Raw genomic sequence first — 288,358 nt, 5'->3', positions numbered from 1 at the left:
CTGAGTTTCCAGTCCTCAGGTTCTATGGGCCGTTTTTAGAGTCACGAGATGATGCAGAGACATCTAGTCCCTCAGCGGGAGGACTGCGAAGCCCTCGGCAGGGGAGGTAGGGCTAAGTGGAGAAGAGGTACGTAAGTGGTTGTTCTTAGATGCCTGGCAATCCAAAGATAGGGGAGAGATTAGACAGCTTCCAGTGATGTGAAAGAGACAGAAGTATGGAGGAAGAAGAAAGGTAATTTAATGATAGATGATGGGGTGAAGAGGGACATAGTCCAACAGGGACAGTTTGGTCATGCCATTGACTTAATCCAGTAGTGCGGAAAGAACACAGGCATTGGTAAGGGAACGCCCCAAGAGAACTGCTGTGGACCTCTGACTCTGAAAATGAAAGAGTTCTACACGTCCTGTTATCCTCGTTACTGATGAGGAAAGTTCAAAGCAGCGGCTTCTATGAGGGAAGAGTCAGGTTAGCCCAGTCAAACGTCTTCACAGTAGAAGCCAACAGCTGAAAGGTCAAGTGGTGGTGGAAAGGTTCTTCGCTCTACCACAGTCTTCCTCTCGGATGCAGAGGATGAATATGATGCAGATGAACAAAGTACGAAGCGGAAAAAAAGAGAAAGAGTGAGATTGATAATGAAGAGGTGGAGATCACAGCGGGAGAAGCAAGATGTAGATCTTGATCTTCAGCTGGAGGCACAAGCAGATCCTCCTACTCCTCTTTCAGTTGCAGTTGATCACATCAGGGCGTTCCAGCTGGCATTTTGCAGTCACATGCCCCTTTCCTTGTCTTTTAACTCAACTTTCACCCCCAGTTATACAGAGCCATATGTACTTCTCGCTTACCCTTCATCAGTTATTGGGGTTGGTGTTTTCTGAAGGTGATAGGGGTAAAATGGCCCTTTTCAAACACTCAAGCAGTTACCTCGAAGTCCAGCTGCACTTTTCGGGACCCCCTTAAATGCACCCGCAGGCACCTCTCTTACCACTCCTTTTTTATCTAATGGTAATGATTGTGAGTCTGCTTTGGATCTAAGCATGGGGAAAAACCACAGCTCTACATTATCATCAACATCATCATTTGTCTTCACAGCCTAACAGGCCTTCATACAGAAAAGTCATTTGCTTGATGGTCTGGGATTGAGACCAGCGACTGTTGGAGTTCCTACAGAGGGAAGTCTTATTGTTGTTCATGTGAAGCACAGATTCTGCCATTGCTATCCCTTCTGCCAATAACAGTACTCTAACTAATCGCACTAATTTGGCTAAGACTAGCACTGTGTACATGAGGGCAGCAGAAAAAGTTAGCACATCACTCATGGAAAGGGGAAAAAGAGAAGGAACGAGAAAAAGAGCGTTCTCGGGAACAAAAGAGGCCAAAAAGGTCAGACGACGGTTCAGGGACATGAGACGGTCCAGGACCATCATCCATGCTGGACCAGCTTGATATTCTCTATGGATGTTATTTCAAAGATCCAAAACCTGGGAAAGCATGAGTTTGAGCAAATATCTGACGTGGGTGAACCTTCCAAAGAAAGTGGTTCAGATCTGGTTCCAGAATATGAGGGCCAGGGAGCGAAAGGGAGGAGGTCCGTTTTTTAATCAGTGATGGCACTTTGGCAGCTGTTGGGAAACCACTCATTAAGTTCACACTGGCCACTCTCGAAGCCCATATTCTCAACCCCACCTAAAACATAACCCAAGTCCCTCTACCGGCTGGGCCTCTGCAAAACCCCAAACTGGAAAATGTTCCCCCAAAGACGGATAAGGTGAAGGAGGTCAGGAGCCCCTGAAAACTCCCACTCAAGGTCCAGTAGACCAAATCAGACACCCTCTTTCACTGTTTGTGTCCACTGGTCCTTCATTAGTTTCACAATACCAAAGCAGAAGCAACTCCCATCACAATGGTTTAAAATAGCTCCTAAAACAGTGGCCACACCGGTTTTGCAGTCCCTCTGCTTGTACGTGGGATTCCTGCATCTCGATCTGCTCCAAAAAGGAAGGTTGAAGAGGTACGGAGAGCTGAGTCGGAGGACCATACTGATGAAGAGGACGATGCTTATCAAGGAGTGGTTAAGTCTGAGACTACCAGCCATACGGTGCCAAAATTGTCCACTACGCCAATTAACAAGAGTCTTCTGCCTTGGCATCTCAGAAACACAATGGGGCTCAAATCTATTGGTCCCAGAAAGGACCATTCAAGATCAACACCCTGTCAAGAGAACAGTTAGGCCTGAGCTCCCAGCGACCTACTCCCTACTACCACTACCACCACCACCCCTACCACACCATCCCCTGTAAAGATTACAGCACCCTCATGTCAAAGCCAAAAAAGAAACAAAGTTACATGCAGCAGGACTCCACCCCAAGACGACCTCGAACTCACCTGAACTCTCTTCAGCTGTCCATTTCGGCCTTCAGTCGTGCTACGAGACATGTGCTCATCCTAATGCCCTGGAGTGTGAGGCGTGGTGGGGACAGAGCTCGGGCTTCCACTAAAGGTTGTGCAAATCTGGTTCCAAAATTACACACGTGCCAAGGAGAACCGCTGGAGGCTTCAGCAAGGAAAATGGGTGTGAGGACACTTTAATATTTAATATTAAGAAAAGCAGCTATTTTCATATGTCAAATTTAGTATTTTGCTACAGTGACGACTGGGCTTCGAGGTCTTCAGATGTCTTTCTCATCATCAGCAACACAAGATATGTGCCAGATGCAGTAGATAAGATAAAATGGCACTCTAAAGTGGCACATTTAATTTAATTCGTATTTTTCCCTAGTGGTTGTAAAAAGCATATAAAAACAAAAAAAAAAAAGTTTTTTTTTTTTTTTTTTTACATTAATTGCTTTAAGTGATAGGTTACCCAAAATGAAAATTCTGATCATTAATTATTCACCACTAATTGTCATTCACAAACCCATCAGACCTTCATGCATTTTCCGGAACACAAATTAAGATATTTGTGATGAAATCCGAGGAGAACATACTAATGTAGAATGGGACATCTCTCTTAGTTCTAATCCTCTGTATATTCTGCGTTCAGATATGTAAAGCTGGGCAAGAAATTGCAAGTCCTTCTCTCAAAATGCTTCAGACATTTTTACAAAGACTGGTTTATGTACATTGTGTTGTGTTTCCTCTGCATGCAAACAAGGCGCAGTGCTGTCGGTTTTCTATATCAGAACACTGGCTCCTTGCGTCAGCAGCACCACACGCATGTGTCAAATGTGCATCAAAGACTGAACACAGAAGAGAAGAAATTTGTTGAATGAAGTCAGTACTTCTTGTAAGTTTCTTTGAGCCAAAAATTATCCTTGTAGCGTTATAACATTGTGGTTGAACCACTGATGTCACATGGACGATTTTAATGATGTCCTTAAAAAGGAAAAATCTGTTTGTTCCTTGCGTCTAGTTGAGGGTCCAGAAAGCTCTCGGATTTTCATCAAAAATCTTTCATGGTGAACCGAAGGTCTTATACGGGTTTGGAATGACAGGAGGGGTGAGCACATTAATGAAGATTTTTCTTTTTGGCAGTTAACTGTACCCTTTAAGTAAAAAGATTGTAAGAATAGCATTTTTATTCATCTTTGTACAAATAGCACATGGTTACTGAGTGTCATTCAGGTAAATAATGACCACATTTTTTTCCTTTAAAACAGGGATTTTAATTTGAATTTTTAACTTTTCTTTATTTTTATTGGTATGGCTTAGCATTCGTGTTATTTAAGTTAAACTGAAAACTAAACAAACATTTTTTTACATCTTCACCGCAGTCCGTCCTAATCCCAATGACCCTTCTAAGAAGGTAGACATCAGCTCGGGTAGCTACCTACAATATAATGCTCTCGAGCCAACGCCCCATCCTGCCCAAAACCTGTAAAACTGACAGTTATGTGATCCAACTCTATCTATATACCATCGGCCAGACAACAGGCCGTGAGACTCTGAGAGGCAGTGCGAGGCCTGTGGTGGTTGGAATTTGAATCCAGAGGCTGCAGCACGTGACCATGTCTTCTCAGCTCGACATCTTGCCACTCTGAGAACCACTAACTTTGGTCAAGCAAGCATCATTGGTCAGCAATGGATCTGGTTACGGGGTCTACTGGTGTTGCCAGCCAGTCTTCTACCCCATCACCAGCCAGCAGCTCCAGCTAAAAATTGAATTGAAGCTGGTATTGTCTGTGGACCCACTAAACTTGTTGGCTTCACTAGACAGAAAGAATGGGGTGCTGGTCTTTTAGCTTATAATGTTCTTTTGAGGCTCCTAAAAAATTGGAGGCAGGCCCAGTTGACACTGGCCATCTTCGCGCAGCTCTCTCCTGGATATCAGCGAGACATTGTTATTATTATGATATAGAGTCTTTGCATTACAGGGCGTCCTTTTAATGACCTATGTGCACAACAGCATCATTTTATTACTACTACAATAATCTCAACTGAAATGGTACGTCGATGGGACATGCTAATGCTTATGTGATTATGGTCCGTCATTTCACAACTTCATCCCGTTTAAACTCCTATTATGTTGGGTAAATATTTCTCCTCCTATCCTTTACACAAAAACACTGTGTTTGAGTGGGGAGGAATCTATGCGGAATGACGCACCCAAAAACTCAACCAAAGTGCTCTGGGTCTCAATTATGTTTGATGGTACTGCTTTGCCTTGAGCCAGCGGTGGTTTAGGCCGTTTAAAGCCTATCTTAGAAGGAGTCATTCTAAAGCTGATTTATCTCCAATTGCTATGGTTTAATTCAAAGAAATTCTTCTGTAAACAAGTCGTTCTAATTTCTGGCTCCAGTCTGAAATGAATAATAGACCTACGATAATGGTTTAGATGGTAATGAAATGACAAGGTAAGACTGAGAGAAAATATGCTGTCTTATGGAATAGCGATTGGGGAGGGGGAGAGTGTTCGGAATCCAGACGCCATTTAAAACGAGGGCCGCGGTAAACAATCCGATAGCCAATTTTAAACAACCATCATGACAATCCGTGGTGTTCCTCAGCAGCGCTCTCATTGATAAGTTTAAGATGGTCAGAGGGCCTCAATATACAGCACTTTGACGTTTTTTTTTTTTTTTTAAGGTTTTCGTGTTCCGCCAACTAAACATACTTTGTTGTATGGTGAATATTACTGTATGTCAAAAACTATAATGACGTATTAATCAGCTTTTACGGTTATTTTTAAAGGGTGTGCATTGCACATAGTTAAAACACAGGGAACAAAATATGGAATCAGCCCAGCCGCTGTGCACGAAAGTCAAAGTCAAGTCTGTCCTTACACTATTTTATATGGATATTTGTGGAACACCGAACTTATATACCTACCACCCTCTGATAAACCATTTAGTTTGGTTTGAATTTTTAGGGGAATAACCCCCAGATTGTCGATGATCAATTAAACACAAAAGTAATTATTTTATGGTAAGAGCAAAATAGGTTGTAGCATTATGGGAGAGAGTTGTCATCTTTTTTTCTTGTTCTTTCATTACAGCGGGTTTTTTTTTTTGTGTGTTGTTGCGCAACAAGATGCTCATACTGGATAGATTCAAGTATTTTTCTTAAAACCCGCCAGGAGAGAAGACAGGGGTGCTTACGTGGAACCGGGAAAATCATCAGGGAACAGGAGGTGTGATTGAAGGCCAGAAATACTAAAGACGATTTTCCTTTGGTGGATTTTGTATAAATTAGGGAACATTAATACTTTAACAAAAGCAAAACTAAAAAGATTTTTTTAATGAACATATTAAGAAAATGATATTCCAAAGTTGTTATTCTTCTTGCTTTGTCTCCTTAACAGAACACAAAAAGCAATCTTGATTGGAAGTTGTTCGTAATGCAAACGCAAATGGAGCTCCCATGCCTTGACACTTTGAACTAGTCCATGGTTTAAGCATGAGCTCAGAGAAATGCATTTCAGACACCACTTGAAACACTTGAAGTGCATAGAAAATTTTGTTATAGGGCTATGTCCCCACAAATACAAGTTGTGTTTCTTCACCTATTGTCAAGTTGTAGCTCATATGAAATGACGGACTGGGTTGTAGTGCAGTGCTACAGGACTGGGATTCACGTGTTTGCACTGTTTCAGATTATATCGGTAAATAGGGAGAAATTGCTTTTATATTCTCTTTTTCACTTCTTTCCTACTGCACAGACTTTGATTATCTACTTGTTATAACTTTCGTACTAATACTATTTTCAGTACTTCTACCACTTTTGATTATATTGATTCAAACTTTTTTTCGACTTGGAGAGTCTTGATATAAATTTTAAAAGATAGGTGGCAGTCTTTTTTATGAAAAATTAGATATGTTAAGCTTGTTTTCCCTCACTTGTCCCTTCATTTTGGTTGGTCCCCTTTTTTTCTTATGCAAAAAACAAAAAAAAATTTATGTTTTATGTTTCTCTTTATTATAAAAATTTTACCCTTGAATTTTGTAGATACATTAATTTTTTAAATTTTGGTGTTTTGGAAGCACTTTTAAAAAAATATTTGGACATCTTGCGGGGAATCTGAGAAAAAGCCAATATTTTAAAGCTTTAATCTTGTTTCCCCCAACCTGCTTGAGTTTCAATTTTGTTGATGGGTAGGAAAAATTTAAAAAACAAAAAAGCACCCTATTTGATAGAGACCAACTTCGTGCACATAGGGGAAGACCTAATTTCTTTTTTAATGGCTCGGTTTAAGTTGTTTTAAAAATTAGGAATTCCCTGTTTTGTTTAGATCTCATTTGAAAAAAAATTAAAAAAAAAAAGGACTCTTTCAAAAAAAATTTAAAAATTTTTAAAGGAGTTTAAAAATTTTTTAAAATAAATTTTTAAAATTTTAAATTATTTTTATAATATTTTAAAATATAATATTTTAAAAATTATCTATACATGAGGGCCCTAAAACACTACTGATAATCAAATTTAATGTTTTTGGCACCCCACCCGGGGGAAAGGAAAAGGGGGAAAATAAAAAATTAATATAAAAAAAACTTGGAAAAATGAGGATTTAAAAACGCCTTTTCTGGGCATGCTTTTTTTTTATGTTATTTTATTTTTATGAAAATTTACAAAAATCCGAGAAGGAAGGGGAAAAGGCACAAAATTTTTCTGAATTTGCAAATGAATGCTTTAATGGCTGGTCATACTTTGCTTTTAGGCCAAATACTAGAAACCTAAATATGGGCCCGTTTCTGGGAAATTTTTTATATATATATACTTCTATAAACTTTTTGAAAATACAAGTCCCCCGTGATTTTATTTTGCGGACATGGCAACAAGTATGATCGATCTAAAAGGGGGTCGTGACCCTTTATTTACGCTGCTTTATCCAACCAGTTTGCGTTTTAAAGCTAAGCGGCGAGCCGAAATCCCCAAGAGAAACCAATACCCTCCTCGATAGTTTAAAAGGGCGTTCTAAATGGGAATTTTCCCAAACAACCCCTCGAGGAGCGCCTCAGTCCTCAGAATCCCCGCCCCACGGCTTCCATTTCTTTCTGGAAAACACGGCCCTCTGGGAAAAAAACATTTGTTTTCGAATTTTTCTTCTAAAGTAAAAAGGTAAAAGTGCGACATATTGAGAAGTGAAACTTTTTTTAATTTTGGGTAAAAAGTGTTTTTTTTTCCGCTGAAGGGGCACTTGGCCCAGAAGAAGCGAGGCGGGTTTATTCCCCATTTAATTTTTGTGAGCGGCGTTTTCCGCCCTTTTTTTTTTTTCCCCCCTCTCCCCCCCCTCTCTCGCTCCCCCCTGGAGATCGCGGCTTGTGGGCCCGGGCGGTCGGGCCACCGGAAAAGGCGATGGCGGGTTTTGGGAAGGACTGGCAAGGAACTCTGCTGACTAGACCCGGGACCCAGAAATTGAAGACCCGGGGCGCGATGAAGAAAGGATTAGCGAGGGGAGGCCCCATTGTATCCGGTGAGTGAAGGACCATTTCCCCCCTTTAACACAAGTTTAAAAAAAAATTAAAAGGTTTTTTTCCTAAAACCTTACCCCCCGCCTCAATTTTTAAAAAAAATATGTGAATTTCATACGAAAACCAAAAACTTTTTACGCGAAAACCTTTTTTTGTCAGGTGGTTTTTTCCGCCCTTTTGGGGTCACGCAGTGCAGTAAATTAGTGAATGACATCGTCTGCGGGGGGCCGTTGGGGCAAATTGGTCTGGGTTATCTGCCCAATCGTCCCCTAGCGGGGGAAAAAATCTTCATCGCAAAATGCAAAAACGGGAAGGGAAAGACGGGGCGAGGGTAGGACAGGCCGCCATTAGCCGCTGCAGTGTGGGTCCATCCGCAAAAGAAGCAGAGGCTCACGGTAACACAAGACTCTTTTTATCTGATCAGTAATACTTTGTTGGAGTTCAAAGTAGGTCAGCCGTTGGGTCCTGCGCGTGAATTGGTTTTGGCCTCTGCATGGAAGAAATCTTATGCGACGTGTGTTGAACATGTTAAAAGCGGCGTGAGATGCTTTTATTTTCACAGATTTTGCGTCGAAAATTGGTAAACATTGTGGAAAGCTTACAGAGTGGTACGGTGGGCAAAGCGACCTGTATGTAATGCACATCTGTATTGCCTGCGATCAGTTTATTCGATGTGGCGCTAAAGATTTAAATGCCGCTAGTGGATGAATTGCAATTTGTTGGGGATTTTTGTGATGGAGATGGTGCATTAGGGCTGGGCTGGTGCCAGTTTGTCTCCGTGCAAACATGAACATCGTTGGAGCAGAGTAGGTCATGCATTTGCTGCTGAAATGCATGTCGACTTCATGTCATAATGACAATGAGGATGTGTAGTCTTTAAATAATTAGTTCAGTGTTGGTTGCGCTTGTTATCGTTGGTGAATGCTAGGTCGTCACATGTAAAATCTTGTTTTAACTGCGTGAAAGAGGCCATCACATACATGTCTGCTGGGTTAACTTTACACTCGCGATCCCAGTGCGCCTTCCACTGCCCTGCCATGCAGCATGCTCACAAACTTGTGTGCGTGCGTGTGAACCCACACCAAAAGGTGTGTTTGCTCGCTCACAACCATGCGTTCACGGAATGGCATCCTGCTTTAGGGGGCGTGATTGCTGACTGGACACTAATAAATGGCGGTTTGAAAGAGCTCGGTGACACAATCGGCCGTGTGAAAGGTTAATGTGTATGCTGTTGTCCACGATCACTGGTGAGAATAATGAAAGCGTGTGCATTCGGAGGAAAGAAGCGGCTTGTGGCATTGAATCAAAAATGGTTTAAGCAGCAACACATGCTATTGATGCAATATTATATCCAATTTGGCTGTCGATTGAGGGAGCCCAAAATCAGTTATTCAGGGCTGTAGTTATGAAAAATATTCTATTTCATCATTGGTTAATACTCTCAACAATCAGTTTTGTGCAATGGTTGAAGTCAATAAATATGTGCATTAACAAAGGGATTTTGCTCTTCTTTTCTCAGGAGCTGTTCTGCATTAAAGCCCGGGTGAGAGGACCTGAGGAGGAGGCAGGGAAATTTGAGGAGCTACAAGAACGAGGTGGAGAAAAAGATGAATATCAGTCCTCCACCTGGTAAGTGAGACTAAATTGTTAATGAATGAATGAGGGAGTGGTGAACGTGCAAGTCGCTGGGAAAGATTGAGCCTCTAAGGAGAGGTACTGCAGAACAGACAGTACTGCTGAATAGGACTGCATTAGAGGGAGAAGAAATACCTAGCTCTGGAACATTTGAGGTCCATTGAGACCTGACTAGAAAACTAACATGACCTAGATTTCACAGCCGTGAAGCTTATGCAGTAAGCATCTTGCTCAGTGACACTAGTTTCTGAATGCGAAATCATTATGCATAAATGCATGAGTGTTGGAGTTGCATGGGAAATCAGTGTTTTCTCTTGTGCAGCTGCGCCTCTGTTAATATGTCCATTGAAGGAGAAGCTGGAAGCAGATGGGAGATCGATTTACGTTTGAAAGGTATGGGGCAAGTTTATTTTATACCTGACTTAACTACAAGCTATATTTACATCATTTGTTGCATTAATAGTGCATGTATTATTTCCTTAGCAAAATTGATTTAACGCTTTTTTATATGGTGTGTTTTCAATTGTTCTCTTGCAAGGTGGATTATGGGTGCGACGGCAGAGGAGTTGGAGGCGCATTTCCATTGCTGTGGTTCCGTAACAAAGAGGTCCCATCTGGTGTGGCAAGTTTACAGGGACACCCCAAAGGGTAATTCACTGCATTCTTCAGTTTGGATTTCTCTCTCTTAAACCTACAACTTCATCATCTTTCTTGGGCATCTTATTTTCTTCTGTTTTGGCAGCATTTGCCTCCCGGAGAGGCACGGTTGGTTAGAGTAGGCATTGAGGACCCACCGTAACCACAAAATGAACAGGAGCCACTGAAATATATTCTGAATTTTGTACAGTAAGCACACTATAAAATAACAATTATTTTACTTTAAAATACTTTTCTCCAGCATCCGCTTGGAACATAATTGTTTTAGCTTTGGGGAATTGCCCCTTGCAGTAATTAGTATGGCCTTTTGGTACAATGGCATTATTTTTACACTATTTATATTTGTACTTGAGACTGTGACGTAGTGATATTGTTCTTTTGCTTTTTTGCATTCTGCTGTCGTGCAGAAGATTGTCAAGCTAGATCCCCCTTAATAATTTTGACAGCTTGTTCATGGGGGTAACTTTTTGATGGCAATGCTTTAATCACCCGCGACGTATCTAAAACAACTTGTCAAGCAATATACGCATTTCAACAGAGATGCTATTTAGTTTTTTTGGGTGCATTCATCTGTGCATTAATTAATATATATCAATATATATATATAGATATATATATACGATCAATCCTATCATATAATATATATCCTATTATAGGTTACTGTCTATATATATCTATATATACTATATATATGTTTGTGTGTGTGCTTATATACAAGAATAATTAAGGAGTGGCGGTTTCAGTGGATACTTTGTTTTTTTCCCTCTCCCCCTTTGTTTTTTTTTTTTAATTGACCTCTCACCGCCCTCATTTGATAATTTGCCGCCTGGTTTTAGGATTTTGCATATATAGATTCGCAGACAAGGAGTTTCTGTTAGGACAGCCCTGGGAACACTGGACGAGTCTTTATGCGATAGTGAAGCCATATTAAGGTGCGATGAAGCCATTACAACAAACTAATACTAACTTATGCTGCTATAAAATTTTTGGACTTTCTAAATTCAACATAAAACTGATATTCTGTTAAAGCCAACAAATATTATTCATCGTAGAAATTTAGCACACACGCTATTTAGGGGGTGGTACAAAATGTTTACAATTTTTTGGGAGTGGTGTTGAAATTTAAAATCATAAATTTCCCCAACTGTGTTCTTAACAGGTTGGGGCCAAGAGAACAAATCGTCCTGGCATTAGCACCACAAGACCGCGGTTTTTCCCTCGTGCCCGCTTTTCCGGCTCACGTGGGAGGAAACTTCTCATCACGTGCTGCGCTACTACAGTGGCTTACCCACCCCCCAGAGGCAGAGGACTGGCCCTTCATGTGAGCTCCATGCCACCTTGCACATTTGAACATTGACTGACACACCAGGCTCCATCCCATGACCGAGAGTGCTGGCTGTGAAGTGTGTGTTTGCCTCGGGGTTTGGGGGACGAGCTCTAAAATAATTGTTTAAAAATGTTGATGCTTCTTTTTATTTATGTTATTTATCCCATCTTGTCAATGCCAATCAAACTGGTAAACTGGAAAAATGTATATTAATAACACAAGAAAATATGTCTTAGAAACCTGAAATTCAGTTTGGTTTTTTATAATAACATGCCATCCCTTTGTTTTTTTTTTTTTTCCTTTTTCAAATCAGTCACCCCCCCCCCCCCCCCTTTTTTCAGATTTTTTGTTTTGCTTGGTACCTTTCTGTTTCTAATTACTGTACATTGAGTTACAGTCTGGCGTCGGTATATGTTCATGCCCTCCTGTTTAATGGCCTCTTGATGTGAGGAGAGAAGGAACCGCACCACTCTTAATTGGTAGTCTGCACTCTCTGAAAAATTAAACTCCTGGTGTGTCGTTCATGTGAAAAGAAACTGAGGAAGAATTAACAAACCCTCAAACACACACACACATAGCATAGCCATCGTCATCCATGCACTGTCCATATCCCCCTGCCGTGTCCAGATTCGAGCATGGAATGAGCCTTCACACTCACCCAGAGGTTCAAAAAGTCAGTTCTTGTGAAGAATGATTTCTGCATTGGGTCTTAAAACACGAGTGAGCTGCTATAACAGTGGTGGAATTTTACACATAGGCCTGTGGGTCCTCTAGACGAGACGCTTCACTAGTTTTTTTGGGACACAACCCTAAATCCTGCATAGGGCCCTCTGAAAGGACTTTGTAGCACTCAATTAATAGTTTTCGCGGCGAGGAAGAGGATGCAAGTAGTATTTTTTATATTGACAAGATCTGGTAGGGTGAATAAGTCATGTTTAATGACATCAGAATTCTTGTAACATTCAGTCAGGTCTCTTTGAATGGGGAACGTTCTTTCTTGTTATTCCGTGTGCACGCTTGCTCACACTTTGAGGACAGTGGGTGTTGGAGTGATCTATCGGGTTAGGGCGCCTGTTAAAATTTTTTATGATTGGTTTAAATGTAGTGCGTCAAAACGAGTAATCGCCATCCACAATAGTTTCTATTTTACATAATATATATCTGTGTGTGTTTGTATGTTTTGATTTATACTATGTTGTGTATAATGTATGTGTATCAATGGTATGTATTTATATAGTATATAAAACATAACATTTTCTTAAATGTATACATTGTTATGTGTGTATTGATATATATACATAAAGAAATATACACAGCACACACATCTATTATGTAAACAAAACTTGATTTTGAATGGGGCGATTTAATCGAGTCTGACAGCACTAGTTTAAAATGATTTCTTTTATCCCACACCCAACTTGATACCCAGAGTTGAATTAAGTAGGGTTGTTAGATGGTTATACATTTTTGTACAGTTAGCAAGTTGGGGATTAGACATGGTAAACAAGTATAAAGCACATCAAGTATGTAGTCTGATGTCAAGCTCGGCTCTAACTTAACTTTGAAGGCATAGTGGTTGTTTGACCTCAGGCATGTGGGGTTGGTTTAGGAAAGCCCATTTTTGGTACTTTTTCAACCCCCTTGCAATGTTAACAATGATGTGTTCACTTCCAAGAATGGAGGGTTCAGGTTCCTGCAGCCTGATATTGACTTTTAGTATCCAACCAATAATAGAGGATTCTGTGCCATAAAGCTCACAGGCTGTTCCTGGAGGGGGTTTTGTGAGATGGAGAGCGTCATCTGGCTGCCTGAATGGATGCCCTGCATTTATTTGATGTGTGTGTGTGTGTTGTGTGTGTGGCCCAGCCCATAATGTGGAGAGAGCTGTGTCGTCAACTGTCAAACTGTTGTGTGCCATAGTGTTGGAGGAATTCATGTCCCCAGGATCTCTCCTTTACAGAGACCACAGGAGCCGCCCCCGTTCAGAGAGAGACGAAAGAGGGAGAGCGGTGCTTTCACTGTCCCCTAACACTGGACACTAGAATCATTTTCTAACGCCTGAATATAACACACACAACACACACACATTTTTGCTGTTGGATATCTTCCGCACTTCCCTTTTTATTAAACAACTTTTTCTGGATTCTTTATACAAGGTTGCATTAATCACTACTTATAAGATAAAGAGGGGTAATACATTGCTTTTCATAATATGAATTATGCTGTAATACCTGAAACATGAGTGCGTTCACCTCGTAAGGCCCTTTAATGCAATGCTATATTACTGACATGATACCAATCATACCGTCCCCAAAAAGTGAATTGGTGGTCCGTCTCTTAAAACCAACCACAAAAAGAGACGTCACCCTCTTTTTCTCTCATCTTTTCCAGGGGCCGAGGGGGCGAACCAAATCGTGGTACTCCCCCTTACTAATACCCTCCCAACCCCCCTATGAAATCCCCCTTACTATCACATCCCGTATCCCTATAGAAAAGAAAAAAAAAGTGAACCCTCAAAAAAAGGAAGAAAAAAAAGAAGAAAAAAAGACAAAAAAAGAAAAAAAAAAAAGAAAAGAAAATCAGCATCTCCTGGAAAGACAGACTGACTGGCCGCAGTGTGCGATGGTTGTGTGCTGCTGGCGTGCGTGTGAGGAGGTGTTGCGATCGCCCTGGTAAGTACAATATGGCTGTCGGGGAGACTTTAGGTGGCATTTGTTTTTAATGTGAGAAGATGATGATGTAAATCTCAGGCGCAGATGTTGTTTGCGTCCGTTTGTCTGGCTCTGGATGTGTTTCTCTCAGCAAACAGCCCCTCTTATGTTTGCACTCAAGAAAGGCAAACCGCAAAAAAAAATGTTATGTTAACTTTTTTTTTTTTATGATTTGTAACGTGAATATGTGAAACCATTTAATAGCCAAAAAATGTTGTTGTTTTCACAAAGTTGTGCTATTTGAGATCATATTCGCTATTATTTTGTAAAATGTGCTCTCTGGAATCCCTTTTTCCCCCCAGCACTGGTTTCTTTCCCGTTCATTCCCTCACTGTCGGATTACTTCCTCCACCTTTGTTATTCCGACAGGTGGTTTAGAGTTGGGCTTTGTTTTTTTTACGTTTTTACTGTTCTTGAACCATCTTCCACACCATACGACAATTGTAAGATGGCATGGCCAGATCTCTGAGATTCTTTTTTATTTTGTGTTAAAAAAGGTGATTTTTCGTCTCATGCATGCCTATACGCCATTCCCGAACCCCATTTCCTGGTGCCTGTGCTGATTCCTCCTCAAACTCCCCGTCTGTCCTCTCTCGTTTCTCTCTCTCGTCCTCTGTCTCTCTCTCTTCTCTTTCTCTCTCTCCTCTGTATATAACCCACTTCTTGTCGTTTCAGGTTTCGAGGGACCAGTGTGAGACTGGACTACCCCTCCTCCCGTGGCAGCGGCGCCCCCACCGTCTCGGCGGCGTCCTCTGTCCTCTTTCTGCACCCGCTATGCACACTCACGCCATCCTCTCCCATGTGGGGGGGAGGGGGATGGGGGACAGTTTAGGGCGGACCACCGGACCACTGCGGGGAGGACATTTATTACAATAACAAGCGCTGGCAGGCTTAAAACCAACAATGAATATACTGAGATGCACCAGGCCCATGTTAAACGACAGACATACATACAACCGCACCACATCCAACACACAAACAAATTTATATATCGTGAAGGGCCCCCCAAAAAGAGCCATGATAGAGCAATGGCTGCTTTAATTGCGAGTGAGTTGAGAGAGGCAGGACTAGAAAGAGGCTTGAAGGGGAGGGTTCTTCTAGGGCCTTGTCTTTCTCAGTGCACAGTGCAGTTAGGGCACGATGAAGCACTAACGCGTGGGCTACAGGTATCGGTTAATAAGGGAGGGCTTCTTTTCTGAAGCTTTTATTTCGGGGGGAGGGAGGGGGGGTTTGTGTGGAGAGGGGTTTCTCGTTTCTGTTCCTTTTTCAGATGGGGGAGTGGGTATGGACGAAAAGAGAAAAGGATGTTTTCCCCTTTTTTATTTTATTTTTAAAACCCATGATTCTGTAATTAGAAAAAAATTAAAAGACATTGTGTAAAAAGTATTTGAAGTGTTTTGTTTGGTCTTTCTATGACTTCCATGCTAGGTTTTCCACGGTTCTTGTGGGTAAAAGTGTAAAACCTAAATGTATGTGTAAAAATCCTCAAGTAAGCGCACAACAATCAAAAAAAAAAATTTTTTTTTTGTTTTTGGCCATAAGGTCAGAATACCATAAATAAAGGGGGGGGGAGAGAAGAGAGGGGGAAGGAAAAATATTCTATCAGATGGGTTTGGTACCAAAATGTCACTTAGTCCAACTCACCTAGCGATTATACAGGTGAGCTGGTCATAATAATTAGAATATCATCCTCAAAAGTTGATTTATTTTCACTAATTCTGTTCAAAAAGTGAAACTTGTATATTATATCATTACACACAGACTGATATATTTCAATTGTTTATTTCGTTTAATTTTGAAGATTATAACTGACAACTAAGGAAAACCCAAAATTCAGTAATCTCAGAAAATTTGAAATATTGTGAAAAGGTTCAATATTGAAGACACCTGGTGCCACACTCTAATCAGCTAGTTAACTCAAAACACCTGGAAAAGCCTTTAAATGGTCTCTCAGTCTAGTTCTTTAGGCTACACAATCATGGGGAAGACTGCTGACTTGACAGTTGCCAAAAGACGACCATTGACAACCTTGCACCAGGAGGGCAAGACACAAAAAAATCATTGCAAAAGAAGCTGGCTGTTTCACAGAGCTCTGTGTCCAAGCACATTAAAAAAGCACAAATTATATGGTTGATTTGGTTTGTGCCACATTATAGCAACTTGTGATTTGAGTGGGACTAAAACCATTAAAAGAACACCTGAGTACAAGTGGCAGTCATTGTAATGCATGGCAGTGCTCGGCACGAGGAAGAAACAATAATACATATTTGAACTCCTGTTCGTGATCATTTTAGTTTGCCTTCATTTATTAAACATAATTATCAAGAATTGGGGCATTTTTGTTTTACCAGATCAAACACAATGATTGAATAGATCCAATTAAATGATTAAATATTGTTTCACCACTGAATGCACTTGAAAAAATAAGCATGCCATGCAGTCACCTTATTTTATTAGAGTCTTCAAGGATATGCCAAACAAGGAAGTCAGATTAGCACTGAGACTAACCTTTTTACATAAGGCTCCACACCCTTGTTCACAAAAGGAAAGATTTATTTAAAGGTGCTGTATGTGGGATTGACACTGAGTTGTTGAACTAGGTATTGCAGTCCAAATTCAAAATATCGGAGAGGGGTTTTTTTTACCCGTCCCCTCCTCCTCAGACTTGAGGCACATGCAGGTTGCCAGATTGATGACACAAACAAGCGCACTTGACGATGAATGAAATTAAATACGCTGTGTTTTCCACCAACTGCAACCCTTGGTGCCGAAATACAGTTGGGTTAACTGGCAGTGGGCGGGTTTAACAAACCAAAACAAAGACAGACATTCCACCCGGATCGCACATTTTCAAGGGATAATAACTGACCGTAGCATTGTTTTTCAGATAAACAAGTATGTTAACTTAACATGTTTCTTATATATCTGCAAACATATTATGGTATTTTTATGCTTTAGTAGAGTCAAAAACTTGTAGCACCTTTAAACATGAAAAGAATCATTTTGTTGAAATTCATCTTAAAATTTCTCCTTGGCATCAGTGGTTTACCTGTTGTCTTCCTTGAAACTGAAAAGTTAAACATGTATTAATATCCAGTTGTTTTTTTTTTTTTAAAAGCATTCACGTAACATACAAAACAAATACTTACTTTTTCTTTTTTCCCTTTCTTGATAATTTTCTTCTTTTTCTTGGGTTTTGGATTATCGATATCCTATCAAAAAGAGAAAATTCAGTTTTTCAAACAAAAAGAAAAAAAAATGCATTTTACCCATTATAGAAATACTACAATGGGTCACTAGAACTTCTACAAGATATCTAATACTACCCATGATGCCATGGGCCAGCTTACCTGTGCTTCTCCCCCTGTCAGAGCGCTGATGTCACTGAATCGTGTGATGTTACTCAGCTGTGATGTCATTCCCACCATTCCTCTTCCTGAGTCTCTGCTCACGTGTCATACTGAGACGCACCATCATGGACTCCTCATAGTTTTTTCCTTTTTATGAAGTTTTTTTTTTTCAAAATTAAAAGAGGAATGATCACACCAACGGTTTTGTTTACCGTATCAGCTATATTTAATGTCTGGAATATAATATTTCCATAAACTTTCATATGATGTACCTGTTGAGCTCTTCTCTGCTTTCCCGTTCGGTCTGGAAGTCTCTGCGGTCTCTGATCTCTTCGGGAGCGTCGCTGTATTGCTGTCGGAGCTCCTGGATCACAGAGCTGCGGAGTGCCGCTCTCTTCTGTTTATCGATCTGCTCCTTCTGTCGGTCTGCTTCTGTCATGTCTCCGTCTGTGTATGGACAGGGCAGGGTTTGGGATGAGTATTGACTATCGGTGTTATTGTATGTCTCTACATCTAAATCCTCAAGCTAGGTAACCAACGTGAACTGCTAAACAAAATCAAAAGACTTACCATAATGCACTGGAGCAATACGAGGAGGTACGTATTTCCGGCTGGCTGAGGGATCTTTTTCCCCCTTTGAGTTTCCTCCTTCGCCCTCATCATCAGAGTTCTCAGATTCACTCAGCTATGTGTGGAAGAAAAGCAGCAATGTTTTGGTGTTATATATATATTATATATATATATATATATATATATATATATAGATATATATATATATATATATATATATATAAGTATCGCATTTGCATGTTCACGGTTCTCTGACATTGTTTTTGGACACATGACACACACCAAAAAATATTCAATTTTTTTTTCAGTAAGGGTTTTATTTTGATTCATTTTAAAAATAGTTTTTATTTAACATTTTTATGTTTTAACTAACTATTAGCTTTTCATTAAACTCACAAACTCCCTACAGTTCCTTCACAAACCCAGTTTGGGAAACCTTAATGTATAATGTTTAAAGGGATACTCCACCCCAAAATGAACATTTTTGTCATTAATCACTTACCCCCATGTCAAATCCGTAATAGCTCCATATCACCTTCTGTATCATCTGTGCCACATGGATGCGCGCTGTTTTCTTTCAAATCAAAACTAAATACACTAGAAACGGCGCATCCTTGTGGCACGGATGATACAGAAGAGCATACACAGCATATAGACACAGAGGAGACCGCTGACAAAGGAATTATTGAATAAAGTCATTATTTTTGTTTTTTTTCGCTTACAAAAAGTGTTCCCGTCACTTCATATAACCCAGATTGCACGTCTGATGGCAGATGGAGTATTCTGACGATGTCTTTCATACCTTTTATGGAGCTTGACACTGCTATTTACTTGGCAGTCTATGGGACAGTCACAGGCCTCCCGGTTTTCATCCAAAATATCTTAAATTGTGTTCTGAAGATGAACAAAGCTTTTATGGGTTTGGAACGACATGGGGGTAAGTAATTAATGACAAATGTTCATTTTGGGGTGGAGTATCCCTTTAATGCACTTCACGTTGATAACAACAAAGCCCCTTTCACACTGCGATTCCAGATAATACACGGGTAATGTGTCCCGGCAATTGTTCCCGGGTCGCTAGATTTTGCCCCTTTCACACTGCCAGTAATGTCCCGGAATCTGTACGTGTTCACACACAACCCGTAAAAGGTCCCGTAATGACACGTGACATCAAGATGTGATGTGTAATGTACGAGTCGAAAACGCTAGCCACGCTAACTTTAACTTAAGCTGGCGAACGATCTCATCTTCAGCGCGGATAGTGAGGGAGCTAACTGATCTCTGCTTCATTACAGTTTGCACATAATTGTTTTTGGAACGAACGTTGATCTGCCTTCAAAACACCCGGTAAAAGAGTCGAACAATAACGTGCGTCATCACTACAACACACCCTTTACGGCATTGGTTCTGGCTTTTTTTCACACAGAGCTCGTTCCGGGACTGAACCCGGCAATATTACTAGGTACTCAAATCAATCCCGGGATGTGTTTGCGTTCACACAGAAGGTGATCCGGCAATTTTCCGGGACCAACATGCAGTGTGAAAGGGGCTCAAATGGAATAGATTTTCATACTCATATTTTTATATCAATATTGTACATGATGATCCTATTTAAATCAAATAGGTCAAAAAAGTAATCTAAAAGTAGTCTGATTATATGGATTATGATACTAACTATAATTTTTTGTCCATGTAATTTGGAATCAGGTAAGCCAGGTTACAAAATCTACCTAGCTCCGCTTATAGAATAAAAAATACGTTTATTAAAAATATGCACAAATTAAATAAGTTTAATTCAAAGGAACATTACCTTGCTGACCAGATTCTGAGGGTTAGGGCGAAAGTGTAGAGGGTCATTCTCAGCTGGAAGAAACACCATCAGTCAAGTCTGTTAACTTGTGGATGAGTGTTCTTAATATGTGCAATCAATGACAAAAAGTGTAAGAATAAAAGACTTACCAAGGCTGCCTGTTACTGCGGTCCGTACTAATTTATCAATCTGATATTTCAGCTTTTGATCTAGAGGACGCATCTTCTCTAAAACCTACAAAACAAAAACAGAGCGAGGTGAATTATCCTTAAACATAGGCACAGCAATTAAAGTATTCTGCTGTCACAAGTATATACTGATTTATAACTTTTCCATACATTTAATTGCATTTACATTATACATGGAAATCAGGAAGAATGAAAGACATGGTTTCAATATATTTAATTTGATGCTACAATTGCCAGTATTGTATTTGTTTATTTAGAGAATTAATTGATTCAGCTGAGGAATGACAAAAAAAAAGATGGATGGACACACTTTGTTTTTGTTTTAACAAAATGAATTTGTGAGCGTTATGTGCTTTATGAGGTTAGTGTCGTACCGTCCTTATGGTGACTAGCCTGTGGATGGCGCTGTTGTCCTTCAGACTTTCTCCTTCTGTCTTTAAACTGATCAAATGAGTGACGTCTTGAAGGTAAAACAGTAATAGATGATATTTCAAGTCCAAAAAAGACAAACCCTAGAGAGAAAAAAGAAAGAAGATATCAAACATTTTTGGCAGATTGTGAAGATATGTAATCAATATCATAAAAATACTTCTACCTTAGAGGTCTGATAAGCTTTCTCTCTGACTTTCTTTATCAGGTCCCGGACATGACTTGTAACTGAAGCAACCTGAAAATAAGACCGTGTCAATCACCATCACATCTTCTCATATCTTTGTGTATTATGACCGATCGTGACGCGCTTGAACACAAAATAAGAGCGTATAAAATCATCTAAAGCAGAATCTTCAGGTTCTGTGACATTACAGACCTGTTCTGTGAGACTGTTGAGTAGAGTAAACGCACAGCAGCGGGAAGATCATTATCTACAAGATCCTGCAAAATACAACTACATTAGTTAAGCGTTTCGCAGAGAATATAGATAATAAACGCTATCAGGTTAGCCAATGGACAGTTTTGCCATATTTTGTCAGTTATCCGCGAAATAATAGAGAATTCCATGACACGGAACATGATAACAGCACTACAATCAACCAGTTACATCACAACACATCTAAAGTTTAGGTTGAAATTAAGGACAAATTTATTTATTTAAAGCACAACTCACGTTTTGCAACGGTGGTGGCCGCCATCTTGGATTAACCAAAGTTGATACGGATGCCACGTAGGGGACAAAACTCACAGCACGCAATTCAAAAATCGTCTTGAGACAAATTGAGTATTTCGTGTTCAAATGTGCTTGAAATATTATATAGTGTATTACATACACGAAGATAAAACGACCGAAAACGATATTTTGAGGCATTAAAAGTCGAATAAAAACATACATCAAGTAAGACACACATTTTAAACATGAACACTATTTTTGTTTACCATTCCTGCTAGAATTCATAATCCAGCATACGGTGGTTCTCTAATCTTGCTGGTTTTAGACTGATGTGTTGGCTGGTTTTAGAGGGGTTTGGGAGCATTTTTCAGATGGTTACTAACCAAATATAAATACAACAGGATCAAATTGCAGATTGTTTGTAGTTCATTCACAATTCTAAAATAGAATTTGTGATATTCGACTTTCCCGAGCTTTCTGCAGTTTTACCTTTCACCAGAAGATTGCATCACTTATAATGCACAGGAGTAAGAATATGTGAGACAGTTCAGTCTGTGCATTACATATTTATATGACTCTTACATCATGAACATTTTCTGATCACTTAAAAATTGAAACTTTAAATGCATGTTAATTTAAGTTATAACATTAATCACATATATAGCCTAAGCCGTGTACTTAGCCTGCTGATGCAGATAATTATTTAGTTTGGAATAACTCAATAATATATGCAGATGAAGTTAAATTAGTTGTTTGTGATCTTAAATTCTCAAATAATAACTTGTTTGAAACAAGAGTACATAAGAAGTTGGCCTACAGGCTCATCTATGCAGTTTTTTATACTATTAGACCCACAACATACAGTAAAAAATTACAGTATAGTATATGAGAAACCAAACTTTAGATAAGAGAAATTTTCACTATTCTGTGTCTACCCCCCTTACAAGTTCTAACCCCCCAACTTGTAATTATTGAATCGATTTGTAGCCAAGTACTTCTTACATGTATACTGTATTTTTGCAGAACTGAGAGATGACTGTTTAGGGGAAGTAGAGAAAGTCTTTTGTCATACAGTTTGGTTGAGGACGCTGTATTTTTAATTTCTTTTTTTTACTGTACAGTAATTAACATTTTATAGCCTTCTGAATTGTGTTTATATTAAATTCTTTGCCATTTGAGCTTTTCTTTTTTAGTGTTTTTCATCTTCTGCAAGATCTTTTCACAGTAGTGTAATGGAAGTAAATTTTTCTTAAAGCTTATTGATGAATTTCACTGTATCTGCATCTACACTTACTGTGTTTTTAATGGTAAAACAACAACAACAACTGGAAATGGTAAATTCTATACTGTATTTGTGATGGTAATGACAACTATATTTACACAGAATCTTGTTATAAGCAGTTAAGATTATATTAATTTAATGTATTTGTATTAGGAAAAAGTGAACAGTATTTTTTTTCCCCAAATTAAATCACTCTCTATAGTTCTTCTAAAAAATAAATTTAAATGTCTAGCTTGATTAATAAGCCCAAAATAGAGGTATTATGGCAAATGTAACATTATAACACTATTAATAAAACAGATGTTTAAAGATAATGCAATCTGACCTATTAAAACTAAAATGTTTACCCCTTAAAAAAAACTTTAGAAATTTCTCCTAATGGAAGAATCAGTAACACTAAACACAAATTCACTATTAGTTTAGATTTTTCCCTCAAACTCCTAACTTGTTTGTGTATAGTAAGTAAATTGTAGTAGTTGGGCAGAGTTATGCAGAATAAGGCATTAATATGTGCTTTATAGGTACTAATAAACAGCCAGTATGCATGTTAGTAAGCAACCAGTGTTCCCTCGTCTAAAGAGTTACCAAAGAATCATACATTTACATATAAAAATAAATGTTGTGAGTGTGTGCTTGAAAGAATTAGCTTTCACTAGCTTTCTCTATACTTTTTCTATTCTATCTTGTTTTATTTTTGTCATATATATGTATATACATATATAAAACTTTCTTAGTGTACCGCGTTATGTTTTTATTGGTGTTTTGTTGGTTTTGATTGTTTCTATTGTCATCATTTGTAAGTCGCTTCGGATAAAAGTGTCTGCTTAATGACTAAATGTAGAATGCAAATGCAGAATTACATCTATAATAAGAGGAAGAGAGAGGCACAAATACATTAAAAAGGTGTTGATAATGATATGAGATGAGAAACAGGCTTACATAGGTGCAAAGTGAGAACAGATAGAGACAGATGTGTGTCAGTGTGAGAAAAGCAGTGTGTCCTTGAGCAGCTGCTGCTGTACCTAAGGGCCGACGCTCTTTCTGTTAACCCTCCTGACATGAAGGACCTTAGAGGAATCACTAATGAATCTGTGTCTGGGCTTCTGAAACTAAAGGAAATCATATGTGTTTCAGACAAAGCTTTTCTGGAACATACACTCTCTTTCTCTCTTTCTTGTTATGGCCACAGAGGATATGTCTATGTTTGTGGCTGCAAGAACGCTTGTAAAATGTAATTATTATCTGTCTCTTAAAGAGCTGCCATGTTTGTTCCCATTCTTATGGATTAGAGGGAAAAAAGCAATAAAAAGTTAACCCAGTTTCCCTCTCTCATCAGTAAATGGCTTTAAGTCATTCTGAGGCTTTTCTGCTCTCTGATTGGATGTTCTTTATAGTGCCGTTTAAGGAAGGCTCCCTCTTAAATTAGTCTTGGCTGGTAATATCATTAGCTGGATGAAACTCTTAAAGATGTGGTCTAATTAGTCTAACTCTAAATAAAATAACATCACACCTTCAGCTCCCCTTGACACACTAACACAGAGTGCAAAGATAAGAAGGGAGCATAACAGTTGAAAGTGAGTGTAATACAGACCTCATTGAAAACCTATAGGCCCCTTACCAAGCGGAGCAATCCAAGCAGATTGGCCTCATGGTCATGCAAAAAACCCAGCGCACATTACAAAGAATCCAATGGTAACAGTGTGATCTGCTGCTCAATGACAATGGAGCGCTGCGCACCCCCACACGACTATCAGGGGAGTTTTAACAGTTATGCGTCCTGCCACATAAAGGATTACCAGGGCTGTTTCTGTTACTCAGATAACATACAACTGCTTTCGACAAAGACACCATGCAGGCAAAGCAAAATCCTGTGGAGATGTGGGAATTGGGCTCTCTCTTTTCGACAAGAGGCTTTTGATTTAAGGCCTGAAATTCATGCATAATTCTGGCTTTTTAACCACTTTCCCATATAAATGATAAAGAACGGAGAGTTAATATTTGTTTGTTATTTTGTCCCTTTTCAAGCTATTTTGTAACTATACAAGTATATAATACAGTATATAACTAAAAAAAGTATAAAATATATACCTAAATATAACTAAACAAGTTATAAACTAAACAAATCACTTTTTAGTCACTTTTCATTTTAGTTTTTATTTATATATCTATATATGAATTATTTTTATTTTATTTTATTTATATATTCATTTCTTTCTTCATGTTTATTTATATATTCAGAATAATTTTTAAGTGTCTAAGTTTCATTTTAAAATTAATAAAGTTCCTTTATTGTCACTTCACAAGTAGGTTGTGAGTTTTGACTCCAATAATGAATGTTTCCAAATATAAATAAATTAATTCAAAATGATAGATAGATAGATAGATAGATAGATAGATAGATAGATAGATAGATAGATAGATAGATAGATAGATAGTTAGATATGTAGTTTGAAAAATGATTAGATGGATGGATGGATGGATGGATGATGGATGGATGGATGGGTAAATGAATGAATGAATAAGTAGACTGATAGATGGGTAAATAAATAGATGATTGAGTGAATGAATGAATTAATGAATGAATGGATGACTGAATAAGTAGATGAATGGATGGATGGATGGATGGATAAGTAGATGGATGGATGGGTAAATGAATGAATGAATAAGTAGATGAATGGATGGATGGATGGTTGAAAGGATGAATAAACAAACAAACAAACAGAAAAGGTTAATGCAAAAAGAAAGAATATATATATTCTTTGGTGGATTACTTTGAGTCTGCATTTCTTTCACGTGATTTCTCCTCCAGAACTTACAGTAATGTCAGGGGAATGAATGCCCAGCAGAACATTACATATCAGACTGTTACAATCTTGTCTCGGCGTATGATTGACGCTCCTGCATCTGCTTGTTTAATTAAGACTCCAGCTATTGATGGCTGGTGGGGGGAGGGGTGGGAGACACTAATAAGTGGGTGAAGAGCAGTTCAGTAGCACTCAGCATTTTTCCCTAAAGTTTACTGTAAACACAGGGCTGTTTCAACCTCTTCCCAGCACTCTAAATAGATGGAAATGGGGTAACACCTCCAGGCTTTGTCTGACAAGGGCGACATTCAAAGATCCTAACACTGTTTAAGGGCCCACCAAACATTTCATATTCGTGGATGCCAATTACACACACATGAATGCATAATTACTCTAGAGGAGCTTAAAGTAGCAAGTCTAAAAGCCCTAGTTATTTCAATGGAGCCTTCAGGCCATGGTGATCAGCATCAGGTGGAGGAAAGGCTGGGCTTTAAGTCCATCTCCTGAGGAACTCTGGACAATGTGAGAGAGGGTGTGGGCTGATCTGATCGTCAAACCCAAAGTTGAGCTTAATGAAAATGAATGAGGGACTTCCCTTGTCAGTCTATAAGGAAATAACACAAAATTTAACATATACATACAATATTCCTAATAAATCATTAATAAGGATTGGTTTTAACCTTTAACCCCAACTTAGGGGTACTTTTAGAGTTAAACAATCTATTTTTGTTTTTTTGTTGCTGTTGTTTAAAAAAAAAATCTACTAGTGTGAAATTTTTGTTCAAACCCCTTGAGTTAATGCTAAAACCTTTATACCACCACTACAATGGATTTGAAATAAAAACAACCAAGATGTGATTGAAATGCAGACTTTAAGCTTTAATTCAGGGGTTTGAACAAAAATATTACATAAAATGCTGAGGAATTACAACTATTTTTATGCACAGTTCGCCCATTTTCAAGGGCTCAAATGTAATTGGACAAATAAATGTAGTCATAAATAAAATGTTCATTTGTAATATTTTGTTCAGAATCCTTTGCATGCAGTGACTGCCTTAAGTCTGGAACTCATAGACATCACCAGAGACTAGGTTTCCTCCATTGTGATGCTTCCTCCTTTGTGAGGCCTTTACTGCAGCTGACTGCAGCTGTTGTTAGTGTTTTTTGTTTTTTGTTTTTTGCCTTTAGTTTTGTCTTTAGCAATTGAAATGCATACTCGATTGGGAGATTGACTTGAATCGTGCACTTGTTCTATGAAGCGCTGTCTAATCAACTTTGCTGCATTCAGCTGAATCTGATTAGAAATTCATCCGGCTGCTTCTGTCTTCTGTGACGTAATCACTAACACCAGCAACCCAGTGCCACTGGAAGCCATTCATGCTCATGCCATCAAACTGCTCCACCATGATTCACAGATCATGAGCTGTTCCAAACCTTCTCTATACCTTTTTCTTCCCATCATTCTGGTAGAGGTTGATCTTATCATCAGCCATCCAAAGAATGCTTTTCCACAAGTGGTCTGGCTTTTTTTTTTTTTACATGTTTTTTTGGCAAAGTCTAATCTGGCCTTGTTTGCACCTTGCGGTGAACCCTCTGTTTTTGCTCTCCTGAAGTCTTCTCTTGGTTGTAGACTTTGACAGTGACACGCCTACATTCTTTTTTTCTCAGAATGTACCAAACTGTTTATTTGGCCACTCCAAATGTTCCTGCTATCTCTCTGATGGATTTGTTTGTTTCACTTGCATGGAGAGCCCCTATGACCACATGATGTTGGTTCACAGCAACATCTTCCAAATGCAAAATGACACATTTAGAATCAACTCCAGACATCTTCCAAATGCAAATGATGTAGAAATAATGAAGGAATAGCCCACATCTGTCCATGAAACAGATAATGAAGGAATAGTTCCAATTACTTATGGTTCCTTGAAAAAAGGGGAGGTACATATTAAAGAGTTGATCCTCCTCCTCCAATTTTGATGTGAGTACCCTCAAATTAAAGCTCAAAGTGTGCACTTTAAGCACATAAAATAAGCAGCTAAAATAATAAAAAAAATGTGCCTGTATCCAAATATGTATGGACTTGACTGTATATATAAATATATATATATATATGTGTGTAAGTGTGTGTGTGTGTGTGTGTGTGTGTGTGTGTGTGTGTGTCAGTGTATTGTGTGTTCAGCAGTAGGACAGCATTTATACAACTATTTTATACATTTGAAATATCATGTCTCCATAGCCAAATAAAATGTGATTTGCAACATCTAGGCAGATGTTTAATTAAAAATATTATTTTAATCTCTTTGCATGCTAAAATCCTCTTTAAAGGCTTTGTGTTTGACTCACTGATGTGGTCACTTCAGCCAACAGCTGCTCATTTGGTTTATAGTGTTTGCAGTCTGTGTAGAGAAACCAGCATTACCAATCTACATAAACGACACTGTCATGTGTCCACTGTTTTATTTGCCCCATACTGACTTATTGTGAGCCCTAAAACCACTGTTTCTGCTTACAGGCTCCATCTCTCTAATTGCTCCACCTGTACTGTAAATTGGACCCTATACTGTTAATTAGCCTCGGCCAGTCATGCTGCATTTCAATAGCTCCCCTAGTGTGCTTCAGTGCAGTCTAACCAACATGCTGCCTCATCTCTAGTCTTTAACCTCTCTGCAACTTTATCCCTTATTTCACCAGCCTAAGCAGATTCTAGTGCTGGCTTAAGACCCTACACAAATTAGCACTGAGTAGGAAATATTAGGCCATCATTAGTCACACCTATTAAAACTGGGGCTTACAATCTGTTACAGAAAGCTGTCACTGATCACATTATGTTTTTTTTTCACAGGCTAACATTGTATGAATTTCTTGCACAGCAGGGAAAATTAAATTGACATTTTGTAGTGCACAGTTGGTTAAAAACTGCTCTGAAGTCGATACTGTGATTATCAAAGTTTTGCACATGGCTTGTGTTTTTAAATATAGTTATGTGATATGCATAAGAAATTGCATAAGATATGCATTGAACGTTTGAATTAAAGAAACAACAACATGTAAATAAATTAAAAGTTAATGATTTTGAATTTGTATAATTTATCATGTGCATTTTTGTACAGACAGTCAGATGTTCTTGCTTCCACTGAAGCTCAAGATGTTCTTTATATCATCAAATCATCCTCTCCAGGTTTTATTAAAATTTGCAAAGTTCATGCAGCACTAAAGCTGTTGTCACTAAAGCTAAAGAGGGACAAACCATCAACTAAGACATTCTGAAGTCCACTTTTCACTACAAATACATTGCATTAAATGCTAAAATAATGCAAAACTGAGCCATTTGGAGCCCATGCACTGCAGTGCTTGTGTTTGTGCAGGGGGAGGGGAGGCATATGGAGCGGGCAGCTCTGATCGGCGTGTGTCCACTCCACCTCCTCTCCTCCCTGCTTACAGTAAGTGGCTGCTTGAAGCACAGCTGCCAATGGAGCAGTGTCAGTCCCCCCATTCACCCTCAGAGCTGTTTGCTGTGTAATTACATTTCACCCGGCTTTTGTTCAGCCCCTAATCTGGAGGTTGTATTGTGGAGCTCACGTGCCCGACCGTCGTTCAGGGGGCCAGAGTTTACCGGACCCGGGTCCCCCTCGCCCACCCCACCCCTTCTTCTTTTCACACTGGGGTCCAGAAGTGTGCTGATCTACAAAGCCCTGAAAAGGACACAATTAGCAGGCTGACAGCTAGTGTGAGGAGAGAAACAGAGGAAACCCGAGCACAAATGGCTTGGACTTCTATACGGCACTCTAAAAACCCACAGCCATGTGCCGCCCGCAAAACACAGCCACTGTCATTTGTGGCTATTGTCACGGCTGGCTATTGTGATTCGTGTTTTTTGGAGGGCACACTTTGCCAATGATGTGAGTGGCACGAGTATTATGAGCTGAAAATGCTGCTTAACAAAGTGGATGTGAAGAAGTTAAACTGTCATTCAGCTGAAGTTCCTGATTGAGCACTCCAAGCTCCCTGTCAATGATTGTATGAGGATCAATGGAAAGGCGGAGTTGGCTGACAAATGAATAGCAGGCCACACCAAAGTTAGACTGACAAATAAAACTTGGTACTCACTGGACAAATCCATCAAACCAAAAGAAATGTTTCGGTCAGTCTTCCTCAGCCTTATGAAGACTTTTGTATGAAGTTTTCAAAATGAGTTTAGTGATGATGGATTTTCAACAGATTTAAACTTTTTTATTTTCTGTTTTATGAATGACACATTAAAAATAATTTTATTAATAGATATTTATAGTTTTTTTTATTTTTTTATACCATTGTCCATATTTATATATACACTAGTCAACATTTGAAGTGGATCAAAACCTTTCATTAAAGTTTCCTAAACATAAATAAAAAATGTGTTTTTTTTTTTGGTAGGATTTGTTTGATGATTTTTTTTCATCATCATATGTTTGTTGATTTATGTTTATTAATGAATTTTTTAAACTACAAACTACGATAATCTAAACAAGGAGTAAGAGACTACAAAGTGTAAAATAATTTAATATTATTGGTCTCTTCTTTTATTATTTATTTATTTATTTATTTATTTCCTTGATTCATTATGATTAGTTTTTCCTCTATATACTGTTGTATTATGTTGTTCTTTTTGTGAAAGAACTAAGTAAACATAAAATATATAATATGAAGTTATTTCAAAATATATTATCAACAACTGATTTATAGATTTTATACAAATTGTTTGTCCCACAGTTCATTTCCACCGAGGCCAACAATTTTGCTCCAAACAAACAAACAAACAAACCAAATAAACAAACTTAATAAATAAATAAATAATAAATAACATTTTACTTTTACAGTGAAAAAAAAAAAACTTAATTATAAAAAAAATATCATCAAATTCCTAGTAAATTTCACAAATAATTACAAAGAAATGGTAAGTGACACATTGAATTAAACATAAAATTTTAAAATAAAAAGACTGAAATAGTATTTTCTTGTAAAACTACTTGTACTCCAATGATGTTTACAACTTCGAAAAATCATATTTTACAGTGTACCAATGAGACAAAAGTGTAAGTATCTTTTCCGGGGGATATGTAATTTTTTCATATTATGCAAAACATTTTATGACAAAGTATGTATTTAGGATGTAAAATGCTAGCTATGAAATGAGCCTAAATGTCTTTTCATGCCACCATAGAATGCCTTTAATTACATGCAAGTTATATTTTCTGTTGGATATTGTTAGTGAACAAATAAACAACCTTAGTTTGAGTGTGAAAATTTTCATTTTATGAAGTTCTGGCTTCTATAGTCCACATGGTCAAAATTGAAGAAGTTTTTTATTTTTTGTCAAGGGTCATCGAAACTGTTTGGTTTCCAACATTCTTCAAAATGTCTTTTATGCTCTGTGGAAGAAAGACAGTCAAACAAATTTGGAACAAACTGAGGGTGAGTAAATGATAACAGAATTTCCATACAGTGTGGTTTTTCAAATTAAAACTGTGGACATTCTATCTGGATGCTGCCATGTAAAAAACTAATTTTGCTTAACTCATTGAGATCACCACAAAGCGTGAAGCTCAGTTAGTTTTTGTTTTTCCTTGCCTACACACTATTAACAGCTTCTAATGGTCTCATTCATCTTTTGAGCGTGACAACTCAACTCAATGTGTTATTGATATCTCATCATGTATAAGGCTATATTTACAGTGCTGTAGTATCTGTTTTCCAAACAGTGGAAGAATTCAATGAACTCAAGGGTGCATGCATGTGTGTGTGTGTATGTGTGTGTGTGTGTGAGAAAGAGAGAAAGAGAGAAAGAGAGAGAGAGAGAGAGAGAGATGAGCGAGTGAAAGAAGAGGCATGGTAAGCACTGCCGAGGATCTTATTGATCTGACCTGATGTCTGGGTTTAGGCTTGTAAAAGGCCCATGTGGGGATCTGCTCTCTCCCTGTGGCAGCCCAATGGGCCGATGATTAGCTGCCCCTGCATCTGTTCCTGATCCCTAATAAAACAAATCAACACATTTCTTTTTGCTCTGTTTATATTACTAACACCAGAGAAGCATACCCAAATAAACCTTCTGAGGGTATGTGGTATTGATCAAGTGATCAGACAAAACTAAACAGATCTATGAGAGGTAATGGATGGAGGGTGTACCTGAGCCCCGTCCCGGTCTGATCACCTCTCTGGTTATGCATGAACATCCACGCTCCTCTCAGTTGCACATATGCATACGCAATAATGGTCTGGATAATCTGACAGATTAAGACTAATGTAAAGCAAAATGGAGAAAATATCCAATTACTCTGGTTTTAAGTATTTCTTACAAGAGACATCAAGAGAAGTCTGTTTGGAGATTTTGGGCTACTATGCTTAACTGTGGATCCACATTTACAAAATGGAAAAGCAATGGAGAAATGGAATAGCAAACACTGAGTAAAAAAAAAAAAACTACTGAGTGGGGATACTCTAATAAACCATACTACTTACTGTAATATAAACTGAGCCATAAAGGGTTTTAAAGAATAAAATGTCACAGATAAATTAACATGTACTACTAAACCAGACCCTTCCATGATTCACGCCTTAATGACGTGGATCGGGAAGAATGGCAGGATTGCGGGACCTTGGTGGGCTCTCAGGGGAGAGGGGATTGGAATCCACTGGGTAAGCTCATGATTAGTGGGAGGTACAATTTAGCTTCAACACTCATCCTAATCAATAGCTGATCATCACCAGGGCCACAATGCTATAAAATGAAGACATAACACTCTATAGGACAAAGCTCTCAAAAAGTAGACAGCTTCTAATGAGGAAAATACTTATTAAACTCAAAAGGTAGTTTTTGTTAAAGGTAGCCTGGTTTTTATGCACAATACAGGTTTGAAGTTTGTTTTAAACAGACTTTTTTAATTGCAACAGACTTTGAAATTCTTATATTATATTATATTATATTATATTATATTATATTATATTATATTATATTATATTATATTATATTATATTATATTATATTATATTATATTATATTATATTACTTTATATGCACACTGTATGATCATCTATAAAACTATAAATTAAGAATAAACTAATCAACTAATATTATGTCAACTAATTCTGATGATAAAAGTTGATGAAAGATTTTTTAAATAAATAAAATAAAAATAAAATGTGAGTTCACTAATTCTAACACTGTATATATTGAATATGTGGACCATTTTATTATGTTATTTTATTGTATTTTACATTTTGTTATATTGTATTATTTTATTTTACTTTTGAGGTGCTTATATTTTCTTCAGAATAAGATTAATGACACACCAAATCCCAATCACTCCAAAATTTCTCATAACTCGCACATATGACCTTCAGTAAGTTACATAGATCACCTATATCCTGCACTCCTCTCACTACCTCATCGTCTGGTTTACAGTCTACATTACTGTTATTTTTGATGCTTTTTATGGGTGTTACCTGTGATATATGGTTCTTTGGGTGTTTTCACACTAGCACTTTTGGTGCTTCGATTGACGTCAGAGTTCGGTTCGTTTGGATGATGTGAAACGCTGTCTTCCAAACTCAGGTGCGCACCTGCGAACCGTACCCGATTCTGCTTAAAAAGGGTGGTCTGGGGTACGGTTCATGTAAATTGCAGTACGGTTCATGCTGATGTGAATGCATCATACCAAATCGCGGAAGGTGAACCGCTATTAATGACAATATTATTTGATAAAAATGTGTGTTTGTGTGTGTGTTTCACTCACTTTACTGACAAGCATGACTGATGCGCTGCAAACAGAGAGCTGTACATCTCATTTCTGTTCGTCTTCATTGTTCATCAGATCATTTGCAGTACATTCGTATTAAGGACAGACGTAAGTGCTGTTATGTGGACCGAAGCTTTGTAAACTAAAACAAACGGTTAAAAAAAAATGTAAATATTTAAAAGTGCAGAGAGGCAATGTTATTGCATTTGCTGCCTTCTCCTGCGCCGCCGTTACTAAGCAAACAGGGGGTAAACTGCGATGAACCAGTTCGGACCCAAATAACATAATACAAATGCATTCCAGCGGGGGCAGGGGGAGGGGGGAGCAATCGAACTCGGTTTCGGACCAGGCAAGCGAACCAAGTGTGAAAGCACCCTAAGATGCTCCAATGCTCCAATACTCCACCGCTCCTCTGTTCCTCTGGAAAACCTGCAATAGACATAAGAGACATATAAGAGATTATACCATCTCAAGTCTACTCACCTAACTTCCATCCTCTCTCCTCTGATTTTTAATAAAGCTGCTGTTGAGTTCACTTACCTCTGAGTCCTGAATCTGCTTGCTGACAGAAGACCGGACCAAACACCTTCTCTATTATGGAGACATTCACCCCACTCCAGCAGATGTATTGGAGGAATTGGTCAAAACAACTCAGAGCAGCCCTCATGCCCACTCCGTTCCTCTGCCTGCCTGTCTGTAAGTCCCATTCCTGCTTCCTATTCGGGTGAGGCTGAAAATTGTAGTGGTTTCCTCTTACAAGTTGCTTTGTTCATTGAGATGCAGCCGCAGAAGTTCCCCACGGAATGAACTAAGGTGGCATTTTTGATCTCTCTTCTCACAGGCAAGGCGTTGCTGTGGGCACGTGCCATCTGGAACGCTCAGAGTACCATAATTAACTCTTTTGATGCCTTCACTGATCATCTTAAGGAGGTCTTCGGAACCACAACAGGAGAGTTATCTGCCAAGCTGCGCCAAGGCACATTATCCTCCAGCGATTGCACCATGCAGTTTTGCACACTGGCGGCTACTAGCGGGTGGAACAAAGCCGCCCTGCTGAGTACATACTGTCAAGGGCTGGATCCGCACATATGTGCTGAAATGGCTATGATGATATCTATGATGATACTATGGGATTGGAGAGTTTCATGCAAAAAGCAACCCATATCTCCCAGTGACTCTCAGCCTGTCAGCCAGGGGAAACCACTCATCATCCCGTCTCACCTGCTGCCTGTCCCCCAGTACTAGAGCCTATGCAACTTTCCTATGCCTATTGCTCGCTGCCTTGCTGCTGGACTTTGCCTGTACGTGGTGCCTCTGCAGATAATTTCATCAAGGGTCGCCCTGTTTGACCCCCACGCCCATGCGGTGAGTACCATTCAATTAGACCCTGATATTTCTACCCTGTCACTGTTACCAGTGCAATTTCTGATCGCAGATTGTTCTGTTTCAGTGTTCACCCTCATCAACTCGGGCTCCTCTGGAAACTTTATCTCCCAAGCTCTCCTAAGTCGCCTTAACCTGCCCCGTAGATGACAAACCCGGGAGAGCTCCGAGTCAAGACCTACAGGGGAAGACCGCTAGGGCGTGATTGTTGAGTGGGTGAAAATATAGAGGTCTTCCGATGACACTCATTTGTGGTACTGTAGGGTTCCACTGTGGAGATCATCCTGGGATGCCCCTGGCTCAACCAACACTCACCAGAAGTCAGATGGGATCCCTGATTGTCACCAAAACTGCCTTTCCGTGGTTCCCAGACCGCCACCAAACTCAGTTAAGATTCCCATCTGTTCCACGCTTCTCAAAAGTCCTGAAACTCTGGAGAAGCCGACCATCCCATCTGACTACTGGGTGTTCCAGGATTTTTTTTGCAAGCAGGGAGCCACCTGTTTACCACCTCATCAGCCATGGGACTGCACTATTGACCTGCTGCCTGGAGCTACACTCCCCAAGGGTAGAGTGTACCCATTGTCCATCTCGGAGTGCATGGCGATGGAGGATTACATCCAGGAGGCTCTCCAGCAGGGTTTCATTCAACCATCCACGTCACCAGCTGCTTCCAGGTTCTTTTTTGTGGGAAAAAAAGACGGAGGCTTGAGATCCTGCATCGACTACTGTGCTCTGAATTCCCAGATTGTCAAGTTGCCATATCCACTTCCCCTGGTCCCTACCGCCCTTGAGGAACTCAGTGTAGCTCACATATTCTCCAAGCTGGATCTGCAGAGCGCTTACAACCTCGTTCAGATCCAGGAAGGTGATGAATGTAAGACGGCTTTCATCACTCCATCTGGCTACTACAAGTACCGGGTCATGCTGTATGGGCTAGCAAACTCATGAACAAGGTGTTCCGGGAGTTTCTCCATCGCTACTTCATGATATTCTGATATACCCCTGGAACCTGGCTGAACATCAACAGGTGACGCAGGTCCTAAGCCACTCAGAAACCACCATGCAGTTGCTCAGCTATGTCATCAGCTCTGAAGGGATCCAGATGGACCAGGGGAAGGTTCAAGCATCACAGATTGGCCGGTACCCCAGTCGGTGAAGGAACTGCAACGATTCCTGGGATTCTCAAACTTCTACCAACGCTTCATCCACAACTTCAACATCCTTACAGCTCCCCTTACCTCCATGCTCTGTGGTAAGCCCAAGTCTCTGTCCTGGAAGCCAGAAGCCCTGCATTCCTTCTCTCAACTCAAGGAAGCCTTCAGCACGGCCCCCGTCCTCCGTCATCCTGACCCTCAAAGCCCTGTTTGTAGTTGAAGTGGATGCTTCAACCACCGGAGTAGAGGCTGTGATTTCTCAATAACACGGAGAGCCTCCTCGCCTTCACCCTTGTGCTTTCTTTTCCCAGAAACTCACCCCGGTGGAGCAAAATTATGACATCGAAAACCAGGAATTGCTGGCGATCAAGTTGGCTTTAGAGGAGTGGCGCCATTGGCTGGTGGGGGCACTGCTTCCATTCAAAAATCTGCAGTATCTCAGAGGGGCAAGAGACTTTACCCTCGTCAAGCATGCTGGGCTCTATTCTTCACAAGATTTTACTTCTCCATCACCTAATACCCAGGAGGCCGTAATGTGAAGGTGGATGCCCTGTCACGAGTCTATTCACCAGGTTCACCTGCAGAACCCGAGCCCATCCTCCCTCCATCCATGATAATCAGCCCTATTCAGTGGGACATCACATTCAGGGGTCCCCAGTTTATCTCCCATGTCTGGAAGGCATTCTTCAAACTCCTGGGAGTCACGGTCAGCTTGTCATCTGGGTACCATCCTCAGACAAGCACCCAGACTGAGCACAAGATACAAGAGCTCGGACGGTACCTCCGGTCATACTGCCAGGACGATCAGCACAGGTGGAACCACTTCCTCCCATGGGCAGAGTATGCTCAGAACTCCCTGAAGCAGAACACCACCAGGCTGACCCCATTCCAATGCATACTCGGTTTCCAGCCCCCGCTCTTCCCCTGGACGGAGCAGCCATCGGAGGTTCCAGCTGTGGACTACTGGTTCCGAGCGAACAAGAGAGTATGGGACGCTCACATCCACCTCCAGCGGGCAATGCGGATACATAAGATCTTCGCAGATGCCTGCCGTTCCATTCAACAAGCCTATCAGCCAGGGGACAAGGTCTGGTTGTCCACTAGGGATCTGTGTCTCTGTCTGCCCTGCAGAAGGCTAAGTCCCCGCTACATCGGCCCCTTTATGATACAGAGGCAGATCAACGAGGTTACCTTCCTACTTAAGCTCCCTGCAAGGTATCGTATTCATCCGGCATTCCACGTTTAACTCCTTAAACCCTTTTCTCCTTCTGCACCAGGACCCACCGAACCGGACTTACCTCCTCCTCCTTCTGAAATCCTAGAAGAACCCTCCATCTACCAAGTCAAGGAAATTCTGAGTTCACGACAACAGGGCAGCAGGCTGGAGTACCTCATCAACTGGGAAGGATATGGGCTGGAGGAGAGGTCCTGGGTGGCCCGGGATGACATTCTAGATCCTTCACTGCTGGAGGATTTCCACCCAAACCACCCCGAGTGCCCCAAACCCAGAGGCCATGGCCGTCCCCGTCGCCGCAGTAGGGCATCAGGAGCTGCCCCTGGAGGAGGGGGTAATGTCAGAGAAACTCAGTCAACACAGTCAGCGCTGTCATCCCAATCACCAGAATTCTAATCACTCGCACCTGTCACCTCTCATTAAGCTCCCTATATCCCTGCACTCCTTTCACTCCCTCATCATCTGGTCTACAGTCTACATGGCTGTTATTCCTGGTTCCTTACCTGCAGCTTACCGGTGATATCTACCTCTGAGATGCTCCAATACTCCACCACTCCTCCATTCCTCTGGAAAACCTGCTCTAGACATCCGTCGATCATTATCAGCTAAGAGACTCTAATATTATACCATCTCAAGTCTACTCACCTAATTTCCATCCTCTCTCCTCTGCTTTTCAATAAAGCTGCTGTTAAGTTCACTTACCTCTGGGTCCTGAGTCTACTTGCTGACTTATATATTCTATATTGTACTATATTATATTGTATTACACACACACACTATGTCCAATTTTATGATAATCTATATTACTTCTTTAAATTAATAAACTAATCAACTATTATTGACAACTAATACTGATGATAAATGCAGATTTTTATTAAATAGAAGTTAATATTTGAGTCCTTCTGAAGATTAGATTAGATTATTACACACTATTTCAAGAAACTAATGTTATTATAATCTATAATCCTTCCTTAAACAAACAAAAAACTAATCAACTAATATTTCATCAACTAATTATGATGGTGCATACTGATAGAATAAATATATTTTAAATAAATAAATAACACAACATCAAACTTTGTGCCCATTAATTCTGATAAATGTTAATAAAATAAATATTTCACACTAAAATAAAATAAAATAAAATGATTTTACCATAATGTGTATGTGTCTGAGCTGGAATGTCTGCATATACTGTAATGCTGCAGCAGCTGAAATATGTGTGTGCATGTATTGTAGATGTGTATGTCTGATCATATATTTGAATAGGCTGTCCTAAAGTGGTTAAGTTAACTCTTTCACACCTACTGACCACTGCTGATGATAATGTCCCTTGTCAGTCTTTCCCACCACTAAGGGCTAAAGCCTCACAGCAGCGCTAACTAACCTTGATGTGAAACCTCATTTGGCTACTTGTCACACCTGCAGAAAGGCTTCAAGGGCAACAACAGGAGCAATTACCCATCATCAGGTCTCCTTCATTAGGGTGTTGTTGAGGTGAGGACTGTGAACAGGTACTTCACTGGACGGTACATCATCTAATAGGTCACTGGGGTATATCTCCTGCGTGAGAGGATGGCCATCACGGACAGTTCACATGGACCCACTGGTCACAAAGGTTCAAAAGCAACAGACAAAGACTTCTTAATAATGTCTCAACTGTCTTTTGGTGGACATGGACTCACCTGGGGACCTTATTATTGTGGTTAAAGGCCATGAATTGGAGACAGATACACTGCAATTATGAAACAAGGACTGATGAATCCACAAATTACAATGAGGTAAAGTGAAGAGAGGGAAAGAAACGAAAGTTTTAGAGAGAACAAATGGATTCTGCGCTACAGGTTCATAATCACAGAACTGCTGATCAAGTTATAAAATAACTGTTTGATTGTCAGCAATTGTGTTAATTTCAGAAAATAATCAATACATGCACCACTATAGACCACCTGATGATTTCTGAGTAAATTAATCATAGAAAACATCAGTATAATGGCATTACTTCATTTAAAATGCTTTAAAAGCATGTTCATAAAAAATATTTAAAAATATTTTAAACATTTAAATTATGTGATCAGACTTTATATAACATATATATCTATTTTACATATATATATATATATATATATATATATATATATATATAATATATATATATATATATATCATACAACATTATGTATTATAGATACATAATATAATATAATGCATAAAATCTTTAAAAGTATACCCTGTATGAATATACCCTATATCACAATAAAGATATCAATATATATATATATATATATATATATATATATATATATATTATATATATATATATATATATATGAAAATTAATAAACACCTTTTACTTTACTTTATTTCCACAAGGTAATTGCTTTTTATGGTTTGTTAGCACGTTCTCACTACATGGCTTTTTTTTTTTTTCTCTCACATTAATGAAAACATATCTCACAATGTTCATAATGAGGCACAAAACTCATTAAATGTCTGCACTTCTCTTCTGCTTGCCTGTTAGGAGAGAAGTTATTGTACTGGCAAAGCAGCCATTACTTCAGCATCACGCTGTAAATCTAGATTCCATGAACTATTTGTGTTCTTGTCCAAATGAGCTCATCGCTCTCTGTGTGTGCAGCTCTCAATAGCCGCTCTCAGGGTAGAGTGAAATATTGCGAATGAGGATGGTGGTAATTATTGGTGATTTTCCCAGGCCCTATCTGTCATTAGGCAGGACTGTATCATCTTCTAACTGAGGAAAGACATACGATCATCCTCAGAAGCAGCTTGCTGATTATTGGCCAGATTCACTGTTCAAACTGTTAAGTCACTTGCGAGTCACAAGAGGTGACCATATATTTGAAGACATAATGGTGCGCAAAAACATACTTTGGCAACACTTTAAAGTAAGTTTCCATTTGTTAGCATTAGTTTACTATATTAGGTAAATTAACATTTCATGATTTACATGATTTACTAATACATTAAAGTAGCTAACATGAACTAACAATAAACAGTTGTATTTTTATTGATTAACATTAACAAAGATGAATAAATACTGTAACAAACACTGTATACTGGCTCATGGTTAGTTAATTACTAAATGTCAAAATAATAGGACATTATTGTACAATGTTGGCCGTATATATATAATATATTATATATATATATATATATATATATATATATAGTCATATTGCCAAACTGTCGCCTTTTTGACCTCTTGTGAGTTTGCAGGTATGTAAAATTGGTTTTTCTTTTTTTTTTTTATTTTATATTTGTTTTATTTTTATTTATTATATAATTTAAAAGAATCTTGCTACGTGTACTGCGTTAAGTTAACTAAGACATGTTATAGCACAAGCATAATCTTTGCTCTTTTGTTGATTTTGATTGCTTTCATTGTTCTCATTTGTATGTTGCTTTGGATAAAAGTGTCTTTTATCCAAAAGCATTTGATATATTTACTACCGTAAATATATCAAAACATAATTTTTGTTTTGTAACATGCATAGCTAAGAACTTCATTTGGACAACTTTAAAGGTGATTTTCTCAATATTTAGATTTTTTTGCACCCTCCGATTCCAGATTCCAGGAAAGCTTATTTATTCAGTAATAATAATTATTATTTAGTAAATATCAATTATATCAATTATATATGATTTATATGATATATATAATCTCAAATATATATAAATACACACACACACACACACACACACACACACACACACACACACACACACACACACACACACACACACACACACACACACACATCTCTCTCTCTCTCTCTCTCTCTCTCTCTCTCTGTCTATATAGAAAAACCTGTTTGCAGTTCTGCACTTCTCTCCACTTTCAGAAATTAGACATTTTTTGTTCAATTGACCATTCCAGGGTTATTACAATTAACTAAACCATTAAAAAAATTGCTCATGAAATAAAATAAACTTAATAAAATAATAAATTAAATTTATAGTAAAAATATTTAATAAAATAAAATAACTAAAATAATAAAACAATCTCATTTTATTCCAGCTAGTTGTTAATTTAGGCAACATTTCTCATTTTAACTTTAACTTAAAAATAACTAAAACTAAAATTATAATAGAAACTTCATTAAAGCACAACAAAATTTATAAAACTTTAATAACAAAATAACTCTGGATCATTCATTCAAGTTTTGAATATCTTATATTTATTTAAATAATAATAATAATAATAAAATCTATAAACAATACAAATATTTAGCATCAGTCTGACTACATTAGGTTAAATCAGAAAATCTTACTAGCAAAATTTAAATCTTATGCTGCAAATGAAGTTGTACTGTTCTGGCATTTTCACCATTATCCATTTGGAGTTTATAATCATCCAAAAGACCTTGTTTGGCCAGCGTTCAGTGGGCCGAAACAGATTTACACACACTGAACAGGGCAAAGAGAATGAAAGTTCTCTATCTTAGTCTTGCTCGGGTCTAGATCCCTGTTACTATCTATCTAACATACATTCCGCTTTGCCTTTAATTACCGTCTTCATGCGCCGAGAGCTCTGATGAGTTGATTAAGCTAGGCTTTGCTGTTCCAGTCTCTAGCCCCGTGATGAATTAGTTTGATGTTTATTTTCTGACTTATTCTGATCAATAAACCGCTGGTGCTGAACATTGCCAGTACAAAAGGAAAAAATGCTGTCTACTACTACACACTGGGAAAAGGTAATTAAAGAAGCACAATTATAGGCTAACTGAGAACAGAAGGTATTGATAGGCTGATTTTTCATTGGTGGAATACACAAAGATGAACATAAATTTTATGACTAGTAATTAAAAAAAAAAAATGAAAGAGTCCAACAATTATGAGTAACACTAAAGTAAGTTCTCATTTGTTAACATTAGTTAACTAACATGAACTATGAGCAATATATTTTTACAGCATTTATTAACTTTATTTAATGTCAGTTAATAAAAATACTCATGTTCATGTTAGTTCACAGCGTATCAACTAATGTTAACAGATACAACTTTTGATCCTAAATATGTTGAGATTAATATATAGCGATTAATAAATGCTGTAGAAGTATTGTTCATTGTTTGTATATGTCAACTAAAGTAGTTAATTTTAGCAAATGAAACTTTGTTGTAAAACATTACCAAATTATTGTATGTTTAAATATTTAACATTTTGGTAACATTTTACAATATTGTTAATTAACTAGTTAACACTAACTAACAATGAGCAATATATTTTGACTTTATTTATTAATCTTTTTTATAATTACTTCATAAAAATATTCATGTTTATTCACAGTACATTAACTAATGTCTACCTTTTGATCCTAAATATTTATGTGTATCTTGAGATTAATATATCAATTAATAAATGCTGCAGAAATATTGTTCATTGCTAATGTAGATAACTAATGTAAACAAATGAAACCTTATTTTACACTGTTACAAAATTATGTTTAAATAAACATTTTGGTAACACGTCACACTGTTGGTCTCATTTGCTTACACTAGTTAACACATAAACTAACATTCAAAATAAGCAATATACCTTACAGCAGTTATTAACATTTGTTAGTGTTACTTAATAATTTTAACAGGTACAACTTCTGATCCTAAAACAATGTTGTGATTAACATTAGCTAAGATTAATAACTGTTCATTGTTAGTTCATGTTAACTTGTTAACTAATATCAACAAATGAAGCCTTATTGCAACTTTTTGACTCACAAAATGAGCATAATGAATACTTTCTGTCTGGAACACACACACACACACACACACACACACACACACACACACACACACACACACCATGCTGTCAATCTGGGTGGGCTTAGAATGGTCTCCCCATGTATGACCTCCCTGTGTGAAACATCTATTGTCCCATGAGAGGTTCCTCTAAAGCTGATTTGAGCTGACCAAATGTCCCTCATCACCTTTCCTCCAGCAAGAGAATATCGCAGCCTTCCTGTAACCACAACATCCAGCAATGGAGAGCAGAACACGTGTTTCAGGGAATTAAATATATTTTTCTCCTCATTGATCACTAACACTAGCTGATATCAACCAGACAGGATATTTTGTGTCAGGAAGTGGCAACACGGATGTAGAAAAGGGCCGGTTATCTCACACGAGGGACTTGAAGGATCTTACGGGGTGTATTTTTACCTAAAAAGCAGCTTTCTGGATGCAGACGCTGTATCGTATGAGGCCACTCTCAGAGACGCTTTACTGTGCTCTTGTTTTCAACATGCTGCTAATGAAGATTGCGTGTAATGGACACCACAAGCTTCCTCTTGACCGGCTGTATTGACCTCTGTGTCTCCTTCCCCCTGAGCACGTGTGTGTGTGTGTGTGTGTGTGTTATGACTGTGCAGCGCTGATGGGATGCCTTTGGATGATGTTCTGAACCATTAGCTTGACTACTGTGAATGAAAAGCATTCTCTGTTGCAGCTGCATTGATCCAGAAAAACAAGCTTATTCCAGCTTCAGGCGTTCTGAAGACCGTACCTTTCTGAAGAGCTTGCTTTAAGTTTGTTTGTTATTAATTTATTAAGTTATTGATATAAACTATTACTACACTAATGCCCAAATTAACACTCATTAATTTCATAAATAGTACTAATTAGCACATTTAAAAATACAGACCGCCAAGTGTTAAAATGTGGGGGTTTTAAACCAGTAAATATACAATATTACATAATATCTACACATTACTGGTCAAGGTTTTGGGATAATTTGTTTTTTATTTTAATGTTTCAAAAGAAGTCTGTTATGCTCACAGAGGCTGCATTTATTTGATCAAAAATAAAGTATTATTGTGATATTGTAATATTATTACGATTTAAAATAACTATTTTCTAATGATGATTTTCTATTTACTATAAAAGTTTTGAATTTTTTGCTACATTACTCCAGTCTTCAGTGTCACATGATTCTTCAGAAATAATTCTAATATGCTGTGTTGGGAACAGTTTCTGCTCTTTAATATTTTTGGAAACCATGATAAACTAGTATTCAAAATTTTGTAAATAGTAGATTTAAGATATATAGATGCAATTTTAGATAGATAGACACAGACAGACAAACAAACAAATAAATAATATAAAAATGTGTCACCTTAATATAAACTAAATATTTTACAGATTTATTCGCTGTATAAATCAGGTCTTTACACATGAAAATATATATCTTTTATGTTTTAGAAAAGGGATCCCTCGCAAGGGGATCATCATATTTGGGGACCCATAGCAACGGAATTTATAAAATCCTATATTAATATATATATATATATATATATATATATATATATATATATATATATATATATATATATATATATTTATATATATATTTATTATTATTTTATTTTTTTTTTACCTTTTTTCAGCTTTTTTTGTGGCTCTGCATCACTTTTTTCTTTACCATCATATGGAAATAAGAGGGAAAAAAGCACAAAAAGACATCACAATGTCATAAAATGCTCATGAGAACTCTCAGGTGTAAAGTTCTTTATCAATAACCCCAACAGCTCAATATCACTTTGCTTTAAATGGGAACTGCTCTCTGATAAGTCCTCATTTAGCCGTGAGTGTGGAAGAGCAGCTAAAGGAAATCTGAGCAGTAACACTAGCCATTTAGCATATGGCATTCTCAACATGTAAACATCGGCACAAGGCAGAGGCTGCAGCAGAACAGTCTCCTGGGATCAGGTCCCCAAAGACCCCGTTTTTAACACACACAGAGCACACACTCACACACATGCAGTAATGGAGGCTTCCTGATGTCCAGTCAGAGCCCTTTTAGCACAATGACAATCTGAGGTCATATCACTTTGTCCACACAGACCTTTGGCCCTCAAACACTTGCCCACCCACCCAGCATCTGAATCAGCTATGTTATTTCACTTCCCTCCCATATTGTCATATTTTAACTGATACTATGCATTTAGATTTATAATGAATATTTATATTAACTGTTTTAACTATTATTTATGTAATATTGTATATTATTATTATTATTAAGTCTATATATATATATATATATATATATATATATATATATATATATATATATATATATATATATATATATATATATATATATATATATATATATACTTCTTTGGATATATAAATAAATAAATATATATATATATATTCAGGAAATACATTCATACACACAAACACACACACACATGCACAAAATATATATTATTTGAACAAAATAATATAAATATAACTGTAATAAATAATATAAATAAATCTAAATAAATAACATAATATTAATGTAAATCCTGAATACTTAAAAAATGTATAAATACAAATATATTATTTTTAAATATATTTATACATCATAATACATATGCCTTTACATATGAATTATGAATATTATATGAGAAAGGATACACAAATCACGTATTATGTGGGAAAGAATCATATAAAATTTTAATATGTAACACACATTATACATATGCATTATACTGTGCTATACTTAATATTTAAGTATGTTTTGAATCTGTTCGGATGCTCATCTCTAGCTGACCATGCTATAAGTTTTAAAAGTGCAAAAACCACGTAAAAGCACTGAAAGTAGGGTGTTAAAGGGGTTAGATGCCGGGAACACTAGAGCAGGGCTAGAGAGGCAGTAAAGGCTTGTTAGGGTACATTAGGCAGAGAGGGGATTATAAGGCTTCATAAATGTTTCAGACATACTCAGGGACGATGTCCTGTGGCGGCTCTCCGTGGGAGAGATCCGTGGCTTTGCAAGCAGTCACTGTCTCCATAGAGTAGAGAGAGAGAGGGTGTGTGTGAGCGTTTCTCTGTTAAAAGAAAGCACATTCTTAGTACACCTTTGTCATGTATGCATGGGTTTAATGGGGGAATAAAATGTAGGCTGCCTATTCCATTAGTACTCAGGCTTCTTAGATTGTTAATGGTTTAAAGGCTGCTCAGCTGGTTAAAATCAGATTTTATTTCTAATAAACTGGTAAAACTTCTATTTGTCGAGCTCTATCTCATCTGAAAATAAATCTACAAAGTCATGAAAGCCAAATATATTACAGGAGTGTGAAGCTGACAGCTTACTTTTCTCTCTTCCTCTTTAGAGGCTCATTTAAACAGACAGAGCAGCCCTCGGCCAGCCGTCGCGTCCCACTCCAGCCAGTGTTTGTGAGTGTGTATTTATCTTTGCAGTTACTCCTCCTGACCTCTGAGTACCTTTGGGAGCTGGAAGGGGTCACTGCCAATTGTTCTATTAACAAAAGAGAGGGCAGAACATTGCTTTTGAGAGACAGAGCGAAAGAAAGACCGTCACAGATTCTTCAATCATCCCACTCATTAAACAGATTAATAGACTATCCTGGGAAAGACAAGGTCATCATCATCATTTATACATACACACATATTGCAGAAACAGAAACAGCTTTATTGGTAAAGTGTGCTCACACACTCACACAAGGAATTTCATTTGATCTAAATTAAACTCACTGTAAATGTTTTACACAAAGTTGTAAATAAAACACAGATTATTGGAGATCAAGAAAATATGATTTCAGTATTTCTACTTATGTTTTCTACTTATGTTTTGGGTGAAAATAGTTTTTACACAATTTTTTTGTCAACATACAGATTATAAAAAACAAAGAAACTTTTTATAAAGAGTAAAAAGAATTCAATTACATGACATTCGCTGTTCATTGTCAAAGGCTGTACAAAAACACTACAATTTTAGCATAACCTTTTAATATAATTAATTAATATTAGAAATAACCAGCTTTATTTAAAAATCTTGATATTATATTTTAAAAAATGTGTGACCTAACTACCTGAAGGAAGTCATTTTGTTGGCATGTGACAAGAAATCCATGCAGGAAATGCCACATTGAAAAAAAGACAAGTATTTATATATTATATTTATTTATATATTTATATTTAGAAGTATGATATTGTATTGTCCTATTTGGTTTATGGATCTGTAAGGATAAATGTGTGGTTAAAAAAACATTTACTGATTTCCTGAGCACATTACACACACACACACACACACACACCCACACACACACACACACGTATATATACATATACATGTGCACACACTGTATTCTGAGGAGTGTTAGTGTTATACTGAGACAAAGGGGATTAGGAAGGATGACAGTAAACACAGACCTAACAGAGAGTGCAGGGATGCATGACATGCATACACTGCTTCCTGCACTCAGATCTTTGTGTAAACAGTTTAGCCCAAAACCCAACAGGAGGATGGAATTGACTTTTTATGCAGAAAATCCAAGAAAAAAAAAAAAAAAAAAAAAAAAAAAAAAAAAAAAAAAAAAATATATATATATATATATATATATATATATATATATATATATATATATATATATATAATATATAAATAATATATATATATATATATATATATAAATAAAATATATATATATATATATATATATATATATATAAATATATATATATATATATATATATATATAATATATATATATATATATATATATATATTTTTTTTTTTTTTATAATTTACTGACACCTATCATTAGTAATATTCATGTAAAACCTGAAAGATCATCTCCCATTACAAAGCGTCAGCATTCCTGGAACACCTCAAATGTGTCTCTGTCCCTAACTATTTCACTCTCTCTTTCTCTTTCGTACTCTCTTTCAATCATTCTGCCATTCGCTGGCTCTCTTTCTCTCGCTTCTCTCCTGCTGCTCTGTTAGAGTCAGGAGGAATAACTGCAAAAAAGAGACAAAAGCACATCAAACACACACACACATTCACACATATGCATACACACACTCCTCTTGGGCCATTGTTTAACATGATGCATGGTGAGAGAAAGCTCAACACTCGCAAATGTGAATGACAATGTCTGATTCAGGCCTGCTGGTCTAAACATACTACATTTATTTGAGGACTTCATAAATTATTCACGATTCACTATTGCATGTCATAATTTCATGTAAATGTCACAGTAAATTCTGAAATATGTAACCATAACAGGCATATGTAAAAATTTCAAGTAATCCCAACTATATAACATTTAGTTTCAGTTCACTAATTTGATTATTCATATTTAGTTTAACAGCACTGGAAATTTTTGAATAAACTGTTTGAATAACTCTGTTGTGTTTGCTACATATATTCACAATATTGTTATAAAAACTATTTTGGACTATTCTAAATATTTTAACATCAATTATTTCTAAACACCAAAAACAGCTGTTTTAAACTTAATTTTGCTAATTGTTTTCTAATTCTTTATGTAATTATTATGTAATTAATTTTTATGACCTCAACTGAAATTACATGAAATATTTTATATATAAAATTATGTATTTTATTTTAAACATGACCATTTAAATGAACCAATAAAGACAAAATAATGATAAGAAATGGTAATAATAATAATAATATTTTACCCTCTTAATTTATAATTTTAATGCACTTAACATTTAATTTGTTATTCTGATTTTCTGATTTTAAGTTTTTTTAAATTATGAGTTAAGATGTTTCATAGAACCATTGCTTAAAATGAATTTCACGCTTTATATGTACACTATATACAATCTGTACTGATATTCAACAATTATTATTAGACATTATAATAATTATTACTCATAATTAGTATACTGAAAAAAAATGGTGCATGGGTTTACTTTGAAACAACTATTAGATCACTGCTAGTAAATTTCACAATTAATTAGTGCTGTCAAACAATTAATCGTGATTAAGCGCATCGAAAATAAGTTTTTGTTTACATAATATATGTGTGTATACTGTGTATATTTATTATGTATATATAAATACAAACACATGCTTGTATATATTTATGAAAAAATACATGTATATACATTTTCAAAATATTTACTGTATGCATATTTATATATACATAATAAATATACAAAGTACACATACATATATTATGTAAACAAAAACTTTTATTTTTGATGAGATTAATTGACAGCACTACAATTCATTTCTAAGTAAAGTAACACACTGTAGAAAGACTGAAATGAGATTTTGTTCTAAAACCTACTCCAATAATCTTTGTTTTATTTACAATTTTGAATAAAAATATTTGTATACATGCACACATTTACCAGTTCCTCAAGATATAGCTGTCGACTGGAGACTCATTATTACCTCAGATATCTATAGTAGACCATAGTGTGTGTGTGTGTGTGTTGTCCCACGGGACTGACCGTCAGTGAAGGCTCACTGAAGCTTCATCCAAGCAACCAGGACCATCTGCCCCATTGCTATACTGTCATCTGGACCTACTCTCTTTCCTCTTTCCCCCTCTGTATGTTTCTTCCTCAGTCCCTCTCTTATTCTCAAGCTTCTCATTTCTCTCACTACCAGTATAGAGCAGCTTTACTGTGTTTGATCTGTCATTCATCCAGTAAGCAGCATGCCGAGCCTTTAGCTGGCCTTTGCAGAGGATTACGTACTGTCCCAGAGGAACCATACCAGCACAATGACAACACCAGCCCAGCCTGTACCTTCTGCTTCCAAGCTGCTCAAGAGACTCAAGCACCTGACCGGGGATCAGTTATTTACACTTTACCAATTCCTTAAAACAGTAGCAAGCCAACTTGAAATGACATACTGTAGATTGTGTGTGTTTATTCTTCATGTAAATATAAATAAATTTGTTTCGGGTCAACATGACCCGGGCGGAGGTTATGGTTTCACTCAGCAAAGAGCCCTGGGCTAGTTTTAGACAAGTCTAGTGATGTGTGCTGACTGCTATTAGAGGATCAATAGGGCTAATTGATCAGATTGTGGTTTAGCTCGACTGTTGGTGGCTACTAGACGTAGAGCTGAAATAGGAACTGACAGGTAACCACTTAAAGAGACAGTGTGGGCCAAACATGAAGACAACTTGAGCCGCTGTTCCTCTGTAACCAATACAGACACACGCTAAACAGCCCTTTTATTTATATTAAATCTACTGCTTGTGATTCCAGTGATTATAGCCCTCATTTAAAATGAATTACTGCACACCCATCATGAGAGGTTGACCTCGGTGTAGCCATATCATCCAAACGCCACTGGGGGGAGATCATTAATCTCATATTAATAAAGAAATCAAAATAAATTATGGATGGCCACAGTGGACGGGGAGGCATTTTAAAGCACCAAAGGTTAAGTGTGAAATCAATGCTTATAAATGAGCTTATAAAAATGCAGGGGAGTGAAAGGAGAGAAACAGTGAGCGAGCGCAGCCTCTAAATCAGTTTCCCACAAAGCATGATTGTCGAGTCACGCATTTTAACGCCACAGAGCTTTTACCAAGTGCATCAAGACGGCCATTTTTACCAGCTCATTATGGGCTCTGCATTATGAACCACATTACAGTGGCGTTCAGCATTCCCCTGGTGTAAAGAACTACAAATGAGAACTTATTATACATTAATACATTCAAATAATATGGTAAGACACACTATTGCACACAATTTGCAATATCAGGGAAGCTGTTTTGCCGATGGGTGAGCGTGGTTTCACCAAGTACAACATGTTCCTGGATCAACATCCTTGTTGATCCTGGAACAACATTCCAATCGACCAATCAGAATTGAGATATAACTTTTCAGGAAATATCTGTTTTAGGCTTAAAATCAGGGTTAGGTGCTTCAACACCTTTGTTATTCACCTATCATCTCCCACTGATTTTAGGAATAAATTATGGGTAGGGTTAGGTTTAGGGGTAGGGATTGGGTAAATTCTATATTTTTGGACTATAATGTTGATCCAGGAACATGTCTTTCTTGGCAAAATCACAGCGACCTTTGCGGATGAGACTGAAAGCCACTCCCATAAAATGTACAAATGGCCACGCCTGCTCTTACAGAAAAATAAGGTGAATAAAGTAAAAACTGACTTTAATGTAGGCTAATTTATTGAAACATGTTTATTTAAACATATTTGTAATCACACATTTTTTTAAAGATGAAGTTGTAACTTACATTTGAATATATATTAACATTAAATGTAATAGGCCTACTGAATAGCTACACACTATGCAGTTAAATTAAAACACAAACATTTAAAAAAAATTAAACAGTTTATTTCAGCTAGTTGCTAAACCAACATTTCTCATTTTCATTTAATTTAACTTGATGTACTAAAATAATAAAATTTAAAAGAGAAAATTTAAAGAGTTAATTTGCAAAAACAGATAACTCCGTTTTTAGCAATTTTATATATTCATGTATAGGCTATATAATTTCCAATTAATCTCAGTCAAACTGCAGTTGGGTTATTTTGATAAAGTAAAAATAACAACAACAAAAACAGCCAACATGCACAATAAAACACAATAGAAACATGATAACATAATAAAAAACATGATTTTTAAACTAAAATAACACTGTCTTCTTTAAAGCATTATTGAAACTAAATGATTTGACACTATTACATGATTAACATTATTACAAAGTGCAATTTTCAAAAGTACACTTACGTGTGTTAAAACAGTCATATATTCTCTAATAATATTTAATATGCAAGTCCATTTAAGTACACTACAAGTGTACATTCAATACAATTAAGCGCACTTCTTTTTCAAAAAAAAAATGCCGTCATCTAAGATGCTTTTTATCATCGACCCTGAGGGCTTCTTTGTGATTTTATTATACCTCCAAGCTCTGTTAACTCACTATGAGCTCTGATGTACATGTGTACTACCAGAAGCCCCAGGGAACTTCAAAAGCAGCAGACAGAATGGAAAAGCCTGCATCTCTCCCGGCTGAAGTATGAGAGGGTAATTGAATTGTCTTCTGAAGCTTGACCTATGACCTGGCCAGTTTGGTATGTAACCAGTGAGGGTGAAATTAATAATAGGAATCCATGGCAGCTCCCTGTGCCAGCACCGGGTGAATCTGCTGGCAGGGGACCATTGAAGCTCTGCAGGCAATCCAGTCAAATGAGAAGCCAAGCCAGGGAATCCTTCACAACAAAGACTATGTATATAAGCTCAACATCTTTAAATGATTTCTGAGAGTGATGCTAAGAAAGCCACATCTGCTTGATCGCTGATGTTATTTCAAGCTTATTATACAGTTAATGACTGGATGAATGAGGATATAACATGCATTGAACTTAACTCATACACACTTATAAAAAGTTTCAGTCCTTACTGGAAAGGATATGACTTTATCACAACAAACTGCTTGACAAATGATTGCAACATTTAGCTGTGCCCTTTGACCCCTTGTTGTCCTTGTGTGTTTTGAGAGAATGTGGAAGGAGTAATCTGTCAGAAAGCCTTTTTCTCTCTTTCCTTCTCCATCATAGACAGTTGGTAGCATGAACACACAATCAGGGGGCAGCAGATGTCAGTGAGACCGCCTTTGTTTCCATTTTCTCCACACTGGACCACCTCATTGCAGTAGTCCATTGTCATTAATCTGCTGTTGGGGGATGTTCACACTCCTCCTCTTCTGCTACAGCCGCGGAGCCAGAGGGGTGTCCAGGGTGGCACTGGGCACCCCTGACATCTAATCATCCACCCTGGGTGCCACCTCAAAAATTAATATCATTTTGTTTTCTTTGTTTAATCACCTGGTGGTTCGCATCGCACTTCGTCTCAGACAACGAACCGATGGACACGACAGAGCAGGTCACTTTTGATAATAAGAAACAAAGTCTCAGCATTCAAATTCTGTTAGTTTTATTAAGAATTTAAATCTGATACAGTTTTGGAGCTTTTTAGTGGTGTGATGGATCACACGCTTTGCCTTAGTTCAAGCAAAGCAGGAGTGCATTCTGATTAGCATGAAATAAACATGAATGAATATCCGACCCATGTTGATAGACACACTACAACTTACTGAATGTATTTGTAGTCACTCAATGACTGTTTCTACTGTGGAAAGACTAGAAAACATTGTCACATAACAGAGTGTATTAAGTTCAGTGTCCATTAACATTTGTGAAAAATTTACACTATAGAGAATTTTGCAAAATGACATTTAGCTTCATATTTACTCATAATTGTTATTTTTTATTAGGCATATAAGTAATAAAAATCTGCATATTAGAATGATTTGTGAGGGATCATGTGACACTGAAGACTGGAGTAATGGTGCTGAAAATACAGCTTTGAAATCACAGGAATAAATTACATTTTAAAATATATTCAAATAGAAAGCAGTTATTTGAAATATTAAAAACATTTCACAATATTACTGCTTTTGCTGTAGGCTATTTTGGATAAAATAAATGCAGGTTTGGTGAGCAGGGAGTATTCTTTAAAAAGCATTAAAAATCTTGATGTTCAAAAACTTTTGACTGATTAATCGCAGGATTGTTAATTATTCCTGAATAATTCTCACTTGAACTCAAAAGCTGGCAGCCCTGTTTGAAGTAAGTTTTAGGTTCTCTGAACAACATTTACAAAATTCACTGTAACCTACAAGTTAATGTTAGATCTTTTGCTCCAAACACTGATAGAAGTAAGAGAAATAAGTTTCAATAGACTAACATTTGAAGTTACGGTAGGAATGCTAATGTGGGGTAATGTATAATCAGCAATCGTAGGATTTATTCATGCTTTTTTTATGCCAGGTTGGAGTTATACACTGATTTTTTTGTCATGGTCTATGGACCCCCTGAAATAGCCTTGGCTACCCCATGTATAAAACTCTAGCTCTGTGTAAAAGGAGAGAAATAGACTTTTGAATCAATGTATCTACAACTGATCTGACTTATTTTCGTTTCATAGTCTTAATTCATGTTAATAACAAAATAGTATTGAAATTAAAGTTGAATAAATATTAAAAACAGAATATTTTAAGTCGAATATTTCGATCGAAAATAGCATATCGAAGCTAAAAAAAATTATGCATTGACAATTATTTTAAAATCAGCACAAACCCTCATAAATTCCTTTATCAATTTTCAGAAAGTTACAGGGAAAATCAAAACATTGAATTTATAACAGATATTTTTCATATCAGTAATTTTAATTTTTAGTTTGCAGACGATCCGACACACACTGACATATCTGAACAGCAGTTACAGCTCATGATAAAGACTGTACAAATAGAAAAGAACGACACATAACAGGACAATCAGTAATATTAATAATAATAATAATTTCGTCTTTTGTTTTATTAACTGGCTTTGGTTGTGCAGCTCATTATTACACGACGATATATTTGCTTTGAGCTAACTTTAAAAAGTAGGTCTACAAAAACACGTATTTCTCTAGTCAAATACATTTTAATAAATAGCAGCAACATTTAAAATAATAAAATTAAAGCGAAAATATGTTCTTAGGGGACAGGTAACTATTAAATAAAATACACAATAACAAACAACATTGACGCAAGTCATCTTTGCAGGGAAAAGGCGGAAGAACGAACAAACAGAAACAGTGTTGAAGCATTAGTTCCAGGGTCTGTACTCGGAGGTGATGCTGCTCTTCCCGGGAAAAGAGAAATTGTCTCCCAGCTGTTTCTGTGCATGTAAAGAATTTTTGGTGGGGAAGAGCGAGTTTTCGTTTCCAGGAAGAACAACAGTGCTGTCCAACAGTGGTCGTTCTGAGGGGAGAGAGTTAGGTTTTATTATATAGGCTATAGCCTATTATGTTAATAATTGGCTCATATGAACTAAAAATAAAAGATAAAAGATATATATATATATATATATATATATATATATATATATATATATATATATATATATATATATATATATAGGCTATTCACATCATTACAATGTAACCCCCTAATTTCCCGTTCTGTTTCAATCTTTTTTTTTTTTTTTTTTTTTTTTTTTTTCGATAATTTTCAGTCCTTTCCAAATTTCCAAGTCGTCTATAGCTACTGAAATCCCGGGAAGAACCTTAATATGTCTTCGTACTTTTATGCGTCGTCATGTGATATTTTAACTCTTGTGCTTCTTGGAAAGTTGTTCCACACACATCGCAGGAGAAGGGCTTGTCTTTGGAGTGTGTCCGTCGGACGTGGCTGTCGTGGGCCGCGTGAGAGGCGAACGCTTTCCCGCAGTGTTTGCACTTGAACGGCCGCTCGCCGGAGTGCTGGCGGATGTGCGTGCGGAGGATGCTGGAGGCCGTGAACGCCTGTGACAATCAAAAAATACGTTTTCATGAATCATATTGAATAATGGTAGCTAATATATACACACACACACACTACACTTCATTATTTAAATATGGACATCGTGTTGACTTAAATTGTTTACCATATTTTTATTAATACACTCTAAAAAAATGTATATATATATATATATATATATATATATATAAATGCATTTTTATAGCCATTATTACGTGTTTATACCACTGGCCCTATAGGTCTATAGGCTACTAGAAATAAAACTGTCTCTGGCAGTCCACAAACAGCACGACATGACCATTGAAAGGCTCTTAACTCACGCGTAAGTCACCCTTTAAGAATAGAAGGAGATGAGTTGCAACAAAGCCACAGACAAACTTTTGTCTCTTTGAGTGTCATAAATTAAAGCATTGGCCTAATCCTCCTGCACAAAGCACTGGAGGTGCATCTGCCATTAATTAACATGTAAGTGTCTTCTAAAAGTGCGTTCAGTGCTAATAAGCGCTCAGATGCACCATAAAATTAGTCAAATTCTCTAAATGAATGTGTAGAAGCACCGAGCATTTCTCACCTTGTTACAGTAAACACATTTGTAAGGCCGCTCTCCTGAGTGCACGCGCATGTGTTTGTTAAGACTGGAGGACTGCGAGAAACTTTTGCCGCACACGGAGCACTATGGAGGGGAAAAAAAGTTGACACAAATTACATTCAAAACTCAAGACGCTGTATCGAAATGGTAAAAAGTTTTACCAAAACATTAACGCATCCAGGTCATTCCTTGAAAAGGGTGCTTTTGCGTCCCTCGTTATGTGTAAAAAAGCTACTAACGTCAGTGTTATGTCCAGCCCGATCTCACGGCAATTCGTACATATTTTACGAGGTGGCTAATTCGTACGAATTCGTACGACCACACTCGTACAAATTCATACGATTTTTGCCAAATCGTACGTATTTTACGAGTTGCACATTCGTATGAATTTGTACGAATTACCTACACCAAACCCCGCCCCTAAACCTACCCGTCACTGGGGGGGTCTAGGCAAATCGTATGAAATCGTACGAGTGAGGTCGTACAAATTCGTACGAATTAGCCACCTCGTAAAATACGTACGAATTGGTCGTGAGATAGCGTTGGTTATGTCTGGCAAAAATAACCTATAAAATGACAATAAAATAATTGTATTTGTTTGTTTTCGATTTATCCAGGCTGTTATAGCAATAAATTACAATTTGATTAAATAAAGGAGATAAAAGCTAAAATCATTTAGATTTAAATGTACGTTTTATAAAAACAGTATTCCCATCTTATTAGTCAGTTACTGTCATTTCAAACCCCCCCCCCCTTTTTAATTAAAATATGCTCTAATTCTATAAATAAATAACAAAATCATAATCCATGTTATCTTAAAAATTCTTAGTTAAATCAGCTTTCCAAAATGGAAAAGGTATCCATTTGGCTGAAAGACCCTTATAGGTGCATCTAAACCCAAACTTATTCTTAACCAAACAATTCAAAATACGTTAAGTGTAAGAATATTAGTAAAATGGCAATGTTTGAATATTTTCTCGTTTAGGCTTCATGTGCAGCTTTTCTACAAGGGAGCTGTTCTTTCAGCACCATAGCTGTTCTTTCGTTAAAGTCTCCAATGAATCAGACTGAGGAAGATATATTTACCTTATGTGGTCTGTGTTTTTCATGCACATGGAGAATGTGGATTCGGAGCCGGTCTCTTTTCTCGAAAGACCTGTTGCAGAGGTGGCAGGGGAACTTTCTGTCGCCCTGATCCACGCAGCGCGTGTATTTCAAGTGTTTGTCTCTGTAGTACTTGTAAGCAAACACTTTACCACAGCGATCACACTTGAAACCCTCTCCAGAATCTGAAACGAAGACATACGGAGACGTGAACAATTTGCAAATACTTACACGTTATAATCTTAAATAACAGAAGGTATCTAAAGAATTACATGAGGTGATATTTGCATAACGCACATACCTTCAGTTGGGAGCGGTTCAGTGCCATCAGTAAAATCTTTGAGGGTGAGAGGAATACCCAGAAATTGCACATAGCAGTCTCCGTACCAGACCAGGAGCTCCTGGCCGGCTCGGATCTCTTTGCAGGCCTCATAGTATATCTGACCTTCACACTGGACCGCAATCAGGTTCTGCTCCTCGGGGAAGCGCGCGCACTTTACCAAGGACATCCAATTCCCTGGAGCGCCTCTTCCATCCACAAAGTGACTCAAGCGGCCGTTCTCAAAGATTAGCATAGGAAGAAAGAAAAAAAAAGGTTTGGAATTTAATATAACTATTTCATATCAGCAAATAGCTGTATGGATTATGTCACTGGATAATCAATTGTTCCAGGCAGACGTTTTATGCAAAATCTGTATTTAAATTATAATTTATTTATTTATTTAACATTTGTTATTTACCTCCCACATGAGAGTGTTGTCATCATAGGTTTTGATCTCACTTGTGTTTACAAGTTTGCCCTGAAACGGTCCAAACCTGGTGCCTTTTGGAATTGTGCTTTTATCAGCAAATATTCCATAATGTGAAAGGCTTCCACAATTAGTCTGGAGAATCGATAAACCTGAAAAATTCAAGACACACTCCATGAAATTGCCAGCTGTAAACTTCAGATTAGAAATTCTCAGGAAGAAAGGAAGAAAGAAAGAAACAAAGAAATATAGAAAGAAAGAAAAAGAAAGTTAATTTACCTTCTGGAAGTTCAAATCCTTCGGTATCAACAGGGAGAAGATGACGATCAGCTAATTAAGAAACAAGAGTTAAAAATGTTGGAAATTAAACATGAAAAACTAGAAGAATGTGGCATTTAAACATAATGAAAAGTATAATAATTGTAACAACCTAACATACGTAAAACAATTAAGTCACATTATTAATGTGTGCAACATAATACATATTGTCAGATTTGTTTATCTTTCTTTTTTCTTTTCTTTTCTTTTTTTTTTAAGCACAATAAAATTACTTCGTCGCACTAAAAAATTCCAACGATTATTATATATCCCTACCTGTACTGTGAGGAAATGATAGTCCAGAGATGGCATGTCCAACATTTTGCCCTTGTTTTTTGGAATATCCGTACAGGACAGTGAAGAGGTCTTCCTCTGTAAAACTGTAGGTGTTCGTGTGTTCTGGGGATGGATCTGCGGCTTGCAGGCAGCTAAAACTGGCTTTAACCGGAGTCGACGAAGCCGAAGAAGACTTTCCGCTGGACGGGCTACTGAACTCGAACGGAGAGCCGGTGCTCTGATCGTCATGTCTGGGGTTCATGCTTTGTGACGGGTGCATGTGCTGGAAATACGGCATGCTGGACACGTTGAGGATCTGTTCGTGGAAACACCGCGCGGTCTGGTGGCTGTTGTGGCTGAAAAAAGACGGAGTCCCGGCGAAGTTAAACGGCATGATTGTCTGTGCGTCGGTCACCATGCGGCCCAGAGACTTGAGCGGATGGAAAATGCTGTGCGCGCCGGGCAGAGACGGGTAGACAGCCAGACTCCTGTCCCTCACTGCGGGGTGACTGGAGAGAGACACCGACATCGCCACAGCTGATGAGGGGGATCCGAGGAGAACTTCACTTGCAGTTTATATTCAGTTCTGTAGTGTAAAATATTTTCAGCATTATAAAAATATCTTTGTTTCCATCCAACTTTTTTCCCTCTTTTTTTTTTTTTTTTTTCTTTTAGATTTTCTCCATCTGTAGCTTTAAAACTGGAAGTTTGGCACAACTTTGATTTGACTTTTTAGACAACAATTCAACTCATTTTTCTTTAAATGTATATTGACCCATTTTGTCTGAATTCAAAACTAAAGTAAAAGAAGCGTAATGAGATATGCTTTCACTCTTAAAAACAAAGATTCTTCAAGGTTTTTTTTTTTTTTTTTTTTTGCAAATGTTCAGCGAAGACCAAGAACCATTTTGATCTGGTTATTGCAATCTTGGAATGTTGTTACACAAACAAACCAAAAATGCGACTTTCTAAATACACACATTTTGCCTGCAGAAAGCCAATATAAAGAAAACATTTAACACAGTGTGAAATGCTTTGTAAAATTACCTTAAAAAGAAATAACTAATGACGACTGCAGAGATTTCAAAATCAAAAGTTTCCAGTAATACCCTACTTTTTCCAGTTGGCCTTTTTCTAAACAGATCACTAACTGCAAATCGAGCCACTAACAGAGACTAATGAGGGTCGTGACACTACAATTTAAGAACAGAGGGTCAGCAAGAAAGGTCACCATTAACGAAGCCTTTCCAACTCTTTTAAAAAGCATTAAAGGTGTCATGCTCCATAGAATCCTGACCTCAGCTGGTTATTGCACATGAAGAGTGGGCTTAAATCCATAATGGCAATGCAATATAAAGCACAAATAAGTTATTGCTGTCATTAAAGCTACAAAAATATTTTTTAATGAACTTGTTTACAAAAGTCCTTACCACTTGTGCAAGTCCTGAGATCTTCCTCTTGTTTTTGGGGAACCTTTGACTCAGGAGCGATGGACAGAGGTCTTGCGTGTGTGAAGCTTGAGACAGATCTGAAGACATATGGTTGAGTGTAGGAAAGCTACTAGAGAGGGGATGCCTTTCCCGGATCTGTGCTGTCATTGGTCAGTCCTGGGGTCATCCTCTGGGAATTGCACTTTAACACGTTGTAGCAGCGCTGAGCTCTCTTTCATATGCAGCACAGTCTCTAATGTGTTAACTACTGCAGGCGCACTCTTAACCGCTCCTAACCGGGCGACGGTGTGAACGGCACGAGTTCAGTTTAGAGTCTCTCTGTGAAAACGAAAGTCATCGGAAGCACTAGTTTAATAACGGGAATTAGATGCATGCGTGATCATGGAGTTTCATCACAGACGAAGCATCTGCTGAAGTATCACAGCACTATCACTAACTACTCACAGCCAGAGGTGCTTTATTACGAAAAAAGAAGGTGCAGGGTTTAAAACTTATGTACAATTACACATTTTGAGCTAAAGACGTGCGCCTAATTGTTCTAAATAATAAGCACAATAACTATTACTGCTATGAATGATTTATATTCATTAGTTCTGCTGTGAGCATCAAAGGCTACATCGTATTTTTTGTTAGTTTTTGGTTTAGCAAAATATAGGTTAATAAATTATTGTAATATAGGCTATTTAATATTAAGTAAACTTAATATAGGTTACCACAAATTACAGCAACAAAGTATGTGTGTTACTGTCATTATTAGCACCAGCAATAATACTATACTAATAAACTTATATAATATAAATAATACGTCTAATATGCTAATGAATTTTATTTATAAATTATTTACAGAATTTTTTTGTGGGTTTTGCTTACTTTTTTTTCGTATAACAAAAAAATTATTAACAAAATAAATAATTATTAAACCAAACAACTTGCCACAAATAGGCTATGCAGAGACAAATTCAACAAAATATCTATATTGTCAGTGTTCTCTGGCATTCTATTAAACAAGGCATAAGTGTATTTGAAGAGAAGTGCCATTTGACATTTTCTTCTAAAATTAACATTTTGATCAGGCTCCAATGTGTAGGTTTTAGTAATTTCACTTTAATGGCAATGAATAGGTTCTTTTCTTTTCCATTAAAGTGAAATAACTGAACATAAACAAATCGGAGCCTGATAAAATACTAATTTTAGAAGAAAGCTTAACACGGCACTTCATTTACAAACTCTTAATTTATTTATTTATTTTTGCCGTTAATTTTCTGCCAAATTTACATTGGAATAAACAGGTTTTGTTGCATTAGTTTTTGGCGTTTCATCCATTAACCCGTACTGGCAAAACCGGCAAGCGCTTATAGTATTATTAATTCAATAACTATCCCATAACAAGGTTTTCCACCTTTTTAAATATCCAAAACCTTTTACAGAGATCTATGCATCACACAGACAAGACGAGTAACATTTTCTCTGGAAAATGAAAACATGAACCGTGAGATGATTATAAATGTTGCAATAACAGAATTCTTTATTTACAATTCAATTTGATTCAACATCAAATAGCATCAGCAAAGCAATATTAGTTGACAACTTGCATAACTGTATTTAAATTTCTCTCGGTATATCTAACTTTGCATAAAAGGCTCACACTAAGATTACACACATCGATGCGGATGAACAGAGATGTTTATGTGACCACAACTGCGGGGGAAAAAATACATCTCAGGAGCGCAACACTGTAAGCTTTCTCCAAATAGTCCTTATAAATTACATATTGCTTCGATTTCCCATTGCATCATCTTCATTCTCACACACAACTGAGAGGGCAAAATCAAGACTGTACAAATAATAAAACCCACAACTGATCACAAACAAAACATGGAAAATGAGAAATATTTAGACTAAGGAGAGAGAGAGAGAGAGAGAGAGAGAGAGAGAGAAGAGAGAGAGAGGAGAGAGGAGAGAGAGAGAGAGAGAGAGAGAGAGAGAGAGAGAGAGAGAGAGAGAGAGAGAGAGCAGGTCTGTGAGGGAATAGAGAGAGAAAGAGAGACAGTATGTAGGTATCCAGCAATAGATGAGCAGTAAAGAACTGGGTCGATCCTGTCAATGATTCACTATACAAATATAATACAGACAACTTTCGTAATATACAAGACAGTTAAACAGATCTAAGGCAATATGCTAAGTTTTAGCATTTTAAGGTTGTTGCATTTAGCTCTAAGAAATTGGCAGACTATACAAAAAGACATTTAAAGTCTCAGAAAAAAACCCAAAAGGTAAGGTAAAGACAATTTTAGGAAATTCAATAGCCGTTACAATTCCATTGATTGATTGGTTTATTTTAGGACAAATGGCTCTTTTTGCACTAGCACTGATAAAAAGACTAGAAAACTCTGCACCACCGTCACGTCATGGCTTATATTTATTTCAAAATCTTGACAATCTTTTGACTTTGCAGAGGGTAGTGGTACATGTGCGACCTCAAAACTGGCTATTCTCCAATATGATAGATGCGTCTGGATGTCAGTCCTTGTTCAAGGCATCCACCATTCATCAAAAAAGCTCGGAATAAATGAGTGCTCGATTTAGTCGACAAACGCTAGCACTGAAATCGATTATTAGGCTAAATCAAGTTTTTAACCCACATGAGAATGTGATTCTCAAAGGATGCAGAAAGTTTTGAATGGTGGGCAGAGTGACGTTTCACCCAAACAATGTCAAATCAAATTCGTATTTACAGTGTTTAAAAGGAAAAGCTAAACTATACCAAAACACCAGGTAGGCCTATATTCGTACACAACCACGACACCTTCAGCGTATAATGACAGAGCTGGTCGTCGCAAACCTCAGTTGCTGCTGGTACATACAGTAAATACTTAATAAAAACATGTAGTAGCCTACTTTTTAGTTTTTTTTAACACACCAGCTTAAACACATATGACATGGCGATATTTTCAGCGAAAACTAAAGGCTGACAATCTAACCCCGATACAAACTGTGTGCAGAGACATGAGACAAAAACTAAATGGAAGTGGTAACTTATGTGCAAGTCTACCGATCAATTCAAAGGTAAGGAAATTTGGCTTCGTCCTCATATAGGCTAGAAAGCACGAACTGTATTGCGTACATTAACGCGTTTAAAGAATTCACGTGCCTGTAAAAGTGATCCAAATCTGAACCGTTGATCCGGGTTTTCAAGACGGCGAACATTAAGTGTGAATGTAGGAATAGCCACGCAAAACATAAATGCTGCTTTTATTTATTTATTCATTTTTTTTGGCTACACCAGAACTTAAACCTGCTTTTCACCGAGGAACAAGTAGTTTTGGACATCTTGTTGTTGTTTTTCTCAAAAAAGAAACCACAATAAATAATAATAAAAAAATCCTGTCTTTAATACTGAGTTTGTTTGAGCCGGGGAGCAAAAATGTGTCTCCTGAAAAGTCCTGTACAAAAATTACAAAATAAAACAAAATAAATCTCAAGTAATATTTATTGCTTGTTGTCTTTTCTTACACACACCTTGTACCTATAGCATCTGGCATGAAGCACGTCACTCCACACAACAAAGAAAGCACGCTTCAGTGTTGAGTTTATGGCTGTGTTGGGTTCCTCCGGTGGGGCTCCCGGCTAAAGGCTTAGAAGCAAGCGAGTATCTGTACACTGTACACACAGCACCCTCCCAGACCCCCACCCAGGAAAGAAGGACCACCTCACCCCAGCTCCCCTTCTTTAGTAGGCTACCATAGGAATCAGCACATGCTCATCTTCCTGCCAAACGAACGCTCATCTCGAGAAACTCTGTTCCACAAACAGTTAAGACCGGAAGGGGGAGAGGAGGAGGGGGGGATGGGTTGATAAATTGAAAATAAAAAATTAAATATTATATGTAATATGATACAGATCTTCCCATTATTGTTATTTGTATTTTAAATGTATTTCATTTTACTAACCACAAAAATCACGTTCTTTCTTAAACTACTGGACCAAGGAAAACAAAATCCATAGGCATGTTGAACGTTTTTCTTATTCTGAGGCAATTCATATGCACTCTGATTTTTTTCTTTCTAATCGATGCTTTATAAAGAAATCTACAATTTTATTTAAAAAAGAAACTATACATTAGAATAAAACTTAATTTAATACACAATAAACTCTTGACTAAATTAAGTCTAGTTTTACAAACCATCATCTGAATTCTCATAATCTATATGTCGATGCCATTTCAACATCATTCTATCTTTATTCGCACTCTGAAACAAAACAAAAAAGAAAACAAAGGCATAATGGCTGAATTTTGAGTGTGGATTTCAAATGCAGTCTTCTTGCCTGTTTTGGAACGTCAGATTGGAAAGGAGTCAGAGAGAAAGATGGTTGGGCAAAAAGAACGTCGTCTTGAGAAGAGCCTGAAGTCCAGAGGAAGAAAGACAGGGGAAAAGAGAGGGAGGAATACATTCATGGGAGACAAGGATTCCGATGCCACTGTCACGGAGTCTTTTCAGGGGAGACCTAAGTCACACTACGGTGAATGCAATGGAGCAGACTGACGGAAAGGGCTTGCAGTGTAAGTACGAGACAGAAGTCCATGCTCGACTGAAGAAGAGGGGATGGGGGTGGGGGTGGAGGTGCTGGGGTTCTAGGTCCATAAGCTCAAAGTGTCAGAGTGTGTGTGAGCGTGTGTATGAGAGAGAGTGTCCATCCCCTCTGAGCTCTAGTACCCCTGATGCATCCTCTAGAGATGTCCGGTAGAGGGCAGTAGACAGGCTCTCTAAAGACCCGTACAGCCCCGATAGCAGCTTAAACAGCACAGCATCACTCCAAACTCTCCGTGATCACGCTGCGGCTGAAAATCACTCATGATCACTCATCTTCATTTAATTCGGTTTACTGCATTGGGATGTCTTCTGCCCCAGGTCAACAATACTTCTGCTGTGGGAAAGAGAAAATGGAATCAGGTCTTAAGACGCAAAACCATAGAAGCATATTTTTCACAGAAATCATGTATGAGGCCATTCACATCGTGGTAATGTATATTAATTAACAATAATTAAGTTGTAAATAACTAAGGTATGGTTCACCCAAAAAACTCGCTCACACATTTGAGCTTAACTGTGTTTGCTAAATGTGAAGTGCTCTGTGTATGCGTCGACCATTATTTACATGCAACTAAACGCCTAAATTAAATGATAAAGTGATCATCATAAGACTTAGATTTTTACTCCTGTACATTTACTTTATGATGCCTTTATTACCTTTTTGAATCTTCTAACCTGGATTCTCAGTGAAGGGACAGAAACCTTTCAGGTTTCATTAAAATATCTTTATTTGTGTTTTGAAAATTAACCAAAGCCTTATGAGTTTAGAATGACATGAAATGATGATAATTTTCATTTTTAGGTGAATTATCCCTTTAAGTTGTAATTTAGTTGTATTTAGTGGTGTTTTTGTATTTCCTTTAAGTTACTTCTCATGAGGGGTTCACTGCATATGTGGTTGTTGCCACTGTCACAGAGGTTTGTCCGTTTTTTGTATTTTACACATTCAAGGTTGAAAAAAAAAAAAAAAAAAAAAAATTATATATATATATATATATATATATATATATATATATATCATATATATATATATATATATATATATATATATATATATATATATATATATACATATACACACACACACAAACAACAAAAAATTATTAGAATATGATTGTGGAATATTATTTTGCATTATTTTTTTATATTATTTGCCTATTCTGGCAGCTTTGACTGGGTGGACCATGAGCCAAAGAAATACTGTAATAAATCTTGACAGGTAAAGTTCTTTTTAAAAGCTCTTGTAAACCAGTTTCATGTACCTCTCACTGAAATGTGTTGTAATGCCAAGCTTTGTGTTGTCATGAAGAGATAATTACAGCTAAGAAACAGAGAGTAATAATTCATTAAACCTCCACTAATGGCAAAACGCTAAATTATTAAAAGACTAGTGAATTTACAAACACATCTTGGGAATAAATCAGCAGACTGAGATTTCAACGGCCTATGGACTTATAAAAACACGAAGTGCACATGATCAAACTGATGCAACTTGGTTAAATATTCATACTATTTAATGAAGCTTAAAAGCTGCAGCGGACTGTGTAAAGCATAAAAATCTTTATGTTACTGCTGAGAGAGCATCACTTAAGAAAATATATTAAAGAACTATTTTTAAAGAAAAAGATAAAAAGGAAGATGTTTATTATGTTCCTGCATTTATTTGATAAAAAAACAGTTATTTAAAATATAAAATATATTTATTTAATTTAATATTTTTTGGAAACATGATACATTTCTTTTTCAGAATTTGCTGAATGGAAAGTTCAAAAGAATAGCATTTATTGAAATACAAATATTTTGGAACATCCTAAATCTCTGTACTGACACTTTTCAATAATTTAATGCACTTGCTGAATAAAAGTATCAATTTCTTTTAAAATAAAATAAAAACAAAAAATTTGACCCCAAACCTTTGAATGATAAACATACTTATAAATAATATACAAATGTATTTATAACTTATATAACACACTAATAAAACACATAAATAATGCACTTTAAAACTATTGTATATTATATGATGGAACCACAATATAGGATATTAATATTTTGTTAAAATGAAGTTCAGGGAGTGCAGGAATGTGTGTGCGGCTATGTTTGGTCAAACCCTCACTGACTTATAGACGTCATGTCTGATATTTAGCACTCAAAGTCTTTCACGTCTGCATACATGATCTCTTTATCCACCTCAAACGGGCACTAATTGCCAGCAACTAATCACATCACTCTCCTATTATGTCTAGTTTTGCATCATCTCTCTCATCTGCAAAATTACTCAGGATAATTAGAGTGAATTATTAACGAGCTAGTTGCAGAGTTGACTACGCTATTTGGTGACCTCAGACACTTAAAGTCTGACCATTAGACATTCTACATCTAATGGTTTGAGTATATAAATGCATCCAATAAATCTACGGCACATCGCTTTTTACTAAACTCCTGGGTGGAACATTGAGGAGTTTAAATGAGCTTCATTAGCGATCAAAAGTTTGAAAGTATGACAAGTGCTGTAAAGCAGTTTCACTCTAAAGATGTGTTTTTAAAGTAGCTTGAGCTTTTAAACCATCTAGTTTAGTTGACTGTTGGGAACAGCGGAGCTAGAATGGGTTCCCAAAAGGCAATAAACCTTCACACTTTTCATAGACAGTGATGTCACATGACTCAGAAATTGACTTGTATGTGTGTGAGTGTGTGTCTAACCTGTTCAGGGCCCATGTTGGCCATGCTGCCCCCAGGTCCAGAGTTCATAGAGCTCATGCTCATCTGGTTGCCCATTTGGCCCATGTTGCTTGAGTTGGTGGCCATGGGCACATTGAGGTTCATGCCGTTACCATTGTACATGTTGTTATTGGCCTGCTGGCCGAATTGAGGTGGTGACTGCTGAGTGAACATACTGTGGAGGGAAGCAGATAAATGTATAAGACCCTTCAGGTTGTAAAAACATTTAATTTAGCTTCCTTTTTATTGTGACACAAAAACAGTATTATTTATAAAATATATATTGGATTTGGGCATTTGCCATGACACTCGCTATGAGAAATACCGCAAGTGCTGTTCTGATCTCATCATCATCCAGTCTTTCTGGAATGACAAACTGAGAAAAACTAAATCCAGAAGAACTGTGGCAACGTCTCTAAGATGCTTCAAGACCTGCAAAGCTACAGTACTGTTTATAGTTTTAGGCACTTGTGTAAAAATGCTGTAAAATGAGGGTGCTGTCAAAAATAATGTCATAAAGAGATTTTCTTTATCAATTCTATTAACTAAGTAAATCAACATTTGGTGTGACCATTCTTTGCGTTTAAAGCAGCTTTTGCCCTCGGTGCACTTGTGCATATTTTTTCAGGTAGCTTTGCAGGTAGGTCTCTTGGTGCATCTTGGAGACATTGCTACAGTTCTTCTGGATTTAGTCTGTTTCTTCGTGTCATTCCAGACAGACTGGATGATGATGAGATCAGATCTCTGTGTGGAGCACTGGCTGTTGTCAGACTCCTTGTGCAAACAAAAATCTCACTGGATTATTACAATTAATGGCAAAATGAATGTTTGCAAATGTAAACTGATATTTCCTACTGATACACTACAGCAAAAGATAGAAATAACTGACTTAAAACCTTTTTTAGCTGGTGAAAATAATACTGTTCTAATACACTGAACAAAATTATAAATGCAACACTTTTGTTTTTGCCCCCATTTTTCATGAGCTTTCTATGTACAAAAAAGTATGTACCTATTTCTTGCAAATATTGTTCACAAATGTGTCTAAATCTGTGTTAGTGAGCACTTATCCTTTGCCGAGATAATCAATCCAGCATATCAAGATGCTGATTAGACAGCATGATTATTGCACAGGTGTGCCTTAGGCTGGCCACAATAAAAGGCCACTCTAAAATGTGCAGTTTTACTGTATTGGGGGGTCCGAGGGGGTCCGAAAACCAGTCAGTATCTGGTGTGACCACCATTTGCCACATACAGTGCAACACATCTCCTTCGCATAGAGTTGATCAGGTTGTTGATTGTGGCCTGTGGAATATGTTGGTCCACTCCTCTTCAATGGCTGTGCGAAGTTGCTGGATATTGGCAGGAACTGGAACACGCTGTCGTATATGCCAATCCAGAGCATCCCAAACATGCTCAATGGGTGACATGACCGGTGAGTATGCTGGCCATGCTAGAACTGGGATGTTTGCAGCTTCCAGAAATTGTGTACAGATCCTTGCAACATGGGGCCGTGCATTATCATGCTGCAACATGAGGTGATGGTCGTGGATGAATGGCACAGCAACGGGCCTCAGGATCTAGGGCTGTGCAATTAATCGCACTCGATTGTCGTGCGCATCTCATCAGTAAAGCCAGTCCCGTGATTAATACTAAATCAGCATCACCTGCTTTCAGATTGAGTGGTTTTCACTACACAGAGCCATAGTTCATTGAAAATTAGGCAAAATCGCCCTCGTAATCGCAGATAAATCGCATTCAATTTTGAGCGCGATATCACCTAGTTTGTCAGTGAACTACAGCTCTGTGTAGCGCCGGTTGGACGTACTGCCAAATTCTCGGAAATGCCTTTGGAGATGGCTTATGGTAGAGAAATGAACATTTAATTCTCGGGCCACAGCTCTTGTGGGGATTCATTCTGTGTGGATGTCAATTACAAGCTCCCTCAAAACTTGCGACATCTGTGGCATTGTGCTGTGTGATAAAACTGCACATTTTAGAGTGGCCTTTTATTGTGGCCAGCCTAAGGCACATCTGTACAATAATCATGCTGTCTTATCAGCATCTTGATATGCCACACCTGTGAGGTGGATTATTTCGGCAAAGTAGAAGTGCTCACTAACACAGATTTAAACACATTTGTGAACAATATTTGAGAGAAATAGGCCTTTTGTGTACATAGAAAAAGTCTTAGATCTTTGAGTTCAGCTCATGAAAAATGGGGGCAAAAACAAAAGTGTTGCATTTATAATTTTGTTCAATGTAATTTTGGCCACCACTGTATATACACACACGCAAAATTGAGAAATATGTATTCAAACAACTGCAAATATGTCAACATACTTTACCAATCAAAAGGTTTAAACCAAAACCTGGTGTTTATTTTGTGTGAGAGCGAGTGTCATGCAAGACGCAAAACTGCACCTGTTGGCGTTCATGTTGCCCTGTGTCCAGCCGTTCATGTCAGGGGAGGACTGGAAAGAGGTGTTGCCCTGCGCCTGTTGCATCATGGGACTCTGGGCGTGGCCCATCCTGGGAGACATGAGGGGGCTCTGAGGGGTGGCGGCACCACCGAACCCGCCGTCTGACTGCTGACTCATACCTAACACACACACACACACACATGCACATGCAGACATGAGGAGACAAATTCTGGTTCGAAATAAGCATACATCAAAGAAATATTGAACACAAATTAAGAAATCATTATTGTATAGCACTTTTCACATCCAATTCAATCTCACACTGTCAAACAACATCCACATTCAGCACCTAGAAATTCATTATAATTGCAACTATGATAGGAACAATGATTTAAAATTACAAAATCAAAGTCTAAACACATTTGTGGTTTAGATTAACTGATCATCATTTTTAGAAATGTCAAAGCAGAAATCAAATTGAGAATATTTCAGTCCATCTCCATAATCAAAAGTAAGGAATCAAGAGTAAACTAGAGGGGTTTAGAGGTGTTATAAGCAGGCAGTAAGGCAGAGTTACACATGCAGGTTAGTGTTAGTGGCTGAGACAGCCAGAGAAAAGAGGGGTGGGTGGGTAATGGGCGGGGTTGGGGGTGGGGTCTGGGTCACCGCATAATTGGTTTAAAAATCAACTGCTCCGCCTCCACTGATCACCATCAGCCAATTAGTCTAGGCAGGACAGATACTGACACTCATGACACAGCACAGGCATAGACATAGGCACAATTATCAACAGTTTAACACAATGTAAGCTTGGCTTAAATGATACTGGCTTTGACTGCATCAGTAGCTCATGTGTTACAAATAGATGTACTGTGGCAAAGCACAAACATGGATGTTCTTGATTATAACAATTATAAAAAAAATTCAGTCTTAATGTTTCTGATCTGTTGTATTTTGCTCGTACTTCAGTTTGTAAAAAAAGAATGCAAAATGCAATTAGCATGTAATTTCAATGGAAACCCGACATGGTCATTGAGTGGGTAGCAAAGTTTAAATTTGCAAATTATCACACTGTTTGTTTTTACAAGCTGAGCTGCGAATAATAATTTTCTGTGGTAATAGATAACATGCTGTTTCTAGACATTAAGTTGGAAGTAACCTGAAATATTGCTGTAATATATTCTGAGTTCATGTGGGAAAACATTAAAGTGACTCTTCTGCCCTCTAGTGCCACATTCTACCATAACCATTATGATCTTTCAACACTGCTTAACTAGTGGTGAATAAATAGCTAGATGTAATTGATTTGCTTGACTACTAAAAGATGTTTTTTAACACAAATACGCAATGAAACCGACAATGAAACATTACTAGATACTAATGAATTTTGATCTTTAATTTTAATCTCATAATTATAATATAATCCGGATAATATAAATCTCATATATTTAGTTATTTAAAAAAAAAATCTAAATACTGTCATTATTTATTCAACCTCAAGTCATTCCAAAACCTGAATGAATTGTGTTATTTTAGAATTATTTTAATACTATTATAATATTTATTAAGATATTAATTTAGATTTTATTTTTATATTTTTAGTTTTAATTTTAATTTTTAGGTTTTAGTAATTTTATAACTTAATTCCGTCATTTGCCAAGGCAAGCTTTTTAGGTTCAGGTTTTTCCATTTAATATTTTATTTCAGGTTTAATTCAATTACAGAAAAGATTTTTTATAGTTTTAATTAATAATAACAACATGTCTTTTCTCTTTCCATGGAACACAAAACAGGAATTTTTAAGAATATCTTGGCTATTTTTATTTTTAACAATTATGGTGCTTTTTTGTGTCATTTTTGAGTTTAGTCAAATCAAATCAAGTCACCATTACTTATATAGCGCTATTTACAATGCAGATCATGTCAAAGCAGCTTTACAGCTGAAGTTTAGTCTTCATTCACTTTTATTTTATTTTACAAAAAGCTCTCTGGAAGGTTAAAATAATCACCTTTTTTGTTCCACAAAAGAAAAAAGTTAAATCCCAACAACATCGGGGATAGGAAATGGTGTCAAAATGATACTTTTTGCATCAAAATAAGTATTTAATTCTTTGAGAATATCATTTTTTTAAAGACTGGATTTGACTGCAATTGCTGGACTAGTATTTTTACACAGCTGGCTGTATCTGGCCTATTGCATTTCTGATTAAATCATGTCGATTGGCTCTGGACGTCATTGATTTTTCACCGCACGTTCAGATCACACAAGTTCAGCCTGTAGTGTTGCTGGTCGCAGGTGTTTGTGCGTGTGTGTGGAAGCGCATGACACACAGACTAAGAGAAAGGGCAGGCAGTACCTGAGCTGGGGAACTGAAAGGCACTGTGCTGCATTTGAGGGCTCATAACAGCCCCAAACTGTCCGCTCAGACTGCCCAGCATCCCCTGGTTAGCTAGACTCATCTGAGAGCCATGCATGGCGCTGTGGGAGAGGAGCTGGGGGGCAGGGAGGTTGGGAGAACCGGGGGAGAAAGGGCTGCTGGAGGGGGGCGGCGAGGCCAGTCCTGTACCGTAGTTGGGCGGATAGGGGAACTGCTGGGGGTTGGCCTGGGGGATCCGTGGGTTGCTCATGGCTCCGGGCATGCCTGCTGCGGCCGCCGCCATGTTGGGCGGCAGGTTGAGGCCCTGGGCTCGCATGACCATGCTGCGCTGCTGTTGCTGCTGCTGTTGTTGCTGCTGCTGCTGCCGTTGTTGGTCCAGCTGACGCTGGCGCAAGTGATTACTCAGCAGCTCTCTCTGCCGCTGGGCCAGCATCTGAGCATTGATTGTCCCCTGGGAAGACAGAGAGTTTAGGCAAGCTCGAGACCGGAGCACAAAGGAGAATGCAGGAAGTGATTTGGTGTACCTGATTTGGAACGTTGGGTCTTAGAGGTAGGTTCATATTTGACACTCCAGTCATCTGATTTATCATAGGCTGACGATTCTGGAGCAGACACAAACAGAAGTGGCAAATTGAAGTATTATTTCAAAAGAAGCATCCCTCATTCTATCATTCATACGATACGTATACCATACGTAAGCAATACATTTAACCAACTGTTCTGTTCGATACAACAGCACTCTTGTTTATAGTATACTGACTTTACATAAAAGAGTGATGAACAAGAAGTGAATAGTGCTGTCAAATCGATTAATTGCATCCAAAATAAAAGTTTTTGTTTACATATGTGTGCAATGCATGTATATACACGTATATAATATTTTAGAAATCTTTACATGAATATATATATATATATATATATATAGATACTTATATATATATATATATATATATATATATATATATATATATATATATATATATACATAATATACATAAATATAAATATATAATACATATATTTCTTAAATATATACATGTATGTGTGTTTATTTACAACCAGCACACACACATATATTATGTAAACACAAACTTCTATTCTGGATGCGATTAATCGATTATATAGCACTAGAAGTTAATATTAATTGACTCTAGAGCCATATACAAAATATCATTGTCTCTGAATGGCACTGAAACTAGCCATTGTGTAATATAGTTAATTACTATATAATAAAAAAAAACTATAAATACTATATAAATACTATATATAATAGTAAAATAGTGCATATATATACACAATTTAAAGCTACAGTGATTATATATAATTCAATTCAATTTTCGATGTAATTAAGATTAAATAATTATACATATTTATATATATATATATATATATATATCTATATATATATATATATATATATATATATATATATATGTATGTATAAATATGTATAATTAATAGTTTAATCTTAATTACATCGAAAATTGAATTGAATTATATATAATCACTGATTGTAGCTTCAAATTGTTAGAAACTTAACAGTTAAGAGGCATGACCCCTAAATAAACCCAAAATGAGGTCAAGGATCGATTCCAGTAATAACCAGCAGGGGGCAGCTAACCACACACGGTACTATTTCACCAGTCTGATTTAGATTAAATTACACTTTTTGCTTTAAAATGCATGTATATGAATAGAATTAACAAAGCTAAGTGTTACCAATTAAGTGTCAGAGCTAAAACTTTCCATTGCATTGTCTATATACATTTTAAAGGGTTTTGTTAAGGGTTTTGTAAATGCCATACAAGTTAATGGTTTGGATACTAACATTCTTTCAAATATCTTCTTTTGTGTTTAAAGGCATGAGAGGTGACATGGTATGAAGGAATGATGAATGAATTTATATTTTTGGGAGAACTATCCCTTTAACTAAATGATCACTGTGCTTAATATTGATGGCATAATCAGACAACATTATGATTAAAAAATAAAAATACAATCATTTTATTCTACTTTACTCAGGACTTTATGTATGAGAGTATAAACTGTACCTGCTGTGCTTGTAGCCTGTGCTGCAGCTGCAGTCTGAGTGTATTGGGTTGGGTGGGGACGCCCCCGGCGGGCCTGAGTCCTGGTCTAGCCTGCATGCGGAGCATGGGGTAGCCCGGCCTCTGTCCCATCTGTGCCGTCATGCCATGGAAGTTGGGGTCCTGTATGGGTGTGTAGCCGCCCTGCTGCATGTGGGCCTGGGAGGCGGCGTACTGCTGCTGGCCATACATGGGCGGCTTCTGATCCATCATCATACTGGGGTCCTGACCGGGGAACTGATCCTGCTCCACCGGCTGAGCCTGAACCATTAAACTTAAACTTAGTAACGCCGTAATGTGGTATTAATAACTGGTTCTCATAATAAATCAGATTGTTCTGGTCCTGGATTTTGTACTGATGCACTGAAATTTCAGCAACTGAAAAAGAATCTTGTGTCATATAACCATTCAATCAGTGTTTCAGCTCCAGAAAGATGGCTATAAAACAGCTTGTAAATAATGTCATGTAAAGTTACATTTACCTCAGAACCCCTTTCAGTGTCTGTAGTTTTATTAGTTTGTATCTAGAGTTAGTCTTGTACTCTAGAGAGGAGAATTTTGCTATTATACTATACTATATTATATATTTATTATATTTGAACTTAACTTTTTTCTCCATTATTTATGTTTGCACAAAATCTGACATGAAAGCAAGTTTGTTTATATTTTGTATGTTTATATTTCAACAACAAATTGGAGTAGAAACATGATTATATTAAAAAAGGTCATTTAAACCTGCCTTACATGAAATGAAAATGTTTATATATAACTCGGTTTTTGAGTGTTGATTATTAGTTGATTATAAGTACATTTGATTAATTAATATGAATAACTGATTAATAAAAAAAATTCCTTTATGGTTTTCATCTAAATGAAAACCCGGTTTCTATTACGGTAAAAAAAAATTTGGTGCACCACTAGTATTTTGATTAGTCAATAATGTGAAAGAGAAAATCTTTGTTTCTTTGTAATCCAAGTTTAAACAAACTCTCATGAAAACAGGTTTTTATTACAGTCACCGTTTAAATGTTTATATTTTCAACAACAAATTGGAGTAGAAACAATTATATCACTAAAGAGTTGATATAAAAACTTAGGTGCAATTTAAATGTTTGATATGAGTGCTGATTTTTGAGTAAATCTGATTAATTAACTGATTAATAAAAAACGTATTTTTGATAATAAGTTGTAAGTACATTTGATTAATTAATAGATATTTAAATACTTTCATTTTGGTTCTGGTGTTTGATAAAAAAAAAATATTTTGGTGCATCACTAGTATTTTGATTGGTCAATATGGTTAAAGAAAAAAAGAGACATAAGTGTTCAACCTACCTGTCCCACTAAAGCCGGGATGCCTAGAGCACGGTCAATCTCCTCTAGGCCGTCAAAATCTTTGAGAACCGTGTAGAGCTGGCTGAGCAAAGCACCCTCATCGGCCGGACCCTCAGAGGCAGGAGGGCACAGAACATCCTCCTGAGAACCGCTATACATAGAGCTTACAGAAACGAGAGATTCTCATTAAAGAACTGAGACATGAATGATGGGATATCCTATCACATATTACATCTGAGTGTATTTGTCTAGTTATTTTCTTACCGAAGGACAAAATCAACAAGTGCACACAGCACACACCTCCAGTAAAGTGGAGGACCTAACAATAGTGACAATAATAAATGCTGTTTACCTGTTCTGGTTCCCAAATGGCACCGGCTCTATAGGCATCACACTGTCTGGCCATGGAGCCGTCTGATTGGGCGGTGCCTGTTGCTGGGGAAACTGGTGGCCAGCCATGCCCATGTCCATGTTTGACTGGGCTGAGGAATAAAAAGCAGATGATAAAACATGATTTAAACTTTTAATTGTAAATAATCACCCACTAAAAAGTCTACATTTCCTTCTCTATGTCTTTTTACCATTGGACATCATCTGGGACTGAAGCATCTGTCTGGGTCCAGGCTGGCTGTTGGGCCTCATGGGCATGCCTGCGCCAGAGTTGGACACCATGCGAGAGTGGAGCGCCCCCTGCGGGAGAGAGTGCTGGCCGGCGGGAGCAGTTGTGACAGGTGAGGCCGCGTTACCGACGGGACCCTGTGCACCCCAACCGTCCTGTTGCATACCTACACGGGGACCGTTATTACCCATCACTCCTTTAAGAACGAGAAAGAGAAGGGCTGTTTAAATTTGAAGAAAGGTTTTATTAAATACAAACAATGTGATAGTTTTTGAATATTCACTGAGAATTTACACTACTGTTTGTGGACAGCGACACCTCTTTTAAAAAGAAATTAACACTTTTATTCAACTAGAATGGGTAGGATTAGGGATGTAGAATATGGCCATGCATATACTAATGGTCCCTTTACTAATGTGTTATCAAATTGTCTAAAAATAAGGCACAATTGTATGTGTTTTGCAACATGTCTGTATGTTTTGTAAAGCTTGTCTGACTTAGCAACAGTATCAAAGACCTTAGCTAAGGATCAACTGACAAAAATTAGATATTTAAAAATCGGACCACCTGAAAAACGTGTTGACATGATCACACCAGAAGCCCTGCTATTCTTTCCTAAGGTTATGAGTCATTCATATCTAGCCGCTCACAGTCTCACGTTCTGCGCACATTCAGTTGCAAGCGAATGCAACCCACTACACACAAACACACAAACAAAAGCCGCACAGAGGGGCTTGCTTTTGATCTGACTCAACAGTTTTGTGCCGTTTTACACATTTGTCTTCCTCTCAGCCAACAGCGTCATGCTTGACTGTGCATTACTTGTTTTGTACATGGTCGTGCGGCACTGGAACTTTCCTCTCATTGTAGGTGTTGAGTGTGGGGGAAGCCCTTTGTTCTGCAGCATATGCACAGACAAACTTCTCTTCTGGCCTTTATTTTTTGTTATTGCATCAGTAGCACTGCAGTGCAGACATCTAAACTCACCTGCATTGACCATGTTGGGCTGATTAGTCATGACACCGTGGTTCCCCATCATGCCTTGCTGCTGCATGAGCGAGTAGGGGCTGTTGTTCCTCATCAGAGGGTACTGACCCTGAGCTCCTTTAGCAGGCATGTTCATATCCAAAGACACGCTTCTGACCGGAGGAGCTCTGCCAGGCTGACCTGGTCGCTGAGCACTGAAAACTATGAACACAAAGAGCAAATAACTAAATAAATAACAAAATTGAAAAAAGAATTCTGGTGTTAACAGTTTACAGAAATTGCACAAACTTTCAAAAACTTGGAGTTGAAGACTTTGTCTCTTATGCTCACCAAAGTTGCATTTATATAATCAAAAAACAGTGAGATTCAAAGTACAATTCAAAGTACAATACAACAGTTTTCTAGAATTAAAATAATAGGCTGACTGGGGCTTAAAAATATTTCTTATTAACAGTGTTCAAAATACATGTGCTTATTAATATTTATGTGGAAGCTGTGAGGATTCTCTGATGAATAAATCAAGTTGAAAAGAACAGCATTTATTTGAAATAGCTAAGATTTTTTGTATAGAATCTTTTGTAATTATTATCTTCTAACAATAATCTTGTTCATTATCTTTTGTAACTATAAATGCATTTAGTGTTATTTTTGATAAATTTAACGTGTCCTTGCTGAAAACGTAATAAGTTCTTGACCCTAAACTTTTGAATGGTAATGTAGGAAAAAGTACTTGTTGTACTGTTGAGTGAATGATTGTGTGATTTTTTTGATTTTTTTTTTTTTATTATTATGATTGATTTGTTTGTTTGTGTTGTGGTAAAGTTGGGTTCGTTTTTTCTATTTTAATTATTATAGTTGTCTACTTTAGGTGATGTAAGTGACTTAATTCAAAACAATCTATGTATGTTTAGTTGTTTTTGTTATTTCTGGCAAGTCTCCGGTGACAGTGTGTGAAATGATGCAGGTGAGAAACAAACGAGTGATGTGATGAGTAAATTTAGTCTAGATTTGGTTAGAGTTTCGGTCTGTGGGCACACTTTTAATACGGTTCAGGGTGTTTCGCACAAATTATGACAAGTAAACGTAAAGCACTTTTTCAGGCTTGTGTAATTCCAAATATGTTTTTTGCATATGCCATTGGGATGCTGTTCGTGGGTACACAGGAATTTCACCTCCTGGCTGTCACCTTGTAAACTACAAACAAGTTTTGAAAAACGATTACCATTTATATAGTTTACCATCTATGTGTAAGCTACAAAAATGAGAACTTGTGAAAACAGTGAAGTCATGCACATGCACATATTACGTTGTTCAAGTAATACAGGCATATGTGCAGTGTTGCTATACAAAAGTGACCATCGGCAACTACTGGCCTGGCATGCATCTATACAGCGTTTGTTAGCCATTTTTGCGGATCATTTGCGAACGTCAACAAACCATCGAGATGGAGGAATGCCATGAGCCGTTTTTGTTGCGTGTTGTGAGTTTTGTGATAACGGAGATGGAATGTAAATGCACAATTTACAAAACTGAAAGCGCATGAAGATCTGACTAAGGGTCCTTGCACATCGAGTCCAAAATTTTCGTTTGCATTTTTTCGTATTCGTCATCCTTTCCTATCAATATGCTTGTTACGGATGCGAAAACGCAGAAAAACGAACCTGATCCCATTTTTTTTATGATGGACGAAAAGTTTCGGATGTTTTCCCCGGAGGCAGGGAGTAAACGTAATGGACACAATGTGAGGTCGTATTTAGTTTTTTTTTACGTTCAGAAACATTCGGACGAGAATTTCGGACTCAGTGTTACAATGACCTTTAATCTCCTCTAATAACTACCCCAGAACTTACAGTGTTATATATCATCGAGACTGAGAAAAGAACACAATGGCTGCAGACAACAGGTAGCTAAATGCCGCTATCATTGTTTTCCATGTTCGTGGGGTATAAAAATGCCCGGTAGCCGGTGTTTCGTATGTGTACACTTATGTCACTGTTAGTTCCTATAAAACTGTTTTAGACCGATCAATGATGTGTGTGAACGTACCCTCAGTCATTTACTTTTTCTTTGCAACTTGTTTACCAATTTGGCAAGGTACATATTGCCAAGTGTTTTAAAATCTGTTCAGATTTCCACCGTCGGTGTACTTTATTTCCACAGCCATTGGCTGAAAACTGTAGGAGAATATGTGTGTGTGTGTGTGTGTTACTCACTCTGTTGGCCCACAGCCTGCAGTGCTCTCTGTTGCTGGGGACCCATGCTGGCTCCACCCTCTCCAGTCATCTGCAGGATGTCATTGATGATTGACTGCTTGTCCACAGCAGCAGGCAAAGGACACATGGCGGGAATCTGAGGAACAGACCAGGCTGACATGTTTTGTGATCATCCAGAATATCATCCAGCTCACTCGACTGCAAACAAAGGAAAGGGAATTCCATTTAGCTTAGTATTTTCAGTAGTCTAATCAGTTTGGTAGTCTAATAAGATGTGTTTTCAAGGTCAAATTTCTTGGGGGTTTTGTAATGCACATGAAAATTGTATCTCGTGTCAGAACCTTCCAATTTCATCTTTATCTACATACAACAATTAGTTACAAGGTTGGTATCTCAGTCTTTTGGATTTAGGACCTCAGCCGGGAAAATGCTGAGAGTGTCGAAGTCTGCCTTCTGAAACCCCCCTCCCTCTCACATGTACACACACACACACACAGGGCTGGAATCTAGGACACACTTCACATTGAGTTAAAGGAGGCTAGCCAAACACTACTCGTTTCATTTGCCTGGTTCGTTACCATCTTGTAAACCCTAGATAGCTTTCTCCATCAGAGAAGTCTTCTTAAATTCACACTGGCAAACACACTCTGCACCATGGCCTGGAACGCCAGCGTTGACGTTAAATGACATCATCTATTCGACTTTTAAAAAAGGTCATCTCGATCATATCGCTTTTAAAGAATATTTACTTTACCTTAGAAATCTAAATGCCACACTTGGGCTGTTAGTGCACTTACAGTTTCTGATGAATGTAATGTGGGCATATTTGGAAACCATCTGCCCTAATGCACTGCAACTTTTTAATTCTGGCTTGGAGTTTGACAAGTCCCAACGCGGCTCTTGAGATAAGAAACAGCAGCAGTGCATTTCAGATAAACAATTCGACCAAAGATTCAGCACTGTACGTTTGTTACCAAGGCTGTCCGTCTATCAGAAAACACACTAAAAATGCATACAGCTTCTCCTAAATGACACATAAATAAAATGTTACATCAAGTGTGCCGTACACATGCACTCTACATATGGAATAGAAACATTTATGCTTGTTAATATTACAGAGGTCTTAGGAAGAACGCCAGTTCGTGGACTTTTAATAAAACATGCAATTTAAAGTCCTTAATCAACCACAATGATGGCAGCACACGTGACAATCTATATTACAATCAGGGATCTATTTTTTTGCAATGCTTTTTTCCATTTATAATAAATACTTTATAAAATTAAGATTATAGTATGAAATGCCTAAATATGTATTTATTTCATTTCATTATAGAAAACTATACGCAAAATATGTAATTTTAAAAATGAGGTAAAACTGAGCAAAAAAAAAAAAAAAAAAAGACAATATTGTGTTTAAAATATAAGATAATATTAACTTCTATTAACAATATTACTGAATTGTTGAATAAAATTACATTTGCACTCATGGTATTCATACATAAACAACACTTGTGTAATATTGCTCTCGCTGTTCATGTGATATCGCTTATAATGTGATAGAAATATGAGACAAAAACTCAGGAGCAATTTTTTTTGCCCCAATATCTTGAATTTTAGGGCATAATTGCATTCATGCAGTTGTTGCCCTGCATCATATTTGTTCACAGTGAACTATATGAAATGTAAGATGACTTATAGGTCCGGGGTGGGGCCAGTGCATTAACTGAAGTTAAAATATTTTAAACACATTATTTTTTCATAACCACTAATTAAGGTTAACGCATTAAACGGCGCCCTAATATAGATGATAGATAGACCTAGTCGATGTATAGATGTCCCAGTACTTTCCATTTTCAGGACAGTAAGTGCAGTGGATGAGAGTTCACTTGAGGGTGTGTGTGTGTGTTTTATGGATTGTTGTGGAGAGATTACAGGTCAAAGGTCAAACAGCACATGCGGTATATTATTCTTGGGTATTCCGTATATTATTCTGCATCCTAATGAAGCCGTCAGGTCTCCCCGTGCATTGATTTTCGACTCAGTGTGGGCAGTGTGGAGGAAAAGCGCTGCACAAACAGGATGTGAGACGGTAGAGGAGGAGAACTGTGATGTTAATGAGGGTCACTTCTCCCCTTTGTGTCAATGCTCGGAAGCTCTTTTTCCGCATGCCTCTCTCTCATCTCAGCTCATAACATATCACACATCACACACCACTGGTGTGAGCACCACTGGTTCCCTGGCTGCCCTCTTGAATCAAACCTGCTGCTGATTAGTCTCAAAACTGTCCATGGCATTCTTCACCATGCTTCTTGTTTCAGCTTTTTCTTCCGAACTCGTCTTCCTTCCAATCATCACTATCATCTCCCTGCTCACTCCTCCCTGTGTATTATCTGTGTGCAGCTGCGCTCAGAACTCCGGACCAGGAAGGATGCACTGTGCATTAGCAATGGGATTTTCTTGTAATTCGCACTGAGCTGGCAGAACCCTTCAGTGGAATTTGACTCTCCTCTCAAGCCAGTGGGGAGCGCTGACGTTCATCGTTTGATGGTTGAGCCAATAGTGGAAAAGCTACCTTGCGTGGAGAATCTATGAGAGCGTGAGTTTCTCATCAGCTCCCAGTAGACATATTCCCACTATAATTTACAACACTTTGGCTGTGGGCTAGTTCCAGACATGACCTGTCCACTGAACTTTTAACTGCTAACATCACAATTTGAAGTTGAATGCATAGGAACATGATAAGAGAAAGTGTACTATTTAGAGGTTCTGTGGCAGGCAGTAATTTATTTCTTTTTTATAAAACGGTTTTACAACCATTTTAAATCACTTTTTGCAGTATAATTTTCAGTCTTTAAGGGCATGACAATGAAATGTATTATTATTATTAAATAGGTCGACAGGTCACTTCGGCATGTAAAATCCATTCAAAAAGTGAGTTGAATTTTGTTTTTTTTACAAACCATGCCGGACGTGTTCACTTTAAAAAGGGCTGAGGCTTGACACACTGTAACAAAATTTGTGAGTCAAACAAGGAATGGAATCGTAGTCGTAGAAAGGGGCTTTGGAATATAATAACTATGACGGACTATAGGCCAAAGTAATATATTTAAAACACTTTATTTTTAATGGGTCATAAACCTTGTGGTATTACAATTGATATCTCACTTTACCTAGATATAATTTTGAAAGTGTAGGTTGGAGACTCAAGTCATTTATTTCGCAGTAATAACTTATGTGCTTCTTTGAGCTTTAGCTGAATTTCATATAATACTTGTGTCAATGGAATCTATTTTTCACGAAAATCAGATGCGCTCAATAACTTGCTGCTATGGCAGATAGATGCAGAGGTATGGACTGTGGTTGTGGACCCCCTGATGAAGAGCCCTAAAGAAATTTCTGTGAATGCCAAAACTTCGAAACGCAGGTTAGTCCAAGTATGAAATAAGATCATCAGTGCTGGTTTTGATGGGCCGCGGAGGGCCAAGTTAGTTCGTGTAGACAGGAGCAGGACCGAGGGGTTTAAGAGGGGTTACCAGGGTTTAATTGGTATAACAGAAGAAACCACCAATTGAAGCGACAGGTGTGGGAAGGGGAACAGCTGGCTGCACTGCTTGTGTGTAGTGTGTGTGTGCAACGGAGGAATGGTGTCAGGGTGTACCCGATTAGAGCTCTTGTGAGGGGTTGGGAAGGGCAGAGGAGTGACCCCCAATCCTGAGTCACACTTCCTGCTGAAGAGACACACACACGCAACCTCCGCCAACGCAGCATCAGACTTGTAACACACATACAAAGCACATCTAATCGAAGCACCACTCAGGGAAAGACAAACCATCGATGCTACAAATAGAAACACTAAAATCTGTATGAGTATGTAGAGAGACAAAATCGCAAAAAAACCTAGCAATGTATCCAGCGAGTTGCTTAGCTGTCTGCTTATTCATGCTAACTACAAGTGAACGTTATAAAATGTTAGTGATTTGAATGCTCTAACATTCAGTCGGCAGCAACCAAAACAGTGCTGCTCACCAGTTTAATTTAGTATCAATGAGACACCATTAAGTTTGTTTTTTTTAAACTGTCAAAACTTAGTTATTTTTGAATACGTTTAGTTTCAGGATTGCAGTGCAAGCTTAGTAATTTTGTCATGTCCATTTCTTGTTTTTTTTCTAACATATGTCTTATAGATTTTAATTCTATAATATATATATACTTATAAAGTGAGAGTCTTCTTCCCTCTCTCTCGCTCCTTCCCTTGTCCTATATAGATATATGTAAAATGTATTTAATTCATAATTTAAAACATAATTATAAGTTAAGTTTAATGCTTATATAATTACATTTACAGTCAAGTTAACCAAAACAATACTACACTATATAAATTCATCATATGAAAATGTATTTACTGCATAATTTAGAAATAACTATTATTAATGTTTTAATTATATTACTTTACATTTACAATTAAGTTCAAAAAAACAAAATTCAGTCCAAAAAAAAAAACAATCCACACCAAATATTGGTTAAGAAAAAAGGTCAATTAATAATCATATATAGTTTTTTTTTTCAACTATATATATATATAATATAGTTATAAAATATTGTGCTCCTAGTTAGTGCATGTAACCCAAATCATTTACAAAAGGAATGTTGCCTTTAATATATATTATATATATATATAATATATACAACACACACATATATATATAGATATATATATATATACTATTATATATAGATAATATACATATATACTACATATATATATATAAATATGCCACATATTACATATATGATATATACATATACATATACATAGATAGCATATACATATATAGTATATATATAATATATATATACTATATAATATATCGATAGTATTATAATATAATAATAGATCTTATAATATTCTCTTGATTGGATGATTATAAGATTTATAGGATTTATCATACTTTTGTGCTTCACCAGTCATCTTGTTTAGACTAACGGTGGTAGGGAGAATGGAGGTCAGAAAGTCATCCATTTATCATACAAGATAGGTTATATACAGGGCAGTCCATTTGCGAACATAGCTGGCTCATCCACTGACGCTTGACTGCACAGTGCATTAATTGGGATTGCATTTCCATTAAAAAACGTTTAATGCATGAGATGCAAATCTTGCCTAAAACAAGCGGTCTTGGCTCTATCTAGCATCGGGCTGTTATGTCACAGCCTACCTTTTAGAACCCAGCGTTTGGCATCTGTAACTGTGCTTCTGATAGCGGTAAAATGTTGTTGAACTACACAGCTATGCTTTGCAACTGAGCAAGAGAAAGAATGCAAACTGGACATACAGGATGTAAAAGAGACTAGCTGAGCTGACTTGAGATCAATTAGGGGAATGCATCAGTTGAGAGAGAGATGAGAGTAGAGACGATAGAGGAAAGAAAGGAGAGAGGAGAGAGAAAGGAGAAAGAGAGAGAGAGTAGAGGAAATGGATTGATTGCATCAGTGAATCAGAGCTATTGACTTTTGTGTAGGCCACCAACAGCTGCCTGGTGGACAACAACTATGTTCAAATTCTGGATCATTTCTAATCTACCGTCTGCGGCTAAAACTGCATCTAATGGGGTTTGGGTGGTCCTTTCTTTAGTTCTACCCGTCTGCCATATCCAACTGCAAGGCCTTGGTAATTGTGGCGCCATAGCTGCTTCTGTGTTGTCAAAGTTCACCACATGTAAAGAAACCTGTTAATTGCAAGCGCAACTGTGAAAATAACCTGTGCATTTGTGGGTGAACAACTAGCTGGTTGCGAAAAGGTAAGGAGGTGGACGCGCTGGGTAAGAGGGCACGGTTGTCATGGCTGTGGTGTCATAGGTCCGGTCGGAGAGGGATCGTACTGCTTGGGTTGTTGTCCCTTGCCATCAGGTTTGACCTTGTGGTGGGGGGGTGCATACAGACTTCACCTGCGGCTCTGGGGCGGTGGGCGTGGTCTTTCGGGCGGGGGTTCTGCTTCATGCTCGCGTATTCACACACCACGGCGGCTGCGTCGTCGCAGTATCACGTTAAGAGGAGAAAGGGGGGGAGGGGAGTGATGAGTGGCTCTGTTCCAAACCCTAAGTAGAGAACGCACCTCACCTGTTCTGGATAGGCAGCTACAGGCGGTGGGTGGGCTGGGACACGAAGAGACACTGCTATGCGCTTAAGAATTGACAGGGAGGCAATCGAGTGACAGGGTGTCAGCATGTTGCTAACAGGCGAAACTTAGACTTAAATACATTAACACTCCACCATGCGTTTTTGAAACATGTGCATGTTTCTTTATCATTTTGGACTGACGGTTTTTCCTCTGAATCTTTTTCAATTCAATATGTAGTCTACCAAAAGTATAGCTTTCATATGTAGACACTGGCCATGCTACAATTTTTTGCACTATTCTGCAACATATAGTGTGTACCCAAATAACAAATGTAAAAGGAATGTTTGCCTTTTTTGGTATATTTTCAAATAATATTACAAATGTATATTTTTATGAAATATAACTGTAATGGAATTAAACTAATGAGATCATTGACCACAAAAAATGCATATTGCTGCAAGCAGATATCAGTATGCTAGTTATTCCATTCCAAATATTCCATTAGCAGTCCATTAACCAAGCCCATCAAAGTGCATTCTGGGATTTTCCTATCTGTGAAAAATTTTGTTTGTAAGTTTTGTGTCAGTATGATTGTTTTTTTGAAAGATATGAATACTTTTATTCAGCAAGGATGCATTCAATTGATCAAAATTGGCAGCAAAAATATTTAGACATTTTACAAAGATTTCTATTTCAAATCAATGCTGTTTTCTTTTGAATATTCTTTTCAAAGTACCCTGAAGAAAAAAAACAAAACAAAACAAAAAAAACGTATAGCTGTTTCCAGAAATTTTTTAAGTGTACCCTGAAGAAAAAAAACAAAATATGATTTTCTGAAAGATCCATGTGACACTGAAAAACTACAGAAATTACTGATGACAATTCAGCTTTGTCATTACAGGAATAAAACTAATTTTTAAAATGTATTAAAACAGAAAACAGTTCTGTAAAACTGTAATAATATTTCAGTATATTGTTCTTTTATTGTATATTTGAATAAAAAAATCTAGCCATGGTCAACATGTACTTTTTGTGGTGACTTCCTTCATAAACATAAAAAAAAAAAACAAAAAAAAAAAATTGTTGGGTATTACCCTAAACTTTTGAAATTGCACAGTGCAAGTGCTGTCTAGGTCGGCAGCTCACTAGGTACTGGTCCTTCTCTCTTCACTCCTGCCACATTTCATCCTCCTTTCTCCCCGCATTCCTTACTAATTTGGATTTTTCCCTTCAGTCTTTTCCGTCTTTTTTTTTTTTTCTGCGCGTCTGCTTGAGCATCGCTCTTCCTGTCCCGCTGTGGCCCTCCTGCTCAGTGCGTAATCACTGTACTTCATGTTCTCAATGGCGCTGTCATGGAAGAGCATGAGGTCAGAGGTTCCTCACTAGCGGAACTCTGGGTCTTTTCCTGGTACCGAGGGGCCTGTGAGGTCATTCTGCTAACCAGGTACTAACAGCAGCAGCTTCCCGAGACCACTGCTTTGATTTGACAACTATGACTCAATTTGTGGCTCAATCAACAGCTTTTAAAAGAAGCCCGGAAGGCCCAATGAGCACAAACACACACATACAGGATAATCTCTCTATTCTGTTGCCTGGCCCCAGACGCTTCTCTCTCTAACTTTACCGCCGCTGGCCAGGCGTGATTGGTGCCCCGTGCCAGCTCTGCAGGGCATGTGCCAACCGCTGTGCCAGAATGAGATGTCATGGAACACCACCGAGACACCTTTTTTTTCAAATGTCACAGAGCTGCTTCTGAGAAACTCCTGCCAGTTTCCCACAGAATCGACCTTCCTGTGACAGAGCTCCTCACTTTTCCCTTCTCTCCTCCGCTCTCTCTCATCTCTCTTCTCTCTCCTCTTTTTCTCTCTCCCTCCAGCTGGCTGAGTCATTTATATCCCTGCTGTTACCATACTGCCCCCTCGATCTGGGGCGTCATTGGCCGGTTTATAAATCTGTTGTTTGCTCTACTTTTTCACACCCAAATAGAGAGAAATACAAAAAGAGATACAAGGAGGAAGGACAAGGATGCACACACTCTTAAACAATACAGCAATGAAACTGAAAAGAAAGGCGATAAGATCGTTGGTATCAGTTGTCATACTGGTTATTTCTGCATGAGAATCCACAACACTGGCTGACGACCTTTCCAACGTGCAATACTTCTTGTATTTGACCAAAACGGTCATTGCCCACAACCCACTAAATGACAGATCTTTTCTGCATTTCACCAAAGTCACATCCACGATTCAACATATTTAAAAATAATCAAAGTCAAAACCAGCAGCCAGCAGAAGCGATTCAGGTGGTGTTTTTGCATATATAAACTCTCAGTACTTTCTGTTCAGTTTAGCTCTATTGGCAGCATGCTATCAGTTACCACAGAAAATATTGCAGTGCATTTACAATTTTAAAAAAAGCATATACAGTATAAACTAGAAGTTACATACATGCTTTATTTTTTGGACTTGTATTATCTCACAATGGTGAACCCTCCAAAATAAAATAAAATAATTAATAATGATAATAATAATAATAATAAAAACTAATATGACAATAGTAATAATAGTAAAAAAATAATAATAATAATAAGAAAAAAAAAATATAAATAAAAATATAGGTATTAAAAAAATTAGGTCACGCACCATGCTTGCCACTAATTTTAGACATGGAAAATTATGCAATTTTTCACAGCTATTTTTATAACAGACTATTATTTTCTCTCTTTTCAAAGTAAAAAAAAACAAAAAAAACAAACCAAAACAACAAAACAAAACAAAACAAACAAAACACAAAATGTGCAGGATGCCAGTGAGGTACAAGTCAAAATTATTTTGTAGTAATATGGAGCTTAACCTTGTATTAAATATTTCTTGGTATATTGCCAGGTTGGCGACATCACTTACCGGCTCCACACACGGTCATAGCTGCCATCATTTTTTCCTCCGTCTTAATTCCTGGCATCTTACTGCCCTCCACCTCCACCTTTGTTTCACCAGGTATCCATTTTGATGCCTTTATCCTTAAGTACATTATCATCTTTATCCAGTAGGGTAGCGCAGTAGGGCGTTTTGTCCTTCTTCTTGGGGCTGACGGGCTCTTGTTTAATGGCTAATTCAGCCCACACCGGCCCGCCCCACCTGCAGAAATCCTGACACAGCTCCTTCCCCGTGGCCTCGGCTGTTGAGTTTGGCCAGGTCAACAGGGCGACGAACTGTTCTGGAGAAGTCCTATGAAGGATCTTGTGTGTTTCTCCTTCAGGGAAGTACATGCGTTCCCGGCTCCAGTTTGAGCACCCATGCCGCCGTTCCCTGGGGCCCAAGCCAGCGGGGTCCTTATACCCGGGCTCTCCTCCAGCCATTGGGGGGGGTGAGGTGACTCGATAGGCTCAGTTTTAGTGTGGTGAGGAGCTGCAGGAGTTTAGTATGGCCTTTGTTGTCACGTAGCCGGTTCTGCGGATTCACTGGCATCCGGTTTGTTTAAACTGGCCCAGGTTGCCCTTTTCATCTCTTGGCTGTTCGATGCCATCATCCTGCCCGCCGTTACCCTGCTCTGATTGGTTTCTGCTCTCCGATGACTCTGATGAGGCTCCCATTTTGTTCAACATGTGAAGATTGACAACCCACTGCGGCTGGGTGACCTGTCCAACTTCCTCCTGGTCGTGGTCGAGGGTGATAGAAGCCCCAGTGATTGGCCGTGGCTCACAACGTGGCACTCGCTAAGTGCCTGGAGGGCGTTCAGGGAACTGCTTGTGTAACCATGATTACCGCCTGCTCTCCCCATTGCCACCTGTACTGCTAGTGCACATGCTCGCAGGTGAAATGTAAGCTGCCTGCTGGGGAGAACTGCGGCGGGGGGCAAGCCCCACGCGTGGAGATCCTGCCATTCCCATTTCCATGGACTGGCTCGGTGGCGTGGAAGAAAGCATGGCCCTGGACTGGGGGCCCTGAGACGGGCTGCTCAACTTCAGCGGATAGCCACTGCCCTGAGGGGTGGCGGCCTGCATGGTTGCCGAATGGCTCATAGTTCCTGGGCACCCAAAACGGTGGCCCTGTACTGGGCCGATAGCGCCGGGCTCCTTCTGGCCACCAGGGAGGGGAAAGTGGGATGTGTTGCTGCTGACGGTGGCATCCTGTCCCTGGGGGGGCGCCGGAGGAACCTGCTGTATTGGGAGAACTCATGGGATTCATGGTTCTGCCCATATTCTGAGAATTTCCAAGATCAGGGGTCATGCACAGACGGGGCTGCTCCCTAAAACAGAAAAAAATAGACGTTTATAGTCGCTAACAGATTATCTAAAGAGCAAATAACGCTGCAACATATTTGCCACACACTTAGCACAAACAGTTTTATAGACAAAGGTGAATTTAACAATTAAGTTTAAAAACATAAAATTCCTAATTAGTCAACATAGATAAAAGGTCACTAGCTGTGTTTCCTTTACCCTACAAATTGTGCAAACTGGAAATTGAAAATACAATCAATGGAAATGTGTCAATAGCGCACAAGCTCAAATTATAGCAAAAAAAGTTTTTTACGCTCGCATGAGGTGGTTTTTTCAGCCCCAACCAAGTTGAAAAATGAAAAATTTCACAAAACTGAAATGGAAACAGGTTTTTATTTTAGCATTTCACAGGTCAACTGGCGTACGTAAGTGTCACATGGTCATTCTTTAATCTACTATAACATCTAAGAAACACCGCATACATGGCCGTTGTCAAGTTTAAGAGGCTTTCCTTGCTATTAATGCTTGGATAATTTACACTGCACACATCTGCGGTGCATTACGGCTCAGGCGATGGCCACTTTAGTCAATACTTGTGTTTATACCAGACACGCCACGAAGACGTTTGCAGAGGCATCCCAGAAGCGGCTCTCCCCGCCCTGCTGCTCTCGCTAAAGATACACACATACTCCTCCTTCGATTAAAATTAATGCTTGGTGCGGTGGCTGCGATAGGCTATTGTAAACCTACCAACATTCACCACCATGACTTTTTTGTCAGATGGAAAAAAAATTACACTTTAGGTGCATAACATCGGTTAATGGAAATGCTGTCGTTTTGGGCAATAGTATTTTATTGACGACATTTATTTTTAACCGCAAAAGTTTTGTGCAAATCTGTAATGGACTCACAACTATTGTTACTATTAAAACCATTAAATATCTGTAATTGAAAATTCAGTAATTGAATTTTAGCAACTGAAATAAAGCAGAAAAAAAATCTAAATATATGATAAAATACAAACTTAAACTTTAATAGACATGTTGACCACGTTGTGGCAACTAACTGAAAATTTAAGTACTAACTAAATTTAAGTACTAAATGACTAAAACTGCATTAAAAAAAGAAAGCTAAATAAATCAATAAACAACAGATATTAAAAAATAAAAATATAAAAAGCTGATTTAAATTATTAATAAATACTATATTAAATAAAAAATTAAGCAATCAGAATAAGCCATTAGAATAACCCCTTACACGCTAAGTTTTAAAATTTAGTGTATATCCTATCCTACAACCATTTAATGAACACAAAAAAATCCTTCAGACTACTACTGAAAGAAGGACCCAAAGGGGCCATTAAGAAATCGCCAAGCGATCACCCAGAACACAAAGGCCTAAGAAACCATTTATCAAATATGCTAAAAAACACCAAGCAACCGCATATTCATGCCCTGGCGACAATTTCCCTGGCTTAGCTTTATACAATGGAAAAACATTTTTTAATTATTGTAAAAAGAAATAGACATTAAAACGAGAGAAGAAGTAGGGAAAAAGTGAGAGGAAAAACTGAAACAGAAAACAATGCCTCAGTTTAGGCAGGGCATGCTGGTCTCACCAGGTTTGGCACGTGCTATTATTAACAAATGTGTTTTAATTGTGACCAACAGGGGAATTAATATTGATTTCCAAGTAAAATTCTATTGAAAACTATTACATTACATTTATCCAGTGCAGTCATTTGTTAAATTAATCTCATAATCAGGAAGCGTGTCTTCTAGCGCTCCAAACAAGGAATCCTAGAAAAGAGCTTAAGCAGAATTTTCAGGAATGGCTTAATTAACTAAAGTATGTTTCAGCGGAGAAGGTTAAAAAGAGAGGAACAAATTGTTATCAAAGAAAAACAGCAGTGCTCATCCCTCAAAACAAGCCACGGGACAGAGAAAACGAGAGAGTTTTGCTGTCATATCCCCCTCTAATGTAAAAATCACCTTGGGGTTAAAAGCTTTTAGCAAGCTACATACTAAAAAACTTGCTCCAAGCTGATAAAATGCATAGACATGCCTTTGTTCTGAGCATGCAGGATGAATCATGGTCAAGCTATACTGTGTGTTATTGTGCTGGAGATGCTGTGCTTTAAGACAGCCACCCTCCCACTGTGAGCTCACTCTGGATTTAATGTTTATCTGTGCTCGACACCACAGCCTAACACTGCTGCTATTGTCTCAGAAAGCAAACCAGTGTTCCTCCCTCACATGCTGTGAGAGAGATAATAAACTCTGCAGCTAACACATGAAACTGTGTTCACAACTGCCTGCTTTGGATCCAAGCTTTACTAAGCCATACACTCTCCAAATGATTTGATTTTATGTGAAACTGTAAACAAAACTCACCTGTAATTCATTCATATTTATTTTGTTCTAAACTTGCATGAATTTCTTTTGTGGAACAGAAAAGGAGAAATTCTGAAGAATATCATAGCCGCTCTTTTCCATGCAATTACAATGAATAGGAACTGACGCTTTAAAGGTTCAAAAAGTATGTTAAGCATCATAAAAGTGTTCTATATAATTGTGAGTGCTGTCATAAGTTTTATGAAGTCATATGATAGCTATATAAACCAATGATTCACTCAAAAGAATGACTCATTCACAAATTGGAAATTGTTATACCTCCCATGCGCTCTCATGAAAAATAAGGGATGATTTATAGTGCATCGATACTTAAAGGAATAGTTCACCCAAAAATGTATATTTTGTCAAATTATTGTTGTCAAAAATTTTAATTGTCATAATTTACTTGGTGTAATGTTGTTGAAGATATTTTGAAAAAACCAAGCAGTTGTTGGTCCCCATTGACTTCTATAGTAGGGAAAGAAATACTACGGTCCATCGACTGTTTGATTACCAGCATTCTTCAAAATATCTCTTTTATGTTCAACATAAGAAAGAAACTCATATAGGTTTAGAAGGACATGAGGGTGAGCAAATAATGACAATTTTCATTTTTGCGTGAACTATCCCATTCAATTTTTGGTCTGTTCCTTACTCAAACCTATTGTATGGCTTGAGAACACTTGATTCTTCTGCATTATTTGTGAAGCTTGCAGCTCCAGACGCACTGTAATTGCATGGAAAAAAAATCTTCTTTCATGTTCTACAAGAACAAAAAAAAAATCATAAATGTTTGGAACAACATTTTCATTTTTGGGTGAACTATTCCTTTATCACTCTCCCATTTACTCGCTACTTAATTAAACCAGCAATGAAATTCTGAGGAATTATCAAGAGTGAAAAAGCTTGTTTGCCAATGTGTAGCTGTGGGAGTCGAGGGAGTCGTGTTATTCTTGGTTCTAATGGAATGTTTTGAGACCTGGGAAAACACGGTCGGATGTTCTCACATGACAGTGAGATTTCAGTATATGGTCATTAACTGGGCTTGTCAGAACTAGAAAGTGTGTGTTTCGGCTGACTGCTCACACACAGAGCCGAATCAACAGGAGAAACAGTGAGAAGAGGGTCAAAAATGACTCAAACACTTACTCATGCGAGTAGTTCATAAAATACATCATTGCGTTTTCATGAAAAACACAGATTCAGACATAATCAGAGACAAAACAGCTCAAGTGCAGACACTCATAGTGAGCTGTGTGGCTGGGTAGTGGGTACCTTTGTAAAATGTGCAGTGACATGTAGAGCTGTGGCTCGTTGGTAGCAGGTGACCGAACCAGTTTGCTCTTGGTGTGAGCAGAGACGATGGTCCCGTCGGACAGGGAAAACCGGTAGATGGGACTGAACGCCTGCCCATGCCTTAGCACTGCAAAACAACACACCCACATGATCAAAACTTTACTTTACTAAGATTTTTAGTCAGACAAGATAGTCAGACATGTCTTGACAAGATCAAAAAGTCACTTCTAAATATAAAACCCATAAAATTCCTATAAAACGGCAAGATTAACCTTTCCAGTAAAGATAGCGCATGTATTACTCATATACACTTTCCTGTTTTCACACACCCCAAGTATTTTGTATTTTTGCTACAATATGAAAAATACTGAAATACGGTAATGTCTAATATACATCTTTATGACAATATCCACTATAGATCTTGATGGCATCATGACAAAAGGAGTGTGTAAAACTGGTTTGCCAACGGAAGCCAAAAACAAGGCGTGTTAAAATCATTATGGAATTCAGAATATAGGTAGTTAGTCAAAAAAAAAAAAAAAATACTAATCCTTGTTTGCGCAAAACAGTAGCCAGAATGACAGCATTTCTTAAGTGGATTCATGTGAGATGCACTCAGTACCTTCTTGCTGATGCCTCTTGGCGAATGACATGTCTCCATCGTTCTGGAGGTGAAAGCGCTGAATGCATCTCCTCACCAAGTCTTCCCAGCCTGGTTTCATAGAGGCTCGTAACAGACTGGTGTCCAGGGAGGTGATCTTACCTATAAACACACAGTACAGAAATAAGAAATATAGCTTGGTTTTGTCTGCTGCAAGTTGTAAAGGTTTAATACTTAGCGTTATGGATTTAGAATAAACACCTAGGCAGCATGACCGAGGAATATTGAATTTTACTTTGTAAGAACTGTGACCAAAAAAACTAAAAGTATGACAGAAACATTTTAACACTGTAATCGCTCAGTTACAATAAACGGCAAACTGGGAGTTTCCATCAAGAAGCCACATCAGAATGAGACAAAAAGTGTGGTTGGTGTGATGGTAAAAAACTCTTGATGTTCCCATTGTGTGACCTCACTGTCCAGATGCCTGTAGTATGTTTAAGATAACATAATCATAATTCGGAACTCAGACAGAGTTACAGTTGCACTGTGAAACGACTCGTGTTCCCCTGTTCATGGATGACCAGAATGGCGCATAAACCTCATTACTAAACAAATAGGTTAGATTTTAAACCAAAATATTTGGAGAAAAGAATAAATAAATAAATAAATAAATTATTTATAAATAAAATTATAGTTATATGATACACAATTGTAATAAAATCTATACTAATAATATCTTCTTATTCAGATGCTGAAAAGTTGAGACGGCCACTGGCTGTTCAGTTGCAATGTATGCATGTATGTAAAATATATTATTACTATTATTCATATCCAATATATACCTATATTATTAGCTTTTCAATAAACTCACAAACCCCCTGAAGTTCATTTAAAACAAGTTAGGTCAAAAGTAATCAAAAAATAGTCTGATTATTTTACCTAAAAATGTGTAATGTTATGAAATACGTAACTAACTACAATTTTTTTGTCTGATATATAGTCCGTTACTGATTCCAAATTACAAGACAAAATTGTAGTTAGTAATGTGATCCATAACATTACACATTTTAGGTAATATAATCTATTTTTTGATAACTTTTGACCTAACTTTTTAGTTTGTGAGTTTAATGAAAAGCTAATAATAAATTAAATCATTAAAAGTCAAATTAAAATAAGTCATTTTAAAATAACATCAAAAATTAAAATATTTATTTTAAAATCTCAGGGTACTTTAAGCTATTTGGTGAAAGATGTTCAGATAAAAAAAAAAAAGTTTGGGAATGCCTGCATTACATGTCAATCAGAAATAACGTGAATTTGTGCATTTTAATGTGTTTGAGAGACAAAATATGTAATCATGTAATCAACAAAAAAGTAACTGTAGTCTGGTTGCAAGTAATTTAAAATGTAGTTTAATCTAATTACAAGTACTTCATTTTTGGAATTTGATTTTGTAATCCAGATTACATACTAGTACCCAGCCCTATATTCATGTCACTAAACAGTCTTTCCAGGTTAAAGTCAGCATCTGTTGTTTTAAACGAGGGTCTGTGCATTGAGATGAGTGCTAACTGTGATGTGAACACCCTTTGAAGAGTGTGAGCGGAGAGAGGGGTGGCGTTGGCATGGTTACCTTGGAGGTCTTGGCGGGTGGTGAAGCTTTCGTGCGTGGGGAGCATGGGTCTTTCTTTCATGGGTACTCTCCGCGCTACGCAGATCAGACACGACTGGAAATCTACATTCAGAGAGAGAGAGAGAGAAAAAGATCCGATCAGTCATAACAGATTATTAAAGCGTTTTGAAGGGTTCTTATGAATGATGAAGCATTGGTTCTGTGTGTTTGTGTGTGTTGAGGGGGTGGTGCGGAGTGGAGCGTGGGGTGATATGATGGAATGTGACCTTTCATTTGTGTGTCATTGTGGAGGCTGACCCTGCTGTGCTGCTCCCATGGAGACTTAGTTAGAAAAGTCATCCCTCACACACCCACAAAAAGATCATAAGAGAATCATAATGTCTCCAACAGTCTGACACATCAGACGCACACATGATAAACAAGTAATAACATCCATGATAGGTCCATGGATGCATGAGGATGCATTTTTTTTTAACAGACATTAATATTTTCATTTAACATTTATAATGTTACAAAAGATCTCTATTTGTTTTTGTTGATTTCTGTTAATTAAAAATCCTGGAAAAATGCATCACGAACTTTAAAGAAATATTAAAGTGCACAGCTGTTTTAAACAATGATACAACAACAACAACAACAACAAACTTTTCTTGAGCATTAAATCAGCATATTCTAATGATTTTCCGAAGGATCATGTAACATTAAACACTGGAGTAATGGCTGCTGAAAATTCAGCTTTGCCATCGCAGAATATATTACATTTTAAAAAAAAAAAACACTGAAATAGAAACACTTTAGTAATTTGCTTCATTTTTAAGATGGACACCACAAGGTCACAAACTGGCCATTTCATTCAGTTAGTCACGACACTGATTCAGCAACCACTCTGACTGATTCAGTGAGTTCATTCAGTAAAGGTTTCTGTCCCGACTGATTCAAAACTGTAAACTTCTGTTTAAGAGTTTTTTTTTAAAATGACGTCTTGTTATTGTGTCAACGGAGTTCTTGCTTTTGAATCCGACTACTTGTTCATGAATGCATTCTGGCGTTGCTAACATGATTCTACTTTTTGATGTTTACATCAGATTGCTGTGAACAGGCCTTTACATGCAAACACACGGCCCCTTGGGTGGTCTTCACTCCAATCTGCATAAAGACCCAAGCTTCACTGTCTCTGCAATAAACTCTCTCTGATACCCCTCTCCTCATAAACATCTCCTCTGTCTCCTGCACCAGGGTGAGCCAGCTTGCTGGAAGAGCAGCTGGGCACACAGCTAACACCGACAGGGCCATAAAAAGAGATGCTCCATCACTCAACACACCAGCAGTACCCAGCAAAAAATTAAACATGATTTGTGTGTGCATGTGAGGGAGAAGAGAGAGGACCAACATTAAACATCTCTTTGTTAGCCTTACACTCGCTGTTTACAACACACACAACACACACCACACACACACACTCTCTTAAACCCCAGCCAGGGCCAAAACCAACGCCAACACGATCCAGTAGAGAAGTGGGTCTCAAATGCACCCTGAACTTTGGTGACTCTGAGAGGTGGAGCGAGCGGAGAATGAGAAGAAAAAGAGTCAAATGAAATCACATAACTGAGAACACATTTTCTGGCGGGGAAATGTAAGCGGAGATGCCGAGACGGTTGGCCAACGAGCAGTCTGCCTGATCGCCCTTTTCGCCTTAATGTTTACAGAAACTGGAAAGAGACCATCATTTTTCTCACATGGTCGGAGACACACTGATATCACAACAACTAAGTGTTGCTTCCGACAAATAAGCAGAGCAACAAGGCAAGAAAACGTTAAGTTCGATATGAATATCTTAAGTTGTCCAAGCAATGGATCCAACTCTTACGATGCAGATGGTGCAGACATAATAAAAAGGAACTTTGCTTCCCTTTTACATATCCTTAATTAATATTCGTCACATTGCTTTGTAACAGCAACCGTCTTCTTCTGCACCTGCGCAGCTGCATCAAAAAACTTATTCAGCATGTGTGGAGCTGATAATTCTTTAACAAATGTTCTACCGTTAACCATACCCTCTTACGTGGGCGCGTTGAAGTGTATTAAACTTTCCACTTTAGACGTGGGACGCCTATGGACATGGGTGTCGGCTGTCTAGGCCGGATCTAGAAGGACGGGACTTCACACCTCGGAGATTGTATCCATAAAAAAATCTTTTTACAATTTGCGTATTCCCGAAGATAAACGTAGTCATTCCGCCGAGTCCTCGACTCGGGTGGTTTTGAAGACTCTACGTGGAGGAGCCGCCTGCCATGTCCATACGTTGACAAGAAATTCGGATTTTTGGGTGAAACCTATCCCTCCAAGAGGTCGTAACTTGCTCAGCTGTTTTTGGGTGAAACCATCCCTTACATGGGTTCTCTTTGCTTGCCACGGTAGACTAATCGGCTGTATGAATATTTTTTATCTCCGAACAATTCTGCAGTCATGATTCAACGAAGTGGGATGATACACAACTCGGCAGCAGTAAGTGTCCGTAGAGAACATTGGTTTGCTACTTGTGCTCCCTTAGTCCCACTATCTCGTTCGCAATTTCCGTACACATCGGTCTCTGCTGCCATAAGCACTTGCATAGTTCTAAAGTATCAGAGATTGTGAAATATACAACGCGGCACATTGTTCTGAGCTTTTTTTTTCTCAGAATTGCAGTGATATAAATCGCGCAGTTGCAGATATACAAGTCAGTATTCATTGATATAAACGTGAAAAAAAAACTTTTCAACTTTCAAGTAAAAAAAGAACTGAGTTTTATATCGTTGTAATTATGACTTTTCAGACAAAGTCTGAATTGGCAACATACAAATTCGCGGTTTTGTGAGAATGGAAGTCTGAATTGCAAGTTTTTTATATTTGCAATTCTGACTTTATTTCTCGCAATTGCAAACTTATTATACCACTATTTCTGACTTTATAACTTAGCAATTTTAAGTTTTTTTTTAGGAAACACCATTCCTAGCACGTTCAACAACACCACCCCCCCCCCATTCAAATAATTTTTATTTGGGCGACTCACTGCCTGGAACTAAGTTATGTAAAAGTCCATAAAGGACACTCTCACGGTATGTTGTCGTTAAATCAAGGGATTTGTGCTATGTATCGCCGCTTTGATAGATCAGGCACATTTATTTCAGTCCCTCAGACCACACTATTTATAATCTGCCTCTTTGTTAACAACAACAAAGTCCTTAACCACAAAATGTCTTAAAGACTTATATATGCGTTATAATGCCTCTTCATTGGCCGATAACCACTAGAACTTCTTGTCCTTGTAAGGCCCTCTGTCGGGGGCGTCGAGATTCCATTCCATTTATGAAGTTTCTCTATTCAGTTAATTTGTCTATTTTCGGATAAATCTCACTAAATCAAAAACCTAATGCGTCCCAAAATATAAAGCGCACACTGTTTTAAAACATAGTTAAAATAAAAATGATTCTTGAACACCAAATTACATATTTATAAATGAGCGTGTGGCGCTAAAACTGGAATAATGTTGCTGAAAACATTCACTTTGCCATCGACATGAATAAAAGACATTTAAGAAATATATTAACAATAGAAAACGGTTATTTTTAAATCATAATATTATTCACAATAGTACTTATTTAACCTGTAATTTCACATTTTTAGCGATCAAGTAAAGGCAGCCTGATGAGTATAAAGAGACTTCCATCAAAAACCATTTAAAAAAATCTTACCAATCACCCAAACTTGTTTGAATATAGTGAGTGCTTATTCCAAATTACTACTCTTACCTGCATTTTATGGCAGCAAGACCACAAAAATGACAGCAACAAATAACCAACTGTTGATAGAGATAGCACTTCTCATCCACTGGGATCCAAAAGTCTTTTAGAAACTATAGGTTAAAATCTGCTTGTTTGGTGGGATTGCGTGACAAAATGGACGTAGCCCGGCGCATATGAGAAAGGGGAGCAGTCACTTTGTTTGGCGCAAACCTTCTATGCTCTGCTATAGAGAAGCATTAAATCTAAGAGTTTCAGTATTACCCGTTCATGTTGGCTTAAATCAAGTGTGTTTTAAGAAGCGGTGGCTCACACCTCATCCCTCCTCCTTGTATGGACTTTGGTTCAGACACAGCAAAGCACTGCACTTAGTCCCTCATATTTCTGCTTGTGTCTCGTGATCCCGTGTCTCTTCGGCCTCACTGTGAGGGTTCACGCGAGCATCTCGCGGCAGTTGAAGTGTGTGGCTGATTCGCGCCGAGGTTACAAGCTGGACCGCGGCACTCCGTTCACTGAGATGGGAGGAAGGCGAAGGGACATCACTCATTGTCACTCCTAATTGAAACCAGCAATTCCCTAACTTTTCGCGCTTACTGAATAAAGCGTGGTGTTCACACTGATGTGGTGATTTACAATGACAAGGGACTGGAAGTCATTTGTGGTATTTTCAATGAGGCTACATGGCAATGTGAAGCTGACGCATGAGAGACTGTTGGCAATGAGTTAAAAATTAACGTTTATATTAAAAAAACGTGTGCTAATTCGAAGGTAACTTTCAAGCGGGAGTGTGCACGCCAGTGAACCCTGCCACTCATGCACATGCGTATTCAAAATATAGGATATTTGCAAAAAACAATTTGCGTCATATAAAGCAAGCGTTTCCATCCCATGGTGCATGTCAAAGATTTTTGTGTAAACTAATTACCGAGATAAAATTAAAACTAATTAAAATGTCAGATTTTATAACATTTAAAAAAAATGACATTATGAAAATATGAAATATTAATATGATTATATTGTTCTCTCATATTATGGTGACACAGGACTTGATACATGGACATTTCAATCTTAGCGAATCTCTCTCATATATTTGACTGCAAGCTCACCTTCAATGACACATATCTTAAAAACCTCCAAAAACAACTGATGCATATAACCAAGAATTTCTTATATTTAGCATTTTTTTTTTTTATATAAGTTGGTACACTAGACACATCGCAACATAGAAAAAAAAAAAGACATCACTACTTCTGTTTCATAGCAACTGCAAGAAAAAAAAGATAAATTGGAAGTCCAGTGGAAGTCACTGTGAGTTCATATTTTATATTATTGTACTGTCTCATTTGCCAACAGTCTCTCTAATGGTAAACTTCACATTACTAACTCTCACTGAACATTAATTACCTTTTTGGTGGCACATCTATGGTTAAGGTAAAATTGTTTCCATATTAGTGTACACAAAATGTCTTCTTAACTAAATAAAAATGTCATTCCACCTCAAAGTGATCAGCAATTATGTTTGTAATGCATTTTTGAACATTTTCCTTGGTGTTTCATACAGTATTTTTTACAGGAATATCATTGAAATATGTGTGGATGGGAAAGAAAGCCTTCAGTGTGGAACACCCTCTCTTAAAGGGATAGTTCACTTAGTAAGAAAATTCTGTCAGTAATTACTCACCCCTCAAGTGGTTTTTCAACACCTGTAAGACCTTTGTACACTTCGGTTATCTGCGAACCTGAAATTAATATGTTTGTTAATGAAGATCCGAGAGCTTTCTGATCCGAAGCATGAGACAATAACATAACTGACCCACATTCAAGGCCCAGAAAGGTAGTAAGGACATTATTAAAAATAGTCCATGTGACAGGGTGGTAGTAATTGGTTGAACAATTTTCTTACTTTTTGGGAGAGATTATTCCTTTAAACTTTTAGATGGTAGCAATTTGGTGTGTATTTTATTTTTTTAAATCATCCAAAGCCATTTAGAGATAAATTTTATTAAATAACCTAATTTATTATGTCAGCCTCTAAGAAAATATACAAGAAAGGCAAATGCTGAGTGGAACAACAACAACAAAAGTGACACAGTCAATCCAAACTTATTTGATGTTTACATCTATGTGAAATAGAATTGGATTTCACTATGAATGGGATCCATAACCAATGAGTTTTTTTTCTGGCTGGATGTATCATTTAAAAACCAATAATGATATTGTTTCTAAGCCTGAAACCTTCCTCTCTTTCACCTCTGCAGGTGAGCTTCCCTTCTGCCGCAACTGAGGGAGGAGGAGATTCTGATATTCCTCTCTATAAATCCCAGTTCTTACTGCTCAATCTGATAAATATAATCGCAGGGGGTGGAAAATGTAACTGCTCACACTTCTTGAGTATTGAGGAACAAAGTCGTTCCTGAAAAGAAGAGGTGCTAGAAGTGCAAACAAAATGAAAATACCTAAATGGGAAGGAAAACCGTGAATGGAAAATAGAGTCTCACCATGTTGACTTGGGCAGAGATTTTTGATGAATTCGTTATGGTCTCCTACATGCAGGGATGCTGTAAACACTGGTGTTCATCAGCTCTTCCTGAGTTATACCACTTGGTACTGCGTCACATTCTCTCTGACACAAACACGATGTTTCCCCTCCATGTTCACCCACAAAGAAGAACCCATCTAGGGCCCTGGAGAGAAAAAAAGCCTATTAGTACAACTTGAGCACAGATCTTGGCTAACAACCAATATTATTATTATATGAAGAGCACAAAGGCTAATTACACATCCTTGCTCCATCTAAAAGTGTAACCATTCAATAGGGAAGATTGATATCCAGCAGAAACAAAACAAAATGCTGTCCAAGAAATCTAGGAGTCCTTGCATGGGGCAGAATCAAGTTAAGTCAAGGTGATTACGGCATGAGTCTGAATTCATGGTCATGGTTTGTTCAGGCAGTTTTGAGCAGGCTTTAACAGTTGTAGATGTAATGATCTGAATAGTGTGTTTTTGAGAAAGAAGCTACTCCAGTTTCGGTGTGCCAGGGTCATATGATGCAATTTAAATTTGTTCCCTTTCTTTTTGAGTGTACAAGCCTTGGTGCTAAAAGGCGAGATCTGTAAAGTTGGCAAGACTAAGTCCGCAAAGCCACAGAGATATTCTTTATAAAATTTACGAGTAATACACGCCCTCCTAAAACATCTCAGTTAACACACCTCAACGTCTACGTTACTATGTGGGAAGATTTACATAACGCCACCCAAATGTTCCTACAAAGAAAGAAGGCGTAACTTTTCTTCTCTCTGCTGCCACCCGCCGCCATGTTGTGAGATGCTGTGCGCGCTACGCTGTGAAAGTTTACACTACATTTGTTTGGGCTTCCAAATGAGTTGACATGACATGAAATCAGTAGTTAAGTTGCATGCACAACACTGTTACAGAACAGTGTTCAACCCAAAATCTTTCAAAAGTGTGGCAGCACATTTAATGGGAGGATCCAGGACTGTTTCCCCTGAAGCATTAAGCCTACAATGCCGGGTGTCAATGCCTACAAAGTGGGTGCAATTCCCAACTTTGTAAGGACAGTCTTGCACTTCTGACTCACAGTCTCCGTAGCACGTTTACATATTTAAAAGAAGTTTCCACGTGATGTTTTTACAAACGCGAGTTTGAGCAGCAGTGTAGAGTAGAGCTTGTTGTTTTGTAGTTTCTTCTCATGATGCACAAATGCAGATACACAAAGATCGCGAACGGTTGGAAAAAGACCGTATAGATCATTATAATTCAATGTAATGATATCCCTCACTGGATGCAACAAATGCCTCGCTTGTAATGGGTTTTATATTGTTTTTTGTCTTGTCGCATCTGTGCGTTTCTGACGGCGTGGGGACACGGACATGAAAATATGGCAAGGGGCGTAATATTTTCAGTCACAACACGCTTGAGGCATTCAGCCAATCACAATGCAACTGGAATGAGCGGGGGGGTAGCCAATCAGAGCACACCTCGCTTTCAGGAACCATGAAAGTCAGGGGCATAGGAGGAGCAACAATAATGTAGCATTATGTGGAAAATAATGTGTTTTTTTTTGCAACCGTAAACCACACACATACATTACTGTATTACACCAAAAAACACAAAATAGTCATCGTTCTGTTTTTGCAACTTCATATGACCCCTTTAATGAAGTAATTAGCCTGCAGTTGCAGTCAGTTGCAGTTTGTGGGGCTGTTTTTTTTACGCAGGCTTCATCTCAAAATGATAGCCAGGGCCAGGCAGAGAGACAGGGGAAGTGGAGAAACTGTTTATTTTTCCTCATTGTTAAATGCAGATTTACAGGCCAAGGCTTTATTAAGAGTGCATGCTATCTCGGAGAACAGAAGCTTCCTAAATAGGTGCAGTGAGGTCTCTTCCAAATAGGGATATGTTATATATATATATATATATATATATATATATATATATATATATATATATATATATATATATATATATATATATCGATATATATATATATATATATATATATATATAGATATATATATAAAGATAATAATACTTGGAAATATCTTTTACCATTTAAAATGCTTTTCTATTTATATTCTATTAAAATGTCATTTATTATTCCTGTGATGGCATGGCTAGTTTTTCAGGGGCCCATAACTCCAAGGATTTTGCTGTCCCAATAGATTCTGTCAGGTAATCATAACATGAAAACTGAGTTGTTGCCCAAAAAAGCACTGATGCTTATTAAAAATGTTGAAAACAATTTGTGCTGATACATACTTTTGTGTACAATTTTTTCAGGATTATTTAATGCGGTGAAAGAAAGTTCAAATAACAGTGTTTATTTGAAATAGAAATGGTCCAAAAATCCTTTACTTTCACTTCTGATCAACTTCATGCATCCTTAAGGAATAAAAGAATATGAATACTATCGAATGAATGAGAAATATATATAAAAGTTTTTATGAACAGAATTGGTTTCAAAAGTTTTGAGCATTTTTCCATTTTCAACGTGAATACTATTTGAAAAACATTATAGAATTGAGTATGTATAATTTATTGTTCATCCAGCCATCAGACAAACATTGAATTAATCTCTCCTTAAAAAATATCGGCACATCCCTAGTCGATGTTGAAACAATACTTTTGACACCTAAAATAGAACAAACTGATTAGAGTTTTAATAGGGAGTTTTTTAAAATTAATAATATTAAAACACTAAAATAGCTGAACCTTATATGACGTTTAACATTAAAAATGTTTTGTACTTATATAATAAATAAAAAAAACGTAGTTAAATAATATACCACATATATCAGTAAACCTGCTAAATCAATCTTCCTCTAATCCCTGAGTCTTCAGTTACACACATTTAATAGTTTAACAGAATTTGCGTGAAAGCATCCATGCAACCTTTTGCTTCATTTATTCTACAAAAGATGAACTTTCATGCCTGCGTGTGCCGTCAATAAACAGCTCTTGTAATCTCACGCTTCATAGTGTGTACAGAAATGATTATGTGACGAGTCTTAATTGAAAGACCGCAGCCTGAAGTCAAGCATTCCTATCAAAGATGGGGTCAATTAGGCCTCTGAATCAGCCGGGCCCTGAGGCCTATAGCGATTGATAATGCCTGCTGTTTGCTTTAGAATGTGGAACAGCAGCGCGGGAAAACATTTTTTAATCTGCTGCGGAGCGAATAAGCTCAAATCCTTTTATCAGCAAAACAACCAGCGCCTCTTCCTAACACAGAGAATTTTCACAAAAACTCGGCCTGGAAAACAATAAAAAACTCAAAAAAAGCTAAGAACAAACGTACATACTCTAGAGAGCAGATAAAAGGAGGGACGGAAAAAGAGAGAGGAGCGAGTGATAAAGCCCCAAGCCCCTGTTTGTGCACTGCTCTAGATGTGGCCATCGGGGGCACTTCCGCAAACATCGCAGAGTAAACAGAGGATGCCAAATCCACCTTTATTTTTGCCAAACTTATGCAACTCTTTAAATTGTGCTGATGGACTGTATTGCAACTGAATTGGAGCTGGGTGGGCCTTGCTGTCCCGCTATGGAGGTTGCATAACATCCTGTACAAAGGAGAGACTGGGTCCAAACTCATCGCGAGGTACGGACACTGAAAACGACACACGCTGCTCCGAAGACCAAAGCTGCTTTAGCGTCCTATGGCTGCTCACACTTCAGCTTCTACCACCAAACAATGGGTTTTCACTGGGGCAGGGGCCGTGCAGAACTGCGAAAGTCTTACACAAGGCTGTTTGTGTGCACGAGTGCGTGCGCCTGGGTGACACTGGAGAGGCTGTTATGGGTGTCGGGTGGAAAAGGCCAGTCGGGTGAGTTTCCCCCACTCTGGCCTTTTGTCACAAGTGGTTTTTAATTAGGTGCATTATAGCGTGCGGGTGTGAATTGTCCCTTCCTTCGGCCGTTTCAAACAGATGGAAGATCAAGCGCATAAGCACGCAGGCTATATTTGGCATCCGCTTCGTGTTGATTCGGTGACGGAGGACCACGGAGGCTATAAATACCCTAAAGAGGAGAGGGTGTGAGAGAAAGACGGAGCGACTGGATGGATGGATTCATTCAAAGCTGGGCGTCCTGCCTGCTCGGCCGACCAACGGAAGTTGCTCGTTTGCACGGAGAGAGTCGAGCTGTTATTTAAGGGATAGTCGCCCAAAAATAAAAATGTATTTTTAAAAAACCCTTTCTCACCCTCAACCCATTAGCAAACAGAATTGGAAAAATAATGACTGGATTGTGATGCTTTGGTTGGATAAACAGACGTTATGCCCCAAACTCATGCCACTGGTTGAGCCAACGTTCGATAATGTAACAATTTTGTGCACAATGAATGAAAACGGCTATATATGGGCATATCTGAGTTTGATTGAAGTTATACAGAATATTTTAATGTTTTAAGGGATTTTAACTGTTTCAACAGTTTACTCTGTTACCGTTAACTGTTAATTAGACCTAATAACTAAAACTCTTAACAATCATTGTCAGCAGCTGAATAAGCAGAATATGTAAAATGTAAGTAAATTAAAGATGGAATATTATATAAACTATATTAGATGAAATACTTTAAATTAAAAAAAAAATGAAAATTAGAACTGAATCAACTGAAATTAAAAATTAAAAAGTTTAAAATGACTAAAATTAAAACTGAAATAAAATAAATGAAAGCTATATGGAAATAAAAACATATAAATGACAAAAGCACAAAATTTAAAAAAAGTTAATTAAAAATAAATACCAAATAGTATATAAATAATACTAAAATAACCTATTACCCTATTTTTTTGTGCTCTATATGACCCGATCTGGGTATTTTTCTAACAGTTTGAACAACAAAAACCACAGGAATCTGATTTTTTTAAACTATGATTTGGCCCTTCCATATACTAAATACAGGTTGATGTTTTGCAATGCAATCTCAGTCTAAGGTGGTCATGTCGTAATTCATGCGACTTTCACGTCACTCTAAATCAACATTCGTCACAGATCCGCATGACAGGACTCAATCCACAGATTTCACTTACAAGTAGTTCTTTCGTCAGTTGGTTAATATATATAGGTACAGTGAGGTGTAAGTGACTCAAGTGACAGCTCTATAACAAACAAAACTTTAACGAAAACTCTAAAACTATTCCTAATTCCTCATCTTTATCCTCCCTTATTGCCTTTGCCACAAATTTGTAGCTTCCTTGCACATAGCAGGTCAGTTTGGCAATGTGATCAGTTCATACCGAATCTGATATCGGCCTGCAACATTTTTAAAATAATGTAGAACAGCTAAAAATCGTTTAAATTAGATCAGAGCACAAATCAGAACAGGGCAAAGCTTGCAGTGAGAACATAGCCACAGAGACACATCATTACACTTGATAGCGTCGCTTTCCATGCCAAAAATTGTGAAACGATTTTCTCGAACTGTCAGCTCATTAGTTCTATATTGAGCAAACGAGATGTGGAAGAACATCCAATGGCAGCCAAACTTTTATTTTTATCCCTTATAACGGATACCAAATTCATTAACTACAACTCTTTTTTTTTGATACACGGAACACCTTTCATGCATTCCCTATTACTTTGTGCACGTTCAGTAGAGCCTAGTGTAACAGAGCACAACTAGACCCACCTCCAGCATCATTGGTCCAAGGGCATCTTTGTCAATAACACTTTTGCCTGTTGACACACATCAGCCTTCTGCACATTCGCCTCATTGGCTGCACAGCTTTTTCTGCAGAGGAAGAAGAAAATAGATCCAACACCCAGTACAGAACATCAACACCCCCGCCACATACTTTGCTATGTTTAAAAAGCAAGCAGTGAATAACTATACTCATTTCTGGATCATATATTGAAAAGGGAATCATATCGCTGTCTTTTGATTATGGTGGGTGCACATGAAAAAAAAAGTGCTAAAAATGTTATTGCATGGCAAAATAAATTTTCCACATTTTGTGTCAGAACAAGTCTAAAATATTATTCATGTTGGTGAATTGCCAGTATATAAAATCAAATTATTTGATTTTTATGCAGAAAAACGCTATTACATTGGTCTCAGAATATATTGGGAAGCACAAAAGCAAGAAAACGGGGGAAAATCTTCCCAGAATGTCTGGTTTATGGACGTTAACAAAAATGTTGAAGTAAAATTAGACTTTGAAATTCAACAGTATGTTATTTGTTATTAAATGTCTCCGTCTAAATTATTTAAATCTGTACATTGCTCAAATTGTTTCCAATGATTCAATTAACCCTTTGTCACCCTTTTAAGAAGGTCATATTTCTATTGCCTTTAGTTATAGATGCTCTCTTCTAATTTGAGTTGATAGCAGACATCCTGGAATATAATTAGGCACATTTGTTTTACCTCATTCTCCTTTCTCCTTGAATAAAGGTCAAGTTAAGCAAAAATTGGCACTGCTTACCCTCTCTCCCCTACTAAGTGAATACGGTTAATTTGGTCAGAAACTCAGTCCGGGTGGAAACATCAACATTTCCATAAAAACCTAAAACCCTTCATAGATCCTGCAGAGTTTAAGTGTTTTATTTTCAAATAACATTAAAAACACTTCATGTGGTCCTGCTAGCTTGAGGATTAGCATTCTTTAAAGGGCAGTTCTCTCTCTCTGCTCACTAAAGCGTTAATTCATACTGACACTGCACCTTTTTAAACCCTTTCTCACTCTTTCATTCTCCCCGTGCGCTTGTTGAGACATGTTGTTATGGAACACATCCGGGACCTTACCCCAGCGTGAGACGAAGCTGTCAGGCTAAATGTGTGCATGTGAAGCCCTCACATAACAGCCTTTGCAGCCAACAGCCCGGCATGAATGGAACCGTTCAATACCACATGCCCCACACACAGACTCCAAACAAACCATTATATAAGAATGGAGAACCATTCTCTCCAACAAAGTGGGCAAGATTTGTAAACAACATCGCCTGCAAAACCAAAGCACTTTTGATGGAGCTAAATCTAGAAAAACTGGGAATCCTTGGGTCTATTTTATCACAAATAACAACAACAACACTAATAATAAAATTTATACTATATTTTTATTTCCCTTATTTTTGGGTTAATATTTTTGCAAAGCTTTAACTAAATATTATGCAAAAAAAAAGAAAAATTTTTTTATGATAGTAACAGAAAATCCTTTTGTTTTTTTTTGTAAAGAAAAAAAAACCATGTTTTATTGTAAATTTGAACATTTTTATTATTATTTTAATTATTACATTAAGTCACAATGTCAAGAAAAAAACGTAAATATTATAATAATGACATTAATTTATTCTTTTTGAGGTGATATATGACCCAGAGATTAAAAAAAAAATGCTAAAAAAGTCTCTATAAATCTCTAAAATTTTACGATAATTGAAATATAGTAAAAATAAAATATAAATACTAGATGACAAATTAAAAAAAAAATCCTTTGCAACTGAAATAAGTGCAAGTACAAAAATTATGAAAAAAAAAATAATAATAATAATTAAATAGGGTTAACATAACAAATGAACATAATCAAATTAGCAAACGCGACCCAAAATAAATTAAAATATATGAATAAAAGAAATGCTAATTAAAAACTACTACAGACAACACTAAAATATCACTAACATTTTTGCCGCCGTGAAACATCCTCAATCCCACAATACCCCAGACCATTCTAACTTCCTGTCTGTTCCCATCCATTAAAGAGAGTGGTCGGGATCATCAGTGGATGCAGTGGTCTCGCAGAGGACACGATAGAGAGGCAAACTGTGCTGGCATGATGGGTAGCCATATGGCAAAGAGAGAGGGGCCATCCATCAGCCTCCCCCTCAGACGTTCTGGGATGCTCCAAACTGCCTTCCCGTATAGGGGTGTGTGTGGGGTGTGGTCTGGGAGACATACGCATGCGTACCCTCCTGATGATGAGTGGATGTGAGCGTGTTGTGTGTCGCAGGTCTTTGCGGTCCCCAGCAGGGACTGGTAAACCAGCACAGCTGCACCAGAGGTCCGGTGATAACTCATTCCCTCTCTCATTTCAAACTCGGCTCCAAAACCAGCAGGCCCTTTCCGTCAGCCAATCCCCATCAAACAGGAAAAAAAGGCAGTGTTATCTCCAAAAGAATGTGAATCAGGCCATATCATTCCTTCAACAGCAGATGGAGTTTCTGAGGCCTTTTAGAATCTGCCTATCATTCAAAATTCAAAGCCACGCCAGATTTGCTCTCGCCCAACAGTGCACAACCGATTTGGTACAGGTAATGACTCCCCATGGGAGAATTGATCCTATCTCTTTCATCTACGGGTGTTGTTTAGTCCTAATTTATAACGTGACTCACAATGAACAAATTAAACGGTAATTAAAACTAATCCAGTTTTAATCTCCATTTTGGGATTTTAAATTTGTAGCAAAATAAACTTCAAGATTAACAATATTTCTTTACGGGGAAATGCCAAACAGTTTGTTTTCTAGCAAAGGGGAAAGGGGAAACTGTTTACTGCGCATTTTAAATGTCGTGCCTGTAGGTAGTAGCATTATGCACACCTTATTAGTGCTCAAGATATGCACCATTTATACGGGAAACAAACTCTATCACAACTTTGGAAAGGTTGCTTATTTTGCTAGTCAGTGGGATTAAGTATTCAAAAAAAACCTACCCTAACACTCTAACAACACCTGACAACAATTTTCGCAGATTCATTAGACTTTCAAAATGTACACAGTTTTGGAAAAGGGACCTTTTCAAATAAAAATTATTTTTGTGGAACCCCAAAAAATAATTAGGAAGTTGACAGTTTAGTTGCCCATTTTCTTTTTACTTTGGAAAAAAAACATCATTGGAAAGTGAACAGTGACTGAAGTTTCTGTCACATTTACTGTTTTCAATGAATTTTGCAATCAGAACCTGTCACTTCAAAAGGAATTCACACAATTTGGAAACTTGCATGGAAGGGGAAATATTCTCCACACAGATTTAACACGGATTCAAGTTGGCCGTAACTACTTGCAATAGACAGTGGGCAATTTTTACCTGCAAACTTCACCAAATTTCCACAATTGCGACCACATTTTGAGGCATCAGTTTTTTATATTTTGCTAACATTTCCTTTTGTGTTAGAAATGATCATAAAGGTTTTGAGTTAGGAAAATAATGGCAACTTTTTTTGGTGAAGTATACCTTTATGCTAAACGTTCATCATTATCGGTTCAATGAGCATTAAAGGGATAGTTCACCCAAAAATTATAATTCTTCATTAATTACTCCACTTATGTCGTTCCAAAACCCCCTAAGACCTTTGTTCATTCCCTTTGGAACACAAATAAGATATTTTTTTAAAGAAGTCCAAGAGCTTTTTTTCCTGCATAGACCAGCAATGCAACTACCACTTCAAGTCCCAGAAAGGTAGTAAGGACATCCATAAAATAGTCCATGTGACATCAGTGGTTCAACCTAATTTTATGAAGCTACAAGAATACTTTATGTGTGCAAAGAAAACAAAAACAACAACTTAATTCAACAATTTCTTCTCTTCTAAGGACATCATTAAAATAGTCTTCATAAATTATGGTGACCACTGATGTCACAGAACTATTTTAACATGTCCTTATACCTTTCTGGACCCTGAACGTGTCAGCTGCATGCTGCCTATGCAGGATCATAAAGCTCTCAGAATTTCATCAAAATATCTTAATTTGGGTTGAAGAACAAGGTCTTAGGGTTTGGAATGAATTAGGGTGAGTAATTAATGACAGAATTTCATTTTAAATGAACTCTCCCTTTAAAACAATAAATTTATGGAAATCCTTTTGTACGCTTATGTGTGATGCTGTGGCTGTTGGCATCGAGCGTAGTGGAGGGGAGGTGAAGGAGGGTACGGGCGATGCAGCAGACGGCGCATCGCTGTTAGAGCTTTTCACGTATTGCTCAGAATTACATAACCCCGAGCTCAGTACATCAACAATCTCCATCACCGCCCAGTCAGAATCAATGCAGATACACCACACAGGTCAAAACAGCACCCAGTCTGAACTACTGAAAACAACACAGATGATAATTTGAAACAGAAAAAAAACAGCAGGAACAAACCATTCTTATGATTTATATAAATTTTTATCCCGTCTATATTTATGATTGTGCCATAAGAATTTCCAGGAGTTTATTCAAGAAGTTTCTATCACGAAAGAGCAAGGATGAATATATGATATCCCTCAAAAGGGAGGGACCTCGAGGTACAATTAGGGTTCTTCTCAAGTTTTTGATATAATCTGGTATAATGTTTCCAAAATTATTAGCATAACTAAAATCATAACATGTTAACAAGCACTGCACCTGAATCCAAATCTTGCAGCTAATGATTTTGACAACAAAGAAACGTAAATGAGTCTTAAGTCAAACATCCCTAACTCAAGGTAACTTTAAAATAAAATACAAATGCAGAAAAATAATGAAGCTGTGACTTCTAATTAAATCTTGTGTTTGGTTTCTGTATTTTTTCTTAATGCAGTGAGAAATTACAGGTACATCAGTGACAGTTTGCTGTTAGCATGATGCTAATCTATAGGCTCCTGCTAAAGCCAATCTGAATCGATGGTGATTTTTACAAGTTCTTTTCAAGATCTCTACACGGTCAATATTTTCCTAGACAACCTTTCAAGCCTACATGTGTCTTGTGTTAGCTGCTAAACTTCTAGCATAAGCAAAGCCTCACTATGCTAAGCTCACTGAATGTAACATTTTTCAGCATCAAGCCTCAGGGTTTATACTTTAATTGAAGATCAATAGGACAAGTAAAAATAAGTTCAAAGTAAGTGCTTTGGTTTTCTTCCCTTGCTCTTTAATTTGAAAATCTGTTTAAGGTTTCCTTTGGATTCACATTTGTCGGGCTTAAATTTGAAGTTGTCGAATCACTGAAGTTTGAAAAATCAGCTCTCGACCCTCTATGTATTTATTTATTTTCCCCGGTTCGTTTCTCAGTGCTTGTTGGGGACTGTGAAGAGAAACAAAAAAAATTCAACAAAAGAGCAAAGTAAAAAATTTGTCTTTTAAAAATCAGTACTGTTAAAGATGTTTTGGAAAAATAAATTGCTTCCTCTTTTTCGGTTTTTTTGGGTTATTTTTTTAAAGGGAAAGGAAAAAAAAAAAAAATGTGAAAAATTTTTAGTATTTTTACTCTCAACATAAAAATTTTTTGTAAAAATTAAAATTTTTTTAACAATAAACAAGAAAAAATTTTACTTTCTGAAAAAAAAAAAAAAAATTTGAAAATCGGGGGCTGCACTTTCTTTCACTCTTTTTATTATTTTAAAAATTGTACACATACTTAGGGTGTCTCGGACAAAAAAAACCCTTTTAAGGGTGCCATTAAAAAACATTTTTCGGGTATAACTTCAAAAACCTGAAAATGTAAATTCAAAAATATGAAATTTTGATATTCCTAACAAATATGCTTTAGGGTCTTGGGAAAAAACTCCTCAAAAAAAAAAATCCCACCTTAAAAAAAAATAAAAGAGCAAAACCCTTTATGCATTGTGTTTAACACAAAAAATACAAAAAAAGTTTCCGAGCTTTTCTGTACAACCTTAAACAATTGTTTTTTCAATTTGGCCTGATCTTCAGCTTTGCAGAAAATTTTGTCATAAAGAGGCATGCAAGCTCCTTCCCGTGAAAAGAATTATACGATGATGTTTTTTGACTCAGTGGAAAAAGGGTTTATATAGAAAACCCGTATTATCTAGGCTGAGCTCCCCGGTGGGGGGCCCGCTCAAATTTGCAGTTTAGCATTTTACAAGAAAGGAAATTCACTCCGCTATAAAACAAACTAAAAATTGGATTTCAACGAAGCAGTTTTCAGAGTTCATTCCTGCTGTTCATTGTTCTGGTTTGCGTGCTGGCTAGGTGAAGTCCGGGCCCGGGGTTAGGGCCGGTTTAGCCCCTGACCTGGCGGTCCCCAGGGTTTTTTTTTTTTTTTTACAGCACTCATTCTCAATGCATTCACCCGTTGGAGGGAAAAATCAACGAAACGTTTAAAAAAATGCTCAAAGGACTCATCCCCTTTGGTAGGGACAAATGAACCACTTATTTTTTATTTAATTCCTGTAGCATTTAAATAGGTGGACCAAAAAAAAAGGCATTTATGAAATGATCTCCCGAAAGGTTTAAAACAACACCTGTAAAATATTTTTTGCGCGTTTAGAAAAACCGTAGATAGGGGCCCTTTTTAAAAGTTCAAAAATGCAGTTAAACATCATAGAATAAATTTAGCCCGATGTTTGCAAAAAGCTCTTCTGGAGTTTTATGTGGTCTACCCTCATTTAGGGATTGAGTTTAAATAACTCTGTAAGGGATTTCTAAAGGGTTTTAAAAATGTTTTTTTTTCATTTTGGTTCACTGTGAATGCCTGAAAAAAATCTTTGGGAGCTTTTTTTTTCAAAAACCTCAAAAAAAAATGACTCAAATTTAAAACGGTCTTTAAAATCTCTTTCAAAGGACGAAAATTAATTACTAATTAGGAAAAATTTTAAACGAGAAGGTTAGGTGGGGAAGGGCATTTCTGAAAATTGGGGTTTATGCGGAAAGGGGTAAGGAGGGCCCCGGAAATGAAAAAAAGAAAATGGAGCAAAGAGGATTCAATTATATTTATTGAAACCAATGGGTGGCCCCCTGAGGCTTGACGGAAAAGAGAAAAGTGGAGTATCACTTACAGTAGTGAGTGGTGAGAAATAAAGTAAGGGGGGTCAGCGAGGTGAGAGAGCACAATGTGCTGTATACCCTTGAACTGTGAGGCATGCAAATTTTCATTTAACAAAGTCCAACAGTACCAGACACAAGCACAGCCATTTATCTTTCCAACACATCCTACAATATGTAGTTTCACTTTCTATTCATATTTGTGTGCCTTATAGAACCAGGCTTGAACGGAAATTGGGAATTCCCCTGCGAGAGAGAAAGAAACTAGTACATTTCATCATCTAGTACTGTTTCCCGATATGATGAACGAGGGAGAAGAAAGAAATGTTGTCCCATCACAAGGGGAGAAAATGAAGCAATATTAAAATTATTGAATGAGGACATTTTTAATCATAGTGTGGCAACTTTAAAGGCACAAATGACTGTAAAAGCAACTTAAAAGAATATCAAACTTTAAAAAGATAGGCAATGAAAAATGCTGAAATTTGAAACGTTACTGTTTAATAATATTTTATATACTAATAATAATTTATAGTAAATACTACATATTATGTATCTAACATTATATAAGTGTGGGGGAAAACTGCCAAACCAAATTTTTCGCAGTTCTGTCAGAATAAAAAGATTAAAAAACAGCATTTGCTTGACATAGAACTCATTAAAATTTACAAATATCTTTGCTGTTCATGTATAATATAAATATAATAGATCTAATATACTATATATATATCTATAACATAATTTCGTACATATAAAAAAGAAAGAAAAATGTGCATGCAAAGTTTGGATCTCATTAGGAGTTTGTGGACTAGTTTTTTTGGACATAAAATAGGGACTGTTAATGTAATGGAAAATGTTTTCAACACGGTTGCAGCCTCATGGGTAAATTTGTTGGAACATGCCTTCAGGGTTCCAATAAACCATATCTAAAATAGGCATTATTTGGGCTAATTTATTACAATTGAAAAATGGCAAGAGACCTTATTTTAAAAAGGTGCCATTATGATAATTGTCACGTTGCAATTTAAGCATTATCTACTCACACGCATTGTTAGATTTCGTTTACTAGATTTCCCATTTTCGAAGCCAAACACAGGAGTCCGGAAAAAAAAAAGCTAATTGGAAAGTACAAACTAATTATATTACGTTAACAAAAAACAGGCACGGGTCAGAGTGTTGATGAGACATGTTGTGAATTTGGCGCTAATTAAAAACACTCAGGCAGTGGAGGTTAATGAAAACACCAACTCATCCCCTTCTCCATCTCTCCTCATGGATTCATCTGCAGTGTTTGGGAAAGCACGGCGGACAGACACCCGGGCCAGCACACGAGGGTTAAGGCCAAATGACGCACACACATTGCCTTACGTAATTTGCAGCCTCACTGTAGGCCGGGCTGGGGAGTCAGACCCAGAGTGAATGGAGCGCTGGTATTGAATCCCTGGCTGGATTGCAGTGCCCTACTTAAACTTATGACAGAGGAAGGCCAATCACACAGCTCTGGGGGACGATGGCCGATGCTACAGACACTGGCACCAGATTTTAAATAGAGAAAAAAGAGAAAGATTCTTGTCAGACAGCGTTAACCTTAGGTTGAGGAGACCTTCATCAGCCAGACATCTGAATCGTAACATTACGTAAATGCCTTCTGTCAATCATGGGGCCCTTTCTGGTCATCTTGATGACAAACGGTTTCTTAATGTCACAGCCTAGAAGGTTTTACGTGGCCACCTGGAAAGCGGACAGACACCACTGAGAAGTTGAATGTCATTAGATAATGTCCAGTTAACCTAACTTTGTTACTGGTGCCACCAATTTCATCTGGCAGAGAGTTTTCTAGAGATCAATGACATGGCATAGTGTGAATTAATCTATGGCTGCCACCAACTAAAGATTTTTGTCGAATAGTTTTATTACAAATCAGGACAGTATTTGAATGGGTTAGATTTAAAAAGTAGACATTTCAAAGGTTCTATAGGAATTATTTCTCAAATCCTGTAAGACAGAAAGCATAGTATGCTGAGTTTCAGTGAATTTCATGGAGACTGAGGATGGTAAAAAGTGCATTCGATTTGTCTGTATTTGTGAGTGACCACTTTTCACAGTTTCGAATGATTTGCATCCTACCTATTATTTGTATGCAATGAACAAAAATGATGGAGTATTTTAAGTTCCGCTGTTATCAGGAAAACAAATGCAAGTGATCTCACTGGCGCATCACTATTATGAGTAGGAGCGCTAATAGCATACACTAGCACAAACATAGATATGGCCTAATCGCGCACATTTCTCAAGGTTACGTTAGATTGGTGAAAACAAAGGCTGTGTAAAGTTGCTACATGTTTCCGTTTCAAATGAAAGCCATATTTGAGGTTCAATGGAATGGTACTGGATTTCCTGCTCAATATACTTAATTACCTCAAGAACAAGCCGTTAAGGATCTGTCCTCATGGACAGTTTTTGTTTTACTGTGACGGCTGATACAGTTTTGGTTGACCTGAAACCCAAACTATACCTTCGGTTTTTTTACGTGTACGTGAAGGTTCCACGTACACCAACGCATTGGCGCAAATGGCCGTGTTCTTAATGGCACCCTACACCCACCCTAATTGTTTTCCACTGAGTTCCACTTTCGTGACGTTAAGTGCGCAAGAGTGGGCTCTCGTCACGCAACCTCTTGAATGCTAAAATGATGAATGGGACACCCTATGGTTTCCGTGGACTTAACGGACACACTCAGCGTCCTTGTAACTAAGTCCTCAAGACCGAAAGTCCACATGAAGTGTGCCATTTGGGACAGGGCCGATTTCGTCCCCAGAATAGTACATGCATACTGATGTGCAAACAACGTTGTACTTGCAGGTTGAACATCGCGCAACTGAATTTGTTTTTTGGCACTAATCAGTTCTTCCACAAGGTGGCAACACTGGCCCAGGCCCTTGTTTCACAGTACAAATTAAACTAAGAGCACGGAACAAACAACAAAATACTGGAATCGGTCAAGAACAACAGATACCCTCACTAAACTTGTATTATGAAGACAGCTGCAACTGTCCCCCCTTCTTTTGAGTCCCCCCCCCCTCTGTTGAGTTCAACAGAAAAAAAGAACCTGAAAAACAGGTGTTTTATAATTTGAGGGTGAGTAAATGATTACAGAATTTTCATTTTTGGGGTGAACTAACCCTTTAAGCCATTTATCTTGTTAACTAACATTTAGTGCTAGTTCTATTTGGGGGCCAGCCCTAGTATTATCAAAGGGCACAATCTGAAAGAAGAAATATTTAGCAAGTTAAATATCTGGACAAGAGGAATTAATTTTGCAGTGTGAAATGTTGTTTTGACTGGAAATGACATCAGCAATGAACCTATAGCCAAGAGAGAGAGCAAGATGACAGGTGCAAGAGGGAAATTTCAGAGAAAGCAGGCGATCCAATGACTTTGAAAACCATGTAGTGTAAACCCAGCATTAGTGAATGCTAAAATAGAAAACTATGAGTATCTTTGGCATTCATGGTAATGGATAATCCTACAGTTTCACTCTCACACCATATGAAACACTCATGCGTGTCCAGCTGGTCAGGTGGCCAGTTTTTCTTCATACCAGACACCAGCCACTTCAACCTCTACAGCCTTACTATATATAACTAGCTCTACTCAGTCGTGTGACATATAGTTTCAATCAATTGTTAATATCAGCTTCTCAGAGGCTGTGGGGACTTTCACGGCAGTAAGGTAGGTGTTTTCGGACTGAAACCACAGGACAATCGACGTAATGAGAGGGGGTCGGAGCGTCAGAAGTGGTAGCTAGTGATTACAGAGGCGTCTTTGAAATGCTATAAGCTTTTCCCTGCTAACCGACACCAATCCGATTGGCTGCAGAGGATTTGAACACAGGATGGAGGGGAACCAAAGTGACAAAATATTAAGAACACCAAATATTGGATACAATATAAGCAAACGCCAAGCAGCTTTTTCATAGATGTTTGGAAATCCAAAGATTGCATTGTATGGTGGGAAAATCAAAAATTCTTATATTACAATTTTATAGGTTAAATGTAAACAGTTTTAAGACCCGTCTGTGGTACCAGTATTACAGAGCAGGTGATTTCAATTAAGGAGATGATACTAATGCAATACTGGCAAGACAGGTTAAAAAGGAAACCTTCAAATAAAAAATATAAACAAACTAAAATAAACCTGACAATAAAACTAAAACTAAAAACCAATACAGAACAAAAAAACTGAAACACTCAAAGAAACACACAAAATGAAACTAACAAAAACAAATTAATCAAAACAAACACACTAAACTAACAACAAAACAAAAGGTATTAAACAAGCAAACCAAAAAGGGGGCAAACCGAAATAGAATGGAATCTCTACAGCTAGTTAACGGCAAACAACAAAATAAAACTGCCAAAAATTACTAAACTACAATAAAAAAGATATATAAATAAACTATGACCAAAAACTAACTGAAACAAAACTAAAATGAAACAACATTAAATGAAGTTAAAAAAAAAAAGAAAGAGATAAAAAATTACTTAAAACAAAACTTAGAAGAAATGTGAAACTTACACTAATACACAAAATAAATAAAATAAAATAAAAACAAACCAAACAAAGTGGGACAACACCAGACTGTATTTGCGGCCTTTGCTGTCAACAACAAAAATATTTTGATACGGATTGTTTTTTTCTCCGTTTATATGCAATTGGAAGTAGCTCCCCCCCTGTCCGGATTGTACACATTTACATTGTTAGTTGCATTTGTCCTGTTGTCTGGGATCAGACCAGCAAGCCATTTCTGGGCACTGACCCACTATTTGAAGATCCACCGTCATAAATCACACTCAGAAACACCTTTTAATACTGTGTTGATAACAATCGCTTCTCGAGATCTTTGCAGATACTCTAATATGTTTATATTATCGGAAATGCTACACTAGGGTTCAAGGGTCTATCTGAATGGGCGTTTTACAGAGCATGCCAACAGCCGCCAGGCTAGGAGGACACAGTAATGAAACCACAGGCTAGAAGTGACTGACGATAAGATCTCTTACTTCTCTAGGCGTGCTTGAAAAGGAAAGAGGAGCATTCTTCCTTTTCTTTTCCTCCCTTAAGTTAGAAGCAATTACGTTTTCTTAATGGGTTGTTGATCATATTCTCTTTGATAATGCAAGTAAAAAATTATGTAAAACAGAGTAAAATGGTACGGTACTCTGTACACTGGTGCCAGACTGCTCTTGACAGGTTTACAGTTAGCAGATGTCCCGCAAGCTGCGTGCATCACCCACATACACTGAAGAATGAGTCAGAGATGTTCGTGTCCCCTAAGGCAGGGGGGGACAGTCAGAGGTGTCTGATATCCAGATACCCCACACAGAACTCCATGATGACTAGTTGTATGGTGACCGCTTGTGTTAAAACTCCCGGTGAGAGATCACATGTGTCTAATAAACCTCACTGCTCTAAATATATGCATGCACAGAAATATTTGCAATCTGCTGAGAAATAAAAGCAGTATTATTTAGACATATAGTATGATAATACATAGTACATAGTAGTATTATCATAATAAATAAGAAAAATCAGGGATGTCCGATATTATAATTCTGTCCATCATTGATGAGATTGATGACCTGATAATCGATAAATGCCAGATTCAAATTGTATACTATTTTGCATAAATACTACGGTATTATACAATTTGCATCCTTTTAAATGCTATAAGAGAATTAAGGCAGCTAACTCCTCAACCGCTAATGCTACATACTACGCTTTATAAAAAAACAGAGTAAAAATGACTCAACAGTCCAATCAAAAACGCATCTTTTACTGTTTAAACACAGGTTCAAATCATGAAACAGGCTCGCTTGTTTAATATTAATAAATGATTCATAAAGGCGGGCCACAATCAGCTACTTTAACCTAGTTACGTTTTGCTAATTAGAGCCACACAAACAGTTCGGCATGAATGTTAGCATGACCAGCTTCTGGAAAGCCCTGCGCTTTAAGCAGGTCGCAGCTGGTGCAGCAAACAGGGCATAGCCCACGACAAGGCGGGGAGGCACTGATATGGAGCATTAATTATTTACAGCAGTCGGGAAGGAGAGGGCCAGTCAGTCAGGCAGACTCTGAACAGCCTGCTGCTGTTCCACGCTCCAACATGAGCCGTGTCAGACCTCCACTAATCAACAGCACTGCGGAGGCACAGAGAGATAATGAGGGACACTGACACATTTCTCAATCATTCACTCCCATTAGCAGCTCTAGAGTATGTAAAGATGCAAATGATAAGTGTTAGTGGACGTACAACAGAGGAATTTACTCTGGGCGGAACGATTGGGGGTGGTTCTAAAATCATGCCCGCCCCCACCACATCTCCATGCACTGTAACAGACCTTAGTGGGGTAGATGGCCTAGATAATTTGATGTGAACGGAAATTAGGCTATCAAGTATCCAGCCAATTACACATTAAAAATACATCTTTTTGTCCACTGGAAATTTGTGGGAAGACACATTTTAGTAGTTTCTCAGCTGAACGATTGACAACAAGGTGGATCACTGATTTATGAGTATCCAGGATAAAAAAAAACAAAAACTTAAATCTGCTTTGAAACGTGCCAAATTCTTAGAAATGTGCTCTTTCATTCTATTGGAAATAGAAGCATTCCTCATACAGGCACAATTGTGATCGAACTACCACTTTTTCAAGCACTTACATTCTCTTGAGGAAAGACAGAGACCTCCATCTCTTTACCAACCCCGCCTATCCGTTTTCTTGCCATAAAACAGATGTGCCAGCCTGGTAACACTCAAGGAGAGGAGGAAAAGAGAATGAGGCACGCGCAGATGAACTTCCACTCTCTAGCATCCACAGGCTGAGTCTGACAGCCTCCTGTCTCTCCTCCAGCGATACCAATTTAAAGTCCGCAGGGGTGACTCCTACTGGAAAGCTTTGCTGCCATCAACACAACTGAGAAGAGATTCTCTATCTGGGACAGTTGGAGGGTTATAGGGAGATTTGTTTGTTTGTGATTCAACAGAACTAACAAATATCATGTTTTGATCACTGACAACAAATGAACATCTAAAGACTCGTGTTCGGGAGAGGTTACTTATTCCAAACAGAAAAGAATTGCAGGTCGATCGCTTCAGTCCCTGAAGGCAACAACAACAGGGATAGAAGTTAAACTGCAGCAGCAGCATTCTTGTGTTGTGTTTCCAGTTTCTGACAAACCGATGTCTCAACCTGGCTTCTAAACTAGCTTGACTTAATCAAAAGTACTGTGTGGTTTGTTTAGCTTCACCAGCAAAATTTTTAGTGGCTATGGTAGGTTATCACGTTGGACTAACACCAAAACAGCACTAACCAGGGGCGGACTGGCCATCGGGGCACCGGGACCTTTCCCGGTGGCCTGATGGTCATTCTGGCCTGCCGGCTGCCGCTGTGCAGTTGATCGGGCTGACGTGCAATAGGCTGGGATGCAACAATGCGAATTAATTGACGGGATTTATGAATCTACGAATCAGGCGATCGCGGAGTGAAAATGACACCACCCACATGACCCAACATCAGCGAAGCACTGACTAATTGGCTATATCCAGATAGGCAGGCTTCATCTTAGAAAACCGTTTTGCAAAAAATGGAGCGTAAAAGCAAAGGGAGGAGCAGAGCGGGAACGTATAAAAAGAGAAAAGCCCTGGCCACAGACACATTAAGTTGATGCAAAATCCCAGCCATGTTCACCAGTAAGGAAGGAAGGTCGGGTCAGCATTACATTACATTATATTTACTAGGGGTGGGACGGTTCACTGAAAAAATCGAACTGTTCGGTTCTCACACACAACGGTTCGGAACGCGCTGGAACGCGGGGACCGCTGTTCAACTTAAATCTACAAAGCAATCTGTAATATGGTTTACTATAAATAACACTTAAAACAAACAGGGTTCAGTTAATATATGTTTCTGGGTTGATGGATGAACATTCTGGTTTCCCAGACATTACAACAACAGCGATAAAAAATAAAAAATACCCCCGCTGGCCAAAACCATTCACTCTCTTGTTCAATACGGAATACGAACACTGGATCAGTGCATTCTTTTAAAGTGACAGTCTTTATATTAATCGAACAGCAACAACAAAGAAAAATCACTCACTGCTCTTGATTGAAAAGCTTTGTAACTTTAATAAAGATTTATCTTTAATTTGTAGTCCAAATTGCAATGCTGTTTTTACATTTGATTACTTTATTCGATTTATGTACCTAAAAACTATGCTATAGCCTACCTACATGGAAGTCAGTTTATTTTATGATTGTAGCTTTACTCTATTGTATTTATTTGTGATTTGTTTGTAGTAGTTAGAATATTCGTAATAATATGATAAAATATATATTTTTTGAAAGTATCATTTTTCCATAAACATAGCACATACAACGGTAGCGAAACAGTGACTCTAAAACTGTGAAACAAACCTAACCGTGAAAAAGTTGAAATGTGCCCACCCTTATATTTACGTAATCATTTGGCAGAACGGACGCTTTCATCCAAAGAGACTACAATAGATACAAACTATTCTAAAAAAATATTACAAATATATATAATGATAGAAGTTTTAAAAGGGCATCTTTATGACAAAATAGCACACTGTTACATATGGGGACCACAGTATTTTTTTAGTGCCAAATTTGACCAGAAAATTTGGATTTTCCATTTCTAGCCTACAATATGTAGTCTAGTCTACAATGTTTATTTATTGTATTTTGAAGGTGACAAAGAAGCAAGCAACATTAGAACTAGTGCTCCAAGTGCTCCTGCTGTTAAACAAAAGGGGGTGGAACAGTTCAGCTTTTGAGTCAGAGCAGGAACCTTCCGGTAAAGTTTAAGCTATACGCAAAACTAAAACATGCTGGCTATACTCTTAGAACAATATGTGCTTTTATGATTTATAAGGATCATCAGTAGTAGGACTGTGATCATGGGGACATAATTGATGGCTGCACAATTAATATAGATTATTGAAATTGCTTATTTCATATAGCAGAGACGAAAACTAGATGTGCGGAGTGAGAGAGAGATGGGGATTCAGGGAAAGATGATAGTAGATGGTGGATTTTTTGAGGTTTTATTTATTCATCTATTCATATTATGTATGGTCGTCTACCTGTTACACTCAACTAACAGGGTTTAGCCTACAAGTTTAGCAGTCTGGTGGACACATGAATTGGGTTGGTGGTGACTGCACCAACAGATGGGTGGCCTTGGGTGGAGTCAAATTCCCGCCTGATTTACTGTCCCCAGTCCGCCAATGGCACTAACTATCTGTGTTTTGCTTTAGAATGGTAAGTTTTTTTTATCCCCTTATATTATATTGTGGATCAATTGGACATAAATTGATATTTTGAGGTGTCAAAATGATTAATTAATCTATATCTTTTTATTTTTTTTAACGTCAACTTTTTATGCCATTTTGGAGAGTATCACATACGTAAATGACGTATGCAAACGTATGTTTGCGGATACATTATTTATGCTTTGATCTGAACGTAAATCAATGTCTCCGCGTACATACTTCGCATACGAAGTTTAAGTATTTGATCATCTCCAAAATGGTGTTATAGAGTGACAAATTGTTGAATAAAGTCGTTATTTTTGTTTTCTCTTGTGCACAAAAAGTATTCTCTATCTTTATAAAATAACGGTTGAACCACTGATGCCAAATGGATTATTTTAACGATTTCCTTGCTATGTTATTGCGCCTTGATCGTGTTAGGATCTATGTGTTATCTATGGGAGGGTTAGAGAGCTCTTGGATTTCATCAAAGATATCTTAATTTGCGTTCTGAAAATGAACAAAGGTCTTAACAGGTTTGGAATTTGCGTTCTGTGAGTGTTTAATGACAAAATTTTCATTTTGGGGTGAACTATCCCTTCACAAGGATACGCCGTTTTCTTTCAAATCAAAGCTAAATACACGTAGAAACAGCACACCCTTGTGGCGCGGATGGCACAGAAGAACAGAGGAAACTTTTGACAAAGGAATTGTTGAATAAAGTCGTTATTTTTGTTTTCTTCACTTACAAAAAGTGTTCCCGTTGACCACTGATTCCCGTTCCACGTCTGATGGCAGATGGAGTATTCTGATGACGACTTTCATACCTTTATGGACCTTGACACTGTTATTTACTTGACAGTCTATGGGACAGTCTCAAGCCTCCAGGTTTTCATCCAAAATATCTTAAATTGTGTTTTCCGAAGACGAACTAAGCTCTTACGGGTCTGGAACGAAATGGGGGTAAGTGATTAATGACAAAATTTTCACTTTGGGGTGGAGTATCCCTTAATTTCAAGGGGAATTGAACCCTTGCCACTGTGAAAAATATTTACAAATATTCTTACAATTTCATTACTTTGTGATATCAGTCGTTATATACAGTTGGTCTCTCATGTTTATTTTTTTGTAATGCATTAGAGGTATTAATATTAAAGTTTACTATTTTACAAAAAAAAAAAATTCCATAGTGAATTGTATTAAATCCAGTTAGGGTCAATTGGACCCACACCATAAAAAAAAAAAAAACGTACCCATAATTTGAACCTAATACAATTTGAAATATGACATTTGAAAGTTGAAACTCACGTTACTAATACGCCAAATTTCTTTTAACACTGAAGATGATCAAATATTTTTAAAGGAAAGTGACCATTTTATGTAGCTTTAGGTAAATAAGGCAGATGATGATTTTTGATGATTTTTATACAATTTATGATACATATTATGCATTCATAATGCTAAACAGCTTAAACCATTGACAGACAATCTGAGTTTAAAGCTGGGTATTATGTCAACAATGCTAACATAGTCTGTCAAAGCTGTGCTGAAAACCACTGTCTACAGCTGTAATACAAAACATATAAATATGTGTGGAACTTTAAATGATTTGCCCATTTTCAATTACAGTTTTTTTATCTTTTGTGTATGATTGCACAAATGCATAGGCATCACTCCATGCATCCTCCACACAGCATTAGAGTACACTAAAATTTAGATGAACATGAAATATGATTTTGTCTATAGCTGACAGAGAAAAGAAAGAAGATCTAAACTGGGTCATGGTGATTCAACTGTACGTGACACACTACATAGGCATGCTGGACAACAGGTGTGATGGCAAACAATGATAAAATATTATTGGCACTTACTAAAAAGGAGTTTACAATCAGGCTAAATTATCCCGAAGCCTAGTTTTTTTCTTGTAGACACCCACACAAAAACTGACACTTATCCCTCATGATCTTTTGTAAGCACAGGTGTTCCTTGTTGGTGTAAGACGCATTGAGATGTCTACATCACCCAAGTCTCACAAAAACCATGTCATGCCAAAACCTCCTAGTTACAGATTTAATTTCTACTTGTTTGGGCCTGGAGTCCATGAGATCATCAAGTCATGGCTGGATCACATTAACCTGGACATTGTCTGTTGCTCTGATAATGAGTGTATACAGATATACCTATACATATACTTTCTTGTATGTACCCTCTTTGCAAAGGGGAGTAAAACCTGTTTGGATTTACCTTACACCGCAAACCTAAGCAGAACTGCCTTTTAGAAGCGAGGAAATACACACATACACCCACACAAGTAATGATTCAAAAAATCAGTTGACTTTGCCCCATGATGAAGTTATCAGAGAGCCCGTGGTGGTGCAGTATCCATCCGCTGATGGGTTTTGGATATCAGTGGAAGAGACAGCGCCTGCCTGACAGGAGACGGACAGTCTGAGTTCTTCAAAATGCAGAGAGCCGACAACGCTGGAATTGAAAAGAAAAACTAAAAAATCTCCAGACCTTCCGGTTTTTGCAGGCAGCAAAAAAAGTACAGTGCTCCACAGATCATTAGTATGAACTGTTCGTCGTGTTCATATCTCAAGCTGTAATTCTCCAGCTTAAGTTTGAACGAACTAAAGCTCTGAATTCAAAGGGACAATCTTGAGATTTGATGGGCTAAAGACAAAGAAAAGTGTCCAGACAAGGGAAAGAAACAATCCTTTAAAATCTAGTTTAAAACGCGCATGCTATGAGTATATGTAAGTGTAATGTTTGTATTCATGTGTTTTTTTTTCAACAAAAATGCCAAAGACTGTTATGTGGTGTAACCAAGTTAAAACTAATAACATTTTCCTTACAGCTTGAATACATGCGAGTGCATTATACTTTTCAAAAACATTTTAAAATATATTCGTCAAAATATTATTATTAATATTATTTTTTAATCTCACGTACAGTTATTTTATAAATATCAATACAGTTTTATGAGTTGCACCACATGACATATCACAACCTCATTGCCATAAAAGGATTCTTGTTTTAAAAGGAATCCCATTACTGGGCTTTCATTTGACAAGTTTTTCAAATATCTAATGTTTCAAAAATATATAAACATAAAAATAAATTTATGTTAAACACTCACACAAAAAACTGTACATTAAGGCAAATATCCTTATATTGTTAATTCAATTCATTCCAGAAGTAGTTAATAATACCAGATATAAACAACAGATATTTATATTAATACCAGAAGTTTGGCTAAAAGCCTTCTTCAGTATCAAAAAAAAAATAAAAATAAAAAATAACACATTTGAAAACAAAATAACGTTGCTTTTAATTATGATTTTAATTCATTACAGAATAAGTCATTTGTTGTGTAATTAAATGTGTTGAGAGACTCGCTAAACCATCATCTTAAATATGCAGAAGATAGACACTATAGTCTTGAGCCTCCAGCTCCAACTGTGTGGTGGATGACTGTATGGAAGGTTAACCCGCAGCGCCTACCAAAAAGAAGAGAGCTAGTAAACTGGCCAAACAAAGCCCAACAGACATGTCAAGAGATGAGCAGAGAGGAGGGAGACTCCATCCATCATTCTCTGGGGAGTAGACAAAGACGGCAGCTTGCACCAAAGCTTCATGTGGCCATCCCTGTAATCTTGTGGCTTGAAAAGCTCAGAGGGATCAAGAGATGGTGACACACCCTGTTCTTGTATGGCGGTCTCGGACATGGCAAGGGCCCCACTTCTGCATCGGTCCAGGGGTCTTTGAAGGGTTTGTATAATGACTAGCCTTGCTGTTAAGAACAATGTCCTGCTTGACCCTCCTATACGGGACCGGAGCGCAATGATGCTTCAACCACCGAGGGGAATTGCATCATAATCATACGTTAAATCTCGCCACGTAAATCCAAACCTTCGCGCTCATCTGATGGGCACAGAGCCCAAATTCAGCTACCGAAGGTGAAATTACGTAAATCTCTGGGTTGGGGGGGGTGGAGGTTCACAAAGCCAAAATACACACAAGAGTGTTGCTTGGAGCCACAGCTATTACCCAACATTACTGATTACAGTGTGGAGAGATCCCTAAGGCCGATGGGGATCGTGGTTATGCAGAACAGATGGGCCTTTATTAGCAGCGAGTGTCTGAGGGAGGGATTTGCAAGAGATTCGGTGTTTACAGCCTCTTCAGCTGATGATAATGAGCCCGAAGACGCAACGTCAGCTAGTGAGACTAGTGAGCAGAGACAGGAAGTGAAGGAATGAAACCAATCAGTGCTGATGGAGAATATGTGAAAGACTTGAAAAACAGTCTAGCAAGGAAAGTAAAAAAAACAAGCGGCGGATGAGAAGGGGGTGGGGATGGCAATGAGCATGTGACTGAGATAGAGAGAGAGAGAGAGAGAGAGCAAGAGAGGAGGAGGAGGGGAGATTGACATTCTCTCCTCCCCAGGCCGCAGGCCTGGTCTCCAGCCACTGTCCCAGATGGTTAGACTTGTGAGAGAGGGAAAGAGAGATGTTCCTGCCACTCATAAGCTCTACAATTACTGAGAACGTAATGGTCTTAAAGTACCAGCATCAAGCAGGCCCAAAAAGCCACGTCCATTTACACCAATGCATATGTGCCATATTCATGAATCTTTAAACTGACAGCCACTTCAAGTTGCCACAGGGGAGCACTGTATAATACAACACAAGTAAGCGGCAAACGGCGGATCTGGAGCGGTTCGAGGGCACAGGATGCTCGCTTGCTGGACATGGATTTCCCTTATCTGTCCATCATGAAGTGTACTGTTTGCTCTAGCACTGAGCCTGTCGGAACATTTTCGAAACGCTGTGGTTTTAACTGTATTCCCATAACTGAAAGTGTAAACAGAGAGGGGGTTAAATCTCTGATGTGTATTGATGGGTTTTTGGGGTTACAAGAGGCACAGAATGGCAAGTGAGAAAAATCAATAAACTTCTCTAGTGCATGCTAGGTGGGAGGGTCCACATTCTGCAGCTGACAAACCGAGCTCGGAAGATTAGATCGCCGACGAGCTTAAATACCACCTCCGGGTTTGGTCAAAAAATTCTGAACTTGTGTTCCGGCCTCTCTGAATTTCTTAAAAGAAAGTGCTTATGTAAAACCTAGGTGTTTGGTTTAAAAATTCTGAACTTGTGTTCCGGCCTCTCTGAATTATTTACCTACACTAAATAATATTGAAACATTAGAAAAAGAGTGAGCAAGGTGTGTTTGGCACATCCAGAAGCTAAACTGTAGTTTTTAGAGGTTTCTGTACATACAAAATGTCAACAATTCCAAACTAGTTCAAGAAAGCTTTAGCTAATAGAGTGCTGCAGAGATGACACATTTTTGTGAGCCAACCTGGAAGTTAGCATCACTCTGGATCCCACACACACACACAAAAAAGGGAAATTAGATTTTTCCATTGGCTTTACAGAAAAGAGGCTTTTTGAGTGTTAGTTTTGTTATTCTTAAGTGTTGAACACAACTTCTATGAATTTTATAGCCTAAATATAGTTGGCAGAAATAAAAAGCTTAAGTTATAAATTAACTACACCACAGATGACTTCAATGTCACCATCACACAGAGTTGCTTATAGCCTAAATATAGTTGGCAGAAATAAAAAGCTGAAGTTATAAATTAACTATGTTGTTTTCTTTTTCAGGTAACTGTTGTAATGATGGCAGCAACAGTTTTGTCCACTGGAAAAGAATCTTGCAGAGCAAGTTAGATCTCATCAGGGCACATGGTTAAAGCTAGTTACTCGTTCCTCTAATAACAACACATCCAATACTGACTGCAACACGAAACACTCACAGAGTTATCTATTTGACATCTGAATTTACATTTGCAAGACAGTTGAAACAGGAAATCTTTTTTTTCTCAAGTTTTTCTCCTCTTCTGCAATATGTCTATAGAACTTTCCTAATCAGATGTCAAATAGAACGATTTAAATTTATGATGCTTTAAATTATGTAAAAACTGATGTCTGAAAGATGTCTATCAGAAGTTTGTACATAGCAGATGCTTTCACAGATGAAGTTGATCTTTACCAGACATCTTTGCAGACGTACGTGTGCTATCTGGGTCCAGTTTAATAGCACAAACATTGATGCTAATTCATCACCTTTTCATGACACAGTACACACAAGAATGCACATCAAATACGTACTCATGGGCTACATGCTTAAACTTTACAGTTATACATTCAACTGTATCAATATGTCAAAGACAGACAGTTCAAAGATATATCTGTGGGATGTAAATACACTGCCTAGTCAATGTGCAAGCAGTTTAAGGGGGCCCATGTTATAAGCAATGTTTGATTTCTCAATACAGGACAGGTTCCTTTAAGGGCTATAGATGTGTGGATGACTTGAATTATATATATTAATATATATATATATATATAGAGAGAGAGAGAGAGTGCCTTTGCAAGATATGGACAGCGCTGAGCAGTTGACACCACATGCAACACTCAGCATAACCTGACACATGGGCTGGAATGCACATAGAGGAAAACAAGTTCAAGTCGAAGATCTTTGATGACTCTTACATAATCATCTGGATACATTGATTGTGCACTTGAAATTCCAGTGACATATTTCCAGCCAAATTTTACATTTCTCTTTTTTTTTTTTTTTTTAATGTGTTATTTTGTTAATAAAAAATGCTGATAGGAGATCTTGATTGAGGTGCTTGTTTATTTTATATTCTTATGGTGGGTAATAATAATATAAAAAATTAAGTTCGCAGTGGTTTGTAATAAACAGTTTCACATAATGGCAAATATTTATGGCTGTTACATGTTCTCACACAAAGTTAGTGGCACAAATATAGTGTATGCGGTTCATCACCTCCAGATGAAAGAATGACTGAAGAAAAACTGTTAACCATCACACACTCATTCAAAGGACAGTTATGGTAATATCATTCAAAGTATTCAAAAAAGGCAATGCGCAAAAGTTACCAAGAATATATAAATACTTAATAAATATATATATATATATATTATATATATATAATATCTATGTATTATATATAGTATAGCTATATATATTCATATGATATAGATAATATAGTATTATTAAATAAATTTTAAATAATAATATTTTTATTATATTCTCAATTAATTTTAACAGCTTATTCTACTCATTTAATTTTACAGCAATATTTGTATTATATTCTTCCAAGTTCATTGTGGAAAAAGTTTCTTCCTGAAGAGCATGCTTACTAATCTAGACAATTTAAGTGTTAATTTTAAATCAGACAATTAAACTGTTCAGTCACAGCTGAACATAACCGTCAGCTGAAATTTCACGCCCTACTTGCTTACATCAAAATGAAACACTTTGCTTTTCGTTTTTCTAAAGTGTACGCAACGGTCAGTTCATGGAGGAGGAGGAGGAGGAGAGAGAGCCGTGTGCAAACAGCTTATCCTCTCACTGTCATCTGCTCCTAATGACAGCTGACAAACTACTAATGCAAATCCCATCTGAGCAGCAACAGCTGCCCCACCCCCAGCTTCCTTTGCCCTCCCCGTACAGGAAAATCCAGCCCCAACAACCCCTCCTACTCTGCTACATACACAACGAATGAAAATGCTTGAAAATTCCTCCTCTCTGACGGTCTGCTCACAGCGAGCGCTCTTCTTTTAAACCAAGACAATACCCTGCTCTTCAGTCACATGACAGTAGAGAGCAATGGTTCAAGCAGAGCAGGTGGCGACTGTGTCATCCACAAGCAGCCTAACACATGCTGACTTGCGGCTGCTATTCTGAGTGCCACTTACTGGAGCAAATTACTGACTGAATCTATGAATGCATGCCAATAAGTATGTATATATATATAATATATATATATATATATATATATATATATATATTATGTGGATAGTATATGTATATGTATATGTATAGTATGTATATAGATATATATATATATATATATATATATATATATATATTATATATATATATATATATATATATGTGTATATATATATCATTATTAATTGTAAAAATGTACTTCAAAAATTTTTATTAAATATTTGAATATCTAAAATATAAAAAAATATGTTTTATATATTCATAAGTAATATTTACATGTGTTTTGTATACATATATAATATTATAAATACATAAATACATATATATTATATTGTTTTATATTTATAAAAATATATTTAAAAATATGATAAGAATTATAGTGTTTTGTTGATGTAATTTCTTGGGCTTATTTCACTGGTTAACAGGTTAAAGTTCTTTAATGAAAGTGATTATAAAGTGTCACTGACACAAAAACCCATATTTTATAAAACGGGTGTCCATGGTTTGGCTTAGAGTCTGAGCTTTTAAAACTTAGAAACCATTGTTTTAGAGGAATACAAGACAGAAGGAAAAATGGAAGTGATCAAGGATGCAAACAAGAGAGAAAACGGGTTCCTTTTTTGCTGTTCAAATCAAATACAGGGAGGAAATGACGTCACGCCTCCCACACAAACCACAACAACTCACACTTTCATTTGTTTCGCACTAAATCACACAAGTGTTTTCTTCATCTTCTCACTATGTAGTTTCATAAACACACATTAGACATTCAATGTCATGAATAAACCAACAATCTGATAGGGGAAAGTGTGAGAAAAAGTGACTGTGTGTTCATCACAGGTTGCTAAGCTCACCTTGGCTTCAGTCTTGAAAGAGCATAGGTCCACTTAGCAGATATGCAAAGAGGTTAGTATCAGCCAAACACAAGAGGACAGGAAGCAGTAAGGTTCCCAGGACGTGTCAGGACGAGCTTTGGAGTGTGTGTCTATTATTAATTTAATGAAACGTCTTTGCCTGAGGCACGCGATCCAAGAGGACCAACCACGCTCAGTAATCTAGGGAGCACTCAGAGGGATGCAGATACCAGAGGAGGGGATGCCAATAGAGGTCCAACGACTCATCGGGAGGGTGGCATCATGGCCGAACTGAATCCATTAGGCCCAATACTGGAGAAAGCCTGTGCTATATTATAAAATTGGCCAAAAAAGAAATAGTAAGAGGTAATGGACATCAATGGCAATTCTAATAGCAAGGGAATGAGTTGGCCTCAAAAGAAGATTTACTGTTCCACAAAGGTGGTTGCTAGCGGTTTGTTTGCCAAATGTTTGCACCCCAATAACATGCTTCTGAGAAAGGTGTTTTTTTTTTTTTTTTTTAAATGAAAGAAGAATAGGATAGCTCTGCTCTAGTTCGGAGGATAAACAACGCCCAATATCGAGACCGCGCCCGAAACGTAGTAGCGAAGTGCATTGTTTTTCAGGGCAACCACAATGCTAGCTTAAGTGAACTACCGAGGTTATTATGAGGAGGTTTGCTACTCCCATGACGCTGCAAAAACTTAGCTTGAACAAGCAAAGCAGCTAGGATCATGTAAGGTGTCTTCAATCCGTAACCTCCAGCGGGCGCTTTCCAGTATTCCCAAGGGGAAGGATCTCATAGACTCCCACAATACTCTTATATTATACCTCCTTATACAATCAATTTAAAAAAGTTCATGAAAGAACTGGGACAAATGCAAGCGGAGACCATAAGGGACCGTTGAATCAGAACACACAAAGGGTTGCTCACAACAATGAGGGAAAAATACAAAAAATACAGACTATTAGATGCTCCAGAGAAGAGAAAGTTTTGCAAAAATATAAAGTTCTTGATCATTAAAAAAAAAAAAAAAAAAAAAAAAAAATTAATGGCCGAAAAAGAATCTTTTGTGTAGACAGGAGGGTCTTCTTCTGCCCAAACCCAGTTCGTGCAATTACTGTGGATTTCAAACAAAACACCAGTAAGAACACGCAATACTGTTGCAAAAATTATATTAATGGCGCTCATTAAAGTAGGGCCTAAGTGTTTTTTATTTTAATATGCAATTATTGTATGGGCAAAGCTTAGTTTCCAACAGCCATCACATAATTCAGTGTCACATGATCCCTTTAGAAAATCATTCTATGCTGATTTGCTACTTTAGGCTACATATTTCTTTTTATTATCAACACTTTCTAGAAACCCAAATGGTGCCAGACTTTCCAAAATGGGCATAAAGCAATCATCACAAACTTTTTTGAAGACTATTAAGGGATGGAAATGAGCTTCAAAATCATTAGAAAAGGGGAAGGAAAATTGGAGAGAAAAAAAATAACAGGAAGAGAAGGGATGAAAAAAAATGACAATCATCATCAGGTTGCGTAAAGAGTTAACTAGTGTTACAACCAGTCTTCGAGGGCCTCTGGATACACAAGGGCATCGTTTTCAAGATCATAGGATAGTTAGTAGACAATGAAGTACGCATTTTAACTTATGTTCAGCAATAAGGGGCAATTAGTGGAAGGGGAAAAAAGGGTTGTTTTGGTTGTTTAAATAATCTCCCAGTACCAGAAATTAGCCTCTGAGAAGAAAAAAAAAAAAATGAGCTTGCCGCAGCAGTAAGTATCATTCAACAAAGTTTGAAGCGCATGCAGAAACAGCCAGGAATACTCACACTGTGAGCAAATGCCTTTAATAGGGGTTGTTGACATTAAGCATAGAATCTCTCCTGGGAGCTTGTGAACAATCATGTACCTGAGAAGAGGGGACCATCCACAGCCACATGTGCTGAGCTTCATAAGGTTGTGGGTTCGAGTCTCGGACTGGCAATACCATGACTGAGGTGCCTTTGAAGAAAGGCACCGAAAAACCCCAACTACTCCCCAGGCGCCCGCAGCAGTCAAATGGCTGCCCACTGCTCGGGGTGTGTGTTCACGGTGTGTTAATGTGTGTGTGTGTTCACTGCTGTGTGTGTGTGCACTTTGGATGGGTTAAATGCAGAGCACGAATTCTGAGTATGGGTCACCATACTTGGCTGTATGTCATGTCACTTTAACTTTTTTTTCACTTTCACAGCAGCCGCCCTGCTACACCATGCACACACTGACAACAACACAAAGAGAGAACAAAAGACCTAGCGCTGGGTTTCTGATGGGCACATTAAATAATAAGAACATTCTAGGCAGGTGTTTCTATTAATAATCATAAAAAATAATAAATTCACTACACAGTTACACAAGCGTGTATAATGGCTTTAGCAATCTAAATGGGAAAACAGAGAAATCCATGTGGCCTTTGTAAAAAGAAAAGGGCATTAAAATTAATCTAGCATATCCAAATCACTATAAATCATAATTATATAGCGAGAGACACCATCATGATGCATTCTGAAAAGACTTCCTTTATCTTTGCACTGGTCAGGGTGGGGGGGAAGGAAGGGGAAAGGGTAAAAAAAAAAAAAAAAATGTATTTTCTGAGGCCGGAGGATATTTCCCTCAGTTCGGGTGTGTCATTATGTTGTTCTAGCCCACAAGCAGATCTTTAACCTGCATTGGTCTGCTTGCACAGTGTATGGGCCCCTCCAGTACGCAGGGAAATCAGTTCAGCGGTACAGATTCTGCTGTCAGATTAGACATTACAAAAAAAAGCCGAGCCTTTTTGTTTTTTGTGGAAATTTTTCCCAAATACCAAAAAGTGCACCAAGCTTAATATGATCCTAGCATCTAAAAAACTGAAATCAAAACAGTCACAGGCAACTGCCCATAAAGCTTCTTATCAGGTTTATAACCACTGCTTTTTTACTATTCAATAACAGCCACGCCACACAAAAGGGCCAGGAAGATCTCACAAGCCTGGACACCACACCAAAGCAGACCCACACACCGTGGAATCTTCCTAATGAACATGTTGTGATAGAGTGGGATGTTCATTGCATTCCCCTTCTCTAGACCCTTTATCTCTCTCCATCTGCCAGTCCGGTCAATAGTTCATTGTGTGTTACAGTGTTACAGTTGTATGGTGTCCAACCACACAGACCGTATTCCCGCCATACTCTTAACCACACGGGCCACTGTGAGGCTTAATACTACAAACACCAAAGAAATGATTGACTGGTGAACACAAATTCTTCCTTCATAATGTCACTTTAGAAACAGATTTATTTTACCATGGCCACGAACGTAAGATGGTAAGAGTACATCTGCATATTGTATTGAAACCTGACGAGGACAGGGGGACATATTCACAAGAAATCAAAATTATTCTTATTTTTGATATTTGCCGAGATGTAGGGCTGTACCAACAAGAGAAACTCTGTAATATTTCTATTTGGGGGATTCAAAACTTCTAAGTCAGAAGGGGGGGGGGGGGTTGTGGGATGTGGGAAAAGGATCTGTGCTGTTCCTGTTTGTGTGTGTAGCACATCCTTCTTAAAATCTGAAGAAAAACCTGAAGTAACTTAAATTCAAGTGTTGCTGTTGTTAACTAAAACTCATTTTTGGGAAGTGAAAATAAAGCTTTAATCAAAACCTATAAATATTAGGTGAAAATTTGAAATTGAGTTTGTTGAATTTACATTGAAGTACCAAAGATTACTGAAAATAAAAGCGGAAATAAAAGAAATGACCGCTATATAGAAATAGATATATTTTTTTTAATTCATGACAAAATTAAAAGAATTAAATTAAAAAACGTGTAAATAAAAGCTGATTCAAAATATTAATTTTGAATAATTTTAAATATTCAAATATAAGTTTATTTTAGTCAAGGTTCCGATTGTTGTTTCAGATCTTAACTACTGGAATGTGTCACTCAAACTTGTGTGCAATTAAATTTACCATTTTACATTTTATTCTGTTAGCAAACTTCCATCACAAAATTATGTCACAAATTAACGCAGGCTTTGCAAAGGGACAGTTATTAAAGGATGGAAGAGTTCATACTATATTGAACCCAAGAGCAAACCCAAAGCCCACAAGACAAAAGTCTTAAATACACGGTACCAAAAAACTACCCATTTAATTCTAAGAGTCACAGACATAGGGGACAAGTTTTGGCACAATAAAACCCAATCAAATTATGTAGACCCCAAAGAAGAAATAAAACTAAAAAAAAAAATGGCTTTATTCACAAAATAATGCTGCTTAAAAAAAAGTCCAGAAGCTCAGATTTTTTCTAGAGAAGTCTCACGTATTCAGTCAAGTTCACTTAGCAGCTCTTTGACTAGATTTGAGCGGGGAGAGTCCTAAACCCTGTTTTGAGGGTAAAGTGATCCCGCTCTTTCCCCCACATGATCCTCATATGCTATGGTCCCCTGGCCTGAAGCCGGTTGCAAGCTCAATCTCAGTGGGATGTCACTAAGGTTATGTCAGGGGAAAGCAGCCAGTAATCGCACCACTCAAGGGCTAAAGATTTGCCCTAAAGATTAGATTGCTCGAGCTGATTCTTTTAATCACTCCAAACTGAACCACAATGGGCCAGCCGCAGAGGCCACAATACAAAATTTACCGTCCATGTCAACAATTTGCATGCACAACCTCAACTCCGATGTACTGTCAGACAAACACTTTAAAGCATAACTAAGTAAATAACATCACCAAACACTGTTCAGGCACATTGGAGCTAAATAAAAGGCGTTATAGCGAATCAAACTTAAACCAGACTTTTGCCGAGCACACGTCGCTATAGGTCCATAACTCCCAAGTATGAGCAGTATATGTGAACAACGCAATTGCTTGCCTTAAATTTTAGAACACTAAAATATTGGCCACGAAAAACTGTTTTTCTTGCTCTGCAGTTAATACGTTTAATCCGTCATATAGGAAATAACAGATGTTAATCTGCGGAAAAGCCAACAAGCCATGAATCCAGCAGTCAAACTGTGCTGCTCTGCCCAGGGGGCTGCACCACCAATCTGGCTGTTTATGTTTCGGAGGGTATGTGCAGTATATCTAAGCTGTAAATTCACACAGACACTAGTGATTTCATGTCAGTCCCTAAAAACCATTGGATCTGATTGAAACCATTTTCCAACACCTCATTTTGATTTATCTAGTTGTAATAAGTGTGCATCCAGTTTCCTGTATGTTGAATGAAGTAAGACCTGTAACAACATTCACAGTGGGAACGCCTAAATGAATCTTTGAGGAGTAAAGAGGAGAGTAATGTTCTTTACAAAATCGGGAAAAAACCAGTAGGTAAAGTATTATGGCTATCGTAAAGGTGTATCCAAAAACTAAATCAAATCAAAAATTTGTACAAAAAGCCGCTTACACTAAAGGAGATGCAAAAAGAAGCACCTATACAATCATCAATCAAAATTATCTTTTCATCAATTTTCAGCGCTGTGAAAAGTGTGAAAAAACCGAAACGTGTTGTTATGCCAGACATCCCATGACGGCAGCATCTCCCACTCCAGTTGCTTAGGGTCAGTCACAAACCCAAAGCACCGTTGGCCTCGTCTCAGTGAATATTTTGGGGATTTAAACATGAGTTGAAAAATTAGCCTGTTACAAACTCAGGAAGAAAACAGAAATTTTCTTCCAAATCTCTTTGCATCCTATGAAGTTTATCATTAGCATATTGAATGCACAATTTTTGCCTAATTATATATACAATTTTGCCTAAAATTAAGCGCAAAAATGTTTTAAATGTTGCAAAATAAGTTAGGTAGCAGCGAAAACTCTATTATCGATTTTTATTGTTTGGTATTAAAGATGTCGAGGTGTGTTATTTTAAAGGGTTAGTTCAACCAAAACACTAACACAAATTGAAGAATATTTCTTATAACAATCAGTGAGCTTTCTGGCCCCTGCAGAAGAGCCAACGGAACTGACAAGGCACAGAAAGGTGTAGTCCATGTGACATCAGTGGTCCAACCGTAATTTTACGAAGGTATGGAGCAATACTTTTTATGCACAAAGGAAACAAAAATAACTTAATTCACCAATTTCTTCTCTACCATATGGCAGTCTTTGATGTACATTCATTGAAAGCACCACAACGCATTGTATTCTTGTAGCTTCAATAAAATTAAGGTTGGACCCACTGATGTCACATGGTACTATATTAATGATTGCTCTATTATTAATCAATTTTGGGTCTTAAACATGGGTAGTTTTGCTTGGCAAGTCTAGTGGAGGGTCAGAAAGCTCTCGCGATTTCAGTCAAAAAATATCTTAATTTTTATTCCAAAGTAAGAAACAAAGGTTCTTAAGGGTTATGGAAACGACATGGGAAGGTTGAGTAATTAATGACCAGAAATGTTCGGATTTTTTAGGTCTATGAACTATCCATTAACAGTTGTAAAATCATTGTTTCAAAAAAGATGGAAACTTTAAATGAGTGTGTATACAATAACCAAGGTAATCAAAATGTCAAATTGAAGAGAGGAAATAGAAATTAACATACCAGATGGTAAAAATTACGATCGTTCATCCCTATTCCCTACTAAAATTCTTCATGGTACAATATACTCCTAAAAGAAATCAGTGACAAATGCTTACTTTTGAGAAATCAGCCCATCACTTTCATGGAAAGTCCATATGTGTGTATGACTGTTTCTAGAGGTATCCATTCTCCTGAAACTCTTGCTGCTCTGCCTCTCTGAAAACCTCACATATCAATGATCGGTTTCCGTTTAGTGAAGTGTTGTCAGCTTCCAATTCCACATGCGATTATCATTCTCCTCTTCTCTGCAGCTGGGAGCCCCTCGCTTACCTTTTTTGGATTATGTGGCCATTCCACAATGGCAAGACTTACTAAAGGCGGCTTTGTGTTTTTCTAAATTGTGAGTACTGTAAATCTCAAGCTTATTTAAAAATTCCACGTGACTCAGAAGTGGGTGGCGAGACACGGGAGATCTATAATACCTAAAGAAAGCTACTCCGTTTACATTCCCGTTCATCACAGTGATGTCTGGAACCACTGGTCATCAATGTCTTTTAAGTTCATGTCATGTAATAGTAAATAACACAACAAAATTTCACAAACAGACTGTGAAATTAAACAATTTCTTTATTTAGATAAATTTACACTAACATTTGAAAAGCCAACCAATCTCAGCATGCTATTCAAGAATGAATTATTAGGCAAAATACTATTTTAGATAAATGTTTTTAAAAGAACCCATCTTAATGCTTTACCAAGGCTGCATATATTTGATCAAAAATACAGTAAGCACTAGTAGTAATATGTGAAAAATGCTATTATAATTTCTATATATTATAATAATAATCTCTTTTTCAATACACTTTAATATGTAATTAGGTCCTTGTTGGATGGCAAACTTCAGGCATCATTACGCCAGTCTTACTCGTCACGTGATCATTCAGAAATCATTCTAATATGTTGATTTGAAAATAATTTATCTTCAATACTGAAAAGAGTAAAAAGTAAAAACTTGACCCCTTCGGAGAAAAGACCAAGAACCTGGATGCTCTGATGTTGTCTTGGATTTTAAAGACAAGAGAAGGCTTTTTCTGCCCAATTAAATAAAACCTTCAGCTTGCAAGAAGGGCAAAAATCCTGCAACTACAAATCCTGCATTACCTGAGTTGAATATACTGCTGATTTTACAGGAGGGACACGTAATTGGACAAGGACAGGGAAAAAAGTAAAAAGTTGCAGTGGCAACAATGCCTCTGCGGGACAAGGCAAACGCAGCAGACATGGCTCTGCCCTGTCGACATCAAGCCTGTAAAAACGCATTACAGCTTCCGGTTGTCAGAAATACCCCATGATTATCCCAAAAATTAGTGCTTTGGGCACTCAAGCTTAAGGCTTTTAAAATAAACCCATAATGTCATGATTGGTAACTCCAGGGCCAATTTACTGTAAGATGACTTTTAGAAACAAAAAATAAACCGAGTAACTACTGGCTGTAAAAGGACTAAGCATGCATTGTTGTGGATGACAGTTTGCCTGAAAGAACTTTCTGCTTGAGAGTAAAAGAAAACATTAGGCACCAGGTCTCAAAGAAAAAAAAAAATGAAAAGCTAAATATGTTAGACTCTTAAACAAGGCTACTACTACAATTTACGCGGTGGAGTCAATAAATTTAATGTGTTACAGCATCATAGTTATGGAATGGAGTGATTTTTTTTTTTTTGGTGATGATCTAACTTGAATGATAAAATCCACTTATTTTGCTGAACTGTTTTACGTCTCACAAACATCATAAGGACAAACATGAATCTTGCCTTGGGAAAAGTATAAAAGACTTGGAAAATTGTGGATTGAAATGGGAACTTGTGCATTTTGAAATAAAAAATAGAAAATAGAAGATTAAAACCAGGAATCCTGCATTTTGTTTGGGGGGGGGCGGGGATATATCTAATTTGCCGATTGCAATATATGGTAAGTACCAATATGGATATTACAAACATAGCGGGCTATAATACTAAGAATGAGTCAGTAATAGATATTTACAGTGCACAATGTCAAATTTCCCCTCAGTTTTACATTTAGATACCTTTGCTTCCATGTAATAACTCACTTAAAAGTTTAATTATTTAAAACTGCCTAATAACTCAAAAACAATGTTAAAGGTAATCTTTAGCAAGCAATATATAAAGTAATGAAAATGGATATTCACTATGAGATTTGCGCTAAAGGATTACATCTAATAGTGTTTTTAAATTATTAGTAGTTTTGAAGATTAATAATGTGCAGATAAATATGTAACAATTCCTTCATATTAACACACCTTTATGAACTTTTCGTGAGTTTGCGTTAAAATAATTACCACTAATTAACCAGAACTTGTTATTGTGCATCCGCTAAAGTAAAATGTGTTGTGAAACAGCAATTTAACACCCTAAAATATGCTCAGCATGCATTAAATCTCCCTCAACACTAATAGTTAAAACGTTTAGATTAAATCGTGGATAATAAAGATAATCGTTCCCTCCCTCGCACTGCACGGTACGTCCGGGGGCTGTATGTGTAATTGCTAATCCTCCGGTTGTAACATGATCGGGATTTGTTTTGACAACCCACAATTCCAGTTGCCAAAGCCACAGATATCTGTGACAGGACAGACACACAGGCCTGATTTATAGAGGCTTTAAGGGCGACTTTAGTGCAGGAGGTAAATTAACTACACTCTGTATACAGACGGCCCAAAGCTAAAAGCAGCTCACGTAATGTAAACATCAGGACAAACTGTTACCTTTGTGAATTGTCTACAAAAATTTCCTTCGAGGAAGCAGCCAACACTCAATCTGATTACGGACTTCTGGTATCTTTGCCTGTACATGGACGGAAATAAGCATCAAGGCACGAAGGTTGTGCGCGGTGTGTTTTTTGTAGCTGCAGCAGCAAATGAACAGGCCAATATGCAATGTTTTTGATGACAGACGAGCATGGCTGGCGAATGTATCAAGCTGCTTAGCAAACCTACCAGTCGATAGCCACGCTGGCCAAGTCTCTCCTGTCTAAACGCGTCTGGCTTGAAGACGAGGATTATGGATAAATTTACTGCTTCTGATACGCTAATTTGAACGAGCACATTGATTCATTAAGGTCGTTTTACTAATAAGAGCACCGGGTATTGGTTTAAACATAAAAACTGTTCTGTCGGTTTACTGCCGCCGACGATGAATTTTAAAGGGCCCGATCAAGGAGAAAGAAAATGGAAGAAGACCACAACTCAATTGTCCAGAGTAGGATATCAAACTGCTAAACACCTGCAATGAACAGGCTTTTGATTTTTTTCGCACCCAGTCGTTTTGCTGTTGATGACTTCGTCTTTTGCAAGCCATGCACGGACACTGGCTGCTGAGACTTTCCGGGACGGTTGCGGACAGCCGCTGTCAGGTCTTTAGCAAGCGCGATGCATTTTGTAAAGATGAGTTTCTTCTGCTTTTAGTTGCTGCATTTTTGTTTTTGCAAGCGGAAAAGCTGTATCTTTGCCCACCAATGTTCATTCCTGCCATGCTGCAGGGCAAGCATCCGCAGAAGTCTTTTCCCCCCTGAATTCGCACCGCATGAAAGAGCAAATAGATCTGTGGCCCCCAGTTTGCGGAGCTGGCGATAGATAGTAGACCCAGTCGATTTTGATTTTACAGCCGGAAAGGCTCTGCGGGAGAAAGAGGCATATGCCATCTGGAGGATCTGCTGGAAAACCTTCTTTCAACAAAGAAAAACCGCACATGAGGGCAACTGTATACGGGCGGAACTATGGTTCTTTCATCATCCGGCCGTTCCGAGCTGGAGCCGAAAAAAAGAAGAACGCAAGCGTATTGAGATTATCTGCAGCAGTGGATGGGGACCACATCAGACTCGTCAATTTCAACACAGGTCTTTGAATGAATCCAAGCATCCAAACTGTTCACGCAGAGTCAGTTCTCACAGATTTCACACAGAGATAGATAAACAAAATCAAGTCTTTATCTCATTTTGATGTTTGGAGATGGTTAGATGAAGCAGACTGAAGCATCTCAGAGCTTAAGATGAAATAAGTTTGGAAACCTAATTTTTTAAAAAACTAATTTATAACAGGTTTCCATTAAAAAGATTTCCATCAAAGCTTTTTGGGGTAAGTATTTGTTAAAGGGGTCATATGCCGTTTTGGAGTGTTAACAGCGTTTTGTTGTTAAAAGATCCATAAAGTCACAAAGACTAAAGTCTCAAACTCAAAGAGATATTCTTTCTAAAAGTTAAGACTCATCCATGCCTTCCTAAAATGCCACATTTAAACACGCCCCCACATATCTACGTCATGTGTGGGAAGATTTTGCAATAACACCTCCCAAATGTATACCAAAACAAAGACAGAAGGCATTACTTTTATTCTTGCTGTAGTGCATTGTAACCGCCGCCATGTCGTGGAGATGCTGTTTGTTTCCAAATATGGTAAGGGGCGGAAACATTTCTGTCCAAATCACAATGCCCTGGATAGCAGGCCCCAAGTCAGAGCACATCCTTGCTTTTCAGAACGATGAGCTTTGATGTGTTTCTGAAAGGCCAGGGCAGAGAGGAGCAAACAATAATGTACGTTATATGTGCAAATAATGTTTTTTTTTTGTTCACTCAAACCCCTTCAACGAACACATTGCATTACACCAAATACACACAAAAATGTTCTTTTAGCAAACATCATATGAATACTTGGTCAGCACAAGAGACTTCTTTCAAAGTCGTGGCCTAGTGGTTAGAGAGTGTTTGACTCCTGACCCTACAGGTTGTGGGTTTCGGAGACTCGGGCCTGCAATACCACGGACTGAGGTGCCCTTTGAGCAAGGCAATCAAACCCCTTAACTGCTCCCTGGGCACCGCAGCATAAATGGCTGCCCACTGTCCGGGTGTGTGTTCACGGTGTGTGTGGTTACACTGCTGTGGTGTGCACTTTGGCTGGGTCAAATGCAGAGCACAAAAATCGAGTATGGGTCACCATACTTGGCTGTATGTCACTTCACTCTTCAAATTAAATGGTAGTATATATTTGTGATTTAGTAGATTAACCTTTTGCTCGTATTGCCCACCTACTAGTCATGACACAGGAATACTGTATGTGCCATGACGCAAAAAAGGAAAGATACCTCTTTAACAGGTTTACAGAACTGACCATCATGAAAATCCATTAGGGGTTGTTTTTTGTTCGTTTTTGTTTTTTTTAAAAACAAAAACCAGATACAAATAAGAACCGGATCTCAGTGTGGTCGAGGTTCAGTCGAGGGTCTCTGGACAGTGAACAGGAAGCAATCTTGAAGCGCTTCAAATCTGGCGCAGGGGGGGGTCCTGCGTGGTCTCTTTACACAGTACAGTAATGTGTCATTGGCCACTGCTTGAAACTGACATTACAATGCGGACAGGAAAGCCTTGCATTACATCTCTTTTAATGAAGCGAAAGTGAAGCCGCACCAGTCTCTTGGCAGTGTTAACCATCAAGCTCAACTTTTGGCCACCCTGGGTTAACCTGCCCTGTGATCATTGTTTCCTTCCCTTAGACTTGGCATTTATTAAAGTAGGGCCCCCATCCACCACTCTAACTGTGGCTTTCTGAACCGGTGCCAGGCCAAGCACTCGATGCCAAGTATTACACTCTAGGTCTGCTGCCAGGCACACGCTGGGCTCCAGCGTGCAGAAACCCCTCCTGACAGTGGTGAAAAGAACACCTCATCCTCTCCACATAGCTACAGTCCATACTCCTCTGACGACACGTACCTCAATATCCTTGAGATCCACTTCACTGAGGGTGCTGGGTAAGAAGGCACTGGATCTTCGTCTATTAACTTTTTTAATTGTCAGGTTCACATAATGGGTTAAGAGCGCCTTCAGCAGTGCGCAAACCAGTCAACCCCCCGGTGATAACGTGGAAAAACCCGCGGACATTCCATCAACAGAGATTTTAGTGATACCATGCCTTCTGACATAAACCGATTGATAGGTCCAATTCATTGGTACACAACTGGAGCAAACTGTTGAAGAATGAATTAAGTCTTCTTCTTCAGAAATTTTCTACAGAGAAACTTACTTTCCTTCCCTAACTTACTTTCTCTTGGGCCACCTGTTTCATAAAAAAATAGCCTAGAAAAAACTATTACAGCCTAGCTGGTTTAACTCTGCACCAACCAATATCTGTTATCAAATCCAGTTTGATTGATCGGCTCAGTCAGACTGAAAAGTCAGTAACAAGTTAGTAATAAACGACCAATTCTCACATATTAACTAGTAGTTTATTAGCATGCCTATTATAACATATGTATGTTTATAAAGCAACATTTCTGCATGACCAATTCTACACCCCTAAATCCAACCAATCACTTAAACTTACCAACTCATAACTATTAAGCAGCAAATTTGGAGTTTATTAAGGAAAAACGTAAGATAATGGTTGTAGTCATGTAAACACCTCAATCAATCCGAATGACCTCAATCTGAAGAAATTTCAAAGTGTGAACTGATGAAATTTTGATCGAACATGCAATGCTTTTGTAAATGAATATGTGTATTGAATTTCCACATTTAGGGCTCAAATAGACGAATTTTTCAGAATCTGAAATTGGATGGATTCATTTCAATTGACAAAAAATTAGTGTATGTAAACAAAACCCTAATGAGGCACTTAAAAAAGTGAAAGGATTTGTAAATGTTAAAATACTGACGTTTCAATGGGATAGCCACAAGACACAAACATGATTTTAGTGTGAATAAAATTTGTTACTAATTTTTACTGAACGTTATATACAGTTTTAGACTAGTTGCCAAACCCAGAACAAATCCACAAACCCCAAAACAACTGCAAAAATTATTGAAACATACTGTAAGATGTCATTTCAACAAAATAATGTCAATGCTTTTAGAAATTCCAAAAGCTTCACATTTCTTCTTTTACATCCAAAATTTTAGCTCTACAAATTTTCAGTGTAAGTGCCTCAAAGTCTTATTTTTTTTGGAGAAAACGAGGGAGAGTAAAATTTCATTTATTTTTTTAATCAATGTTATGCCACAAATGCTATTGTTTGAGCTCAACCCAACCAGGAAAATTCCTTCAGCTATGGTACATTCCCCTTTGTGGAGTTTACATGACCTCCATTATCTTGCAGGAGCCAGTTTGTTAAGGCCACCTCACAGTAAATATCTGTGGAAAATAACAAAATGTCCCCAGCCAAAGTCAATCAATACGTACTTGAGTAAAGAAAGAGCGTCTTGTTGTAAGTGCAGGAGACTTTTATTCAGTGCCCGGATCAGTAACACTCCTTCTGCCTGCCTAAACATTTCTTAGAATAAAAAGGAAATGTAATGCAACTGAGGTCTAGCGATGTGCTTCTCAATCCATTCCTACAGCTCATACACTACACACTTGAGCTTATTTAATACATAAACATTTCAAGCTGGTAAACCCACCTTACTATTTTTCCAGTTCATTAACCAAGTCAGACACGAGTTAAAACATTGAAGTTGTAGAAATCATAGAAATCAAAGGGTTTTGATTCTAACTGAAAGCAACACTGACACTATTTTTCATGTCTGATGTCGTAAAGCTGTTGCTTTAAAGCAAACTACCGTATAAAGTGGTACATAAATAAACGTGAAAGGAAGTGCAGAGCTGCTGCAAACATCCACATCCCTATGTCAGAGCCGGGCCAGCGCAGCACTGAGGGGGGGGCGGCTGAGGTGACGAAAAGGTGGCGATGACATAGCACAGAGTAAAAGTAAAAAGTAAAAAAAAAACCCTTGGTGTCCCATTCCGTATTTGTCGGTCCGATATTACTACAACTATTAGAATACAGGGTTCACACAGAGTTTTTGGGCGGAGGCAGGTCAGTGCAAGTTCTGAGACGTGTTTAGAAGCTGAATTTCTTTGAACTTGAGTGTTTTAGAATGATGTAGGCTAAATGCACAAGAATTTTGTTCAAGAAGTGCTAAAGACCTGAGACGAAAGCACAGCATACAAGAGTCAGGTAGCGCATTTACATTGAAATACAATGGAAAAGTACAGCCGGAATGAAAAATGCGTTTCTGAGTGAATAACCTATTAAATTAGTCTATCCAAATACAGACGGCAGAGTAACGAATAAACAAAATCGCACAGCCACCAAATTAAAATTGACATCCAGGAAATAAAAATTTTAGGCAGCAGTTTTACCACAAATATAGGGTTAGTGATACCACCACAACAAAATTGTGTCTGCTTTACAATGAAACACAAGCTCATTAAGTGCACCGATTCCCTGACATAATACATTCATTAAGTAATCTACTTACCAGACGATCATTTTAAGTTAGAAACTTGAACAGCAACCAAACAATAACAATACAGCAAAATAATTAACAAAAAAATCATCTAATCCTCTATTAAACATGAAACAAATATTTCATCATAGTTACTCAGTGTGCGCTTTTTAGTTGCACCGCTTGCACAGGAATTTTTGTTAGAGTAACAATTAAAATGCAAATTTTTGAAAACGGATGTCCTAAATTGTTGCATGTAGCATCATATTAATGCTAGAAAGCCTATGCATCTGGCAAATTTATTTTAAATAAACATTATATTTCATAATTAAAATCTATCTTCTTTTTTTTTACACTCGTGTTGGGTGGGTGGTCAGGGTGTTGGGGGTGTGGGTGTGATGGGATTGGGTTAAGATGAGCCTGTTTTCTCAAAGCTGTCAAGTTTGTTGTGTGTTTATTTTGTTATTGTTTGGAAGGCGTGCAGCACAAATTGCATATTCATAAAGCAGTGTGGATGTTTGCGAACTGCTTAGATGTTAAAAAATTTTACCCAAACGAAGAATTTTAAAGTATTTAACTTCGGAACACAAATTAAGATTTTTTTTAAGAAATCTGAAAGCTCTACGATCCTCCAAGACAGCAAGGATATTAGCATGATCAACGCAGAGAAACGTATCAATGACATTGGCAAACAGTCCATGTGAATCAGGAGTTCACCCGTATTTTACAAAGCTACGAGAATACATTTGTGCACAAATGCATAATTTATTCAATAAATTAAATTAAATAATATCCTCGCTGTCTTTTTTTGTGTTCCGAAGATGAACTAAGGTTTTACGGTTTTGGAACGACATGAGGGTGAGTAGTTAATGACAGAATTTTCATTTTTGGGTGAACTTACCCTTTAAACAATGAGCATATCAGGGCCTAAAATGTTCACATTCAAAAATTAGTAAAGAAAAAAAAAAAGTAAAAAAAAAAAAATAAAACCACCATTCCAAGACATTTCAATATTGGATGGGCTACATTTTAAAGTACTCTAAGCTATCTAGACTAAACCAATACCCAACAGTCTGAGAGCCATCATGGACACACACAGCAGGCTCGTTAGGCAGAAGTGGGGGTTGTTGAGAGAGATGTGTGTGTAGCAATCCTGGGTCAGACTCTGTGTAATACGGTATGTCTGTGAGAGGAAGCGGTGAGTGAATAACCCTAGCCATTATAACTCAGCTCATCTGGCACTGTGAGGCCTCAGGCCTGTCTACCCACTGTTACCCTGGCAACACACTCCTAAACTTACATTCAGTATCATTTCAGGAGTACAAGAAACAATTACTGAAATTATTTTTGCTTTGCTTTAAATGCGAGGCATGTGGAGAAGTAGATACAAATGTTTTAGGCAAGCAAAAAATTATCACAAAAATAAAAAGTGCACGGCTATAAATTATTATTTTTTTTTAAATTCTAATAAATAAAAAAATGTTAACAATTTTAAAACTTTTTTAGTTGATTAGCATATACTTAAATTTAATGTGAATAATTATGAGGTATGTGCAGAAGAAAGAAAAAATATTATACAAAATGATAAAATTATTAAAGCAGTAAAATTTTAATTTTATACCAACTACTAAAAAAAACTCAAATTAAACAAAAATGCAATTAATTAGTATATAATTGGAATTAATTTGATTAAGGGGGGGCGGTGGGGAAAAAATACTAAATGTTTTGGCAAGCACAAGAAATTACAAAAATAAAAAAAATTTTTAGGGGATAAAATCCTAATCCCCCCCCCCCCCCAAAAAAAAAAAAAGTAAAAAGGGCTGCTGATTAGAAAATAACAAATTGTTGATTATTCCCTTAAAATTTTAATTGCGATTATTAATTATGTTTATCAAAATTTTACTTAAATGGTTTATACCTTCAAAAAAAAAAAAACTCTTAACACCAGAAAAAAATAAGGGGCCCTTTTGGCGTTTAATTGCCCCTTCGCCATTACAAACTGTGGGATCCTTATTTAATCGCGTTAAAATTTGTTTAAATTGTGCCCCTAAAAAACAGAAAAAAAAATCTATTAATTAAAATTGAAATTTAAATTTAAATTGAAAGCCCTCAAACTCAACAATGCTATTTTCTGATATCACCGCTTATTATTTCTAACTACAGCTTTTTTGAAAAACTCCAGCTGAAGCTTTGTAAAATGCTTCCTAGAAAAGAAACTTACTGTTAAATGTGAGCAAAATGTCATTAGGCGCCGGTTTTCCCTCCCCCCCTTTCTCCCGTTAATTTGAGAGCGACGAAAAAAGGGACCCGTCACACTAAAACAAATGAAATTTTAAGAGAGAGAGAAGGGTTCACATTCACTGCCTCAAACCTAATCACCCGGACAAGTCATATTTTCCAGTTTTTTTTCAAATTAGGTTTTAAATTTGGGTTTCGTAATTCAAACAAAGCTCTTGCCCCCGTAACACACCCCCCACTTACCTTTAAAAATTGGGGGTTTTACGTCCGATCTTTGGATTTTTTCATCAATGATTTTGTGTTTGTTGCAACGATGCCATTGAACTGATTTACTTGATAGTGGCTCATATATCACCCTCAAACTGACAGACTGCATCTTGTCACTGGGGGAAAAATAAAACAGCCCGGAAAATTTCTGTTTCCTTTTAAACCCTTTTCTCTGAGCATGCGGGCACCGGGCTGCCCACGAACTGGACGGGGGCGAAAGCATTTTCCGGGTCAAAGTTCAACAATCCGCCTGCGATTCCTGTGATGGAAATTCAATCAATAAAGCATTTAAAGTCCTGAAACCAAGTTTAAAAACATGGGTCTGGGGCGCTGGCTGGTTGCTGTGAACTACCCCTATGTACCACATAGCCTTTTTTAAACCCACGCTTGACGCTAACCACAGAGACCCAACGCATGCTACAGCATGCCCTTTTTTGGTCCTGCCCCGGGATCGGCACCCCCACACACAGCCCTTTTTTAGGAAAAATCTTTCCACATCATAGCTTCGCAGCCTGGGTACTGAAACATCCCTAAAAAGTCGGCCTACACGGAGTCAAGAAAGCTTTTACTACAAAAGGAACCATGCTTTTCGACAAAATCTGCTACGTACAAAAGATTCGTATACAGAATTTTTCTAAAGGGCCCCCGCAGGATTTGCTTTTTTTTTTTATCACAGAAAAAAAACTGGTTTGGAAATTTTAAATTTCCTCAGAAAATTTTTAGTAAAATTTATTTCCAATAATTTAAAAAAAGGCAAAAACACATGAATAAACCGAAATTTTGGGTAGAAGTCAAATCCCTTTTTCCTGTAAAATGTACTCCAATAACGTAAAATTTTGTTTTTGTATTATTTATATACTATTGTATGTTTGTTAATATTTTGAAATTTCTTTTTTTAAAAAAAAAAAAAATTAATTTTCTTTAAATGTACAATTCTAGATTAAGTAGATTTTAGTAATTTTGTATGCATTTTTTTTATTTTTATTATTAATTTTTCTTTTTTTTTTCAGTTTTAGATGGGAGTTTTTGTAAGACTTTTGCCTGTTAACAGTTAATGCCTCTTAAATTACATGAACTAACAGTGAAAAACTGATTTGAAAGATTTAAAAATACTTATAAAGTTTGTTCATTGTTCCCCTTTTGTTAGTTATACATTTAAATAACATTAAAAAATGGGAAACCTTTTTTAAAAATGTTATCTTAAAAAATACAAAAATTACTTTTTATCCACTTCTATGTTACTAATCAGACATAAGAGGTCTATGCAACAGAATCAGATATCAAGGTCTATGCAACAGAATCAGATATCACTTTTTTTTTTCATAGCGCTAGAGGGGAGCATATTTTACAGGTTGGGACAGCTTCTACAGCAAGTTACACGCAAGCGCTACGAAAAAAAACAATTTACTACTGAAAATTTTTCAGCATGTTTTTTGAACGGACTTTGATTTTGTGAGGGTGCCGGTACCAAAAACATTCACAGAGCGAATATTTAGCTCGCATCAAAGCGTGCAGTGATGGGAAGTGAAACCTGCACACTGAAAATGCCCGTGCACCTATATATCCATTCTATATTTCATATATGCTATTTTTACATTTCTTATTTATTTTTTTATTTATTTTTTTTCTTATTCTAGTTACAAAATGATTTTGTCAGAGCGTAAGATTTTCTCTTACGTTTTTTTTGATTAACATGAAAGGCAGACGGACATTATTTGGGCGCTTCCTCTTTTAAAACGAATCGGATCCAAAATACTGTTACATTTTTTTTTGTCTTTTCCCAACTGTTTCATTCCCTTAAAACCTAAATCGTGGTTTAAGGGTCCTTGCAAAGCCGGGCATTTGGACGCAATAAGTTTTGCAATCATTCAAAGCCAAAAGCCGCAAAAAAATCAGGAGCTCTATTCAGCTATTCGCTCTTACAACTCCCCTCCACAGAAAAAGAGACAGCGCACCAAATAGCTCTTTGTTTGTGTTTTTAACAGCCAAAAACAATTTTTTTTAAAATGCAGTGCTTAAAAAAGCGTGCAAACATTACCTTTCGGACCACCGCACTGCAACGTGACTAGCGTTTGTACTTATTCCGGCGCTCCTGCCCCCGGTAAAGCATTTGACTGCAATCATTCAAATTTTAAAAAGTATTACCGTAAACAATGTATTTTGCGACACCACGAAATAAACGATAGTGCATAATATGAGACGATAGACTCTTTTTGACACCACGAAATAAACGATAGTGCATCGCCCAGCCCTGCCAACATATATATATATATATATATATATATATATATATATATATATAAAATATATATATATATATATATATATATATATAAAGGCATTTATGTTTATTTTCGGCTCGTATTTTCAGCAGTTTTTTCTATTTCGGCTGAAAACCAAAAAATGCCATTTTCGGTTGATAATTTTGGTGGCCGAGTGCCAAGACAAAATTTATTTAGTAATTTATTACATTTTTAAGTCTAAGTTGAAGTATTTCAGCTTTATTGTAAAAAAAAAAAAAAAGGCTGGATAAATACAGTTTCTGATTTTTTTAAAGCCACACCTCAGGCTTTTGACCTATTTATTGGTAAACAGCTAAATAAATAAATAACTGGGTTTGAGAAAAATTTAAAACAATTACACAATATTTACAAAGAAAGGCAACACAATCCATTTTTTTTGAACAGTCTATTTCAGTAGTTTTGAATGTGCTTTTGTTGTTTTTATTTCAGTTTTTGAACTTTCATTTCTTTAATTCAGTTTTAAGTCTAAGTTTAAGCGGTTTATATTTGTTTAAGTTCAAATAATTTTTTAGCCAAGCTATTTTTTAATTTTAAGAATAACAAGTTTTCTTGCATATATATAAAAGCTATAAAACAGCCTCTGTGTTGTTCACAAAATCAAACTGAAAAGGTAAAGAAGCAAGCACATTACTCTTATGCTGGGCACCAGCTGGGGCATGCACCACAAGCTACTGGCAGGGAATGTCAGCGGTGAGGTGGGTAACAAAGCTAAGACTGAACTACTGGTCCAGCAGGCTGAGTGGCACTACTGCAGCACTGATGCAAATCATGAGGTGAGCACCAGCTGTCGGTGCATATGCTCCAAGCTTGGGCGTTCAAGCAGATAATTTCTTATGAACCACCAATGTAACCATAGGGTTTTGGTTGCTGAGACCTGTTCTTATACGGAAACAGGTATCCAAACAGAAACGTCAGTGACATTTCAGTCAGTTAACAGAACAAATGAAGCTAAATACTACTTTCAGTATAGTTGTGCCGCAACGCTGCTATACTGAATCACAAACATAAGCAACCATTGCAGTCCGATTGTCAAGAATCACTCTATGGACCAGTATAGTAAATTTTTATTTAATGCCATGCTGTTGCATACTTAGGCTATTTTTCATGCCAAAAGCTATTTAAAAAAAATATACGTATATATTAGTATATATATATTTATTATATACTTACCTCGTGATTTGCGATGTTATACTAATATATATATATATAGTATAACAAATAGAATTTTAAAAATAGTATATAGTATATATATATATACTAGCTATGATATATATTATACACAAGAGTTGTTACGTGAACCATATAAGCGACCAGTTCTTTATAGTGAGATCAAAAGCACACTTCAGCTTGGAGCTCCAGTAAGTGACACTCTTACGGAATCACTAATGTTTTGTCATGTGTGACACAAAATGAACCAAGAAATTCTATCAAAAAATTCATTTTTAAACACACATTTTAATAGCTATATTTTTAAAATTGTGTGTGTTTTGTAAAATTGTATTACGTTTGTGTAACTTTTCTGATAAAATCTAAGGGCTGTACAAGCAAATGGTATTTCTTATTCCAAATATTGAATATATTTGCATTAGGGATGCATTAAGTAACATTAAACAAAAATGAGCAATATTGTTTATTAATCTTGTTAACGTTAATTTAAATACCAAATACAGCTTTCTGTCTATTGGTTAGTTTCATGTTAAACTCAGGTCAGTTATAAGTAATTTTCATTGTTAATTCATATTAATGTTACACTGGACTTACCAGATTTTATTTTTTGATAAAAATACAGCGGTCAATGGAACGTTAATGAACTAGATCATTAGAGGAAATCGAAATATAACCTAAACCATTCTCACAATTCACACCTCCCAATATAGCTAAGTGTGAGATTGAGGAAATTAAAATAAAGAGAGATTGAAAAGAGAGAGAGAAGAAACACAACAATAGAATGTTAGAACCCCCAAACAAAGTACGTATTCACGACCAAATTTATCTATATGATGGTTACGACTTAAATGCTAAGGTGCATCTAAACATGACCTAGACCCAATGAACTACCCGGTGGCGTGACGTCATACACCGTGAACCCTCGTCACGGCGGCTACGAACTCTGTCGACCAAACTAAAAATCTCCCGGAGAGCTGGACGACAAAAGCAGCCTTTGCTCCACATATAAACGCTTGTGAAAATAGTGGAGCTCAGGCAAATCACGAGGTAAATGCTATTTAGCAGCATCCCCTGCTACTGGCGCCCCAACTTTTCCTTTCTTCAATCAGTCGAGCTCCAGAAAACCGAACCGTGGCGTGCAGTAGTTTGAGCAAAGAGCTGACTCACTAATCTCAGCCCGCACAGAAACGAACGCGGAGACCGACAAATAACAACGCGCGTTTACTTTCAGTAGAACGCGCCCGCGAACGCTACATTGTTGCTTTTAGCGGCTCGCTTCAGAACTGTTACAGTCCCGCTGGCTAACAGTGTAACACAAGCATTGCAGTGGAACTCCAGTCACACGTTACGATGTAACAGCTAAAGTTAAAATACCACTGAATATCGCTGACCTGCCTTCCTCGCCTACTCAAATGGAGCCTCGCAGGCTAAAGCTAGCCAGGCAAATAAGAGGGGAGAGCTGGCTAAACTTAATCGCTCAAACCCGAGCAGCGTGGGCGAATCAAGTAACTTAAAGCAGCAACACAACTGAAATGTTAAAACAATAACAGCCGTGCGTCCGCTTCAAGGTCGCTCAAAGAGATTTGTTTTACACAACGACAACAGGCAAAACACAACTCTCTAACTTCGCAAAGTGGCCAAGCTGAATAGCGAGTGTAGCTGGTTTAGCAAGCTAATGCAGGATACCGCGCGCCGCGGAACTGTGATTGGATCCTGCAGCGAGTGTGTAAAATCGCGTTACAAAGCCACCCCAAACCGCCATTCACCGGCAAACAATCAACATTTGCAACCACGTCGGACTTACAGTGTTTTGTTTCCTTTTAAATCCTGTACGTTATGTCCAGCTCTGACCTTCGGGTTGGTGAAACAGCATTATAGTTAACTGCCGCCGCCATGTTTCTGCTGCCTTATGCCTAACGATGGCTGGCTGCTTGTTTATCTCGCCAGAAAAACCTCCCCCACATACTATGGGCACCAGTGTCTACTCGTTTACTCCAGCCTGCATAGCAACCTCGCAGTGAGCAACGGGGCAAAATGATGATACAGCAAACGTAAGGACGAGGCTCACCCGTCGGATTGGATTCTATGAGTCTTTGTGTTTTTTTAAACTGCGAGGAGATGTTTCATAATATTATGGGAGGGAATCAAAACATTGTTGAATGGCCAGTTTACAAAAGCTTTCGCCTTTAAACCGGTGCTGTGGGAGGAAAAAGTGTGCCAGAGTGGTCCGGTTACGAGCCGGTGTTGTTGTATTCCAAACCAAAGCGATCTGCACTCTATTATCAATGTCATAACAGCTTAATTAAAAATCACATTAGATGACCCCATGAAAAACTGCTTTCCAGACCTCCATACATCACATCCTGCTGTGTTATGGCTTATTAGGACTCTTAATATACATTTAATCTACATTTGTTAGTAAATAAAAACTTTTTAACGAAACAAAGTACAACGTAACATCAGAACCTCTTCCACCAAGTTAAGGCCCTGACAATGTAAGAGAAAATTCAAGAGCGTTGGGTCTGAGAATAGCAACGTCCATTTAAATCCAGTTTTATCCACCATTGGTATATTTTTTTCGTCCTTCTAGACATTGAAATAGTTCTTTGAAGTCTCCCGAGTCTACTATGTACTGAAAACATCAATATTTGTGGATTTTGTCAATCACTGAAGAATATGTTATTATATATATAGCTTAATAATAAAATATAAATGCAATTTAAATGATTTTTTTTTTTTTTGTATTTATCAGACATTTCCTCGGTTATGAGTCCACATCTCTAGCCGTCGTTTAAAGGTAATGAACATCTGTGAAATACAATGAGAAGAAGCCCCTATAAGGGTTTTTCAAGTCTAGTACTCCACCGTGTATCATAGCTGCATTGTTATCAAATACACAAACATTTCTTACTTGTCTCCCAGAATACAAGCCTCAAATAGCCACGAGCTCAGTGTCCGTTTGATCGGGCAGAAAACCAAGCTTACCGTGATTACTCAGCACAGCAATAAACCCCAAATGTGTCAGGTATCCGATCAAAACCCACACGTTGTTTGATCGGGCAGAAAACCATAAAAATACTTCCATGTGAACCTCAGCCAGCGAGCGAGATGAAGTCTGGGCGAATCGAAACGAATCCTACAGCTGCAACCCGTGTCGGCCAAAGGTCTACAGCGAATGTAACTTCTCTCAAAGGGAAATCTGCAAACAGTGACTTATGCAATATTCGCTGTTCACACTCTTTTAGATTGGCACGCGCTTGACAACAATTGTGAAACAGCACGGGGCTGCCGCAACGAAACGTCCCGAAAGAGACTGCACTATAACTTCAGAAAAACATTAATAGAAACGTTGTTATTTTGGTTTCATGTTTTATACTTTCGCTAATGAAAAATACCCACAACATACGCGCTGAGTGATTTGCGAAACCAATAAATATCAATGTGCTTACGATAAAGAGAAATCTTGGCCGAACAGCGCCACTACATGGACAACAGCAACATTTTAAGGAAATGAGCTCTTAAACAAAATTAAATAAATTAAGTTTTCAGTATGCTTTTTTAAAATGTATTACATTTGAGGATTACGTATTATTATTATTATTATTATTATTATTATTATTTATAAAACAAATCGTTGTAATATAATGGACCCTTTTCACAAGACTGTGATGACGCGTTTAACGGTCATCAGCATCGTAAATCCTCGAAAGTTTTTCATATATATACATAATATATAATTTATATATATATATATATATACATATATATATACATATATATATATATAAAATAAAATACATATATATATATATATATATATATATTAGATGTATGTACATTTCTAACACTATTTACAAAACGGGTTTTTTTTTTGTCAAATTACAAAAAAAAAAAAAAAACAGGAAAGTAAGCGAGGGGGTTTTTAATTTCACAGAAAAATTTATATGGGGGGGAAGGAAAATTTTTGACATCGCCCTTTTGAGTTACGTCCTCACATTTTTATATTTTTATTAATTATTATTTTATTATTTTTTCATTTATTGCAATCATGAAACACTATCGTGGAGTTTTTTTTTTGCTTTTAAACAAAGGGGAAATGCAAAATTTTATAATATATATATTTTTTTAATATTATATGTGGACTCTCCCATTCCTGCCTTCAAGTTCCCCTATGACAACTTTGCGTGAAAAAACCAAAAAAATGTAAAAAGGCCGGCAAACTTTTTTTGGCAGTCCTGATAAAATTTTTCTTTCTGCTATGTTAAAATGAGATTATAGAATAATGCGGCCTAGTAGATTCTCAAACAACTTTTTGCTATGGTTACTTTTCACGGTGTTAGGGCGTTTCCTGACCAACTCGGACTCAAAATTTCTAAACATTTTTTAAAAACTTGACTGTTTTCGAGGGTTCAAGAATTTCGACCCCGTTTTGACCTTTGTTTTCAAAAATGTGGTAAAAAAATATCAAAAACCCCAATACAGGAAACAATTTTTATAATGTTTCTGGTTGTCTTTCTCTTTGGGTTGTATTGGGTAAAATAATGTAGAGACAATGCTTTTTTTTATTTTTATTAAACGTCATTTCTATGTATGGTTTTAAATCCCCACCAATCTATGAAAATGTTTTCGAGTTTTTCCTTGATCCTGTTTCAGCCCACGGAATGCACGGGTGATTTGACATTTAATTGTTACAACCCGAACAGCAAAGTCAGCCAAGTTAAAGATAAAAGGGTTATCTGCAAATAAAAACCCAAAAAATTTTTGTTCTTTTGTTCAAACCCTTGCAAGAACAATTTTGGGGAGCAAAACCTTTTTTTTTTCCTTTGGAAATTATCAGTAATGAAACAAGGGAACTCATAAAAAAAAAGGCATCAAATAATTTTTTTGTTTGTGATCTTTTTTTTAATGAAAAAGGGGACAGCATTTTACAAAAAAACAAATGAAGAGCATTAGACGTGGGTTTTAAAAGCAAAATGATAAAAACAAGGTGACCTTTAGAAACTTTAAAAAAACCCCGATTTTAAAATCAAATTAAAAAAAATGGTTTCCTCTCTGATCGTAAAAATGATGATGGTTAGGCACTTTTAAAAAAATAAGTTTTTTTTCCCACAGGTTTCAGTTTTTTTGTGGTATGCTGGATCAAGATTCGGATTTGGGATTTCAGCATTTAAAAAAAAAGCAAAAAGCATATGGGCTTCAGAATAAGAAACAAATGTTGGAGGGGTAAAAAAAACCCCCCCAAAAACCCCCAAAACCACTTTTTCCCTTAAACCCTTCTGCAAAGAAATATAGGGATGGCTTCATTAAAAAAACAGCTTCAGCACCTACAGTATCAAGGAGAGGGAGGATGTTTCCATATTTCAAGTTTTTGTTTTTTTCAGTAAACAGGGGGGGAAGGGGGGGAAGATAAAAATGGGGATGGAGAGAAAGGGGGAGGAATGATCGGTGATTTCAGCCAGGGCGAAGTTTGGGATCAAAAGTAGTTTATGATGACTTCTCCTCCCGCTCTTGGGGAAACGCTCCACCCGGTCCAACGGACCGTTTTCACCTTTGGTGTGAAAATACAATTTAGAAGATGTTTACAATGAATGTGTAGTCGATACCCGAATGCTGTTAATTTTTTAAAGGTTTGGTTTAAAAGGGCTTTTTCGTTTTTAAAATATTTTAAAATTTTTTTTTGTATGGGAAAGCTGAATTTTTAGCAGTCATTACTCCAGCAATGACAACATTTCTTTTAAATGGGCAAGTTGTGGCCTGATGGTTAGAGAGTCATAGAGCTTGTAACACAGTTGCAGGTTTGAGTCGCAAAACTGGCCCCAGGACCTGTCGGGGGTGGAAGTGATTGAACAGCGTCTGCCACATAAATACCCAAGCTGAGGCCATGTTCCACACGAATACGTTTTCGTTTGAAAAATGCTCTTTTTCTCTCCTTTTGGCCTCCTTCCACACTGAGACAGTGTGTTTATAAGGAAACTGAGCTTTTTAAAAATGCTCTCCAAAGTGGATAAATTTGAAAACCCGTTGTCCGTCTGTGTTGTGGCCTGTGAAAACGGGGCTTTGAAAACGATGACACAATTTAAGTCATGTGGCTCATATTACAAAATAGATCATCCGTGTTTATACTGGTATTGCACACGTTATGTACTATGCATGCACTTTCACACTATTGCTAGAGATTGTTTTATTTGTACACTCCTTCATATCACAGCCTCCTGCAAAGCTGAGAAGCAAATTTACTCGCGAATCGCCGAGGGGTGTAGTTCTAGAATGGTGCAGTGTGTCGCGACCTGCGACGCGGTTAGTGAATTGTGAGTTCTTTTCATAAATAAAATATATAAAATTTCCTGTCAGAAAAACACGCTTCATGGTCTGTTTCCATGTGTTATAATCTGCCCGTGAGCTCTTTTTTGAGTGGACGTTACGCATGCGCAGAAGCAAATTTTAACTTTCTCAACTTTTTTTTATGCCCGTGGAATGAAGACACTTTGGAACGCAAATGCCTTGAAAAACGCCTAGTGTGGACGGAGAACATTTTAAAACCAAAAACGCCATTTTTCAAATGTATCCGTTATTAATGTAGACATACACCTGAGTTGTAGCCCTTGAGGAAGGCACTTAATACCCAAAGGTGCTCCTTACGGGCAACCACTGCTAATGGGTGTGTGTTTCACATACTCAATGGCTCCTAATGTGCTGCCACAAACTTGGAATGCAGGTTAAATACAGAAGACAAATTCTGAGTATGGGTTTTCCATTACTATGGACTTCACATCAAATTTAGGGTTGTATGATATTTAGGAAAAAATAAAAAACCTCACATTGCTGGACTATGATATTTTTTTAGCGGAAGTCGTAATAGTAATTCAGATACAGACATTCAATAGTATCAAATGTAAATACACACAGTACAGTCTTCATCTGTAAAAATGTTAATTAATTAATAGTTTTTGTTGTTTGATTAACATTGAGTGACACAGAGAAAGCCCTCAGGAACATGTAAAACTGCTCGGATGAACCCATACAACCTGTTAAACTCCATTTTCTCTTTCTCAATTGTTTACCTTCAACCATAAATCCATAAGCACCCTGTCGTTTACAAGGATTACTTGCAGAGCTACAATGCATTGTTGACAATTTAGCGCAATCCGTGGTCATTTCAGACACAAATAGTCGCTTGTCACATCTAGTGTAGCACAAGGGTGTCCTGTACGGGTTCAAAGAAAACAATCAGTATAAATATAATGTATCTGTCAAACTCTAAACATAGCCACATCCCGCCGATGTGAATATCGCGGATGCGTACACGCGATATTGATGCTGGCAAACGATATATCGTGCGCGCCCGTCACATTTGTAATCATTTACACAATATTACTGTTTTTACTGTATTGTTTGTACATGGATTAATAAATATATGCAGCCTGGATGAGCATAAGAGACTTCTTTTTCAAAAATAAAAAACAATTTCAAACATTTGCCGCCCTGTAGTGCATCTCTAGGATAGAAGCAAGATTTTTTAATTTTTTGATGAAATATGAGACAGCTTTCCTGACACACCTGCCATAGACAGCACCCGTTTAAGGTCAGAAATGTAGTAAAGGACATTGTTAAATAGTTCATGTAACAACAGATGAACGAAGTCTTACAGGTTGGAACAACATGAGGGTGAGAAATTAATGCAGAATTTTCATTTTTAGGTGAACGTGAACCTATTAACACTTTAAATGCAATAAGCAACGCAAAAAAAGAACTCGGTACAGTACTAGTCTTGCACCCAAAACTGCACATTTCTTTTCTTTATTGGCTTTCTGCGTGTCAATGGGTTAGATTACACACAAAATTGTCAAAGTGCATTTTTGGTGGGTATTCACTGTAAACGCTTTAGGTATTAACTCTTTAGGGCACCAGACTTTTTTGGCAAAAAAAAAATGCTGGATTTTTGACATCAAGATTTCAAAAGATTTTGGCTTGTAAGGGCTTTAAAGATAGAGATCTACTTTAGTTAGAAAAATGTTTGGGTCATGACCGAAAGTTTATGCGGGGTTGTAAAATATACTCTTATTATCTAATTTGCATATTATGATGTCATCAGGGGACGGCCATCTTGAATTTCATAATATTCAGGAAATATTAGACATTAATGTTTGAACTTATTTACATGTTTTTATTTTTTTTTTGTCTTTTTATCCTCATTCCAAATGATCAGAAAAGAGGAAACCAACAATAAAACAGGAGAAAGTACTAAATTATTACTATATTACTATACTATACTATATGGGAAGTCATGGCCTAATGGTTAGAAAGTTGGACTCGTAATCCAAAGGTTGCGAGTTCGAGTCTCGGGCTGGCAGGAATTGTAGGTGGTGGGAGTGAATGTACACCACTCTACTCCACCCCTCAATACCACGACTGAGGGGCCCTTGAGAAAGCCCCACCGAAACCCCCAACTGCTAGCACTCCCGGGCGCGCCGCAGCATAATAGCTGCCCACTTACTCCGTGGTGTGTGCCGTTGTGTGTGTGTGTGTGTGCGCACTTTGGATGGGTTAAATGCAGAGCACAAATTCCGAGTATGGGTCACCATATTTGGCTGTATGTCACATCACTTTATATAGTAGTAAAACGCATGTGCAACAGTAGCCTACTTTTTGATCAGTTCATCATCTAATATTCAGGACAATAATAGATATTGAATGGAATGTTTGACCTTATTTGCATGTTTTTTTTTTTTGGTCCTTTTTATCCTCATCCAAATGATCAGGAGCAGAAGTAGGAAATCAAACAGTAAAAAACAGGAGAAAGTAGTAAATTAGTACTATGATTACTGTGCCATAGAAAAAAGCATGTGCCTATTTTTTTGATCAGTTCGACCAGCTATCTGCCCAATCAGCGGATCTAGGTGACCCCCCCTGGACCAGTTTATAGTGTCTTGAGAGTATGGTACCTCTCACTGCATGGCACAGTGGCACCTACCCCAAACACCTCGACTGCACCTGCTATCCATGTCTGCCGGCAGCCCTTAGAGCATGCCAATCAGCAACAGTTCTCCTATGGACACTACGACCACGTTTTACCCCTGCACACCGCCGCATCCCCGTTGGGCAAAGGGTCGAAATGATCACTTGTTTGTGCTTCGTGAACACTCACGGCCTTACACGGTGGGCACCATTGTGCTGCAAAGATGTACCGCAGGAGGAGAAGCGCGACTATTAGATGACCGATCATCATTTCCAAAACATTTGCAATAACATCCTCATGGTACAACTATTTATTTAGCCATTTGGCGATTATCTCTCACAAATCTCACAATTTTACTTGCACGCTATGAACTGAACTGATACCGCTCCAATGACACCATGAGCTTACTTTCTCTGCTATTTCCTCTAACACTGGCATTTGAATAGGATTAACAAGACATAAATCTGGTCCTAGAACGAGGTACTACATGTCTGCCATCTAAGTAGTAGGCAATACACATGGAGATATTCCACCATATTAGGAACCTACAGTCTATTTTATTAAGAATGACTTCTTGTCCCACAATTTTGCAACTTTGTCGCTTAGAGGGATTGTAAGTGTAAAGTGAATGTAAACAGTTGGAAGAAAATCAGCAGATGCATTATGATGTATATTGTAAAATAAAGGGCAGCAGCAGCCTCTAAAATGACTGAATATCATCAATCATATCGCCCACCCCTAACGGGACCATTAAAATAGCCCCGTCGCATAGCGTGTGGTATTTTAATAAACTGTTGTAAACTGATCTTAAGTGGGCAATACTGACCTTTCCTGATTTGCTCTTATGAAGCGGATGATTTTCCTTCTTTAAGGGTCTGAGTCTGTGCATGTTTCTCTCCATCGTCGCAGCCGCAGCTGGAAGTTGATAAATTTCCACATCATAAAAGCCTGAGCGGTGCATAGTGCAGCCAGGACAGTCACCCTGAGAGAAACAGAGTGCCATTACAAACAACAATAAAAAAGCAAAAGGTACTCATTGCTTTTCCATCATCTGGTGTTTAACGAATCACATTCCGTCCCAAAAGGCTCTCACTTTAAGTAATAGGAAAAGCTTTTATAATGTCATTATATATTATGCATATTATGAGTTGAGACTGTTTTGATGGCTGACTGGAATTTTGGGCCACTTGAGCTGCAAATTTTTATATTGATGCCAAGAGGGTTTTTTTTGGTTTTTGTTTTTTTTTTTTTTGGCTACATAACTGTGTTACCGTCCTCACTCTGCACTTTATACTACTGGAAACCAAACACTTCAAAACTAAACTATGCAAATCAGATTTGGACAGCATTGCACATACCACAAAACCGCATGGTGCAAACCATTTGATTTTAACAGATTTTCCTCCTTTAAAGCTCTACAGAAATTCAAACATATTACATGACAAGGCACTTGGTTTATAATAAGTTGCTAAAAATTGCTTCTTGAAAAATTTCTGAAGAGCAATCCAAAATGCCTTAAGACATTTGCATGATTGATCTTAATTATTCCTTCCTTTCCTTTGAAATGATGAAGGAATACAACAAGAAATTTCTCCCTGCTTACCGAACAACCAGGACATTAAAGCTTCCCCTCGCGAGGTTCAGACCCTGTTTCTCTGCTCCAGCCAGCCCCCACAAGCCCACAGTGAGAACAGACAGGGAAAGAGTCAACAACCGGCCCAGCACAAACAGAACAGCCCACACTGTTAAAACCTGTTAACATAACACAACATGCTTCATAATGGTCAATCCTTTTCCTGAGTTTCAAAACACAGAAATGTGCTAATATTCAATCTATCTGTGCACAATAAAAATCAGTGGAGGTGTTTATTAACTGGACTTGGTCTGTGTAATGAACAGCACTCACCCGGTCTGTCTGTCTTCATTGCTGAAGTAAATGAGTCGGGATACATGGGAAGAGGACTCAACAAAGTAATGCAGAACCAGCAACACCAGGCCCAACCGGTTCAGACTGGAAAACACATCATTAATGGTTTAAACACGAGTGTAAATGCTGTATTAGTCTTTAAAAAAGTGTCATTTTGGAATTAACTTTACACCACGCCATAATCAGGTGCAACAACATCCAATCAAAAATATCTGACATCTAAACCTTTTGGGTCAGTATTTTTTTTTTAAAATGTATTTTGAGGGGACAAAAAATGCTCAAAAAGGCTACATTTATTTGATCAGAAATGCAGTAAAACAGTAATATTTTGAAATATCATTACAATTGAAAACAACTGTTTTCCATTTTAATATATTTTAAAACAAAATTTATTACTGTGATGGCAAATGTAAATTTTCAGCATCATTACTCTAGTCTTCAGTTTCACGTGATCCTTTAGAAATCATTCTAATATGCTGATTTGGTTATTATCATCATCAATGTTGATAACAGTTGAGCTACTACTTCATTTTTTTTGTAGAAACCAAGAGACCTTTTTAAGGATTTTTTGATGAATAGTAAGTCTCGTTTATTTGAAAGTAAAATAGAAAGCTTTTGTAACATTACAAATGTCTTTATCATCACTTTTTGATCAATTTAATGTGTTTTAATATATTGTTTTGAATAAAAAACTGGCCTCTACATTTTTGAGAGGTAGAGTATTTAGAGCAGGTTTCAGGATCAGTTCAATTTAATGTTCAAGTGAATATGTCATTTATGTTGTAGTAAAAAATATGTGCCCTGACAACCGTTTATGATGATTAATAAACATTGCTTACTTCAGAACGTAGGCCCCTGTGATGTGGACCAGGTAAAGGCTGATATAAACAAGCTGACGAGGAATGTCCTCCTGAAAAATAAAACAAAACATGCAACATTTACTTAAACATCCACATAAACACTATCCCATATAGTATGTGCATCCAAAAATGTCCACAGTGATTGTCTATTGTCATGGAACTTCCGTAAAAAGTAAATGTTTGGTAAACACAAAGCCACTGGAAAGGGAAATCAGTCCGGTCACAATAGCAGGATGCATGAATACGGTTTTCAATGCATGTTGCGCATCCTCAAACGCTTTGCTTGCTTACTTTCTTGGTCTTCTGGAAGTAGAGCTCAGGGATAGCATGAAGCCAGTAACCAAGCTGACAGATGTAGTAGAACTTCAGCTGGAACCTAAAACAAGACAAGCAACAACTTCAGCATCTCCACGACTCGTCGAAGTCAAACATCAATGATAATTGCATTTGCAAAGCAGTGTGTTCCATACAGTAGGTCTACAAAATCAGAAGAGAGATTAGAGGTAGACTAATGCAAGATAATTTTGATCAGGAGTCTTGAGAAATCTTTTTGAACGCTCTTCTCGATGAGAACCAGCCCAGCAGATCAGTTTACCAAAGAAGATGTATCTTATGAGTGCTCATGCAGCAGATCGGCAGATGTGACGCGAGATGGAATATGAACCTCCACCATTTCATGGCACACACTGAAACCCCCATCGCTTTACCGTCGTTAATCAACATATTCCATTATTTTAAATGTAAACATGCAATGCATTTAAATTCCTTTGCACTTACGGCATAAGAGTGTGCGGGTAACCGTCCCAAAGGCTGACGGGATTGGACAGGAGGTTCTCCTTCAGATGAAGCAGAATAAGTCAATTGAATCTTCCAGACACTGTTATAAACACCGACCTGGACACAAGCTCATATTTATATGAAGCAGAGTAGTGACGCTCTTACAGAAACAAGAATGCTGGCTCCCCACAGGCAGGAGAAGAGGTAGAAGGCACTCAGCTGACCCGACTCATTGAACTTGCTGTGCTTGGTTTTGGAGAAGTGCATCTTCCTGTTGATTTTCTGAACAGTCGTGGGTTCAAATTAATGGGAAAACAAATCAAAACATTTATTAGTATTAACAGTGTTACACTATTAAGACACACATGAACATTTATTGACAAACGTTAGTTGTTTCAGATAAAACATTGTAAGGTTATTCAGTTTATACAGGATACTTACATCTAGCACGTATTCCTGAATAATGGCGTGCATGATAATGGCAACTAACATGTAGAAGAAGACAGTGGCCACATCTTTCAGACCGTAATGGAAGTAATTCACTGCTGTTTCCTCTGGACCTCCAAAATCCATGATACAAAATTCAATTCAAGTTTATCTGTATAGCGCGCTTTGCACAATACAAATCATTCCAAAGCAGCTTTACAGAAAATTACGTTTCTACATTATATTTAGTAGTAGCTTATCAGTGGTGATTATGTCAAATTGATTGTACATATGGTACGGTAAAGTTCAGCTAATGATGTAATCAAACAGACGATGAACACTATTAACAGCAATGATTATATGTCGCAATCAAACAAAATGCAATCTTAAAAATTATCATAATGCAGTCTTATTAAATGCTAAATTGCATGATCTTAGTATGGCCTAGTATGGTAACTTCTTGATTTAATTAAGTATAGACAGAACTGATTTGTTTGGCCAAACGCAAACAGCAAGATGACGAATAACAGAACCAATGCACTCGATCTTACACCTTACTTTGGAAGTGAGCATTATTCTTACAAAATAAAAAGAGATAATCATGATAAAACAAAAAGATGGAGTTGTTGGTTTTTTTTTACACATATCTAGCTCGTTCTTATAAGTGGGGGGGGGGGGGGGGGGTTTTTGGGGTAACACAGTGAGTGTCAGTGCCATCAATTATCAGTTCACTTATAAACATCATTAGTAGAGCTGTTAGACAAAAACCTGTTAGAACAAAACATCCTGATAATCTTGAGGTGTTTTAATTAAAACAAAAACAACGTTACAGAAAATTGTATAAATAGACATATACATATATATATATATATATATATATATATATATATATATATATATATATATATATTATATATACATATACATATACATATATATATATTATATATATATATATATATATATATATATGTGTGTGTGTGTGTGTGTGTGTGTGTATAAAGTGCCACATACTTACCGTTTGCTGGAATTATTACGTTGTATTGCACAGTTATGAACAAAACCGCTACCTTTGATGTAATCTACATGGAAAGAAATATAAAAATGCAGTCAATACACAAATAAAGTAATAGTTGATCAGACTGAAAATTATAACTCTGGTAATAGAGAACGGCAGTCAGACTGTCACCATTCACTTGCATTGTATGTTTAAAATAAGGTTGACAATGCAAATGAATGGTGTTAAAAAATAAGTCCTGCAGATTTCAAGCAACATGAGGGTAAGTAAATGACAGAGTTATGTTTTTGTGTGCACATTTTTCCCAAAGTGAATGGTATATATACACTAATTATAATCGGTTTCTAATCAAACACATTTTCCCAAGATATTATAATTTATAGATGAGCATACAATCATTTACTTAAATCTGTTTTAGAAATGCCCTTTAAGTGCAAAAATCAGTTCTAGTAGTGTAAACGTCATTTCCCATGATGCACCAGCACTGGCGCTGATATTAAGCAAACTATTGTTCAAATCTAACGGTTGTGAAAACTCGCATTCCTAACGAGTGCTGAAGGTGTAAAATCATTAGGTTATTATCTATCAATAAAAGCATTTGTGACAAAAATCGCGAGCCTGCTGCCGCTGTGCACCGGTGACAGCGCTCAGTCATTCTCCGATTGCCACGTAACACTTCATTTGCGCGTAAAAGTATCAGTGCGGCTACAATGTTTCGTAATCATCTTTACAAATCAATTCTGTTTTTCCGTTCAGCACTCCTTTAAATATAATAAATCCACGCGGGTGATTTTTCTTTCTCTCTCTCTCTTTTTTTATCTCGCGGGCTTAAAAGTTTATTATTTAATCGTTTCAGGGACTTTCCTCTTTCGCTCTCATGCATCATGTCTGTGTGAATCAAAATTACCAACTATTGAATGCAATTAGCGCCTACGCCTGAGAGTAAAACCTACTCTAAAAGATTCATTTATATGAATCATAAATATGCAAGAGGATTCAAAAATGCTGCACATTAAAGGTAAAACCAAATAGTAACGTAACAGTTCTATATGCAGTTAAAGGAAGTGGAAGGGACGAGACTATGACAGAACACGAAAGGTCCGTTAGATTTCTTATAGAAAAAACAAAACAAAAATATAAACACTGATCAGGCTGATTTGTCATCTTTGACTCAAGACTGGTGTTAGATCTGTAAGAGCGAATGAATTCATTCAAAAGTGGATTCTGACCTCAAACATAAGACCCAGCAGAAACACCATCGCAACACAAGACACAATATCCGCGTGGTTCTGGATCACAAACTCGTGGCTGAGCACCGGTGGGTTCTTGTTGTTCTTTTTTCGGATTCCCATCTTGGTGGATGTTGAGAGAACTTTTGGTGTGTGTGTGAGTTAGTGAGGAACACGTCTTCACTTTTGTTATCTGGCAGGCACGTCAGTCTTAACGCCTACTTCAGTCTTTCTTCTTCCACCCCCTGTTTTCAACTTAAGGCACGTTGTACAGTGACAAAAGATGCAGTAGCGGCATCCGCTGGACTGGAATAAAGGAGGCGTTTTATTCATTTTGAGGTCAAGACTTAAGGGCCCTTCTTAGTGGATACAAAGGAGGATAACAGTGAAATTAATGAATAAAAACAAAAAGAGATACATGTTTATTTAATTAACATCGTCATTATTACCAGACAGTAAAATATATTTTTTTAATATGTGTATTTGTGTATTTCAGCCTACATACTTTATATCATTACTTATATTACAAAGACATTAAAGGGTTAGTTAACCCAAAAATGAAAATTTTTTTTGTATTTAAGTTTAAGTGTTTTTTATCATTAATTTGTTTTTTACTGGTTGCATAGATATCGTTTTAATTATCTTGATTAGATAGGTGCGTTAATACTTAATTTTTTGAAGTTAATTTTTTTGTTTTTTGTGTAATAATTTTTTGTTAATAATTTAATAAAGTCATCTACTTATGTTATTTTGTACGAGGGAACATGAACCATTCAGCTGAATGTCAGCTGCTTAACTTAACTTAAAATTTACACACACACACACACACACACACACACACACACACACACACACACACACACACACACACACACACACACACACACACACACACACACACACACACACACAAACACACGCGCACACACACACACACAGACACACACTTTTATGTAATTTTTTTTTTTTTATTTTATATATTTTATTTATTTTTTTTTTTATGCTACAGGTCAAAAGTTTGTAACAATTAAGACTTTTTTAAAGGATTTGCTTTTGTTCACCAGTGCTGCATTTATTTTACAAACAATACAGTAAGACAGTAATATTGTCAAATATTATTACAATAAAATTATGCTACAGGTCAAAAAATTTATTCCTGTGATGCAAAACTGAATTTTCAGCATATTACCCCAGTCTTCAGTGTCACATGATCCTGCAGAAATAATTCTAATAGGCTGACTATATTTTATTCATTCTTTTCATCAAAATTAGTTCACAAACTGAGATCAGACAATAACTTTGGATGCCCTGCTAATGTAAGATGGTCTTGTGGTATGAATTCTGAATCAAGTGTTTAAACAAGTCACTTAAATGAGTAAATATGGAGAAAACTATTGACAAACCAAAGAGAATGTAATCAACGAAAGGATGCAATGAGCCCAAAGACTTTGTAGCATGGAGTACAGTTATTTGGAACTGTTTCTTTCTGTAAAACATGTAAAGCAGCATACCAAAACAGGCATTTCTTGTGTTTCATTTTTTGTTCTCACTAACAACAGCCAAACACACATAAACACAGGTCTTTGCCAACATGTGGTTAGACGGTAGTTAATTGGTAGTTTCAGATTAGGATCTCAGCAATGAACAGAATGTGCTGTTGCTTCCTGGTTTGAAATAATAGAAAAGCTGAGGAGATTGAAAATTGTGAGCGCTGCCGTTGTGAGAATGAAAGATATTTCTTCTGTATTCAAAGTGTCAGGGAATGAATGATTGCTGTATTTACTCATTGGTCCAGCCCTTGCATATATCTAAAGAATTATTTGGGTGTGTATTACACCACACAGTAACTGTAGGATTAGCTCAGAAAGGGAGTGGTTTGTTCTGTCATATGAATTATGAGAAATCATATGGTCTAAACCAGAGACTCGTCGTCACTGCTGATGTGAGCAAGCAGAAGAATGAAAACTCTGGTAAGTTACGAATGTCTCTTCTCACAATTTGAACATTTCCTGACAGCTATTTAGAGTAAATGTAAATTAATATTATACTCGGGAGCATTGTAAAGTGACAGTTTATGGCTTATCTCAAAACAACCTCATACTGTATGATCATCGCTCACTGCCAGATAATGAAACTTAGCAAAAGAATTTTGTCCTGATGTCAAACTTACTTTACAACACGAAAACAGTAAGTACTCGATTTATGTATTTTCAGGATGTTTTCTTTAAAATAGTACATAATAACATGTTGCATTTATTATGTAAATTGCACATAGACCTGGGGCCAGTTGCATAAACTTACCCTCTATGTTAAGACAGTGTCTTACATAGACCTGGGGCCAGTTGCATAAACTTACCCTCTATGTTAAACATTATGACTGGTTTTGTGATCCAGGGTCTCTCTCTCTCTCTCTCTCTTTCTCTCTCTCTCTCTCTCTCTCTCTCTTTCTGTTTCTCTCTCTACCACACACACACACACACACACACACACACACACACCACACACACACACACACACACACACACACACACACACACACACACACACACACACACACACACACACACACATTTGTTTCTGTAAATTTCTTTCCATAGACTTATATTACTTTTATACTGACCAAACAATAATTTTCTTACCCATAATAATACCTATTACTTAAAGAATGTTTGTTTTGTTTGTTTTTCTTTTAAACCAAATATAATTTATTTTTTTTTTTTATTCATGATGTATGTAATGTATGTTTTTTTTTTCTTTCTTTGTGGGGACATTTGATCCCCATAATGTTAAACAAGTACAAACACACACACACACACACACACACACACACACACACACACACACACACACACACACACACACACAAAAAAAAAAAAACACACACACACACACACACACACACACACACACACACACACACACACATTTTGTACACATTACGTAATCATTAATCATTCATTGTGCAGTGACTTGTACTGGACAAAATCCAGAACGTAAATACATAGGAGAAATACATTTAGATAACATGAACGTAATGAACACTTAAAGAAATGAATCAATAAAAATATTACAAAAATGTTCTGTCATTCAATACAGGTTGGATAAAGACATGAGGAGAACAAGTCAACCAGCTGTTCTCGTCTAAAGGAACCAAATGTCTGTCTGCTTATTCAGCATTAACAAGACGATTCTGCCAGAAGTGTTCAGCAAATGCCATAAATCATAATTATGACATCTGGAGAGAAATTTACCTGGTTCCGGTGGCTATGCACAGTTTTTGGAGTCCTTTTTTATTTAGGAGACACTGGATCAGACTTCATGTTATCTATGCAGTACTTCAGTAGAGGACATCTCACCTGGGCCATACTGACTCTCGTGTTTGTTCTGGTTGGATCTGTATGCATACAGGCATTCAGCTATGCATGGTTCAAAGATGACAAGGACAATTATGAAGAAGATGACAAGGGTCTGTCCACTTTGCCATCTGATCGGGATACATGTACTGCAGATAGGCATTTTTACAAGGTAAACGTCATGCTAATTTATCATTTGAATCAGTTTGAAATGTGTGGACCTAATATTTCAAATATTAAAATGATAGTTCATCCAAACAAAAAATTCTGTCATCATTTACTCAACTTCATGTCATTCCAAAACCTGTGTGACATTCTTTATACTGTTGAAAAAAAAAAAGTTTTTGTCCATACAATCAAACAATGAAAGCCAGTGAGGTTCAAAACCATTTACGTTTGTATTGTATGGAGAAAAACTAAATAAATAAATAAATATATAAATATACATACATATATATATATATATATATATTATATATATATATATATATATATATATATATATATATATATATATATATATATTTATATATATATACACACACATATATATATAGCAGTTGAAAAAAAAAAAAAACTGTAAATGAAGAAATGTCTCTTAAGCAGACAATACTCAACTCTGGCCCTTGAGGTCCAGTCTCATGCAGAGTTTTAGGTCCAGCCTTGTTCAAAACTCACCTGCCTGTAACTTTCTAGTGCTCCTGAAGACCATCAGCTTGTTCATGTGTGTTTGATTAGGGTGTGAAGTTAAAGTTTTGCAAGAAAGTGGACATTGAGACCCCTGCTTTAAAATAAGGAGGAAAGCAACTGAAAATATAACAATCACACATTTGGTTGGGCTACTCATTAATGAATTATTTGTATTTATTTATTTTTGGCCTATCTGTTATTTTAAGGTATATCTGTCTCCTGAAGAAGAGTTTTAAAGCCCTGCGTTCAGGACAGAAGGAGCAGTCACAGCTTATCGGTCTTGCTACCGATCTTAGCATGCTCCGCATGTTTGAGACGTTCCTGGAGAGCATTCCTCAACTCATTCTGCAGGCTTACATCATACTGGAGCACAAGCATCGCTTTCCTTTGCAATGTGAGTCCTGCACAGATACGATCACTACATGCACATCTGTACGTAAATCTACTCATGATTTATCAGAATACCTACATTTTAAAGTTTGGGGTTAGTAAGATTTTTAAAGAAACTATAGTTAGGGTATTCAGCTTTAAAATGAGCAAAACTGCTATTTTAAATTGTAATGATATTTCACAATATTACTGTTTTTAACTGTATTTTTCATCAAATAAAACACAGCCTTGGTGAGCATCAGAGACATCTTTGAAAAAACATAAAAAAATCTCACCAACCCCATACTTTTAAAATGGTAATGTAAGTTTTCATTAATTTGATATGATGATAAAAATAGCAGATATATCACCTAAAAAACCTAATATATGTATATATATATATATATATATATATATATAATATATATTAAAATGTTTTGCTTGAAAATGTACTGTAAAAATGCAGTGACATTTTTAACTTAGACTTATGAATTTATTTCTTTATTTTTTATTACACTCTTGTACCTAAATATGACTGTGTAATACAATTTTTTTTGACCATAATCAGACTTAAAAAAATCTCTCTCTTTTTTTTTTAGATATCAGCATGGCCTTGTCTTTTCTCACCATAGCCTGGGCCACAGTAGGGACTATCGTCGCGGTTTACGGCAATCTCTACCTCACCTTAACACACATGCCTTCTGGAATCCCAACAGTCATATATCTGTCCTACAAAATCTTCACCATAAACCCCTCGAATCCTCAGCCTCACACTCTTCATCATGCTCTCCCATCTACAGTACTGTAGCAATGGCCTGCATCTGGCTGTTGGGAACCATCTGGGCATTCTTGGAGGAGACCAGCTTCTGCACTTCACGAGCCCTTGAACATCTTATCGAGCCGTTGTTGGAGTTATTCTCATTTTCACTTTCTTTAACATTAAAGGAGGAACACCAGAGTTCACATGACACTGTATTACATTTTTACTTTGTGTCACAACCTTGCTGCACCTATTTTGTTGTTTTTTGCTCAAACCAGAATCTGAACAGACTGACTACTTCCTGCCAATTCTATTTTTATATTAGTGTCAAATTTAATGGGACTGGGTTTTTTGGGACTCTATTACAGCCTCCTGCACCCTCGTGGACCTGGCAGAAAAGCGAATAAAAGAAGATGGAATGGACGAAATGGATGGAATGAAACATGAGCCAAAAACAACCCGTTTACAGCATTTTTTTGCAAATATAGTCTTGCTCATTACACTAAAGAACTTGATTAACAAAAAAAGGTACATGTTTATAGATATTTATGTTGGAATTGATAAAGTGTGAAGGATCTATGATGTTTAAACGTTATAACATGTCTGAAAGCTGCTAAGGAAGGTATGATATCTGATTTTACATATATGAAATGTTGAAGCTTAAATGTTTCATTGAACCTGTAAAAATGACAAATAAGCTTTTTCTACTGGCAATTTTTGCCTTTATTTCACCCTCTCCCATGAGCTGTCCAGTTTACAGGCCTGAAAGTGATGAATAATGACAGAACTTGGGATTTTTTTTTTTAGTCAAAAGGGCTTGAATGGAGTATGTTGGGTAGCTCCTCAAATCAATGCAACTGTTCACAATTGTTTAACTTGAAGTTTTATAATATGCGTTCCTACTTGAAGTTTGTGGGTACTGAAAGTGTTTTGTTCTTTAAAATGTGTAACTGAACATGTATTGTTTGGGTCATAAGATTTTAAATATTTTTAAATGAAGTTCAAAAATTAATATATGCCTGCGCACCAAGGCATCATGTATCTGATCAAAAATATCAAATACAGTAAAAACAGTAATTTGTGAAATATTAATACAATTTAATTGACAAAATGGCAATTAAATTTAATTGGCAAAAATCGTACCTTGCTTCTGGTCAGTTTTCTGTTAGTAGTTCAATCACTACTACAAAAATAACACAAGATGGTCATGTTGTTCTACAAAAGTCTTCTGAATTAAGTAAATACTGCCTTATCCAACAGGAGATTTGAAAACATGAGCTGAGATGTAAAACTTTTTGTATTAAAGCAATTACTTTTTTATTTGGCTGCTGTCTATAATACCAGGTAAAAACACAAAAAACAGAAGGCTACAAAAACATTTAACTCTGCATAAATTTTACCAAATTCTCATTCAAAAATAGGCTGGGGTTGTAATTAACACTGGCAATTATTGCAACATTAGTTTTAAAACTGTCATTCACATGAATATGCATGTCTGACTAAAGCAGGAAAGATATGTGAACTTTGACCCTCATAATCTCTACAGAGACGAGAAAGGCTGAGAGATCATGCAGATTGCCTGCTTCAGAGCTAATTGAAAGATAATACACCAATCCAATTGTGTTTTGACTACCAGCAAAATATTGTGCAAGCCAGTGGAGTGATGCAAAATTGAAAGAAGAAGAAAAAAGAGCTAAGATAATGAGAGAGAAGATTAAAATAAAAAAAGTGGTCACAGCATTTCCTCAGTGTGCCGTTTCAGTGAACATCTGTGCTGAGGCGGTGAGCTCACCATGCAGACAGACTGCAGATTTATTCAACGGTAGTAAACCTTTCAAATAAACATGAGTACTGCTCTGCAGGCTACAGGCCTTCTTTGATTTTCTCATGTATACATACACACATACATACAGTGGCCCTGAAAGGTATTTGGACATTTTTCGGACAATTAATTTATGCACGGCAAAAAAAAAAAAAAACAACAACAAAAAACAACAACAACAACAACAACAAAAACACCTGGCATCTGCAAACAAATGATTTCTCTTCACCATTAATTCTTATATTTCTTCTAGTTTTAACCAATTTAATTCATACATATAATAATTAGGGGTTCAAGACTATTTATGTATTGTATTTGTACTGTTTTGCCTGTTACAGGATTTGTAATGTTTTGCTCTAAAAGTGTCTAAAAAGTCAGTTAAAAGTTGAGATCTCAAAATTGGTATGATGGTTCCCCAAACCCCCACTACTTCGGCATCCCCACATGCACCAGACACTGGGTGGTGCTATAGGCCTAATACAAAACAAGAACATTATGTTCTCTAGCATACATTATTGCCACTGTATAATTAAACTGATTTAATTCAGTTTAAAATCTATCGCAAAATAAAATGAAAATGAAACTGAAAAGTGTCTATCAGGAATTTATTAAATGCGACATATTTCTTTTCACATGTTTGTACAACGTTGCACATCATAGCCAATCACACACGATTCTGTTGAGCTTGGGACAGGAACGTTGTGGAAACTCCATCCTTCCCGAAGGCGGTTTCGGAAGCACTTACACATATGGACAAACCGTTTAGGTGCATATATGAAGATTAGAGGTAATTGTAACCCTCTTGGAAAATAGCAGAAGTCTACCATGGAAAACACGGGCTCTGAGGCTATACCCGTGGATTTTTACACATTATTACACTTGGGTCTCTACAAATGGAACCCAGCCCTCTACCGGTTCTCATGGATTCATTGAGTGAGGGCCTGGCACCAGACGAGCTCGACAAATGTCTCAATATGGACTCTCTGGAGCGGTTTTTAGCAAAACCGACCTGAAGCCAGGGCCTCTCAGTGTTTTTACCCATTTGAGTTAAGAACATGGAGGATACCAGCTCCACATGAAGGCTATAGAAATGTCTGCCAGCGAGGCGCCACGAGCCAGCGCCCAGGAGGATACAACACTTCTAGTAGAGTGAAGTTGCAACCTGAATGGGCAGGGCACACCCTGTGCCTGATAATCCACAATCCACTGGGCCATCCTCTGCTTAGAGATGCCATTTCCCTTCTGCTGGTTTCCATGACAGACAAAGAGCTGGTCTGAGGTCCTGAAGCTTTGCGTCCTGTTTTCGTAGCATCTCAATGCCCAGACTGGAAAAAGCAAAGCTAGGGCTGGGTCTGCTTCCACTGGGGGCAGTGGCTTGCAGGCTCAACACTTGTTCCTTGAAGGGAGCAGTGGGAATCGTGGGAATTTTGGGCACATCAGCTGGCCCGAACTCGCTCGACAGTGAGCAGGTCCCCTACCCTCTTGATGGAGGCCAATGCAAGCAGGAGCAGAGTTTACATTGACAGAAACTACAATGTGTGCAAGAAGGCTCACTGGGGGAGACGCATATCCACCAAATTGTGAAGGCCCTGGGGCCAACTGTGTGCCAGTGCGTCCATGCCGAGTGTTCCCTTGGTCAAAAAGTAGAACAACTTTCAGTGAGAGGTTTCTGGAGAGGCAAACAGGTCTACCTGAGCGCTCTGAAATGACTGCAAAATCAGCTGGCCCGTCTGGGAGCAGACCAGAATGTGAATGGCATGAAGTGACCTCAGATGCTTTCTGACTCCAGAGGAGGTGGTGGCAAGTGAGATGCGACGGGATGTAGACCACCTTGTCGGTTGATGTACAGTATGCAAACTGTCGCAGTGTTGTCCATGCAGACACAGTACATGCTGCCTAGTAAGCGCCCTTTGTGACAGATCAAGGCAGGCCCACTGCCAGCAACTCTAGGTAATCGATGTGCCAGTGCAGGGTGGAGGCCCGTCCAAACCCCGGACACTGCAAGCCCCATCAAACATGGCCCAGCAGGTGGAAGCGGCATCAGTGTTAACCACAGCATGGCTGGAGACATGCCCTGCTCTAGGGGAGAAACGCAAGATCTGACCATGGGGTGAAGGTTTGGCAGCAGGCTGGTGTGACTCGGACCCGGTGAGTGCAGTGTAGCCACGCCTACCTCAGGACTCAGCCTTGGAGCCCGTGTTAAAGCGGGTCTCATGTGAAGGTTTGCCGGCGGGTTGGTTTGTGTTGGAGCTGGTATATGGTGTGTTGCCCTCTGAAACTGTTTCAGTGGGACTGCCGTCCTGCCCTTGAACATATTCAGGCAGTTCAACACCGACTGAGCATGTCCTTGCATGAGACATGCTCGACTGAATCCAACCTGAGCACTTCCTTGTATGTGGTGTGCTTGGAGGGTTTTCTATTTTGCCAGTTGACCCGAAGGCCCAACCAGCTGAGGTGCGAAAGCACCAATTCCCTGTGTTGCACACAACTGATCCTGAGACTGAGCTAGTACGAGCCAGTCATCAAGGTAGTTGAAAATGTGAACGCCCTCCGTTCTCTCAGGGGAGCAATGGGGGATGCCACCGCAACTTACATGAAGACACGGGGCGACATGGACAGCCCTGAGGGCAGGACCTCAAACCAACATGCTCGTCCTTCGTACGCAAACCGCAACAATGGTCTGTGGAGCGGAAACGATCAACACATGCAAGTATATGTCCTTCAGGTCGATCACTGCAAACCAATCTCAGGGATGGATGGACCCAAAGATGCGTTCCTGCGTCAACATCTTGAAACGGTAACTGGTGAAGGGCCTGGTTCAAGACACACAGGTCCAAGATCGGTCATAACCCACCGCCTTTCTTGGGTACAACGAAGTAGGGGCTTTAAAACCCATCTCCATATTGGCTGGGGGGACCAGCTCTATCGCATTCTTTGCCAGTAGGACTGTGATCTCTGCACGCAAAGACAGGAGCATCGGCCGCCTTCACTGATGTGAAGCGGATGCCGCTGACCTTAGGGGGGATGCCAGGCGAACTGAATCGCATTGCCGAATCTGATGGTCTGCAGGAATCAGCGAGATGTTAAAGGTAGCCAGGTACCCAGACACCACAGAGAACTGGCTCTATTGCTTCATTCGCCAGCTGGACCAGCAGGACCACCGACATACATGCAGAGGGGCAGCGAGGTGGAAGGGTGTGAGTTTGCAGTGCAACACTTACCTGGTTCCACGGTTTGGAAGAGGATGAGTGAGTAGGGCCTTTGATAAACACTATTGAACTGCCTGCTGCTGCCTGCTGGTGAGAGAGGAGGATGAGTGTGGTCCGTTTTTTTTTTTTGGTGTTGGTCCTTTCCGTGACTCTCCATGCCCTCTTGGGACCCAGAGACAGAAAACCGCTCTTCTGTCGAGATTTTTGGAAACCAGATTCTCCACCTGGCCCTCCTCTGGGGAAAGGATAGGAGCATCCTTATCTCTCTGTCGCCCGTCCCGAGGCCTCTTGCTCTTCCGCTCACCGCCAGGTTGACGGGGGCCTGGACAGGCGGGGTGGCCCTGCCGACTCCCAGCTCCACGGCACTGCTTGCTTGAGGCTGCTGCAGATGCGGCACGGGAGTGGGGGGTAATGCAGGGGGCCACCCTCGGCGATGAGCAGGCTGGGACGCTGCGGTTGGCAGATGGGTAGAAGCAGAACTTGCAATGACCTTTGTCACTCTGAGCGTGAGATCAGTTGCCGGTCTGGAGCTCTTTTAGAAACATCTGGATTGTGAACACCCTTGTGCAGGTCCCTCAGTGCTTTAGCCTTGGTTCGCCCTCGGTATTAGGTAGAGCCCGACCGATATGGATTTTTGGGGGCCGATGCTGATGCCGATATTAACTCGAAAAGAGCCGATTTATAAGCGATATTTTTTGATTTTGAAAATAAATGGATATTAGGACCCATTTCTATAAACTACACTTACACAACATTCAATAGCAAAATATCTGCCTGTTCTATGAATGTGGGCTGTATAAACCATTTTCCAGAAGGGATTATGTTAAAAAAGCCTTAGATTACAGTCTCAATGACTAAATTGCACATCAAAAGTATATATTTTTTAATGATCAAAAGAACACTGCATTAGAGGAATCTTTGCAGAAGTAGTCCCACACTTTGCTGCTACAGCGTTCACCTTTTTCATCCATCTGTAGGGCAGAAAGACTAAGCATGTGTATTAAATAATATCACCATGTATCATTACTCATGTCATCATTAGAATATAATAATAATAAACAGGGATTCTCCTACATAGGCAAAAAATGAGAAATAGAGAGAAATATATATATATTTTTTTTTTATTTGTCAAGCAAATAGGTAATTACCTATTACCTACTTATATTTAACTATATTTATTACAACATTTCCTGTTATGTCTGTAAAGCTGGCTTTGAAACAATCTGTAAAAAAGAAGAAAAAAAAAAAAGCGCTTGTTCAGCTCACATTTATTTACCATGTGCCCCTCTGGGTTTAAACTTTTCTTTCTGACGTACCTACTGTAATTACTGTAACTACACTATATGTTGCTCTCACAGACACATTCACAACGGACCCTATATCTTCTTCTCCTCTTCTCTTTGTGCAGTCTGAATCAAAACATCATCATGTGCTGGCGAACGTAAAGTTAGCCTACTGTTACCGGAAGATTACGGAATCAATTCGAAGTTGAATGGTTAACGTTAGTGTCATGAACACACCGCTGTCAATTTTGAGAAGAACCACATTCAAACAAGTTAATAGCAAGCATTTAGGGGCCTGCTAAAAAGGAAGCTATGTTAGCATTAGAATAACGTAACAGTTGTTGTTGTTTTTTTCGACGCACGCTGTACATAACTTGTAGTCATTGACTACACGCGCGGCCCCCCCCTGCCACAGTTACGCGGTCATTATGTGGGAAACACTGCAGATATATTTAGAATAAGTTAAACGCTTACGTTTATAGTTTGACCTCTTATTAACGTTGCGCGCTCTTCCACTGATAAACATGGTATTAGCTTTGTGGCTAATCTAATACAGCAATGCATTAGCGGCTGTAAGTGATGTACATAATATTTAGAAGTGATAATGATAGGACCGTTAGCTAGAACTACCACACTGTTTTTATATACAGTGTATGAACTAAATCTACAATCATTTCACATGACGAACGAACAGACTCACCGTCAAAAAGAGTACCCTCTCTGGGCTCGGCTGATAGCTTTCTTCTGTAGTGGATTTCTGGCGCTGTTGTCAACTGGGGAGTTGCAGAGCTCCCTCTGGTGGGCAAACTAAGCAACACTCATAACATGAGTGAAGCATTAGACTGTTTCTCATGTTTCATTGGGCCGGTATAAACGCCGATGCCGATTTAAATGCAATTAGCTCATATCGGCCGATAATATCGGCCGGCCGTGTCCGATATATCGGTCAGGCCGATATATCGGTCAGGCTCTAGTATTAGGACACAACTGTATCGCACTGTCCGCTCCCCTGGGGAAACTCCCGTATCCCCCTAGCTGCACCACTGTCAAGAGTGGTGAGGGAGGAGTTAGCAGGTCGGTTGCCGGCAGAAAAAGGTGCCATCCAACAACCTGGTAAACCCCTCATATACTCCGGGAAGAAGGACACCGAGGCGGGGCACTGAGAGAACCAGCACGGACCAACCCCAACAAACCAATCGTCCAACCTTGAAGGCTCGGGACACAGTGGAGGTTTCCAATTGAGCCCTACTCTCACGGCGGCCCCAGGAAAGCACAATCGTTATTTTCTGATCCGATTCAGGCATTGCTACAGTCCCGAATCTTCCTTTCCAAGCTACGGCTCACTCTCCGATGCAGCGATCGACATCCAGTCATCGGAAGGAGCGCCAAAGGATACAGCTGGTACTCTCTTTGTAGAGGTCCCAGCACGTTCCATTGGCAGCTCAACTGGTTGCAGGAGTGCAAGAGGAGTGATGATGCCCCCGAGGGTTGGTTCCCCAGGAAGGTTTGCCATAACTGTTACCCTCAGACTGCACGTGCTACTGCCTGAAGTAGCCCCCACCTGACTGCCACCATGACGAGAACTAGATCGAGGCAGAGGCAATGGAGCTCCACCCCTTTGAGAAAACAGAGGTTGGGCAAGATTCCGAGATGATCATCATCTTCCAAACATGAGAACATGACTCATCCACAAATGCACCTCAGTGTGCTAAATGCCCAGGCACGTGAGGCAGAGATCGTGACCATCACCCAGCACCAGGTAATGACCGCATCCAGAAATGCCCGGGGTGCTATGTTGTCTATAGCAAGACCCACATCATCTTTACAAGACGTAACGTCGAGTTTGCCACGCAAAGTCACCTTTAAAAAGACTCACCCATAAATGCTCTTTTAGGGAAAAAGTTTCTTTTAGCATGCTGAAGCGCATAGGGGAGATGGCCGCCTGCAACACAAACAGGAGGTAGTGCAGCCCGATGTGTGCAACACACTCGACATGGGCAAAACCACTACCACCTGAAGTGCTCTCTGCCAACCACGAAGAGCTCTCAAAGAGAGCACTAAACTTGTTCAGTCTACTTCTCTCAGCAGAGTAGTCAGGAGCAGAATGATGTGATTGCTCAGCAATGAAGCACAAAAAGCTGAAATATGCGCTCCACCCTGCTGCCTACCTTATACTCATGCTGTGATCAGCGGCAGCTGGATGCAATAATCGCATACCAGTGTGCATTGGCTCGTTTAGTGTCACACTCGAAGTAGATTGGTCTCTCTAAGTGATATCCCAATTTGTAAGTTCATCTGACGTGACGTTGAGAGTGACTGACCTGAAAGGGAACTGTGCTGTCCACACAAGCTGGTTTTTGGATGATTGTGTCGTTTGAGTGGTGGGGGGTGGTGGAGTGGCCTTGAGTGGCGTTTTTGGCTGATTGGATCCGTTGAGTGGTGAAAGAGCCTGGCGTGACCGTGAACAGAAGCTACTTAAGTCAGCATGAAATTCAGTCCAAGCAACAATTAATATGCAGAACCCTGCCCCATGTCCTAAGTCCCTGCCCTACATTTTTTGTTTTTTGATAATCCATTACACAACTGGATAAACGTCACGATACGGAAGAACTATCGCTACTTCTGTATTATCTCAAGAATAATGGGGCATTAAACATTAAAGAATGAGAGATGGGGACCTTTTTGATTTAGCCTGCATTGTCTGGCCAAGATTAAAAAGGATTTAAATTAAGTGATGAGAACCCTTTGGTGTCCTATACATACTCATTTGCCATTATAACTTACCATAAAAAAGACTATGAAAGGGTGTGTTGTATTAGGCTAAGTTTTAATATTCATAACAAAAGCTTACTTGGCTCTTTAGACACATTTTCTAGATTTTTATTTTTTTTGTAGTTTTGTGTAAGAGGACACATGTTATTTTTGCTATGTCCCATGCACTGATCATTAAATTTGAATATAGTAGAATATTTATGAATTGTCAAATCATAAAAAATAAAATAAAAATAATAATAAAAAAATCCTATTAATATTTTGTTAGATTACTCAATTTGAGTGTATTGGATCATTTGGTAATAAACAAAACTATATTTTTTATCCCAATAAAATAAGATGTGTATATCAATGTGATTGAGGATATAATTAATTATATTATTTTATTATTATTATTATTATATTTTTTAATAACCCTGTTTAGGAAAGGACATCATACCTTTAAGAAAATATCATTTGCATTTTAATTTAGCAATGAAAACATATTTAATAGTAATATATATGTCCATGACAGGGTGGACATATATTATGGTTATGCTTTGAATAATGGCCCATAATTAAAAAAAAAAAAAAATGTGGGAGCTCAGCCTATATGTTTCTATAGTACTTGAGTGTCTACTATTTATGATATGACATTAAGCGAATGGGAAATTAAAACCAACATTTTTTTGAGTATTGTGAGGGTTGAAAGGCACTCTATGGTGATATTGACCCATTTCTTTTCTTTTTAAATTCAGTAAGCAGCTAATTTGTTTATCTTTGTTTATCAAGTTATACAGGAAAATTGGAGCTGATCATGGAAACAATGTTTGTTCGTGTTGCATGATGTGTTTGTGGATTTGGGGGTAGAGCAGTAAGTGGAGTCAGAAATCACAGAAATTACGTACTGCACCTTTATCTCTAAAGTATAACAGTAAACACTTGCCAGGTCATTAGCCTCCTTTTTTAGATAAAGAAATCTTATACAGCAAGTAATGATTAGAATTTTATTTATGATTTTTATTTTATTTTGAATGATTTATAGTAATTTTTGTGTTTTTATTTCTTTTGCTGTATAGAACCTAATAGGCTCAGATGTACTGTTAAGGTGAATTCACACCACACCGATAGAGGCAGACCAGCACTAGGTACAGTTGTGTCACATCGCAGACATTCCAAGATCCGACAAATGTTGATTCATTCATTGTTTCAATTGGTAAGCAATGACCAACGCCAACAGGGGGTAACACAATGATCAGACAGAACCTGATAAACATGTCTGTTTTTTTCGGCAGCTGTTTGTGCATTGTAAATTGGCCTTTGCGAGGCCTAACATTTATTGATTTTTTTGGTTCAATTGTTTTTTGTGTGTTGTTTTTAAAAACATCTTTTTTTTGTGTGTGTGTGTGGGATTAGTTTTGCTTTAGTTCATTTAAAATCTTATTAGTTGGTAATTTGCTGGGGATTTGCTTCAAACATTTATTGCACTTTGGGTGCGCCCCCAACCCTGACCCTAGTACTAACAAAAACTTTTTTTAATAATTATATCAGGCCATCTGTGTTCCACAAATCAAGCATAAATCAAAGTGTATGACATACAGTTGTCCAATGAGAGCACCTGTAAAAAAGTGATGCAATGGATTTGCAGTGCACAAGCTACGATGTGAAACTCTCAAGTGCTCATCAGGGTTTTTCTAGACATGAAAAAAAACAAGAAGTGCAGTGCCATGCCGCACTGCGCTCATGATGTCTATTGTTAGACACTGGCTAATGAATCGTTAGATTTCGCATGCCAGTGATTGAGGCTAACACCGTGTCTACACTGGATGCGACAAAAGCCAATCGAAGCCATTATAATTAGTGATGCTGTCTACACTGGATGCAGCGCAACACAACAAATCCCTGAGAGTAAACCGATGCCTTACTCTATTCATGACGTATTGACACACAAGTTCAAATGACATTAGCAACGACCACTTTGTCGCGTTCAGTGTAGACAGACTTTAGATGTTGCGGCTCGACAAGTGTATATAACAACAGTTAGTTAGCAAACAATGGTTTTTGGGAAACACACCCCAGATTTATTTATTTATTTATTTTACAGTTTGTGGCCTTTAGTTTTGCTTTGTATTTATTTCTTTTCTCTCTTTCTCTGCTTTGTTATCTAAATTATTTTTGGGGTTCTTTTTACTTTGTTGTTTGAAATAGTTTTTTGTATATATATTTTTTTTCACATAGATTTTTTTGCTTAGTTGATTTCATATTCGCAATGGTTAGAAAATTGGTTGATATTTTCCTTTCCTTTCCTTTTCCTTTCCTTTCCTTTTTTTTCTTTTTGTTGTTTTTTGGCAACCTAGGATGCACCCTGTGTACCATCTGTGGGATTATGACTGAAAGCCTCTAAAACAGAATCCTCCCTAAAAGTAATGATACTGCAGCACCGCGGTGCTCTTCGGTTGCCTTGGCATAGCCGTACATCTAGGTGCTGATGAGGAAAGCCCGTTTGTAACCGGACTGCGGTGCAGATGAATGAATGCCGCCCCTCTCTGGATGAGCAGTGCAAACTTTGTGGAGAACCAGGTTCTCTGGAGGCTGGTTACGCCAGTAACCCAGGCTTAACAGTGGGAAGCCTTGGTTTGCATGGTGCACGGGCAGGTGTAACCCTGGAGGTCCAGGGGTACTCCTGGAGAAGAGGATGCCAGGGAGGAGCGAGAGCGAAGCAGATAGAGCAGGGTCTAGAGGGCAACCTAGGGTGTGCCGTATGTCCCACCCACCATGACCTTACAGGACCTTACGCACCTTATTCCCAACTCCAAGTGTTTCCCCTGGGGTGAACTGACGGTGTTGCATAAATTTTCCAGGTGGCCAAGGTGTGCAATCCGCAAAACTGTGCTCTTGGCCCATTGCTAGCAGTCCTGCCCAGAGGGATGCAGCAGAGCTTCCCTGTCCTGTAAGAGCGGCCTCTCCCTAATTGTACAGGTGCTTACAGGTTTCCTGGATGCAGAGTATAACAGACTGTACTGTGGCCATATAGCTGATCTGTCCCACCCAGAGTTCTGCACCGGAGCTACAGTAGGAACCAATTCCGCAAAAAGCCAATTTGTCACTTTTTTTTTCTTGTTTTGTTGTCTGAAATAGTTTTTGTACAATTTGTTTAGTATATTTCAAACTCATATTTGTAAGCAAATTGGTTAGAATTTCTTTTTTAATAAAATATTATTTGTAGTTTTTTTTTGGCAACCTAGAGTGTGCCCTGTTTCCCACCAACCACGACCTTACAGGACACACCCTAGTCCTAACTCCCAAGTTTTCCCCCTGGGGTGAACTGACAGCCTCACCCAAATTATCCTGGTGGCCAAGGTGTGCAAAGCACAAAGTTGCGCTCTTGGCCCATTGCTCACTGTCCTGCTCATAGGGCTGTAGTAGAGCGTCCCTGTCCTGTAAGGGCGGCCTCTCCCTAATTGTACAGGTGCTTACAGGTTTCCTGGATGCAGAATATAACAGACTGTAATGTGGGCATATAGCTGATCTGTCCCGTCCAGAGTTCTGCACCAGAGCTAGGAACCAATCCGACAAAAAGGCCAATTATTTATTTATTTACTTACTTAATTTATTTATTTATTGCTTCGTTGTTTAAAACAATTTCTGTACAATTTCTTTAGTTCATTTCAAATTCATATTTTTATCAAACTGATTGGGGTTTTCTTTCTTTTTCTTTTTTTTGCTAACCTAGGATGTGCCCTGTGTCCAACCCACCACGACCTTACAGGACATAGTCCTAACACCAAGTGTTTCCCTTCAGGTGAACTGATAGCTTTGCCCAAATTTTCCAGGTCTCTTCTTCTTCTTCTAGGACAAAGATATGCTTGCAGAAGCATTAAGTTGATATTGGAGAGGTGTTGTGTTTTACACACTGCTGAGTGTGTTAATGGAAATGTGATTTACATTTTTAAGGATTCAGTTTGAAAATTTGAAAGTTTGAAAGTTATCTGACAAGTGTACTTATATCTGCTTTTAATTTCTCTCATGGTTAACTGAAATACAGTATGTTTTTTCTGCTTTCATTTAAAATCTTACTTGTTGGCAACTCTTTCTGTCATCTGTTGTGGTCTCTACTTTCTGAAGATGACGACATGCCTGCAGAAGTCTTGATTTAATATTAAAGAGATGACCCCTCCCCCCCACACACACACTTTCCACTTACTTGAAGTCCTTGTCCTTGTATCTTGTACATTTCTTAACTTTTTAAATGTTGCTTTTTAATGAAATTTGCCCACATTCAATTGTTGGTATAAAAATCATTACGAAACAATGCATTAAGTTAAAATAAAACTTGTTACAGACAGATTGTTATAGCTGGACTTTGCGGTAATTACAGTATATCGGGCAGACTTTCAAACATTTGCCGACCCGATAATTCATCGAACTCAAATATGGCTTATCATTGAAACATGTAAGCAGTAACTTTATATGGCTGTTTTCTCTAATGCTTAACTAGATAAATGTGCATTATCTCTAATGCTTAACTAGATAAATGTGCGTTATTAGTGTTTGTGCAGAGTGTGGAAGTGTTTACTGCATGACATGGAGGCGCAGGCATCATTTTTTCCTGATAACAATGGGAACAACTTAAAATCCACACACTGTAATTTTTGCTCATACACTGTCATTTTTGCTCATACAGATCAAAGTAATACATCATTCGAAAATGGCAAGGGTCTATTTATATTTGTGTACACTCACAATATCCACAAGACATATTTTAATGTATTTTAAAATACGTTTTAGTAATATTAAAGATGTATTTGTCAAGAAACCAGGCATGATTAATTAATTATATTACTGTCCATTACAACAAAAAAAACACAACAAAGAGTCTCTTTTCTAAAAAAAATATATAGGCCTACCACTTATTTAGTGGAATGAATAGTAAAAACAAAATAGTTATATGCTAATTAAGGTCATAAGCACCCACAGCCCAATAATTCACGTTTTCTCAGTAATATGACAATTATCTTTATATAAAAACGACAGAAATCTATATGCGTCCTGATTTAGATAGCAAAATGCGAAAAGATTTAGAAACAAAAATGTGTGGGTCAGGTTTGCTTGTGCAAACCAAATGTACCCTCAAGAATAATAAAACCTGAAATCACCTCTGTGAAGACTAGCTATAGGAAAATGCTAACCATGGTGGCTTTATGAACCATAAGACATAATATAACTCCTTTGCTTTTCTTGAACAGTGAGCACAGTGTGATAGAGTCACCTAAGATATTTGTGGTTTAAGTCAGATGAAGAACTGTATCCACCAGTGACAGGAGGCATAATATTCAACAGTGATGGTGCTATACTTATAATAAAAGTAATGTAGAGTCTTAATGTAATGTGAATTTATTTAAATGTTCACTCATTTATTTTTATTATTTATTCGAATGTATTTAAATGAAAACCTTTCAGGAGGATTGAGCTCATGTTTAAAGTTCATCAGTTTTTCTGATAATCGAGGAAAAATCATATATTATACATTTGAATTTATTTAAATGTAAATTTGTGAAATAACTTTTTTTGTTATAAATTTGAATTTATTAAATGAATACATTTCTTGGCGTTTCAGCTCATTTTTATAGTTCATCAGTGTTTCCAATAAACATAATTTGTCATATATTTGTTAATATGCTTCACAAAACCTTGGTAATAAAGCAAATCACCTTACCTATAATGAACAATTAAAATTGAACTGACTTAAATGTAATTTAACTTGATCATTTCATATAATTGGCTAGTTATAAGGAACCTAGTGAACAAATTAAATTGAGCTGATGATATAATGGATTAATTAAATTTAAATGTAATATCTTGACAATAAAACTCTCATCTACATGGATATCTGTGCTGTGTTGCACTCACACAGATCAGGCTTTGTTTTTGTCTGGTGAGTCAATCTAGACAGCATAACCGCCGACTGTCTTCCTGATTCACTCCAGTTTATTTTTGCTTTACTTATTGCCATTTCCTGTAAAAGCCAGTCAGAAAAGGTCCATACAGCATACACTCACCACCAATTTGTCCAAGCACAATAAAAGTGGGGAGGCAGTCATACGGATGGCTGTTTCCCATTACAGCTTCAAAGTCTATATAAAGCATGATTAATGTGCGCTTGAGATGCGGCGTGTCTTTAATTATTATGACTTGACTTGTGGCAGCAAGCACAGATACATTAGCAGCAACAGTAATCTGTAAATGTCGACACAAGCTGGATTCTGACACTGGAGGTCTTGCCTCATAACTGGAGAATTCCCTGGAATGGGACGGGTGGAGTGATCAGTGTGGGTATAAAAGGGCACAGATCCTTTAATCACGGTGCACATGCTAACAAATTAGGCCCGGCAGTGACAGATTGGCAAAAGAGGAACATTTAATTAAGTCCAATCCCTTGCTTTCTGATCATAGAGTGGCACTACAGTTCTCCGGGAGGTTCTTTAAATAAAGTCCACATGCGTTGGTGCTGTTTTTCAAAATTCACCATTAAACAATGGTTTGTTGCGCCAATGGCAGCTGGGATTTGGCAAGGGGCATTTTTGTAAAGCAGGGATGCATTTGGCATACGTTCAGTGAGGGGACTGTTGAGAGAGGAAAAGCAATCTACGTTGTAGCTATGGTGAGGTCAGTCATTACCAGAGACCTGACACTGCCTGTTTTCATATGCCGGAGAAGGAAGGCAAAAGAGCCAAGCGCTCAAGATGGAGCGCTGAGGTGGGCTGTGTCACAAACCACACATACACACACCTGGAACTCATTCACGGATGTTAAAGATCACATACATGTAGGAACGGGAACACACACAGGCATGGTTGCACATATAGTACATGCACATGTAAATTAACGCATGCGCTTCTACACTATGCAGCTAGTTTTAAAGAGAATTATAAGGGAATATGTTTGTGCTAGATGACTACATCAGCTCTGTCAATCACATTTGGGTTTTGATCTTGGAAAAACTGGGATCATTAATTGAAAATCATTTTTGAAAAGAAAAAACATTTAAATGACACAGGGGCCTTTTATGTATAATGGCAAACGGATCCTTTCATTAAGGAATAAATGAAAACAAGCCCTTGGCTGCATAAATGGTAAATGAAAAATAAAAATGTACATTCCTCTAAATAGGTTTATTTGCTCTTGCTAATGAACAATGTTGCGAATAGAGTGTGTTTACATTAGGAACCAGCATTAATTGATGATTGCTTTGGTGTATTTGCTTCACGAGCCAAAATTAAACTATGAATGTATTATTGCAGGGTAATTCTGTTGGCAGAGATCAGCTTTTAAAAAGAGAACAGTGACGTTCCAAGGAACTGTTCAGCTTATAAATCAGCTGGCTTTCAACATACGATTTAAAATGATTGTAAGAAAAAAAAACACTGAGTGAACAAAATATTTGGCATGTGGCTTGGTCTTTTTGGAACAGGGTATGTTACCCCACAGTAACAATAGTTTCATGGAGTGTTTCAAACGGTTTTGAAGTTAATAGAATTTAAAATAGGTAAAGCCCATTCACAATGACTTATTGCTGTCCACACCAATGTCCAATAACATTCATTATACAACAGTTCTTCCTCGAATCTGATTAGCTGTGTAGCAATTTTCAAAATACACATTTTGAGAAGCAGCTTTACTAAAAAATCACGATGTTAATGTTAAAAATGTCTAAAAGGGAAAGTTCACCCAAAAATGACAATTCAGTGTTTCTAACCCTCATGTCGTTCCAAACCCGTAAGTTCTTCGTTCATCTTCGGAACACAAATTAAGACATTTTTGATGAAATCCAAGAGCTTTCTGACCCTGTATAGACAGCAACGCTACTGACACGCTCAAGGCCTAGAAAGGTAGTAAGGACATCATTAAAATATAACAAAAAGAACAACTTTATTTAACAATTTCTTCTCTTCCATGTTAGTCTTAGCTGCACGTTCACAAGAGTATCACGATGCAAGCATTCTGACGTAGAACCCGGATGCATTCTGCCTTGTTTACAAGCAGAAGAAGACTCACACAGGCATTATGGTACTGTTGTGAATGCATGTCAAAGACTTAGAAAGAGAAAAAATATTTGAATATAGACGTTATTTTTGTTTTCTTTGCACACAAAAAGTATTCTCGTGACTTTGTAACATTATGGTTAAACTGATCCAAAGATGAATGACAGTTTTATGGGTTTTGAATGACATGAGGGTGAGTTATTAATGAAAGAATTTTCATTTTTGGGTGAACTAACTCTTTAAGCTTTTCATGCCTTATACACACTTAAAATAAATGCTATGTATTGGCATCAATGGTTCCTCAAAGAACCTTTATTTTTTTTTTCATTCCACAAAAGTTCTTTATAGTGGAAAAAGGTTCTTTAGATTATTAAAAGGTTCTTCCCACTAAGAAGTGTTTTTCTTTTTAGAGTTTTTTTCTGAATGGTTATTTGGGTATTTTAAGGTGTTTCTTCTATGACATTGCTGTGAAAACCACCTTTTGGAACCTTTATTTTGAAGAGTGTAGTCAGATTTAGAGCTGGGCAATAATATAATTTATTTTGTGACAATACTATGGAGACAGATTAATCTCAAATATAATTCACGCAAAAAACACGATTCACACATGCGTAAACAATTTCACATGCATGAAACCTAATCCACGTACACACAAAAAAAATTCACGTGCGTGAAAAAAAAAAATATATTCACAAAAAGCAATTCACATGCGAAAAAAAATTATATATTCATAAAATACATTTCACAAATGCAAAACACAATTCGTAGATATACAACTGTGCACAAAAACCTTTGAATGTTTAAAATGTACGAGTGTCTGAATGTACAAATCGTCATTTACTACGAATCCACTCGGATTTGTGTGTGTGTGTTTTTGAGACTTTCCTGGCAGAGCTCTCTTCCCACGTGGGGCTGTCGTACTCTTTAGCCAATCAGATGCGAGCTTACCATTCAACCAATCATATCATAAGCCACTGAGAGTGCATCAGAAGCTCGCAGGCAATCGGGGAGACGTCAAGAGAGAAGCCCATAGAAGCCCTGGCGTTACATTTTAAAATACTATACAAAATAATTAATCAGAATACTTACTCCTGCTCACTCACGCCAAAGAACTCCCCGCTCAAGCTCGCCGTCTCTGCAAGATTAACGATGGCAGTTTGCACGCACAGCTACTAGAAGATTTACATCTGCCAGACAGGTTGCTGACGTCATCAAGCTTAGTTGAGTCTGCGCGTCAGAAACGGAAGTTCTAAAAATCGCTAAAAATGGGCTTCACTTGTCTCAATTGAGTTCCAATTGGGTCGCTGTGTCCATTTCTTTTACTGTCTATGGGATTACTGATGTAAAGGCTTAATTTCCGTTCTAATTAATCCATATTGCGCAAAAGGTGCGCAGAATTGTGCTCCTTGAATGCACTCTCGGTGGCTTATGATATGATTGGTTGAATGGTTAAGCTCGCATCTGATTGGCTAAAGAGTACGACAGCCCCACGTGGGAAGAGAGCTCTGCCAGGAAAGTCTCAAAAACACACACACACAAATCCGAGTGGATTCGTAGTAAATGACGATTTGTACATTCAGACACTCGTACATTTTAAACATTCAAAGGTTTTTGTGCACAGTTGTATATCTACGAATTGTGTTTTGCATTTGTGAAATGTATTTTATGAATATATAATTTTATTTTGCGCATGTGAATTGCTTTTTGTGAATATTTATTTTTTTTTCACGCACGTGAATTTTTTTTGTGTGTACGTGAATTAGGTTTCATGCATGTGAAATTGTCTACGCATGTGTGAATCGTGTTTTTTGCGTGAATTATATTTGAGACTAATCTGTCTCCATACAAGAATTTGAATTTGTCTTTTGATGTTTGTATTGTGTTTTATATATCACCCTACACAAGTATACTACTGTATATGTATGCAGATGAAGTTGGATACACTTATATACACATTTACATAAAGAGCTGAGCAATAATATAATAAATATTTTGCAGCAAAATAAAAAAGTGCTTTTAAAATTTTGTGCAAAGCTCCAAAATATAGTAACTTGACATTTTATGTAAAGTAAATTAGTTCTGCCTGATTACATTACAGTAGGTCCAGTGCTGGAACTCTTAAGTACAGTGTCAATTATGTTTTGGAAATTGTGAGTTTGATGAACCGAGCGGTGGAAGATGTTGTCATGATCCACAACATTAACTTTAACATGCTGCACTGTCAGAAAGCAACATGGTGGTTTTGGAGCAATTACCTGGCTGCTACACATCATCAAACGCGCTGCACCGCAGGCACTCAAAAACTGACCATAAAAGAGGAAGAAATGAGTCAGAGGAAAGCCAATTTGTATAATCCTAATTTAGGTGATGTTGGTTTAGTGTTTCAAGAGTGATGCCAGCCTGGGCAGCACACGACAGAGGCCTGTGTCTCCTGGCCCCGTCCCAGTCACCTTGCGCACAGATAGAAAACAGAAGCCGTGTTTTTGTTGAGCAGGCTCCTGAGGCGCATAAGCAAGATGGATGTTATAGTTGTGCCTGTTTATTTGTGTAGTCTGAAGGCATAAGGAAGAGTTGCTGTATGCACACAGACCTCTGATTTGGTCCGTCTATACAATCAACATCTAAACAAGATTGCAAATTATGAATGAGGAATGAACTGGAGAGAGAAATTGCCCAGTGCAGAGCAGAATTGCATGCCTATACGGAAAAGGAAGCTAGTCTTGATTAAGATGACTACGTCAGGCCGTCTTGTTTATTCTCTTACATCATAGCTCAACTCAAAACGGCCTGGCAACGGAAGCCATCAATCGCAAGCTTTCTGTTTTGAATTTGCGCTGTAGTCCTGAGCTTGATTTCTGGCCAGCATGGGTTGATGAATGCTTAATATCATAGTCTGACCATTTACGGGGTGTAACGATGTTGAATTGAGAGAGCAAAGGGAATATATTTCTCTTTTTGCAAAGAAAGTCTAAAACATCCAGTGCAAGACTGATGATCTGGCTTGGGGTGGTAAGTGTCCATTTTCATCTAAAAATAGTGCTGGGGTCCATTTCTCTGTTCTAAGCTTTCAAGAACTGTGACTCCCCACATTCACTACTGCACTGTACCAAGGTCCAAGGACGGGCTCTGAAGCCAAAAAGGTTGTCAAGGACAGTATGAATGAAATCATTTTGAAATGACTGTACATTATCCTGCTTATTACATGGCTACTCAGCAAATAAATGTTTACATTAAATATTGATTTAAGTAATGTTAAATTAATTTTACCTGTGTATTATTATCTCAAAGCTTCTATAATAAAAAAGTCCATTACAAAATACAACACAAGTGGCCTAGCAACAAGACATACAGTGCAACAATATTATTTATATTAATATTGAAGTTCTCTGAGGTCATTTTCACTACAGTCATAACTAAGACACAAGATGCAAGAGACATGAAAATAGCACTGGTTTCAGTGCCTGCTAACTTTTTCAGCAGCCTTGGTTCCAGAAGTAGTTTTTCTATTAATTTGTCATATAGGAACTTCTAAAAAGTCTTTGTTCAATAGAAAACCATAGTTTTTGAAAATCATATAAAAAGTCAAAGTTTCCCTTAAAGCTTTAATGTGAAAACAACAACAACAAAGTATTGCGAGTCATAAAAGAATAAAAAAATGACACATAAATATAAAACTATAGACTTAAAGACCAATATATTTTACGTTTTTTTTATCAACATATCTTGAGATTGTAGGGAAATTAATTTGCAGTGCTTCATGGGAGTGGGTGGTTGCTATAGAGTTGATGGGGATTTCTTTGCAGAATCATGGGTAATGTATATAACAACCTCATAGCTCACAGTAGGTCAGTCTTTATTTTGGAAGTTGTGCAAAAATCACATTCCAGAAGTAAAAACTCCATTCATTTCCCCCATAGGGAAATTGATGTTCAGCAATAACTTTAAGACAGACCTACTGTGAGTTTGTGGTTGTTAATATTGAGGTTATTAATGTAGAATTTGCGGTAAAAATTTATTACACGACACTGTACAGAAAATTCCACCAATCAGAAAGCTGCAGCTAACAAATCACAACAAAAAACATTAAATATATTGTTTATATACATATTCAACCTAATCACCTTTAAATCATATTAATCCATCATGTTTTTTTCCCTCGAAAATTTAATTTGCATGGGATTGTAGTTCTTTTTGAAATAAAAGTCTTTAAGTACACAATCTTGGAACTTTTGGTAATTTGTTTAATTTCCCTTTTTTCTTCTTCTTCTTTTTTGATTCACCTCATAGCTGTTTGGTTTAAGGCTTATAATGTTTTAACTAAGAAATCCCAATGGGAAAAATGAATGAAAAATACTTCTGGAACCAACACCGCCGAAAAAGTGGGCGTACACTTGTGCACTCTATGGTGCATGTATGACGTCAGAACCTGGAACACTAAATCGCTGCTGGTTTCTTTGAGATTTTATAATGGGGTTTTCACCTTAAAATAAAGCCTGTGGTAAACATAGCATGTGGTAAACATAACTTGATGATGCTTATTTTGGAGTTTTGTTTAACAACATAAACTGAACTCCAATATACTACAAATTGCCTTCCCTAGCTACTTATTAAATACATACATTTTTAAAAATAAAGTTTTCAGTAAGGTTGTGTGTGCAGTTATAAAACCCCACAGGAAAATCTTTAGTCTTCCGGGTTCTGACGTCATACCTCCACCATTCTATCAGGAAATATCAGACCACGAAGTGCCACAATTGAGCATTAGAACCGAGTATTTCAGAAAGCTGTTATAATAAGCGTATAATAAAAAAGTATAAGACTGAATTGATACTCAGACTTGAAGGTGGTCCCAAGTTAAACGAGTGCTCATTGTGAGGGTTTAATAAAACAAACCATTTCACTGAACACAGCAGACAGTGCCGGAAAACATATTTGTCTTCATTTGTCGTAACATTTGGGAAGATTTTGAGTGCAGATGTGTTGAAATGTGGATGACCCTGAGGAATGACAGTGAAAGGAAATGACTTTGACAGTGAAGGAGCTATAAATGTAAAACATAAAAAAAATTGGAAGAAGACACATATGCAACTAGTTTAGCGAATGATGTTGTCTTTCATTCTTTACAAGTCCATTGTGTATCTGCCTTCTATCAAGATCATGTCATACCTCCTCTGTCTCTCTTTCTCTGTGTCTAGATCAGGTCTAAACACTAAATTATGAAAAAGATGCAGTGTGGACTTACAGTGTGTGACTCCTCTTTGATGCTGGGTGTAGTGAGATTTGTTCTACATTAAACCGGTGATAATCTGATTATGGACTGCGATCCATTAAGTCTACTGTTAAAATGCACCGTGCACTAGTTTTGAACTCGATACAGGGACGAAACTCGAGAGGCACTGTGAAACATTAAAGGCTCTTTGATGTAATATTTAACCCATCTGCACTAGAGGGGAGAGCTACATAAAATGCGCTTGGGGCCATGGAACTGGACGATGTGAGAAATGGGATGTGAGATTCTCTCTTGTCCAGAGTTGTGCAAAAGCATGAAACAATAGACTGCGCCGCGACCGTTAGCTCGTCGCACAAGCAATAAAATTAAACCCTTGTTGTCTCACCAGGGAGTGGACATCCCCTTCAAAAAAATAAAAAAGAATAAAATAACATACTTTCACAAGACAGTGAAAAGGAGGAGGAGCGATATCGCTGTCATTTCCTGTGTCAGGTAACAAATGAATGCATTTTCTTTTCACTCTGCTCTATAGTGTTGACCTAGACGATGTTGCTTGGTTCAAACTAAATGAACCTCGATTTTCTTGATTCTCTTGACTGTGTGATAAAACAATAAAGTATATTTTATCACATAATTTGAAACACATTATATAGCATAAAAAGCATCTCAATAATAAAATTATTTCTTTACACAAAAGTCATTAACATCAACTCCAACCAATGGCGTAAGTTTGGGGCGGGTCTATCTGTTTTTGTCAAACCAATAGTCAATGGGGAGAGTAGTGCAAAATAAATAAATAAATAATAGTGCTGTCAAATCGATTAATTACGATTAATCGTATTCAAAATAAAAGTTGGTTATTACATAATATATGTGTGTGTACTGTTTACATTTCTGTGTATATATGAATACTAGTGCTGTCAAATGATTAATCACATCCAAAATAAAAGTTTTTGTTTACATATCATGTGTGTGTGTACTGTGTATATTTATTATATATATATAAATACACACACATGCATGTATATATTTACAAAAATGTTATGTTTATATATTAAATATATTTATATATAATATAAATTAAATGAATATAAATATATACTGTTTGTGTGTGTTTATATATATATATATATATATATATATATATATATATATATATATATATATATATTATATATATATATATATACAATAAATATACACAGTATATACATTTGGATGCGATTATTCATTTGACAGCACTAATAAAAACACACATGTATATGTTTAAAAATATATATGTGTGTGTATTGTGTGTATTCACATTTATATATGATTAATATTTTACATAAATATAAATATATATTACATATATTTCTTAAATATATACATGTATGTGTGTGTATTTATATATACATATATAAATACACACACATTGTATATACAAACTTTTATTTCAGATGTGATTATTCTCGATTAATCGATTTGACAGCACTAATAAATAAATAAATGAGTAAAAGTCATACCTTTCACAATTGAAAGACAAATGTAAAACTGTTCATGTAAAGTTTTGAAAATCAAGGTGATGCTTATTTTGTACAGATTTAATTCAAGCCTATTAAAAAGTAATCAAAATGCAATTTTTACATTTAATTGAATATACCACTCCTATGATGAACATTTCTCAATTAAAATTCATTATTTAATTTTAACTTTTGTTTAAAAACGATCTAACAATATGTAAAAAAAACAAAAAACAACATTTATATAAAAACTTAGAACATGCATTTTAAATTAGATTTTTAAATGATTTACATCTGGAAGCTCTTTTTCTTTGACCCTTGTATCACATGCAAGTGTGCAAAAGATGACTTTAATCTTTTTAGAGTAGAGCTAAAACAAACTTTGTTGTTGTGTCTAGATAAAAGCTGATCATTGCATTTTCTGCAGCAAACTCTCTCTTTTACCAACACATTCTTGAACCTCAGAATGCACACTACATTTGGACCGGATGATGTTGTAAGTGGGACTTCTGCAAGGCATTGCTATTCAGGAATGTTATACAACAAAAGAACCCTAATAATCATCCCAAACAGTCCACACACGACTTAGACTTAGACTGGGCTTAAAGTCTTTTCCCCCCCCCAGGAATGTTGCCATGGAATCCATGGTGAGACAAAAACACAAATGACATCACTCCAGCCTCAAAATCCAAACAGTTTCTTATTAGCATACATTCTGCACTAAACAGCAGCCAAGTAAAATACCAGTAAAGAGAATGACGGTTGGATCAATTAAATTGTTTTGTTTTTGTGAAGGACTCGCCAAAAGGACTCAAGCTATAATTTGAATGAAAAAATGGTTTAATGCTAGACAAAGCCACGAAACATGGGGAAAGTACGGTGAAAACACTGTGGAGTCTGAATGGTGCCGGCTGGGTGAGAATGATTAAAAAAAAATTGTTGGAGATCCTCATGTTTGGATTGCTACTAAACATCGACGGTGTCTAACAGGAAATGACTGAAACGAAACGTGTGTTCAGAGAATATCGGTGGGCACATTCATATGCATTCAGAAGTGTATCAGATCTATTTGAACTGAAGAGTCAGATTGTGATCCATTAATGAATCAATGTTGTAAAAAGGATCATGTAATTTGTTAAAACGATCTGACATAAAGGAAGATAGCTTTTGTGTGGCTTGACTTAATTCTCAATTTGTTTGCATTTTTAAGAATCAAAATGTTTTCTTTTATCATGCAATTAAACTAATTAAGCTCTGTAGCTTTCAAGAATTAAAACGGATCATAAAAATGCTCCATATGACCTGAAATACAACATTCACTTCTAGTGAACTGTTAACCAACCAAAACTATTTGAATGGAAGAAATCAGATTCTGATTCAGTAATTCATTTTGTGAACAGGATCAAGTGATCCATTGAAAAGATCAGCTTTTTTTGTCATTTTGGAGCTTGACAGATATTCTTTAAAAATTTCCCTAATTTTCCACAGACAAAAGAAAGTTATTCCAGTATTGAAACAACATGATAATGAGTGAATAATGACAAAATCCTGAATTTTTCTGTAAACTAAATTTTTAATTCGTTCTGGATCAAGTTTGACACTTAATGTTAAAACTGAAGTATACTACACAGTGATGGAGAGCTTGTTATTCATAGCACTCAGGGTATCCAACTGGTTCTCTAAGGCCCCAGCATTAACAAATTAACTTGCCATGTGACATCCACAGCACAACTGAGCTATGACTGATGGTGATTATTTATCATTTATGGACTTGCTGAAGGAACAACATCACTAATACCACCCCTGGGTCCACTCTGGTCTTGATGAAGACCTAGCTCCCCGATATTAGAGACTGAGACCTCAGGGCCAACGCAGTAACTGGACCCTTTCCTGCCTGCTGGGTCATTAATGACAGTCCCATAGCACCTGTATACAGCCTAGTGGTTATTTATGTGGCTTACAGGACCCTGTCGCATTACTTCAGCCCTGTGGGTAGATTGAGGCCAAAGGTAGAATTTTAAATCTCGAGGACCAGCGTTCTCAGTCATACTTAATATTAGCCAGTCAAAGAGCAAAAGTAGAACTGGTCAGAGATCAGCGTCACCTCTGAGGCGTGGATTTCACCGGAATGGTTTTTAAAGAATGTATCAGTGTAAGCGTGTTATGCAGTGAAACATAATCTCAGTATTACAAGAAAATGATTTTGTGACTCCCTGGTCAAACAATATTAATATATTCAAATAATAATTACAAAAAGTAAAATGTAATCAAAAAAACAAAACATCAGTAACATTAGCAAGGATCAAGTGAGAATCAAGAATGGCGATATCAGACTGTTTAGCAAAGCCTAATAAGCTGCCTACAAAGACAGCATTTTTGGGCATAGCAAAAATATTAATAGCTCTATTTCTCAAAAAATACTGCACTTGTCTGTGACTGCCCAAATTATTCTCTTTATATGTTCTTTACTGACATGGAATGCGCCCAAAAATGGTGTCTAAATAGGCAGGGTAGGTTTTGACACACAGCCGAGATGTAGCCTAGGTATTTCCCACTCTTATCCAGAAGATGTCAGTGAATCTTCATGGAAGCTATATCCTAGACTTAAGGCCAGCAGGGTACTCTTTATTTTTTAAAGACAGTGCAATGCGATCCGACTTCATTATCATAATAACTTCTCTGCAGTAATTAGGCCTACTGCTTTGTCGACGCCAGAAGTTCTTTAGAAACTACTTAAATCGATAAACACGTGACATGGAAAATAAATAATTTACAAAAAGCAGTATTTGAATGTCTGCAGTCATATTTGGGATTCCAACAACAACAATACAGAAAAAATAAGAGTTGTAAATCCTTGGCGTAATTATGAACGTATATAGGCTAATATAATATACACTTTAATTTAATTTCGCTTTCAGAGTTTTAGAACTATTAGCTATTGTCCTAATATAATAACAGATACGGCTGTTTTAGTAGGCTACATTTGTAATATAAGTTTTAATACAAGCTGTGTAAATAAAACAAGTTGAATTTCGTTAAATCTTTTTTATTTCATTATTTTTTTCTTTTAATAATAGTAATTAGTTTATATTGTCAGCACTAATGTGTGATGTAAATATTAAGCTATATACACTTTCATTCAAATACTCTGCAGTAGCTATTTATGTAGCCTTGTAGTATTGAAATATTCCTTAACTTATTGTCTGTGAGACGAGTGAATATTATGAATGCGTTTGCGGATGCAAGTGACATTTAATAAACTGTAGCCTATATAATATTTTAGATTTCACATTATACACCTAGCGCATCTGTGCATCAAACCAATTAAATGGCCTACAGGAAATACAAATTTACCAAATATAGCCTAGCCCATATTTTAATTTCACTATAATACGAAATTAAGTGTTTCTGTGGATATTATTCAATTCAGCGCGCCCACGTGAAACACATATTCCATAAATATTCTAAATAAATGATTTGATTAGTATTTATTTTATTTTGCATTTGATTTTGTTGAATATTTTGGTTTCGTTTTTAAAAGTTTTATTAATCCTCAGATGCATTCTAAAGAATTGTATTGTGCCATCACTGCGCTTTAAATCAAATTTCCGTGTCCGACACGTGTCGCCTAATAAACGCTGCATCTTCGTGTTTCTCTTTCCCTGTCGGAACAGAAATATAGGGGTTATATGACAGGGAAGTGGTTCTTTGTGGTTTGGAGGCCGCGCGGCTCGTCATGTCACCGCCACACACACTGAGCGCGCGCCGCATGTGGCACAACTCTACTGCAAAGGCAGAGGAGACAGCGCGAGAGTATCTGCGTCTGTAAAGAGAATATTGAATTTCTATAAACAGGATTGAGCTTAGTTTAAATTTCCCTCGAAAAAGAATGTAAAACATCCGAGAAATAAACCGTGTTTAATGAAAACACACGAATGTTAAACACTTCGATCCGAAATAAAGAAAATAGGGTACATATGCAAACATTAACCAATATAAATTTGCATTTCTAAACAAATATAAGAAAAAAAATATTATATTATTTATATTAAATTACTTGTCCATTTTTTAGTAATAAGAACAGAATTGCTCATCATTTCGTTTTATATGCCTGCATGTTGTTTTTATGTGCCGATTACAGGCCAGAGTGTTTGTTTAAACGTCTCTAACTGTACGTATTTTTTTTCTTTTTTTTTTCCTTATGCATCTCGTTGATGTAACATTTCTGTATTGGTTACACATGTTACAAATTTCAAGTTGTTTGGAAATCTAAAATGTACCTTCAAACTGTGTAATTAATGTCAAGTAAAGAGAGAGTTGTCATTTACTCCAATACCGGTTTTAAAACTAGAAAGCAATGACATTTTAACATTTTGTGCATACATTTAGTGTAGTAATCAAACTCAAATGTTTCTGAAATGGACATTTAATTCAAAACAGCAAATAAAATGGGATAGATAGATAGATAGATAGATAGATAGATAGATAGATAGATAGATAGATAGATAGATAGATAGATAGATAGATGGATAGGTATAAAAGTGTGTGTGCGTTTTAGCTCAAATATATTTGCAAGTATAGGTCTAAAAATTGCATCAAAGTAGTCACAACCATTTATTTATTTATTTATTTATTTTTTACATTGTAAATTCTTTATATTAATCTATACCCTATATAAAGGCTTACAAATACTACTGTCACCTCAGAAAGGTGGTGGTCATTTATTACAGTAATTTTAGATCAGCTAATGAAGTTAGAAAACTCCCTAGTCTCCTTTATAAATAAATAAACACACTAATCCCTGCGTATACAGTCTAGGTTTTTGCTAACAAGATTTTTAATCTAATCTATAAATTTGATTAAATTTTTCAGTATTAAACTTCCTATTCATGTTATTTTAGTGAATTCTTGAGGTGCAGGAGGAGCTCTCACCTGCCACTCGTCCCGGAAGAGACGGACTAATGCTCATATTTAATGATTTTCACAGAACTCCTGGAGCATGACAGCCGGCCTAAAAATCTGCCCTCACTTCCACCACAAACCAAATCAATCAAAAAGGATATTAAAGGCAATGCGTCCCAGTCCTCGTGTTTGGATAAGCTTGATTTTCACAACTGGAAAGTGATAGCCATCTGCTCAGGCAGGCTGGAGGGATATCGAGTGCGAGCAGGTAACTGACAGCTATTAAAACCTCAGTCTGCTTCGTGACTACACCAGTCACACTCATGATTAAAAGAAGAACTGGACAGGGAAGGGAGGTGAATAGGATTTAGTCAGCGCAGGCACCTCATCCACACAAAAGACAGGCCTGATGAAAAAAAGAGAGCGGTGTGATGGAGATTGACAGGTGTCTGTCGCAGCACTGGAGTTTCAGGTTCGACTGATTTGTGGCCCTTAAAAAATCCCCAATCATCAAAAGGTAAGGATGACCTCGCGATGACACGTGACCCCATCAACGGCTCTGTCTAAGCCACATCTGTCATTTGCACAATGCTAACTCCGAGTCCTATTTTCATCATGTGTAGAGCTTGAAATTACAGGAAAGAGGGGAAGCTTCCCATGTCAAGTTCAATTACACAAAGCCTTTCCCATGCCAGTTCATTGTTTATTTTAAACAAAAAAGAGATGATTTTAACAACCCTGTTCTTGTTTTCTGTCATTTACTAGAAATATGCAACTTTGTGTGGCAATTTTTCCAATATACACAAAGAAAATGATCATATTTTATTAAAAATATATAAATATAATAATATATATTTTATAATATTATATAGTAAAATGTTACAAGCTGACTTGGGCTTCTTCTTGACATCTGTGTAACATTTGGCGCTTGTAGAAACATATCCAGATGCCACTGTAATTACTCTCACTTGTACTTTCTTTAAGTTCAGGCACTAAAAACTTTGCCATAATGTTGACCAAACAGCTTTAAGTGTTAAGTTTCTTTCGGTTCTTGATGACATCACTAACAAGCATCAAACTGCCTCTTGAGTTTGCTTGTGGAGCAAACTAAATGCTGTGTTGGCAAATTTACACCTTGAGTCTCATTCAAAGTAAATGAAAGGTAAGGAAAATATACACTCTTCAGAAAACTGTTTCAGTGTTTTGACCAAACCAGTGGTAATGATTACTCTTAAAAAAAAAAGTGTGTAAAAAAAAGGGGATGGCTTTATAATGAAGCCCCAGTGAAACGGAGATTGACAGAGCGCTTGGTTTGATATGGCTCTCTGGCTTTGCAGGTCTCCACCAGAACCAGAACTTCCCCATCTGTGCAACACCTAGTGAACCCAGACGGAAGCTATTGAGGTGGAAAATACAGGAGAGGACCTGACAAGATAAAGATATCAGGAGCAGACAAGGGCAAAGTAACATATTGATGGAGCGGGCCTCAGTTGGCTGACACCAGATACTTGCTATTTAAAAACAGTGGTTTCGCGTGCTCATGGATTTGCTGCTGCCACTGTCGTTCTCTTTCTCTTTCTCTCTAGCACTCTCTGTCTAAGTCTGAAGCTCCATCCCCCCTTGCTGTGTAAAGCTGCGACCCCCTTTTACAGTGTGTCAAACAGACAAATACTGTCACCCCTATAACCACTTTTATGGCCTCCTACAGGTCTCTTTCCCAGCTTTGTGAATAAGCTCTCCGGCTAATGGAATTTCAGGCTGCACTAGATTGTAAAAGCACAATAGAATATTTGTTTATCCAATTCACTTTAAGCACTAAGATTCAGTGGAGCATGAGACATGCAGAAACCTAGATAACTCCCTCTGGCTGTGTGCCACATTTTTTTTTTTTCGCGCAGTGATAGCGCAGGACAAAAGTAGTATGTGTTCCTATTTAAACTGAGGCCTTCTGAACAGCTGAGGAAGATTTAACATGCTAAAGGTGCAGTCATATTAACTAAATATCTGTGAAATATTGCTGGCTCCATTGTCTATTGTCAATAGTGTAGCGATGTATAAAGCTGAGCTCACACCAAACAGCTTTCTGTTGGTCAACATAGAGAATTCGACTGACTGACCACAACAATATCTGCATGTGAAAATCCATCCCTGACAAAAAATTCCCAATTGCATGGATTTCTACATAGATGACCAGATTTTGCTCACAAAAATTGAGTAGAAATAGCCCCACTTTAATGCTAGTGTTATACCATCTAACCATTCAACCCTATCTCATGATAAAACTGAACTATTTTACAAAGTGGCTACTTCGTAAAAATTCGTACAGTGTAATTTAGAGGAAAACATACAATTTTTTATTTGGGAAAACAAAGAAGTAAGCTAGAAGGTCCACCCCTAAATTGCCAGTGGAGCATAAGCAGATCGTATGAAAACCTATAAATGAGATTGTACGAATCAGCCATCAATTTCGCCAAAACGTAAAATACCTACAAATTGCCCTAAGAATGTGTTGATGAACCATCTTCTAACTTGAGTTCGTCTAACTTCAAAACAGATTATTGAAGTGAACTCCACTGAACAAGTGTGGAGTCCCTCTCATCTGTCACTCAACTTTGAGGCTCCGCCCCCGGGTGTCTGCGACTGGCTCCCCTGTCAGGGCAGCCTGGGTCTGATGGATGTTGGGGTCAGTGGTTCAGCTGTGGGGTTCAAGCCTGCAGGCTTGCAGCCTCTCCCTCTCTGCTGCCAGATCAAAACAAGAGGCAGTAACCCAAGCACAGCACTCAGCTGAGAAAACTCATAACTCTGGCCCCCTCAGCCCCCTCCTGCTCTCACCTCACCAACACCCAGCGTTAACACTTTCATTCCTCACCCCACCCTCAAATAGCACCAACTCACAGGCCCAAATAAATCAAAAGGTAAGAGTGTACCACAGGACGGCACATCAACCTCTTGTAGAAACTCCATTATTAAGGTCATCACTGTCTGTCGTTGGTAAATAATGGCTCTTGTGATGCCTACTGGCTGTTTCTTTAAATGGTTGATTCTAACCCAGTAGGGGTGTACTGGTTATGCTAGCTTTTGGGGAAATGTGACCAGGTAGACAACGTAAAGAAATCATTCCCCCCAAAATAAAAAAAATTGTCAATATTTACTCGCCCATGAAATGTTCCAAATCTATATGACTTTCTCATGCACAACACAAAATGAGATAATTTAATGAATATACAGTATAAGGTAAATTCAGTACAAATGCAATACATTGTGACTCACTTTAATGCTTAATAAAGCACCCAAGAGCTGTGTAGGGGGTAACACATTACAAATAATGCGAGTTACGTAATTAGATGACTTTTTTCAAATAACTAGTTAAGTAATGCATTACTTTTTAATTTACAAGAAAATATCTGAGTTACTTTTTTTGTACAAGTAACTCCTAGTTACTTTGTTTTCCCATTTATTTACTGACAGCTCTCCTGTCCCCAATGTTGAGAGGAATTGTAAGTACAGAGGTGTATTCTGTGTAAACATTCAATCCAGAATGGTTTGACCTGCACTCTCTACTGTACAGACGTGAATTTACATTTCCTTCAGCCAGAGGCTTATTCATTTCACTTTTGGTGCTTTTACGTTTGCCAAAATATAACTTTTATTTAGATTCATAACAAACAAGCCAGCCCAACCCAGATTTAAAAAGTAACGCAAAAGTAACGTAATGCATTACTTTCCATAAAAGTAACATAATTAGTTACTTTTTTAGGCAGTACGTAATGCATTACTTTTAAAAGTAACCTTCCCCAACACTATGCAATAGTTTTGGTAAAAAGTACCAGTAATTTACTGTGCACCAACATAATAGGTGCATTCTGCCACCTACTGGACTGGAGTGTGAAATAAAATATTGCAGTTCTCAGAAGTGTATGTCATCATAGTTCGGTAATCAACATTATATAGTGGACAAAACAAATATAATTTTTGAATGTCCATTTGTTTCAGTAGAAAAAGAAAAAAATCCACAATAGCATTTCTATAAGAAATATTGAGAGATTATGAATTTGCTTTCACTCCCTTGGCCATTCTTTTAAAAAACACTCATGCAGCATTAAGCAGTTTTCTGTAATTTAATGCCAAGGTAATATAACACAAAATATGGTGTATAGTGTCAAATTTTTCACATTTTAAAAAACTGCAAAATCACAGCCTGTGAAAAAAATGTCACAGTCTGGGATGCAACTGTTGAAATTACTTAAATATTGGGTTGTTTTCCACCAAAACCGTTCAGAACACAAAAACAATCACATATATATGGTCCTTAATGTCCTTTCCCAATCTCATTCCTGTTGCTTGTCTCTCACCAAAAACTGCTGTCTAATTAGACAAAAAGGGCACAAGATATAAAAAAAGAACGAAAACTTACACTTGATTGGTATGCTTTAAAGAAACTGAGCTTAGCTGGCAAAGGTGAAGCTTAGAATTGGAGTAAAGCTCACAATCACAGGGAAAGTTTGACACTTTGTAGAAGTTTCCGACTATTACAATTATGAGTATTACTGTCACCCCTGACCATGCCAAGAGAGAAGGTGGAAATGGCAGCAATCAGGCCCCATTTTCCTCAAAGCACGAAGCTGAAGGCTGGACACATCCCACAGACACCTTTCTCCATTATGACTGAAAACACACACTGTATCTACCCTCTGACAGATGGAGACAAGTCAGCCGGGCCCACAGCAATGTTACCAAAATTGTGCTGGGATTGTCTAACAATTAAGATATCAAAAGAGATCACTCTAGCTTATTGACAGCTGTTTCAATTGTTTGCACCTGTTTCTCTTGTGTGCACATGTGTCTGGAGTGGATTATGTTGACTCGTGCTGGCCACATTTCACCTTTCCACAAGTGATTTACCCCTGAACCATCTTCTCAACCCTACCCAGTGATGGGAATCTAAGGAGAATGTGCCGCAGCTAACTGCGGCATTAGTCTATTGTCTACACTGACAATTGTCGTTCCATGGGAGTGTGACAATGTTTACATTAGTTGTTGTGGCCTTTAAATAGATGCTCTATTTTGTCGGAGCAACCTGCTCCTGTTGTCACAGTCGAAAAGCAATTCATAGGTATCACTTGCAGAGTGGCATGCATTGTCATCCACAGGAAATGCTCCTGGGGTTGTGACCATTTCGGTTAGCTGAACTGACCGTTGGTCAGAGGAGCCGTTTCACACCCTTTTCGACAGTATGTTTCCTCTTTGCTGGGAAACGACATTGAAATTCCATTGGATCCAGCAGAGTGCATGTCTCTTAATGGAGAAAGAGAGAGCTCTATATGTAAAGAGAATAGGAGAGGGGGTTGTCGAATCCCAGGGGTCTTTTTTTACATTTGTGATTGACTTTTCAGCACACTTGCAGAGGATCTTGATAAGCCTGTGAAAGCTGAACTCTCAGACAAGGCTGGAAAGATAAAAAGACTCATTGTCCTACTGGCTGCCGGTGCCCAGTCCCACTGGAAGCCACTCTAGTTCCTGGGTAGATGGGGAAGAAACAAAGTAGAGCTAATAGACCAATCCAAAGCCCAGCACAACAAACCTGTTATTCTCTCTTTTTCCTTCTCACTGAGCAAATCACACTGTTCCAAAGACACCTGGCCAGGTCTGCTGAGTTACTGAGCACAAATAAATATTTGATTATCCCCCGATATTCTTTTATTGACAAATACAAACAGTCAGAACTCATTCAGGCCAGTTTGGGAAAAATCTAGTTTTTAAACAAGTTCTTTTGGTATTCATTTTGGTTTATATGGTTTAGAAAAACATACCATTTTCAAGAAAAGCTTACTTTTTTTTTTTGTCTCATGTGGGTTAACAATAGAGTGAAAATTTACCTATACCCTGAATATGCATAAGTATATCCTAAATATTTATATATAGGAATAAAGTTTAAAGACGTTTTCAATGTAAAAGGTTTTTAAACATAGATAGAAACATTACTAATTAAAAAAACAAACCTTATAAATTTTTCTAAATGCAAATGAGTAAATAATAAATATGATAATTTTTTGAGCACCACATGACATTTTACAGTCTGATCTAACCTGTCCAAATCAGAAAAAGGGTGACAGTTTCTGTATTTTTTAGAGACTTATTGACCTTGACATCCAGTCACAAATGTCTGCAGGGGTCCTTATCATTTCTTATTTTAAATATAAATAGTATTAATCAGTTTTGTTAAAATATTTGATTTATATATATAAAATAATAATAATAATAAAAGATCACGCCAAACTACTTTTCTTTTCAAGAATTGAATTCTGATACTTAGACAGTTGTGCCATTTTGCCCTCCAAAAAATACCACATCGCATGAAATACATTTATTCCATGCTAAGTATACTAAAAATATATTTACCTAATAAAAATACCCTGCAAGTACTTTTAGAATACTAAACTGGTATACCTAAAGTCTGCTAAATTGGAACAACTAATTTTGTACTTAATGCACTTTTTAATGCAGGCCAATTGTGCAGAAGTAGTGCTGAAGTCTAACTAAAGATATACTGAAGTATATTTGATTGTGCTAAAGTGAAACTATTGCAAGTATACTTCAGGAACACTTTAAATATCTTGCATTTAAAGAACGATATTATACAATGATCATACAATCTTCATGTTTTATGCTTAATTTTAACAAATGTGCATTGTGCACAAGTAGTACCCCAAATAAAGTTTAATGATAATTTTTTTAATCAGTAAGTCTTGAGCGATGTATCAGTATATCAAGATATTAATAGATTTCAACTATAATATGCATTTTGAATATATTACTTTTTTATTTATGTATTTTTTTTATTTTACTAGGGACATAATACATTTTTAATACAGAAATAAAAAATGCTGATCAGACAAAAGGTGTGTTCAAGTCAATGTATGTAAGAATATCATATTTAATGTATTTTCTGAATAAAAAGATTTGATAAAAAGTAGCATCACTTTATTGACCCAGATAGAGAGTCATTGCTAAGACTTGGATTTCTGCTGAGTGTGTTGAAGGTCTGTGAATGAGACAAGCTGGCTGTTTGCGTACGTGAGTGTGTGTATTGTTAACGGACAGGTGGCGAGCATCTTTGCCTTTTGTCCATGAGTCTCTGTCTGTGGGGGATAGCAGCTCCAGCTGGCCAGAGGACATAATCACCTGGCTGTTAGTCGCTGACGTTAGATCAGACTCGCTTGCTCTGCCTCACCAGCTGTAGGCTCTCGGGAATGCGGTAAACAGTCCCTGGTTGCCTCCTGTCGGTGTGTACAGGATAGAAGAAGGGGGGTGTTAGGACACAAAGACAGGACAGAGTAACACTGAGAGAGTGGGTTTTTTTCAGTCTTGAAAGAGAGCCAAGAGTCAGAGGGGCAGTTTCCTGAGACCAATAGCTTCCTGTGGGCACCTCATTCCTGAGATGAACTCCAAAGCCATCCTAAAAAACTGAAAGAGAGAACACAAAGATATTGGCAGTGTCAGGGTTGGTAGGGAGTAAGATGCTTGGCCTTAGTACCCGTCTCACTTATTTACCCATGCTTCCCCTCAGCCCTCTGAATCAGATGTTATTCTGCTCATTGTCAATAAAACTATTAGAAGATTTAAACACTGTATATGCATTTCCCTAGTGGCCCAGATTAAAAGTGTCCTATGGAAATTCTGATGTTAATCGTATTCTGTTTGTATATTTACAAACTAATGTTTTCCAGACACTTTCCTATGGAAGAATGGACTTATGCAAACAGCTTGTATAGTATAGTATAGTATAGTATAGTATAGTATAGTATAGTATAGTATAGTATAGTATAGTATAGTATAGTATAGTATTTTTGTTTTTTGTTTGTTTAAAATATACTAGTAGTGAACATTTGAAGTGGATCAAGACCTTTCATCAAACTTGTCCTAAAACCTAAAACAAAATGCATTCTTGTTTTATACGACAACTCTGATGAATGTTTTTGATCCAATTCAAATGATGACTACTGTATATACTAAATATACGATATGATATGATACTATACTATACTATACTATACTATACTATACTATACTATACTATACTATACTGTACTGTACTATACGATATGATGCGATACTATACTATACTATACTATACGATATGATGCGATACTATACTATACTATACTGTACTGTACTATACGATATGATGCGATACTATACTATACTATACTGTACTGTACTATACGATATGATGCGATACTATACTATACTATACTATACTATACGATATGATGCGATACTATACTATACTATACTGTACTGTACTATACGATATGATGTGATACTATACTATACTATACTGTACTGTACTATACGATATGATGCGATACTATACTATATTATACTATACTGTACTATACGATATGATGTGATACGATACGACACTATACTATACTATAAATTAAACTATATAGATATATAATTATAACTATAATTATTATAATTGTTTAAAATAATTTCATTTAATAGTTTAAAAATAATAACAGGTAAACAGTTAAAAATTGTTTATAAAATCAGTAATATGAAAATATATAACAAAAATATTTGCCGTATTTATATTCATTTATTTTTATATATTATTGTATTATAATTATTTACAATATTTTTTTTAAATAGTAATATATTATTCTTGTGTTTCTCAGAAATAGGAGCCACTGTCTTTAGTTAAAATAAATATTTTATTAAACTAGTTTCCATATTAAAATGAATTACTTAAACTAAAATACATTTAAATAAAGGTTTAAAGCTATAGCAGGGAAAATGCTCTGGCAAAGTTCTTGTTTGCCAGCAATCAGCAATAGATGCCATGTCAGACAGGTAATAGTAGCCAATCACCTGAGAGAACTATTAAGTCACATGACTTTTTTGATGCGTATCTAAGAATTTAATTGTTAAATGTGATTTAATTTCAGTTTATACACATAATACAAAAGCTGTACATTTTTATGTGAACTATCCTGTGAAAATATATTTTTATGATATTTATTATATATTTTTATAGGGGTATACAATGTGTGTTCTTTGTGAATTGGCTGTTTTATTACAATGACAGGCAACAACTTTAGTGCCACGGCACATGTCAGACATTTTCAGGGCCCTTTCCATTGTGCCATATGTCATCTCAGGCTGCTGCTTAGGAATTAATGCTATTAATGGCACGAAGGCCTCCTCAGAACCCTTCTACTGGATAATTGATCACATAATGACACATGAAGTGGTTCAGGTTTTAGGCTTGGATGGCGTTACTTGGTGATATCCAAATAGGATGCTTTCCTGAACCAGAATTTGCCTCTAAAGTACTTAAATAATTGAGTTGGAACTGTCACCTGCATTTCTAATCATGAATCATTTCTTAGGTTTGCGCTGCGTTTATAATTATCGTGGGATCCCGGGAGAAGCGTGTACAAAATGTATGCCTTCGGAAAACTCTATAAACTGATCGTGTGACTATCAACATTAGTACTAATGGAAAGTCCAGCGAGACAAAAAGAGAGATGTCAAACATTCATGATAATAATTCTGGAAGTGGAGAAACAAACAGAGTTGGGCAGTAATTATGGCGAGAGCGCTCTGAAGAAACCAATCCAGTAAATGAGAAAAGTAATAAGCATTCTTCGCTGGCATGGCCGTGTTTATAGGAAAGCAACTCGTGCATGTAAAGAGAGAGGAATGGAAGTTTTTGTGGAACAAAGCCTTTTAACGGCCCCTTTCTTCCTTCGGAGAAAATCTTTCCACATGGCGGTCGCTCATCGCCAGGCAACTTGACATCCTGACCTCTAACATTTAATTTATTGGTCTTCATTTTATTTGAATGTGAAGAGCCTTTTGCTCTCTTAAATTAATCCAGGTTAATTTGGCCAGGCCTCCTTCCCACCCAGTATGAATGGCCCCTCTGTTGGCCTGGGCTGTGGTTGGCCACCCAGTTTTATGAGAATCTGCAGTGAATTAGAAAATCTGTCAATGCGGGGGAGCAGCCGGCCGCGGATATGCCGTGTCATTCCACCTGTAAAAGAAAATGCTCTTTGTCCATTATCTCCCAGGCTTACCTGACATGAGTTAACCCAGAGGTCAATAACATCTGTGGAGCGTTGCGGGAATCGCTGGGCTGGAGAGAGAGGAGGTAAGAGAGAGCATTGTTGCGGGCTGCATGCATGGATTCCACCTTGCCCACTAACTCTGGTCTGCTGGATGCACAAGTGCCTCTGAGAAATTTCCCTGACTCTTGGAGTGGCCACTTATTCAAATGGCGTAAAAGGGCGTTCAGGCATTGTAAGCCACTATGGCAAGACGTTATACCTTTTATTTATGTATAGATTTTATGTTATATTATACAGAAGACATGTATTTTAATACATGACAATTGGAATATATATATATATTCTAAATATGTTTTATTTCATAAATGCATTTCTTTTCATTTAATTTTAATTTAGTATTTTAAAATGTGAATTATTACAATCATTTAAATAATCATACTAATTAATTAATAATAAATATTAATTATTTAAAAGATTTTACATTTATTAAATACATAGTTTAGTATTAAGGTATTAGTATTTGTAGGATAAAGAAAAAATAATAATATAATAATGTGTATAAGATATATTTGTTATTAATAATAATAATAATATGTCTTAATAATATATATTAATATATTAATATATTTTATAAATGTATTTATTTTAATTTAATTTATTTATTTTTAATTTAGTTTTTTAAAATGTGAATTATTACAATTATTTAAATAATCACAACAAATATTCAGTAATAAATATGAATTAATACAATTATTTTACATTTATTAAATGGTTGTAATGAATTGTTATAATTATTTAATAATTGCTGATTTAGTAAAAATTCAAAAATATTTGTAAAAATGTAAAAAAATGTAAACCTTTCTTGGCAAGTGTGTTTAAACTAGACCATTAAAGCATTATTTTTGAATGTCAGTTGTATCTATCCTTACTGATCATGAGTGTCAATAGTGGAATGCCAGTCAGCGAGGGGTTATGGGAATGTTAGCAGGAAGTGTGTGTGTGTGCGTGTGTGTTCCCCTTTCACTGGAGCAGCTGTCCAGTGCTGGTCTGATGGCCCGGGGACGGCTGTGATTATGAGCTGGTAATTGAAGGACTGGCATAGTGTTGCTCTTCCTCTCTGCTTTCTTCCAAAAGTAATTACTCTCTTCCAGAGTTTGGCTTTATAGTAAAACATGTTCTTATTTAATGATAAGTGCCTCTGAAATTTGTCCATTCACATCGAGCGCCTCCATGTTATTACAGAAATAATTTACAAATTGCTGGAAAGTATTTACTTAGGACTTTTTCCAAGACAATAATAACGATGTCAGTCAGGAACTCAACTTTCTTATGACTGAAAAGGAAAGTATTTGGTTTGTGGTCGACAATAATACTTGCAGCGTTACGTCAAAAGTACAGGAACACACATAATAAATGTTTCTAGTCAAACAAGCAAGTAACTCAAGCAAAAAAAATGGAGCTTTAATGATACGAGTATCATTTGTAACATCACCGGTGTTGTCCACAGTCTTCATTGGCCCCATTAAGAACATAAACAAATGAAGGAACAAACAAAGAACACATTGTGGGATTTTCAGAGTTTTTTACGTGCCTATACTAGTCCAGACTGATTTGCATGGTAATAGACGGCCATGTAAATGTTCTTTCATGGACAACAGAAACACTCACAGGTGCCCAGTTCACGTGCATTAAGGCAAAATACATGCATTTGTGTTTGTTTTGTGAGTCTGTGTGTACGTTTATGACACAGTGTCCGTTTTTAAATCTTTTAAAGCTCTTATATTGAATTTTTATTTCGTTTTCCACGTTTCCCCCATTTCAAACAAGTCAAGCGAGAGAGGTGAAAGGATTTGCCTAATTTGAGTGGATATTTCCGAACCATCCAAGCGTTTTTCAACAATACCAATCACCCAAGACGGACAGCTTTGCATTCATTCGGCTATACGCGGAGTGTCCGTAAACAAAAACTCGCTCGTAATTACCCAGCTCTCTGCATCCGTGCCAGATCAGATGAAGTAAGCCAGCAAACAATAGCAAAGACAAATGTCTTGAATAAAGGAGGAAAACATGTCGTTCTCGTTTAACCCAGACGTGCACCGCAAAAACAATGCTAATCAAGTAGCGCTCCCATCTGTGCCACAAGCCCTCGATCCTTTTCTTGGAAAACTATGTTGTCGCTACATTCATTAACTGCCACAGCAGGGAAGGAAAGCAGGAGAAAGCATGTTTGCCAAGCGGATCACCTGTTCTTCGACCAAAATAGGACACAACTTGAGATTCAATTTTAGCAGCCTGAGAGATTGGGACAGTGTGAGTGTGTGTGTATGTGTATTTGTGTTAGTAAGTGCAGACACATACAGTAACAACTCATACTGAGTGACAGTCACAAGCTGCCCCATAATGCTTTGCTCCTGGCCCTGTTTCTTCGTACCTGCTCTGGGGTGCTGGGCCTAATTATAGTTGACCGCAGAAATTTCCACTACTTTTATAACGAGACCTTCCTGCTCTGATTATAGGTCAGGTCAGCTGTCAATCAGTTCATTTCGGCTGAGCAGAAGACCATCAGACCTGAGTGCTGGTTAACGCTTTATGTGATTAAAGGGAGTATAATGTAAGAAACGGAAATGGAAACGGAATTATTGAACAGTATGAGTATCCGAAAATTCATCAGAAGTGTGTCGTGCCTGAGTTTTGCATTGTAGATGGTCATGTAAATGCAATGACATAAAATAAATATTTATATTTGTTCCTCTTGTAAATGCAGAACTTTGAAAGTAATATCAGCCAGCCGAGAGCTCATGGTAGCGCTGTAAAATACAAAATGACAGGAGGGAAGATGGCTGTTTTCAGAACGCATACATTCTTCAACCTGTGAATCATAGCAGATGGCAGACTCTCTCAGCATATGGAAAACATATCCCCCGCTTTCTTCACCCCTTACAGACCTAATCGGTTCTGAAGTCCTGGAGTAATGCGGTTCTCAATTAGGCCTACTCTCATTAAGGAATATTGCCATTACATGAATCAATTTCTCATGGTTGTTTCGCTGTCAGGCTGGAGTGAGTGCATGGTGGAGCTGGGCTGGAGAGGGAGCCGTGTGTAATTCGACTACAAACAGAGTAGAAAAAGAATGAAAATGCAGATTACAGAACCACACATGATTACAGAGACTGTCCATATTGGAAATGCCATAAAAACAAGGGTGAAATAAGATAAACCTTCTTAATGTTTTCTTTTTATTCATCAAAAGTTAATTATTCTCCTTTTTTGGAGTGTGCTTGGGGGAAAATATACCTGTAGCTCTTTAAGTATGGTTTGAAGGGAACAGTATGTCCATAACAGATATTTGATATTTCAAATATAGGACAATTTGTAAAATCAGCAACTCATTTAAATGAATTAAATAATTTGAATTTTATATTTTTATTTTGGAAAGACGTGCTCATCAAGGCTGCATTTATTTGATCAAAAATAGAGTAAAAAGTAATATTGTGAAACATTATAAAAAATATATACATTTGAATACATTTTTAAAATGTAATTTATTCCTGTGATGGTAAAACAATTTTCAGTAGCGTTCAGTGTCACATGTCAAAAATCATTCTAATGTGCTGATTTGGTGCTTAAGAAACATTTATTATTATTAGCCATGTTGTAAACAGTTGTGGTGCTTAATATTTTTGTGGTGATTTTTTATTAATTAATTAATCCCCCCCCCCCCCCATAAGTTCATAAGAACAGAATTTATTTGAAATCGCTTTACTGTCACTTAATAATACACAGTTTAATGTGTCATCGCTGAATAAATGTATTAATTTCTTTCAAATCAACATTTTAACGATAGCGTAGGCTGTATATATATATATATATATATATATATATGTGTGTGTGTGTGTGTGTGTGTGTGTGTGTGTGTGTGTGTGTGTTTGGATTTACTCAACCCAAACTGACACCATTTTATGCATTATTTGTAATTAGGCATAATTTAGTAAACTCTCAGGATTTTCACATCTGACATTTAAGGTAACAATAATCTTAAGCAAGTAACATGACTATGTTTTAAATGCACTTTATATTTAGGCACAACTTATGGATATTTAGTCAGTTCTATAGCTTCTCCCAAACACTAGCAGACAGCCACAGGTATGTCTAATGGCTTCCTTATATAACAACACATTGTGTTGAAAGGTCACAGTCACCCTCATAAACACCGAGGGCTTGTTGAGGTCCCAGCTGCCTGATGCCTGGAGCTGCTCTGACACTGATAGCACAGAGGTTACTCCTCAGGTGGGTGACACCGACACTCCACTGTCAACTTTACTTTGTTCCACAGTGCATCTCCACCTTTCACCTGGGGGCCCTTTCCCAGAGCTAGCCTTTTCACACCGTGCTTCAGCACAATGCGACCCATGCCCTCCGGACGCCCACACACCCCTCGTCTTTGTTACAGGCCTTTCTTTGCGCCCGTACAGGTGACACGCTGATCGATTGCGAATATTTAAGAGAGTCGCTGATTATGTGCAGAAGTGCATGGCCCGGAGGACAAACGGATGATAAAGGACAGCGAGTGATGGCATTGTGTGGCAGCGCATTCGCGTGACAATGCTCACAAAACAGACATTTCGGATTACATTTCCGAGCGCTGGGCATGTGGGATAATTACAAACAGATCGGCCATTTTGATTATATTAGTAAATGTCGCACTTGAACTATAGTTAACATGTGACGACCTTATGAAATCAAGGGAAAATGTCATCACAAGTCATCTTATTATTATTACTGTCATTCTGTTTGAATGCATTTGAATAGTTAAGAACAGAGGAATGATGAAAAAGCGGCCGCTTCACAAAGGACGCAATCATGATTTTGATTATAATGTTGGAAGGGTGAAATATTGGTCTTTTAAAATCAAGACTCCCTCCAAATGTTGCTTAATCTCAGGCTCTTTGGACACTAATTGGACTATAACTATTTTTTTTAAGCAACATGAGATGAAATATCATGCTTTCGCTCATCTCTTTACGTAATAATGCTCATAAAGTGGATATTGCTTGGAGGCCTGGATTGTTGGCTAAGCTCTGGTTTAGATGCATTCTTTTGGGCCTGCATTTTAGTGTCTCCTTGATGCATTTTCCTCAAAACGGCTTATCCACAACTGGCTCAGGCGAGGTCGGTGATGACATTCCGCCTCTGAAGTCCAATCACTTAAAGTCCTGTAAACACTGGCTTGCTTTTATGTAAGCATAAACTACACAGTGGGTACCGTCTAATAGTGCATATCAATTGCTATTGGAAAAATGAGGGAAGATTACGATTTTAGTCTCTAACAGGCCAAATAAACAGGATCGGGATGATTAGGACCAGATGTGCAAGTTAGAACATTCTAGAAAAAGACATCAGCATGCTAGCGTACCTGTACCAGTTTTACTTCATGATTATTAAAATGGTATACTGTAAAAATAAAATTGGATAGGATTTACTTTGAAATAATTGTTACTTTTTTACTAATTTCACAAATAATTACCTTGGAGGTTATAAAGAAAAAGAAACACAATGAATTAAAAATGACATTTTAAAAAAAAGAAAGGCTCATTTTTGTTTTATTTTGAATAATATATAATATAATATTTTTTACATAATATTTTTAAGTTTTACATACATATATATTTTGTAGTTCACATCAATATGGTCATAATTTACTCTGTGCCAAACTTTATGAGAATAAATGATTTGAAAATATTAAAGACTTGCTTTTGTTCATTCAGTAAAAGTCAATGGGGTCCAAAACAACAATATTGGACCCAACTGTTGACTAAAAATCAGACAGACAAAAAAAAAAAGAAAAAAAAAGATATTCGCTAAATATCATCTTTTGTCCTACAGAATTGTAATGATATGAGGGTGCATAATTAATAATAAAAAAATTGCCTTTTTTTTGTGAACTATCCCTTTAAGGACTTATTGTGTCTAATAGCTTTTTAAAGGATGTTGTTTATGCAAAGGCAGAGGAGCATGTGAACCATTTGTGTTTCTGGATGTTTTGTGGTAAATCCTCCCTCGCTCATCGCTGATCAGATCTGACAGCATTTGAGTTACTTGCAAGATGACGTTTGCAATTGGTACAACAGTTAAAAATTAGGATCCAGGCAAGTAAATGCACTGCAACAATGTGTTATCCATTACAAAGTTATGTAAGACAGTCCAAAATGCATCGATATATAAGAATCAAACCAGACTACAGTGCTGTGGGGAATCTCTCTGAACCAATAGATGACAATCTCATTTGTGTTTTTGTAAATCAGTCTTATCCACAGAAAATGGAACAAGAGCGATGGCATAAACATGGAAATGTGTTGAGTGAGCAAACAGACAGTGTTGTTTTAAGCTATTTAAATGTTGTGCGCAATGCCAAACAAACTTGACTGGGTTTTGCTCCTTAATTAGGAGGGTTTGTAGGGCGGAAGATGCGAAGACACACACGCAAACATACGCACGCACTTATGTGAGCACATGCTACCCCTGTAACCTCACTCTACTGACAGTTACTCTCAACAGTCACTAAACAATACAGGGCGGCACAGGAAATCAGAAGAGAGTCTATTCAAGAAAAATGTGTTTGAGTATGTATTTGAGTATTTGGGTCTAAGTGATCCAGTAATGGGAGAACATGCGCCTTATTATTTATCTTAAGAACATGAGGTCCTTTTACTTTCCCCCTATTCATTTAGTCATTTGGGCATGATGGGAAGGTAGCACCATGGTAGCTAAAGTATCTTAAAGTACAATGTAAATGTTATGGTCTATTATCTATCTAGCTATTCATCTATGATTTTTAAATGTTTTTGAAAAAAGTCTGTTATATGCTCACCAAGGCTGGATTTACTTGTTTAAAAATACAGTAAAAACAGTAATACTGTGAAATATTATTGCAATGTAAAAAAACGGCTTTCTATTTAAATATATTTTTAAGGTGCCCATAAGGTGACATGAACATGGTTTACTTAGTTTTGTCGTGGCCACGACATAATAACTTGTGGGAATGTGATAATATCTTGTGACCACAAGATATTAATTTGTGGGAACGTCATCATTTTGTCGAGGTAACTACATCCTGATGTCTTGGCCATGACTTCTTATGTTGAGGGAACGACATATTTTTTTTTGTGGGCAAGAGTTTAATGTGTAAACAAACCTGCGTGGCCATAGCAACCCGGGATTATCAAAGATGGATTCATTAATATTTTATTTTGAATTAATTTAAATTATTATTTTATTAATTATAGAAATTATTATTAAATTTTTATATTAACCTTGGGATGGGATGTATTACATGCGATCGTCAGCATTCAAATGAAGTTTATCATAAATAAATGTTACATAAAGGGATGTTCTTACCTCGACAAAATGATCTTGTGGCCACGACATAATATCAAGTTCCCACGAGTTAATATGACGTTATCACAAATTAATATCTCGTGGCCATTACATATTATCACGTTCCCACGAGTTATTATGTTGTGGCCACGACAAAACTAAGTGAACCGACCATGTCACCTTACGGGCACCGTATATTTTAAAATGTACTGTCATTTATTCTTGTGATGGCAAAGCTGAAGGCATTCAGTGTCACATGATCCTTCAGATCAGAATATGCTAATTTGGAGCTCAGTTATTATCAGTTATTATGGGTGCTCTGTTTTTATTAATGGTTATTATTTATCGATATTGAAAACAGGATTCTTTGATGAATAGAAAGATCAAAAGAACAACATTTATCTGAATCGGAAATCTTTTGTAGCATTATAAATTTCTTTTCCATCACTTTTGATCATTTTAATGCATCCTTGCAGAATTGAAAGCAGATTTTCTTTTTATTTTCTAAATTTGCCTATCCCAGACTTTTAAATGGTAATGTATAATGATTTCTGCAAAAAAATATTAAACAGTATAACATTGATAATAATAAGTAGCACGGGTATATTTGTAGCAATAGCCAACAATACATTGTATGGGTCAAAATTATTGATTTTTCTTTTATGCCAAAATCATAAGGATATTAAGTAAAGTAAAAATTATTATTATTATCATTTTTTTTGCACCCTCAGATTAGAGATTTTCAAATAGTTGTATCTCAGCCAAATATTGTCCTATCCTAACAAACCATACATCAGTGGAAAGGTTATTTATTCAGCTTTAATTTTAATAATAATAATAAAAAAATATGACTGGTTATATGAGGGTCACATATTAGTATGATTTCTGACAAATCATGTGACACTAAAAAAAAAAAAAAAAAAAAAAAATATATATATATATATATATATATATATATATATATATATATTATATATATATATATATATATATATATATATAAATGATTATTAAAAACATAAAAAGAAATGTGTACAAATTTTATATAATTTAAATAAACATGAATTTCGTATTATTATTTTTACCAAAATAAATAAATAAATAAATAAATAAATAAATAAAATACTACTACTACTACTACTACTACTACTACTACTACTACTACTAATAAACAAACAACCAACAACAAAAAAAACATCAGCAGCATCAGCCACTGTGTAGAGATCGGAACCATTAATTGAAGTAGACGTGTAAATGCATCTGCACATGGAGCCATTTAAACCATTAGAGACCTGCTGGCTGCTGGATGAGTGTGTGTGTGCATGTGTGTGTGTGTGTGTGTGTGTGTGTGTGTGTGTGTGTGTGTGTGTGTGAGAGAGAGAAAGATGCAGTCTGTCTTTTATCAGTCTCCATTAGAGAGGACAGGAGCCTGGCCTCTGATGGCTCATTTGTGTTTGCCACATTAATCTCTGTGAGTAAGCAGCAGCAGCAGGTGGGAATTTCTGCTCACGCTAATCACATGACAACAGAGTCCCTGCACCTGGACATGACTGTGACACCTGGGGCTCTTCCTCTGGGGTTGCTCTTTCTTTCTCTCTACCTATTTATATTGGCTGTGTCTAAAAGCTTAGGCAGCTGCCTGGTTGCCTCGATGCAATATCAACCAATGACCGTGTTTGCATAAAATGTAAAAAAGGATTTTTCAAAGTTGTTAATAAAACAAAGATTACTGGAGTATTTTTCACAAGAAAATACTATTACTATCAATCTTTCTACTTCAAAATGTAATGTTTAATTCAGTGTTACTTGCCATTACTTATTAATTGTTTGTGAGTTTTACTAGCAATTTCTGAATGAAAAAAAAAAAAAAAAAATAAAAAAACTAATTCTAGACTTAAAGGGATAGTTCACCCAAAAAAGAAATTTAGCCCATAAATTACTCACCCTCAAGTCATCCTATAGGGATATATGACTTTCTACTTTTAGATGAATACAGTTGGAGTTATATTAAAAATTGTCTTTGATCTTTCAAGCTGTTTAATGCCACTCAGTGGGTGTTGCATGCATCAGTCCAAAAGAAATTAAATAAAAAGCACCCATTCATTTAAAAAAAAGTGTCTCACACAGCTGCGAGGGGTGAACAAATGGCTTCCTGTAGTAAATTGATGCGTTTTTGTAAGAAAAGTATCCATATTCAAAAAACATAATAATCACTTAAATGTAGCTTGTGCCAACAGTTGTACACAGAAGCAGCTCCGGGTGGATGACGTATGGGGTCAGCGTTGAGTATGCGCCAGTTAGTCTCGTGAAAACCAGCGTTTGTTAACAGGAGCAAAGGAAGCAAAGTTTCCTAACTTTAGCAAAGGAAATCCAGTCTCCTCTTGGCTTATATCAAAATCATCCAACATTCTTCTTTACAAATCCTCATTTTTTACTTTTAATCAGTGACCATTGTTTTGTTTTGATCTCTCCCCTGTGCTTCCGCGTTCCTCACTTCTGAGCGGCTCGTGCGCAAAGCCAAGGTCATACGTCATCCACCCGGAGCTTTTCCTTGTACAACAGTGAGTGCAAGCTACATTAAATGGATTATTACATTTTGAATTTTTTTAATGGATATGCTTTTTATTTAACTTCTTTTGGACTGATGCATGCAACACCTGCTGAGTGGCATTAAACAGCTTGAAACATCAAAGACAATTTTTAATATAACTCCAACTGGATTCTTCTGACAAAAGAAAGTCATATACACCTAGGATGACTTGAGGGTGAATAATTTATGGCCTCATTTTGATTTTTGGGTGAACTAACACTTTCATTTATTTCAGTGCATACCTCCTGAAAATCATTTCTATGGAAGCTTGTTTCTGGAATGGATACAAATAAATACATAAATAATATATATGTGAAGTTAAACATTTATTTTATAAATAAATTAATATTAAGCACAAGTTAAACACATTTATTTATTATTAGTTTAAACATTAGTGGGGATGAGTGAAGAGAAAATTTGTATGCCGAATTGTTTGTCATAGAAGGTGTTACGGAAAGCCACGAAGAGCGTCTTCATCCAGATGACGTCATCAGTCGGAAAAAGCCGAACTCAACTAATGATGAATCTCTATCAGGTGCGCTTGTAATTAGAACACATTAAACCTCAAATACGGGCAGAAACAAGGGAGTGAGGGCGCTTGTCCTGCAGTTTATCCAGCTTTTCTCCTTTTGAGGAAAAACTTTGTGACTGAAAAAAGTTATGAGGTGTGAGTAAATGAGTACAACAGAAATTGGATGCGCATCAAGGATTAATCAACCCGAGACGCTGCTGGTAGGATGACTGTTTTAAGCTAAATCAACTTATATTTAGATAAATGCAGTTTGTGTGTTATTTGGGGGATATGTTTACTTTGAGTATGATAAGGCTGCATTAGAGTGCATATGATTCATATATGGATTTAAAAGTCTGTTAAAGGTGTATATTGTGTTAATGCATAGGATGTTCACTGGTTGATTGTGATTAGAAATTGTATTATTTTTTCTCTTTTTTCTTCTTTAAAGGTTATCAATCTAATTGGAGCTTGAGCGTTTCTACTAAAGGAATGACTGTTTCAAGATTAATTTAACTGTAAACAAAATTCATCTGTTCCAATCTATCATGATATGAATGAAAGCAACAGATTGCAAGTCAAGATTGTAAGACCTTTTATTGGAAGTAAAAGCCAGTTTTGAGATGATTCCTGTGTCCGTGGTTGACTAAGCCCCTTGTCAAGTTAGAGGCAGAATTGATGTGTGAAATCCAAGAAGTAACTTGACAGTTGATAACCACAGCTGACAGCCACAGCTTGTAAACCCAGTTTGATGATCAGCGTAACAGCAGTGGACTTCACATTTGGGCCAGTGCAGAACGGCCAAGCTCAGACGGTGCGTCATTGGAGCAAGAAGGTGAAAGACAGGAAGTTGTTGTTGCTGTCGTAGTGTTAAGTGGATAAGTTGAAAATGGCTGAAGAAGCAGTGGGGAAACCAATTGAGCAGCTTAAAAAGGAAAGGACTGCTGCAAAAATAAGCTTCACGAGACAGGTTAACTTCCTTGGCAGAGAAGCTCACAGGTTAATGGAAGAGGAGCTCAAGGAAGAGTTCAAGAAGCTCTCACTCGTCGCACGGAGGGTGTTCGAGACGAATGATGATTACAGATCTGGACTTCTTGCTGAAATGGAGGCTGATGAGAGAAAAGATGAGGAGCCAGTGCAGCAGGAAGCTGACATTAAGAAGACTGTAAGTGAGTGCGATTTGAAGTTTAATGAAATTGAAAGAATTGTTCAAAATAACCTCTGGTCAAGATATGGATTGCAAGAAGTGACTGGTGCAGTGGCTGAAGCGGAGAGAACCTGCAATCGAGTTGCAAGCATAGCTATTGACAGCAGTGAGTATGAAAACTATGAGGTGCAACTTGACGTTCTCGCAAAACTTGTTAAAGAGGCAGGAAGAGCTTTGTCAAGCTGGGAGAAATGGACCCCTGTTGATGAAAGGGGAGTCTTGGAGAGACGTGTAAGGAGGTTAAAGGAAGACAGCAATGACCTCGAAGCAAAGAAGGGTGAGTTCGCCAGAGTGCGGAAGGTCGCTGAAGATGCATTGGTCGCAAGCCCCAGTATAATAACTATGGCAAACGCAACACCACATATAACTCAAGCCGCACCTATTGTGAGGTTCAGACCAGCAAGTTTGCCTGTGTTCGATGGAAACAAGAGAAATTTCTATCGGTGGAAGAAGGACTGGGAACAACTTCAACAACAGGGAGAACCTTCTGGATCTGTGGAAGTCAAGAAAATTCAATTATTAGACAGCATAGATGTCAGGATTGTGAAAGATCTCCGATTGTCCTCCTACAATACTGCTGTAGATATTTTCAGAGTGCTTAAAAATCGATATGGTAACAAGTATGCGATTACAATGGAAATTGTGGAAGAATTAGAGAGAATTCCTGTGATGAGAGGAAATCAGCCACGCAAAGTGATTGAACTCGTCCAGACAGTGGAGAAGGCTTTAGTGGATCTTACTGACCTTGGAGACATGGGGGTCATAAAAAACCCTCTTGTGGTCAAATCCATAGAAAGTAAACTTCCTGAGTTCATGAAAAGGGACTGGCTTGCGTTGGTGACTGCTCCTGAAAGTGAGGTTACATCAGAAAACCACTTTGACAAGCTTCTTGAATTCCTAGAAGGAATCTTTGAGAGACTTGAGCAACTTAGAGTCACAGAAAAAGTGGAAAGGCAAGAAAGAAAGCCAGAAAGAAGTCATGCATTCACTAGATCAACAAAGACAGCTCCATTTGAGAGCGTGTGCATTGTGTGTGGATCTGAGAAGCACAAAGGTAAAATCTTCTTTTGCAATAAGTTCAAGGAACTGCAGTTTGGAGAAAAGAAGGTAATCCTGAGAAAACTCGGATTGTGTAGGAGATGTTTGGGGTATCATGAAGATGACAGCAAATGTAGAGATGTATTTCTGTGCAGGAGAAAAGAATGCAAAGGAGGAGCCTCTGCAGATCATCATTATCTTTTCTGTCCCAAAGAGGAGACCAGATATGAGCAGGAAGGTAAAGTCACCATCAGAGAAGGAAGAAAGGGAAGCAGATTAACTGTGGAACAAGAAAATTTTCTCTCTGAACTTTCTCCTGAAAAGGTGGAAAAGTGTATAAAAGCGTTTACCAACAGAGCTACGAGGGAAAGATCCAAAGAAGGGAAACTAGGACTGTTGGAGGAAAATGGGCTTCAGGAGCTTCCAGTCATTATGATGCTCAAAGAGGTGACAACCAATGCAGGACAAACAATTGGAACTCTAATTGATCTGGCATCCGATACAAATTACATAACTCATAAAGCTGCTGACAGGCTCGGATTGAGTGGAGAAGAAATCAACCTGGTTGTTCATGGAGTGGGTAAAATGGCTATCCATGTAAGAACCAAAAGGTATCTCCTTAGAATTCGAGTGAGGACACCAGCAGGATCCCAGAAAGCCCACCAGCTTGTCTGTTATGGGTTAGAAGAGATCGCAAGAATGCATAAGAGTGTGAGTCCACAGCAACTGAAGAAGGTATTTCCAGATGTAGACCTGGCAGAGCTAAGAAGGCCTAAAGAGATAGAACTTCTTCTCAGTCATCGGGAAGGAAAACTTGCACCACAAAGAGTAAAAATTGTAGGAGATCTTGTTCTTTGGGACAGCCCACTTGGGAAAATGGTGGGTGGAGCGCACCCAGACTTGTTTGAGGAAGTAAGTGTGACAGCTTATGAGTCAAAGACGCACTTTGCACGGTCAATGAGAACTGCTGTGGTCAAGTATAAAGAAGTTCTGAGAGAAAGTAAACCACTATTTACCTCCAAAACCCCAAAAGAAAAGGAGATGGCCTGCATTGATGCAAAAAGCACATTTGCAAGTGGCAAAGAATTTCTTCAGTGGTGGAGCTGGGATAGCATCGGAGCTGCATGTGAGCCAAAGTGTGGCGGCTGCCGCTGCGGGAACTGTCAGCCGGGAGGAAAAGAGATGACTTTGGCAGAGGAGAAAGAGCTAGAGATCATAAGAAGTGGTCTTACTTATGTGCAAGTGGATTCCCATAGTGATCGACCCCATTGGGATGCAAGGTACCCATGGATCCAAGATCCTGTTTCTCTTCCTTACAATCGGAATGGAGTGGAGTCGACATTCCTAAGAACCGAGAAGCAGCTTGGGAAGGGACCTGAGTGGAAGAAAGTTTACACCGCACAGGTTCATGAAATGGTTAAGAGAAATGCCGCAGTAAAACTAACAAAAGAAGTGCTTGACAAGTGGACAGGTCCAGTCTGGTACGTAAGTCATCTAGTTGCACCAAACCCACATTCAGTCACCACGCCTGTGCGTCTTGTGTGGAACAGCAGCCAGAAATTCAAGGGGCTGAGTATGAACGACCTCCTGCTGAAAGGACCTGATGTGTTGAATTCTATCAGAGCCGTCCTACTCAGGTTCAGGAAGGGAGTTTTCGGAGTATTGGGAGACCTCCATAAGATGTATAATTCGGTATGGCTGGAAGAACGAGAAATGCATCTCCACAGATTTCTTTGGCGGGATACACCTGAGGAAGAAATAGAAGAGTACGCCATAACCAGAGTTAACATTGGGGATCGCCCGGCAGGTTGTATCGCGCAGCTGGCAATGAGGGAGACCGCTGGTTTAGCAGCTTTTGCTCACATGAAAGAGGAGCGGAGAGTGCTAGAAGAAGACAGCTATGTGGACGATATCCTCACATCTCAAAATGATCAGAAGAGGCTGGTCGAGATAGTGAAGGGCATTGAGGAAATCCTTGAAGCTGGTGGATTCTCATTGAAGGAATGGGTTTGGTCTGGTCAAAGTGGGAGGTCTGGATCCGAAAAAACAAACAAAGAGTTTTCAAGCCTGATTCCTGAGAAAACAGTGGTGCTTCCTAATCAGCTGGGGGAAGGGGATGATAAAGCCCTTGGAATTGGATACCTGGCAGAGGAGGATCGGATGTATATAATGACTTCTGTTAATTTTTCCAAAAGGAAAAAGAAGGTGAGGATTGAGCAGGATCTTCTTGAACAGGAAGTTAGGTTGAGGACCCCAAACCCATTGACGAGAAGACACCTATTGAGTCAGGTGGCAGGACTCTATGATCCACTGGGTCTCGTCACACCAGCTAAACAGAAGGGCGCGATCCTCGTTAGGAAAGCATTCCAGGAAGCTGGAAGTGGATGTCTAACAAGACATTCATGGGATACTGCGCTCTCTGAAGGAATCCGGGGAGAAGCTATTGATTTATTTGAGGAGTATGTACAACTCCGGAAAGTGAAGTTCCACAGAAGTCTTACGCCTGCGAACTGGAAAGGAAAACCATGGGGAGTCACTTTTTCGGACGGCAGTGACAGAACCTATGGTGCAGTATTATATCTTAGATGGAATACAAGCCAAGGAGTGGATGTTCGCTTAGTTGAGTCTAAAGCCAAGCTGACACCACTAGAACTGAAGGGGGATCCAGTAAAAGCTGAAGTCTGTGGCGCAGTCTTTGCAACACGTCTTAGGAAATACTTTGAAAAACATGGACGGATCAAAGTAGAGAAATGGTTCCATCTTGTGGATAGCCAGATGGTACTGGGAGCCATCCAGCGCGACAGCTATGGGTTTCAAACTTTCTTTGCAAATAGGATCGGAGAGATTCAGAAGACAGGAGCGATTGGCGACTGGTGGTGGATTCCAGGGAATCTAAACATCGCAGATATTATCACACGAGGGGCAAGCCCTAAGGATCTTGATGAAGATTCCATTTGGCAGAATGGACCAGAGTTCCTTAAAAGGTCAGTTGACAAATGGCCCAAGAGATCAGCAGCTGAAATTGCTGAGGATGCTAGAGAAAGAGTTAATAAGCTCCAGAGGAAAGTCTTCTCAGCGGCAGTGACTAGAGCTCAGATGAAGAAAATAACTGAAGAGAAGCAAATATCAGTACTAGAGTCATTTCGAATTAAAATGCTGAGCAGACTAATCACTGAAAGACTAGTGGATGTTGAAAAGTTCAGTAGTCTGTCAAGGTTGGCAAGAGTCATTGGCTGGGTGTGGCGCAGCGTGAGGAAATGGCTGGAGATAAGAAATAAAAATTCAACATTTGAGAAACAAGATATAGTTGGAATCAGTGGATTTGTACTGACGGTGAAGGAAAGAGAGGATGCTTTGAAGGCACTCTTTTTGGCGGCACAAAAGAGCACAACGTTTCCTGAGACCACATTCTGTAGATTGGTTGTGTGTAAAGAAGAAAACACCGGACTTCTTGTGTGCAGAGGAAGATATGAAACCTTTGAGAAAGAGAGACTCACCATTCCATTATTGCCTATGGAAGCAAGAGTATCATTGCTACTGGCTCATGAAGCGCATGATGCAAATCATGAGGAGATTGCTGGGACACTTCTTAGGATGAGAAGGGTAGCGTGGGTAGTAAAAGGTCGGAGATTGGCCAAAAGAGTGGTGGAAAGTTGTGTCATCTGCAGGAAAGCAAGAGCAAAGAAGTGCAAGCAGATTATGGGTGATCTCCCACCTGAAAGGATTGGACCAGCTGCACCCTTTGAATTTGTAACAGTGGATCTATTCGGTCCCTATGAAGTGAAAGATGAAGTGAGGAAAAGGGTACGATTGAAGGTCTGGGGAATTGTGTATTGTTGCATGGCTTCAAGGGCTGTTCACACAGATGTTGTAAGTGATCAATCCACTGAGGGTTTCTTGTTGTCTTACAAGAGGTTCACTGCTTTGAGAGGACATCCCAAGAAAGTGTGGTCAGATCTAGGCTTAAACTTTGTGGGAGCACAGTCAGCCCTGAAAGATCTTTATGAGTTTCTGGAGCGAGTAGAGAAACCGGGACTTGAAGAGGAAGCCGGGAAACATGGGACCGAGTGGTCTTGGAAGTTTCATCCAGCTAACTCACCCCATAGGAATGGAGCGGCTGAAGCTGCTGTTCGTGTGGTGAAAAGAGCTCTTCTTAATCTAGGAGGTGATGGTATCTTCACGTGGGGAGAATTCCAGACTTTTCTGTATATGGCAGCAAACCTGGCAAATGAAAGGCCCATAGATGCACGAACTCAAAGTCGTGAGTATCGTTTGGAGTATGTTACACCAAACTCCCTGTTGTTGGGGAGAGCAAGTTCAAGAGGAGATTCACGTGACTTCGATTTTGCAGGATACCCATACAAGAGATTAAGAGTTATCCAAGAAGAAATTAATAAATTCTGGGAAAAGTGGAGTCAGTTAGCAGGACCAAACCTGTTCATAAGAAGTAAGTGGCACACAAGGGAAAGGAATGTTGCCGAAGGAGACATTGTCTGGGTTGCAGACCAGAATGCTCTGAGGAGTCAATATAAGTTAGGAAGAGTCATCAGGGCAAATACTGATCCTAAAGGTATTGTGAGGGATGTTGATGTCAGAGTTTCCTCAAGTCACCCAGTCTTTTGTTCAGGTATTGAGAAGTCAGACACAGGAAAGGTCACCAAATGTGGAAGAACAAAAATTCCATCAACCGTTATTCATAGGGATGTTCGGCGGTTAGTTGTGTTGATCCCAGTAGAGGAGCAGTCCAAGAATTTAGAGGAAAGGAGTTGATTGTGACCTCTTGGATTTAAGAATCAAGAGTGTCAAGTGGGAGGTGTGAAGTTAAACATTTATTTTATAAATAAATTAATATTAAGCACAAGTTAAACACATTTATTTATTATTAGTTTAAACATTAGTGGGGATGAGTGAAGAGAAAATTTGTATGCCGAATTGTTTGTCATAGAAGGTGTTACGGAAAGCCACGAAGAGCGTCTTCATCCAGATGACGTCATCAGTCGGAAAAAAGCCGAACTCAACTAATGATGAATCTCTATCAGGTGCGCTTGTAATTAGAACACATTAAACCTCAAATACGGGCAGAAACAAGGGAGTGAGGGCGCTTGTCCTGCAGTTTATCCAGCTTTTCTCCTTTTGAGGAAAAACTTTGTGACTGAAAAAAAGTTATGAGGTGTGAGTAAATGAGTACAACAGAAATTGGATGCGCATCAAGGATTAATCAACCCGAGACGCTGCTGGTAGGATGACTGTTTTAAGCTAAATTAACTTATATTTAGATAAATGCAGTTTGTGTGTTATTTGGGATATTTTTACTTTGAGTATGATAAGGCTGCATTAGAGTGCATATGATTCATATATGGATTTAAAAGTCTGTTAAAGGTGTATATTGTGTTAATGCATAGGATGTTCACTGGTTGATTGTGATTAGGAATTGTATTATTTTTCTTTTTTCTTCTTTAAAGGTTATCAACCTAATTGGAGCTTGAGCGTTTCTACTAAAGGAATGACTGTTTCAAGATTAATTTAACTGTAAACAAAATTCATCTGTTCCAATCTATCGTGATATGAATGAAAGTAACAGATTGCAAGTCAAGATTGTAAGACCTTTTATTGGAAGTAAAAGCCAGTTTGAGATGATTCCTGTGTCCGTGGTTGACTAAGCCCCTTGTCAAGTTAGAGGCAGAATTGATGTGTGAAATCCAAGAAGTAACTTGACAATATAAAAGGTAATTGCAACTTTTTATCTCACAATTTTGACTTTTTTTCTCAGAAATGTAAGTTTATGTCTTACAATTCTTACATTTTTTTCACTCAATTGCGAGTTTATGTCACGCAGCTGTGGCCTAATGGTTAGAGACTTGGACTTGTAACCAGAAGGTTGCAGGTTCGAGTCTCGGTGCTGGCAGGAGTTGTAGGTGGGAAGGAGTGAATGAATACCGCTCTCTTCCACCCTCAATACCCATGGCTGAAGTGCCCTTGAGCAAGGCACTGAACCCCCAGTTGCTCCCCGGGCGCTGGATATAGCTGCCCCTGAACTGCTCCCGGGGTGTGTGTTCACAGTGTTTACTACTCACTGAACTGCTCACTTGGTTTGTTTTAAAGGTGTTCACCAATTTCGAGTATGGGTTACCATACTTGACAAATGTCACGACTTTCACTTTTCACTTTCAATTCTGGGAAAAAGTCAGAATTCTGACATAAAAAGTCACAGTTGCCCTTTTTTATTATTTATTCAATGCTGGAAACAAGCTTCTATAGATCTCACATAGGCTTCTGAGGCAGCACATTAAGTGCAATAAACATTTACATTTCTGTGAATGGTTATAATGTATCTGTTCCTGACAGAATTTATATTATGATTAATTTTTTATGTTTAAGTGAAAATACATTTTTATTCAGCCCATCTGCCACTTTTTATGCATTGGTCTACAAAAATCTAATACAAAATGTATTTTTTACAGCCCCTGGTCACTATGAATCAATGCTATATAGCTAGAGTTACATGATGATTCTGAAAGTATACAGATTTGTATGATGAGGTATGATATTGAATAAATAATGAATTTGTATATTTGTATTTTTAGGTAAACTATCACTTTAAGTGTTTATACATGCACTGGTTTAGGTGGTTTATGAGGACACAAATTTGTATAATGACATAGGTAGGTATCACAATGTGAAGGTGGTTTATAAGGATACTGTGTCCCCGTAATTCAAAAGTCTTAAATAAACATACTACATGGAGTTTTCTGTGAGGGCTAGGTTTAAGTTAGCGTAGGGGAATATATAACAAAAAAAAAAAATTAAAGTATAATAACAATTACACAGATGGAGAGTCCCAATAAACCACCAACACATGCGTTTGTGTGTGTGTGTGTGTGTGTGTGTGTGTGTCTGTCTGTCTGTAGAATCAGTGTGGACTGTAGGCATATAAATTATTGCAACGATTTAGTGATATACACTGCTTCAGTAACCCAAGTCACCAATATTCAAAAATATGCAACTTCTTGTCTAGGATATCAGAGAGCAATCTGTAACAATGCACCCTTTTGACTGAGGAGAATCCACTTCTTAGACAGTAAAAATATAAGGACGACATTATTGTCTTGAAGGGCATCAACAATTCATCTCTCCAGGAGCCTTTAAACCCAGACTAGAGTCCGGGATCAGATTCAGACTGTCTATTCTCCATGGTAATCATTACTCTCGGGTCAACTTGTGATCTCGGGCCAATCTCTGATGGTTTTTCAGAAAGGAGACGTAAAGCTCTCTAAAGTCCACAGGCTCTTTGGCGGTGGTCGTCTGGCAGACAGTGGAGATGATTTTGGGACGGAATTGTTGGAGAGTGACGCTGGCCTGAAATCAGTCGGAACTGACCCAGCAGGACTGTAGGACGCCACACGCCACGATCGCAGAGGGTCAACATCATTGAGCCCGGATCATTTTCCTAATTATTTGGGGTTCAAATGTCAATCCAAGTAAGGTCACCCATTCCAATATACCGCCTGGATGTGGTGATGTGGTGGGATTGAGGAAAATGCAAGGAACAGAATGGGAAAAATAATAGAGTGATGCGACATACTATGGTGTTTATTTTCGGCTAGATGTGATGTTGGCCCAAAGCAAAGCTACCTAATCAGTAGTGGCAGTTCTCGGAGTTGCGTTCCCCAGAGGCCTGAGCTGGTGGAGGAGCTGTCATCTAAGTAATGATTTCTTTATTTTGCAGGGGAAAAGCTTCTCGCCAGGGGAAAAGCACCACTTCCGGCCCAGAGGGAAACCTAAGCCGCAACAAAAACCGACCGCTCCAGTCCATGTCTCAAGCTCCATCTTAAGGGGACCGTGGCAGCACTTTCATCTGGCCTCTCTCCCCTCTTAGCCATCAATATCACCTCTCTTACTGCAGCCATTCAGACCCCCAGAGACTACTCTTTACTTTCCACCAAAGAAAAAAAAAACTAATATTTTGATTCCGTTCTTAAATGGGACAGGGTCCATTTGTTATTTTTTGGGAACACTTGCATATAATATAGTGTATCTTGCCTGAAGATACATATATTGTAAGCTGCGAACGTGTGCCAAAACGTCTGTGTCTTTTGAACTATGTAACACCTTGAGGTAATGTTTACGACACCTCATCTGTCTGGAAGCAATTCGAAGGACTTTTGTGTCAAATATTTTTGTCTTTGACATTTTCACTGATGACAAAAGAACCAGCTTTTGGCTTGCTGTGGTATAAAATTGCTACTTTTGGCCCTGTGGACTTCTCTTAAAACACATTTTTCACAGGAGAACTGTCATTTTCTGAAAGTAAAGATCATTTGCACTACATCTCAAATTATGTATTGTGTTTTATAGCATTCTGCGGTGGAAATGAGGTTTTAAAATGCTCTGTTATTAAATATAGTATTCTAGATTTATAATTTTATCTCAAGATTTTCACTGATACTGTTGCCTCTTTGGTAAACAGGAAGAACAATAGCTTTTGAAGTCATCAGGTCAAATCACTTTTATTTCTAGAGTGCTGTGTACAATACAGATTGTGTCAAAGCAGCTTCACAGAGCTTAACAGAATCAATGATGATACTCAAACTATGGAGACAATTCATATTCCACTGTAAAACAGCTAAGCAATGTCATAATTTAGCTCAAGTTAGCGTTGGTTCAATTCAGATCAGTAGCAGTGTAAAGTTCATTCAGTTCAGTTATATGCAGTTGTACGAAAGGCAGCAATGTGGTGGAAATTATACCATTACCTTTTCTTAAAATTGATATAAATTATACTATTGTATATTGTATTTATATCAATGTTGATATATATTCTACAATGAAATCCATGCATCAAAATTTGTTAGTAGCAAAAATTAATAATTAAGGAATGATGAAAATGACTCTCTGTTCATTTGTTTTTTTGTGTGCATTGTGTGCTTGTGAATAAAGTGAACTGCCCATATAATAACATCTCCTAAAAAATGACTATTACAGCCAGGCTTGCTGGATCTGTGTGTTGTGTTGGATGGGGTAGACCTCACTGTGCTAATATGCCCATGCTGTGTGAACCTCAGTGAAAACAGACCACGAACAGTGGAAAACAGGCACTTTGAAGGGTACCACAGATCCAGTGGGCCCAACACAACAGCAACAAGGCCTTGAAGAAAACCAAAACATTTCATTTTTTTCCACTTGAGCTGCGGATAATCAAGACCAGCTTCAAATCACCAAAACCCAAGCTGAGCACGAGTTGCAGCAATTCCCTCTGTCTCTCTGAGCGATTCTGATTGTTCCAGAAACAACAGATGGAAATTCTGAGCATAAACATGTAAATATTCCAGTCATCAGCGTATATTGACATAGACTGATGTTTCAAATATCAGGAACAGTGAAAAACAGGAGGATATTAGCATCAACCTATAGAAAGCAGAAATATGCGCTACTTAAAACATGAAAAATCTCAATTTCTCCTCACAAACTCACCAAAAATGATGTAACATAATGCAATGACAGTGAAAATTGAATCAGAACCTGCCCACAGTTCATGATGCCGGATTGGAACATGTGAATTTTAGCAGTTGTGTGGAAACGGTTGGGCCTCCAGTGATTTGATATAAAATTTTAATTTGAGCTTCTCACATAGCCAGGCTCTATCTAAACAAAGCGACCTTGCTCGTCAGCCTCATGGGGAGGGTGATTGGCTTAAGGAACCCGTTCTTTGATTGTGCGTAGTTAGCAGAGGGGCCTCGCTTGGTGCATTCGAGCTCTGGCTAAAATCAGGCCGTATCCACTGCCCTGTTCTGACACCGTCGACTCCCAGGCCAAGCTTCCCCCTTCTGATTGCTGCAATATGACACAAACCATCATTATAATCACCCACAGTAAATCTCAACAAACCTCATTTAGGCAAATCAGAGATCATGTAGAGAGACTGCAGCATGCCTCTGGAGTTAGCATAGCACTGCAGGAAAACAAATGCTAGATTCCCTTTGGCAAGAGCTTTGTTCGCAGAAAAATAAATCAGATAGTTAATACATCTCTGATCACGGGCTGATTGCGTGTAATTGAAACGCTCACGGCCGTGAAACGCTGCTGGGAAACTGGTTTTTGTACGGCTATTTTCAACAAATGGCAGTTATATTTCAGTGCTAACTGCGTTGTACTTTTCTTGCCCCCTGGGCTGACACAACAACAGCTGCTTTTTAGCGTTTTTTATAGGCACACAAGGAATGAACAAACTCAGAAAACTTGAATGCTGTCCGATGGCAAGTCCAGAGGCACTAAACACCTATGACTGGAAGTTGCAGCGTAGCTGGGTTTAGCAGCACATGGGCTTAAGCCCAGATGGAAAAAGAGAGCGAGAGTTTGTGGCTATGCCCTGTAATTTTCTACTTGGCAGGTGGGCGATGGCTCTGATTTAATCTGGGCCTTAGCCCTCACCATCCGCATTATTGTTACGGGATTCCCCCAGTCCCTCGCCTCCGGATCTTCTGTCACATTTTGTCATGCCAGCCCTGCGCAGTGCCAGCTGGAGCTGGGGGCACTAGAGACTGCAGATTAAGCATTATCCCCTACCGCCCCCCTCCTCTTTCTGCATATACACCATCCTGTCTATCATGCCTGTGTAGTGGCTTATGAACGTGGGCTGTTGGAATGAGGTTTAAGTGCTGGAGGGTGTGAGAGTGGCATTACTGCCTCATGTTCTGAGCCTGTGTGGAAAAGTCAGATATACTTAAGAACATGTTGTAGAATTTGACTCTGTGGTGTTATCAAAACACTCCTCTGTTTGTTTGAGAATTCCAACCAGCCACACATAGCAACAATGGCTCAACCAATAGCATGAGAATAAGGCAGGGCTGTCTGTTTTTGGCTGACAAATGAAAAACAATGGGAAACCTGTTTGAATACAGTCATTAATTGAGCCATTCTGCGTTTTGTTCTTTTCAACATTAAATGTATGAAATATCAAAATGTTCTGTAATGAAACTCTAGATGGTGCAGGTTGCTCAACATTTAAATACTTGGCTGGTTCAACCCTCCTCATCCCCCAACTCCACCTGTAAAGATCTGCTACAGGGTGATTTCATGTATGTTATATACAGTGGCATGTGAAAGTTTGGAAACGCCTTGCAGAAATCTGTGAGAATGTGAATAATTTTAACAAAATAAAAGAGATCATACAAAAATGCATGTTATTATAATAATAATATTTTTAGTACTGTCCTGAGTAATATATTTTGCATAAAAGATGTTTACATATAGTCCACAAGACAACAAAGTAGCTGAAATTATTGTGAATATTGTGAATGATTAATGTGTTCTGAACAGTTAAACTGAGCACTGAAAAATCCTCCATGTCCTACAGATCCTTCAGTTTTTTTCAGCATCTTTTGCATATTTGAACCCTTTCCAGATGTTTTTTGTTCTCTTTTCTTAATTGTTAAGCTACCCACTGCTCGTCCTTCTTTGTTTTGTGAGCACCTTTCTGAACAGTTAAACTACCCACGATGCTCCAGAAGGAAACACCATGCATTAATTTGAAGATCAAGGTAAACTGTACTTAATTTGTTTTCAAGGAAACATACAAGTATCTTCTGTTGCTTCTGAAGGGCAGTACTAAATGTGGGGAAAAAAGATAGATATTTTCTACAAAATAAGAAAAATTTGGACATCTTCATCCTGTTCAAAAATTTTAACCCCCCGGCTCTCAGTGCATCGTGTTTCCTTCTGGAGCATCAGTGAATGTTTGAATCTTTTTTAAGAGCTGTGTTTGAGTCCATATGAACTTTTTAATATTAAGAAGAATGTTGGGGGCAATGTCATTTGATCACTGACTGGTGATATACCGTCCTGTGGTTGCTCTATTTCTGGCAATTGTTTCATTGTTGTTTCTTTGAGGAAATAATTATTTTGTGCTGTATTTGACATCTTGTATTTACTGAGTTTTATATATATATATATATATAATATATATATATATATATATATATATTTATATATATATATATATTTAGCATCTATCTAATTGTTTATGTTTGTTAATTACTATTTCAAGAAAATCACAAAAAAAAAACTTTTTAAAAACCAAACTTCATTTTTTTTAACATCATACAATATTATTAGAAAATACAACATAAAGGTTACCCCCTTTCACTAAACATTTGTTGAACAAAATACAACAAAAAAAAAAGCAGTTTTTTTAACAGACTTTCAGGCCTTATTCTTGGAAAGTGCCATAAACTATGTTTGCAAATGCCTTCCTGAACGTGTGGCGCATTAACATTGATGAGTATTTATTTTTTGTTCATAACCACTCTGCTCATGACTCAAGAAAAATGTCCTCTCCAAGTTTGTAATGGCAGTACAAATTGTACACAACTCAGTCACTCGCACAGATACGGCAAACCATGAGCAAATAAACTCTTCCTGTAAAAAACTTTAGTACGAAATTAAACTGAGCGCAGTAGTTAAACACAAAACAGAAACGTCCAGATATCTGCAGAAGACAAATCTATGCTGCCCCCCAAAAAGTAACGGTTATTTGTTCAGTCATGTTAAGATCCGGAGACAGACAGCATGAAGAGTGGCTTTTATCCACAGCTTGTGAGTTGAATGGAAACTAGTTATGGCTTTGATGTGAAGCCAGCGCATTTTGGACCGGAGTAAAGAATGGTGATGAATGTGCCCTGGGATTCCTGCGTCTCGCCTGGCCCCTCTTGGTCTACCGCTACACCGCATCATTTCTTGTGGCCTTATTACTGAAGCCGTGGTGTTGGGAAGACCCTGCCACAGGGTTGAGAGAAAGAGAGGGATTTTCCATCCCTCAAATTCTGTATATTGGAAATGTGGGGTTTCAGATACCCTCCAAACTGTGTGTGCAGCAACAATGCATATGAGACCCAACACATGCCAAAACATACAAGTCTGCAGCAGGGGGCCCCGGCTGCTCTCAACACGTCTGCCATTTGCAACGCGGAACAACCATCTACCATGAAAATCATCAAAATCATGACGTTTTAAGACCATCCCCTACTGAAAAACATAACAAAACATAAGATAAAGTGATAAAAATGAGAAGGGTTCAATTTGTCATTGACAAGTTCACATCCTGAAAGTATAATTATGTCATGATTAAATTTTTTTTTGATTTCTGAATTTTAATTAAGGCAGCAAAGAAAAATTAGAATTTAGATTCAAAGTAACAATGCATTTAAAAAAATATATTAATGATTTGAGTTCAAATAAAGTAATATAACTCCAATAAGTGTACATTTTATCAAATAATAAAATAATAAAAAGAGAACATTTGACAAAACAAACTTTGAAAGTTTACAAGACAGCCCTTAAAACTAAAAAAGTTTTTTAAAAGTCTTTAAGTTTGATGGTTTTATAGACCATTTCCCCCATTTCCTGTCATTCTGATTAAACTTCCTGTGTGGTGTGATCAATTAAATTAAGAATCAGCTGATAAATTGCAAAGGAGTCAGTTAATTCTGAATTCTGAACTCTGTTGGGGAAAACTTTATATACTTTAATTATACTTTAAAAATAATGCACCAGAAACAGAAAGCCTAAAGACAAAATGCTAACATTTATTTTTTTATAGTACATAGAATTGCAAGAAAGCTAATACAGCAAGAAAATTGTTTGAAATGCAGTGTAAGAAGAACTGTAATGATTGTATGTTCATTAAATGCATTACATTACATTATCAAAATAATAATAATAGTAATTATATAAAACACAAAATTATACAGGAGCTTATACCCAAGTCAAAATGTCACAATGTTCAGCAGCAAATACCACATCTCAAAAACCAGACAATCATCTCCACTTGGCTGGCTAAAAATAATAGTGAGTAGTTTGCATGCTTGTGTGTTTGCCAGCTCTAACACCATAATAATAATAAAAACCTAGAGCCAAGTCAGTGTTACAGGTACTAGTGTTAATCGTCATGATGATACAATACTAATATTGTCTACTTGCATGGAAATCAGGTTTCTTCCTGGCAAATTGTACTTCACAGAATCAGTCAACTTCTCACTTCATCGTCACCAAAAGTGGTCACATGAACCAAATAACAGACAAAAATATGCACAAGGTTGAGCTTTGCAAAGCACCCAGACAATTTCCAACAGCCATTACTCCAAATTCATCAACAATCAAAATTCCTGATTTATTTAAGTCATAAAAAACTCCCATCTGATGTTCTTTTATGTGCGGTTCACACACAGATCTCTGGCAGATGAGGGCCGGCTCTCCCTTCAGCATAACCACATTAAAAGAGCCCTCTGTTTATTTCTCCCTGCATACTGGTAGATGCATCACTTATCTTCCCCTGACTTTTTTCCAAAATGTCTGCTTTACCTTTCCCCCAATGTTTGTTTAAAGAAATATCCTACTCTGGGGCAAGGATCCAACGAGGGGCGCGACTGACAGTAATGTACAAAATTCACTCTTTTACGTCCAAGCCATCTGACAAGAAAAAAATGCTGTATGAACTGCCACCTTACGCTCCCGGACGGACAGCCAATAACAGACTGGCAATAACATTAAAAATCCAATCGGCCCTCCTTGCTGCAAACCATCTTTGCAGATGTTCGATGTAATATGAAAGCCGCTCACCACTGGTCGCCCATAGCTAAGTCCATTATTTCACTGCCTCATGCTTTTCTTTATAGCTTCAACAGGTATTAAGAAGAGAAGAAGAAAAAGCTATTTTTTTTTCGGTGTCCTAGGGAGCAAGTCCCAACTACTAAGGCCAAAATTCTTTTAAATTAAGTATTCATCCAGGCAGATGGTATTGGCATTAGAGTTGAGGATGAAAAATGGCCCAGACTATCAATAAACAGTCCTTCCTTTTTTTATTTCAGAGAATATGTCGCATTGGGTATATGGTGCTGTAGAGTAGTGTCTCCAGAGCAGGGTTCTGTCTACAAAATTTAGAATTGATCAATTTGCTCCCTTTCAGCTCTTATGTATGTATGTATTTACAGTATATATGTACACTGCTGTTCAAAGTTTGGGATTTATTATTACAATTTAAAATAATGTTGTTCTATTTTAATAAAACATGATGATTATACAAAAAAGTAAAATATAATTTATTTCTGTAAACAAAACTGAATTTTCAGTATCATTACTCCAGTCTTTAGAGTCACATGATCCTTCAGAAATCATTCTAATAAGGCGATTTATCAATTCTAAAAATAGTTATTGTTGCATAATATTTTTTTTTTCAGGATTATTTGATACATTAAAAAAAAAAAAAAAAATCACAATAGAAATCCTTTGTAACAATATATAATGTTCAAACAATTTGAGGCCAGTACATTTTTTAAAAGAAATTAATAATTTTATGTGTTTAAATTGCTTAAAAGTGAAAAGTAAAGTTAGAAAAAGATTTCCATTTTGAATAAATGTTGTTCTTTTTAACCTTTTAATCACCAAAGAATATCACATGTTCCACAACTTTTTTCAACATTGATAATAACGGAGTATCAAATCAGAATATTAGAATGATTTCTGAAGGATCATGTGACACAGAAGACTGCAGTAATGGCTGATGAAAATTCAGCTTTGCATGAAAGGAGCTGCTAATTATATTTTAAAGTATATTAAAATATAAACCTGTTATTTTAAATTGCAATATTTCACATTTTTACAGTCACTCTTTTTTCTTTTAGATCAAATAAATGCAGCCTTGATGAGCATAAGAGACTTCTTTAAAAAATATTAAAAGTCTTACTCAGCCCAAACTTTTAAACAGCAGTGTGCATATCTAACTAAACTTTTTCAGCTTTTTACATTTTAAAAAGTTTCAAACAAGGTTTGTCAAGCCTTTCAAAGTTTGCCCAAATCAAACTTTTTCAGCTTTTTAAATTATAAAAACATTCAAACAAAGTTGTTGAAGGTTTTTAAAGTTTGTTCATTTGTTTGCTTCCTCATTTCAAATTCAATATTCAAATTCAGGGATTTATTTGAAATTTAAATTGCATTCTAAATTCTATTCTGAGTGATGCAAAACCTTGGTCCAAACCCAGATATACATTAAAAAAAGTCCCCGTGCAGTCCCATGCACGTGAGTCATCGGAGGAGCAGATCAATTAAAAGGACTGTGGGCTGGTTTTGTGGGGGGTGGAGGGAAGAAGCTTTTGTAAAATGGATGTCCTCCAAGAAAGCCAGGCAGAGTGCGTTTAAAGCGTGAATAATTTATCCCGAAACTCTATCACACTGTTGTATCGGTTTCCATCATAAAACCTGGCAACGGAGAGGGAAAATACATCAGCATCTGTGTGACAAGCCTCCGGTGAAGAGGAGAAGGCTTTTTAGGTAGCAATGGCACAGCGAAAAAACTTCTAATAAATTAATTCAGCGTCAAGGCTGAGGGACACTGAGGAATGACAGCATATGGCGAGGACCCGCGTGTCACCTCTGGCTGCACGGGGAGCAGACAGCACATGTTCCTGTGCTGCCACACACACACACACACACACAGTCTGGGCTTCTGGCCTCTGCTTTTTTGCCAGCAAGGCAAAGAATGGAAGAAAAGCAGGAGAAGACAGGCTGAGGAGTCTGGCACACTCTCCCAGCATTACATAGCCTCCAGCGACAATTTTAAAACATCATTTCAGATTTGGGAGTGAATCTACTATGAAGCAACGTCTCAGCCCATAATGTGTGTTACAGGCTCTGATTGCTTATCAAAGGCAAACGGCGAGCGCGTAGGAGTTTCTCATCACTACCGAGTGAGACCGGGCCTCTTTTTTTGAAATATGAGAGTGTATGAGAGAGTCATGGCCTAGACAGAGAAACAAGGGAATGTGTAGAATGGCTAGAGAATGATTGAGAACGAAAAACAACAAATACAAAACAAAAACATTTTAGTTTCCTTTCTACCAGTGGCTATACATTCTTCACAAAAAGTGGACCACCTCTCGGGCAAAAGGGTAATGTGTTATGACAGTGGGGGGTAGAAGATACTGAAAGATTTTGTTTCCTGTTCCTGTACTCCTGATTTTATGCTAATGAATCTCAGATGCCGACTGTTGTGTAAACACTAGCTCACAGTGTTTTGAGAGCGGGGGTGGATTTGATATTTAATCAGTGAATTCATCATCTGCCAAAATACATCTTTTCTCTTCGGTTCAGTTCAAGTGCCAAAACCAACTAAATGCTAAAAAATGTTTTGAAATTGTAATTTGTTGTTGTAGAAATCACAGATTCATGCAATATTCCCATGCATCATAAAACACTTAGTCTTTATACTTCACCAAAAAAAAGTTAAAAGCATCATTTTTCTTTGCATGTGCAACACAAAAGGAGACAATTGGAATACTTTGCTGCAGTATTGAGCAAAATTCTCGCTCTGGATTTAAAAGTTGGACTGCAATACTGTTACACGTTAAAATGATACGTTCTGTTAATTTTTAAAACATCCTTAAACTCATTCAATAGCAATTCTGCATTTTGTTTGCTACCTCAACTAAATTACTAATAACTAAATTGAAATGTATTACATATTCTCAGATCAATTCTGATAAATGACAAAATGACATCAAAAGCAACATAACAGTATCTTAAAAGTTGTCCATAAGTAGTAGGTAATATTCCAAGTCTTCTGAAGCCATACGATAGCTTTGTGTAAAAAAAAAAAAAAAAAAAAAAAAAAAAATGTAGGTCATTATTCAATGATAATATTTTTCTCCCGTGAACTTTTAACCATAATGACCGGATAAATTAATCAGTGAGTTGACCTTAAGAACTGGATCAGTTTGATTTGTAAATGAATCATTTAGTCTGAATCTGTGAACTGAATCAACCCAAAAAGATCTGGCTATAGTAATCTCATGAACATAAGCAACCAATACAGCTTACAAAATGTCTTCGTTTGTGTCCCTCTTGTGGCTTTGGGATAAAGGTAAATGCTTGATGACAGAATTTTATTTTTTAGGGGGTGAATCATCCCTTTAATTACTACACTGTTTAGTTGAGCTGTATGCAGGATGATGTGACTCAGAAACCTAAATCATACATGATTTACATTCTTTTCATTCAGCAGCCTTGAACACGCTTAAAATCAGAGGGCTACATTTACATTTGTGTATGTTTCCAAACTACGTAAAAATTACAGAGTATGTATGGCCTACATGACTTCTGCATGCCAATGTTTGCCTTTTTTTCCTCCAGACACTCTCTTGAGGGCTTATGGGGGGGGTGGGGGGCAAGGGAGGTTTCTAACGTGAAGACTTCCATCTGTCGGTGGCTAATTGTGTCTGACTTCAGTCTGTAGCCATAATCACAGCACCATCATTTCCATCTGCTGAGAGACCGAACTCAGCTACCGCACGCTCGCCGTCGAGCTTTAAAGTCGGCTGCCAAAGGCCGAGCCTCCCAAAGGAAGGTGCGATTTTCTTCAGAGTGAATGTCTTGTTTCAGCTCCGAAATTAAAAATACCAGATTGTTAGATCGTTTCTCCTGTGGCTCGGGAATCTGAAGGACGGTGGAGGAAATCTAGCGTAATTATAGCTGAGCCTTAAAGAATTCAGCCAGTCGGGGGCTGGATTCATGTAATGTGGAACAAAGATAACCTGTGCAGCTCAACCCCAGTCAAGTCTTTATGGGTGGACCCATGTGTTAATGGGAAGATTTAAGGGCTTTCATCGACTCCCATTCTACGTTTTTTACATTGCGTATATTATAAATGACAGCTGCCTCAAACTGTTTTGACCCTACAGTGGTACTGCTGACAGTAATGGACATTTTGTTGCATTTTAGCCAAACTGACATAGAGCAGCAACTGCTATAAGGAAGACCGGAGCTAGCTGCTCAGTAACTATGAAATTTTGAGAAAGAGTTCAGTTAGACAAATATTTTTCTTCCAGAAATGGCTATGTACTGTTTATAAGTTATAAATCAGAGTTTTCTGAAATCCTGAAATCATCATTAATTTTATTTATTTATTTATTTTTATCTTTTGGGGATATAAAGGAAGACATAGAAAGGACTAATATTTATTAAAAGGTTGAACTGTAATTTTAGAAACAATTGTAATTATTTATTTTTAAATATCAGTTGTCACGTGTTTCGTTGGCGTAGTGAAATTGAAAATGAAATTAAAAATAATAATTCAAAATATACATTATTCAGGCTGCGTAGGGGTAATTTTCCATTGTGCCAACTTACATCAACTTGTGTTCAATTAACTGTATCTTTTATCTTGGGAAATAAACATGGAAACTGTTTTGTGGCCAAGAGAAAGTATACTTACAGAAATTCATAAAAAAAAGAATAATAAAATAATAATAATAATATAAAGTGTCGCATTTAGCCTGGTTTATGAATTGAGTGAACCAATGTCTAAATTTACCTCAGGAGTGTCCTAATTAGTTGACACAGACCCTTTGGGGGAAAAGCCCAGAATGCACATCTTGACACTACTGTATGTTGTCTTGAAAAGAAAAGAAAACCTGAAGACACTTCTTCACTCACCTGCTCTATATAACTCATAGATTCTAACAGAGTGTCCATTTCCTTTGCATCTATAAAATAGAGAACTTCAGTGTTTCCTTTGTGGAGGTGCACACAGATCATATTTGCCTTGTTAAGGAGGTGCTAATCTGCCGCTGGCTAACATTGCCTCAAACAATACATGTTACAGTGAGAAAAAAATACAGCCTGCAAAATTAGATCAGGACCGCACCTATTAGATGTAGCAGCGCTGCAGCTGTGTACACTGTGTTGGTTAGAGTTATGTTTCACGAAGTGAAGAAATGAACACGCGTTATTCTCTCCTGTCTGCACGATCTCTGAAAATGATATCACATATGACATAGTAGTTTATTATTATTTTATTTTTTAAATGTTGTGTTAGTATAACCTTTTTGTTTAACATTAGTAGCTTTTAGGTAAACTATTCCTTTAAAATAGAAAACAGTTCTTCTGAATTGTAATATTACACAATAACACTTTTTTTAATCAAATAAATGCAGAATTGATGAGCAAAAGAGACTTCTTTCAAAAACATTTTTAAAAAGTCGTAATTATTCCAAACGGTACTGTAAATAGAGTCATCAAAGCAAGGGTTAACCAAAAACTATATTAATGAAAAAGATACTACACTTATTATGGGTGAAGCAATACCACATGAAAAAAACCCAATACACATTGATCAAAGTTATACGTGCTTCTTTTTACTTTGTTCTGGCATATTTTACTTCATTACATGACTCACGGCTCCCTCATTTCAGTGTAGACCACCTGTACAGATGACTCAGCGCTGGCCTCACCTTTACCTGTATCAAAAGAGCAAAACCCATGTAAACCAGAGCACTTCCTCAGGCCTTAAACAACCCGCCTGAGATACCACTAACAGGTCGAGCTTCCTTCCGAAACACCTACCTCCACCCTGTAAAATAGTCCTAGTCTGGTGCCAACAACATAAAGAAGATGAGACAACTAATATTGTCTTGGCTACCTTTGGCAGCCTGCAGTCACAAGTCCATTGTTGCCGTGCTCTTTTTGAAGCCTGGGAAAAATATCAAAGTGTTACGGCTTGTCAGAGCTTTGAACACTTAGGTACTGGCCCGATGACAAAAAAAACCTTAGACAACAGAGAGAAAGAGCGAGGGAGAGGAGAGCGAGAGACATTTCTTTTCCCTACAGTCCTTTATTTCCCCACGTCACACTGAAACACAGCATTTCTCCAGTTTCAAGCCCTGACTTGATTGTTTCAGGGTTATGTGAATGGCCTGCTCTTAGCAGAGAGACGCTGGCTCGTCAGCCTCAGGTAAGGCTCTCCTGCTACATGACAGCTTGACAAGTGATCTTCCATTTACTCTCTCTCAGGAAGTGAGGAGCAGAGTAGTGCACAAGTTCTGGCACATTAAGTCTGGACTCTCCCTTTTCTTTTCTCAGCCCCCCTTCTCTCCCTCCGTACAGTATGTACCCCACATTCCCCCCCCCCCCCCATCTCTCACGGTCTCTCACACACATCAGTATGGGCAATTTCTGATTTTGTTGTTTGTAGTTGTTGTTGTTGTCGGATGACGGTGTCTCTCATTCTGCAGCACAAAGAAACAGGGTAATGCCAAATACTTCCAATTATGCCATTTCCACATGGAATGAGCCTGTCAAATTGGTATCTTCCATCTGACAAGCTGACAAGCAATGAGAGGAAGAGAGAAAAAGTGAGCGAGGGAGAGAAAGAGGAAATGAAGAAATAGGATCACATGAGAATATGCTGTCTAACTCCTCGATGTGCTATTTAATGTGAGAGTTCACCCAATGAAAATTCCGTCATCATTTACTCACCTTCATGTCGCTCCAAACATGAATGACTTAGTTCTGTAGAACACAAAAGATGAAATGTTAACAAATCCCTTACCAAAAACAAGTATACTTTAAGTAGACTTCAGTAAAGGTCAAGTATATTTTTAAGTATGCTTTATATTGGAAGTATACAAATATAAGTGTACTAGTAGTATACTTGGAAGTGTATTATTTCAATACTCCTTTGGACTAAATTGGCCCACTTTCTAGTATATAAAAGTATACTTTTAAGTATAACAGTAGTAAACTTTGAGTACACAGCTAGTTTACATGTATGTTTTTAGTTTGTACTGCAACTATACTAAAAGTGAACTTATAGGTGTACTGGTAGTTTACTAATTAAATACTTGTAACATTTTTAGTACACTTTGAAGTTACTGTAGTTTTATACTGCAAGTATACTCGTAAGTTTTCTTTAAGTGAATTTTACATCATAATTTAAGTATACTAATATTTCCCTATTTAGGTATTAATTTGTATTTTGTTATATCAATATCTGAACACAAAACATCATAAGAAAGAACAGAGTATCTACTTGTAAACAAAACATTTTATTCTAGCTTCAGGCATTCTTTTTTATAAACACTTTAAGTAAGTTTCATAAAATTTAAAAAAATAAATAAAGAAATAACATTTTGAACAAAAAGCTGAAAAAAGACTATGGATTCAGAATCATAATCAAAACGTAGATGGAGTCGATCAACATCCTAAAGCTTGACAGTAATTACCTATTCATGGGTTGACATATTATTCCATAATGTTACACAGTTTTGATGCTGTTTTATGTCTGATCGTGTTAGATTACATGTGGGAGCATCTGTTGTTTCGGGTTCTTCTTCGTTTGTGTTTGGATATTCTGTACACTGAAAACATGGATTCCCGGAGCACAATTATAGCTCAGATTTTTCTAAGTATAAGTCAAGTATACTTAAAATGTAATTTTAAATATATTTCTGAGAAGTACATAAAGTAAATTTCTGAGAAGTACATAAAAAGTAGACTGAAAGTATACTTTCCTATTTCTTTAGTTTAAAAGAAGTATACTAATAGCACACAGGAATAAACTTCTTTTTCGTAAGGGATACTGGTTGCTTTTTTTTCTTAAAATTACAATGAATATCCCCAATATTTAATATTTTTTTTTTTAAAGATGCAAAACTCCTAAAAGTATTGTTAAACACCACTTGTGCACTATATCCCATTACAATAGTTTTAAGAAACAAGTTTTATTCCCTGAAATGTTTTGACTACTACTGCGATTAAAATTAAAACAGTGAGTTGAACTCAAGGGAACTGGGTTAGTCTTACTTGTGAATAAATCATTCAGTACATTTTGAGAACCTGATCAATTGATTTATTGAAAAGATTAATCTCAGAAGAAGAATTCAATCATTGCTACTTTCTCACTATAACTCTTATTATTTTCCCCTCCAGTAAGCTTTTAACTAGTGACTGTATCTGAATCATGTGAACTACACTGGACTAAATCGGACTTTTACACATATAAAGCTATAATATGGTGTCGAAAGAGTTGGAATAGCATCCATGAATCTTATGAACCCCTTTTATGATGATTTTATGGTGAAGCTTGAAGCTTTTTGTAGCTGGAGCACTTCAGTCTCCAGTCGCTGACATTGTCAATGACCATCTCAATCTTGAAAATGTCTCTTTTTATGTGTCATGGAAGAAAGTCATATGGGTTTGGATCAACATGAGTGAGTAAATGACAGCATGTTTTTTGTGCGTGTGTGTTATCTAATCCTTTAATAGTGTTGGCCAGAGTCAACATTGAGTACAGGGAATGATTTATTCCTTTCTCAAAGAAATAAATGAATAAATAAATGGTAGATGGAAAAATACAAAATGCTGACAAAATAAGTATTTTAAAACATCACTGTCAGGAGTCGTTAAACTCTCTTTAATCTCTCATGGCTTCTGACAGGTTTTTGCAAGCATTTTTGCAGTCAGCTTTTATTTTAACCATGAACTCATGGATTTACTCTTACATCAGACATTCTTTGAGGTTTGAGTAATTGTATTGACTGGATGTGCAATCTCTTTCACAGAATTAAGTAGCAAACTGTGAAATGACTGATTCACTCAATAAACAAGATATGAAATGATGATACATCATCTGGAAAAGCATTTAGCGATCCATATTTGCTATAAAAGGCTGAGAAGAGGTTGAGAACTTGGAGGAGTTGTTTAAAGAGCATTATTTTGCTACAGCAGGTGTTCCCTCTGTAATATTGGAGCTTGATTATGTTTGGCAGTGTTCCATCTTCCTTACAGTGAGCCAAACAATATCAGCGGATACGTAAACTATGCTTTATTTGAACATTTCAAGGTGAATTACACCCAAATATTACCTTCTGGCAAGTCCAAAAGCTATCTGTCTGTTGTTTGGTTAAAAAGGCCCCTTTTGTTGTTCATTTTCTTGACATTTACAGACGTCCTTTTGTATATGAGCGTGTATCGCCAGTTAGACTAATGTTCCCATAAATCTCCAGTCAGTTCAAAACACAGGGTACAATATAACGCATGAGAATATAAACCTACGCTTGGCGTAGGTTGTATTTAACACTCTCTATCAGAGTCAGAATAATCACGCCACATGGTTTGGTACCCCACTGTTTTAAAAGCCTAATAACAAACATAGTGTTTTACACCCTGGCAACGAATCAAACACGTCTATATTAAAAACACCCCAAACCACATCCAGTAATTATATGAAAATGCGTGGCTCCTCCGTGACCTGGAAATGTCGAATTTTTACCTTGTAATCCAAGTTATGGCTTTTGACACGTAATGGAGGGGCTCTAACTTTCCAATCAGTTTTAGAGTAAAGTGGGTTTTTGGTCTCTCTTCCTCGCCTCTCTTTTCTAAAGAGCCTGAAATCTCATAAAGCCATATGAAGTGCTGAAGGTGATGTAATGTGCTCTTAACAACAGCAAGAGGGGCGGACTGGTGATTTACTGAGCGGAGAGGGAAGACATGACAGAGACTAATTGCTCTCATCATTTATCACGTTTGTGTGCATATTCACAGCGTAAAACTAATTGAAATCCTCTTACCTGACAGGCAGCCAAGGCGGTGTGGAGGAGTGTTGGAGCATGGGTGGATAAAGGATGGAGGAAGAGAGAAAGTGAAGGTCCAGACAGGAAATGAAGCTTTAACTCCAAATAAACCATGTCTTTGTCTAGACAAATCTCCCTGAGAATGGTAATGCTCTCTGAAAATGTGTTAATGTCATGTAAAGTCTTTCAGTGGAGGCAGACTCATGGCCATAGCCCAGCACAAATGTGGCTCATGAAGAAAGGCTCTTTTCCGGCATAAAACACCAAATCAAATTATTCAGGCTTGCAACAGCTGCCACTGCCGTCTGAGGGAGGCACGTTTGTGCTCTAAAACCCCCAGTGTGACAGGAACCATTAAAAAGCCTTAACCAGAGGAACAGAGACATCAACATAGCCACAGACAACCCCATGATGTGCACTAAATCCTCATCAATTGTATTTAAAGGTGAAGCTTGTGTTTTTTTTTTTGTTTTTTTTTTGTACCTACATAAAGCAAAAAATACTGAGGGCTGGATTCACTAAATGGTATTTTGTGTGCTGTATTTTTAGCACAAAACCCTTTTTAATCCCTAATCATGAGTTAATCACTCACAATCTTACAGTGAGTGGCACTAACATTGCTTTTTAAATACATTAGATAAATACATAGTAAATTATATGTAAGTTATATATGACATTGTGCTCTTTGTATGACACAATTACCATAATTATAAATAGTAAACAGAATTTAATTTCAAAGCGATGTGTGTGGTGATGAATTATAGTTAATTTGATTTGCATAATTCCTTTCAAAACATTCAGCATACAAAATGAGGCTATCAGCAGGCACAGTTCATTACTACTATATTTCTCCCAGACTGTTTTCAAACAGGTTTCCCGAAACCCTCCCTGTACACCATTGGTTAAACAAATACATAGCCCCCACCTCAAAAACACACACCATGGTTGAGCTGTTGCCATGCTGAGCTGGTCAGAATGTTTTCCTCCTGACTGTTTCAAACAAGTTTCTAAAACACTTCTGCATAGGCCTTTTGTTAAAATAAAACAGATAGCCCCACCCCAAACTAACATCATTGTTTGAGCTGTTGCTATGTTGGGCTGGTCGAAATGCTCAAACAGCAAAATGCCAGTGTTTTTTTTTTTTTTTTGGAAATGAACCAACATGTACATTTTTAAAATTTGCTGGGACAGAAAGATTTTTGATAGATAAAAAAAGAAGAGAAAAGAAAAAAAAAAAGCCTATAACTATTGTTGTGATTATGATACAGCTCTATCAAGTGAACCCTGTGCCAAGTGACCATGATTTGGGTAGTTTTCCACCAAGCTGTTTTAGGTCTACACCCCCTTCTGTGTTATAAAAGGGGAAGAGAGGATCAGAAGGACCTTTTATGCCAGTTTTAAACACCAGTGCTTAAAGGAGAGGTACTGAGGAAAAAGCGTAAAAATTTTAATCCCATTCCACCCTCTCCTTCATCCATCAAAAATGTCTTTTGTTTTCTGTCCAGGGCTGTAATTACCCAAAATCGGTAGGTGTACACGAGAATAAAAGAGAGGGGAGGAGGACAAGTGCAGAAAAAAGAGAGAAAACGGAAGAAAAAGGGAGAAAAGAACTTGTGTTTTTCACAAGCGGTGGGATTTACATTCCCGCCAAAAAAACCTTGCACAAACAACACTGTTTGGAGGGTAAATTAAAAGGATAGGTCATTTGTTTTGCCAAGCTCACAGTGCACGCCCGTGGCCCGGCGAGGCATTCAGGAGATGCAGGGGACAAATTCAAAAGTGATTGCCGTGTGAAAAGAAATCCTCCTGCCTTGAGAGTGCAGATCGAATTTCGAGGTCAGAGACAATTAGAGAGAGAGGATGGGACCTGGCCTCCGTTGTCATGGAGCCCGGCCCGCTGCAGCTCCAACACGCACACACGCAGTCAGCCAGCCAAGAAGCAGCTAAGTCATCCATCCTACACGCACATAAAAAAAAACAAAACAAAAAAAACACAGACGTTTGTGATCCACCCTCCCATGACCTCTCCCGCAGAGTTGAACAGGCCTCGGGCTATGAGGTGAATGTGTAATTCAAGGTGCAGAAATATATATATTCCCCCTTGACAAATATTATCTGTTGATCTGGCAAGTGTTAGTCACTTCCTGAACATCTCTTGTCATTAGTGTGGTGCGAGACTGACTTTAGATGTTATCGCGGGTTTAATCTTATTGGGTTACAGCAATTTTTTAAATGTAGTATCACAGGAGATTGATACTGTATTCACAACACAAGTCTTTTTTATTACTATTTTTTTTTTTACCCTCTCATTGTCAACACTATGTCTATTAGTCTGGATGATTAAAAAATGTCTATTGCTGCCTAACCCACACAACATGCACACAACAAGAGTTACAATAAATAATAGGGTTTTTATTATGTTACACAATATTTTATTTTATGCAAATACCTATGAGGCTGTGACTGTTTAATAGGTTATGTCTTAAAAGTAAAATCTGTACTTTTTTACCTAACCCCCCCCCAAAAAAAAAAAAAAAAAAAAAGACCTCAAAAGATCAGTACTTTTGAAAAGTTTCAAATCCTGTTCATGAGATGAAGACTCCAGTGATATCAGTACCCTAATGAAAAGGTTTTATAATACAGGAAGCAGGTCGCCACTGTCATGGTGCACACAGCGGGGAGGAGCGAGATACAGGAAAGAATAACTTAAATAGTCTTTAATAAATGAAAAACACAGGGGATATTCCAACACGAAAGCTTGAGCATGAACATGAACATGAAAAAACACAGAGAACGTAACGAGTCTGAACAGTCAGGGACTAATATACATGTACACTGGATGATTACAAAATAAAAGTGCCAGGGATTAATCAATGAAACTACACAAAGACAGGAAGGTGACCAAAATAAGGGAAGACAGGAACCAAACAGGAAACCAAGGAAAACCATACCAAAACAAAACTAAACATGTGACAGCCCTCATGAAGGACACCATTTTAAAGTCACATGACCAGGGTTTGAATTTAACTTTTTCACTCACCAGCCAATTTGGCTACTAAATTTTTAAGTTATCGGCCATTCATAACTTCTACTAGCCAAAATATTGTCTTGTTTATTTTTTTTTTTTTTAAATTACCGAAATAAAAACAGTTTGCGGCTGTCCACACTGTTTGTGACAAAAGTAACCTTTGCAAATCATTGAACTTTGTGTCAGTATATCATAAATAGTACGAGGTATCAGATTACTGTTGGGGATTTGTCATGTCGTGCCATATCCAGTGTAGACAGCATCACTGATCATAATGGGTTCTATTGTATTTAGTCCACTCCGCTTGCATCTGGGTTGTAGACACGGTGTGAGTGTGAGTCTTGAGTCATTTGACTTCAATGCAAAGCAAAACTACTGCACCACCACATGTTATTTGTTGGGTATGTTCAAGAAAAGTTTGTGCAGATGCCGTGCAATTAGGCTTATTAAATATATCATGATGACTCACAAGTTCAGTTTTTTTGCGCAGATTTGGCTTAAATGAACTTGCCCAACAAATTAATGAGTGAACATAAATTTCGAAAAGTAACCCGCAAAAAAATTGGATAGTGATTGACAGTGTTACCCCCACAGCTGATTTTTACTTGCATTTAGCGGGTGTTAATTTTAAAATCAACCGGTGTTAATTTTTAAAACCCGAATATTACTCACATAATCTGTTGCTGGTGCATTCAAGCCATTTGGGAAAGATCGTATTTAGGAGTTTACAATGCACAATTATAATTGAGTTTCCGAGTTGGGGGCGTGTCAGTGAGAAAACATGGCGGACACTATGGATGGTCTGATTTGATAATAAATTTGTTGGGAAAAAAAGGAAAAATCATTCTATTTTACAATAAAACTAGCAAAATTGTATAAAATGTTTTTTTTTGTTTTGAGAATAGGTAAGCCTACATCACCATCTTGCTCCGACAAAAGTGAATGCAACTGACATTATAATTATGACATTCCAAATCATAAATATAACTTTCTAGAAGGACTTGAACACACTCTGTATCAGACATTTTTGCTTTTGGAATAAATATATCACGGCCATATATCTACAATTCCATCTGTAACCGAAAAACTATTGCTAACACTAGGAGCCAGTATTAGATGACTACCCCACTGGCAGCTAAACAAACTGAAAATTTAGAGTGCAGTTTTTACTTTATTTTTTTATTTTTTGGACAGATATGGTGTCTAAACTGATTAAAGTCCATTAACAGACTGTAACAGTTTGTTGCAATGGATGACGCCAAAATGGAAAACTACAATTCAGGTCTGCCAAACCCTGAGGTAATCTAAACTTCCATACTATGGTGAGAGTGTTTCTTTTAAAAATGTATGAATTTAAATAGCCAGTGAGGGTTTGCATAGACCGAGGGACACTGAGAAATCCACTTTGAGAATTGCTGGTGCCCAGAAGTCAGGCGGGTGAGCGAGCGAGTGATGCAGACAAGGTTTCTTTGCAGAATTGAGTTTGTGTTTTTAGGACACATTTACACTAGACATGTAAGTGCTTACCTGTTCAGGGAGAAATGGAGAACGGGAAGGGGAAGAAGGTATGATGAGAAGGTCCTAGACAAAATGTTTACAAGAATGAGTAAATGAGGTTTCATACAGTAGCACTGCGGAATAATTAAGGTGTATATTGTTGTTACAGGATCTATGAATCATTGTTACTCAACAATCACTGTTGACTGGAATTTCAAATGTGTTTTGCTACAGCTTTGTTCATATATGCTGATGTTGTGTATATGAAACAGAGACAATGTTAGACATAAATGCATAACCTAATATTGTGAACAAGGACGAGTCTTGGTTTTCTGTGCACAGCCAGCGCATGTTATTATCTGAAGTTCAATGACTATAGAATTGAACTAATTAAGTAAATTGTTTAGAAAACATGGCAGACACAGATGTGTAAAATAAGTTCTTCTGTCTCTTCGTTTCAGACTTGTTTTCAGTTCTGTCTTAAAGTCAGCATGAAATCACAATAGACCCAATTTACTTTTCTTAAAGATAGGTTCCTCTAGCCTATCCTATTGAAAACAATCTTTTGGTTCACATTATTTCACGCACACACGCACGCTGAGTATACATAACACACACACACACACACACACACACACACACACACACACACACACACACACACACACACAACACAACCACACACACTTTTATAATTTTAATCAATGCCAAGAATGAATATAGTCTAGATAAGCCAATACCTAGTATATTGAAATTAAATGCCAATACCTGACATGTCACAATACCTTTCTGTGGTATGAAAAAATTGAAAAAAAAAAAAAAAAAAAAAAAACTATGCTCTGATTAAAAATTGTATATGTATTAAACACAAAGTAAAGCTACTAGAACCAACTAATGATCGTTTGGCTTAAAAAAAAAAAAAAAACTTTTTTTTGGTTGAGAATGAAACAGAATAACATTAAAACATTCGATAATTTATTGGTAGATATATGATATGACAACCGATATACCCAAAGATGTTAATTAATGCGTGCATCCCCCATAATCCATGCCTTGGCCAACATTTCTTCTTCTTACTTATTTGAAATATCTTGTTTCACTTTGAAATGTTACATGAAAAAATAAAAAGTCTGCAAACAGTATTTCAGAAATGACTTCAAATATGCCCCTGTGATAACTCTGTAGTCTTAATCGAACAACTAAACCCACCCAGAAGCAGACGTCCCCTCGCACAGCTGAGAGGGTATTCATTTCTACTGTGAGCGCTGTTAATGCTTTAAGGTGATGGCTTGGTCAATGGAGAGATAGACCGTATGAATTTATTGAACAAGGGCAATGGATGGTCCCTGTGTGTTACCCAGAGGGATTATAGCGCTCATCCTGGACTCATTAGACAATAATGCAGGCGCATTTTAACACTGCGAAATTCTGTGAAATAATAGATGCGTATAACGTTACTAGTCAAATGATCTTCGCGTTTGATATGAACGTATTGACTTTTTATATCTTTGTATAGCACTTGAATTGATTAGTTTGTGTCTGTTGTTGAATTGAAGCAGGCAGGGTTGGAGGCTACCTAGAGTGATGTTAAGGAAGTCATTACTAACTTAAAGCCTTCTCGCTAGTTGTACTTGTACTGAATTAAAAACACGTCTGGCGCTCTCTAACCCGGTCTGTGATTAAATATGCATGAGCAAAGTCAGTGTGTGCCCCTGTCCCAAGCGAACCCTGACCCGGCAGTGACCCTCTGCCAGCTTCCTGGGTGGCTTGAGGCTTGGATAAGTGGTGGGCAGGAGCACGCTGGCGCAGAATGCCATTATGTAATGCAGCTCTCTGTTGTAGGGCCTTAGGGATGGAGGGATAAAGGTGGGGGAAAGGCTGTGGTTTCCTGCTCTCTGATGCTTAGCTCCTGTCTGTACGTCAGGTTATACAAAGCCTTCCTTCAGCTTACCGAAGGAGCAGCGGTCAGATGAAAAGGGACGCGCTGATGGCTAACAGATCTGTGGGTGCCACAAGAATCCCTCCCCCACCTTCACAACACCGTGTTGTTTACACTCTCCCAGAGCCTTTTTAGCATTTTCAGGCATGGGCCCGGACGTGGCAGCCCTCCATACGGCTGCTTGCCATATTCCCAGATCCAGAAATGTCAGCTTACCACTTTGCTTTCCTCATCCGCCGGTTTTCAAGCCCTTTGGGATACCGAGTCCCTCCAGGACCGGACGGGATCAACAGATGAAATCAAATATTTTTTTCTGTTCGTAAAATACTGAATTTTCTTTTTTATTTTTTTTTTTTTTTTTTTTTTCCAATGAAATTTTTTTTTTTTTTTTAAAAAAAACAACATATTGTACCAACATTAGACATTCCGTCAGAAGTAAGAAAAAAAGGAAAGGAACGCAAGCAGTGAACATAAAATCATTGTGGCGTACAATGACATCATAGTTGATTTTAGGCTTGTTAAAAGATGGCAAGAAGTGTCTAAAGAAATTTCATATTGAAAGTCATCCCACTGAAAACCAAGTTGTATAGCATATACAGTATTTACAAATATTAAAAAGAACTGTAAAAATATGAATATACAAATGTGGGTTTTCTTATGTTTTTATTTATTAAACAAAAAAAAAAACATATATAATGATAAACTGTTGCATTTTATATTTACAAACCAGTCATGCAAAAAGCCACAAAACCATATACTACACACAGCATATTAGCCTACACTAACAACTTCGGTTTATAGACAAATGAAACTCTTCAAAAGTTCACATACCTTTATTCTCGTTAATTTTTGCTGGTTTCCCGTCTTTTTATGACACGCTGTGTATGCCTTCTTCTAAACACCCTGAGAGCCACAAGATGGATCCCAACATCATAGTAGGCATTGGTGAGACGAACTAAAGTTGCGCAAAGCATGCTGGGAAACACAAACAGGGACAGACATTTAGAATGCGATAACCCAGGGTAGAATCGAAACAATTGTTTGTAAACAGGGACGTTTATGCAAATTCCCCCATTATTTTTATTATGCCTTGTGGAATATATGTAAACACAACTTATCAAGGTGTAACTTTTTTGAAACTTTTTATTTAAAAAAATAAAAAAATAAACATTCATAAACAACATTTATAAAAGTATAGTAGAAACAGGAAAACCCCTCTTGACCCCGTCAAGAGCACATGTACCTCAGCTGAGGGGCCAGAGTAAGTGTGATGTAATTGTCCATCTGTTCTGTCAATGGACATTCAGTACACAGTCACAAGTAAAAAAGCGTCAGCACTGCTTTAATACAGCACTCAACAAACTCAGGCAAAAAGAGGAAAGAAAAGTACATTCCCTCTTCACGGGACAGCCAAGAAGACAAGGAAGTTTCTTTCACAGAATGTTAAATTTGATATTACTATAATGCTTGTCTGTGGTAACCCAATTAGCTGTGCCACAATATAACCAATCAGGCAGTAGGCGGAGATCACTTTTTATACGAGAGAGTAAAAACTCTATGATTCACTTCAACACAGAGAGTATTTTAGTCCTCTGAGCATTTTTTCTGAAATCGCCCGTGGATAAGATAGAAAAAGGGGAGATGGTGAGTCGAGGAGGGAAAAATCCCCATGACCTTAGTGAAAGAAAAACAAGGCCGAAGTGCGGGCCACAATGCTTTTTTATTAAACGGACGACATAACGTTTATTAAACTCCTCACAGAGAGTTTGAACCGCGGGCCAGACGGAGAAAGGCTTGGAGCGGATGATTCCGAGCCATAACGGTCAGAAATCTTACCAATTAACACCAGACCAGGAGGTATGAGCGCTGGCTCGCTGGCCCAAATTACGTCCCGGGAGATGCAGAATCTCACGATTCAACGCAGGGGAAGCCAGAGTCACGGCTCTGCACTGCCAAAACGAGCCTGAGTTGTCCATATAACTCACTGCCACTCACTGCTTGTGGGCCTCCTAAAAAGAGAGAACTGAGCATGCAGTTCGACCCGCACAGAGCAGTGTCAGGGCTACTGCGATACGGGAGATCGGAAAGCCAAATGTCGATCTCTCCTTTGCCAAAGATGACTGAACAACTCCCAGACTGAAGGACTGGGGGTGTCCAACCCCTCTCTCGTTTCTGCTATAAAATAAGCATCCCAAACCTACTTAGCACCCAGCGCGCGCCTGTGATAGGCTTCGTGCAATATGCATTTGTACACAACGGGAGGTTTGGGAGGACACACCCACAGAAGGCCCCCTCGCTACCTTTGGGGGGTGTCGCACTTGTACAAACATCCTCTTTAGAATTGTCTAATAAACTCAACAGATCCCGTTCATTGAAGCCCCAAAGCCTCGAGGAGACACCCCTTTAACAAGGGCCGTAAGAAATAATCCATAACAAATTGCACCTAAATCACAAACAAAAGGCGGTGTTGGCGAGGTGGGTCCCCGTACTGGCCCGGTGTAAGTATTATACAATGTGAAATACAATCAGTGGTGATTTGGGGCGCCAATGTCCATCCATGCAGACATCTTAAACTAAGGACTACCAACGCCAAGGCACTTCTGACACATCTCGGTTTGTGACAGTAAAACAATTGAAACTTGAGAACCACACCATCTACAACACTGATCTATCTACTAACAACTCTTGTTCCACACCTCAGTTATCAACCTATACTCTTTCTGATTAGGTCATCATGAGCTGCCATGTTTCCATTACAGGATTTGAACCATAATCAAGGGTTTTGTCGGATTATTTTTATACATCTCAAATCACGATAACTTTTTGCTAATAATGTCTCGAGATAGTTTCCTCTATAACAAAATGGATAATACGAAACTTTACAACAGAAAATTCTAATATTTACCCCTTCTCAATGCACTTACTTATTAACTTGGTTAGAACGATGTTTTTGGAAGGTACTTAATACATTAAATAACCTATAGCAAAACTTACCTCCCTAACACACTATACGTCAATATTATTTTTTTAAATACGTCAGATTGTAGGTGTGTGGTTATCTTTAGCGAAAACAGTGCAGAGAGCTGCACACTATTATTTGGCCTTCACTTTGAAATCTACCACGGAGCAGCGGGTATACCACCAGCATTGCGACTAGACAGTTGGCATAAGCAAACGGAAGCGGCTTAAGTGGTGCATGCTCGTAAAATTAGGCCTAGTATTAATCTAAGCAGAGTAAATGGCATAGAAAGCCCCCCTTAGAATTGAAGAGTAGCCAACGTTATAAGGTGTTGTTAAGGGGAGTCTGCATAAGTGCCTCAAAGACGGATCCTGCGAGTATTTTTACGTAGGCCAGGTGACCGTTAAAACTTTGCTTTTTGTATTTGTAAATTTTTTCCCTTATATTGCATTTGTGTGACCCATATTTCCCTTTTTGAACTTTACAAACCACCTGGTCATAATGAGCGTAAAACATTTTTTTTTGCGATATCTGGGAGTTTTTGGCGAAATTGACGGTGTAATGAAAAGGCTGGCTGTGCCAAAAGGGCATGTCTATACACTTTAATTGGACAGAGAAAGAAACACTGGTCAGCGAATTAGTTCGTTTTTTTGATTGTGTGGTTAATTTGATAAGATTTGCACGCTGAACTCTATAACTAAATCTAGGTTCAACAACCACCGAACAAGAGGACCGAGACCAACCTTTTAAAAGGTTCTCAGCAGGCCACTTCCCAATTAACCCCCAAACGGAATGGACTATCAGAAGATGTTACATTATTAAAAGTACAAAAATAATCTGGTTCTTCTCCTATATAGCTACCTTTGTGCACGCAAATGCTCACATGACCCTTCTTGTTATTAACTGCCCACAGCTCTAATAAAACCTTAATTAACGTTAACTTTACAAACAGAAAGTGTCTGCTTAGTAGACAAGAATACAGTATCCTTCCCTACACTGTGGTGTTAAAATGCCAAGTTTTTAACACGTTTCTGCAATCTTCTGCCGTTGGGCTCTCCCTTATTAATTTTTTATTATTTTTATTTTTATTATCATATACCATCCACATGGAAAGATTGGAAGATTGGTGGTGCAAAATGGTAACTTCAAAAGAAACATAACTAGAAGCTTTGGGATAATTCAGTATCTTTCACACCTGACCTCATATTCCTTAGAAATCAAGTTTTGTTTGAATAAGAAACGCACAAGTGAAATCCACCTGAGTGTACTCCTTTTAAATCATTAAATCATATAAAAATTCTTGGATCTGTAACTGTCTCAACTTCTTTTTTCACCCCCCTCATGAACAAAAAACAAACAAAAAACATGCTAAAACTAAAAAAGACTCCAGCATAAGCAGCAAGGGCAGCTGTAATGGCAGGTCATTTGCTCCCCTCAGGAGAATTTATTGCCTTTACCCAGAGCAAAAATCGCCTGTCGAAAACTCCACCTGCGAAAAGAGGGCAACACACTTCTCTCAAATATGTTTTTTTTTCTCCAAAGGCAAAGATCATACTAAAGCATTTATTTAAGTAGTAAAAATGACAGGCACCTGCTGACCTCTATGTAAAGCCTCTTATTAACAGCATTGCTGGAGGAAAAGAGGGAGAAACGTGGATTTCAAGTCTTATTAGGAACACTCCCCTCGCCTCCCTTGTCAGGCAGTGTAGCATTTTAAGTGAACTCTCTCAGCTTGAAACACATTAGCTACTGTGATCTGTGGGGAACAAGGGCCTTTATTAGACTCCTTCGGTTGTAGTGCAATTCCATATGAACGTGAGTTTTTATTGTTTGATATGTATGTAATAAAGTAATATTAGTTCACTTACGATGCACCAGGAGTGGTTTCTTCTGTATCTGAATCTGCATGAAATCGGTGTCTGGGCTAAAGCAGTAAATCACTCTAGCACTGTTCGTCAAGGCATTACTGGAATAGAAGTATAAAGAGTTTTTTTTTTTTTATTTTTTTTTTTTAACTTTTTAGGGGTGACTGAATCACAGAATGCAATACATAACTTAAAAATAATCTAATCTCTGTGAATAAAACAACAAAACTGAAGCTGGGTAATTAGTGAGGAAACTTTTTTGTGTTTTTGCATTAAAAATGCTACTATTGTTTATGTGGAGGATAAAATCTTATTTTTTTCATTGTGGTCTCTTGGGGTCTTTTGGACCCCATTGTACTGTATATCAAAGGGAACAAAACCCATTCTGTCTCAATGTGGTAAATGAGCCTCTGACATTATTTTGGCTTTCAGTTGCTGAGTAGTGGGAAAAGATTTTTTTTTTTTGCATTCCAAGGATAACAGCCCTATCTGCTCTTCCTGCCAGCCTTCAAGTCCCCTGGCATATCGCTTAGATGCCATCTGAAAACATAATTGACTTCATATTGAAGAACAGAACCCTGTAAAAAGATTCCATGAATGCTTGATTCTTCTGAGCACTTGCGGGAGCGCCTCTATTCCTCTGCCAGTCTCTCGTTACATCTTCATTTTGGCCACCTCATAAAATCAGCCTCATAAATATTTTTCATGTGTTATATAAACCAACTCAACTCCCAATTGCAAGTGGCCGAGCGGTGTGTTTTTTCGAAAAACACAGGGAAACATTTGTGGAGAGGAGCTGTTATTGGAAGCATTTGGCTGTACTGCGAAGAAAAATCACAATTAGGTGAGGGTTTCACCTTCAACTATGCCCAAGAATAACACAAACTGGCCGACTGACAAATCTGCGGTGCCTATGTAGCATGATTACGGCTCATTCACCTCATCTGAATCCAGAAATTCTGGCTGAAGCAGAAAATCAAAGCTATGATCAGACTCATCATAACAAAGGAAATTTTTCTGTAAATTAAGAAATTTTTAGATTTCTACAATCACAGTGTGGAATAACCCCCAAAAAATGAATGAAACACGTTTTTGTAGCACACTTAAAACCACTTTTGTTTTAACATTGCTTTGCACAGAGAGAAGGGACAGGAGTTTATATGGCATACCTGTTAGATTTTTAAAAAAAAACCCAACAGACTTTTTGTCTGAGAATTGTCGGGGGGGGAAATGCTAAATTGCAGCCACCAAATGACAGGGAGGCCCCCAAAAACTACTTCCCCACCCCATAAAATGGGACTTTTTTAAATTTCCCTTTTTGTGTGTGATATAACAATTTTAAAATAATGTCCGGCATTCACAATTGCAAAAACCCCCCTTCCGAAACACTTATTTTTGGGGGCATTTATCGCAAGACCAAACATCATAAAAACAAAATCGTGGGAGAAAATTTCAGAGCCCCCATTTCAATCACTTGCAAAAAGGGAAAATTTGTAGCGTTCACAAACATTTTTTTTTAATTTAAAAAACATCAAAAAAATATGTCAAACATCTGTACCCCTCTTTTTTCAGCACAACAAAAAGTTTCACAATGGGCCCACATATTGTAATTATTTTCCCGTTTGCATTAGTTGCATCTTTATTTTAAAAAAAAAAAGTGTTTAATTTAGAAAAAAATTTCTGTTACCCCTATCTACAGCAAAAAAGTATTCCCCCGGGAGGGGGGGGGGCGGGGACAATAAAGGGGGGAAATTTTAAAAGGGTAAGAAAACAACCAAAAACCTCCCCGCGAGCCCCAATCATCTTTCCGGGGGGGAAATAAAAAAAATGATCGAGTTAGCTGGGGGAAAATTTACGTCGAAGCACTTTTGTTTTCACCCCCTTGTGAGTTGTGTTAGGTTGAGTGAGTAGTGGTTTCTTCTTAAAATCAAAGCTAGGTTTCCTCCCATTACCTAGAAACCTGCACAGAAAAACCCAAAACAGCGTTTCCCAAATGGGCCAATCAAATAAAAAACTCTTTATACAAAATTTAAATTTTTGCAAACTTTCTCTTTAGCGCCGGTACAAAAAATAATAAAACCTATTTACGCTGGGTTCAGCAGCTTGAGCAGGAGATATATGGGGATCAGACATTTCCTCAGTTTGAAGCTTGACATTCATGATTATTTTTCTTATTATGCTGCTTTTGTTTTCCTTTGGTTTCTACCATTGGATTTTATTCCTTTGAAATTCGACTGAAGGAGTCATTTTCGGGAGAAAGTCTCTAATGGACTCTGCAAGTTCTCACCACCTTTGAGGGGGCAGAAGCCCCACAAAGGGGGAAAAAAAAACTCCTGAAAAAAAACAATTATTTACACTTACATCCATGCTTTTTTGGTCTGCAAAACAACTATCCCCAAAAAAAAAAAAACAAATTTTTATCTACATTTTTTATTTAATGAAACCGAACCGTCACACTTTGGCTTTTTCCAAGCTATTGCGAAAAGCCTTTTCGTACTACTTCCATGAACGGCTTTCCACAGCATGACCTTAATCAAAATGGAAAGGGAAATTGTGATTTCAAATTTACACACACACACACCCCACACAAAACCAAAAGTCTGACCATTGTCTCTGCAAAGAAATAAGGTTTTTAAAATTTTTTTCTTTAAATTATTTAGAAATCCTTTTTTCCTCCATAAACTTCTTGGTGAGTGGAATCAAAGTACTTTGTAAAACAAAAAAGGGCCCAATCTCTTTTTCAGGGGGGTCCCTCACAAAATCCTTTAAGATTATAAATAAGTGTGGGGGCCGGGCAAAATGAGGGAAAAAAAGGGCGTGTTACTGCTTTTACCATCGGGGGGGGGCAAAAAAAACATTACACCAAATCGCGTGGGATGGATCCCTGAGTTCCAAAGGCATCGGTAGCTCAGTTTTTGTCGGTGTGAACCCTTGCGAGTCCCCTGCATACACAGGGCTGAAAAACATTTTGATGGTTCAGAAAAAAAAAGCCAATTCACGAAACCGGGGCCAGCAGCTGCGGGCCATAAATTCACTCTCCCCCCACTTCGAAAAAGGTTTGGGGTTTAAAGGGCATTGCGGCCATGTGTCAACACGCTGAGCGTGTGGCTCTCTCTCTACTTATGTATGTGAAGGGTTTTTGTTTTTGGTCTGGTGCTGTTGGACGCTTGAGCTCCGGGCGACGCGGGGGTATGGGTCTGAGGGCCCCCCGGCCTGGGACAGAGCGACAGGGCCGTCACAGTGCACCAAGTACTCCAGGCCCAGAGCATGATGCAGGGCCATAGGTCAGAGTGACTAAAATCCTCCAGAAGGCATGTTGTGCTGGAAAGACGGGGAGAGAGAGAGAGAGAGGTGGTTTGAGGTGAAAGAAAAATAAAGAAACAAAAAAACCTGCAATGAACACTTCACTTAGAAAAAAAATCACCGCCTGGAGTGCCGTCTGACAGCCTCGATGGCCCATAACATCACACGAAAACTTGAAAGAGGAAGGACTTACAAACACAACCACTAAAGCAGCACCATACCATGAGATCACTCAGTAAATATCATTTAGAAAATAATAATAAAACATTTGACGGTTGCTAAATGACATGAAAATAAAGGACATATATCTACTTTAAAAAACCATAAACAAATGTACTCTTTGTGTTCATGTTGGTTTAAAAGAAAAAAAAAATGTTTAGACCATTTCAATCTTAATCTTTTTTTAATAATATCAAAAGGTTTTTGAAAATGTTTTTCAAGGTAAAAAGCATTTATAACAGTAACAAATAACATGATTATTCATTTATAACACATATTTCATTTTGGGGTCCAGCTCACATGATTTGTATAACCTGAACTTGGTCATGAAAGGATTTTAAAAAACTTATGGACTTATGAGGTTCTTCAGGGTCCTCTTTCGTCTATTTTTGTTTTTTTTTTGTTTTTTTCTGTAGAATGATTTTGCGGATACATGTTTTCAAATATTTATAAGCGGTGAGGGGATTTAAGGAAAAAAAAATGATTAATTTAAATATTGTATAAATTAATTTTTAAAAATATATTTTAATATTGTTGGAAAAATATAATAAAATATTTAAAAAAATTTTAAACACGAAGGCCCCATTTGAAAACAAGCAAAAAGTTTTACTACTCAGGAAACATAAAGTGGGAAATAACTATTAAATGCACTTTATAAAATATAGCACCTCTGTACAACTTATCCAACACAACATTGCAAATGAGGCATTGTTCCTGGGAGAGGCCACAGGGAAATATATTCTGCCCGAAAGAAAGAAGGGTTGTCAGCCCAGAATTGTCCACACACAAACCATTACTGAGTCTTATCAAAGGTATAGCTCTCTCAAGCATATGTTCCGCTAGAGAACTTGCACTGACCCTTAAAAGACTCTTTTCTTTTGTTTTGTAAATTTTCTTTGCTTTTAACTTTAAAAACCAGAGATGGTATCTACTTTGGGCCTCGGTGAGTTATTAACTAGAGGGGGGAATTTTTTCTGGGATACGTGGAAAAAAAGCGAAAGTATACAAGGTTTAACTTTGCTTTGGTGGTTTCATACAAAGTCACCCTTGACACTAAGTTGTATCTGACAAAACTGTGGCTTTTATACCAACCTGGTTTCTCAAGTGCCAAAGGGCTTATTAAAATCCCCTGCCTACGTCTAACACTTTGTTTTGGAGGAATGGGGACTGACATGTAAGCTTAAACTTCCTACATTCACATTCCTTGCATGATTAACTGACAACATGGAGAATCACTTGGCACAATATAATAAACACAACAACATGTTTGTCTGTTCGGATCCTGCCGAACAATAAGCAGCTTTTTATAATTAATACACAATGAATAATTTCAGGTTTTTTTGGCTTACAGCTTTGGAAAACTTGGCGGATGTTCTGAATGCACAGGCGGCAGGTAACATAAATCTTCTGGTCTGAACAACAAGAGACGGGAAAACAACACTCCTAATGTTTTCTGAATATCCTCGACTTATCTAACAATGATTTAAGCATTTTAAACGCATGTTTATTAGAACCCGGCCCCTTAACATGCCTGAGAGGATTGTCTAGCATTACTGCATTGAAATGCCCAGTCACATGCAGGGACGTTGTAATTATGTCATCTCGCCTCCTTTTACATTCGAGCTGTCAAGGGAATTGAACTGATTACAATACGAGAATCATTCTCTCACTGGTCCAATAACATTTTCAGGGAATGGACTGAAGAAATGAAGGTTTAAAAAGGGAAAAGTGCTATAGAGTTCTAGGCATTTTCAATACCTTCTTCGAACCTTGCTCTCCCCATCCCGTCCCCCACCACCACATAAACAACTTCCTCCCGAACCTCTGGATTACTCTCCGAAGCAGCTCTCTTTTCCTGGGGAGAGGAGAAACAGGTTTAGGTTGCTGCAGAAAGCAAGGAAGCCACACCCAAGATCCAGCCGGTGAGGGGCTTTTAAATACGCAATAAGTTACACAAAATTACACAGTAAAACACTTTGCCTTGGCTTGGAGATACGATAAGATCGATGCTCAGATAAAAGTAGTCTGAAAAGCATTAAGTGTGCCTTTTTCCTCCCCAACGTGGGACAAATGGGAGTTTAAAAAGCTAAATCAACCTCACATGCAAATGCCGCAGCAAGGGAGGCGCTGAGCTTTCGCGACGAAAAAATATGAAAGTACAGGTCGGTGTTTATTTTGCATTCAAAAAGCGGAGAAGAAAAAAAAATGTCAAAGTGGAATGACATAAATTTGGAAGTGGTTTCATATGTAGACCTGAAAAGGAGAGGCCCATTTCCCAGGCTGAGCTCAAGAAAATAATCCCAGCTGTTTAGACCTCTCCTGAACATAAAACCCTCTCGTGTGTCCCCCAAACTTCTGCAGTCTAACCAATCACACGCCATGTGTCTGCGCTGTTTAACAGTAATATTGCGCAATTACGGCGCACCCCAATGAGTCCATTCATACACACAGGTAGTCAATACTGAGCTCACACTTACCTTTTTGTGGCGCTATAAATATTTCAATTGGAAATACTACTCCCAGTCCGTAAGGAGGACCTTGGCGAGGGCAGGTATGAGCTGTGTTGTGGTCACTAAGATGTTCACACAGTTTGATCTGTAATTGAAAGGCAAATGCGTCAAGTTAAATGGCAAAGGGAGGACAAGGCTAAACAGGAGCGCCATTTGTCACCCAAAACCGCTCATGATAAATGGATGGTCTTAAAGCTGTTTTTCAAAAAACAATACAATGTTCTTTGAGGTATTGGGGCATAAAGCGAACAGTTATTCATACTTACTCTCTGTGATTTATGTGTATCAGAAGTGGGCTCTATATAATTAAGCTAGGTGCTAAGGCCTACAGCAGGTGGATTAATGTTGGTCTTTCAGAGCCGGTGTTAACCAGGAGTCAGTCAGGGCTTCAATTTCTGCTTTCCTTAATTGTTGCAACCAGGCTTCCCTTTTGGCGAGCCAAGCGGGACCTGAAATGAACAGAAACATTGTTTGAGTTGGATGCGTCCCACTTGAGCACTTTCAAAAATTTGGTAATTTTAGACCAAGTGGTTTCTGCATAAGGAGTTATTTGAGAAACTTTATGGGTGCTTTTGTTGACACACCACCCCTCTTCCCCAACTAATTTTAGCAAAGCAGTTTATTGGGGGATTACCTCCGGCATTATTTTTTATAGGTGGTCATAAATTTCTTTTACTTTCGTCTGTAGAGGAAGGCCAGCTTTCTCATCCAGTCACACACCTCCCTCGTGCGCATGGTGGCTTCTGAATACAGGTTGGCACTAGTGGCAGCTTAGCCGTGGAGATCCGTCTGTGCTAAAATTATATGTACTAAACAGAGAGGAGGGAAAAAAGAGAGAATGGCTTTTTTATATACTCAGCTTCAGTTAGAGTGCACTGTAGAAAGAAAGACTGGTATGGTGCTAGCTTTTACCTTAGATCCTGCCGTTGTAGATCCGGCGACCGTCGTCGATGACTATGGACCTGATGGCACTCCTAAAACAAAAGCAAAACAAAAAGGGCAGCCATGGTGAGCTGGTTGGAATAAAATATACTAATTTGATTAATGGTTTTCATATTGCAAAATTGAACTTGGGATTAACAGCATGAATCCATGAAGTGAATAATATTAACAACTGTGGGAATTCCCAATTGAAGGCTGAGCTCTCTCCCGAGAAAGCTCAAAATCAGCCCTCAACCACTTCAGCCTCCCTAACCCCCACCTGCTAGATCTTAATAATAAAATAAACACCATCATCAAGGGGACCGGGGATCTGACCCATTTGTCCACTACCACACTAGAGAGGGATCTCTTTGATATACACATCTGCTGGTGCGTAAAGAGTCGGTTATCAGTAGACTCCGGAAAAGGTTGAAAGCTTGGCTTCTCAGTGTTAGGTCTGCTAGTCCAGAGTCAGCTGCCTGAACAAAGAGATAGCGCTGTGGGATAATGGGGAAGCGATCTGTACCCCCATCAGGGGTCTCCGCTTCTTGGAGAGGCTGAATGATTCTACAACTCAGAGCACAGTTCAGCCGAAGTGTCCACACTAACACAAACCAGACTTTCTGGTAAATGTAACGTACTAGAAAAAATTGAACCTGATTCTTTAACCGCCAATGAAATTATGACACTCTGATTGCTGCCGAGGAGCCACACACCAGCTACAGCCTGAGGCCAGCTTTTTGGAGAAAGCAGACTGAAAAAATCTGTTATTAGTTTTCCATTTATAGTCATTCTCTCTCTCCCCTTGCAAGAGCTTGAGATGTTGAGTGAGCAGGGCATTTTGATTCAAATCAAACAAAAATCACATGGAAAGACAGGGTTGGTGACTTGTGTGTGTTCCAAAAAATCATCTGCAAGAAAATAAAGAAGCAGATAAAAATAATAATAATAAAATAAAATAAAATAATCTAAAAATAAACTTAAAAATGCTATTTAAACCAAAAAAAATTAAATAACATAAGTGAAAGTGTGAAAGTAGTGACATTCAGCCAAGTATGGTGACCCATACTCAGAATTAGTGCTCTGCATTTAACCACATCCAGTGCACACACACACAGAGCAGTGAACACACACACACACTGTGACACACCGGAGCAGTGGGCAGCCATTTATGCTGCAGCCGGGGAGCAGTTGGGGTTCAGTGCCTTGCTCAGGGCACCTAAGTTGCGTGGTATTGAGGGGGTGGAGAAGGCGCTGTACATTCACTCCCCCCCACCCTGAGTCCCTGCGGCCCAGGGCTCGAACTCACAACCCTTCGATTGGGAGTCCGACTCTCTACTCATTAGTACCGACTTCCCCATAATATATGAAATATATTATTAAATGATAAATAAAATATATATTAAATATAAACAAGAAAATCAAAACACTATACATGTATATGTATATATATATACTCATATATACATAGAGAGAGAGAGAAGAAGAAGTATATGTACAATTTAAAAATTAAATATTTATAACTATGAATTAAGCCTCACTACTTAAATTGATGAATAGTCTATCTGTATCTATCTATCTATCTACCTATCTATCTATCTATCTATCTATCTATCTATCTATCTATAAAAAATTAAATACTAGTCATATTAGTTATAATAAATTAAACCTCTCTGTGTAATAGCTTAATGTTTTAAAAAAAATATATGGAGTTTAATTTCCTATTATAAATATACAAAAATATACACATGTACAAACAATATATATATATATATATATATATATATATATATATATATATATATATATATATATATATATATATATATATATATATATATATATTTAATTATAATTATGGATTAGAAAGCTCCATCAATGAAGTAAAAAGAAAAAATGGGTTAACATTGCCGGTACTTCTATTTAAATCTCCATTCATATTTCAAGTTTAATCTAACAATTTACTTGGTAGTTGAATTTTAGAGGGGGTATTTCCTTTTTAGCCATTCTTTTCAATTTCCTTTCCAGAACTTTAAGCCTTTTAATTGGTTTCAACAGGCTGCTAAGACACAAAAATACAAAAGGACTTCCTTGTTTTATCGGTGATCTGAACCTGGCCAAATACTGACGTTATTGCATTCCTGTCTAATGCTACAGCAGGGGTAGGGGTAAGCGCTTTGGAGCAAATGAAAGCCTTTTTTATTTTACTGGTTCCCCACTCTGAACAAATTTTTCATCTCTCTGGATTTGTGGGGGAGAGGGAAGGGGAGGAAGCAACGTGAAGAAACTCAAACCAGCTGTTCTTTAACAGAATTAAATCTTGACCCCCAACCCCTGCTCTAATGCAGCATTCTCTCATAAGCCTCTCCCAGCAAGCCTCCCGAGATCCAAAGAGGAAAAAGACTTTGACCAGTGCCCTGCTCCTCCTCTCCAAGGGCTCCAGATAAGGGGGAGAGGGGGGGGCTGGAGGCAGGGCGCGTTGTGAGGAGCCAGGGTGACCTCACATGGAGAACTCAAGAGTGTTGCAGGGCCAAGATGGACTGCCAGTGCAGCCGCGGCTCAGGAACACCTCAAGCTATTTGTGTAATCTGTTTCTAGATAGTCAGCGATGGATCTGTAATACTTCTGAAGTACCCATTTGTTTTCAGGGGACCTTTGGAAAGGCCAAAATCGTATTACAAGCTGGCGGAGGCCTCGTGCGGCGTTTAATCTTGATATTAACAGTTATGATGACAAATGTGTGTCATTTCAGACAAATAAAATATATTGAGAATATTTCCAACTGAAGTATGATTTGAAAAAAATCTCTAAACTCTGTCAAGAAACTAAAAACACATTCAGAAGTACCACCCCGATTAGAGTCGTGCAACTGCCCTGGAGTCTCTTAACTGCGTTACCATCTCCATTTGGCCCGGAGTCCCTTGCCGCGTATTTTACATTGCCTTTTTAATTCGCTGGTTATTACGACACACAAATTAACAGTCGTGTTGTGGGCTTCCAGACCTCCGGGATGAAAGTGAGGGGGCAGAGAAAGAGTGCACAACCTCTAGCAATTACTGCGCACATGGAGCCCACATAAACCCTTGACTGCCTCTCTGGTAGCTGCACCCCGGACCCTGGCGGGGCCGCCAGGTCCTAATGTCTTACAGTAACTCATGAAGGACTCATTGGGGCGGCTTCTTAAGCTTTTCGTAAACACCGTTAAGCCTAATGACCGAGGATTGGGCCAGCTTTAAGTGGTTAAATACAGCATGTAGTTGATCTTCAAGGGTGGCTGAAGGTATCTTCAAAAAGAAGGTGTTATGTTGAGCGGGGAGAGGTAATATAAATATTGTACCAAAACATAATGCTGAGCTGGTGGTAAAAAATTAATTTGGGAGATAATGGGTCAATGTTTTTAAAAATTTTTGTTTAAAAAGATTTTTTAAATATATTTGATATATTATTTTATATTACACACACACAATATATAAAATATATATATTATTATATATATTTATATATATATATATATATTATATATATCCTTAAAAAAATAACATGCAAAAATCTCATTGTTTTAATGATTTTAGTTTTTTCATAGTAATTTCTTTTTCAAATATTAATAACAATGACCGTTTTCCCCCAAAGACAAAAACAAACAATAAAAAGATTATGCAACAACTTATTCCTTTTTTTTTTTTTTAGGATTTGTACATTGGGATACAACCATGATATTATGCAAAAGAAATAAAAAGCATATTTTTATTTTAATTTTTAATTATATATTTATATATTTGCTATGGCTTCGAATAAATTAATATATAAAAACTGGATGGCAATGAGGTTTTCTTTTCTTTTTGTACTTCTCCTTGTTCACCAAGTAGGGTTCTTACAAACCTACAATCGCTGCTAACTAACACCAGATTTCCTACTGTAGCTGTGTAAGATCCTCCTCTGCAATCCGTACATAATTACGTCTTACACAAACACGGGTTTTCTCTGTTTAATTCATCAATTTTTTTTGATCCCTTCTCATTCGTTAAACTATCCAAGGTCCTGCTAAAAAATAAATGTGTGGAAAACTTTCGGGAAACTGCAAGAGAAAGCCTAACAAACTACAAAATAAACACCTTGAAATCAGCTCCCTCTATTTCCATTCCTCGCTCTCATTTTCCTTTCCGTTCCCCCCTCTGACTATCCAAGCCTAAAAAACCTTTTCATTTATGCGAACTATCAGAGCCTCCTTTTTCGCTGGATCTGTCATTAAGCAATCAGGCCGGACTGGCTGATTCTTCCTGTTGGCCAGAGGAAGGGCTTTTCTGCCGACTGCACAAGCGACTGCGCAGAATGTCAAAAAAGAAAATGATTATTTAAAACTACAAACCTCACTTTCCCTCTCGTCCTAGCTGGAAACATCCGTTTGCATTACTCTCCTGGCTACCACCGTTTCTCTTTTTCCCCCCTCTAGTTCTCTCTCAGCTCAGGAGCTTTTATCCCTGGCTGTGCCTTTGGGCCAGACCCCAAACTTGCTAAAGCTTAGTCTGGAGAAAGGGAACCGGCTCCCCACACCGGTGGAGCGTCCCAGGTAACAAAGGCACAGTGTGACTGATTACAGCCATCATCACACATCCAAGCCTACAAGCTAATCCATGTGAAAAAGCCCAATCCATGGTTCGCAGGTTCTCAATGCTTCCACTCCATTGGCAGGTCTGTCATCCCCCCGTCTGTGAGAGGGGGTCATGACCCCCGTGTTTTGCCCCCATCACTTTCCCACCACAGTTGGCCCACGTGAAGGGTGAGGAGGTAGAGGGAAAGAGGGAGGGTGCAGCTTACCTGTGGGTCGGACACAGGATATGGAGAACAAAGAGAGTTCTTTAGACCCACTTCATTCCCAAACCACAGTTTGTGGGTTGAACAGTCATGGAATTCAAACAGCCTAGTAAACATTAGGAAGCGCGACCTCCTAAAACCGAGGCTTTTCGCACTCTGGCATATGAAGATGGAAAAAAGCAGAGCCCGGTTCATGGATATCTTCTTAAGAAAGAAATTTCTTACGTTACGATATGATATGTTACGATACTTACGTTACAGAATATTCTTAACTCTACTTAAAAAGAATAAGAAAAGCAGTTAAGAAGAATGTCATTATTAATTTTTTTCATGAAACTTAAATAAAGGGGTATGATCAGAAAGTAAGGGGAAAAAGGTTCAAATTTTGGTCAAACAGGGCCCAAACCCAACACCCAAAGGGCCAAAAATTTCCACTGCATTTTAACCTTATAGGTGGTCCCCGTTAAAAAAAAAAAAACCCCACCCAAATTTGGGAAAAGAAAAGCAAAACTTTCTTATTAATGGTTGGAAAATTTTTCAAAAATCACGGGAAATTTTTTCACTATTGTCAAAATTGAGGTCTTTTTTTAAAAAACAAAACTTTTGCTTCACCAAAAAACTGATATGGAGGGCAAACCTCTTTATCACACTTTTTTGAAACACTAATTTCAGAAACTACAACCCTTATTGCTTTTAAAAGGCCCCTTCGGGCTGCTGGGAAAGGGGCCCGGCGGAGAAAAACTTTAAAAGCTCCCCCGTTCCTTTTTAGGAATTTCCCCAAAACACATCAGGGCCCTCCTGGGGGGAAGCCCTGAAGCCAAAAGAAACTACCTTTTCCCCTTAACTAAAACACAAAAAACCCCCCTCAGAGTCAACATTTTCCCAAACACAAAACACGCGCGGGGGAATTTATGAAAAAGATTATTTCACTTTCAAAAGAGTACTCCCCTTTTTTGGGTTTTTGGCCCAAGGGCTTGAGGAAATTTTAAATGAATTTGTTGGGGGTATTGGGCCGAAAACGATATTAATAAAAAAGCTTCCCCTAAATAACCGGAGGAAAAGCAACTAGATGGGGAAATTTGCACTGGAAGATATTGACTAAAACCTGTGTTGATCAATGTTTTAAAGTCAAAAAAAAGCAATTCAAAAAAAGTACAATCAAATCCCAGTTGTAAATGATAAGTAACCCCCTTCATCCGGGAGGTGCTAAAAACTCCCTTTTGCAATGTCACAGGGTTTGGCCTCGGGTTAAGTATCCTCTGCAGAGGTACCCCCGGGGATAATTGAAACCGTTTCCCCCCTCGCCGACCCGGGAGGAACTCTGTCCCGCAGAGGGCTCGGGTTTGTTTTCTCCCCGGGCGAGCCTCCCCCCCCCGAGAGGGGCACGGCCGGCTCCAGAACGCACATTCCCACACACCAACCCCACCCACCTCTCACTCAACCACGAATGTTTTCACCCCCAACCACATCCTCAAACCCCGGTATTGACGTGCATATCACAATGGGGTTTTTCATACAAAAATTTTGGGGTAAAAACAGTGGTAACCAAAAGAAAGCACCCAAACAAACCTGTGGGGATTTATTCTATCACATTAAGTGTATTTCTCCTGAAAAATTATTCCGTCCCTTTGATTCTCATAAAAACAATTAAATTTTTTAAACAAATTAAAGGTTTTTTTAATTTTTTTATTTGTTTTAAATTTAAATTGTCAATATAGTTTCCAAGAAAAATTAAATATTTAATTAACAAAAAATACTTATGCTTAACACTATTTTGCAAATTTTTTTGCCATTTTTTTTCTTTTTTGAAAACAAAAAAAAAAAATATTATTTTTTTATTTATAAAAGGGCGCTTAAATTGAAAATTGGAATAAAACTTTAAATGTTCAAATATTTCTTTTCAAATAATCCGATTTTTTTGAAATATATTTTTTTCCTCAAAAAATCCGGGAAAAAATATTTTTCTTCAAAATTTTTAATTTTACAGACAACTTTTTTTAAAACTTGATATTTTTAAAAAAAATGGCATAATTCAGCATTTTGAATGATTTTAAAGGCATGTGACAAAAGCCGGGATAATGATGCGAAAATTCGTTTTTCCACCAAAAAAAAAAAAAACACTTTAAAAAAAAATTTTTTTACTTTTAAAAAATTTTTCACAAATTACAACCAATAATCCTTGGGTGACATATTACTAAAAAAACATAAAAGTTACTGCCCCTAAACTTTAAATTAGCTATTAATGCTGGGCGTACATAAAATTCAAAAAAATAGTATTAGGGGATTTATAATGAAAAATTAAAAAAGGCCAGCAATTTTTAAGAAAATTACTTTTAACATAAAAAAATTTTTTTTCAGCAACCTTTTTAATTAACCTTTCCCAATAAAATTATTCATAAAATGTCACCCCGGACTTCTCACACACTATTTAGTGTAAAACTGCTTTTCCCTGAAAAAAAAAAAATCCCTCTTCATGAAAAATTTGAATCAATATCGAAAATAATAAAATTTAATTTTGCTGCCAAATGAATATTTCGTCACTGAAAAATAAAATTTTAAAGTGAGCCAAAAAAACAAGAAAAAAACCCTCGCATTTTGGGCCTGTAGGCACAGTAGTGGTGTGTTGGTGTGTGTTTTTGTGGTTTGGTTATGTGAAGTCACCCCTTATGACCATACAACTTTTATTACACTCCCTATAGCACAATTGTAATTCAAAATAAACCCCAACCCCCAAAATCCCCAAAAGGGTTGCAAAAAACGGGGGAAAGGAAACAATAACACAACCCATAAACTACACAGAATAATGTAACACAACCCCAATGACATGACCCCCCAAAATCACCACACCCCTGACGTTTTAACAACAGGATGTACCCCCAAAAATGATCCATGGGATTTAACCCTAAATAGTCTGTTTTATTTTCCCCAAAAAAGCTTGTAAGAGGGTTTTGGGACAAAGCGAATGCTAGAGCTGATGGTTATTTTTTGGACTGCGGGCCCGGGTGTCCTTTGCACATTTTTTGTAGTTTTCCAGTTGACAACACCAAACACCCTTAGGATTTGTATGTGCAAAGCCAAAGGGAAAACCCTTTTTGGCTTTGACTATATTCACGAGATGTGTTTTCTTAAGGTCTCAAATACCTACTTGTGGGATTATTTACAGCTGAAGTTTTCCAAGTTTTGGTCTGCCTTTTTAAAAACCCCCTTTGGTTTAAAAAAAAAATTTTTCATTTAAAAAGTTTTTTTTTTGCTTTTTTCCAATTGTGTTTTAAAAGAAAAAGTCCTTTTGCTTTAAAGTTCAAAACGAATTTCAAAAATTCCGTTGCTGAGAGTAGTAGAAAGGAAAAACTTGCTTGCAAAATCCAAACTTTTTTTAAAAAGCCCGCAGCTAAAAAATACCGAGGGTTTTTTAAACATGAAAAGAAATCAAAATACGGAAAGTTTTTAAAAACCCATTTAAGCTTTTTTTCAAAAAACTGTCTATTTTTTTTTAAAAAAACGAAGGGGGAATCCATTTTAAAAAAGTGCGCGGGCACAAATTTTTAGCCAAACATACGAAAAATTTTAAAAAGGCCCAAATTTCGCCAATTTCTTTTACAAAAGATGCGTTGGAATTCCCCCCTCACCCAAGTCCCCCGGGCCACAAAAATTTTTTTTTCCCCTTTTCTCGTGGCGGAAAAACGGGGCAAAAAGGGGTTGAAAAATGAGATTGGGAGGTTGCAACAGTTCTCCTCACACTTAAATTCAACAAACATTTTCCCCCTCGCGGGGTCCGCCACGACAGGACACAAGGGAAAAACAAAGGGTCGGTGGTGTCGGGTTTTTGGGGATAGGGAAGCACTCGCCAGCGGGGTTGGGGGGGGGTTTATGGGCTTGGTTAGACCCCGGTCCCAAATCCCCCTACTTTTTAAAAATGTTTAGTCCAATGAAAATTTTTTATCGTTTTTTCACCCTCTGTCCTTTTTAAACCCGTCGCTTTTAAATTCTTCAGTGGAACACAAAAAGAAATATTCTGAAAAATGTTTAAGCTGCTCTTTTTCTAAGTTAAATGAATTTGGACTGAAGATTTTTTAAAAGGGGGGCAAAGAATCATCAAATTTTGCATTTGGGGTCAAAAGATTGCTTTTTTGCGGGGTTAATTTTATGTTTTTTCCTGAAATCTTTCCCCTCAAATGAAACAAAGATTTTAAAACCCCGTAAAGCCCGAAAATATAATTAATATATATTAAAATATATAAAATTTTTTAAAAAAAGTTTTTTTCCCCCCCGTTGTTAAATTAACCCTTGGCAAAGAGACAAGTTTTTGGGGGTCCTTTAGACAAAATATGTATTTAAAATTTTTTTTAAAAATTGTGTCCTAAGAAATGGGGCTCATACAAAAAGGAAGAAGAAAATAAAATAAAAAAATAAAAAAATAAAACCCCCACATTTTATCAAGCCCAAACTGGCAAAAATAACAATTGGTGGCGCTGCTGATATTTATTTGGGGGGCCAAAAAATAAGAAAGTGTGAAAAATTATGATAGCTTGTAATGTAAAAAATTTTGCTTTTTTAAAAACCCGACTACTGTAAAATGAAAAAATTCAGGTTACTCTATCTCCAAATATTCTTTTTAAATGCTTTTAGATCTTAGTTTTTTTCAAAGTTCCCGTTTTTTAAGTGGGTAGGGAAACAAAAAAAATTTTTTTTTAAAACATTGATTATGATTAATGAAAAATAAACGGTTTTATTTAAAATGTTGATCTTCAAAAAAAAAAAAAAAAAAAAAATGTATTGATATAAGAAAATTTTAAATTGCTTCAGTCCACACTTGAAATATTTTTTTCACTGTAAAATAGTTTTGGTTTATTTACTTTAAAATGTGGAAAAAATTACGCAAAGAACCTTATCTAAACAATAATAATTCGAATTTAAATTAAAAACCCCCACTTGCTAAAAAAAAAAAAAAAAAATAAATTTAAAAATAGACTGCCAATCAGACAAATTTTTTTTTCAAAGTTTTTGATCATGTTGATAATTTTGTCTTAAAATTTTCATATAAAAAAAAGCACAGAACCCCTCTTTTCTTTTAGTGAACGAAATCGAAAGTTTTTTTGAACTATAACTGATTAAAATTTTAATAAATTCCAGTAAAAAAACATCTTCATTTTAGTCTAAAACCCAAAACTTTTAAGGGGTTGGGATTTTTGATTTTCACGTCGTATTTTTTAGCCCCGAAGCTATTTAAAAAGTATATCGCCCTCTGTTAAAACACTAATAAGTGCAGCTTGAGCAAACCGTCTGGACAAACTGAACTTCACTGCTTAACCGTGGGAGCGTGCCCAAACACGACGAAAGGGCCCCCCGGTCTCATTTTCACCCCTACCAGGGAGACAGACACCTGTACCCCTGTAACTGCCCCGGGGGATTTTTCAACTGATCCGCAGAAACAGGCAGACGGCAACAGCCCTTTCGACCCTGACTGAGACTGCGGCCGGGGCACAAGACCCAGATCACACAGCATGACATCAAAATCAAACACGTACAGAAAATATAAAGCTGACAAATTGGCCTGGGGGGCAGGGGGGAGGGGGGGGGCCGTGGTGGGGGCAGGGCGGGGGAGCACCCCCTGTAAAATTCAAGTGTCCCCCCGGCCCGGGTAATACTTCACCACTGGGGACGTTAGTGGAAAAAGGGACCTGCTATTAAAAGGTTTTTTGATGCTGCTTAAAAATTTAAGGCTGCTCTTGGCCGAAAGTAAAGTTCACTCTTTTTGACTTATCCCCATTTGGGGGGGTTTTTAAAAATGGCCGCGAAGAAAAAAAGCTGTAGAATAATCACCTATTAAAGGGTGCAATAACTTTCAGGGGGTGAAAAAGATACGGTGACCGCGAAAAACGTGAATCCCCCAAAGTCTCAGAAAGTTCTGACTTACCTCCAAGTCGTTGAAGAAGAATGTGTGTCGGCCAAGTTGAAGATCATCTCTTCCATTCTTAGTCCCAATGACACTGACGTTGGTGGATCCTGAAAACACACAGCAAGGAAAAACATGAGGGATGGTTGAACATATCTACATATATATATAAAAGAATATACTATTAATATAGGCCTAATATTATAAGTTCAGGGTCAGTGATACTATAACCCAGTACATATTTATATATAATATAGTATGTATTTCTTGTTACTTTGAAACACCTAAATTTTGAACATAAAAATACATCTTAAACGTTTCAGTTTATTTATGCATATATATATGTCTGGATCTATGGGACATATATCATAATATTGGTAATTAAATGTTTTATACATAATTAAAATGACCTTAACATGAGTAGCTGCATTTTATATGGCTTTAATGATAGATAGATAGATAGAAGATAGAAAAAAAAAAAAAATTTTTTTTTTTTTCATATTTATTGAATAGATAGAATAAGTAGATTTATTTTTATAGATAAGAGAAAAATTATAAAATAGATAGATAATAGAGATCGACAGACATAACATAACCTTATCTTTTTAGAATAAAATATATTATAAAACAGACCTCAAGGGGGATGGGAAAGCCTGAAGCCGGAGGTGACTTGAAGGTTTTCAGAAATTATTTCGATTTCATTTTTTATCACAAAAAAATGAACATGAGCTTAATTATTACAACTCAGATAGATAGCCGTATAGAAACCCAGATAGATAGATGCGTTGATAGATGATAGATAGATATAGATAGAGACTTTGATAGATGCAAAAGTAGTTGAATTAAGCAAAGAGAAAGATATAAAGAAGGAGAGAAATAGATGAATGAATGAATGAATGGAATAGATAGATTCACTGTCGCAGCGGGAAGGACCGTCGGAGTCGGGAAGATGGCGATGGGGGCTTTCGTACACATTATCTGGGGGAGCGGTGGGGGGGGGGGGGGGGGAAAGTATCAGTTCACGGGGAAAAAATCGGGGGGAAAAAAACCATATGTCAAAAAACGCTCTAAACAAGTCTTCTACAGCGGGGATGGGGGGGGGGATAGGAGAATCAGAGATAAGCGCATTTTGCCAACGTATAAAAATGTGGGTTAAAAGGCTGAAGTTGGGGAAATTAAAATAATAGAAAGGGCTGGGTCTAAAAATGAGAACGAGGAAGACTGAGACACAAAACAGCGAATTTAGTGGCAAGTGATGTTTAAACCTGTGCACTGGCAGTAATCAAAATGGAATTACTCACTTAAAATTAATGGACTCTTCTTTAAAATGTATTCAATGTATTCAGTTTCCACCGTAATGCAATAGGGCAGTAATGGCGATCTGTGCTGTGTTTGAGCTGACACAAAGATGGGAGCGACTGCTCTCTAAATTGTTAATGAATCATTTGCAGATGTTTTTCTCTTTAATACCTATCCGCCTTACAAAATTACACCTTTTCGTGACTACAGACTTGTCTTTGACATATATGTGGTTAATTTTCTCATCTCAACTGAAACTACACATATTTAGGTCAGTGCATTAAAATGACAGTGCCAGTGTTGAAACAAAGAAATACTGTAGTACAAGCTTAAAAACAAGGCAGCAGGGTTTATTAAATGGATATTTAGACTAGTATTCAATTTAAAATCATCTTTTTTAATCTTCATTCCACCAGGCTTATTTTCTAATCAGTGGCTGCTCTCTCGTTGTTCATTAAGAGGATCAAGCAAGTGTGCTAATGAGAGAGGAAAGCAAAGGAGGGGATTTATTCAGTGTCTGTACAGCCGTGTGAGTCATAGAAGCTTGCTGCAGGATTAGAGCTAAGCCACCTGAAGAAACGCCGAGCTTTTACTGATACCTGTCACACTCAGCAATGAAACCTGCGCCGAAAACACAAAAGAAGAAACAGAACACCAGCAAGAAACTGATGAGGTTATTAAGTTGATGTTCAAACTGGTATAAAGATACAAATTAGTATATTTATGATGGTACACAGACTTTTTTTCGTTCATACACAGGTACAATCTCTTTTGCTCATCAAAGCTGAAAATAGACAGTAAAAAGGGAATATTGTGAAATTTAAATATAAATGTGTTCTATTTAAATATGTTTTAAAAATGTCAGGTATTCTTGTTAGGAAAGCTGAATTTTTATAAGGCCATACTCAACTCTTCAGTGGCCATGATCCTCAGAAAATGGTTCTAAAATGCTGCTTGGTGTACAAAGAAAAAATTCTTACAGTGTTGAAAACAGCTTAATATTTTTGTGGAAGCCAACTGGTTTATTTGAGTGAATGGAAGTTCAAACGAACCGATGTATTTAAAATAATTTATTTTTTTGTAATATTATAAATGCCTTTACTGTGGCTTTTGATCAATTTAGACATTGTTGCTGAATGAATATATTAATTTCTAAAAAACACACCACCAATCTTACTGACCTACACCTTTTAACTATGAGCCCACATGTTCTGTTGAGATTGACTTCAGAGACTCAATTTATGTAATTATCATGTGCATTTAAATTTTAAGTGTGAAAGGGCAATTTTATATATTATACTAACAACAGGAACTCCAGGTTTGGGTTCGTTGACCTCAAAAAAAAAAAAAAATCAATTCAATTAAAACAACAGAAATTGGCAGCCATACACTTCTAAAAAAAATTTTGCATGTGAAAATCCATTGCAATTATTCTTTGTTTATATCTGAGGTCTCCCAAACTAAAATAATACATTTCAGGGAGGTCGCTGGATGCATGTTAGCAAGTTAAAATTATGTTTATAATCAGTTCTCACGAGTGCAGGAAGTCATCAACCTGATACTTCAATGTTAAGTATGTTTTCTGAGCTATTAAAAGAGTTGTGGAGTCTCTCAGACTGAGAATAAAATATGAGGGTTAATGAAAAAAGCGATCAATAATTTCACAGTTTATATACACTACTGAGTTGTTATTTTTAATTATAAAAGAAGCTTTTAAATATATAGCCTAATAAAAATAGGTTCTTTCTTTGTTAAGTGCTTCTCCAACACGTCTGGACAATCCTCCCTTCCCTCTCTTCTATTCTGAGCCTGCCAGTCAGTGGACTTAATATAAACACCTGCGTATGTATCTGACAGTTAATAAAAGCAGGTTTGGTGGCGAGAGGTATGCAAAGTGCACTTCTCTGGCCGACAATCCTCTCCAATTAAATCTAAACAATCATTCAGCGGGAGAGTGCAAGAATACAAGCAGGCCAAGATTGCCAGAGGGTCTTCTGCTCACCAAGCTGCCACCCTGCAATCCCCAAACATCAAAAGCACCGAGAGAGCGCCAGATCCTCCCCACAGAAACCCCCACACCCCTGCAAGCTTCCCTCCAGGGCTGACGGCCACACAGCTGGCCCGAACCATCAGCTTTGATCGGGAGAGAGCTGCCCTGATGCCAGTGGGATAACTGATAACCACAGCAGTGAGCGCTCCAGCACGGCTCTAGTTATAGAGCTCTTTATCAACAGGTTAAGCTGTGAAGAAATGCATTTTGCTGGGTTTTTCTTATACTGTTTATGTCATCCCCTACCCTCGTGTAGGAGACGTGGCGCACCTGGTTTTTAATGTAAAGGGTTTGAGATGCGGTTTGGCTGATATGATTTAGAGGGGAAGCATTTATATGCGGTGTTCGCGATGTTCATTCATGGGTAGATGTGATAAGCCGATATTTCTGGTGGAAGGGCCATAGCGTGTTAATCAGATTTCGAAAAACAGCAGAGAGGAGGACAAAGCATGGTTTAGACCGCTGAAAGAGCATTTACTATATTATTTTTCATGCTGTTGGAAACCTAGTTGTTGCAGCTCTAATATTTTTTGTGGCACAACCATGACTTTTTTTTTTCGCTCAATATTCTTTCATTCTTTAATATGCTGGAAACGTGGATACTTTTTTATTTATTTAGTTATTTTTTTTATTTTATAATTTTTTCTAATATGCTGGATTGAATTTGCGCCAATTATTTTCCAGTGTTGACAACAGTTGGATGCAGCCTAATATTTTTGGTGGAAAGCATTATGCCACTTTTTGTCTCATCTTCTCAAAGAAGATTCTTTCAATCTAATTTGCTCAACCGTATGCTTTTTAATTTAGTTTTAGTAGGCCCTATTAAACGGTTTTTTCATGTTTTCTGTCGAAGAAAGTTTCAAAAGAACAGCATTAATTTAAAATATTTTTGCTTAACATTATACATATCTTCACTGTCAATTTTTTATCAATTTATTGTATAGATATGGCTAGCAGATAAAAGTATTAAAAAAAAATAAATAAATTGAGATTCATAAATAAATAAAATCTTACTGACCCCAAACATTCTAACATTAGTGTAGGAGAACCTGAAATAATAAACCATCATTTTTGTGTTGAGACTTTCCAGTGTCTCCCAATTATATTACAGAATGCTTTAAAGTAATTACAGAGAATTTGAAATTAATATCTTTAAATAATTTCTAATCCATCTAATTCTCCCATTAAATACTTTAAGTATGTTCCTCTGACCAATCAAAACCCAGTAGACCGAGAGGTAAAAGTGTTAAACGTGACTTTTCCATAATGTACCGTAACTGAACAACTTCAGATTGGGTTCTGTTTGAACCTATAAGAACACACGCATTTAAGGTTGGTTAGAACCTTAAAAATCGAACGTGGCTTTTTCCCCCCCCCCACACCGACAGGTTTGAATGATGATGTATCTGTTGATGATGATGATATTATTGTGTGTGTGTGTAGAGGCGAGAGTGCGTCCGCTGAGGCCACTCTCAGAGTTTTTCACTTCTTTACCCAGCATGCCTCAGGCCGAGATAAAATAAATAAACAGGCAGGGTCCGAGGGCCAGGGCTCACCTACCCTTAAAACAAACACCCACCCCCTCAAACACCCGGACTGAGGACCAAAGAGCACAACCAGCCGCCGGTCCCCGTGCCACTGACACCAGCGGCGCTGTGTCATCTACACCTACCACAATAAAAAACCCTTCAAGAAACGCAGCCAAAAAGATTCCAAGGAACTGCTTTACCATTTTTTCAGACACAAAGAGGGTTTAAAAACAGGCATGTTGAACTCCCGATTTAGGGCTTTTTTGGACTTTTATTAATTTGGTGAATTGAACGACGGGCTGAGGGAGTTAAATAAAGCCATGAACATCATTGACAAGCCATGAGAATTGTCAGATCAACTGATTTCCCAAATTTTTTGTTTTTGAAAGTTTCAAATAGATATCTTTATTGACGGTTCTGATAAAATAACAAATAACAACAACCGCAGAAGTAAACTGTTCTTATTGCATTTCATAACACTTTGAAACCGGCTAAATTTAAATTTTAAAATTAAATTATTTTATCAAATAAAATCAAAAATTTATCCATTCTAACCAAAATATAATTTACAAATATATTGGAATACTCGCATTTGTATAAGTAAAATAAGTTTTCCTACACTACCCAAACGTTGGTGGACAGTAGAAATTATACTTTTATTCAGCAAAAAAGTGACCATAGACATTAATAAGGTTAAACAATTTCTATTTCAAATAAATCCAGTCTATCAAACTTTCTATTGATCTAATAACTCTTAAAAAAAAAAAAAACATGTATATGGTTTCCACAAATATTGAAGCAGCACAACTGTTTTCAAACAAATTACTTAAGGCTTTTTGGAGTCTGCAAAACTCAACCATATTACCAATCACATTTCAGTTAACTGATGCTGAAAACTTCTATATCTAATTATTTAAATAAATGCATTAAAATAAAATCTATCTTAAAGTTTGTATCAATATTGTGTGATGATCAAATAATTATTATATAACTCAACTTTGCTATTAATACATTGAACTCCTCTCAAAGGTCAGTTAGATGCAACCATTTAATTAAGCTTAACAATTGAAACCATTTCATGAAGGACAAAAAACCTTTACGACAGTGTCAATGGGACAACTCTCCGTCTGCAATACTGGTTTGTACATCCTGCCTGTTCGAGCCACATAAACTCGGACAGCTGCAGGCCGAGCTGAATCCGCCTGCGATGGCGGTCGACGATCTTATTAAAAAAGAAACACATTACAATGGAACTCTGAGTTCTCTCGAGGCGTGTGGCGGTTTTTGTACCACCAAAGCTACAGGGGGGGTGACACTCTTTCTGTGTCCTTTTTTCTAAAACTTTTGCGCGAAATATTTGCCTGTAGTTTCCATTTTTTAAAATAACAATCACTGACCCTTCCCGTAAATCTGTCTGGAGGACGATCCCGTGGAGCAAGAGGAGATGGGGAACAAAAAACGATGATTGTCATCAACCAAGTGAGTTCCCAATATGACACACCCCGCTGGATTAAGAAAAAAAAAGAGCACAAACATCAATAATGGCAGCACCCAGCATGCATAGATGAGCTGGATTGTCAAATAGAAAAGGACGGAGAGCATTACGATTCATTGCCCTGGGATCAGTTAGCATAGTCTAGCACTGATGGTTTCAACAGAAAAGCACCCGCAACCACCATCTGGACAATCCACTTCTATTGCCCCCAGACACAGCATTAGGAACACAATCAATACCAACAAAACTAAATTAACTAGATTTGTTAACCCGCAACTGATTGTTGTTTCAAAGCTATTGCGTTACTGGGGGCAAAAACCTTTGTCCAGAGATTGTCCGGCTCCATGTAATAATAAAAGACCATGACCTGTACAGCCAAAATATGATTGAGATAGAAAAAAAAAAACAAACCAACATATACTTCTAAATATACTTCATGCTGTCAAAAACGATTAATCGCGATTCATCAACATACAAAAAAATGATTTGAAATGTATATGTTGTATGTGGTACTGTGTATATTTATCATGTATAGATCAGATACATACTAACAGCAGCATATTTTTGAAAATATGTTACCATGTATATATCTTATATTGCATATAATTTTATACTACATCTACATATCTTCATATATAACAGTAACACATGTTTTCTTAAATACGACATAAATGCAAGTGTTGGTGTATTTATATATACATTGAATAAATATACGCAGAACATCCCACATACTACGTAAACAAAAATTTTTCTTTTGGCATGCGATTAATTGCGATTACTCACCTAACTCATTTGACAGCACGAAAAAATACACTGCTTGTGTAAAACACAGTTTTCCCATTACAAGTACCACATGTGAATTGTAAAAAATCTCATGATTAGTAATTATGTCTTTTATTTTCTGTCTTGTAAAACATGTAATATAAATAAAAAGATAAAAACTTTTTTGTTTAATGCAAAACATTTTGTTAGTTTTAAACCCATTTACCGCACATAATGTTGCCCAATTCCTTCGTAAATCGGTTGTTTTTGCAAAACTATGTAGCCAATTAACCAGAAAAGAAACCTATTCTACCAGATTTAATATGTCTTTGTTTTCAGTCTTCATGTCAAAACATGTGGCATGCACACAAAAATAAACTGACCAGGAGAGCTGGCTTTAGGCTTTTGCATGCTCAGCTAGCAAAACATGCCAAAACCAATGAGCACTGTCACCAAAAAAAACTGAGTTTTATAGCATTACATGTTGTTTACATGAAAACGAATGTAGGTAAAGGACGTATCGCATGACCCATGTAAATAAGCTACCCGCGTAAACATGTTGATAAGCGCGGAGCAGACCGGACAAGATCAGATGGATCAAAAGCTGTGATTCCATCTGAGATACTGAACTCTTGTGATTCCCGCTAGATCATTCACCAATGCCCGGCAGCATTTCCATACGGTCAAGTCCGTCAGGTTCAGCACACGCGACCAGTGGTTTGTGTGTATCCTAGCTTCTCCGGCCACGTGACTGTTTGCCATTCTGAAGCCCACGACGCAATCGCTCTGAATCTGAATCTTGTAATGGGGGGTTGATGGAACTGTTGGATTGTACTGTATCCTCCTGGTAGAGAGACTAGTAGTATGATGAGTGCAAGGCAAACGAGAAAAAGAAAAAACACGAGAGAATACTGAAAATAACTATCATCAAGGCCCAACTCACCTCGCAGTGTGAGTGTCCCGCGATAGATCCGGTTACTCTCATCTAGTTGTTCAGTGCGTGAATAGCTCTCTGCCCACATGCTCATAATATCCACTCGGTTTTATCTGATCTCTTATACCCTCGATTACCAGTTAAGGTTTAGTATATGGCGAAGAGGGGGATTTATGCACCATTACCATCCTTCGCTAATATACATGACAATGCCAATGATAAGAAAAATTTGGGTCAATTGAGGAAACACAAATCGACTAAACAACACACACAATGCCCAATAACAACACATTTTACGAATGTACAAGGATGAGTAAGAGCACATATCACACTTTTACACTACATAATTAACAATATATAATTGAGTTGTCTTTCGGGTATGGGAATCACGAACACGTGTGCTCGATATCACATTTCATGCGCGTCCCATACGCATAACACATTCATGCTGGCACGATACGGGTGCATGCACTCTACGCTCTGTATTCTTTGAAAATGCTAACTAAAAAAATCGGATTGGAATTGCCACAGGACATTTGACACATTTATATTATTAAAAAACACTAATTAATAGCAATTTGAAACAGTGCTTTGCACTGGATGTTTAACAAAGGAATTAGGTAAAAATATACATGGTACTAAACTTTTATAATACTGTTATAGAAATATAGAAATATTTCAAACTATTTTATACAGTTTCTGATGATTTTTTTGAATCATTTTTAATCGGTTACCTTTTTCTAAAGATAACCTAAATGTTCAATAAGGACTGGGCAAATTACTGCATAATCAATCTGATTATGTCTAAATAAATAATTCAGTAATAAGTCCAATAGACCCAATATGGTAACAAATATAGTGTATTGAATCTCACCTCAAACAAATGTTGTACTGGTAATTTTCTTTAACTACGTTTACGTTGAGGGACATTTCTTTAATCCTAAACGTATAGCACACGGCACATCGCGTAATTCAAGATCCAGGTTTTTTTACAAAAAAATAAATAAAAAATCAATACGAAAAATTGCACATTGAGGACATTTTGAGTGTAACACCTAGGGCCTTAGTAATCGCAACCCAATTAGCCCAATCACCGCTTTGTCTTTACAGCAAATCCTTGTTTGTGGGGAATCCATACCGTTATTTCATTTAATTTATTTATTTTTTTACTAACCAAAGCTTATTATACCTGCCGGTTTGCTCTGAGAGGGCCTGGCGTGGTGATCCCTGGGATTGGAGGTTCCAGTAAAGGTGTAGGTGGCAGTGGTGGAGGTTGTGGTGGGGCTGGTGTTGTTACTGTGTTCATGTATGGAGAAGTGTAAGGGCGACTGTTGTACTACTGGGCATAATGACTCTGTCCAAAAGCTGGGTAGGAGTGCGGTAGGTCCTGCAGAAAGACATCAAGGCGGTTCAATGTGATGATAGATGCCCCCGAGCGCTTGCTACTTCTACAGCGGACAGATTCCAAAAACGTTAATGCTAACATATGTTCTCCTGTGTGCTACATCTGGACCGCGATCTGTCTTCAATCTTTTTTCCTCCACTTAGTGGCATAATTCATCGCTAAAATGAGCAAGAGGTAAATTCCTGCGTACAGTGGTCGAGACATTTAGAGTGAGTTCATATCCATGCGAGCGTTACAAATGTTCTATAAAGGCTTACAGGGGAAAGGACAAAAATTATGGGCACATGTGCCAAATTGGGGAATTGATTTCAACAGACTAGATAGTGAGGCGATAGAAATATTCGATTACAGCTACCTGTTGTGCCTACTAATTGAATCCAGTCGAGTTTGGGAGGGAATTGCGTCACAGTGTACAGACCCTGAAGTTGTTGAAAACTGCCTCCCTCATGAGAGAAAGGAGACATAACCGTGATCTATCGCACTGCAAAACACGACACAGGGATCAATCATCAAAGGGCTTTGTTTGCAAACTGATGTTACTTCTGAGGAAGATAAGTGTAAATAACCTTCAAAATAAATGACATTTTTTAAATTGAAGAAAAAAAAAAATGGGGGTCGAGTCAAGCAAGAACTAAAAACACCTCAAAGGCATTTAAGACACAAAGCCTTGCAGGTTACTATAAGGGCTAGGAGGGATTGTGTGTGTG

General features: G+C 37.5%; 2 protein-coding genes and 5 pseudogenes across 2 annotated transcripts; 2 read left to right on the top strand and 5 right to left on the bottom strand.

Annotated features, from left to right (window-relative positions):
* Window positions 1-17,390: 17,390 nt before the first annotated feature.
* On the bottom strand, window positions 17,391-26,834 carry LOC122145011 (annotated as a pseudogene).
* Window positions 26,835-53,844: 27,010 nt separating this feature from the next.
* On the bottom strand, window positions 53,845-59,913 carry LOC109104337 (PR domain zinc finger protein 14-like). Its single transcript, XM_042756249.1, has 9 exons — window positions 59,476-59,913; window positions 58,046-58,631; window positions 57,731-57,781; window positions 57,444-57,603; window positions 57,004-57,272; window positions 56,685-56,887; window positions 55,581-55,682; window positions 54,795-55,014; window positions 53,845-54,472 (listed from the first exon to the last, which is right to left on the bottom strand). The coding sequence occupies exons 2-9, from the start codon at window positions 58,572-58,574 to the stop codon at window positions 54,318-54,320; spliced, it is 1,689 nt and encodes a 562-aa protein (XP_042612183.1). The 5' UTR covers window positions 58,575-58,631; window positions 59,476-59,913; the 3' UTR covers window positions 53,845-54,317.
* A 4,192-nt stretch (window positions 59,914-64,105) lies between these two features.
* On the bottom strand, window positions 64,106-154,829 carry LOC109050210 (annotated as a pseudogene).
* A 7,928-nt stretch (window positions 154,830-162,757) lies between these two features.
* Window positions 162,758-168,376, bottom strand: LOC122145010 (annotated as a pseudogene).
* A 1,465-nt stretch (window positions 168,377-169,841) lies between these two features.
* Window positions 169,842-173,746, top strand: LOC109089232 (annotated as a pseudogene).
* A 48,651-nt stretch (window positions 173,747-222,397) lies between these two features.
* Window positions 222,398-229,860, top strand: LOC109083399. The gene is made up of 2 exons (XM_042756245.1): window positions 222,398-222,812; window positions 223,043-229,860. The coding sequence occupies exon 2, from the start codon at window positions 223,481-223,483 to the stop codon at window positions 229,604-229,606; it is 6,126 nt and encodes a 2,041-aa protein (XP_042612179.1). The 5' UTR covers window positions 222,398-222,812; window positions 223,043-223,480; the 3' UTR covers window positions 229,607-229,860.
* Window positions 229,861-234,556: 4,696 nt separating this feature from the next.
* On the bottom strand, window positions 234,557-288,115 carry LOC109083398 (annotated as a pseudogene).
* Between the last annotated feature and the right edge of the window lie 243 nt (window positions 288,116-288,358).

The sequence above is a fragment of the Cyprinus carpio genome, unplaced genomic scaffold (assembly GCF_018340385.1).
Source record: "Cyprinus carpio isolate SPL01 unplaced genomic scaffold, ASM1834038v1 S000006820, whole genome shotgun sequence".
Taxonomy (NCBI): Eukaryota; Metazoa; Chordata; class Actinopteri; order Cypriniformes; family Cyprinidae; genus Cyprinus; species Cyprinus carpio.
This window is presented reverse-complemented; position numbering and strand designations above follow the sequence as displayed.

Coding starts and splice junctions, on each gene's coding strand:
- LOC109104337 (XM_042756249.1), bottom strand. CDS start 58,574: ATGTCGGTGTCTCTCTCCAGTCACCCCGCAGTGAGGGACAGGAGTCTG. Junction 57,604..57,730: donor AGGATTTGAACTTCCAGAAG/GTAAATTAACTT, acceptor TGAATTTTTCAG/GTTTATCGATTCTCCAGACT. Junction 55,015..55,580: donor AATGTGTTTACTGTAACAAG/GTGAGAAATGCT, acceptor TGATTGTCACAG/GCGTTCACGGCCTCCAGCAT.
- LOC109083399 (XM_042756245.1), top strand. CDS start 223,481: ATGGCTGAAGAAGCAGTGGGGAAACCAATTGAGCAGCTTAAAAAGGAA.